Source organism: Drosophila biarmipes, chromosome 3L (genome assembly GCF_025231255.1).
Source record: "Drosophila biarmipes strain raj3 chromosome 3L, RU_DBia_V1.1, whole genome shotgun sequence".
Lineage (NCBI taxonomy): Eukaryota > Metazoa > Arthropoda > Insecta > Diptera > Drosophilidae > Drosophila > Drosophila biarmipes.
In genome coordinates, this window is record NC_066613.1 from 6,583,120 (window position 1) to 6,860,503 (window position 277,384).

Sequence of the window (277,384 nt, forward strand, 5' to 3'; positions counted from 1 at the left end):
CGGGGCAGGGCATTTCCGGGGCTGACAGTAAAAACTGTCAAGCGCAATAATGTCTGTTGATACGGAATATTTCCACACTTGCCACAGCAATTTGGTCAGCGAGGGATTCCCCGTTTCCCGGTCCCCGCCCCCTACTTCCCCCACAGCCTGCATATTTTCGCTCGCCTTGCCTACTTTTCTGCATATTTAATACGCAATTAAGCAGTTTGACTAGCAGCTAACATGGAAAATGCATTTTCGTGCTTTTCATTTGATCGCTGGCAGTGGCGAGAAAAAGGGCCTGAGTCGAATGGCCGAGGGATGTGGGGACAGCACTTCGTGTCAAGAGTTCAGGTGTACGCACGTGCACTGAGTCCTGGCATTCGCTGCTAATTGCCGGAAAGTGCCTTGAAATATTCCCTCCATTTATAGATTGATTCAGTGTCACAGGAAGTCGGAATTAGCTTGGGATTGCTTTGGATTCTGGATTATTTAAAAGTAAAAAAGTAGTTGGAGCGTAATTTAAGGCATGTCACTCTAAAAGTTCAATTTCAAAACATTTTGAGATAGATTTCATCAGTAGGAACTTGATGAAAAGTTATGTGGGAACGCAGTTATGTTGGGAATTCTTAAATGGCAGTGCTGACAAAGTTTTAATTTTTCTAGATTTTTTAGACAATTTGTGGACCTTCTGAACTTAGTTACAAGTAGCTACATTCTGGTGGGAGGTATAGTTCTTTGAACACTCTGTTCTTGTTTTAAACATTTCTGACAGACTGGCAAGTTGTACAGTAAGCCCGAAGTTATTATTTCTGCCGTCTCAAAGCAATTGGAAGGCACTGCTTAGCCCTTAACATTTAAGCATAAACAAATCCGATTTCATTGTAAAGGAACCTAACTTTGGTCTATTACATTTTCCCAGGTGTGGCTCGCAATCCTAAAAGTTTTTTAGTCTGACCTACTTGAACAATATGTACTTCTTATTTATTTTGTGCTATTTCCATGTAATAAATATCTGGAATATTTAAATAAAGTCGGGGTTATCTATCGCTTAGAATATATATTTCTGATGGCCAAACTAAATGTATTTTGTTAAAAAGGAAATAAGGTATTATAGTATGCCTTTGTAAGAGAGAAGCTAAATTATTTTGCCAAAGCGGTCATAATATACAAATTTTACAAGCTGTATTTATTTTTCCTAATGTACATTGAGCAAGGATTTTTTGTCACAAAATGTTTATCAGTACTTTTGTATGTCTGTTTTAACGTGATAAAAACTGCAAATAGTGTTTTTTTACTCTTGCAGAGGGTATAATGATTTCAGTCAGAAGTTCGCAGCACAGTGAAGAAGACGTTTCCGACCCCATCAAATATATATATTTTTTTTTTACGCTTGAAAATAAGATTTTTTAATTAGTTCTGAATTTTATATTAATTATTATCAAAATCAGACGACTTTATCATTTAGCTGCCATACGAACAATCGGAAAATTACAGGGAAAATAATATGAAAAATGTATATCTTTTAACATATAACCTCCTTAGCTTGGACAAACATTTTTTGAATTAGTTCTGAATTTCGAATTAAATTTGATTAAAATCGAACGACTATATCATATTGCTGTCATAGGAAAGATTGAAAATTTGGTGGGAAAGCAATATAAAACAAATTAATTCTTCGGTGTTTTTTGACACATTATCTTATTATCATCATATTTTATATTTTTAAGAATTACTAACGTTGACTATTTCTTATAACTGCAAATGTTCACAAAATGTTATATCAGTACTTCTGTATGTCTTTTTTAATGTGATATAAAATTATTAGTGTTGTTATTATCTTTTTGTCCAATATGTTCTTGCTCTATGATTTCAATTATTATTTGAACCATTTTTTATGTTTTTGTATTTTAAAAAAAGCCGTGGAAAAGTAGTATAGCTGCGAATCGAGTTTTGGTCGCCGGATAGATCCGATTTTTAAGAAACCACGTTTATACTATTGTATAAACTATGCAGAAAACAGGAAGTAGGTTCAGACAGTGGGTAATTGAATTAAGAAACATTTCAGTAAAAGTTCCAAATCGAAAGAATATTTATAAACTGCACACGATAGGAGGCTGCGGATGCTCTGTTGTAACATCTAAAATATTTAGGATTTCATCGTACAACTTGTATGACATCATAAGAGGTATTCTACCATTTATAAACCAAACAATTTTTTTTGTTTTATATTTTCTACACTTTATATTGCGCCATCTGATTATATAAGCTATGGAATTTACAATTTTGTTGCTATATATTGAACATAATTAGGTAATTAAATAAGAAAATTAAAATTTTAAAAATAACAAAACCCGTAATACCAAATGAAATATATATATTTGTTAATTTTTAATTTAATTTTGATATCCACTGTTCAAAATCAACATATTTTACTTCTTTATGTCTTTTACTTCGATAATGCTAATGTCATGTACTGCCAATGTGAACAGGCCTAAACGCTATTGCCTTTATAAGTCAAGATTTTTACTTCATTGGTAATTAACTCGATTGAATGAATACGTCGGGTATATTTTCCATAAATGACTGGCGAATTAGTTTTTAATTAACTAGCGTATTCAATAAAATCAGACGTGGTCGCGTCTTTTCAATGATCACATAAACAATGGAACCAGACATAAACATTAAGATTTTTATACCCGTTAATCGAATGTTAAAGGGATAAACATATTTGTTAAAAACGGGTAGAAGAAATCGTTCTGGCCCTATAAAAAATCTTGATCAGAATCACTAGCCGAGTCTATTTTGAGGAACGGGTATCAGATAGCCGAGGCACAGACCGTTCAATCTTGATTTTTTAATTAGTTATTTATACATAAGTTTTAAAAGTGGATCACTTTTAAAAATTGTTTCAGAAAGTTTCGATCGACAATCAAATGTTTGAAAATATTAGGAAAAAATGGCTCTTGTAAACTTATTTAACAAGTAAGTAAAAATAAAAATACAATTAGATTGACTTGGGTGGTGATGCTAATCAAGAAACCTGGTATATGTGCAGTTTGAATTCTTACAAAAATGTTTTTGCGTTCATTAATTTACTCTAACATATTTTTAATGGCACCGTTGTGAGGTTTCAGATTTTAAAAATTGTGTTGCTACAATTTAAAATATTTGGAAATTAAAATTGCAAGTCTATTTATCGAGATTTAAGAGCTTAAAGGTTCTTGAAAGGTTCGTATTACTTAGGGAGTTTTTAAAATGTATTTTTGTAGCGAGGTATTGCGTTTTTTTTTTAGTCGTGAGGGTAAAACTGAGTTGTCCAAGGTAAAACCAAGTCCGAAAAAGGATTAACTATTGCGTTTTCAAAGAAATTGAAGTCACCCTCGCTAGTTTACATACTTGACTAGTCGTCCCAAACATTAATCTGCACTTTTAGCCGATGTATGACAAGTGACGTTTAGGTCAACTTTGCCATTTTGTTCCCACTCCCAGTGGCCATTGGCCAGTCTGCTACCTTAACTGACCAGCACAAGGTCTCCGCACAGGCACTCGGCCAGGAATAATCACCCTCCTGCCTACCACTAAATGTTATTGTTTCTTTTTGAGTAGCCCATGCCGCTTGACCATTCCACGATTGCTGCGTTTTAGTGGCGATGGTGGTGGTATCTATAACTCTTAGGGGTTGGTCGTGTCACAGGGACTTCCTTTCTGTTGCTCAGCATGGTCAGTCAGTGAGTCAGTCAGGCTGTCCGGCCTAACAGCGATCTACTTGCCGCAGGAGGGGTGGTTCTAGTTTTATGTTGTTCTTTGTTGTCATTTTGGTGGCATAAAATGGCGTCTGCAAAACTGGAATTATTTTTAAATTCTTTTTTAGATTATTTTATATGGCTATTAAATATGCTGCGGATCAGTTACATTCAAAATATAAATATTTTCAGGAACATTTTAAATGTTTTTTGGTTGAGCTTAGAAGATGTTTTTGTAAAGAGAAATACAAATTTGAATGTCTTAAAGGGAATATGGTAAAAATTACCGCCTTCTAATAATGAAGCAGGATTTTTTATCAAGTTTTACAGATGCCATTTAAAAAATAGTATTTTATAAAATTAAATTTGCTTCTGTAACCAAATGGCATTAATTTTATTAAGTACAATGTTTTAGCACAGACAAGTTTGCATAATTTGCATCTAATAATTTTCATTTTCTATAAAAACTTCTTTAGGTTTTATAATAAAAGTATGTAAGTGCTCATAGAAAAACCATGTAATACTTATATTCGCTTAGTACATCAGCCAATTAATTGTTTTTTAATGGTTTTTAGTATTCCTTCTTTATGTACTACCTTTTAATTGATTTGAAGAAAAAAATGTATCCTTTATTATGTTGTATTGTAATTAAAGTAAGAGTGTAATGTGCATTGCTCAAAAATGTGTGGTGCTGTTTTTTATAAACCGATTGGTACACTTTTTTAGGTGAAGCCTAAGCTTAACTTTAGAGAATATATATTTTGATTCCTTATGCGATTATTCTAGAATTATTGTAAAATGTGGTATACTTTTTGGGGCATCGTTGTAAGATAAACATAAAAAGTTTTTTAGTAAATGTTTCATAAGAAAACGTTATAAATATTTTCCACGATTTAGAGTGTTAGCCAGAGGTCTACCGTTGTAATGCTTAAATTCCAAATTATATTTTTATTATATTTTTTAGTTGTTAGTAGTGTAACATGTAAAAAGTAGCGCGTAATATGCAATGATGTAGTCAAATTAGGGTTTAGTTCTTGTTGTTGGGCACTTATATTTTTTGTGGTAAATAGCTGAATATACTTATGTAAGATTTAAACCATTCAACTTGGTTAGGGTTGCTAGAAAAGGAGCAACAGCCGTCTCCCGCCCGTCCCCCGTCCCCCGTCCCCCGTCCATCCACCCAACCACCCCCTGCCTCGAGTGCTTCTCACTCCCGGCGGCCATCTTTAAAAAGCCGTCTGCAGTCTCTATACGCACACATGCTAAAAATGCCTTAAACTCGAACAAAGAAACCAATTTTAAGTAATGAGATGCATTGATTTGTTTAACAACTTCACGAAGTACTTTTAGTCCAATTGGTTCGGGTTGGCCAAATGTGTGTCCGAAAAAGCTTACCAAAAATAATCACCAATTTGCTAAGAATAAATTTTGATTCTTGGTAAACTTTTATCTCTTTTGTGATGGTTAATTTTGTATTTTTTTTGAGCAACTTTTGAACGTTTGTTTGGAACAAATAAAATGGGACGAATAAGTGCGAGTTCGATTTTCATAAATTTTCCTTTGCTATTATTTTGTCGGCGTTTTTCACTTTTTCTCTCCACGCGGCATCTGCTTTGGTTTTCGGTTCGCCTTCGCTCTCTCTTTTTACACTTTAAAGTTTCAAATGCGCAAAATCCAAAAAATATTCCGCCAGGACCACGTGCTTTTTATACATTTTCTATGTGCTACACGTTGTGTTTAATTTTGACGCGCACTTTTTAAATGTTTCGTTTCCTTCCAATTCGATATTCGTTTTTGTTCATGTCGTAAATCCTTGACTTTTAAATTTAATAAAATTAAATGCGTTTTGATAATAAAATTCGGTTAATTTGTTCAAAATTTTAAGAAACTAGACTTTTTAAACCAGAAAGAACAAGAAATTGTTTTGTAGTTCCAAAATAATGTGAAAAAAACGTTAGAAAATTTAAAAAGCTCTTAGTCATTTTTAGAAGAATTTTCTGATTAAATCAAGACGGTTTTTAAACATGTTGTCCACAAATAGTTTTAAAAACTTAAGATATTTTAATGTATGTTTGTACTTTCCGAAGTAGTGCTGCTCTAGAACTTTTGAAATTTCTTAACCTTTTGTACATGAAATAACAGAATTTTGAAGCTATTTTTTACTCCTCGCAGCGATGCTGCTTATCCGGCCACGCACTTTTCACGACTAATTCCCCGTCCGTCTGCGCCGAAAAGAATTTTTTAAAATTTCCGCAGCGGCTGCTGCGAAAAGTTTGAAGCGATCGCTCTCGCCTCTTTTTTAGAGTTCCACAAAGGGGTGAAACGTACTTTGGCTGCGAAGCGAGGCAGGGCCGGAGGACGAGGTTCATCCCCTTGGCGGGCTGTTTGGGAACCCTTAAAAAACGGGTTGCCTTCGCCTCTCCCTATTGTTTGATTGCGACTGCGATTGTGTGTGCCGGTGTGTGCGAGCCTGCAAATTGTGCAAACAGTCTCGCACTATCATCATCCCGATGGTCATGATCTCCGTTTGCGTCATCATGACGTTGTCCTGGCCCAATAATCCCAGACAGAACTCCGATTTCCGATCCTCTCTTTGTGTCGACCGTTTTTTAGAGTCCTTCGTTTGGCGCGCTTTTGGTTGCCCAGATTTCTGGCTGCCTCCCTGCTCTTACCGCTTCCTTTCAAAGGACATTTGGTCGATCTACGGTCTGCCTTCTCTTTTTGTTCAGTCTCCGCCTGTCTGTCCTATTATCTTTTCAAAACTTCCAAATCATTTGCATTTTGTTATTTAAAACAGCTTGAAAGAAACTGTTGTGCAGCCCAAGGCACTTGGAATAAATTTAAAAAAACCCAGTGATGAAAGATTTAGGAAGTGGCAGATATGAATACCATTTTCATGACTTGCAGAAAAATAAATAAACTTACAAAAACATTTACAAAATATATCGAATTCGACAAACATTTTTGAGGAACACTAAGAAATCTCATCAAGAAGTGAGTTTCTTGTAAAAATTTATCTGCTACTACTGAAGTCTGCAACTAAAAGTTTAGTCGATAAACAAAATATTTTAGTTCTACGAATTTGTTACCTTTTAGAGAGAGCCTTCTTAAGATGTTCTTCTCTGAAAGTTAAATTCCCACCTAGAATTCTGATTAAAAAGTAAACAAAAATTGAATATTAATAAATAACTTTGTTGAACAATTTATATTTAAAATGTATAACCAAAAAATGTGTTTTTAAAGCTTGATCACAAATTTATTCTTAAGCAACATAAAATTAACGTATCGCCTATGAAAGGGATCGCCATTAAAGTATACTCAAAGAAACATCATATTTTTTAGTTGTTGTTAAGGCTATTACTAACTTCAAAACAAGTATCAGTACAACTACGACGGACAAATCGTCTCACTGTCATTATTTTCAACCGCTTTAATTCAGCTAAGTTCCATTCTAAATTCATTTTGACAGCTCAGGAACTAACCCTTTTTTGATACTTTAAGGCATTCGGGGATCAGTCGGACTGAAAATAATCCTCGCTGTTGATGCTGCAACTGATGCAACTCATCCCATTGTGGTCTGCCTCGCGAGGTGAATGAACTGCAAGGAGTTTGGGAAAATGTCAGGGGCCAGGTAAGAAACAGATCTTCCTCCCCTCGGCAAGGCGCCTTGTTACGAGGAAAAAACGAGGATTTTTTACAGGATTTGGTCCCTCTTTGTCAACCTTAAAAAAGGTAAAAAGGATCGCTGGCGACCCTGGCGAATGTGCGCAAGATGCGCACCTAATTTGAGACCGAGGAGAGACAAATGAATTGGGAGCAGAGCAACCCCTAATTTGCATGGCATCCTCAAGATCCTGGGAGAACATATATCATCTGCTCCACGCAGACTGTCACTCAATCAAGCAATTCCTCCATCTCCCCGGGCAGAGTGCACCAAGTTCAGATTTCGTTTTCCCGATCATTGCACAATCACGCTCCTCATCTAGCCTCTTTGCACAGTGAACCCGAACCCAAATAGTCGTCGGCCTTCTATGGATTTTTTGCTTTTTTAATTGCAAACGAGGGGAGGGTAGCGAAACTGTAAAAATGGTTAGGGTTTTTTGGGCAAAAGTAGAAAATATTTGCACGCATATCCCAGCAATTACTTACGGTTTGTGAACACTTCCCCGGGCTCTTTATTCCTTTCCCTAACAGAGGGGGATGAGTAGAATGAGGCCAGATAGAGCTGAAACCCTTTGGGCGCCGCCCTCTCCCAGCCGCTCTGCAACGCCAGAAAGCTAATTTCGGAGTGAGCCCGCAGCAAAGTTTTCCTTATTGATCGCCAACACCTACACTTCGATCGGAGTCGGAGCTCGAGTGGTCTCCCATCAAGTGGCGATCAACTTACAGCGCTTCACAAAGCGCAAAACCCCGAGCAGCTGCGCAGAAATCGTTCTACCCGCTGCTAAAAAATCTGGCTGCGGACAAAGCAAAAACAAAGGCGAGACGGCCTAAAAAGGGGGAAATTCAATGCCGTGAAAAGGGTAGACGGGAGAGGGTTTTGCTTTTCGATCCGGCCTCTGGAGTTCGTTATCCTGGCCCGAAATCGTCGACACAGCCGAGGGCACAAAAAACACAATGCAGCATCGTCGCAATCATCGTCTGACAGCTCGGCGCGCAACTGCAGCGTCGGGAGGATGGTGTGCCATACTGTGTGCTAGCTATAGGGTTGCGATTTGGGGTTACGGGAAGTGCGTCTAAAACCCCTGAAACTGCAATGGGTGTTAACGGTCGCCGCGGCTGCGCTGATCCGGTGCCAGCCTGCTCATCATGATCGCGCTCGTAATGACGGCGATGACTTGGCAGGAGTTGGATCTCGTTCAAATCAAAATAATGAAATTTGCTTCCGCTTTGTTCTCCCTTCCGTGAAATTTAATGCGGCCAGTTAATGAAATTTTCACAATTTGTACCCCCGCTTCCGATGCTAGCTGTTGCGGGGGAGTTGCCGTTGATTACCTATTCAAGGATGCCCTTCGTGTAGTCAAACAGTTAATAAATGTGAAGCCTGATCTTGAAGAAGAATTAATGCTCTATATTAATAAGCAGTTTGCTACCTCAAATATAGATTTATTAAATGAAATTCGAGTGTATCTTGTAACTGCCCAAAGATTTGAAGAAAAAGCCTTAGAAGTTGGCCAGTATTTTGTCAGTACCCAATACCTAGTAATTATTGTAAAGAATGATTCTTGGTAGGCAAATAATTAAATCTTGACATGATATTCCCGATAAAATATAATGTTGTGTAAAAATATATTTATATGTATAAATCATATATTGTTAGTCTGAGATACAATTAATAAATTAGCATTTTGATATTTTCGAAAAAAGCTAAAGAAATAAACTTCTTCCCTCGCCAGACGAATTTATTTATCTTAATTTAATTAAGATGTTAAATGTAAATAAGTTTTAAATTCCTGGAGACCATCCCAACCAACAAAAATCCGATTATAATTTTCCTGATCAGCATTTTCGCCCAGCTAACCCATGTAAATAACGCCATCTATCTGCAATTAGGGGTACCTAACCTACCTCTTTACTTCGTAACCCATGACACGAACCGAGCCCCACGCTCATGTCAAATGGCACGTAAATTACTTTTAGGTACATTTTACATGCGTAAAAAGTCTTGACATATTCGTCCCTGTTTAGAACAAGTTGCTACTTATCCGACATGGTACATCCGTGCTGCCAGACTGCTGAATCTACATCATAGGCGCTTATCCGAGATTGGACAATTATAGATGACATCCGTATAACACTTATAACTATCGAGTTTATTTGAAAGATTCACCTCTAAATTGAAAAGTTTCTACCAAAGTTACCTGTAATTCCTTTATCCTTATATTATTAAAGCGCGGCCTGAAAGTAGACACAGGATCGTAGATCCTCACATGCTTCGTTCGCCAGCAATGTGGATTTAAGCCCGTCCTGCGAGATTTCTATTGATAATGTAATACTCATTGTTCATCCTCTCCCTCTGAGGTGAGGTCGTTGTCTCCAAGCTGCCCTACGTATTCATTTCATTTTGGCAAAAGAGTTATAAAGTTAAGGAAACCGGAGTTCTGCGAATATCATTTCACGAAAAGTGTTTACCCTTAGATCTTATTATACCTTATTCAGAATTTGGACCCAAGTCCAAAACATGAGATTAAGAGTTTCTCCGGATGATTCTCCGCGAATTTTCATCATCTGGCCGCACAAGTGCAAACAAATCGTAAATCAAAACAATCTTAACGCCATTCCCGCACTAGCAACTAGCGCCGTAGGTGACGTCACATTTCGTTTTCCATGAATGGACTTTCATCAGCACTGGGAAGTGGTGAAAACTACTTCACTGCACGCCACACCGGCGGCTTAAGGTCACTGGCAGAGTTGTAAGAGGTAAGGTCATGACTGGTTGCAGGCAACCCCAACAACACGAATGCCCACATTCCCACCAGGTGTACAGTGAAACTTCGAGCTAACAGATTTTTCTATCATAGGTATCTGAACAAGATTGAGACTTAAAAATACTTCCTAAAGTTTTTACATTAAAAAATCAATTATGATCAAATCTTAATCTTCACCAAACGCTTGTGCAAAATTCAAATTCATATGTCCAACTCTCCAAACATTCTATGGCTGTACTTATAAGTAATTATGTTTTCAAACCCTAATAAAATGTACAATGTTTTTCCCATTATAAAGATCATCGGTTTGGATCGTACAATGGTTATAGGAAAATAACTATAAGCACTTACAATTTCCTTTAAGTTTAACATACGTATAGAATTACTTTAATGCTCCTAAAACATGGGGAATTCGAAGTAAATTCAAAATCCTCGTCCCACATAAAACCTCTTAAAAGTATCTAAAAGTAGTAGTAGTAGAATATCTTTCAAATTAATGCTCGTATATAATATTTCAGCACCACCAATCCTCAGTAGTGGACCAAATTCGTCCAACTGATGTTCGACTGCTAAAACGAGGCTCCACTGTGTGCACTCCATTCTCTCTCGACTAGCAACCGCTGGTATTCGCCCGCTCGTCGCCGCCGCGCTCCGCAGTATCTCTCTCGCGGCCCACAGACAACTTATCAGATATTTTCTTTTGTCCAGGGCTTAGCAGAGAGCGAGCGGAGAACGCGAAAGAAAATCGCTTGGCTTTGGTAGCTAGCATTCGCAAATTATTCGTCGAACGCTAAGCAACATATGCATAAAAAGTTGTCTAGCCGACCGATAGGTATACGTTTTTCGTCGCGTTGGTGGAAATTATGAAATAATCGCTTCGCGGGTGTGCCAAAAAAAAAAACAGCGTGACCAATTCTTCAGATACACCCAGTCCATATAGTATAGATCAGCCATGGCGACCGAGACCACGAAAATGGTGAGTTCGATTTCTGTTCATGCTAATTACCCGTGATTAGGGAGTGATTAGTGCTTCCTGCTGGAACTCTGGGAACGTGGCGAGGTTTCCACCACCGGTTAATTGTTTTTCGATGACCTTGAACCTGCCTAATGCCCGGCAAGCCCTAGGACTTTTGCGGCTTTCCGCAGAGATCCGAGAGAAACCCGGTTTGACTTCGAGTTACGCCGCTTGAGTTAGGTAACAGGTGTTATGTAAACAAAATGCCAGTCAAGAGGTACACCTACTTCGGATTCTAGATTCTGAAATAATGGCGAGATCGGTTTTAATGTGTGTTCCTTATAAAGTGAGTCACTTCTGGCTCGCTGTAAATTAAAAATATTTCCACTCCAAAGATATTTCTTGCTTATATGCACTTCCAATCACTCTGCTCTCTTGCTCAGCAGCCGGTTGAGTGCTTAATCTATCAAGTGTCGTCATGCTGTTTACACACCCTCTTAACAACCCATGACCAGTTTTCAGTATTGTGCTGGCCTGGTATCTCTATCTACCTATCTGTTATCTAACCGAAGAAGCGCATTTTGTGCAAAATCTTCGGAAGTGACTCCGATTACCCACCTCCCTTTTCTCTCGTGCCTGGGCCACCAGTGTGTGCGAAATTATTCAGATTCAGCAAAACAATTACCCCGGGTTTCTCAAGGCAGTTAATGGAAAGGCTTAAAAAGCTTTACTTTTACTGCGAGCCCGCCCAAAAACCTTTTTATTGAAGAGCAAACTTAAACACGTGCGATAACGCTAAGTCTGGGATTTCCAGAAGCGCGAGGACTGTAAACAGACTTTATGGGGCCTGGAAATTCAGTCAAATATTTAGACAGAAGCAGGTTGAAGTGTTGAGAGCGGGGATTTTCAAAGATACATTTGGTGCAACAATATCCTAGGTCTGCTAAGATTTCGCCGGAATGGGTAGCTAACATAATAATCGCGAACATGATTGCGCTTTCATTTGTTCTATCTCGCCCGCTGTACCCCTATCTGATATCGTATGCAAACAGAGTTTTATTGACCCAGCGTAAATCAAATTAATGAACCCCTTTTCGGTAATGAATGAACATGGAATAGATATACCGATAAATTGATTATATGGGAGAACAATTGTGTACCAGATGACAGCCCATGTCTTCTGCCAGAGGGTCCAAAGATCCGTTGATATATATTCAGGGTTCAAAATCCAAAACAAGTCAAATGTCTGCATTGGAACTCAGTACATTACGGATATTTTTAGAAACCTCAAGCACTTGCGCCCAGTGGCATTTGTTTACCAACTTTTTGGCTAAAAATCTCCATGCTACCTTGAGGAAAATACTTTTTGTGGGCCCGCCCCCACACGTGACATGGAATGACGCAAGAGGAAAAACAATTGCAGACGCAGATGTGAAAAGTTTATTTCGATACATCCGAAAATAATATATGAATTTGGGCGAACTTTGCGTTGGAATAAATTGGCGTTACCTAATGTGACAAATAAAATGAATTCGATTTCATCTCGGTTCTGAATCGATATTGTTTTTGATATCGTCTTTATTTATTTGACTGTGCTACAAAGTGATTAAATGTGGGTCAACGCAACCTGAGCCTTGATTTTCGGTTTGTTTTGTTTGGGCAGCTGAAAACGAGTTGCAAAAATCTTGAAGCAAAATTTATTGGCCGAAGTTAAACTGGTTTCGCTTCGAACAGGGGGTTTCCTAAGTGAGAGCCCGTCTACAGATCTGTTTAAACTTCAACTTCAACTTGCACGTTTCATGCTTAAATGGTCGAGCAAGTGACCCAATATGGAGAAGTGCTCCCAGCCCTAAAAGTACACAAACTGGATTGGAAACAGCTTTAATTCCTGACTATATTACGACGTTCTTGGTTAGCAAGCAAATGGTAGGGAACTTTAATGGCAGCAGGTAATCAACTAAGCCCTTTGTAAGTTGATTGCAAAGCAAATAAAATTAATGAACAGCTGTTCTTGTATTATGTGGTCGAGAGGACTTTTGTATAACCTAAGTTTTACAACTAACTAAAGTAAAACTATTTGCAGTAAATTTTTAATAATTTCAAAAGAATTTGCCAGGTCAAGCTTAAGTAGATTGGTTACTTTTAAAGAAGAATAAATACGTTTTTTAATCAACTCGATTATGATTAACTATTTCGTTGCATGTCAATATCGCCTTCCGTCTGGGTTCAATTCAATTACACTTCGTGTTGTTCAGTGCAATAAAATGATCTCACTCGAGGCATTCGCTATGGGAAACTACCCACAGATACATATATTGTTTATGGTTCATAGAAATACATGCAAATGGGACATTTTCTTGATCCGTTGTCATCTTTGGCGCTTTTCTTTGATACAATTATCTGCCTCCTGGCGAAATTCAGTAAGTGTAAGCTTACAGGTTCCTTAAAGTTGGATCTATACTGCTGATTCTCTGAATGCTCAATGCATGTACGTATGAACAATGTACACACGTTTCCCAAGTGAGTCGTCCTTGTTCTCAATCGGGTTGTTTTAATCAAATATTTATGGTCATTTTCTAGTCGACTTTGAAATGTGTTCGCATATTGATTTTCACGAAGAGTGGTTTGATTTGCTTTGAGCGTAGGGAGAAAAAAGACATCCAACGTATCATTGCAAGGCTCTTTTGGTTAATCGGGGCTAACAGATATTTTATATTAATACCATATTTTCACATTTAGGATACAAGATAGGTTTATAAATCTTATAGAGCCTCTCTTTTTTATCTGCAACTTTTCTAAAGATCTCAAACTGGTACACCAGATGTTTCTATACAGACATTTCGGGAATGTTCTTCATTCCAGTACATCACACTATGAATGAATGTCTTGGCAACACCTATTCGAATTCAAGTTGGGCTCCTAAAAATAGGAACGATTTCACCACCTACAGTGCTCAGGAATCCCCAAGTATCTTACTTAACAAGTGTGCCCCCTATCTTAACCGGTCACTGGTTTTTATCAGTTTCTAGGAAAACCCCAAAGTGGAGCATGCCAAATGCAGATGATAGAACATTTACACGCGGCATGAACAGGGGGCAGCCTGAAGTCCGTTTAAGCAGTCGATGACAGTTGGCGACCACTTGTCACACTCATATCTCTCGTACTTGATGTAAGCGAAGAGCGGTTTTAGCGGCAAACGAGTTTCCCCTGCGTACTGCGTTGCCTTGTGGAGGCTTTCCAGTGGATTCTGGACCTGTTGCCGACTTTCACCCAGTGCGTGGATGTCCTCCCTATCGAGAAAGTTGCACCTCAATTAGCCAGATTACGTGGGGCGCAAATCATCGGTGCTTTAACTTTGTATAGAAGTTTTCGAGGCAATAAAACTTGGGCCTTGCTAAGTTGAAACAAAATAGGTACAGCCTCTCCTTGCAGTTTATTTTCAAAAACATTTTTAAATTAAATTTAAATAATTATTTTATTTGCCATGTTAAACCATAAACGGAAAAGTTGGAATTCCTTATGGGGGAATTTTCCTTTTCCTGTGGTTCTGAAGGATAAAAGTAAGCACATATTCAAGTGTTTTCATCAGCACTATTTGGTTAATTCTAATTTAGTTTAGGGCTATCTTTAATCGCTGGTACTTCCTGGCCTGCAACAGGTGTGCACCGTTATGTATGTTCAGGTGTCGCCGGGCTAATTAGCGCGCTGCAGCGGTTGTTCAGCCTGGTCTCGATTTTACAGCAGTTCCCGTTCGAACGGTCTAATGCTCGTTGCTTCCATTTCTGTTTTCGCTTTTCCTCTGGTAACTGCTCGCGTCTGTTTTTCTTGGCTTGCACATGGCAACGTGTTTCTCCTCCTCCTCCCCTCCCACCGCTGTTGTCCCTCCACTCTCTTCGCTCTGCTTGTGTGTCTGCTATCACGTCTTGAATGCCTTCGACATATCCCCCTCCTTCATTCCTGTTGCTTCTCGCCTATTGCAGTTTTGTTTTGGGATCCTCTTCGCGTGGCTGCATTCCTCGGTTAGGAGTGGACTCGTGACTAACGCCTGGCGGGGATCGGTTCGGGGACATTAGATATGACAGTTGGGAAGAATTAGATATAAGGAAATCCGCCATTTTCTATATTTGAAGAACAAAACAAGTTTAAAACAACTGATACAGTGTGTAGCCTAAAACTCATACTTCGATTGCTTGTTTCTTGAAGAAGAAATAAAACTGGCATCGGACTATCGTAAACCCGTAAATTAGTTAACCATTTAATATAAACACACCTTCGAGTATCCCCCAAGAAACGTAGATGCTTGAACAGTTATTCACTTAATATTTTTACATTTTACACATTTATCTATTGTTCTTACTAGATAATGACACAAATTATTAACTAGTTCTCCAATTCCAACAATTTAAATTACTCTTAGTTCTTCAATTCTTGTTAGAAAAGGCGAATTAAACTTGCCTGCGCAACAATCTCTAGAATTTGACCTTAATCCTAACTTTCTAGCTTTTAAAACTTCTCTAATCGCAGCGTTCATACGGACGGACGGACATGCCTGGAACGACTAGGTTTGTGTACGAGTAAATAAAACAAGAGTATTTAATGAGTAATAAGAATTGGGTGTTATGAAGTCAATGTCTCCCCGATTCGACCTATAAATCTGCTCTTAAAAGTTCATTAGAAAGTTCGAGTCGGAAAGGTCTCGAGCCGGTCTCAACGCTGCGAAGCCAGCGAATTCCGCGAGAATGTACTGCGTCTTTTTCTCTGAGTGCATTAAAGCCTTTCTTATGCCGACCGGTAGAGTCACGCTGTCATCACTAGCCGCCCAAAAACGCTCGAGTGCCTTCCTCTCCGCTCGCGCTCTCGCGCGCTCCCACACACACTGCTGCGGGGACCCTACACCTACGACGCGGCTCACCAACACGTCGACGGCGGGCGGTCGAGGCGGCAGAGCCATCGCCAAGTAAATTCATTCGCGCATTTCACCGATTCCGAACCGGACGAACCGAACCGGGCGTGTTGGCTCTCCTGCTGCTCTCGAGTCCGAGTCCCGACAAGGACTGCCCAGTTACACCCAGTCACAGGCACTCGCCAGTTTCGAAAAGTAAATAGAGTATTTTTAAGAACTCGAAACCGCACCGTAGTTCCTGAGGAACCCCGAACCGGACTCTTCCGAACACCCGCCATGTGCGTCCTCCTCTCTAAGCGATAAAAATACCGCGTCTTGTGTTTATTTTAGAATTTGGTTAGGAAGTGAACTCGAACTCGTGACGTTTGCATTTTCCCGACCAAGCGAAGAGAAAACCCCGAGAAACCGTTGACCGAGTGCCAGTGTGAAGGTCTAGGCACAAAGAACCGAGGGCAAGAATCTCTGGCGAGTGGGGCTACCTTCAGTACCAACAGCGCCAGCACTCCTCGAAGGCGGTCTCTCCAGAAACGCATTTCTTCCCAGTACTTACTTCGCCGCGTTCTTTGTCCCAGCGGACTTCTGCCCGCCTTCAGTCGTTCCCCTCGGAATCCTCCCCTACCAAAGGCACCTGAAAGGAAGCAGAGTGTACAGTTCTTCCATACCTACCCTAGGAAGGGTGTTTTAGGTTTAAATCATTTATTAATCTTGAAAAGAACCATAAGAAAGTGATTTTACTTGAGGGAATCTGAAAAAAGCTTCTTGGAACCCTAAACTTTTTCCACTTTTATTACAATATTTATTATTGGAACCATTCAATGACAGATGTTTTCGCTATGAAAGTTCCGCCCCGTGTTTCCCCTCTAACTGGCAATACATAGGGCCGATCTTGGTGCACGGGTGCGTTTCCTGTTCTATTTTCGTTGATCTGACTGGTCTTTTTCCACTAGAAGTTTTCCAAAATATTGTTTACAAAGAACCGTGTGTTTATTTGCCTTAAGCGTGCAAATTTTTACTTTGCGTGGTTGAACTGGACGTACTTCTCTTCTCACTTTCGAGAGAGCAATGTTCCATCTTCTCTTGTCAAAATAATTGCTTTCAAGAGCCCTTGCGGACTGAAAGGAATGCATTGTGGCTCAATTTAACAAGAATTATTTTATAACAGACTCGTTTGCGGCTCTTACAAGCTTGCCCATTAAATACGTAAGCATTGGCACTCGAAGTGTATTTACTACTGTATAACTCAAATTCAGAACACCACCAGACAGTCCCATCGTTCAAAAACACTCTCCGAATACGAGTTTTTAATTGCAGTTCATTAACAATCGTTAATTTCGGGTTTTTTCCTTTCGCCTGTACTCATACATAGTATGTCTCTGTAGTGATCATGCTGTTGTATAATGTATCTCGGCTTGCGATCAGATCACTCCTTATCAACGAAGCTACGCGCATCCCACTAATCGATGAAATTTTGGTCATTTGGTCTGGCTAGCACTCAAATTTAAACCTCAGGTGACACTATGTAACAGAATGTCTGTATCAGCGTTGCGTAATATGATTTATTTAATTTTTTAAAAGCTCTGCTTTTGCTTAACAACTCGCTAGCCATTGAACTCAATGGAGAATGAAAATGTAAGCCTTGGCAGCTGTTCTCTGTGAATTTCTGCGAAATGGGCTTTTATTCAGTTGTACTCGCAATCATAGCAGCTGTCATTACATAATAATTAATTTTGATCTCTCTCTATTTATAATTGAAAACTACACAAATCACGGCTGTCTTATCTTCCTGTGCGATTCCAAGGCCTAGAGCACTTGATAAGGAAGTGACCAAATTGGGTGTAAAGCAAGTAATAGAAGTATATTAAATAAATCAGAAAGTCGGAAACCAGTTAGGCACGTTTTAAGAATTCAGTCATAAGGTGAGCAAGACCAAAGCACTGCACCTATTTCAATTTCCACTTATTACAGCATTTCCCCAAATAGACGTTATAAATAGGCGTAATATTTGTTGAAACTTGGAGTGTAAAATACTGAATTAGACTCATTCAAGCAGAACACGTTCTTGGGAACTTCAAGCCCCTTTATATTTAACTCCTTTAACTCCGTTTTGTGTTCTAGCTACCAATATTTAATGTTATTATCTAATCATTACCCAAATGACACACCAACGTCAACCGAGGCGAATTCACACCACACTGCGATGCTTCTACCTATTTATTAATTCACACCTAATCAAATCCCAACTAATATAGCAATGTATCGTGGAAGGGGACGTGGGATAAGAATGTTATCTCAATATAAAACGATATCTGAAAAGAGGTGTTATTTGTGGTCATTGAACGAAAGCAAAAAATATCATTTGCGATTAGCCTGCTTTTGTTATTTACAAGGAGTTTAATTATTTTATTAGCAGAAATGTACATTTTTTACCTATTATTTGCCAAACTTATTATCTACTAAAAGTCGTTTAGAATTCTGTTAGTTATTTACATTTCACAGCTGTTTCTTGGGAGGACAGATGTGTAGTACATTCGTGCCTTTGGGAGAGTTCCATCTCTTAAATAACTGAATGAATAATACCCCCTTAACTAATACTCGGCATGTCTCTGCCCCAAGAACTAATAGACAGTTAAAAATGCTAATACGCTTTTGTTTTGGTTTCACTTTTGTTGACAGTGCCAATGTCAAGTTCAAAGTCCTACGGCCGTGCCGCTGACATACTAATTGTTAGAACAATTATTTTAATAACAGCTCGGTCGACTTGTCAGTCCATATTTGGCCTACCTGCTGTGAATCCAAGATAGTTAATGAATGGAAAACCATGTTCCGATGACCAGGGCTGCGACAATTGATATGCTGAACATTTGCTGGGGAAGTAAGCCACTCGAAGGTGAAAGAGTTGAATGAGTTTCCAGAGATTCATTCGCTGAATTTCAATTATTTATGCTGCGGCGCATCAAACTCGGAAACAGCGCCAGTGAGTCAAGACCCGTCCGCCGGCCCCTTCCTATTGATAATTACAAACTGATGTGACAGTTTCCGCTTGCGTAGAAGCCGACCACAAATTGATTCTGAAAATGCGATAAAAATAACTGAAATGTGCATACAATTAAGGAGGCATTTGTGAGCATATTCCGCTGACCACTTCGGGGCTCCTAGCGATAACCCCGCCGTTGGAGCTCATCCGAAATTCGAGAACACGATTACTTGTTGCCATGTGGCGCTGCGTGTGTGAATGAACCAGAAGGAGAAGTGGACTAGAGACTGCCATTTCCATATCAAATGTATGCGAGTGTCGTAAGGTGATTTGTCTGTTCACTTGAATAATTTTAATGAGTAGTCAGGGCCTGTCTTCAGCAGAGGCATGAGTGCAGTCCTGCAGCAACCTACGTTTAACCAGCCGCTGCAAGTGGTAACTGGCTTTGGTAACCCACATCTGGCAGAGACTCCAGCCAAAAGGTTTAAATTTAGCTTTGTATTTGTACTTTGGATCAACTTAATCGGCCTGCTCAGCTGCGCTCCTCCGATTAGAGTCTAAAGTACCCTTCCACTACTATACTACACTTGAACTAGAAACTGAATTGCCTTATCAATGGTTTGGCGTGGTTTTACTTTTTCTATTATTAATTCCAGAATTGCGTAATAAAGCCAAACAAACTAGTGCGCATTCAGAAGTATATTTTCCAATGAAATCAGTAAATAGACCAGAAGTCCCCAGTTCACAGCAATATAGTTCGATTCTCATACCCCATATCTACCCCACTAGAAGTGCAATTCGCTTTATTTTCCCCGTAGCTTTGTTTATATCTTTATGGCGCCCGAGCAGTCAACTGGATTTCTTTTTTACTGGACTGGTTTTTTCTTATCTACAGGCAAATGTATGGCCAAACTGTAAAAGTGAGAAATTAATGCGAATGTTTTGCCTAACGAAGGAGCAGCAGACGGAAGCCGTTTGAATATTTGCTGCCACTGCATGAATAATTCGCCAAGTGGCCTGCAAATTAGTCACATTTTAGATAAACAAAATATGTTTTCTGTTGTTGTGCTGGTTTCCTGATTTTGCTTTCGTTTGTTTACAAAAGCATTTTTCTTTTTATTTCGTCGGTTAAACCCCTAATCACTAGAGTAATTACCAATAAATATAATTGCTAGACTGGGAAGGCGTTCAAGTGATTCGAGAACAATTCCTTCATTCTTTTTGCGGCTGATCGATCATATAAACCTCTTATTTGCTTTGAACTGGAAGTCACCTGTTACTCATCCGATTATGGTAATTTCGTAACATAAATTCGCCACTTAACTTCCGCATTAAAGCGTTTTTGAAGTGCACTCAAGCAAAACTGTGCTTGGGAATTTGATATATAAGGCTCCTATATGCCCGCTTATTGATACGCTAATTCACGCAAATACGTGAGCGTTTGAGGGTTAATAAACAGTGCTTCTCCCAGCTGGGTACACTTGTCCCTCGGAATGTGCCCCTCTCCGTGACCCATTATTTCAATTAACTTGTAAACACTTTACTCCACTTACCGAAAGCGCCAAGGGGCAACGACAACCACATCTACTGTATCTGTTCTCTAGCATAGTGCAGTTTTCTATCTTTGAATCGGCCGAGTGTGCCCCGAGCGCCGAACAAAAGGCATTTCGAAAATGGTTTGTAAACGGGCCATTAATTTATTTACCGCGAAACAACAACGACAATCGCCGGCAAGACTTCTGTGGTCCGATGATGGTGGTCCCAGGCCAACGCCACTCGATTTTAGTTTTGATTGTCTTGTCAGGCGGTTCAATTATCTTAAGAGAATTCCCTCCCCGCCGAGCGAGAGTGGGCGAGAACTTTTGGGGATCCGTGTGGGAAGTCGCTACTATTATTAGTATATTCCCCGTATCATTGCTGTAAGCCGTCAGAAGTTGAGCTCGAACAGTGCCATTACTTATAATTGCGGCTTATTGGGCTTCGATTAGATCGACAGATGATACCTATTCCGGATTCAATCAGGCATGAACTATTTTTAGAACCCGTCCTCTGCTGAGGCGGTGTGTTTTACACGAGCGCTGATAGATTCGTGGTTCCCCAAGATCTCTGTTTAATCTATTTAGCACTTACAATGTATTGTTCCTGCCTAACCACTCTCCCAGTGAGTTTATCTCTATTAAGACCTACATAATAGTTATCAAACTCTTCTTTGCTCAGCGTATCTGTACATCATTGTCACTCCAGTCAGTCTCTTCGGAGCTGAAAAATTCCACTCCGAAAGATGGGCATGCCTATATTGAGATTGCCGTATAAAGATGTAATAATTTATAGTACCTATATACCTAAGAAGGCGCGTGTATATGTACTCAATTTTATTGATATTCAGGGCACCCGCTGACGTAGATGGGCAATTCTCAATCAGATTGTTTGCCCACTGTGGGCTCACAGATAGGCATATGTATTCTATAGGAATGTTCTACAATATTGGTTCCACTTTATCAGTTTCTATCGCTATGCTGGCGATCTTTCGTCTCAGTCTCGCTATCAGGGGCAGAGCAACAAGTTCTGTAGGTGACAGAATATATATGGTCCTATGGGGGGCGTGGCACCCTCGGAGAGGTTTCTCTATTCAGAGTTCTGAGAGCCCACAATGCTCGTGATAGAATTTAAATAGGAATTCTGTTAATTGCCGTGTGGAAATATATTTCAATTAATGACTGGTTTTTGACTGGCATGTCTTACTGAAAATATACTTGCTAGCGACGTCTCAAGTCTACAAAGTTCGAATGATACGGATCCCACTAAGATAGCCCCAAAGAACTACAGTGACTAGTTCGATCGGAACAATAGAGAATAAAACAGTACGAGTACTAATAGACTATGATGACGGGCCATGTAGATGCCAGGGGCGGTTGCCGATTCAGATACCTCTCGATCTCGTGCCGCGCAGTGTGAAATTGAGTGCCTCCGTTCGTCGCCTATAAACAAAAGCAGGTCTCAAATTACGTCTGACGAAGCACACGAACAGTCCATCAACAACACAAGCACTGTAGACAATATATAAACAAAATAACAACAAACGAAACAACAACTTCGGCGAAAAAATAAATAACAAGCGGAGATAAGCCCAGTAAAATGTCTCACAAAAGGCGGCAACTTGTTAAATAAGCTAATTAATTTAACTTATTTCACATATCTGAGCTGTTAATTCTTAAATTAAATATCAAAAAAGTTGCGAACTGGGAAAAAAACAGATAAGATCTATTTTCGTAGTTATTGTGATAGGTTGCAATAAAATGTAGGATTAAATTGGGCATTTTACGTACGAAATTATGACCAGAGCTGTTAGAAAACGAAATAAATAAGGTGAATTATAAAATACCCATTCTTTATCACCACCATAAATCAATATTTGTTGACAGTTACACTTGAAAGTTTAACAGGGTTCTATGTCCTAAGCTGTGTGCTTAAAGAAGGGCTCAACTGGTCATTATGCGATACATCTTCGGCACGTGAGGCACCATATCTCGCAGGCCATTAAATATAGTTCTTGACGACATTTCACTTTGTGTTGTCAGTCAGTGGCCTCTTTAGAGGTGCGTGCGACACGCCACAGATCCATCCAACCGATCCGTCTCCTGGGTGGCTACCTAGCTGTCCCTGGTGGCTTGCCCTGGGAAAGTTAACGAATTTTATGCTCATATCGTTGACATTGACATTGCTGCTGCGGGCCTCTGCCACACCGATCTATAATTAGTGGGTGCCTGCGTTAGATGTACCTACGAAACCATGGGGACCGACCCAACATTGTGTGGGCCTCGTCAAAAGGGGCGACAAAGTAGGCAATGGGTGTGTGCGGCTCTGTTATTATATTTGTCTGGGCTTAATGGCTTGATTGATTGTTAGTTTTAGCCGATAAGGCCTCACAAGAACCAATGGTTAGGACGCGCCTCCTAGCCCAGAACGTGAGGGCTACTCCACTCACATGTGTTTTACTTTTGTTTGGACAACTTTGCACGGATTACCCAACGACAGGAGAACTGCGGGCCGGGCGATGACGCTCGTGACACAAAATACAGGCCAACTGTCGTCATGAATATGCGCCTACAAAACATCCACCAAGTATATAAAATATTCCACACCATCGGCCGTTCCATTCTATTTTGCTTCCATTATGCTGTAGGCTCTTTTCCTTTTCGCAAAAAGAAATTATATCACGCGCCTGATTTCCATATGCCTCTTTATTTACTTATTTTGTTTTGGGTGCGATGGTGTGCTCGTTTCAAATAATTTTCAATTGGATACGTTTGGGCTGGCACATATATTGATGGATGGCATTTTAATGAAGCGTGAAACGATGACAGTCGGCGGTTGGGTTCGGTTCGGGGTTCACTTTACTTTGGGAACTACATGGCAACAAGTGGTTCGCTTCTTGCAAGGGGCTCGTTCTTCATTACTTAGAACTTTAATTGATTTATTTTTTCTGCTCTACTTGCCTGCAGATCTACACACCACCGCCGCTAGACGTCAAAATGGAAATGTAAGTATCAAGAAACGTGATAGTGGTTGATAGCAGGCATGATGATGAAATGGCTTTTATTTATTATACAAATAAAATTTGGAAAGAAGTGAGACACTTAAACGAAAATAAACAATGTTGTACGCATTTTTGTTTGATCCTTTTGTATTATCTTGGCATTGAATACATGAATGTGTCGCTAATTTATTCAGTTATATCGTATATTTGTCAATGTAATTGGAAATTTGACATGAAAGAAATTAACTAATTACCTAATAGTCACAATTAATACCAAAAAAGCCATATTGTTTTTTAGAACATTTACATTTAATAATTCTTTCTAATTAATTTTTAATTTCATTGTATCCACAGTGAAATTGGAGAACCACCCCAACCACCTGTGAAGTTTTCCAACTTCATCTCCAATCACTGGAAAGGTTTGGTGGTATTTCTGGTGCCCCTGCTATGCCTGCCCATTATGCTTCTGAACGAGGGCCCCGTAAGTTTGATTCTCGCAAAGATCTTAATTTCAAATAACAATATAATCTTGGTTTTCAGGCTTTTCGTTGCATGTACCTGCTCTTGGTAATGGCAGTGTTTTGGGTGACAGAAGCCTTGCCACTGTATGTGACCTCCATGATTCCCATTGTGGCGTTCCCTGTAATGGGTATAATGGTGAGTTCTTATAATAGATAAGTTTTCCTTTATTGTTAACCACTTTCCTTATTTAAACTACCTTCTAGAGCTCCGATCAGACTTGCCGTTTGTACTTCAAAGATACTCTGGTAATGTTCATGGGTGGAATCATGGTCGCCCTGGCTGTAGAATACTGTAACCTGCACAAACGTCTCGCCTTGAGGGTAATCCAGATCGTGGGCTGCAGTCCCCGAAGGTATTTGATATATACTCGTCAAATATGGTCCATTTAAATCTTACTTACTTGCTTTTCATCACCTTTTAAGATTACACTTTGGCCTTATTATGGTTACAATGTTTTTGAGTATGTGGATCTCGAATGCCGCCTGCACAGCCATGATGTGTCCGATTATCCAGGCTGTGTTGGAGGAGCTTCAGGCTCAGGGCGTCTGCAAGATCAACCACGAACCTCAATACCAAATCGTCGGAGGCAACAAGAAGAACAACGAGGACGAGTAAGTTTTTTTGGTTGGGATTTTCTCCCATCTATCTGTACAAATACCTAAATTAATACCCATTTTTTAGGCCGCCATATCCCACCAAGATCACTCTCTGCTACTATCTGGGAATTGCCTACGCCTCCTCGTTGGGCGGCTGCGGAACCATCATCGGAACTGCCACCAACCTGACCTTCAAGGGCATCTACGATGCGCGTTTCAAGAACTCCACCGAGCAAATGGACTTCCCAACATTCATGTTCTACTCTGTGCCCTCTATGCTGGTCTACACCGTGCTGACCTTCGTGTTCCTGCAGTGGCACTTCATGGGCCTGTGGCGTCCCAAGAGCGAGGAGGCTCAGCAAGTGCAGCGGGGCAAGGAGGGCGCTGACGTGGCCAAGAAGGTGATTGACCAGCGCTACAAGGATCTGGGTCCCATGTCCATTCACGAGATCCAAGTGATGATCCTGTTCATCTTCATGGTTATAATGTACTTCACCCGCAAGCCGAATATCTTTTTGGGCTGGGCCGATTTTTTGAATACCAAGTAAGTACACACCTATGTTTTATTTTATTTTATTTTATTTTATACAATTAGTTTTACAATACACTTTTTCTCTGAAGGGACGTTTATTTTATTGCCTAAAAAAGTAGACAAAACTTATTTATTTCTCGCTTACAAATCATTAAATACCGTCCACTTAAAGAGCCCATTGACACTTGAATTTATGTTAAGAAGAATTTGCTATTCCTTGGTTATTTTTTTTATTTGTTCGCATACACTTGGTTATTTTGTTATACAAGTATGAAAAATATTTAATTGCGCCTTCTACTTTTCCAGGGATGTCCGCAACTCAATGCCTACTATTTTTGTCGTGATCATGTGCTTCATCCTGCCGGCCAATTATGCTTTCCTTCGATACTGCACAAAACGCGGCCCAGTGCCCACTGGTCCCACTCCCTCGCTGATCACCTGGAAGTTCATCCAGACCAAGGTTCCATGGGGTCTGGTGTTCCTGTTGGGCGGTGGTTTTGCATTGGCCGAAGGCAGCAAGGAGAGCGGCATGGCCAAGCTGATTGGTACTGCTTTGATTGGTCTGAAGGTGCTGCCCCACGCTGTGCTCCTGCTGGTGGTCATCCTGGTGGCTGTGTTCCTCACCGCATTCAGCTCCAACGTGGCCATTGCCAACATCATTATTCCTGTCCTGGCTGAGATGGTGAGTTCCAAGCACATGAATGCAGCAGTCGGTTTTATTAACACTCTATTAATATCCCTTTCAGTCCCTGGCCATTGAGATTCACCCACTTTACCTGATCCTGCCCGCGGGCTTGGCCTGCAGTATGGCTTTCCACTTGCCGGTGAGCACTCCGCCCAACGCTTTGGTTGCCGGCTATGCCAACATTAGGACCAAGGACATGGCCATTGCTGGAATCGGCCCGACCGTCATTACTATCGTCACCCTGTTTGTTTTCTGCCAAACCTGGGGCCTGCTCGTCTATCCCAACCTCAACACGTTCCCCGAATGGGCGCAGATCTATGCCGCACAGGCGATTGGAAACAAGACGCACTAGATAATAAGTCATTAGTGTAAAGTAACACACAGACCGCCACAGCGATGAAACTTTAGAGAATTTTACAAAAAAAGTGCCTTTGCTGACTGCGAAAAATGTGAAAAAATGTGTAACTGTACTTGCATTTCTGAATTGCGAAAAGTTTTGATACAAAAACATTAACTATTGTGTAGCAAAACGTGTTGAAAAGGTTTATCACAATACCATTGATCTGGGCTTAAGCTCCTGATTCACGAACTCAGCTAAATATTTAAATACAAATTAATGTTACTTAATGTTGCATTTAGCATACAAAGATTTCAAAATTGTGGATAAATTATGTTCTTTGGAAGCGCTCGCTTGCCAATACTTTTATAACTAGACTGAGAGAACTTACATATTCATACACGTTTTGCAATTTGTAAAAATTTAATATGAACAACTTACTCAATACTTGATTGCGAACCGAAATGAGCACACAAATAGCCTTAGTCTACGCTTAAATAATACTGTGTAAATTTTCAAATGATTTATGTTTTATATAGTTTATAAAAAATAAAAAAATAAAAAGCTCAAACGACAATAAGCAAACAGTTTATTTTATTTCAGATCTTATTGCATGCGGATTCAAAAGGCGAGCCGATTAATTTGAGCAAGTGCGATAGAACTTATTTATCGATAAGTTGTCGCGATAAGTTATTGCTCATACAGTTTTACACTCACTGCGAGTTTGAGGGTCACTGGAGACTTGTTGAATGCTCGAATTTGTACAGTCAAGGAAATAAATTTTCCGGATTGCAAAAAAAACCATCACCTAAATTAGTTGCCCCGAAAAAAAAAAACGAAAAACTAAACATCACATAAACGTTAGCAATGGAATGTTTTTAGAGCCAAATGTTTCATTGCTATTTGCAATTTGACCAGGGATAAGATTACTATTTAGTCAAGCGTGGGCCCAGCAGAACCGTTTGGACGCCAATTTCAGGAGATAAAACAATGATATTTAAGTTATCTACCTATGTATATTTGGATTAGTAAAGTTATTGTACGTTAATCCTAGTAATCCATCGACCAAAGCTGCGAGCTGCCCTTGGGAGTGAGCGAGCGACGAAAAGACGGCTAACCGCCTTTCCCCGAATCTGTGCCAGGGCTCAGATGAGCTAAGGAAGTATCCGAAAAATACCAAATTTAACGAACAATTTGGATGCGTGCCTTATCCCGCGGCCCAAAGAATAAGAAATTTGTCTGTTTGCTTTGTTTATTCGGAAGGGAATGGAAACCGAAATTTAACATGGAACAACGCTTTAGGAGATCGACTCGGCTAGTGATCCTGATCAAGAGTATGTATACATATACTTTATTGGGTTGGAAACGCTTCCTGTCACCTGTTACATACTTTCCGACGAATCTAGTATACCCTTTTACTCTACTAGTAACGTGTATAGACTTGGGAGTCAGACATGGCATGCAGGTTCCTGGCCTTCCTGCGCATCGCAAGTTTGTTTTTCCTTAATAAAAGCTGAAGTTCTACGAGTATGTCGACATTTTCTGGGACATATTTTTACACAAAATAATGTTAATAAGGTGTAGTGTCTAAATACAATATTTTCCTTCAATTGGATCACATTAAATGTGGGGAAAAGTGTTATGTATTTATTTCAAGGCAAAAATACAATTTTGTTTCTTTTCGTAAAGGCCTTCTCATATTTTTATCCCCTTGCAGAGGGTATAATGATTTCAGTGAGAAGTTTGCAACGCAGTGAAGGAGACGTTTCCGACCCCATAAAGTAAGTATATATATTCTTGATCAGCGTCACAAGACGAGTCGATCTAGCCACGTCCGTATCTTTCGTGTTTTTTAACATATACCTTTCTAAGTTTGGATATAACATTTTTAAATTAGTTGTGAATTTCGAATTTAATTTTATCAAAATCGGACGACTATATCTTATATCTTCAATAGGAACCATCGGAAAATTAGTGGTAAATAATATTGAAAAATTATATTATCGGTGTTTTTTAACTTATGACCTCCTACGCTTGGAAATAACATATTTTATTTGGTTTTGAATTTCAAATTAAATTTTATCAAAATCGGACGACTATATCATATAGCTGCCATAGGAAAATAAATAAAAATTATATCTTTAGTGTTTTTTAACATATAACCTTATAAGCTTGAAAATAACATTTTTTTAATTAGTTCTGAATTTCGAATTAAATTTGATTAAAATCGGACGACTATATAATATGGCTGTCATAGGAACGATCGGATAATTGGTGGGAAATAATGTGAAACAAATTATAGCTTTGGGGCTTTTTGACATATTATCTTATAATATTGGGAATATAAATTTTTATATTTTTAATAATTTCGATAAAATTTCGAATTCAATTTAATAAAATTATTGATTATTTTTTATAACTGCAAGGGTATACAAACTTCGGCTTCCGATCTGTCATTCGTAAAAATCTGACGATCACAGTGGATTTCATTTCTTCGAGTATACATACATATGTAGAGTCGCCTTCACACACTGTCCTGGTTCGCTTCGTCACTACGTGCACTGCCGTCCAAAAATTAGTCAAGTCGGACCACTCATTCATTTATAATATTCATTAAAAAGAAAATATAATTTAGATTTTACACCACAGGCAGCAGATGGCCGCACCCCTTTAGCCGAGTTCTAGGTATATAATAGTCGAGACCATTGAATATAGCGATCTTGATTTACCCGTTTATCGTACCCATTTGTCGTAAAATAAAAGGAAGTACTAGATTGTTCGGGAAATATGTAACATGTAAGTGGAAGCGTTTGCGACCCTAATCAGGATCATTAGACGAGCCCATATGTGACATTGCGTACTTCTCCTTGTACGACCGTTTTCAAACCAACAATTTATTTCTCATCGCGGTCTGAAATCCGAATATCATATCCGAATATGAGCTCGAAACTAGGAGAAATGAAAAAGATTAGGAAAGTGGACTGTATAAAGTTTCAGTTTGCAAGCAAGTAAGGCCACAAAAAGTGAAAAATGCTTTTATCAAAATATAAAGAATTTATTATATATCCATTGCATATAATTGTGTTTCGTGTACAACTAAGACAATTTTGAATATCAAAACAAGACAAGACACATTATGTGGTTAAATCAATTTTAGCCCGCCACCAGAGATCCGAAACGCGTTCGTTTTGTTAGTCAATTTCGGAGTGGGTGGTGTTAAGTTCCAGTAGATTAATCGTAATTAAGGTCAATATCCAAGTCGGATTGGAGGGAATGTCCCTGCTTAGAACTTCGAGGACTTGGCCAGGTTGAGTTCCTCGGTCAACATGCGGCCGAAGTCAGCATGCACCAAAGTGAAGTTCTTGACGGCCCGCTCCTGCAGAAACTGGCTGGCGTTGCTCAAGTGGCCGGCGATGTTCTGCACCAGCCGCTTCTTGGCGCATTTGTCCAGCGTGTGCACCCAGAAGTCGGTGACCTGGCCGAAGTTATCCTCCGTGTCGCCGCTGCTGTAGCGGTAGACATCTCCAGTGACTGGGCAGCACGAGGACAAAGCCCTGGCTCTGGGGCACTCCTGGGGACCGTTGAAGGAGTTGGGGAAATAGTTGGGGGCACCATCCTGGTTGTCCGTCACATTCATGGGTCCGTCCCGCTGGAAGTTCTCCACCTTCACCTTGTAGGGGCAGTTCACCGGGATCTGCAAGTAGTTCGGTCCCAGACGGTGGCGATGAGTGTCCGAGTAGGAAAACAGACGACCCTGGAGCATCTTATCGGGAGAGGGCTCGATGCCGGGCACCATGTGAGCCGGGCTGAAGGCAATCTGTTCCACCTGCAAGTCAGAAGAGGTTCCCAAAAATTAGTACAGTGGTACAACTTAATAAAAGATTTCAAAGAAGGGCTTGAATTAAAAGAAATGCCTAAATAGAAAATCAAAGCACTTATAGGATGACTCAAAACCTCAGTTTTTAAAGAGTCCAGTGCAGATTACACTATAAACGAACCTCAGCAAAGTAGTTCTTGGGATTGCGGTCCAGCACCATCTTGCCCACGGGAATCAGAGGATACTCCTTCTGAGACCAGACCTTGGTCACGTCGAAGGGGTTGTACTTGAACTTCTTGGCCTGCTCGAAGGTCATGACCTGAATGTACATCGTCCAGCTGGGGAACTTGCAGGTCTTGATCCTGTTGTACAGGTCGCGAATGCTGTAATCCGGATCGGTGCTGGCCAACTGCTCGGCGGTCTTCACGTCCAGGTTCTTGATGCCCTGGTCTGTCTTCAGATGGAACTTGGCGTAGATGGGCTCACCCTTGGCGTTGATCAGCTTGAAGGTGTGGGAGCCATAGCCGTTCATGTGGCAATAGCCGTCGGGGGTGCCGCGATCGCTGAACAGGAAGCACACCTGGTGAGCCGACTCCGGGCGCAGGGTGAGGAAGTCCCAGAACATGTCCGGATCCTTAAGATGCGTTGTGGGGTTGCGCTTCTGCGTGTGGATGAAGCTGGGGAACAGGATCGGGTCGCGAATGAAGAAGATCGGTGTGTTGTTGCCAACCAGATCCCAGACGCCATCCTCGGTGTAGAACTTGATGGCGAATCCTCGAGGATCGCGGGCCGTATCTGCTGATCCGCTCTCACCACCCACGGTCGAGAACCGCACAGCCAGGGGAGTGCGCTTCTTCACCTTGTCGAAGAGCTTGGCGGCACAGTACTGGGAGATGTCGTGGGTCACCTCGAAGTAGCCGAAAGCACCAGCTCCCTTGGCGTGCACCACACGCTCCGGAATGCGCTCCCTGTCGAAGTGGGACATCTCATCCAGGAAGTTCACGTCCTGCAGCAGGACGGGACCACGGGGACCCACCGTCTGGGTGGCGTCCTTGATTCCGATGGGTGCCCCATGACCAGTGGTAATGGCTCCCGGTGAAACCTGCAAAGGTAAAGGGAAATTGGGTCAATTCAAGCCATTTTCAGTATTTGTAATTGCAACTTGCAACACATTTTTGTATTAAATATTGTTACATATTAGTAACCATGGCTGCAAAGTACAATCTTCTTATATAATATTATTTTTCGAAATGTCGCTTAATCTTATATGTGCTTAAGCGATAATTCTTTTTTGGGCGGCGGACTTTCATTTGTTATTATAATCTTTGGCCTCCCGCAGAAAAAATAAACATAAAGATTGCGGAGGTTTATCTCTTCATGGGGGGTCACTATGAGAGTCGTTTTTGCAGTTTTTGCAATTGCCACACCAAAGATTAGAAATGTATTAGGTATTTTCCATCAGGCTAATAAAACTGTCATGTTTGAGCTGAAATTTAAATTAGCCCACTAACTCCCGGCCATTCATCATTCGATACAACCTGGTTGCCGTGGTGTCTCCGTCCTCATCCTGGCTTTCAATTAATTTCCCTGGAGTAATCGGACACCGCTCCTCAATCGCCTTGTCGTTTATTTCGCATGCAAGCCATCGAGTCATTATAAAATTAACTCAGCCAACAATTTGCAAAACTGTCACCGGTTAATGCGCACTGTTTAGCTAATGTATTTGAAACCTGCCAACGCCATGCGAAATTCTAATTTGAAAGCATTTCTAGAACAGTGCATACAGAATTTCGTATATGTAGAGGTTGTTTATCAAAGTGAAGCCCCTGGTGATGTGTCAGACATATAAATTAGGCTGCTGTTTATATTTCACCACCAAGTCGTTTTGATATAACTCAGGTGCGATTACGGATTGTGGTGGTAGCTCCAAAGTTTACAATTGCTTTAGGAATTAGTTGGCCCTACTTTATCAAATCCTGGTTCTTAGAAGTCGAATGAATTACAGGGGGCAGCGTTATATAGGACGGTTAATCACCATCTCTATCGATTGAAGTAATACTTTTGGGTATGAAAAAGTAATAATGTTCCTATGCTATACTTTTGAAGTATATATTAAGTCACCTGATTGTGAGCTTCCCTTGTTTTTTAATTTTTTGTGACTTTTATATACATTCCCAAAGCTCGCTGCTCTTTTTTGTCTCGATTCCATCAGAACGGTTTGCACTTTGAGACAACAATATGGGGCCACTTCAGGGGCAGATACGAAAAGTGAAGCAAACCGGGAATGGCGAACCAGCAAGTCAATCTGGTTCCTATCAAGCCTGCCTGCCTTTGTGGTTGTATATCTCAAAGCGAAGAGCAAACTGATAAGAGAACCCCGCCCGATCTAGAAAATAAATGCAAAACACACAGTCCACCGGAAAGTTTTTAATTGCAACTTGTCGCAGATGCCGATGACACAAAGAAGGCAGACAACACCTTAATGAGGTGGTATTATGAGATCAGTGCATCTGATAGGGGGCGGTAGGGATGACATTGTCTTCCAGATATCTTTTGCCAAGAGAAGAACGTTTGAAGGGGTAGAAAACGGAAAAAGGCTGTATTTTTCAAATGCGGGATTTTTGGATTTTAATCACGCAAAAGCTTGAATATGTAGTATCTCCTATGGAATGCAAATTCAATGTGTAATTATAAGCAAAAAGATGTTGCTTTCTACACAAGAAAATATGCTGTAAGCTTAAGAAAGTCTTTACAATAATTATAAAATATAATTATAATAATTCCTCTATCCCGACCAATGTTAGACCTTCCGCAACGCCTCAAGTTGCAATGCTCCTTGAAATATTTTCCCTGCATTTCGAGTTTCTTGGATACCAATTAAGTTGATTGCAAGATTCTGAAAGAACAAAGAACCTAGTTGCCTCGATTATTCACAGAAACAAAGGCAAACATTTAATTGCCTGACAGAATGCAGTTTTCACAGTTTCGTCATAGAAGGTCAAAATCGACTAAAACAACACGAACCACCCAACTGTGGAGCTCTCTTTTCTGGGTCATTTCGAAACATATTCTCACATACAAGTCGCTACTGACCGGGCGGTTCAGCTCAGTTGCGTAACCAAATCGGAGAAAGAAAATTTGCGTTGACTAATGGCTGCAAACGCATTTTCCTAGTCGGTCCAGCCTTTTCCAACCGAAGCCAAAACAGGTTTGAGCCGGGTTCGTTGTCACTTGGTCGAAGCCCATTGCAACCAGTTTATGCAACATTGAGCCGGTCGCCGCAAAGTCCGTTGACTCCCAACAATTTTCAAACCTCAAATCGGCGCAATCAACTATTCGCGGCCCTCGAGAAGTTCATATAGCATATATATTAGGCAAATATTGGTAATTGTTTGTTTTATTAGATATAAAAGTAATTGGTTTCGTGACTCAATGCACAATATGCACTAATTTCAGGGAGGCAGATATATGTACTAATATATGAATAGTAAATTGTACCCTGAATTACGTATCTTTACTGAAATCTATTTTGCTTTTATTGACCAGTGTCAAGCACTTAGTATAAAAACATACAATACATTGTATTACTCCTGGAAATCTAAATCTATCACAAATGTATCATCAAATGTATCTTTGTTACCATCCGAGATATGCATATGAGTTATTTTTGAAAAGTAAATTGTACCATGAATCATCTATGTACATATGTAGTAATTTTGTTATACTTGAGTTACAGTGGTTACTGAAACGTAAAGCACTAATAAACGAAATCGTAAAACTAACAATTATTTACCTTTGAATAAAAAGTTACCCTAAATTTTTCCTTGGAAATCAGAAACTATCTGTTATTTAGAATGATGTGTATTTTTGTTACCACCCTAAGCTCGCACGCACCATTCTTTTACATCTGATAAATCTAATCATTTTGGGCCAATTACTTAGCTGTTTTTATGCTTATCAATTGACAAGCAACTATGAAGAATATTTTATTTCATTTATCGATTTATGGGGGCATTTGGAAATTTGCTGAGTAATAAGTGCCGTAATTAAAAGTCATTTGTATAAGTGAAGGGCGTAAAAAAGGGAATGTTTGCTATTGATTTTTTTACGATTGCCCTACATTCCTGATTCCATATAAATGTAATATATTTGGAAAGTTTTTAGAAGATATCTAGAAACACTTCAATGTACAAAATTTGTGCTGAACATGTTTGTTAATAATGTTGATAATTGATTTTTATATATGTTAAAATGTTTGGCACCAGAATGTAAAATGATTTACAAAAATAAATGTAGAAAAAGTATAGAAAAAATATTTTAATATATATGTATATAAGCTTCTAAACAATGTAAAGGAACATGTTTAAAAATGTACAAACATTTTTGAACAATTTTGGGAATAACAAAATACCAATGCTCAGAGTGTGAAAAATACAAAAACAAGCACACAATATTTGTTTAAAGCTTTGTGAAGGCACGATTTTCATATTGAAATCGTCCATTTAATCTCCGAGTTGAACCAAAAGCGAAAGCGAATAATTAACACGAAAGTGCAAACGAATTTCGAATGAGCAAAATCGAATGCACATGCATTTGCCAAATGAAAATAGAAGTGCCCACTGAAAACGAAGGCGGAAAATGAAAATATACCGAGAGGCAAAGGTTAGCCAAGGTTGGAACAGGGAAGCTAGATTAAACTTTGGATATTGTCAGGGGGAAACCTGGGAAACTAAGAACTACACCCACTTTGGATTAGGTGCAGAAAACCAAATCCAATTGGAAACATGCCACACTGATAAGGTTTATCGGACCAACTGATAAGATTCGAGTAGGCAAATAGAGGAGAGAGTGAGCGGCAAAGGCGACCGCTCTTGAACTTTGAACTGTGGCGAAACAGCTTTCAAATTACGGGCCTTTGTTGCATTTCGCACTCTTAATTGTTTCTGAAAGTACAGGCTCAGCAGCCGTTGCTCAATTTGCCTTGTTTTTGTTTTTTGTTTATTTTACTTTGAACAACGTTTCTCCCTTCTCTTTGCGTCTTTTTCCTGCCGGCACGCACACACGCGCGCCCGCTGCCGCACACCAACACTCACCGTCTGCGAGTTCTTGTAGTCGATTAGCTGATTGGAAGCCGCATCGCGCTCAGCCATTGTGCTCGGGGTTTTTGATTTCTTTGCTCAATAGGATAACCAGAATTTTGAAGTGCTCGAACTGAACAAACGTCGATTTGGGTTGCTGTGCCTGCGCCGAGAATTCTGTCAACTAAAGCAACTGCAGCGCAGTTCCATTTGTTTTTATAGCCCTCACTTGTTGTTGGTACGCCAGGGAGTGGAGGTGTGGCGTTAGTCGATTTAGCCTGTTGGTATATTTCAACAGCTGAAAATGGTATTTTCCTATCATACAGGGTGGTCTGGCCTGGTACACAGGGGCACTCCTATTCGGGATGAGAAGCATCGAATAAAATTCGAATAAAATCAAGTATAGAATTGTACCCACGTTATATGTTCATTATTTATACATATTTATTATGGTCTTGACAAAATGGACAAAAAACAATTATTCTATATATTGACTGTTAACGTAGATTCAATCGTACATACATTCGTTTCACAAAAACCTACATATAAACTAAGAAGTGGCCTATCCGCCCGTCGTGCCCTGCAAGTAGATGTCCATGGCCTCCTTGTTGAGGTGGACAGTCGGTCGTCTTCGCGGGATTGGCTGGATGTGCGGCAGCCTCGTGCCATTCACGGCGTTCAGGCTAAGATTCGAATTGGGCGCATAGTCGTCATCGTCCTGACTGCTCTGCTCAGAACGAGGCCTCCGGGGAGGTGGCGCCATGTCATCGTTTCTTTCCGATCGTTGTCTCTTCTTGGCTGCCGCAGCACTCGTAGTGGGCAGGTCATCGGATGTCTGACTGAGGTTCTGCCGGACTCCAACAGTCCCAATGGCACTTGTGTGGGCAGAGGTCTCCATGACAGAACTGAGGTTGAAGGGCAGCAAGGTCCTCCCCAGCGGCGCCGGCGTAATACCGCTCTGCTCTGATGAGGAATCAGCCTGCTGACTGCTAATATCCGAAACAGTATCCGCCATCTTCTGGAGCTTGTGTCTTTTGGCGTTGCTGACCTTCTTCATATAAAGTTTGAAGAGCTCGCTGTAGCAGTTCTTGCAAATAAGGGACTCGCTGTTGAAGTCATTGTTCAGGAGTCTGGCGAAGTTACGCAGCGTCTCATTGCTGATGGTCCGGAACGGTGTCCTCAGCCGATGGCTGCCGAGGGCGCAGAACCGCGTCTCTGTCTGTGGTTTCTCGGCGTCGGGCGCCATCTGCATTTGATTACGCCTGTACAATACTTTCTCGCTCCTAAGCCACCCACTTACCTTGCTAATTTTGCCTCCAAACGACGTTATAACATAAAACAAAAAAGAAAACAAGGAATCTTCCCGCCATTGCAGTTAGCATTGTAATTAGTAGTACCGCGCCTTGATTGGGAAAATATACCAAGCACAAAAGTACGCTAAACGGGAAATATACTAACCTTTTTTGCTTGACTTTAATTTGGATAACTTTCAGTGATCGTATGAAAATTAAAATATAGTTTCTAAAGTCATAAATTGAAGAAAGCATTTTGTGGTTTATAATAGTAAATCACAAAATATTAAATCATTTACTTGAAGAATGTTTAAAGTGATAGTTGGAAAATATCCCATGATATTTTCATTTTAATAAACTAACTCTAACACATCAATATCTATCGCCTAACTAGGATTTTCCATTATATGTAGTAGAACGTACATGAAAGTGCATTTTTATTAGAGGCTGTCATAAATATTTTTAATAATTTAAATTAATTTTAATAATAATTTAAAAATGACCAAAACAGACCCTCGCAAGCTAGTATAAAAAATACCAAAAATATTATATACCAACAAGTATACAGAATACCAACTGCAGAAACAGCTGCTCGCCTTACAGCACTGTGAGTGCTGTTAAGCGCAAAATGTTAGACCAATAAACCCAGGTTATTTTTTGTCATTCATTGTTCATACGTTCGTCTCGTCTGATTTTCTTTTTATAAAATACAATTAAACTTTCAAACATATACACATGTTTATAAATATAATGTAGTGCAACACATATATGTATAATATAGCTAAATACCAAGTGCAATCCCCCGAAAGATAACTTCAAATGGCAATCTAATTTACGTAAAGAAAAGAGACAAAAAAGAAACGGCGCGTGTGAAATTTTTTCAAGCAAAGGAGAGAAGTTGGAGCAACAAAAAAGAAGAGAGAAAAATACAACAACAACACACAAAGTAGGCCAACAACAACAGCAAGAAAAAAGCAAGCAAGCGGCAGCAACAACAACAACAACGGCGAGCGAAAGAAGCAAAAACCTTGTAATTGTGTCAATAAATGTTATAAATTATATTTCCTTTGGGAAAGGCCAGTGTCTGTGTGTGCTTGTGGCCGTGTGTGTGTGCGAGACAAGTGAAATTTTCTTTGTTTCCCTTCGGGGGAGGAAAAAGAGTCAAGAAATGAAGTTGCCTTGAAACAACAAAAAACGCTGCCCCAAAAAATTATATACGTACATACGGCTGTGTGAGTGTCTGACTCGTTGTCTGCCTGTGTTCGTACGGCTTTGTGTGTGTGTGTGAGTGTGTGTGTGTGGCAATGAACGTTGAGCAACAACAATAATTTATTTATTTGGAATTTTTGCTGCGCTGTTTCTGTTTGCTTGCTTTTATCTTCATAAATACCTAGCGGAAAAGTAAATGAGCTATGAAATAAAAGTCTCAAGTGGTTGTTTAGCAATGAAAATGTTTAGCCGAAAAACGAAAAGCAACAAAAACAGCGGCTTTAAGGCTGCTGGACAGGTTTCCCACGGCTAAAAAAAGATGTAGAGTACAACAAAAAAAGGAGCAACACGGCAGCGACGGCAAGAAGAAGCAGCAGCAATGCGTGAAACGCGAAAGCAAAGTGAAATTCAAGACAACAACAACAAACACAAAAGCGTAGCGGCTAACAGAAACCGTTATTCAACAATTTCTTGAATAAAACAACAACACGAGCAGCAGCAACAAAAAGCATACAAGTGAAAGAAGGCACAAAATACTGGTTTACACAAAATAAAAAAGATAAAGCAGAAGAAAGAAAGCAAAGAGAGAAAAAGTTGCTGCACGAGAAATTTTGTACGTGTATCGCCTCCCCATTTCTATCTCTGCATGTGTGTGTGTGAAGTAAAGTGAAAAGCAATGCTGCAAGGAATTACAACAGTCAGTTTACACTAAATATATAACTGTAAACGGGACTAAGGGCCACAACAGAAAGGAGAAACTAAGACGAATTGCCGAAGCATCTCAAGGTGAGTAAAACCGAACGGATGCGTTTTCCTAAAGTGCGTGCTTTAATTAAGCTGTTGCCGTGTCCTATTTGGCATAACCAAAAAATAAAAGCGATAAATTGAGCAGCAGAGCAGGATAGCATGATGTTTCACTTTTTTGGAGCATGCGAAATGTCTACAGGTGGCTTCTTTACAGTTACTTTCTTGATAACAGCTGCTCGTCTTCTCATCTTTCTTTTTTCCATTCTTCTTGCACAAAGCTCTGCTTTAAAGCCTCTCACGCTCGTCAAAGAATTTCGGCGTTTTCGGCTAATCGCCATCTAATTAACGGTAAAAGCCACCGCTCAATGAAAACGATTATTTGAGGTTGTTGGATCACTTTTTCGTTTTCATTCATTGAAAAGCACAATAAACTCAGGAAGTCCTTTTGTTAGTATTTAAAAACACAACATTATTAATTGAAACTTCTAATCGTTCACATAGTCACTTGAGGATACGTTAAACCATCGTTGAAGTAAATGTAAAATACGTATTCAATAACAGTTGAACAAATAAATACTAAAGTTGTACACTTTAACCACAAAAAGATACGTCCATGTTGTGCAACATATCCTATACTTTGATAAAAAAATATGCTTTGGAAAATACTTCCCAAAAATACAAAACATGGAAAAGCATTTTTGAACAATAATGGTATATTTCGTATGTTTTCATAAAAATGCTTATTGGCAACATGTTGTTCTTGTTTCTCCATTTTAACTCCATCGATTGCTTTTTAACTATTTATATGACTAACTGGCTGTCATGGATACACGACATACGTTTCACCATGGGATGTTTTATGACCTTAACATTCTACGGAATTTCATTTTAAGCAACTCAGATGCATCGTGCATTTCCAATGGCTATGTTTGCCCGGATTTGCTGCCCGCTCCAAGTCACGTTTCTCTGTTCGAGTTTGTTATCAGCTTGTAAACAGATACTAGAGCAAATATATATGTTTTATTTATTTCTCTCTTGGCAATAGTACAGCGGATTCATTAATTAACCGAGGCAAACAGAACATACAGAGAACAGAGAACTAGGTAGACATAGACATGGATTTATTCAAAGCTATGTTGCCTCAAATAAGAAATTTATCCGTTAACGAGATGTGAATTTATATATATTAGTATTATACAATAATTATACAAAATTAAAAAAACGAAATGAAAAGAGGTATATTTATTAACTGATTGTCGAAGAATACCTATTTAAAACGTAAACAGTCCTGTAATTAGAAAGTTCAATGTATGGTTTTATATCTCACAAGTTCCCACCTCTATTTTCGTTGGGTGCATTTATCTATGTAACGATGTTGTGCTATTGCGTTTCCTCATTTTTGGCTAATCTGTAGAACGAAGTAGGGCGAAACCGTTTACCGAAGCTGATAACGCACCAAAAACAATAAAAACCCTTACAATGTTTGACCGACCATCATTCGATTCGTTGATAAACGGCTTCCAATGGAAATTGAAAACCGAGAATGGAGCGGTTTGAACTGTTTGCGCTGTACAGCTGTGCGCGATTCGTCGAGGTTGATAATTAGTTGTATTCAATCTGACCCGCCCCCATTCCGCCCCTCTGCCCCCTATACTTTACCTATCTACGCCTATTGTACGCTTAAACGGTTTCTGTTTTATGTGCTGTTCTTTTTTCCCCGTCGTTGCTTTGCTAAGAGCAAAAAGCGTTTAACCGGTTTGTTTCGAAACAAGCAGAGAAAACCGAAAACAGAACAAGACGAGATTGTGGTGTGTGTGTAAGTTGGCTCTGATGAATAACGTTAACTTTGAAGAAATATCTGTTGGTTTTTGTATCTCGTGTGGAAGTGGCTACATCGGATGGGAATGGTTTGAGCGGATGGCACTCACGGGAATAATGTTGACACCTTCGTTACTGAGCAAACAACATTCTCTTGCAGTGATCTCTAATTAAACGAGTCAAACAATATTTGGCTTTAGCTTTTAACTTAATATACTCCTTTAAATACTTTAAGTGTTCTTTTGGGGTACACATAAGAAGAACAAAAAGTCAACTGTCTTGGTACTTTCAACCTTATCTCTCTGATAGCCTATCAAGTAATTTCATTATTGATGAAATTAAAAACTTAAAAAGGTATCAATGTTCCGTCAAATCGACTTTCCGGCATTAAGCCACAATTATTTCCCAATAAATTTGGAACACAAATGTGTACTTGCTATAAATAGAACCAAATGGATGAATTTATCGGGTGTAAGAACGCCAGCAAGTTTAAAACGTGTTTTGAATGTAAATCAGCATCAGTCACGCAGCCTTTGTCAATAAAATTTCATCGAGACTCTGAATGTTTTATGGCTAGCTTCATCGGCTTACTGAAATTTACTGAGATAAGAACTTTTTCACCTTTAAACTCCCATCATTTTGAACTCCGGTCTGAAAACTTTGTGGGGGCCGTGGAAGTGCTCATAAATTCAAGTTGAAACCCCTTCTATTTGCTGCTTCATTTCACCTATCACATGGCTGCACCTCCGCCTCCGAAATGGTTTTCCACACAGTTTCCCTTCGCTTTTTTGTGTACTTTTTTTTAAAGCAACTATAAATTTACTTTGTCTGCCCTTTTTGCCAGCTTTTGTTTACTCGGTTTATTTTTAGTGAGCGCATAGATACACACACGTATCTAACACTTTACCAACTCATTTGCTGACTAGACAAAATTGGAAAATAAATACGAAATCACTTAAACTTCCCCCATTTCGCTGTCATATTCAGATTTCTGATACAAAACTTTAAGTTTTCAATGTGTGCAAAATCATTTCACAAACCATGTTGTGACTCAACGGGAAAATATTTTTATTTAGTTTTGGGGTTTCAACTTGGGCCACTTTCCGTTAGAGTTTCGAATTGCCTGTCAAACGTGCTGTTCTCATTTTGCTGGGATTACATTGTGTTCTTTGCAATATGACACCTGTTGGAGTGTGAAATGAATTTTGAAGTTGCGAAACTCCGTTTACAAAGTTGAATGAATGGGATATGAAAACAAACAACAAATTAAGGGAAATGCACCTTTTTTAAAACTGATTTTTTATGAAGGCTTTATTTAGGCAATATATTTCCATTTATTAATTCCTCAACAAACATGGATAATCTGAAATACTACATGAATAAAAATGTAAATGAATTCACTATCAACGCTCGCATTTCGTGTTGCTTAAAGCTTTCAGAGGAAATCTTTACAAAAAATTCCTCATAAATCATGTTTAGGAAACAGTATTAAGTTCTAATTAGAATTTAGTGTTAACTTCGCCTATGTACTTACTTGAAATTGAGCCAAAACAGTTTTCCATTTAATTTAGAAATTGTCCCATGGTTTCCCAAGACAAATCCATGATGCCACTCAACAAAAGACATCTCATTGCCCCGGTCGTATTTTATATTTTTTCGCCGTTTGTGGCTATTCCCATGCAATTTCATAATTTTCTGATTAGTTTGTCAAGTAGAAAGCAGAACGGAACTGAAGTAACACTAATGACAATAATCAGAACATGCGAGTGAGCGGTGCAATGCAAATGGAATTTGTGTCACTCGTTTAACGTGATCTAATTTCATGCAGTGCTGTTTGTTACCTTATAAATTGGATCGAATGCGAATGGGAAAATTGGACCGGTACTAGGTGTGAAATTTGGGTTAATTTATTACGTTTCATTTGAATAATTGTGCCCAATTTTATGGTGAATTATAGGTACACTTTATGTCTCGCGGTCATTAAAGTCACAGGGCTTTTCAGATATGCAATGTTTAGTGAAAATAATCAACCAAAACTAATGTAATCAATGAATGTTTTAATTGATAAATGCATTTTAAATAATAAATAAAAAAGTTTTTATTTTAATAATCACTATGCAGAATGTTTTGTTATGTCAATTCAAATGCAAATTATATAGCTATGTATTTAAAAATTGATGACTCAAAATGTTTAAGTTGTGTTTGTATGGGACTTGTTAGTCATAAACTTTTTACGTATTCATTCTTAGATATACATCTGAAAGAAAGCGGAGAATGACTTTTATACATACCTATGTATGTCTGACATACTTAAGCATCATTTTGAGTCACTGAGTATAAGTATGTGCTGAAGTAGCATTACTCCTTTGGATAAATTCAGTTTTATAATTTTTCAAAATCTTAATACTCACTTAAATAATAAAATATAGTGCGATGAGGCTCTTATGAACTCAGTAAAAACTGTTCTTTGATTTTAATATTTGCTTCAAATAGCACTTTTATTTTACAGTTTTGGTGTAAGGTTTACTATTTTTCGCTTTCGCTTAACTCTACCTGTTGGTTGACTCCACCACTCCTGTATCTTAATTTCAGTTATCTTTTCGCTTTTCCTCTGCCTCTGTTGGTATTTCACAAACTCATAATTTTCAGCAATTAAATCATTGTATGACAAATTGACTTCAAAAAGCAATGAAAAAGTGCCAGCAACAATGAAACAATTACAGCGACGATGAAAAAGCCATGCATACGTATGTACGTACTACAACAAAATAAAACGAAACTTGCGGCAATGAAAACGCAACAACAACTGCAAAAAAATGCTAATAAATCGAAATGAAATGAACAAAAACAACAAGGGAAGCACGACAACTGCTGGCTGTTGTTGTTGCCCTTCCTCTTCTTCTCTCTGTTGTTGTTGTTCAGTGGGAGGGAGAGAGCGCGAAAAACGTGTGCACATTAGAAAGAGAGGGGAAGGGGGTTGGGGGGGAGTGGCAGAGAGGGGGCGGCAGTCGTTGACATTGTTGTTATCTTAAATTGTCCCGCTTACTCGTTGTTTGGTTGTTGTTATGGTTGTTCTTGGTGTTGTTTCCTTAGCTTCTGTTTATTTGATTTTGTCATCATCTTAATGCCAACAGCGAGGGTGCGAGGGAGATAGTGCCACGTCAGCGGGTCGCTCCGTCCTTGTCTCGCCCCGCGTTTTATGTGTATTACAACATTTTTTGCGGCGGCGACATAAGTTCTATAGATACAAATACAAGAGCACTTCGAGATACAGATACAAAAAAGAGTACACAAACAGACACAGATACAACAGCGATTCACTCACTAATGTATGTGTGCGTTGTTGGCCCCCAAAGGCGTACAAAAACAACGTCCACAACAACAATAGCGCGGAGAAAAGATCTCAATGATCATGGGTTCTCTGCCATCATTATCATAATCATTTGGGCGATCATCTGCTCGATTTTTGGCACTCGTTTTCATTCTCTTTCAGCTCACACAAAAGTATCTCAACGCCCCAACTTTTCATCTTTATATGCAAACACATTTGAACAAAACTTCTATTCGGTATTCACGGTGAGCCCCTGTGTTGAAAAACCTTCGAATGCCACAGTGAATACAATCCCATTTTGTTTAATCGAGTGTATTCTGTGATATTAATGAATGAGCAAATATGCAGGTTCTGTTTATTAAGTATATTTAATAGGCAGGCATTGAAGATGAATACCGTTGATTAATATATAGTTCATTATTAATTATTTTGTGTTTTTATTTTACGTATTTATTAAATTCATTTCAATTCAATTGAATTTTAAAGAACCATTTTCTGGCTAAAACAGGTTTTATAAAAATAATATGTTAGTAAAAGTAAATAATATATTAGTAAAGTTAATAATATATCTGGGCTTTTACAGTACAGTATTTATTTAGTCTAGAGAAATTTCAACTGAATAAGCTGGAAACGTTTCTTAAAGGCAATAAATTCTAATTTCATCTGCTAGGAGTGTGAGTTCCCATTAATTCTTTTGAAATCAAGGTAAATGTGTGCATCTGAGAACTGTTTGTGAAGTCTGGCTTTAGAAAATTACATTTTAATTTGCTCCACAAATTTCCATATTTTAATTTCTGTAGCTTCAAAATAAGAGACAGAAAATAGATATGCGCCAGGTAATTAAATTACAGTTCAAGAATAAATGCAATTTTAAGTAGGTTATAATAAAAGTATAATGTTAAACGGCCTTGTTTTGATTATACTTATTTTTTATGTGCCGATTAGATCATGCTAAATATTAGTTTTGCTTGTACTAGTAGTTTCTACATAATACATACAAGTTAAATCTAACTTCAAGAAATGCATGTTTATTTAAATATTCAGACTACTATAAAAATTTCAAATTGCATTTACACAGTTTAAGTATGTAGCTTTGATGTTGTATAAGTATATTTAACAATCTTTATAACCCCAGAAATATTACGGAAGACATGGGTTCATGTATTGTGCTGTGTGTATGTACAATGCATAAAAGTAGATTAAACTCCGCGAAAACGTTATCGCGATTTGAAAAAGAAGCCAGAAATACTTACTACACAACTCGAGTACCTAAATGCCAAATGTCCGTACAAGATTAATAAAAAACTAGGAGTTTATCCAAAGTCTTAAGCTAATTTCCACTACAACTTGTACAGATTTGTATGTTTTCCACCCGAAATGTACGGCACAGTACAAAGTCTCAATGGCGGGCACAGCCGAATAAATTAAATACATACAGATGCATAATAAAGCAAAAAAAAGAACGAATTCGGGGAGAACGTTAGCCCGTGGCCACAGTTTGTAGATTGTAGAGGTCAAGGCTATAATGCTTTCTGTACGTTCGGGGCGTTCGTGAGGGTCTGATACGAACGAGCGGCGGAAAAAGTGCAAATAAATTGTGACGCATTTTTATTTTGTTATTGCAAATGATATAAATACACCGGACGGCAGTGCACACAGTTGAACAACGCACAGATACAGATACATGTGTGCCCCACTCAAATGAAATGAAAAACGCTAAATTCGAACGAGAAATGCGAGAAAGAGAAGCCGACGTAAGAGCACAACGAACTTTTGCGAAATGTGAAATTATAAAACAAAGCGCGCGGCGTAGGCAACAGCAGCAACAATAAAAAACAGAGGCATTAAACCATCTACATACATACAGCTGCAGCAAAACCAATACCAAAACCGAATTCCAACGGCAACAGGCTCAACAAATGCCAAATTAAATGCTAAAAAAGAGCTAAAACAAAACCAGCCGCAATGTTTGCTATTGTGTCGACTTGTTTTTGTTTTCGGCACTGTCTCCTTCGAACACTCCAAACTTGAGTTTGTTTGTTTTAAGCCAAGGCCAAGCCGAGGGAATTTTTCACCGCCTCCTCTGTTTTTTGTATCTTTTTATTTCCAAACACAGCCCGGCTGTAAAAATTTAAATTTTGAATTGCAAATATGTACTCAAAACAAAGGCAAAAGGAAAATAAACAGCAGAGGGAGAGAAGATAAGGAAAACGCGAATGAAGTGAAATGTTTGCCTAAACACGAAGGGGAAAGCTCGGAGTTGATTAGGATAGATTGTGGCTTTTTAATGAGCTACCAAGTTCATTCACTCGGGGAAATCGAAAGGAACTTTTAATCAAATATGCTAACCTTCAAAAACCAATTGCGAAAACTAGCGGAACTAATTTAAATATATTATTTATGTGCCTAAGCTGGTAATCACTTTTTTTATAGTAACAATAAATCGATTTTGTTCTAAACTTGTTTCTAATATTTCCAGTGCATTAAAACAAAACAAACAAATAAAAGACAAAAAACACGACTTTAAAGTTAATAATGTAGAGATTTCGTTTGTTTATATTTTATAACTCGTAAAAATAGTCATCCTTATTTTAATAAATAGAGTTTTAGAAGAAAAAGGTCACTTTAAACTTGAAATGAGTTTATTTGTATATTACATTTGGCAAAAAGCGTTGACTTTTTCTTATCCTTTAAAAAGGTGTTCTTTTTATTTATTTTCTTGAACGGACAGTTTTCAATTCCTTACTTTCTGTTTGCATTGACCTCCTTGTTTTGCTTGGCCTCGATGCGTTCGGTTATTTGGGCCTTGAGTTCGTTGGGATGGTTGGGGGTTGTTTAAATTGACAATGGGTTCTTCTCGATGATGATGTAAACAATGTTTAATGTTTCAAACATCAGGCATACAGCAGATTCTGAACAGTACACGGCTTGACATTAAATGAATTAAAAACGTATTTGAGTGGTTTTAAGAATTAGCACGTCCCTAAGTTAATTTATTTAAAATATCAATTTATTAAGAATCAATTCTTATTATTTATTTAATAATTTAAGACAATTTAATTATTTAAGACACCAAACATAAACCATTTTACAACCAAAAAATCGCCTGACGTTAATAAACGAATTAATGTCAATCCATTTAATGGTATTTAAAAATGTATTTAACCTGCAGTTGATATCGTTTTTCATACCTGCCCATGCGCTAACAAACCAATTAAAACTGGTAATTATCAAAAAGAGAATCAATCCATTTTGCACCATTTTAGAATCGTTTAAAACAGGCCATTCGATTATTTATGGCTGTAGCTTATGCTGCCCTAAACAAATTAACAGCTCCGGCCAACTTGAATGGATACAGATGTACACACAAGTTTTAGGTATTCACTACATATAGAAAATGACAATTAACAATGTCGAACACGCCCACAGCACAACAACAGAAACCAATTTCGTTAAATAACTTTTGACGGGCTCCGTCAGCTTTGTGTGCGCAAATCGAAAAAGATTTCTTTTTTTGTCTCTGCTAACTATTTGTTGTCTTCTATTTTTATTTTAGTATTTGTTTTTGTTTATAATAGACGTGTGATTGTGGCGGCCTCTCCCGTAGCTCGGGATTTCGCTTATTCACGCTAATGTTTTTATCTCAGCCATGATTTCGAATAAATGGTTGTTCTAGCCACTATCTCTCTATTTGTTTATGTACTTGTTAATCAGGCAACACGTGAGTGGGGTGTTAGTTTTGGGGTCGGTCGGCCGTTAGTAATCCCCCAGAATTGATAACACGTTCGAGGTGCTCAAAGTGAATTGAGTGCTTCGGGTTGATGAGGAATTTCCACTGTTGCCTGGGCACAGTTCACGAAAATTGAAAAACGCGAATGAACTCGGAGGGGTAGATCCACGGGCGGCCTTATCGCTCAAGCATATGGTTGAAATTCGAAATTTCGCCCTGAACACGAGCCGACGAACTGCAAGAGAACCTGAGACGTCTTATCTGTCACTTTTTTATGGCCTGCAGCAATTTTAATTTTAATTATGGGCAGACAACTTAAAATCACAATTGATTGGGTTGAGCCTAAGATGGCAAAATATAACTGGAAGGTGTGCCTCATTAAATTGGCTTAAATTTGGAATATTTACAAATATGTGTAGAATATAGAATCATTTCTATAAAGTACATTTAAGTATTCGAATACTTCTGAGTTAATCCAAATCCAAATTTGTGTCCAATTTCTCTTAGTTTCGCCATAAATGAATCATTTTGGGGCATTTTGTGCTGTGCTCGGTTCATTGGAAAGTCGGTTTATTTTCGTGCACGTTCTTTAGAAAGTCGTTGAACTGTTTGCATTTCCCTCTCGCCCACTCTCCCTTCCCCTATTATCTCTCCTTCTCCCACGAGTTATTTTGTAAAAGGCAAACAGCATTTTTAAGTTTATTTGTTCTTAGCCATTTCATCATCATGCTGTGGAATCTGTACATATTAGAACGAGTATCTTGTCGACTTCAACTTTTATAGCCACTATAAATACTGTGAAAAATGACAAACAAAACCCCTAGAAGATTAAACTTTGACTTTGGCATATTTCCTGAATGATATACGTACTTGTTTGAATGCTCTTTTATTGTTCTCGAAATGGGCTAAGCTAAGTGCTTGAATCAATTCAGCAAACAGTCAACTGGTGACTTTGAGATCGAAAGCTTAAAAAGGATATTAAAGTAAAGAATATGACAAATAAATAAAAAAATTGAAATAAAGTTCTTATAGTTTTCAATGCTGTTGTATTCTGTTTATTATATACTGCACCTAATTTTTTTTTAATCGTTTTAGATCGTTTTTATTCTATTAATTCATCATTTCTAAAAACTTGTTAGATTTATAATCAGATCGAAATTATGGTTTAAAAGGTTTTGTTTTTGGCATGCAATATCTGTTTCTCTATTTTGTATTTTTGTGACCGAAATAATTTAAAATTAACCAAATGAACACAATTTGTGGTTTTTTATGCATTTCATTTGAACTACATACTTTAAATTATCAAATACCTATTATGAAATGTTTAACACTGTTATTATAAGCGACATAATTATATATACCTCTAGATTAAGTGTACACTTATTTTGCAATTATTAATTAGTTGTTTCAACTTTATTCCAGATCGCCACCATGGAACCCAACCGACATCACGAATATCAGACACATCATCAGCCGCATCCGCCGATGCAGCACCACCCAACGCACCCACATCACCAGCCTGCGCATCACCAACCAGCGCACCACCCACAGCAACCGATCCACCAACATCACCCACCGCCTCCTCAGCAGCAGCAGCAACCACCACCACCGCAGCAGATCCACCAACAGCCGCACCCACATCACTACCAGCAGCTCCACCACCATCCCACGAGCTCCACAGCAGTGGGCAGTTCCTCCTCCGCCAGCTATGGTAATCACCATCCGCAGCATCACACCACGACCTTGGCCGAGGATCAGCGATCCCGGCCTGGGATGTACTTGAGCAGAAGTAGTCAGCCTGGCTTGCCCCCACCTCCGCATCCGCATCCTCCGGCACAAGGATCAGGTGCCTCTGGTCCCGGTGGCAGCGATCCGCATATGCAGTACTACACCTCGAACCAAAACTTGGCGCTGAAGAAGATGCCCGATCCACATCCCAGTTGGAGCTACAAAAGCCAAGCTGTTCCGGCTCCAGCTTCGGCGACCGGTTTGCGGCAGCATGGGAATCCCGGTCTGTATTCAACAGGTAGCACTGCCTACTGGCCGCCACCGGATGAGCAGATGCATCACCAGCAGCCGTCCAGGTATGCGTATGGAAAGCCAGGAGGCCCCTTGGCGGGATCGAGACCCATTCCGGGACCCCTGCCAAACAGTCAGCGATACTACAGCGAGGACATCAAGTACTCCTCAGTACCTGCCGCCTCCAAGGTGGTGACCTACGCACCACCAGCCAGCTCCTCGCAGCCACAGCCACCGCCTCCCAGCTCCAGCTCGTCCGCCAACTCATCAACCGTCCGCCACTACGAACTCGAACATGTGGTTAATCCTATTAATCCTAGCAACGAGCACCAGCAACCGAGCCCCAACTACGGAAGGAAGTGTCCGCCGCACTACGAAACTCCGCCGGAGCAGAGGAGTGCTGGGGCCACGCCAAATTCGACGGGTACGCCCACATCCACATCGCACCACCAGAGCCTGTACATCCCGATGCCGACGTTTAGTACGGAAAAGTTCCAAACCACCGTGCATAATGCAATCGAGAAGTACGTGAGGGAAACTCCTGGACCCAGTTTGGAATATCCCAGGGGAGGGTCAGCGGCTGGTGTGGGAGCTGGCAGTGGAGCAGCCTATGGCCGCACTGGTTACTACAACCAGCAGCCGGTGAAGAACTCCAAACCGGCTCCGCCTGCTCCCCAAACCGCCACCTCTAGTTATGTGAAGATGGACCCAGAGCACGCTCTTACCGGCAGTTTGCCCCAACCCACGAGATCCTCGCTCTATCACAATCCGTACAACGTGGAGAGCAGGGAAAGGGATTCCTCGCCGGCTATAGCCACTGTGCCAGCACCCCATGGATATCCAACCAAGTATGGAAAGCTGATACAGCAGCAACATGCCGGCGGAGTGGGAGCGGCTAGCTCTACTCCCTATACAAATTATTACCTTCAGGGAACTCCATCGCCAGCGGCGGGAGCAGTGGCCTCTCCCACGCCAGCACCAGCACCGCCGCCTGCCGGAGCACCGGGAACGATTGTGGGTCCTGGTACGGCACTGGGTCCCGGCATCCCTCCGCACATAAGCCAACCTGCTCCAGCGCCCGCCAACAGTCAGCAACCCGCCTCATCCTCTAGCAATGCCTCTAGTACCCTGCAGGTTTATCCTCACGGACCGGATATTTGCTACCAACCAGGAAGTCAATCCCAGGTGCAGAGCCAAAGCCAGAGTCAATCCAATCCCGCCAAGAAACCGCCAACTGTAACTAAACCCAACTACCGTGCTTTGATCAACGATATGTTGAAAAGAAACACGGCAAGCGAACAGGAACTCAATCTGCAGATCATCAAGAAAACTCTTAATATGGATCCGCCAGCGAGGAACCATCCCGCACCAAGTAGAGTGATCCAACAGGGTGCTGCACACACTCCTCCAGTGGTTACGTCTGCTCCACATCCGCCACCGCCGGCTATCCATTCACCATTGGATCTATCAATGCGAACGGTCAAGCAGACTGCGGATTCCACGGAGTACAAGTACCAGAGACCCAGCACGGATAACAAGCTGCCACAAGCAGGCTTGAGTGGTGGTTTGGGACTGCCCCGGTTCGACATCACACCCAACTTTTCGGCGGCAACCAGAAGCGGAGCGCCCACGAGTCCGGCGCCTACAGCTGTGATACGACAGGCACCGGCTCTACCGGCAGCAGCCCCTCTTCCACCCACGGTTTCAGTTCCTCCGGTAGCGGCAGCACCGGCCCTGGTGATCAAAACCCTTCAGCAGATGCGTCCTAGTGTGGTGGAAACCAATCCATTTGCCAAGCGTCAGCAGCAGCTGCCGCCGGAAACGAGTATTGTCCAGGTGAACAAGCCCCCGGTGGAGCTGATGCCCACCCCTTCGCCGAGTCCCCACAACAGCAGCAACCCCAACTACCTGGGTAGGAAGAGACATCTGCAGGAGTATAACCAAGCCGCGGCCAAACAGGCAAGGCTGGATGCGGAGTCATCAGGATCTCTAGTCGCGGCAGCGCCGGTAATTGCTGCTCCCACATCTGTGGTTGTTGTAGCTCCAGTTCCAGTGATTGCTGTCAATGAGCAGGCGTTGGCCGCCAAGCGGGAAAGGGAAATGCAACCCGTGGGCGTGCCAGAATCATCCACTTCCGCCAATCCAATGCCCAAGGTGGAACCTAGGATTCGCACCAAGGCCGAGCTCAAGGGTTTTACATTCACGCCACCTGTGCTGGTCACCTCCACCACCAATGCTTCCAGTACAATCTCACCACCCAGGACGCCACCTAATCAGGTCACAAATCACATCCAAATTAAGTTGGAGCCCGCGCCACCTAAGGCGGCCGATTTGGGTCTAGAGGACGAACTCAGTTTGGGTAACCTGATGGACTGGGGCAGTACGTGCAATAATCTCGTCGAGCAATTGCTCACCAAGGTAGTGGTGCCCCCTGCGCTACCAGTCAGCACCGGTATCAAGCTGGAACTCAGTGAAGATGACCTGCCAGTGGCGCGCATTCTCAAGAGGCAACCTCTGCCACCAGTGGCCCCTGCTGGAGGAGATGCCGAATCGGCCACCACGCAGTTAACCACAACTACTAACGGAATCTCTTCGTCTTTGGGCAATGGCAGTGGCCAAAAGAAGCTCAGCAAAGTGGAGAGGGAGAAGAAGCGTCTGCAGCAGGAGAAAAGGATTGCCGCTCGCTTGGCTCCCAAGCAGGGGCAAAGTAGTTCTTCGGAGAGCGACACCACGGAGCTTCACAAGCGTAACTCCGCACGGCAGAAGAAACCTCTGTTGCGGAAGGGGAGAGCACGACAAAGATCTCCGGAAGGAGCCAGCATCCAGCAGAGCAGCGACGAAGAGCAGGAGAAAGTCAAGCAGAGGCTTAGCCGCAGTCAAACCTCCAGCGAGGAAAGTAAAAGGAAAGCCACATCCACAAAAAAGGAGGTAAAAAAGGAGGTGAAGACCCCCAATAACAAGGCCAGCAATAATACCTCTATAAGCAAAAGCGCCAAGAAACAACTCGAAGCTTCCACCCAAAAAAAATCCAAAAGTGAGGAGAATCCTAAGCAGGAAAGTCAGGAGAGCAGCTCCTCGGAAAGCCCCGAGGAAGATGAGGATGAAGACGAGGACGATCAGGAGGAGGAGGAGGAGGAGGATGAAGAGCCTGAGGAGGACGACGAAGGGGAACAGAACAAGAAGAAGGAGAAGCGAGTGGGCAGGCGACCAGGGACCACCCTCAAAAAACGCATTGCCCACAAGCTGAACACCATGACCCGCTCCAAACACCGCAAGGAACTCGAGCTCCAGTTGGCCAACAGCAAGGTTCTTCGCAATGACAAGATCATAAGGAACTCCACCACCAAAATCAAGAGGAAATATGTTCGCAAGGTGGTGGACAGCAAAAAGGAGATGATGGTCACGCGTTTGAGAAACAAGCGTGGTCTCAACTCGGATTTGGGACCACTGAATGGGAGGAACGCCAAGCTGAAGGGCACCAAGGTGGGCAGCAGTCCCGGAAAGCCAGCGAAGACATCGCCTCAGCAGCAAATGTACCTCGAAGAGTATCGCTACAAGTTGGCTTTAAAAATTCCGCACCGCCTGATCTCGATTAATAAACTCAACAAAGTGGCTGCCTCGCTGCCGGACTTGGAACGCCGTGATCTCGGCCAGGAGCTGTCCTGTTTTAAGAGGAATAGACCCAAGACCAAGGCAGCCAGTAAGCAGGATTCCACACCGAAATCCATAATTGATGTGCTCCATTTGAGAGTGACAAATGGCAGTACGGCTGGTACTCAAAGAAAGATCTCAGTCTCGGCTCCCGCCTCCACCAACCTTCAGATCCACAGTGAAACCTCGCAGACTTCGGCCTCCACTTCGCTGTACGAGCAACCCCAGCAGGAAGCCACGGACAACCAGTCGCTGGATGATCTCAGCAAGCGGCACTTTAGCATCTTCGATACCAAAGTGCTGCAGAGCAAAACCCGCACGGAAAGCAAGCTGCAGAAGCACCGGGAAATCATCCGTGAGATTTTCGTCGGTCCCGAACGACCGGCCTCGGCTCCGCCAGAATGCGCCCAGGAGGCGGATGCAGGCGATGCTATTAGCTACCAGAAATACGAGGAGTTTCTGCAGCAAATGAACACCATTGCCAGTGCCAATGACAACAAGTTGGCCAGGAGATCTCTGATGGAGGACAAGTCTGCATTGGCTCCCCAGTGTCCGCACAAGCGGAAGTATCGCTGCAGAAAGGGCAGCTCGGGTTTCGATTACATACGCAAGAAGAAGCGACCAACTGTGACCCAGAATCCCAGTCAGAATCACAGCCAAAACCACACCCAGAGCCAATCTTCCAGCCAGTTGACCCAACACCTTTTGGAACACAATCAGAGTGCGGCGGATGAGCGATTGGATGACACGGATAGCACCATTGCAGGCAGTTCCCACCTGCCTCCGAAGGTCAAGACCGCGAATGATGTCTGTCGGGAGATCCAGAAGTGGGTGCTCAACAAGGGAGTGGGTCAGAGCACCATGCACAAGGCTGCCCGCCAGGGTTTGATCGATGTGGTGGTCTACTGCCTGGATCATCTGAACATGAATCCGGATCAGAAGGACAATGCCGGCTACACTCCCCTGCACGAGGCGTGCACCCAGGGATGGCTGGAGATCGCCAGGATCCTGCTGCAGTTTGGAGCCAATCACTCGGAGGCGGCTCAGTCTGGAATTAGGCCGCTGCACGGAGCCATCGAGAACGACCACGAGGAGGTGGTGCGACTGCTGCTCTCCTATGGCGCCGATCCGTTGCTGGCAACGTACTCAGGTTGGTTCGGTTGGGTAACATCTTGGAGTGTTTCTCACCCACTTTTCTTGTAGGTCAAACCCCGCTAATGTTAGCTTCAAGCAAGTTGATGCGTGGCATTCTGCGCGCTCATCTCAGCGATGCACAAAGTGCCGCCGCTGACATAAAGCCGATGCGGTTCCATGGGCCTTGGGAGATATTTGGTGAGTGGAAAAAAAGAAACTTACGACAAGGGAAAACAACATAGCTAAAAAGAAGTAGGTTTTTCCATTCAGTAATGTAGATGTTATGTTCCAATCCAATGTTTTCGTTTTTTTAAGGTTTAAGTTTAATTTGGTTTATGTAGTATAATTATAAAATATTAAATATAATACATCAACTTAGAAGATAATATATTGAATAACAAAAATATCTGGATATTGTACTCTACCTTTACTATGGTACCTTTGTACCGAGTCGATTAAGCCGTTTGATCGTTGAGATCTTGAAAACTATAAATGCAGATTCTAGAGATCCTTGCGCAGCAGTTGGTTACTTAAGCATTTACACCCAGTCGAAGTTTTATTTTCAAACCATTTCTGTGCCTCTCCAAGAAAGTAACTTATTCCGGGTTGGTTATAGGTGGTGTTAACGCTCCCTGCTTGGTTACATTAAGTTAAAAAGAAATACTAAAACCCTCAGAAAATATATAATTAATCCAAGCTACTGCACCATCACCTAATCAACACATCAAGCCACTTACTTATCCATAAATTATTCTCTTGCAGATGCTAAGGAGTATGGTTATGATATATTCGATAATGTACCGAATACAGCTTGTGATATGAGCAGAGCTCTACGTAGAGAAAGGAAGGAGGCCAAGCAGCAGAGGATTAGCCACAGCACCAGGAACTCGAGTGCCAACGGCAACGACCTGTTACCCGCCAAAAAGGAGGAGCAGGAGCCGGAGGATCTGGACCAGGAGCGGGTGAAAACGATCAAGCAGAACGGGGAGACGAGTGCAACAAAGACTGGATCAGCGACTGCGACAGCGACAACAACGATGGTTAAACTGGAACCAGGAACCGACGAGGATAGCAATAACAATAAGAACAACGACGAGCTAAATGCTAATGTTGAAAATAATTTAGTAACAAGCGTTGTGAATGTCAAGAATGAAGTGAAGAAGGAAGTGGATGCCGAGACAGAAGGGGAAACCGACGCGGGTAGGATTAGTAGGAGTAGGCTAGGCGACGATCAGACGGACATCGAGACAATGGATAGTGAATTGAATGGTGATATTTTTGAATTTGAAGAGGCCGATGTGCCCTTGCCACCACTGTACTTGCTCAAAGACGAGGGCAGTGATAAATGGGTACTACTCAACGACTTGTGCAATTTACTTAAAGTTAAATCCAAGGATACGTTGCTCAACAAGGTGAGTTTAAGTGAATAGTGGTACTCAAATACCCAAATTATATAGTTATATTTCTCAAATTTTAATGCATTCTTGTTCTCTCTCCACAGCTCTGTCCGAGCAATAGCAATGCGTTGGCCAGCAGTCAGAAGCACCTGCTCCGGGAGTTCAAGATCGACGATTTCCTGGAGAAGGCCACCTGCCTGCAGCTGCTGTGCGCCGGCGAAAAGTTGAACATGTTCAGCTCCTCGAAGGTTGTGCTCATCAAATACAACGACAGTGTGCGGAACTTGTTGGGCGTGAAGACCATTTTAATGAAATTTTAACCGAGATATACTTAGCGGTAGGGCGAGGCATGATCCAGAATAACAGACAACTTAGAAAATGATGAACAGATGAACCTAGTACTAACTGAACCTAGAGTGTTAAGTGCAAACAAATATGGAAACACTATTAGTACGAATATAATTATAGATTTATATACTATACATATGTATATTTTAGCTAGTAGCTAGTTTTTACTCACACGTCTTTGTCTTTGGAAGATAAAGTCTTTTTTAAAGGAAATTAAATTAGAGCTAATGCAAAGTGATACAAAGGTGCTATACACACTCAAAACGAAGAATACGGAAATGAATGGAAATTTTAGAGAGAGAATATTGAGAAAATCTGGAACCTTTAGAGATTGGCTGCAACTATGCAATTCAAAAGTAGAACAAACGAAGGCAAGGAAGTGAACAGTAGGGAAACGAAAGGAAAATGTATGCCAGCCAAGCAGCTAATAAATCGATATATACTACATATATATCTAGGGATAAAGTGTAATCTATGGTTTTTAAAAAAGCAAAACAAATTAGCTAAAGTATAAAGTAACTAATAATTATTGTAACAATATGAAAACAGCAACAAAGGCGTATTTATGTATTATGTATTTTTAAATGAAATTATTAACATAATATATGAAATATATGTATACACAATATGATCCAACTATAATGTAAATCAATTTTCAGATAGGTTTGTAATTTTCTATGTAATGTACGTGTGTAAGTTTTGTGAAACTATAAAAGAAAACGACAAAAAACAAATGAAATTTAACAAAAAACTGATAACAAGAAACAAAATAAATGCAATGTGAAATTTTGGCAACTTGTAAGTGTTTTTATTCCGATCTGTATCCCAGAACAGGTAATCATCAACCAGCGCGTTATCTCCACTCCCACAAGCTTGTAATGGATTCTAGCTTTAAGTGTTCGCAACGCCAAAAAAGGAACCAAAATCCAAGTAACAGCTTTTATTACTTTTGATGCATATTTTTTTTTCAAAACCCACATTTTAGGCTGTCGGATTTTAAACCGAAAATGGGTTTGAAATTAGACTAAAATATAATAAAAGCTAAGTATTTGATCTAAAAAAGTACATTTTACCGGGCACTTCCGGGAAGTCGGCGGCAAGTATTTTTTTTTTCGAAAAACTATCCCTACCTTCTACACAAAATTCCATTGTAATTACTATCTAGATGACTCGTGAAAATTAAGGCATAAATCACTATTTATGAGTACAAAAAATAGTCATCTGTAAAGATTATTTAGGTTAAAAAAAAATTTAAAACGCGGTTGCGGTCATTGAAATATGAAAATGTACGTGATTTAAATTTAATGATGCTGATTTAACCTAGTAATCTTCATTTTTGTAGGAACATTCTGATAATTTACGAGACCTTAAACTCTTTTTGCCACCTTTAAATTCGATTAAAGATTGAATTTTATTTGCTTTTGGGAAAAATTATACAATCTTACGTGTAAAGGCACCATTTAGCGCATTTTGACCTAAAGTATTATTTGGCATAAAGAACTAGCGAATTGAACTTAATCAGTTTCGTGAAAAATGTGTTATATTTTTGACTTTAAGGTTTAAAAAGGTTCAAGAATATCATCTTAATTATAATCTAGGTATGAGCTTCTATGGGTTTCTGAAAGTAAATAATTTGGCAATCTTTGGTAGTTTGAAAATAATTTATTCAATCTCAGAAAAAACTTTAAAATGCATACGTTTATAAATAACCTTTCTCCTCAATGACGTTATAGATATTTTGTTACTCTTTTTTTTTTAATTTTATAGAGTATTTTTATGATCAGAAGTCTAATAATTTTTGTTCCCAAAGTATGATAATCAGTGTAAGTTGGAGGTGCGATCTGCGCATTTCACCCTATTGAGAGGGGTTTTCCTTGATAATTATAGCAAATTGGCCTATCATTTGGATAAGTTCCGCTTCGTTGCAGTACGCGCCAAAGGTTCGAATTGACGTGTTATCGATAGCTTTCCGATTCCAGCCGCCAGATGTCGCCCGCGAAAGCTGGGCCCTCGGTCGCGTACATGTGAGTGCTTTAGCTGAAAGCTTTCCGCTTTTCATATGATTGCCGTCCTTGTTCTTCAAACGTTTTTTAAAGGCCAAGAATGCTGCCTCTCTGTCCTTGGCCCCGCTCTCCGGAGATCCAACACTATCCCGACGGAGCCCGCGTGCGTGTGTGAGTGCGCGAGGGCTTTCGGTCTTCTTCTACCTACGCCAACAACTTTTTACTGTGTGTTCCCGTTCGATGTGGCCTACAGACCTAATTTTCGCGTTGTGCGCGGAATAGTTTTTCCCGAAAAAGTGAAGCCAGCGAATAAACAATAGCCAAAAGAAAGCGACAGCCAGGAAAGTGAGAGTGAAAGTAAACAAAAGCGAAAGAAGAACTCTGGCTCTGGCTGTAGCGTTTATTGTGTGTGTATATATTTAATATTTCCGATGCGTCCATAACGGGAGTGTGTTTTCGCTTCCCCTTTCGTCTGCTCACCGTCCCTCCCCCCTCCCCAGGCCCACGATTTCGATGTGCAATTTTGTATAAAAATTAACACAAAGTGGGAAGATAGCGTTGTGTCACAGAATTGGAGCAAAGGCGAAAACAAGGCGAAATTAGCGGAGGCAAACGGAAAAACAACAACACAGAGTGCCCAGTGGAACCCCAGTACATATGTGTATATACGCGGTGTGAGTGTGTGTGTATAGTAGGAATTGCAATTTATAGTTGTTGTTCTGTTTCCGAGAGCTTTCGCTTGTTGCGCGCGTGCGACGATTGTGCAAGAAGTTCAGTGTGTGTGAAAATCGGGAAGAGGAAATAGCAGAGAATGGAGGGAGAGTAACATGGGTATAAGTACAAAAGAATTAGAGGAAAAAATAAAAATAAATAAATCGCCAATGCGTTCGGCGTCGCGTGTGTGTGCGTGCTCTGAAATATGCTGAAAAAGCTCTCGGAGAGCGAGAGAGCGATCGGGAGAAACATCAGCAGCAGCAACAACAACAACAACAGAAACAGCGACAGCGATCGGCGAAATGAATCACACGCAAGCTTTGTTTTGCGAATTATAAATTCGCGTTCTCCACACATGCGAATTCCCACACTGAGAGCGAGACAGAGAAAGAGGGAGAGCCAGACCAAGACATAATAATAGAACTTTTGCTTTCGGTTCCAACTGGTTCTTGTGTACATAAGACCAGCGAGTGGGAGGGAGACGGCGAAGAGCGAGAGGGGCAGCTTCCAGCTCTTCTTCTTCCGCGATCTTCGCTTGGAATTCATGGAAACCGGGCGCATGCGCAAAACAAAAACTCCAAAAGGAAAACAGCGACGTCAGCTGCATGAAAGGTAAATTCTCATTCTCCCCACTTCTCAACTTCCTTTCGGCTCCTCCCTTTCCCCAAAAACCCCTTTTACCTTTTGTCTAGTTGGGCGAGCTTCACTTTGTTGTACTTACCAGCTTAAAATGGAAGCGATCGCACACAGGCAAAAATACGTGGTCTTGATATGGGATCACTAACATTAAAAATAGTTTTAAAGTAATGTAGAAGTACAATATTTTCAGTTTTAAAACTGCCTTACATGGGAATAGAAGATGGCGTTTTTTTTACGCTAAGAACAAATATATATATCATGTAATTTATAGGAATATCAACAATGAAGCGATCTTTAAAAGTAAACACTTATTTTCAGTGTGTAAACTCAGGGGTTGATGAGATTGGAAAACGCACAGTGGAGAGTTCGAAGTGAGTAAAGTTAATTAAAATTTTGCCAGAAGGGTATATTAACAAAGCGTAAGCAATGGGGGAACGCTTCCAGTTTTTTGTTTCGCGAACTGGAAAATTGCTTGGATGGGGGAATACGGACACACTAATTGCTGCCAATTTTAGGGACTTTAGATTTAATTACTACCAAAATTGGAATCTCTTTAAAATAGTGGTATCCAAAACTAGTATAGATTTTTTGTTTTGCCTTTATTGTTTATTTCGTCTTATTTTATACTAAAATGGAGTTAAATATTAAATATGTAGGCACTAGTCCCCAAATTATAAAAATGTGCTAAATTTTTCAAATCATAAAAGTGTTATTATTTTGACAACGGAGAAAAAGAATAAAAAATTTGCTACTTCATTTTTATACCAATATCACGAATTGGTTGGTTTAACGGCCTAATTCCTTAAGAAAAAGTAATATATTCCGTGGACAGCAAAAAGTATAGAAAATGTTTTTAAAAACTTTGTGTGAATGATTCCCATATCCTTTTTATAATTGCTCCTTTTTTTTGTCAATTTGTTTATAGGCCTATAGTTATTGATAAACAAAACAAAATCTTCATTTCCATATTTTAAATACCGTCAAAAAAATATAAAAAGCGTACAAATATTTTAAAATTTATATTTATGATAGAGATGGATACAATAATGAAACAAATCGCCTGTTTTCACCACCATTTAAATAATTTTTGGCAAGCAGTTGGGTTTTGATAATTTATTTCATTTACAATATTTACAAATTTTTTAAACTATGTATGGAGATCAGGAAGATTTAAGTGTGTCAAACTAATACTTAATAACTATTAGAATTTTAGAAAAAAAAACACAAGTACATATGTACACTTAATTACCAGTTCATAGGCTTGATGACCAAATAACACTGAAAAAGCTCTTAAAGCTCTTCCCCTGCAAGGAGTTGACCTTGGCCTGATTTGCATAGCCGTTAGGCTTTCCCTTGGCCCACATTCTCATTGCCCTAACCTTCAGCGTGACCTTAGCTCGACCTAGTCCTTTAAAATCCTGGCCCTACTTCCTTTTGCTTTATTTTTATTGCCTTTAATAGGTTGAACTACGTTGGCCCAAAACTGATATTGAACGATTTGCCCCTTTCAGGTCTTTAAAGCAATTTTAACCTAACTACTACGTTACCTGCCATTACGAATCATCAACAAATCCCACACATCACAACGAAACGTACAAAAGAGTTATATTTAAATAGCATCAGAATGGATACCTTCAATGTACCTATGCTGGCGGAGAGCAGCAGCAACAACTATGCAACAGAAGCTACCGGCAACCATCACCACCTGCAACACCAGCAGCAACATCAGCAACAGCAGCAGCAACTTTTAATAGCACATCACCACAAGGATCAAATGTTGGCCGCTGGCAGTTCTCCGATGCTCCCCTTTTACTCCCACTTGCAGTTGCAGCAGAAGGATGCCTCTGCAGCGATGGCACCCGCAGCAGCAACGGTTGCAACTGCTGCAACATCGGCGAGTGCCGACACCTTTAGCTCACTGCAAACGATCGACGCCAGTCAATTGGATGGCGGCATCTCCCTGAGCGGCTTGTGCGACCGCTTCTTTGTGGCCAGTCCCAATCCCCACAGCAACAGCAATATGACCCTGATGGGCCCTGCGACAGCGGCAACAACTACTACTAACAACAATAACAACAGCACCAACAACAATAACAACAACAACAATGTGGAGGCTAAGTCAGTGAGGCCATCGAACGGCAACTCGGTGATCATCGAGTCCGTGACGATGCCATCGTTTGCCAATATTCTATTTCCCACCCACCGCAGCACCGCCAACGAGTGCATTGACCCCGCCCTGCTGCAGAAGAATCCCCAGAGCAGCAGCAGCGGCACCACTAGCATTATTGTGCCGCCCGTGGAGTACCATCAACTGAAGCCACTCGAAGTCCAATCCTCGACTTCCGTTTCCACCAGCAATTTCCTGTCCTCCACCACGGCTCAGTTGTTGGACTTCGAGGTGCAGGTGGGCAAGGACGACAGTCACATCAGCACCACCACCACGGCCCCAGGATCGGGGTCCGGTGCGGGACCGGGATCCACCTCAATAGCAGCCACAGCGGCAGCGCCAGCAACGACAACAGCCATCAACAACAACACTGCCAATCCCACGAGGAGCTCATTGCACAGCATCGAGGAGCTGGCCGCCAGCTCCTGCGCCCCGAAGACCACGTCGCCCAACAGCAACCACACAAGCAGTGCCAGCACCACGCCGCAGCAGCACCAGCAGCAGCAGCACCACCACCTGCACAGCGGCAACCACAGCGGCTCCAATCTCAGCAGCGACGACGAGTCCATGTCCGAGGACGAGTTCGGCCTGGAAATCGACGACAACGGAGGTAAGTCAATAATGTTCACTGAATATTCCGTAACTCTTCCATAACCCCCCAATTCCCAAGGCGAATAGTTGGCAATATTCTGATGTTGCTGAGAATGGTGAGATTAACTCCAATTTAAGGAGATTAGGAAAATCAAGAAGACATAAATAATAACAATAAAACATGTGCGTTCGGGATCAAAAACAATCAAGAAGAAAAATTAAATTTACACAATTGTCATAACGATCCAAGATAATGTGAAATATCACAAACCCTAAGCGTTACCTCAATTAATTATTTAATATCATATGAAATTTACTGGCCAAGAAAATGGAATAAGCAAACGAATCGAATCAATAATAGTGAATTAGGAGATTCCACTTTGGAATTTGAGATTTGGAATACATTTCGGTCCTAAAAGGGTAGTTTCAATAACATACAACAATAAACCAAAATATGTATTGCATGTATACAATAAAATACTATTGATCTGTAATGGATATTTTCAGTAGTTGTTACTGCTTTGTAAATAGTTGTATTATCGAGGCAGCTCTTTAGTATAAACTGCAGTCGTTTTATCACGCATTGCAGCTGACGTTCATTGCATTTTACATTTTCAATTTAAATTGAGTCAGACCTTGGTGTTTTCACCAGCTTGTCATTGCTGGCGAGCCCGCCCCTGCGGCGATCCAGTCGGCCGGCCAGACGGTCGTCTTAAATCTCAGTGTGCCAAGTGCAATGCTAAGTTAAAGTGTGCACGGAGCACTCGCACCCCTGCCAAAACCCCTTTCCGCTCCGTTGGCCTCGCACTTAGCTCCATGTCGCTCGGCCGGCGTCGGATGCAGCCATAAAAATCCATTTGAAATGTCTATAAAACTGCAACTAACCTACTTTCGGGTGTTGTTTTGGGGACGGCAATACCCAAATGCTCTTTTATCCGACTTATATGTGGTTGAAACTACAATTTTGGAGGGTTGTCAGTTTGGAACACTACCAAGGGCTGAGCAGTGTTTTATTTGGAAAGTATGTGTTTTCATTAAGATCCTAAATTTAATATAATATAATTTAATATAATAAACTTAGTACATGATGGCCAAGTCGTTAAGTTTTTAAAGGGGAAGACAATACTTAAGTGCCCGCTTGTTTTATTTAATATTTTAATAATCTTTTCGATTTGAAACATCTTTTGGGAAGTCTGTTTAGAATCCCTTGCCAAAAGGGTAAGTTATTTCCATTTTGGAAAGTGCTTATTTTCATTACAGGCTTTAGATATTTTAGTTACTTCTCGCTATTATCCAAAAATATGTATATAAATTATGTATTTTTAACGAGAACCTCTACCAAAAGCGAAATGCTATTTTTTTTGCAATTTGAAAAATATTTATTTTCAACAGATTTAAGGAGAACTAAAATGAAATGTTTATAGGGATATTTTCCACAATATATTATTTTATTTTATACTTTTTATTTATATAAATTTTAATCTGATCTTGACCTGTCAAGGAAATATTCCCCGACCCGCCGCAGAGTATGCGAAATGCAAATAAGAAAAATTCGCCGGGTACGTTGTCGGTGCGTGCATAGCAATTAAGTGGGCAAACTGAGACAGACCCCTTCCAAACGTCGATGATGCATGATCGAGCAGCGGAGACATGTGTGAGGCGGTTGTTTGCCTGGCTGGCAGTACGTTTGGATACCCAGCGCAGTGGCATGGGGCTGGCTCTTTAAATTAACTCTGTTGACACTCGCCAATGCCAGAACGACAGACGCCCCGCCACCCCTGGCAGCCCTCGGGGGAAGCCCCAAGTGCAGATTGCAGCCCATCTGCTTCGCCCCATCCCCAGAAAGAGGGGCGAAATGGAGCAAGGTCGCGCGGGCATTAGAATTTGGGTCAAGCGCAAACGAATCGTTGTTGCGCTCGCTTGCGTTTCTAATATTGGAGATTGGGCCCAAGGATGCGAGACAAAAACAAAAGCGAAATTGCATAGAAATTTCAAGGTCATTGTGTGCATCAGCCGCAGCGCCGTCGACGCCGCGGCGCAGTCGCAGCCGGCGCAGCGAGTCGCGTGCTCTCGCCCCCTCTCTTTCGCTCCGCATTGCACACTCTCTACAGTGAGAGAAAAATCGCTTTCAATGAATCTCTGACTTAAAATGTCGCTCGATTTTCTTCTGTACAAATTTTTAAAAATATTTTTAATTTTTTTTTTTGGGAGTTGGATTTTTTTTGGTAAATACTTTCATGTAATTTTTAAATACTTGTTTTGAATAAAATATAATAAGATTAGTTAAATATTAGATTCAATTTTTGATATGGTTAAGCACATAAATAAAATTACAAAGTGTAAACTATTGAAATATTCAAAGCATGCTATGATTGACACAATCCTTCAGCCTTAAATTATATTTTTTTATGCTTAGCCTGTTATTGGACGACCCTAACTACTTATTGGGAACTGACTAATAATTCGTTAAGTTATGCTATTCCTCATGTAACATTTTTATAAGTATTTGTTAAAATATGGACTATTTCTTTAACTAACTAAATCGCCTTTCCTTAGGAGTAAAGCTCAACTATCATCCGGGGTTGAGTCGATAAACGCAGGTTGCTTACTCTCGCCCGTAAAGATTCTTCTAACTTATCCAAAGAAATTTGCCCTTTTAATGTAAAAAATGCTTACTTCTTCTAAAGAAATTGTAAAAGTGCATTAGTACTTTTCCCAAGTGCATATGTTGTTGCGGCTACGTTTGCTGCTGGCGCGGTTCTGCCTCAGTTGGTTTTATTTGCCGACGCCGCCGCCGCCGCCGCCCGCAACGCCGGCTGACATTGACACAGATTGCACCACACCGCACCGGCGTCGCGCTGCCGCTGCTGCTGTTTCTGCTGCTGCCGGCGTCGCGTCGTGCGTCTATGCTCACCTCAAAGGATTTAAATGGGTCAAAGTCAGCGAGCAGCTTGTTGCACTTTGAAAAATGCGCAAAAAGACGGCGAAACAGCAGCGGCAAATTGGGGCACGACATTGACTGCTGTGGCATATAGCGCATAGATGGCATATACGAGTGTTGCATCCGCTGGTTCTAGCGTCGAATGCATTTCAAGGTCCTCGGATTGTGCGAAGGCTGCCGCCGTTCGGGGCTGTGTCCCAAGGACCGCCACCCCGCGGAGAGTCCTTGGGTGTGCAAGGCTGTTCTATATGCAAATTGTGTCTGCCACGTCTGACTTAAGCCCCGACCTTCGCTTCGTTTGGTGGCCTGACTTTGAAAAAGGATTTGGTGGCACGCTGCTTGTTTGGCATTGGGGGCAGTTTAAAGATTTAAAGGGGCGGGCGAAATATAGGTTGACGTGGTTTCAGGTTGTTTTGAACATTTCTTTAAGCTCGTAGAAGGTCGGCGGAAAAGCAAAGGGCTGAGGATGGGTTTAAGTGTAATTAAATAAAATAAATCTGATTTAAACTGGCAAATTGTGGTTCAGTTGCAGCAACATTCGTGTGATCTGATTGATTTAACTCTTTAATTTGTTTTCAATTTAAATAACTATAAATGGAAATTTATAAATTAATCGCACTCTCTAAATATATGTAACTATTAGCTGTTGTACCTCCTTAAGGAAGGTCAATTCAACACACGATCTAAGGTGTTTAGTATAAGTCGAAGACAAATGATTTATCGAATTTTAAACCGTATTGAGCATTCCCCTAATTTGTACACGGCCTAATGGCCAATTGCCTGGTCTTTCGAATAATATTAAGTGCAATTAGCAGTCAATTAAGTGAGGCAACTCAAAAATCCCCCACATTCTATCCTCCACACTGGTCATTCACACTTGCGTGGAATTCTAATTCTTTCTCACGATTCGCCATTGGCAGGCCCAACCGCAAATTGGTAATTGAACCTAGACTAAATGCACCGACGCCGAAACAATAAGGCTTAGTCAAGCGATCAGAAAACAGAAATCTTGTAAATGCAACCAAGGATGGAGCATTGAAAAATATCAAGTTTAGTTTACTAGAGCCGAGTTGCCCTTAAAACAAAGCCCAAGCGAGGCATTCAATTGTGCAGGCAATTAGAACAGGTAGTCGAAGGGGAGGTTCCAGGGGTGGGCACTTGGGTTTGTTTGCCAATTGTTTAGCTAAGTGCATAGTAATTGGCTTATTAGTCGGGTTTCCGAGGAATGTTTTCTTGGTCTGTTCAATACTGTTGGATTGGCAATTAAAGATTATATTTGAGAGTATCGTTGAACCCCCCAGGGTCCGCATTGAAAACTGGGAATCGCATGCTCACAGGGTTTTCAGTAACTAGAATACTTACTTTTTCAAGGGGTGAAATAATTTAAAAGCCAGGTAAAGCACATATTAAAATATTATTAGGAAAATATCTAATGGGGAAATGTTGGTATGGGATAACCTAAGGTTCTTATAAAACGAAATCTGGTAAATAAGAGAACACACAAAGAAACTATTAGTTCAAATTGACAAAAAGTACTAGTTAATACACGTATTTTTCTATTATACTATTATGAATAATTGCTCTTTCGTTTTAATACTCGTTAAATTTTACTTAAATGATTTCTTAGTCACAAATAACATTAATTGATATCTTTTTACATAAAATTATCTTCCATTGTTGCTGCAGCGTTTTCATTTGTTTGATGATGCAAATGGAAAATGTGTTTTTCCTTTCGTTGCCTAATGCTGTTATTGTTACTGCGTCGCTTTGGCCACTTTATTGTTGTTAACCTTAGCTCGAAAAGGCGAATGCCATTGAGAGTGGGTCGCACTCTCGCAGTGTCTGGGGCGTCTGGCTCCTATGCCATATAGCCGCGTAGTCGACTGCCACTCCCCCCGCCCCTCGCCGCCCCGCCCGTGGAAAAGTGTGCTAATGGGTCGCCAGTTGACCCTGTGCCACATTCGCCGTTGCCACTCTGCCGACGCCGGCAGCGCCGCCTGCACTAATTTTGCAATGCCAAATGGGTGGGGAATGGGTGGCATTTGTGCAGCGAGAGCTGCAGTCGCCGAGAGAGACGGAGAGCGGAGAAAACAAACAGAGAACGCGCATTGATTTTCCTTTTCGCGCTGCACGAGCTGGTTCTCATTTTCTCTGGCTGTCTCCCATCTCTTTCGCACTTGCACCCTGACCCAGTTGCATTCTATTTTCTTTGTGTTTATTTAATTGCCATTTTTCGGGGCTGTCTTCTTGTAATTTGTTTTATGTTATTGTAGTGTCACATTAATATTCTATTGTGCTCCTAATATAATATGTTGCCGATTATCGATTGTGGTGCAACATAACTATCAATAATCTCAATTCAATATAAACACAATAAGTATTGTCTTTGTTTTTGATTTCTATAATTAGAATTTATGTTCATATACGAAGGAATTCAAATATATTACAGTGGCACCCCTTTGACAAAGAACTTTTTTTTGCTTACAGTTGTTCTATAAACGTATCCCAGACATTTTTCATAAGATCTGATCATATATACTTAAATTATTTTCAAGTCTATCTATATAAATTTTATGTTTTTAACCCTCTTGTTTCAATCTCTGTTTATCTGGGTACTTCATGTAAGTTGATTGGTTTTATTGCCATCAAACAGTTTTTTATTGCCGTGTTTACTGGCTCCGCAACTCGTTGAATTCCATTCGAACCTGGCCCTCGGCTCACTCTTCTTGAAATTGCGCTGTTACATTTACCACGAGCATTACAATCGGCAGGAGTGGGCATTGCATAGCTGAGATACTTGTACAACTCGGCCCTTATCTTCGCTTATCGCGGCGTATACGTAACGTCGGCTTTTCTGTGTTACGTATACGTCATATGTCCGCTTCACTGATTGGTTATCAATAAATAATTATGCGGCGAGAACGCAAAGAGAATACTTAACCTGAATCTAAGCGACATACTGTTTTCAACCTAGATTCAATTTTAATGGCATTGTTTGTAGAACTATCTTTGCGATTAATTGGTCAAACAATTGATAATGCTTTGAACATTTATTTTACAAGTTTAGGTACTATAAGAAGAAAGAAAAATAATTCCGTTGCAAACGGCTCTTGGGCCAAAATTAATTTCTTTACAATTTTTTTAAATATTTAAAATTGAACTATAGGGAAAATAAACATTTTTATTCGGAACCGTATTTTCCAACACCTGTTTTAAAATAGAGTAACGCGAAAAGGAATTTGCAAAAACGAACAAATAAAATAGGAACATAAACAGAAACGTCTATGTATATTTAAATGCAATTCGTTTTGTATGGCGAAGAAGTAAAAGAATCTTTTATAACGAAATGCTGGAATATTGGAAGTGTAGACTTGAATAGAGTTACTTTACGTTATCTTGTGTACACTGTGTGCCTTTTTCTTCTCATCGTTTCTTTCTCATCCTCTTCCATTTCCTTTTGCCGACCACACGCAGCGCATTCAGAAATCGTCCAAGTTGAACAGTATTTTTTTTAATCTTCCAGTCACAACTACAGGCGCAAATAGTTTATTCTTGAAAAAAAATGCTAAAATTTGCTTTTGCAGGCGGCTGTCTCACCTACACACTCGCGCTCCTCCGGACACACACACACACACACACACACAGCGGCGTAGATAAAGAACCCGCATACTAGAGCTTTTGCCGGCCGACCCGAGCTTTTGCAGTTTGCACATGTGTGCGTGCATTCTGGCTGCTGTAGGAGTGTGTGTGCATAGTTGAGTGGCGCCAACTGCAAAAGCGAGCAAATAAAACGGGAACTTTTAACGATCCTCAAACTCAAGAGATAGCAGGCCAAGATGAAAAGATACAGATTTCGAATCTTGAAGAGCTACAGATACAGAAAAAAATAAAAAAGACCCACGCGCCATAAAAAACTGGCAAGCTTTTCAGAAACAGCAATGCAATGCAAACTAAAACAAATAAAAAACTCATGTGAGCTTTTCGCTACAAAGCTCACACGAACACAAGAGGAAAAATACAACATTCAGAAAATAAAAATAAAAACAGTAAAATTAAAAGAACAAATGGAAAACAAGCAAAGAGAATCTGCAACTGTGAAACGAGAACAACGTTTGCAGTTTAGGTAAATGGGACACAAAACGCACTTTTGCAGATAAGCCCGCTCGAATGAAATAAAAAAGAGGCAGCGAACAATTTGCTCTTATCACTTCCACCTTATCGCCGTTGTCACATTTCAATTGCATTTTCCCCTTATTTAACTCGAAAAACAATTTTGCCGCCCATTGCACTTTCTGTTGACACTTCCCTGCTTCCCACTTACATATACTTTTATTTGCATTTTTATTTATGTAGGTACTTTTTGCTCACTTTGCTTTTTTGAAATTGTTGCGGCAGGTCTTGACTCATTTCTGCCTGTTTTCTGGCCTTTTTTTCTGTTTTCACCCCCTGAGGTAATTCGGTGAGCACGAAGGAGACAATGAAGTTATTTATGCAGCAATTATGCTTATTTATGATTGTCTGGAGTTGTAAACTTAAATGCTTTCAAATGCTGAAATTGCTTTGGGGAAGGCTTATTACTCAAGAGTTTGTATTGGGCTGGAAATTCCCTGTGATTTTCAGGCTTAAGGAGAAGTGGTACTTAAGATCAGTTTTAGTTTTGAGCAGATAAGCAATTGAAGAATATAGGATTATTGTAGTCAGTTGTTTGTTTTGTATATTTTTAAAATTTTAAAAACTTAAATCTTATGGCTAATTCTCTTGGTTATAAAAAATGGCATAAAACTCAGATCGGAAAATTGATAAAAAGCATTTAAACAAATTATTTCAAAAATTTATTTAAAAAATAAATCACCATACACTAACCGATAAAAAAGGGTAGTGCTTATATTTTAGAAAAAAAAAGCGATTTATATCGACAGTGTAAACCGAGTCTTGTCCTAAACTCTAGACGCAAATGAAAGTTATTAAAAAAAGCCCATAAGTCAGACAACTCTACGCAAAACAACAAAAAAATGTATGTATGTGTAAAAGTTGAACATTTTTTAAAACTATTTTATAGAGCGATTGCAAACAAAAATAGTCCCACCATAACAATTTTTTTTTAATTTTCCGGCTTATTGAAATTGGAGCAAACTTTCTTACCATCACAAATGTTGTGGCTTTAGTTGATCAGTTTCGGACAAAGACTAAATTCTTAGTGGCTCCAAAAACTGATTTATATGGTAGCTGCAATTAATACCTAATTGTATACTTTTCGACACAAAACCCAAATTATTCAATCGCATTTTCATTTAAATAGTGTTTATCTGCATTCCAAATTGCCAACTCAAAATATTTAAAGTAATGAGTAAACACGTGACAACCAAAGCATAAACGTTCCATCAAGGCCGTGAGTCTCAAACACATTTAATCGCACCTCCGAAATTTCGTAATCAAACTTTAGACCTTTAAACCAATATAAAAATAAAAATTGTTACAGCAAATAATGAAATAATTTACACCTCAGCCATATGTCGCTATGATGTAACCATGTTTCTTGTGCTCATTGTTGTTGCTGCGTGTGTTGTCACTCTTCTCATATTTAAATAAACAAGAAATTGTTTTTTCGGTGGTGGAGCGGGGGGAGGGCGAGGTGCGTTTCGTTTTTATTTATTTTTATAATTTTGCTTACAATTCGTGTTCGGCTTATCTGCTGATACGAAGAAATCCGAAGAAGAACGAGGCAAGACGGAGCTTTCGGTGCGAGTGGCGGCCATAGTTGCTGTTGATATAGCTTTTGATAGCCACTTTTTGACCCACTTTGACTATTTGCATGGCCTACTGCACTTGGCCAAGTTTTTGTCTCGCTCCTGCGCACACACGGCCGAAAATGCGACCGTTTGCCAGAGCAAGATGGAGTGCTTAGATTGGAAAAAAGTGATACGAGCTTGTTTGTATAGCGATGGTCAAGTTAATAGTGGTACACGGTTTTGTAGTATAATAATAATTATACTTAACTAGTTGAAAAACTTGAACCTATTACAAAATTCAGAAGATATACCTATATTAAATTCTGCACTTATCAAGGGGCAGGGATTTTCTCAAAGATTGGAAACCGTATTATTATTCAATTATTTTTATTTGTTGTGAGCTAAAACATAGTATTAAACCTTTTCCTTTTTTATTATAAACTACTTACCCACGTTATGTAATACATTTTGTCGGAACTCCTTGAATCTTTGTGTTTAACGATTCATTAAATTTGTTCCAGTGATTTTAAATATAATAAACATGCATATACCCAAGGCTCCAATTTGGGATATATACGAATTGTCTTAGCTCTACGCAAGTAAACATATTTTCTCGACCGGCGCTTTAAATAAAAACTAAAATAACTCATACGCATTTTGCATATCGCACACCGCCTCCCCGCAGTCTGGTATTTTGTCGCAATAATTAGTTGGGAAATTAAGATCATGGCAGCCATATAACATTGTAACAATAATTGCAGCTAGGCAAACAGAAAACTGTGAAAAACACAACGTAAAACAGACATTGAAACCGTTTTTCCAACGCCTCCCCTTCCATATTTTGTATATTTGAGTCTTATTTTTCTGTATCTCGTGTTGTTGCTTTTCACGTGAACTTGCATCATTGTCGGCCTATCTGGCGCGAGTGTGCGTGTTTTTATTGTCTTGATGTACAACGTCGCACACACTAACAACTCAAAAATTGCGTAAAGTTTTTTCGCTTCTCGGGCGCTTGGTTTCGAAATCAATTTCATTTTCTATTTTGTAAAAGTAATATTTTTGTGTGTGTTTTTGGCACTCAATTTGACTATTGTGCAAAGGGATTAATTGAATGGCCACAAATTGTAATAAAAGTTGATTGCGAGACAACTTTGTGTTGGGAGTGATATCTCTCATTCATTTATTTTTAAATTCTTATCGAAAATGTTGGAAATATTTTAAGTAAAATGTATGTTTTTTATTTATTAAATTGAGAATTTTATTTAAAATAGGTAATAAAATATTTTAGTTTGGATGGATAATCAATTTATTTGACGTTTTTCAAAAGATTTAAGAAAATGTTGAAAGAAATAAAATAAATTTAGAAATGATGTATTTAGGGTAAAAAGTAAATGTTAGTTTTTCGGTAAACTGAAAGTTGTATTTAAATCCATTCATAAATTCAATTCGTTAATAAAATGTATTGTATGTAAAATTTACCTTAACCTTTTAAAATCGATTAGTAAATACTTATTTGAATCTCCAACAAGATATTTAAAAGTTAGTTATTTGAAAGGAGGTCTCACAAGATACAAAGGCAAAAGTGCAGAAGTTGATTAAAATTCTTGGATTGTTTGCCAGCCCATCCACCAGTTGCCAAATCCTTCACTGGGCAAACAAGTTAATTAGTTTTGACACCGTTTAACTTTAACCCAAGCTGTTGACACCATCACATTGTCATTCGTCATTCCGCTCCATTGTCAACTTGCACATTATTTGTCCTTCACTCGAATTAACATTGCAAGGCACAACACACGAAAATAATAAAGAAACATTTCAACGGCTGTTGGTCTTATGACTTGCTTAAGTGGAGGCATAATACGGAGAGATCTGAAGGGGAATGAAAAACCCACTAGCTGCAACTTTACATTCCGGCCCAAGACGCGAGCCATGAGTCACCGCGCTTGGGCTTTAATTTGAGGCGGTGTTGCATCAAAACACGATCTCAAAGGACACATTTCGGTGCAGCTGGCTCTCTCGCTCGGTGTTGGGTGGCGACTCCGACCCGCCCCCCGTGAAAACTAGGTCAGTGCAATTTGGGTCACCTAGATTTGATTACCAAACCAGCCAAGAGTCGTCGCAGTCATCGGTTCAAGCCGAGGGCCCTCCCCAGCCCTCTCTCGCTCGCCCCTGTCCTTCTCTCTCTATCTGAACCCCTTGATATATGGTATATTATGGAAGTGTGTACATCTAGTACATGGCTACGGCTGCGTGTGACTGATGGGTGGTGAAAGGGGCTCTCGGTGGGTGGTGCATGCTTACACATAAGTACATATGTTTCCATATCCCTGAACTCACTCCTCGCAATGGGCGAACTTACCCATCGATGGCGAATAGGGCTAAAACGGAGCGGAACTCGTAGGGAAAGTACAAGGAATTGAGTGAACGAGATGAATCGCCGGGAAAGATAACACTGTGGTTGGGCAAGCACAGAACGGCTTTTAAGGATAATGTGCCAGTCAAAAGGTTGTGAGTTGCACAATAAAAGTAAGCGGTTCCTAAATGGATTGGTAGAGAATAGAACTCAAGGCAATTCGATTACATTTGTGATTTAGTAACAGAAGGGTATAAGGTTTTTATACAATTTTAAGAATTTAAAACGCCTTTTGATGAATTCTGTAACATGTTTGGGTACAAGGATATTAGGCAAAAAGTTCGGTAAATGATTTGAGTCAAAATCATTGCATAACATCGACACTTTTTGTGTCACCGGAACCTAGTAGGGTAGTAATTCTACCAAAATTCTTATTCAGTGTTCTATGAAATGCTTAGAAAACCCCTCAAAGTGGGTCACATGATCCCCCGATTCCGCATTCACATCCAGCCCATGCCAAATCCAACCATATGGCGTTGGAAACAATGGGACTTTCCCTGACAAAGCGAAACCGAAGTAAAAACTTAACGTAAATTGATGAAATTGATTGGAAAAACGTAGTCAGCCGCCAACAACAACGAAATATAACCAAAATGTATTTCAAAATACAAAACAAACCAAAAAACCCGAAAAACGAAAGTGCGTGCGATGAATGAGCAAAATTGCGCAAACGATCGTGAGCGCTTCACACTGTTGATTGTTTCAGTATTTTTGGGTATACCCTCGAGGGAGGTACGTGGACTTAAATAAAAATTACATTTTCCAAGAAACTTGTTTCTTTTCAAAAGTTCCTTTCAAATGTTAAATAGTTTTTAGGCCAAGCTGCAGTATTTATGGTCAGAAAAAATACCTAAAGGGAAAACACTTATAAACAATACTAATAATTTATCAAACAACTGTATAAAGTAAAATAGAAATATCGATAAATCGAGTGCTTCTCAATTTTAATAGTAGTTTCTGTGTCTTAAAATTCTAGAACTTGATACTTAATATATTTAATTATGAGAAGTAACGTAGATAGCAGGGTACCTAAAGATTCGACCTGAAAGAATTCCCGTGAGGTGCCCGTGGTTGCCCTTTACGCATTGAAAAAAGCTGCCAAAAATATCGGTAGTAGCCATGGAAAGAGACGGGCAGAAGGGGAGTGGGAGGGAGAGGGAGTGAGTGGGGACTGGAAGCATAATAACAATGTGCGTGAGCTTTTTTTGGTTTCGTTTTGTGTCGTTTTCAGCGTTTTTTGTTGGGTTAGGTTCAATACCGAATAGTTTTTGTTGGATTTTGGGGAATGGTGTGGGGAGGGCGGTGCGAGGCGGTGGGTGGGAGCTTCGGTGCGTGTGGGGCGGGAACTGTTATTGCGTGTGCTTTTTATGTGAGCCGTTTTTTGTTTTTGTGTGGGAATCTCTCGTTGTGGTTTTGGGTTTTTGTTTTTGCGCTTAACAAAAGCTCTCTGTGCTCTTTTCTCACGCACACGCTCTCAAGTAAAACGCTTCTCTCCGACCATTTTCATTTTCATTATTTCTTCTTTATTTTTTGTTTCTGTGTCGATTGCGTTGTTGAATATTTCCACTTTGTTTATATAATTTTAATCAACAAAAATGAAACACCAAAGAAAATATATACGTGCGACTGTGTGTGCTTGTACGTAAAAGCTTCAACGTTTTCAGAAAAAGTAGGTTAGTGGGTCACCATATCTAACAACGAGGCAGCGCTGCTGCGACGTCAGCGCCGCCGTCGACGTTTTTTTGACAGCCGCCAGACGAGGCAAATTTTATTTTATATATATTTCCAAGCTTCTTCGTACGATTTTCCCCTTATTTCTTACTTTTCTGTTTCTGTTTCTGATCTGGCTTCCTTTTGGACTTTTGTTTTTGCTTGGCCAAAACGTGTCTCTGCTCTTTTTCCAAACACCATTAGAAATAGTTTTGGCATTTTAATCACCGCAGTTTGGCTGCTGCTGGTTGGGTTTTGGGAATTTTAAGTAAATATTTATTTGTTTACTATTTAGATTGGCGAGATGAAACGAACTTATTCGCTCGAAAATCCAGAAATGTTACAGAATGTGGTTTTCCTAATTGGCATTTTATGCAAACCGCCTTTGATTTTTGAGGTGTTGTAAAGCCCCAACTAAAACTGTATACAACACATTGTAGTTAATATTTTGGAAATTCTTTAATAATCTTTAATACTAAGATACTTTGGAAAAGTGAACTTGGCAAACTAATCTTGTCAGAAAAAAGAGGAATTATATTTTCTGTAATATTCCGAATTTTTCAATCAACTATAAAAATTAAACCTTTGTAATTTTAAAAGCCAAGTAGTGCTCATCAATTATAATGAATCGCCAATAATGTTCACTATAAAGTATGCATATTAGCATTTTTGCGATTCATAAATCTGTTTTCGGCTTGCTCAGCATTGGAATCTCAACGATTTTGGTGTGCCAAAAACCCAAAAACCGCAGAGAAACAGCAACAAAGTTTATGAAAACCGCAGCAATAAAGAAAAAGCGAGGCAGAGACACACAATCCAACACACGCCGCGCTATTCAAATGTGAATTAAAAACGCAAAATTGTTGGTTTCTTTAATTATTGTTGTTAAAGGCTCAAGGTGGCCGCAGTCCAAATTCAACAACAATAATAGAGAAAAAACACAACTCATGTCTGCCTAATTGGGCAGATTTTCCTTTGCCGCTGTCAAACAATTACCATTAAACATATACAGATATAATGTACATGCCATTTTTAAACATTATTAATAAATACAAAAGGCTTCGAAATATATGCAGACTGTGTTGGACAAAAGAAAAAATAAAGAAACCCAAATGTTTGATTCGAAGATAAAAGACGACGCCTTTACATACATCACCCTTCATGTTTAGTTACAAGTTGGTTACAAGTTTTTATTTATTGATTTTTGTGATCGAATAAGCGGTCAGACTAAAGTGGCCATAAGTTACGATGTAATGTATTCAACAATTTTCCAACCTAATCTAAATAAAGCAGTAACAGGCCCGTTTTTTAAACTGTGAATTATGACAAAAACCGTGTATAAATTGATCTTGGAACCGAATTAGTCAGAATTTTAGAAATTTTAATAGTTCCTAAGTTAAAGCTGACCTACACTTTAAATCGCAAATTACACATTTCAATAATAATCAAATAGGTATTGAAAAAAATTAAATAGTTACAAAAAATTAATAAAAATCCTATAAATGTTAAAGAACGTGGTAAATAATTATTTTGCTTCTTAAATTCTACACACTCAACTTAATTAGTGCACAAGACTACCAGGTTTCTGCCACAAAAATGCACGGCTAAAATGGTATTTTTTCAATTAGTCGACTTTCTTTAGGGTGACCCAAATTGCAAACTAGAAACGAGTCCTGTCCCACAGCGGTCCCTCGGCAGCCACACCTCTCTACGCCCACCCCCTCGTTTTTACCCCCTCGGGGGCACCCCACCCCTTTCCGTTGCAGGCAAGTGCAACTCATTTGTTTCTACGCATCGGGCGGAGGCTTGAAGGATCCGAGGCCCACCCACCCGCAAAAAACCGTCTACACACCCTCGCTTTGGGGCCGCAGCCCCGCCGCCGCAAACACCCCCTGAAAACGCGCACTGCATTTTAAGCAGAAAAAACACCCGACGCCAAGCAGCCCCGCCGAAACCCCCTTTGCCGCTTGCAATTGTTTTTGTGGCCTCGTGACCCAGTTTCGAGCTTCGTCAACTGCAACGACAGCAGGGGCAGGGGCAGGGGCAGGGCGTCGGCCGGGGGCGGGCTACGTTTTAAATGAATTGCAGTCTCTGTGCTCGGCGTGTGTTTCTTTTTTATTTTCTGTTGTTGCATATTGTATATTTTTCCTTTTTGCACAAACAAGGCGAAGAAGAACAGCCCAATCGGTACCTAAAGTCGAGCAAATCAACAGCAGACGATGCGAAAATAAGTAAAATATTTACAACGATTTTTCCGGCTTATGGCAATCGAAATTCCAGGCGGGGATTAGTCAGCCATTAGCACTTGGTCACCGGGACTCCGAGATATGAATAAAATACGCGGACTTTGATGTAATAATGAAGCGCCAAGAGGAGTCACCCCAGAAAGGGAAAGTAGATGCCGACGAGAAAGTGAAAAGGATCTGAAGAATTCACCAAAGTCTGAAATACAACAAAAACGTGGAATTTTTTGGACTAGGATTCTTTGGAAAGTAACCTATATTTAAAGTCAGATATTCATTTTAAATCATAGAAATATAAAATATTATGTTTTTTGGTACATTGCGAAACTTTGCATAATTTTGGATAATTCCATTTCAATTCTACAATAACAGAATGTTTTTATTGATACCTGTCAGTATAATTCAATTTCATATAAATAAATTACAAAACTTCTAAAAGTCTATCAGATCAATCTTATGACCTGCTCTGAATAATCTCAGCATGACGTTATTTCTAAAAACTATAAAGCTTCGAAAATCCCATAAAACATTCATAATAACCCAGTTTACCCATAAGGTCCCACCGAAATTCTTTCCATATTAACCCACCAAGTGATTGATTAAAACAAATAAATAACTGGGAAAAGCATGGCAATCGAAAACCACACTGGGCCACACCTGTTCCACCGCACTTTTCGATCTGTGATGATATTCCACATGACAGACAAGATAGACAGACGAAACGGAGCAGCAGACGGCGACGCCGGCGTCGCGGCAGCGATCTACAAAAACAGCAAAAAGAAACACCACTCGGCTGACCTCATTACAATGTGCTATAACGTATTTAATACTAGCTAATGAAACTACCGAGGAAAAATTAAAAAATACAAAAGTATATATGGGATACCGTGTAATTAAGATGCGTTAATCATCTAAATTTGCCGAAAGGGTTGAACGGGAGAAAAAAGAGAGCGATGGGGTGGGGAGCAGGGGGTCAACGGGTGGTATGCGTAATTTATTGCGCATTGAAAAAGTGCACTTTGGCTAAATGTGTAGTACGAGTTTTGTAAAGTGCACTGCTAGAAATATAGTATTAAGAATCTACTTGTTTGGTTTTGACATTGTGTCTGCTGCCTTTGAAGAGTACTAAAAGCAAATAAATAAGATACCCCCTGTTTTTTGGATATAAAAGCCAAATACACTTAAAATTTATTATGTTAATTTTAAATCAATTGAGATATTATTTAAAGATATGTCGATCTTCGTTAACTTTAAGCATGTATTAAATTTATTGCTATCAGGTCGGGTGGATTTTTCTAGAGTGTATCAACACATTTATGTATAGAAATACACAATTATACAAATCTACATTGAGCTGACCTCCTCGTCGAGCGGCCAGCGTCGACGGCGGCGCTGGCAGAGGCGGCAGCAGCGTCGGAGGCAGCGGCGAATTGCGGTCGAAACCGTCCCTGGGCGAATCTATCTGAATCTGTGTGCGAGTGTGCTTCGTATCTGTGCGAGTGCGCCTGTGTGTGTGCGGCACATGAAAAGTGTGTCAAGGTTTTTTGAATAATATTTTGTGCAGCGTTAACGCGACGTCAGCAGAGGAAACTCTGCTGTTGTTTTTGCCTTTTCCCTTATTGTTGCTGCTCTCGTTGTTGTTGCTATTGTCGCTGGCATTTTGTTGTAATCGCCGTTGTTGCCATGTTTGCTCTTTCCATTGTGCGCCCCCTCCCCACCCACCGTCAGCCCACCGACCACCCACCCCCTTTGTGTTTGCTCATTTCACACTGTCATCGTTTCTTCTTCTCGCGATTTATTTTTACTTAATTGTGCTTTGTGGGCTGTACTTCACTTGTGCTATTATTTATTGTTTACTTTTTAATGGCGACTTCTTTATATTCAATTTAATTGAGACTCACGCCTTTAATTGGGTTTATTCGTCAATCAAGCTCGTTTCTTTCTCGCTCTTTATTCGGGGAGCGTACGATAAGAAACGATTGTAATGGTGTAATCGGAATGTGGGTGGTGTGATTTATTTCGCTTCCCAAAGGGGCAGGCTTAATCCGGCGGAAAGTTGCCGGAGTTGACATAACCCACATAGGACTGTGCCAAACCCCTTCCTCCACCTCCACCAATTAGCGTCCTTTTTTTGGGGGGAAAGCCGAAGGGAGGGAAGCCGAAACACAGCCGCAAACAGATGTTTGCCTAAGTCGCTTATTTATGGCCACATACCACCTAGCAACTGGCTCAAACCCAGGTAAAGGTGTTACGTCGATTGATTTTAATAATGTTGGACACCTTTGATACCACGTTAATTAGGGAGTAAAATAATACCACACTTAGAAGCTGATCGTATAGCAGATTATTACGTAAAACTAGTTTATGTAGTTAAGCCTCGACTATTTTTGTTATGTATAATATTTCGGCGTACAGAAAATAAAAATTATAAACAGCAAGCAAAGGTAGGAGTTATTAGGGACTCAAATAAAAATGAGGAAATGGGAAATAAATAGTAGTAAATAAAATTACAAAACATATTTGAACTGAAGAATAAGTTTAATGTAGTTAAGATTCCTCGAAGTATCTAAATACCTTTAAACCAAACTATGAATTTCCTTTATGCTATTTTTTGGGGAAGTCCCGACCCTATGTTTGCGAGGGCCCACTGTACCCGGCCCACACTCACGCACATGCCCACGTATAGGCCCGATTTCCGCTCTTGGAGATCCCAACACACGCCCCACAAAATTTCCCATTGACCCATTAACATGGAAACCAGAAACAGAAAGTGAAACAGAAGCGCACAGCAACAGACCCACACACTCGCACACCCAAGTGTGTGTACCGTGAAAATAGAGTTTGGAACCTATCCTAAGGCATTTGTTGTTATTTTATGCTCCAACAACAACAACCTACACCAACATGGCAACAGTTTTCCATTTCAGCGAACCGGAGGGTTAATGAGCGAAAGAGAGGGCGTGCAAGTTTCCCCCAGGCGCACAGCTCTCTGCCTCGCTCTCTGCAGGGAGTGGGGAGGGGCGGTGGCGGGATGTAGGCCTGAAACGAAAACGAAATCGAAATTAATCTCTCTAACATAGACCTGAATTTGTACAACAAAAAAGTAGGTCAGCTGCGGCAGCGACGTCGCCAACACAAGCGCAGGCACACACACCGAAACTCATACAGCAACACGCTTTCACTTATTACATTATTCAGGCCCCAAAAGCCGAGAGCGGCGTTGGAGCCAAAGAGCGAAGGAGAGCGCCCGCTTGTGGGCGAAACTTGTTCGTGCTGCCGCAGTCGACGCCGGCGCTGCGCTGCCTCTGCCTCGGTCGATTATTTCATACTGAAAGCAAAAGTGATCTGTGAGAGAGAGCGCGAGGGAGAGCGTGTCAGAGAGAGCCTCTCCCAGCCCCACTTAACCCCCCAGCGCCCGCTTCATTGCCGGCTTGTCAATTAAGCAGTGGGGGAAAAATGTTACAAGGTTTCGTTTCAGGTTAAGACGAGTTTTTTGTTTCTCCTTTTCAGTTTTCTTGCATCTTTTTTTTAACTTTTGCATGAACAAATTTTGTGTTTTCTAAATTTAGCTCTTGTGTGTGTGCGTTGGTGTTTTGTTTTGCTTGCGATGACGACAATGCAAGACAAGAAGAAGAAGATGGCACCGGAAAGGTGGGCGGAAGGGGGAGGGAGTGGGGTTGAGGGCAGAGACGTTGCTTTTCGACTCGTTTTTCTTTTTCCCAGTGCGTCGTCGAAAAAAATAAGTGACCTGCCTCATTTGAAATTTGTTTGCGGGCGGCTGGCAGCGTTTTCCTTTTCTTATACGTCTGGCGATGCAATTCAAAAGGTTATAGGTCGCGCCTGCGTTGGGGTTAAATGAGGGAGGGGGCACAGGGGCGAAGATCGCGGGGTTTTCAACTGAAAACTAAAACATTTCAGTCCCACATTTTAAACGTTTTTATAAAGATGATAAGGATGAGTTTTAGTTTAGAATGTACTGATCATCTCTACCTTTATAAAAGGACCTTTTACTTACCATCTGCCTTTGCTGTTTTGCGGGGTTTACCTTTTAAAAACACTTTTAAGGTCCTCCGATTTTTTAAGATCTAATTCAGAGGACTTTTTTTGTTTTACAAATAAAGTTTTCTCCCAAATTCTATTACAAAAATGTATTCTACCTAAATCAATATCTTATTGGATTAATTTATACTTCGGTTTTGCAATAAAGTTGCAATGTATATCGGTTGAGTAGACTAGGAAAACTTAGCTTAAAAAAAAAACAAATTTTAAGTTTATTTAAATATTTTAATTTTTTATATCTGCCCTGTTCTTATAAAATATATCATTTTCTTTGTTTTATACTGACGATACCTAAGCACAAATGTTTCTTATTAGTTTTCATAAAATCGTGCACCCACTGGTATTTATCTTTTTCAGTCAGGCTAATCCCTACACTAGCCACATTATCCAGAAAATAATGGCTAGTACAGCACCACACGAAAGACAAGCAGTACTAAGATATGGCAAAAACATCAAATGCTCCCAGCAAATCAGAGTTACAATACCCGAGTTGCCGAAAAACTCAAAACATTTCGCAATCGTCACATAAATTAAATTTTCCGACCGCCCCCTAATCCAACCATTTGTTTCCTTCAAAATTATTCAGAATTAAGCCAACGAAAACTAACTGCGGATTGCGTAAAGACAAAACCCGTAGCAGAGCCGAACAACAAATAAACAAAACCTTCGACGGCTCACAAAATGACCAGCAAACCGAAATGCGAATCGGATTCCAAATCTGATTCAGTGACCAAAATAAAAAACAGCAAGAAAAGCGGCAGATAGATAAATGCAGTTGGAACAGCAATTGAAGACCGAATTTTGGTGACTTTTCGTATGCGGTGCACGTTCCCAGTAAATTTTATACGTTTAATGTTTTATTATGAAATTAAACGAAGGCAGCCGCCGTCAGTCGGTCAATCCCTCAGTCATTCCGTCAGTCAATCGTCAATCGTCGGTCGGCGTCCAGTCATCGCCGAGCAAAAAAGTTACAAAAAACCCGAAATAAAAAACAGAATACAGTTGAAGCCGACAGTTAAAACAGTTGAAAATTCGCTGTGCTTTTTTCTACCACACGACATTAACATTTGTGCCACCAGCGCAGGCGACAAATCGCCGGCGATAGGGGAAATTCGGGGGGCTGGCCTAATGTTTTGTTTTCTTGTGTTTCGGCAGTCAAGCGCGAGCTTGCGCACATTTTTGGCCAGTTTAATGTGCTGCAAAACATCTCACAAAAATGTCGATTTCGGTTTGGAAATGGCAGGCCAAAATTACATAAATCGTTGAGAAATTATAATATAAATCATTTCGAAAAATACCTCTTTAGCTGTAATGCGTTTATTATATTTATTATATTTTTAAAACTTTTAACCGGTTGAAAGTCCTAGCAACTGTGGCCGATTCCTTCCTTTACCTAAAGTGTAAACTTTTTAAAACTTTTTAAACTTTTTTTTTTTAAATATAATTCTATAATTATTTTCAAGACCACTATCTAAGACTTAATTTGTGTTATACATTTTATTGGAAACATGTAAAAATGTTAAAATATTTATATTATAAATATATTTATTATTTATACTTTAAAAAAAAGTTATGGAATATTGGTAATGAAATCCAAAGATCTTAGTTTAAGTTAAATATTATTTAATACAAATTTTATAAAAAGAAAATTGTGAATGAATATATTACGCAATGTCTGCTGAAATATTTTCCAATGAGATCGTGGGTGGAACTGATAATGGCATGTGGCTTGAAAATCCTCCCATCTTAGCTCCTGACACATGGGCCACCTGTGGCCACTGTACAGTGAGGCATTTTGCGCAGTCACTGTCGCAGGGTACGACTGAAACTCCGTCAGCCAGCGATTGACAAACAACTGTCGAAAAAGTCATTGCGCATGCGCACAAGTCAAAAAGGCAAACGTTGGCGCAAACGAAACAAACCGAGAACCGCCGCCAGCCAGCGGACCCAAAAGAGCTAAGATCTTTTACTGCAGACACATACCGACGGCACACGTACAGTGTACGTACATACAGACGGACATATTTGGGCAACGGTTACACGTAGCCATTTAAATGGAGTAGCGAAGTGGAAGCTGAGGCGCTGCTGGTGCTGGTGCCGCCGATGCAGAAGTAGGTCTCCGCTCCTCTCGCATCCGTATCTCCCGCTCGCTATCGGACAAACCCCAACCGAAACCCAAACCTGTTTGGCGCTGGCATGAATCAAACAAACCGAGAGTGAGAGTGAAACAGTGCCACAGCGGCGGATCGAACAATAGCACCTTTCGAAGAAGTGAAATATATTTGCATTTTTAACTTAAAATTGAACTTGTTAGACCAGGAATAGTGGCTTTGTTTTGACTAGACACTGTTCACCCAAGCTAAGAATCAATTATATGCTTATGCAGTATAATTTGTTAGAAATAGTAGTAGGTTATAGAGAAAAAACATCACTTGTAAATGTCGGATTCTGCACAATCAAACTTTTATATAAAAAAGAAGAAAATGATTGAAAAACAATTCTGTTCAGTCTCATTATTGGATATCCAATTTGGGTTATAATATCTAATAATAACATTTACAGAGCACTTACTAGTCGGCAAAGTAACAAGCTTCGGATAGATGAAAAACATAGCCTACTTTTTGGGGACTGGCCTAAAAACAAAAAAAGGGGATTGAGAGACGGTGTTGAAAAATCATCCAATTCATGTGATCCTAGCATCTTTTTACACCTCGCTGGCCTAGTACATCTCTGCTAAAATTGTTAAAAATCGATTTAAAATGGTTTAGTGCTATTTTGTCGGCCTGGGCTGTGCACAAGCGTGTGCCTTTGCTACGTGTGTGTGTGCATGTTGTCATTACCTGCTGTCCATATGATCAGAGATCCAAAGTCTTGTTGGCTACGGTCACGAACATTTTTTCTTTTTCTTATTTTTTGGGGAAGGAAATGAAAAGTTGCCTTAGTCTTTGCTTTTGTTTCTGTACTCTTTCTTGGGTAAACTTTTGAGTGCGTTTGGGTATTTCGTAAGATCACCATACACATATGGCATACAGCAATGCCCTAGCACATAGCACGCCGGTGTGGTATTTGTGGAGCAGTGGAGAAGAAGCAGCACGAGAAGACTGAGCCGAGTCTCTGTCTCAGAGCTGCGTCTTCTTTCATCTTTGGTAATTGAGCGTTGAAATGTTGTAATGCCCCAGCCCACATGAAGGTGGCAAACGTGTTTAAGTTTTTTACGCAAACAGCGGAGCAGGGAGCGACAGAGACACGTTTTCTTGGGCGCCGTTGAAAGTTCCCTCTTAACTGCATTTTGTGCACTTTTCTTCTCTTTGGGGCTTTGTTTCTGGGGTTTTCCCCGACTGTCTCGTTCCTGCTTTGATTTTTTGTATTTCTGCATTTTTTGAGATTCATATGTTGCATTTTAATGGGTGATGGGGCCCTTTTCTCGTGTCTTCGCCTTTAGTTCCGTTTCGGGTTAGTCAAGGAATCGGACTTGGACTTGCGCTTGATTCAGGCCTCGGACTCTGGGGAGTGAAAGTTTATTTTGCCGACCACGTCTTATTATATGGTAGGTATTGTATGCATATCTGTGTGTACTCCATGCTCCTTTCGGCGAAACCTTACGCAATCGCTGGGTTTCTGCTTTTTAATGGTCTCGCCATCGCAGGGCTTGCGTCCTTATTTGGGTCCGCGGAGTTGTTAAAATCTTGCCTTTCTTAATGAGTGATTTAGCAGAGGTTTTGGGCTGCGTTAATTAGCCGTAAAATATTACGTATACGCAGCGCTAATTGTTTTCTGGGAAGGTGAAGGGAGGAAGATTTGCAAGGGAGATAACGTGAAAATCAGTTTTGGAGGGTAATAAAATTAAATAACTTTTCAAATTACCTGCGAAAAATTTCGTTTTTTAGCGATACAAAAATGTGTATCTTTAAACCACTCAAAATGCATTACCTATCAACTACAAAACTAAAACAAGAAAATACATCGAAGTAAAGTATACATCTGTAAGTAATAATCAACGAGCTAAATAAAAAATAAATTGAAATAAAAATGATTTTCTTTTAAAAATTAAATAAATATATACCCGTATTTCTTGGCAGTAAATTATATCAAAACTAACCAAAGTACCAAAAAATATGCTGATTAGCTGAGGAATGACAAACAAGCTTGACAAAAGTTCCCCATCGCATTTTCCTAACTGCATTTTAATATTTTAATATAATAACACCCGAAGAAACCGCGCCGACACAATAACTTTATATTAAACCAGCAAAAGGCCCAAAGCAGTGCTTATTAATAAAACCATGAATAGGCGAAACAATAACAAAAACGTAGAAATAGGAAACGAAAACGCGCCACATGAAAACCGTGTCATGAACAAATGCAACAAAACCAGCAAAAGCAACAATGAGAAACCCACAAACTAATTGAGACCAAGAGACGGACGCAAAACGGAAAGAAAAACGAAGAAACTAAACCAGCAGCTGCAGTGGCAACAAAACCCAAAATCCAAGCCAACAAAAAGTACAAAAAACTGCCGAAGAAGAGACCCAAAAAATTCCCAGTTTATTTGAGTGAGTAAGAAATTACAAAATAGCCACTTGAAAAGTTAAGGCTTAAAGGCTTTCATAATGCCGTTCATTTGGCTATACCCACAGTGGGGGGCGAGAGAATATAAACAACTAACTTATAGCTTCCGGAAAAAAAATGCCAGTAATAATGTAGACACAAAATTAAATAAGAAATAATAATATGCGTTTTTTATTTATTTTTATTTATTATTTATTAATGCTAGTATATAATATTAAAATTAATATTCAAACAAAGAAGGGGCTCTGGTTGCGTTTTTTAATTTTAATAAACTGTTTTAAAAACATTTTTTTTATTTTTCAATCTAATTAGTATGTTCAGCTTGTAACATTTTTTATTTCTGGATGTTTTCATTTTCTGGAAAAGATGTACTGAAATATTTAATTTTTTACAGTCTTGATAATTGTTAAAATATCATAACAAAGTGATAACATTTTTTTCAAAATGTAACTATAATTTAATAGCAAGTAACTGAAAGATTTAAATATTTAATTATGGCCCTTCGCAATTTTTTTTTCCGTGACTGTGCTTCCGAAAGAATGACGTGCTGTTGTTGCACTGTACGGCGGAGTACAGTGGCTCAAAGCTACGCCAAAAAGTTTCACTTTCGCTTTCCGTTTGGTTTGCATTTTGGCTTGAATTTGAGTTTCAACAGCAAAAACAAAGCCCCCAAAAAAAGGGGGGCACTAAGTCAAGCCAAGCAGCGCTGCTGCTCTCTATTTGGCGGAGAGCGAGCGAGGGGCGGAGGGAGAGAGAGCGCAGCTTCGTTGAAAGTGAAACGAGCGCGAAACCGACGACCCACCGAGCGTATACGTAATAACCGAAATGGCCGACTGAGAGCGAGAGTGACGCCGTCGACCGAGCAGCGACGCCGACTGCGGCGCGGCAGCGACTGCGACGGCGACGCCGGCCGAGCAGCGTATTGCGGTATCCTCGCCGTTTACTTGGGTTTAGTCAATCGAGATACGTGGTTGATGTTGGTCGTGTTTTTCGCATAGCTATCCACAGAACACAATAAATATATACACACACAGCAACACACACATGCGACAGGCGTTACACCTAACGAAATATTGTTAACAACAAACGCGCGCGTGTGAGTGACCCAAATATCGATCAAAATAAACAAAAAGCCGTTGCGAAATAGATAAAAGGCAGTCGAATCGCATGCACCAAATACAAATACATCAAGCACGAGTACAAGTAAATTGAAGCCAAATCCCACTGCACCTCACCCACACCAGCAGAACAGCCCAAGGATTATGTTCTCTTGCTGCGTTGCGTGAGTGTGTGTTCAGTGCATCAGTGCATCGGTGCAGCGGTGCATGTGTGCGAGTGCAATGCAATTTGTTTAAGCAACAAATCCGAATCCCACATATAGTGCAATAAAGTCGTGACCCACTTCCAATCAAAATGCAAAAGTGAAAACATACTAAGCAAGCCAAAAGTGTTTTACATCTCGTTTCAACTAAACGCACACAATCAAGCCATACACATATATATTCGGTAATATATGTAAAGTCCTACCTCTGTCCAGGCGAACCAACCAAAAGTTTATAAACAAATCATCCTTTTGCTGTCTACTCTACATATAAATATACATAAACCTACGTAGATCTATCTCACTCACCTCGTCGAAGTACCTGCAAAAAGTAACAATTCAAGCAAAAAGCTCAACGGATAACCAGGCAAAAACACGATTCTTCTGAAGAAACAATGTTTACGAGTATATCAACTGCTAAATAAGCGTTAAAACCACCCGCGGGGCTTGTTAGACGGTTTTCTTGCAAAGAAAACACACCTCTTCTAAAGAACCAAACAATTCCAAAACATTTCTGAAATACATTTCTTCTAAAGAAAGTAAAATATAGTATAATATAACTACTGTGTTAAAGGTATTCAAAGTATGCCAAGATATTATGATACATTTTAAGCATCGCTGTTAGAACCGAGCAAATCACACCTTGTGGCAGAACCCAAACACTCTGTTCAACAATTGGCCTTAACGATGTGGCAAATAAAAAATGTGCAAAAATTGAGTGCAAAAACCAGACCACCGTACGTAAACCGCAACCTATTTTACTACCAAATCTAAGCCAACTCGGCCACGCAAGTGCTGGTGACTACCAAGCAAACCGAAAGCCGAGAGCGAAAAACAATTCAGACTTCCGTCCAGGAACACATCGTCTAAAGGGACAGCCTCCTCGCCCTGAATTCTCCCCCAAAACGTACATGAGATGTTATTAGAAATGGACCAGCAACAGGCGACCGTTCAGTTCATCTCGTCGCTGAATATATCGCCGTTCAGCATGCAGCTGGAGCAGCAGCAGCAGCCCTCCAGTCCCGCCCTGGCCGCCGGCGGCAACAACAGCGGCGCCAGCGGCAGCAACAACAACAGCGCCAGCGGCGGCAACACCAGCAGCAGCAGCAACAACAACAACAACAACAACAACAACAACGACAACGATGCACATGCTCTGACCAAGTTCGAGCACGAGTACAACGCCTACACGCTGCAGCTGGCAGGGGGCGGGGGTGGGAGTGGCAGCGGCGGCCAGCAGCACCACACCACCCACCACCAGCAGCAGCAGCACCAGCAGCAGCAGCAGCAGGAGCACTACCAGCAGCAGCAACAGAATATCGCCAACAACGCCAACCAATTCAACTCCTCGTCCTACTCGTATATATACAATTTCGATTCACAGTATATATTCCCGACAGGCTACCAGGACACCACCTCCTCCCACTCGCAGCAGAGCGGAGGGGGCGGTGGCGGCGGCGGCGGGGGCAACCTGCTCAACGGCAGCTCGGGCGGCAGCTCCGCCGGCGGTGGCTACATGCTGCTGCCCCAGGCGGCCAGCTCCAGTGGCGGCAACAACAACGGCAACCCCAATGGCGGCCACCTGTCCTCCGGCTCCGTGGGCAACGGCGGCGGCGGCGGCAACGGGGGCTCGGGCGGCGGCGGAGGCGGCCCGGGCAACCCCATGGGCGGCACGAGCGCCACGCCGGGCCACGGCGGCGAGGTGATCGACTTCAAGCACCTGTTCGAGGAGCTGTGCCCCGTGTGCGGCGACAAGGTGAGCGGCTACCACTACGGCCTGCTCACCTGCGAGTCCTGCAAGGGATTCTTCAAGCGCACCGTGCAGAACAAGAAGGTCTACACCTGCGTGGCGGAGCGCTCCTGCCACATCGACAAGACGCAGCGCAAGCGGTGTCCCTACTGCCGCTTCCAGAAGTGCCTCGAGGTCGGCATGAAGCTAGAGGGTGAGTTCGGAGTTCCATATTCCTGTTTCCTATTTTTGAAAATTTCAGTCAATGATGGTTGTAGGGATTTTCACTAAAAAGATGCTTCAGGTTAGATCTCTTTAGAAATAGCTTTTAGCCTATGTGGTTGGTCTTGGGGTTTTTAGGCAGTGGAAAACATTGACACTAAATGCAGGATTTAGATATTCTGTTTTTAGAAGTATTATAATATTCTACCTTTACAATTAATGAATATTCCTTCGTAGCTAAAAGTTTCGTGACTAAATTTGTTGTTATCAGAGCAAAAATATACCATTATTTCATTGGAAATGCTTTAAAAATAGTATTCCAAATTTGTTAAATTATTACAAATTTTAGTTTGTCTACCGTTGCCGATTTAAAGTATTTCGGAGTTTCTAAAAGTCGATATCTAAAAAATGATTTTAAATATTTTTATATATTCAATTAATAATTGGAATAATTTAATGTTTTGTAAAAACTTTAAAATGTACAATTTAAAAACAACAATTTTGTTTACCATTTTTTAGCTCGATATTGGAACTATTAAAATACACATTGAAAAGTAGGCGAAACTCCAAAACCAAGATAAGCAGTTCCTACTGTGGCTTTGCAGTTCCTTTGACCTCCTTATCAGTTGAAAACACTCCCCTGTTCATATGATTCACATGAAAGATCTTTATATCTTCCAGATCGTTTTAGACTCCGTAAGAGTCAACTTCAGCTAGAGTCACGTATTTTTCCCTGACCCTCGACAACAATTGTTGACAACTTGCGTATGAGAAATGTCCCTGAGGAAGCAGTAAAAAAGTCATTATAATGTGTGTTTGACATTGGCAATTTCTAGAAAAGTGATGTTGCTCGATTATTTTATCGCAAGTGAGGTACATTATGCTAATCGATTTTGATTGCATCTTGGCTGTAGAAAAATTGGTCTTGTGGATAGATTTGAGTACTAACCAAGAAAAGAGTCTCTATTTCAGTAAATTTATCACCTCCTTTGTTCAGAAACGCCTTTTCGGGTCCGATTGCTGGTTCCCATAGCAGGAGCTAGGATTTGTTTTTTTCTCTTCGTTTAATCTGAATAAATATGTTTTGGAAATATCACGCAAAACATAAATAATATTCCCCAGCCTCTACAACCAATAATTGCACTTTTAATATTCATCGAGAAAAGGGCCTTTCGCCTTTGTTCTCGATTCCTTTGACTGCTGTTTCCGGGTTTGGCCCACTGCTCTTCCGGTGGAAACGACATTTGCAAAGACGAACAGCCAATTCCGACTATTGGCAGCCTCAACCACGACCCCTTTTCCGCGCAGTTCGTCCGTTTGTAGGGGAGTGCACTTGGTGCACTTGTGTGTAGGGCCTCGAGTCCTGCCTGCAGTTTGGCGTTCGGCCGGGCCGCTTCTGCAGTCGAAATGGAATTAAATCGATATCCTTATTATTTATAAATGCGCAGGAACAAAGCCTACAAATGAGGCGGCCAGCACTGAACTTCTCTCGGGAATGGTTTCTGCTGGTAGTTCTGAACTTCGCTTTAACTGCTCCGGTCTCGAAGGAGTATCCACGAGCTACGGAGAATCGCTTGCTTAAGAATCGCCGGCGCTCGGAGTGAGTGACTCAGCGCAGATTATGCAAAAGTGCATTATTGATAGCCTCGCGGGGCCGTGCTCCCATTTCGGATTCGGGCACATAAACAACGGCGTTAAAAATGTATTTATAAGTACGTTTCTGCGGCCGCATCCCAGACCTATCCCAATTACTGATTTCGCCGCCTGGCTCGTTATTTTCGAATTTTTGTTATTGTTGAGAAGGTCGGTCAGTCTGCGGTTCGTTTTCGCCTCGTTGTTGTTCTTGGCTCTGTCACGTCTTAATGACGCCAGCTTTTGTCATTGTTGTCACTGCGTCAACATTCGCTTTTTATTACACAAAAACGCTGTCTCTCATTTGCCTCGCGCTCATTTACCTTTGGCATGGCTTTTTTGTGCTTTTTTTTACTTGGATTGGCTCGGAGAACGATTAGATAGATAAATTAAAAACTATCAGATACATGCAGTTTTACATGATTTTAAATGACTTACAAAATGTATCTTCTTTTAAGGATCTATTTATATGTTATTTTTTGACAATACTATCATAGTTTCAAACCGCCTATAAAACCTTTTTCGGAAATCCTTTATTTAATCACTTTATTTTGGCCCGACCTTTAGGAATAACGCATTCATTTTAATTTGCCCAAGTCCTCTCGCTCTTTCATACATTTTGCACTGAAATTTAATCTCACTCCCTCTTTTATATTTGGCTTCGCCTTATTACTTGCATAATTACTTTTCGTGCCTCGGAAATTTTTACCTCATTTTCCCACCCCTCTATTTGCATTATTTTTTGCGAAAGTCAAAGTGGGATTTAAGGGAAAACTTCAGCCCCACAGTTGAGAGGGCCCCTAACAAGCATGTGCAGTGCACATAGCATGGCACGGTGCACAGACATGTACTGCCCTATGTACTGGGGCGAGATGCCTTGTGTGGGTCCCACATATAGGGAACAGAGTGGACGCGGTGTGCCTGTGTGCGTGCGTTCATGCACCGGTCCCAAAAGAATTCCACGCCCTCACCCACAAACAAGCCTCTGCCGGCGCCGCTGCCGCGAGAGAGCTGGGAGAGGAGAGCGGAAAACTCACGACCAAAACAAAAAGCGGCAACCCGAGAAAGAGAGGCTTGACTCTCTGGCACAGTTACGTTACAGGCTTTGTATATTTGTTCCTTTTTAAAACGCATTTATATTAAGGTTCTTAAGGTTGCATCTTGAAGTAATGATAAAAGTTTGGAGACCATCATGAATAACATGTATCTGTAAATATTATAAATAAAATATGTAAAATTTAAATTGCACTCAGCAAATAGTATTGATAAATAATAACTTAGTAACTGAAAATGTCTTTTCATGCGCATCTTTAAGGTAGACCCATAGAGTGCGTACTATAGTTGTATTGAATTGCACTGCTCTCCTTTAAAAAATTGTTTTGAATTTTGTAATATTTTTTTTTTGTTTTTCCTGACTGACTGCTTTTGTGGACTGGATTCAAACTAGCGCAAGCAATTTCTGTTTTGCGTTTTTGTTTGTGACTTATCATTCGAAACGCGCTCTTGCCTTGCCACATGTGTGTGCTTGTGGGGCACCGTCAAACAAACTCTGAAAACTATTATGCAAAGTGTGAAAAGTGTGAAAATTGAGATTGCCGGGCGTTGAAATTGCCGTTGGGTGGAGTTTTCAGGCCTAAGATAAATTGTTAGAGGTTTTAAATGTAACATTCAGTGCCTACGAACTCGCCTTTTCCTGTTTGCTTATTTACAATCCTGCTATTCTGTTTAATAATTTAATTTTGAGAATATTGTTTTTCTAAATTAAATAAATTGTTATTTTTTAAAATTGTAAAAAAGTTGATATGTGAATTGTTGATAAATGTGTTTCAGTTTGAATGTCTAGCATAGCTTTGTATAAGATAAAATAACTATGTTGTCCAAATTACTAAATAGTTAATTATAACTTTTATTAAAACAATTTTTTTTTTTTTAACTTTCCTGTTGCCTATTAAATCGAATAACTTCGGAAGATATGGTTTTACTTCCGCTTTTTTTTTCTTTTTCATGGAAACACATGACCAACAAATACTGTCCATCAAATTTACAAGTACTCGAAACATTTTTTTGCTGTCTTGTGGCGCTGTCTCACACACACAGCAACAGTCACTCAAGCGGCTCTCCGCTCACCCACACAGCGAGCACTTGAGTCAGCGGGGGCAGCGCAGTCGGCGGCGACGCCAGCAGCGGCAGAGGCCGCAAAAACAACGTGTGTGCAATATGCTCACTCGTACGTATATCAATGTATCGCCATCTCAGTTCCGCCTTCGTGTACTTGGCCCATAGTGCCATCTCTTGCGCTCATGACCTAGATTCCAAAGTGGGTTTGTGTGCGTGCACGTGATATGGCAAAATGTTTGCCTCTCTCGGTGCTTTTTTCTCTGAGTGTCGGTGTGTAATCAATGCAACATGTAGTGCGCTCTGCTGCGTGTGTGAGTGTATTTTATTTTTAATACTCACTGAATTATTACGAACGTTTTCGCTTCGTTGTTGTCGTCTCTCGCCGTTTGCCTCTTTTCGTTCCGTTCCGTCTCGTTCCGTCCTTCCGTTCGCCTCTGTTGAAATCTCTTTCGTCAGCGGCGCTGCCCCTCCCCCTCCGCCACCGCCCGCCGATCCCCCAGATACCCAGATACTATATCTCCCAGTCGGGCTTTGGCTTTGGTCTGTATAATTGCGGCAATTTTTAGCCGCTTTTGGATTTTGTGACTCGGGTTTTGTTTTGTGTTTTTTATTTCAGGGGGCCATAAAAACCAGCGAGACTTTCGGCTTAGCTGGATATTATGACTCACATGGCTCGCATGCCATATGTTTTTGCTACGGAGGCAGGGACAATAGGGATCTCTCCACCTTTGTTGAGTTTAATTGAGAGTTTTGCTTCATTTGGTTGCCGAGCGGAGTTTGGGTAGCTGAATGTTGTGATGTGATTTCTTACGACTTCTTACTTATAGTTTTTGACTAATAGTCAGTTAGTAGGCGTTTATCAAATCTGGAAAAGGAATACCCTCCGTATACTTAATATTATGTATACGACTAGGTTTCTGAGGATCTGCCACTTAACTTCATTGCTTCCTTGGGTGTTTTTCAAAAGACATGCTTAATAAAATTAGCTGGAGTATTGGTTTTTTGCCAAAGCCAAAGAAATTCCTAAGCATTAATTAAAGAATCTTCAATGGCAAATTGATTTTGTTTAAAAATGAAGTATCTATTCCTTGAGTCACAGACTCTTTCCCTTCTGTGAAGTCAATTAGAATTTGTATTTTGAATTTGCTTTATTTTATTTTTAGCCGTTCACACTGCGTATACTTTATATAAGTACGAATACTCTTTTAAATCAATAAATTATTTATAAAATCACAAGCATAGTTGGAGCAGCTTAGAATTTGTTGCCCGTTAAATTAAGTGCAACTCCGCAGCAACATCCGCTAGGCATACTAAGCTGAAAACTAAATCAAAGAGTTACTGACACGCACCAGTGACCCAAAATAGTTTCAGCCAAATGGCGTATGTATGGGGCGATTAGCTTTAAAAGTAAATGCTTTAAACTGGAACGCCTACAAAAAAAGGGCAAGTGACAGGCCGTTTATTGATTTCCCAGCTGGCTAAGTGAGGAAACCTCCAAAATTCGAAGAAAAGGAAAAGGGGAAGGGCCACAGGGTGGGAACAGCTTTCAACAAACATTTTGTCGTATACAAATTGAGCCACTTAACCCCACACGAAAAGACAGCCAACAAAGAGGTGAAAATCCAAATAAAAGCCGAAATTGAAAGTGAAAAAATGTCGCTAGGAAGTTATGTAAGAGCCAGCTTGAAAAATATAGTAAATGGATCAACAAATTAGCAGGCAAATACGAGAAGGGAATGATTTTATGAACTCCATAAATTCCCCATCGATTGACGAAGTATTTCTTGTATTTATTTCACCTTGCCCAACATAAATAGACTCGGATACAAAGCCGGAAAAAGGAAAAGGCCATAAAAAGCGGCTGTAAGTCGCCCACAAATACGAACAACTTTCCAACACCCCAGAGAGTGCGAGTGAGAGTGTGTGCGAGAGAGAGTGAGTTTTTCTTTTTGGGAGAGTTGGCAGGCAACAATAATGGCCGTGTTGTCCCAGTTTTCACACACACTGTCCTTGACCTACTCCACTCGACAGCAACAACAAAGTTGTCTAATGCGGAAAGCCTCTCAGTCTTTGACTCTTTCTCGCTCTCCCTCCGTGTGTGCCTTTGATGGTGTTTGTGTGCGGGGCGGGGAGAGAAATGTCGTAATAGAAAGCGCTTTCGCGTTGCCAAGCCAAAACATAATCGAAAGAGAAAGAGAGAGAGCGGCAACTGCGGCGTTTGAGAGCGCATTCGAGATGTTGGCCTCTGGCACGCACACCAGCCCGTTCCAAATGCATATGTATGTTGATTATTTGTAAACAATACGCTTGACCTAAATTACAGTTACTTGTTCGCCGCACTAAAACTGCATATATCAAAATGCTCTCTCCGTGTGTGGGTGTGGGTGTCGGTTTGTTTTTTAACTTTTTCCCGCCCGCCTTTGGATTCGAAATGCATATTTTATGGTGGCCACCTGCCGCCCACTGCCACCCCCCGCGTTGTTTTCGTTGTAGTTGTCTTTTGGGTGTGCGAATACAACCCCCGCCAATTGCATCTTGTAATCAACATGGCGCTAGCAATCGCAATCTGTTTTTGGCTTAAGCCGCCACCCTCGCAATACTCGCATGCAGGCAGAAAAAAAACTTGGCCTTGTTGTTATAAGTTGTTATAAGTTATATTAGCAAATAATTTACACAAGATTGTGAGCCACATGAACTTTTTTTTGCCAACATTCTATGGAAATTTAATAATGATAAATAAATATTACCAGTGATATATAATTAAATATTTATAAAAATGTATTAAAAAAATATAATAGTCAGTGTTGGTTTTGAAGGAATTAGAGTATTTTTTCATTTTGAATCTCATAGTTTTCAAATCTTTTCTTTTTTAACACATTATCCCTTTGAAATGATTATTAAATGACTGCCAAAATGTGTTGCCAAGTAGGAGTGGACATTTTTTTACTCTGCACCCCTTACGCTCTTTTTCGTGCTGCGCCATAAGAAGCGCCTTTTTATTGCGTTTCATTTAGCGTGTTCTCACACACAAACGCACCTAAGCGCAGCTATGTGTGCGCGCTGTACAGTTTTTGTTTTGATGCCGCTGTACAATGCGGCGTATGCGCAATATGTGTATGTAACTATATTTTCCATGTGCGAGCTTGTATGTGCGCGTGCATGTAGCCGCGTAGTGGTATTGCGCGCTCGTTGTTTTTGTCAAGCGCCGTTATGAGTTGCCTCGGATGAGAAATATGAAACGCACATGATGCTTCCCCACGATGCTGCACTCTGCATCCAGCGAATTGTGGGTCCGTCGAATGGGAGATGTCAAATGTAATTGGGTACGTTTGGGGATTCAGTAGAACCACTTCGAGCTTTGGGGTGAACGCAGCCGATTAACTCTGGGCATTCCAATTAAAGCCTTATCTTTTGTTTCCCAACGTACATATGTACATATGTACCTGTACGAATCGAAATTAATAAAATTAAGGCGTGCTCGAGGTAGGAAACTTCTATCTCCCAGAGTAGGTCTAGGGTCTTAAACAAAGTTGGGCAACCACAATATCTTTGTAGTTAGCACATATGAACCTTCCACAGTAAAACTAAATTAACACCTATTTATTTTATTCACTTAACAAAAATAAGCACATTGTATAACAGTATTTGTTGTTGGCAAGCTGAAGTAAAAGTTATCGAGTCCAAAAAAAATAAAATACAATGTTGTTTGTAAGGGATTGCTTAGCGATAGCTGCCATTTACCATGGTAAAGGTAAACATTTTGTAAAAGTTTATAAATATATCTGTGGATAAAAATATTTTTATTCCCTCTTTTGGGAATAATATTGCTTAGAATCCTTCAAAGATTGCGGTTCCTTCCTACTATTTAAGGGCCATCTTAGTTTCATGAGGTAAGAAATATGTGAATTTGCCGATTGTGCTAGAAGCCTTTATTTATGGAAGCTAAAAGCATACGACATTTAATTGCATTAATTGTAAATGCAATTCTTTTCGCCTATCCTAATTAATTTAGGAGTTTAAAAAAAATAACCTACTTAAATATTTTCAGTTTAATACATAGTTTAATTTTATAAATATATTTTATAAAAATAAAAGTATTGAAAAAATTATATTTGAAACCGAGAAATTCTTCATAGTAAAAACAGAGTCAAACGCTCTCTGGGGCTTCCAACCATCCAAAGACAAGATACAAGTTCTTTTATCGCAAGCCAGAACTTTAATATGCAAATTTGTATCTTGTAGCTGTTCGAGCGGATCGGATGCGGGGTGGACGAAACAAATTCGGACCCATGTACAAACGCGATCGGGCGCGGAAGCTGCAGGTGATGCGGCAGCGGCAGTTGGCGCTGCAGGCGCTGCGCAACTCGATGGGCCCGGACATAAAGCCAACGCCGATCTCGCCGGGCTACCAGCAAGCATATCCAAATATGAACATTAAGCAGGAAATTCAAATACCTCAGGTGAGAGCTGCTGTCAGGATTAATTTGCAGAACGTTTAAGAAGATCCTGATTGTTTTAACATAATTATTTATATCCTTTTTATTGTCATATAATAATGAAATCTCGAATACCTACTGTAACATGTTTATGTTAAACAATTACATTTAAAAGAGGTTTAGTTTTATACCGATTCGAAAGTATTTTTCAATTTAGTAATTATATATATAATTATAATTATAGTACCTTGAAAACTTTTGTCTACTCTTACAAGCCTTTACTAACTGAAGAGTCTATGGTTAAAGAACAATTTAAAAAATTTTATTATAAAAACTAAAAATACCCAATAGATAATTTGGTATATTTTATAACTTTAGTTCAACTACGCAGTTACGAAATCAATGATATAGTAAAATATGAAAAGATTTTATAAACGTTTTTTTTAATCTTTCCAGGTATCCTCTCTCACCCAATCCCCGGATTCGTCGCCCAGCCCCATAGCCATTGCGCTGGGACAGGTGAACGCGAGCACGGGCGGCGTGATAGCCACGCCCATGAACGCCGGCAACGGCGGCAGCGGGGGCGGCGGTCTCAACGGGCCCAGTTCCGTGGGCAACGGCAATAGCAGCAACGGCAGCAGCGGCGGAAACAACAACGGCAGCACGGGCAACGGAGCGTCCGCCGGAGGAGGAGGTGGCAACAACGCGGGCGGCGGGGGAGGAGGCACCAATTCCGCCGACGGCCTGCATCGCAACGGCGGCAACGGCAACAGCAGTTGCCACGAGGCTGGAATAGGATCTCTGCAAAACACGGCCGACTCGAAACTGTGGTATTTAGCCCAAAAGCCAGAACACAACCCAAAGAATATCCAAACTTATGCCAAAGAAAACGACAAACTTTCGATATTTTACCTCTTTTGTGGAAAAGGATTCAACATGATCATACGGCAAATGTGGAAAAGGGCAGTCTTGTGGTTTCTATTTATTAAAATAGTGAAATATTTTTAAAGATGTCCAAATGAATAATACGGAAGGCTTTAAAATTCGGATACACACTTTACAATTTTTGAATATTTCTTTGAAAATAACCATTGTATACTAATTTTTAAAGATTTCTAAGTAAATGAGTCATCTGAGTTAATATGAATTCTGTCTCAAGCTGCCCTTTTACGTATTGCTTAGTAGTCACTTGATGAGCTCTCCAATTAGAAGACCTCCGAACTTTAATAACCTATACCTTTTTGTATCTTTTATCTAAACAAAAGCTTCGATTCTGGCACACATCCATCGAGCACGGCCGACGCGCTAATCGAGCCATTAAGGTGGGTTGTTCTCGATACGGATTAAGTCGTAGGATCTATTAACCCGATTATCATTCCCGCAGAGTCTCACCGATGATCCGTGAATTTGTGCAATCGATCGACGATCGGGAGTGGCAGACGCAACTGTTTGCCCTGCTGCAGAAGCAAACCTACAACCAGGTGGAGGTGGATCTCTTCGAGCTGATGTGCAAGGTGCTCGACCAGAATCTGTTCTCGCAAGTGGACTGGGCTCGGAACACCGTCTTCTTCAAGGATCTGAAGGTATGGGCCACTCTAGGGCTGTGGGGTTGCCGCAACACCCCGACATCCCCGCATCGAACCCAAATCAGAAATCAGAAATCACAGTCAGCAGCAACATGGTTCAAAGCCAGAAACCAGTTTTCAAGCTAGGGGCCAAGTCTGCGGCATGTTATGTAAACCACCGACAACTGACGGCGACGTCGACGGCGACGCCGGCAGAATCTGCATTGAATTTCGATTTCATTTGGCGGCTGACCTACTTAGCCACCAAAGCCGAACCAGTCAGTCAGCCAAGCAGCGGCGTCTCTCGCTCAGTGACGCAACTGATGTGCTCACCCATACCAGCCCACCGGGAGCGGAGAAGCCGACTCTGAGCCTGAGAAAGAGACTGAGACTGAGACAGAGACAGAGAGAATCGGAGAAGCCGAAGACCGAGCGACAGAGTGACCGAGTGCATCCCCGCGAGACAGAGAGGGCGTGTTGTAATACCAGACCATCCAAGACTAGGCCTTAGCATATCTCCATACCATATCATCATTCAAAATGTATCTATTGAACCTTACGCGTGCGGTTGCCGCTTGAAAACCATCTGAAAAAGATAGGATCACTGTATTTTACATGCAAATTCAATTTCCAAGCCAAAAAAACACTATCTTAAAGAATATTTAACTAGAACCGATTAAATATCTTAAATTAATTAGCCCCTATTAATAATTTCATGATAATCTCTTTCCCAAACAATGTTTTCATTTATACTTTTGGTATTTAAAGGTATTTATTTTTTAAATTACTAGTTATTATAAGGTAGAATTTGTGATATTCCCAACAAAATTACTTGTAACATAGTTTATTCCTAGTGGCAACCGTACCTATTGATCCTCACCCAATTTTGCATACTTCATTTATTGACCAATATATTTTATGCTGTAAATTTCTTTCAATCCAGGTCGACGACCAAATGAAGCTGCTGCAGCACTCCTGGTCAGACATGCTGGTTCTGGACCACCTGCACCATCGCATCCACAACGGCCTGCCCGACGAGACGCAGCTGAACAACGGCCAGGTCTTCAATCTGATGAGCCTGGGCCTGCTGGGTGTGCCGCAGCTGGGCGACTACTTCAACGAGCTGCAGAACAAGCTGCAGGATCTGAAATTCGATATGGGCGACTACGTCTGCATGAAATTCCTAATCCTGTTGAATCCAAGTAAGGCCGTACATTCCCGCAGTTCAGATTGGCAACCTTCTCAAACTCTCCGTGTTAACACTTATAGATGTACGGGGCATTGTCAACCGGAAGACCGTCTCCGAGGGACATGATAATGTGCAAGCCGCCTTGCTGGACTACACCCTCACCTGCTATCCGTCAGTCAATGTGAGTAGAGGATTCGGTTGTAATGTGTATATGGTATCGTTAAAGGTTTCCTATTTTCCCTGATTTGTAATACTTGGGACTCGAAGAAATCTGTGCATTTGCTTAGTAAGAAACTAAGACTCTGTTTTCGGGATTCTTGCAGGACAAGTTCAGTAGGCTGGTGAACATCTTACCGGAGATCCATGCCATGGCCGCCCGCGGCGAGGAGCACCTGTACACCAAGCACTGTGCCGGCAGTGCGCCCACCCAGACGCTGCTCATGGAGATGCTGCACGCCAAGCGCAAGGTGTAGAGGCCGGGGGAACGTGACACGGAATACTTAATCATTTATGAAGTGTAAATAACGAGGCGGGGAGTCCCCACGAGGGCCCACGGCAGCCGGGATACGGAAGGCGACGGGCGGAGGATACAGAAATCCGTATTTCGAATATGGAATGCATCATCACTACTACCACCAACACCACCAACTATCACACCTATACACACACATGCACACATTTGTTGATTCAATGTTAATTATTATTACGTTAACGGTTAGGCCTAGTTTACGTTTAACTAATTAATTAATTTGTCTTAAATTAATTCGTGTTTTATTTGTAGTCCCTGATAAAGCAATTTTTAAAACACACCTAAACGTATAAATGTAGATGTATGGATATAAATTTTAGTAAGGCAAGGAGAACCAGAACCCACTTTCTTTAGGCATTACAAACAAGGAAAACAAAAGAAGCATGAGAAATTTTATTTTTATATACCTATATGAATAGAACTTATGGATACAAATCTATATATATATTTTTATGTAAATTGGAGTGTGTTTAAGCGTCCTACCACTTTTTATTTAGAATTTGGTTCACCATAGTTTTCAAATTAGTTCTGTTTCCACTAGCAGATCGTATATTTTATTTTTTGCGCCAAGTGTCTTGCATAGTATTTGCGTCTAATCTAATGGCAACAAAAGAGGAAAATCCATACAAAGAAAATGAAAACAAAGCAAATTTAGGTGTTCATGGTATGAATGTACGTGTATATTATAATTGTAATTCAATCTAAGTGTAAGAAAACAATGCAAACAACTACCTACAACAAGATAATGAAGAGCAAGAAATTATATAAATTAATAAAGATCGAGTTAAAAACTATATGGTAAATATATACTTACATATATTTAAATTTAGCAGTTTCAACTATTTGTAAATTTCAACCAAGATGTAATTGTTTCAATGTCAGCAACCAGAGAGTGTAAAGCTTATAATTCAAATACAAAATATATTTTGTGCAAGGAAAATTATAACTCAGCTAAAGGGTAAAAACCAATTATAAAAAGTAAACACCTAAGCTATATAAACCTTTAAAACTAAAAGTAAAAGATGCTTAGTCATGAATTTGGGCAATGAGACGGGAGAGAAATCGAATGAAAGAAAACAAGAATATTGTAAAAATCAAAAATCGAAATAAACAAACCAAATAAACTATATTTAATGAAGTGGATCAACTTTCAAGTCGAATATTAAGTTACCTGGCTTATATCTTTTATTTTTTAAGCTGCTAATTTGATTACTCTATTCTCGGATTTTCCAAAACATGTCCTTCGTGTCGTGTGAACCTAATCATTGCCTCAATTCCTGCCTAGGCATTGCGCTTAAACAAAACGTACCTTATAAAATTAAACAAATATAAACTCCAGATTCAGTAAACAGAAACTAATTACACCACACATTTCAAATTTAAAGGCAGCGTGTAAAAAGAAACAAAAGTCGTTAAAAGATGTATAAAAATTGAAGGTATCAGAAATTGCATGAAAATAATGGAAAGTTCTGGCAGATGCAAGATTAGTAGGGGCAAAAAATGCAGAAACGAAGCACGACGACACATCTATATAGGTTTACAATATACATTTAGGTCTCTAGTTGGTATGTATAACTTCTGTATGTATTATAAAATGTAAAAAAGCTAACAAAAATATGGGTAATTAATGTAAAAGTTGACAAGATAGTGGATCAGTTATATTTAAAGATGATAAGTAAAGGGCAAAATGTTGACGTCTAACGTAACGCTGGCGGCATGTTGTTGAAAACACGTTAATAGAGGGGAAGAAACGAGGGATCGATATACACATACAAATATATAAATGTTTATTCAGGTATGAATGGCGTTAGGTATGTTTATTGTAAAATTGATTACGATGTGAACCTGTTATTGCAAATGAAAAGTGATTTTAACTATTAAGAAAATCTATATATATACTATAAACCCATAAAAATTAAAAAGGATCTAACAGTTATACATTAAATGATTAATATAAATGCAAGCAACACACACTTTAAGTTTGAGAAACTGTTAAAAATGCAAAAAATCATTTAACTAGAAACAAAACTACCTAAAACTACAATGCATATTTGATCAATTGATTTAATATGCTTTATTATTATGTTAACATACAATTTCATCTCAGAGATGTTTCAAACATGCAACCAACAACAACAAAAGCAAAGTGAAATAAAAAGTAATTATTAAAACGACTCGGAGGTGACCATGTTTTTAGCTGTTTGCCCAATACTTTATTCGATTATTGGTTCACAAACTGTCGTTCAAAGAGTTAATGTATTGCGTCAATATTGAAAAGCAGGGCGGGTCTTAAGACATGTTGAAGTTCTGCGTAAAATCGTACTCTATTGTTGGTATGACGGTCTGAACGAATTTCAGGAATATGATCAAGTATAAATGCACTCCCAGCTGACCACCGCCCTCCTCCACCGTCTGGATGATCTTCTTCATAATATCGGCATGCCGACATGGGTGCACCGAGGCCATGTTGGGTCCTGGCAGGTGCGGGTGCGACTCCATGGTGACCGTTTTCTTGGCGTGATCCTGCGAGACATCCTCGTACATTTGCTCCACGGTCAGTGGCTTGCGCTGCTCATCGTATCCCACAACCCAGAGGCGTGGCGTCTGATAGTACTTGTCATAGCTGATGTGCAGGTCGTAGGTGCGCGTGTGGAGCACTGAGTCACCGCTGGCCTCCGCCCCAGATGCGGCTGCCACTGGGCTGGCCTTGTCGTCCGTCTCCGGCTTGCGAGTGGTGGTCGCCACTGCCGGGTCGACGAGCTCCAGCATGCCGCTCTCCTCGAAATCGTCCATGTCGATGGCCTCATCATCGTCCTCGTCTTCGGCCTCGGCTCCAACGCCCGGGGCTGATTTGTCGCTATCTGGAGTGTGCATTTCATCCTGAAGAGAAGAAAATGGTTGATGAGATTCGCAAATCGGTAAGTTTGAATTATATATTAAATATTGGTGGTGTTGCGGGTGCGTTTTAGAAAAATCAATTCTAACAAATAACAAATCTTAAAAATTAAAATTATTTTTGAAATGTTTTAAGATCTGTTTTTTATAAATCTTTTTTTAAACTTTCCTTACTCATAATCCATAATTGAGACTACTGAAAACACCTTTAAGCTATCGGAATCTTAAACTGAATTCAGTTTAAACAGTAATTCCTTTGGGAAATCCCAGATCTTAATGTTTTTCGACCAGCCCTCACCTTTGCCTCCTCCATTGTCAGTTCGCAGATCTTGTCCTCCAGCTGGGTAGTGCCGTCGTCGTTCAGCTGATGGGTCTCGACCCACCCTCCATCGCCGGACTCCTCCTCCACCAGCGTCTCCTCGCCGACGTACTCCATCTGCTTGCAGCGACGATAGCACGGCACATTGCGCGTTATCAGGAACTGCTTATCTAAGTGGTGCCCAAATGATTTTAATGAGTAAATTGGCCACTGATTAATGGCAAATCGCAGCACTTACCCTTGGGTAGGTAGGGTTTAGTCTTGGTCTCGTCGCCGGCGGCCCACTGCCAGGTGGGGCAGTGGTGCACCAGGTGATCTCCGGCGGCCACGAACTCCTCCGGAGTGAGAACGCCCGTCTCGCGGAATTTCGATTCCTGCAAGGGATGAATACAGTATTATTAAAGCGGGTGTTTTAGGAGTAGATTTAGGCCTCCGACGACCCTGTAGACCCTAAGGGGGGTCTACAAACAATGAAATTCTGACAACATTTTGAGCTGACAGGTAAACATTAATATTCCTAAAACCTCTTTAGTTACAATTACATTTTAAAAAGCTCATTAAATTCAATAGCTCTTTTGCGAAATGGTAGGTACATTATGGGCCACCCCCCTGCAACTAGTTTGGAGACAGTCTGGCGGTCAATCCAGTTTTATAGCCCCCAGGGAGGTCGTGGAATGTGGGGGAATCAATAGTTGGGCGTAGGAAACCCTTATCATTTCTAGATTTCTTTGTCATGAAGCTGCTCTCCTATATACACCCCTATTCCGTACGTATTTCCATACATATTTGCTCGTTTTGACCGACAGTTCTTCGTCTATCTGGCACTTTTTACCTTCAAAACGGGCGTTAGATACTCGGCCACATTGAGAGCCGTTCCTTTGACGGTGTTGAGGACACTTTGCATTTTGCTGCCCCGCTGAGTATTCGCACTAATCTAAACGCTTAAACTTAGTAAACAGAATTACGCTGCTCTCTCAATTGACTTGCACTTCCCAGCTAATTGTTTTTGTCTCGCGAGTGGCGACAACAACAGTGCAGTGCGGTCACACTAGGTCAATGTGTGTGGGCTTATCGATAGGTTTCAAAGCGGTATTTTTTGGGAAACAGTATTTTTTAAATTTTGCTGAGAGAAAAATAAACTTTAATAGAAAAAGTTTTAATATGAACAGAAATGTATAAGACCCTGGATCAATATTTTCTATTATATAACTAATTATTCACTTTAACGTATCTTTTTTTTGGAATATTTAGTAGCTCAGGTCACACTGTCCAGATTCGCGCACATTGTTTTTAACGTTTTTAACGCGACGAGATGGAGGAAAAGGTCCAGCCGAAATTTGTATTACCGTCCCCTAAATTCGACAAGCCCAATGGAGCTGCCAAGGCCAACCACCTGTACCTGACCCCCAGCGGGATGACCCTGCTGCCGAGGGCCAAGCAACCGCCGCCCATGTACGGCGCACGAGGATCAACAGTGCCTGCTAAGTATCTCGCCCAAGAAAACGTGAGTTGTCTTATCATTAACCGTGTATATTACCCCCTAATCCTTAGTTTACAGCGCAGAGCAGTGCAGTCAGCGTGCCAGAGACCCCACCGATTCACCACTCGCCTCCGCGACCGGAGTTCTGCCACTCGTGTGGCATGGAGTTGGCCAATGTTCAGGACATGAAACGCCACCTGGAGCAGCACGAGTCCTGCCCCGCCGATGACTGCGACTTTTCTGCCCTTCACAATGTCCTCGAGCGTCACATTGAAGCCAATCACATCACGGGGGCTTACAAAAAGGTGAAGAAGGTGTGGACAGACGAGGAATTGGCTGCTTGGAGGACAGAAAGGAGAAAAAGGTTGGTCGACTTAGTACCCAATTTCACATAAACCCTTTATCCGCGCACATCTTAGATTTCCCACTGCGACGAACGTTGAGTTGGCCAGGTTGGCAAAGGAGCAGAGAATAAAGCGCGGAGAGCGTCTAGAAGCCTCCAAGTCCCGCTTTGGAAATCGGGAAGATCGCCAGAGGACGCGACCCAAGGGAGATCACAAGGAGCGCTTCGATCCCAAAAACAGGAGGAAAAGAGGAATCAAAGGCAAATCCTTTGAAAAGAAAAAACCCGCAGGAAGTACAAACCAAGTTACTGATAAATCAAAGGAAACTAAAAAAGTAATTAAAGCAACCGAAGAAATCCAATCTGACCAAAAAGAGGAGCGGCCCAACTTCACAGAAAATGGCAAATTCCGTGGAACAGGATCAATGGAGGATTACCAGCACGTGAAGCCAAAAGTTCATAAGAAGGATAACGCTTTGTTTGGCCTGCTTGGAATGTATGGGTCAGATAGTGAAGAGGAAAGTGAATCGGAGTGCGAGGATCAGGGTCAGCAAGTGGGGGCCATACAGGATAAGGATATACAATTAGGTGTCGTCAAGGTAGAACCTCATGAGCATACAGCAAGCAGTCCAAGCCATGACGATTCGCCACAAAAGTTAGAAATAAAAATTGCCAAAGAAGGCTTGCACACTGAGACTTCTCAAGACGATGCAAATAGGGATGAGCAAACCCGTGACGAACCTACACCAACTTTGGAAAGCTCAGCTCAAAAGCATATTGATAGAATATCTGCTTCCATTTTAGAATCAGAATCTCCTACCAGGGAAGAAGCTGCCTCCTCCGACGAAGCACCAGATGAAGAGCCTTTCCAGCGAACAACGGAAACCATAAGTGAACCAACTCCTCCCAAAGCTGAACCTAAGGAATGTAAGCTCACGACGGCACCCAAGCGAGCTGCTCCAAAGCGAGTTTATGGCCTAAACTACAAGAGGGCTCGCAAGCAAACCCAACAGAACACCATGTTATCCAAGCTTCTGGAATCGGAAATTAGACATGAACGGAATGTCCTGCTGCAGTGCGTCAGACACGTGTGTGAAATGAATTTCTTTGGCATTGGACAAACTAAAGAGAAAAAGAGCGTAGCTTCAGATAGAGATCAAGATGAAGAGAAGCTGGAGCCCATTTGTGATAAATCCGTATGCATATCACCGGATGCATTATAACTATAAGCTAATAAAATAAGTGAATAAAGCTTAGAGATTTGGACTAAACTATTTTGCCGGTCGATTTAAAAATGTTGTATATTCAATTTAAGAAATGGAAACCTTTACTCTTATCCTAAGTTAGTTGGTGGACATGGAGGAGTCGCTGCCCATGGGGTGATCGCCTCCACCGGCGTTTCCGCCGCCCGCCGGTTGTTGCTGCTGCGCAGCTTGTTGCATCTGCTGTTGCTGCTGTTGTTGTTGCTGCTGCTGTTGTTGGGCCGCAGCATGTTCCTGCTGACGCTTTAGCTGCTGCCGGGCAGCGTGTGAATGTTTGGCCTTCGTTTCCTCCAGCTCCCGAACCCTGGACCTGGCATGCTGGATGCGGTGCCAGGCCATTTGGAGCACCTTGGCGGACGCGTAGCCGGAACCCTCGTGCGGCTGACCGGTGGACACCTGGGTCAAGTAGTTAATTTGCTCGGATAGCTTCGATTCCACGCTGGACAGGCTCTTGAGGAACTGCTGCGACTGAGTTTCGGCATTTTTCTGCGACGACTTTTCCTTTCCCAACTCCTGTAAGGCTTGTCCTGTAAATCACTCATGTCAGTCCTCTTTGGTGAGATTATCGTACACACTCACCTGCACTCTGCATGCACAAGATTATCTCCTTCTCGATCTCGTCCAGAGCGTGAATCTTGTCCAGCGGATTCATCTTGGTTCGCAGTTCTGCATGTAAACAAAATAGAGATGGCAAAGTCTCGATGCCACCATGGTATTTTCGGTATTTTTGGGATTTTTCGATAGGTAACGCGTAGGATCAATCGTGGCTTAATGATGCTGGGTTGGGTAATGAAATGTAACGACGACAACGACAATATATTTTTAAAAAAAAATTTCTAAAATCAAAAAATGGAATGGTTTAGGTGCTCTACAGTCGATGGTATCGACTATTAGACACCCGTTACTCAGGCCAAAGGGAGTGCAAGAAGAATGAAGATATGCTTCCAGCATCAGCAGCACCAACTACTGGCGCCCCTAGCGGCTATGTGGCGTATTATTGAAAGCAGTTGATTAAAAATTTTGAAATATTATTTATTTACCTGAAACAAAAATGGTTATTTTAAGAAAAGCTCAGAAAATATTCAAAGACGTTACGAAATTTTGGAAGCTGTTCTGAAATAAAGGATGTTCTACCAAAAAGCGCAGGCTTTAATAAAATTGAAATAATTATTGATTCAAATAACAGTGTACACGAAATATAAACGACTTGCAAAGTCGAATTAAGATTTTCTGCATTTAATCATTTAGCCACCGACAAACGAACAGAAAATATAGAAAAAATTTTGTTCACAAGCAAAATTACATCTAAAACATTAAATATACTCATATTAAAAATGTTTACCATTGGTTTTTTTTTTTTAATTTGTTGTTTCTGGTGCATTAGCCAGTCCCGGATTGTTATTTTTTTGGTTGCACACTATTTCAAGATTAGGCAAAACATTAACTGGATGGCGGATTCCCCTATTCCTGAGGACTCCCTTATGGTGGGCGTAAGTTTTCAAAAATATATATTAAGTCTAGGAAACAAGGAGCAATTTGAAAAAATGTACTTAAAACTAATATAAAGATCCTGGATCTAATTTTCATAATATTGTGGTCCAATCTTAGAGAACAACCTCTAAAACTAAAAAAAAGTCACTTGAAATATTTTAACCATAAAGCCCTTAATTTGAGTGCCCATGAAGCATAAAACATAGCCGACATATTTTGCAAGTTCTAGACATATCTTTTATATTCCCGTGCATAAAAATTCATATATTCAAAACGTCATATTTGGAAAAAAAAAATTACAGAAAATTAAAAATTCACATGTTCAGAAAAAATTGATTTAAAAATTGCGTTCCAACAATTTAAGAATCGTACAAAATTAATTAAAATTAAAATTAATACTATCTTCTCAAATACTTTTAGCTTTCTCAATCACGAATATATTAAGAATGTAAAAAGAAACAAGGAATCGCTATAGTCGAGTGCCTCGACTATCAGATACACGTTACTCAGCTTGAGGGAGCTAAAGGCAAAAGCATTTCTGCAAAAAAAAATGTTTCCGTCATGGACATGGCTAGTCGAAAACGCTTCCTTTTACCTGTTACATACTTTCAGACGAATCTAGTAAAGGGTATACTCTACGAGTAACTGGTATAATAAATATAGCACGAATGTTTCCCTGTGTGTATCAAGTGATACTATCAACTAACGATCTAATAAACAAAATTATTCATATTTAACTCTTAATAAAAATCCCACTTCGATAAAAGTCCCGGAACCAAAAAGACTCTTACGTTTAAATATTTATTTGTTTTGGCACACTCTGGCTTTCGTTTCTAAACCTAGAATCAATTTCGTTTGCTGGCCAGTCCAACCCACTCGTACTTGAAGTACTCCTTTGGCAGGGGCAAACAGTTCTCGTGCAGCTCGATGGCGTCCTTGTCCATGTTCCACACCATAAAGTTTCGTCCACAGGCGATCTGTTTATGGAGAGCGAAGTGGACGCGGTCGACGAAGTGGGACTGGCACTGGCGGCATTCGAAAACCCTATCCTGGCTGTCCACTCTCAGGAACTTCCTTATGTTCCGGATCTCAAGCAGACCCTGAAACCCACCAACCACGTTCGTCTGAATTATAAAGGTGGGCGTGTTGTCCACATCATCTCCGCGAAGTAAGTAGGGCACAACATACAATTCTTTGGAGGTGCTGCAGACCCGAAAGCTGTAGAGGTTTACCTTCAGGGTTGAAGGAATAGGTCGCCCAGGCTCTTCTTGATTGATATAGGTTTCAACAAGCTTCATCAAGTCAGAGGGCGATCTATTACTTCCCCTGTCAAGGCCTTCAGCTGCATGCTTTACTTGGTATTGCAGAGGAAGTTTGCAAGAAGGTTTGGATTTGCCTTTGGGAGCGTGGCAAAATCTCTTGACAGTCACCTTCATCCTTCTGATAACACACGCCTCCAACGGAACCTTTTGGTGGAGCAGGACATAGTTACTTATCTTCTCCAGCAGCATGGAGAATATCATGTCGACCGCCTCGCCGATATCCAAGTGGTTTTCGATATTCAATGGGCTGCTTTCGTAGTACATGCGCTCCTTTTTCACGTCCACATAGAATCCGACTGAAGCCTCCAATTTTTCAGTGCCAAAACTCAGGAATCGAAGCAATTGGGGAACCGCATCGATCCCAGCATCCAGGAGGAAGTCGTTCGTTCTGGCTGAGATGCTTCCGTCGCATAAGATAAACTCTTCGATGGCCTGATCCTCGATCGCTCTCAGGATCAGCTTTTCCTCGGAGCCCAGCTGAATGCAGTGGCTTCTGTTGTTCTTGATGTCGTTTCGCCAGTGATGATTGTACGGCTCGCTGGCTGGAACTCTGCTTTCACAGGTGGTACAATCCGCTCTCCTTGAACCGTTGGCGAAGAACTGATGGCGAAAAACTCGCGTGTTTTCCACGATCTCGAAGATGAAGCGCGACTGTGTTCGGCGGGCCATGACTAGAAGAGAATGATGCTGGGCGTTTCGATACAGGGGGTTTTATAGGAACCTATGACTCCGAAAGCAGCTTAGGTAGAAGATGAAATAGTACTTTGTTGGTAAGAATATGAACCAGGTGCTCTTGATTGAATGTGAAGCACAGGCAGGTAGATAACTTATTGGCAGGTAAGCCGCTTTCTGGAAAATTGACATCTGTCTAAGCCTCTCTATAGGAAACCTTCAAGTACGAAAGAATACACCCAATGTTTATGACCTTAAAGGATCAACGAGAGTTCTTCGCGAATAGGAATTCTTTAATTGGGCTTATAGTGGCGTCAGAGATTGAGCAGATATTTTAAAGAAGAACTCCATGTATACATAAGTATAAGCACAGGGTAGCCCAAAGAGGACTATGTACCATATCTGTAATTTTTAGAAAGTGTTGCTTTTAGCAATATTTTAGAATGGTACCACCTTTCCAAAACCAATCTTTCGATCAAAGACCTAAGTGGGATTTAAATAAAAAGCGTTGGCCGTTAAATATTTCTATATTAACATTTATTTATGTTTCTGCAGGTTCTGTTGTCTTAATTTTATCTATCGATACACGGATGCTTCCATTGCCCTCTTGCTTACAAATTTAGCCAAATAAATATAAAAGCAACAAATTAGTTCAAGACCAGCTTTTGCACTTGAAGGCTTACAATGCTTACAACACTTATGGCACCGACGCTCAGATATCTTACAATCTTCTGGTTTGCTTGGAAACCCTTGGAAATAATTACTCTTGTTAATCCTTCACTGATGGACTTTCTTGTTGTCGGTTCAATACCAATTTCTTCACTTGCAGTTACCCATTTCTCACTCTTACAAAAATAAACAGACACCCATTCACACCTATATAGTCGAAGTCGACAGGTTTGCAATTTGGAATCCATAGCACTTGATTGGAGTATATCGGAGATAGATAATTGGGTCCTAGACTTTAGACGCTAGACGCTGAAATCAAACCAAAAGCGAAATAGCCTAGACACCCTATAGTTGTAGATATATGGTATTTAGTACATACATACAGGAGTAGTATTGCCTATAGTTAGGAGTTTGCGCTTACTATTAACTGGAATCTTTGTTCACATTTGTTATATTTTGAGCCTTTAATAAAATGTGTTCGGAAAATTTTACATTTATCTATTTTAGCCACATGAAAGCTCTAAAAAATTGATAAAAAAAAGTATCCAGACCTCCAGATTGGTTTGCTCTTCATTTGCTCTAAGTATAATTAAACATATCCTTACATTTTTTGGATTTATTGAAGTATGATATTTTCAAACTGCCACTTCAAACTGTCGCAACCGTCAGTTGGGAAAAACTTTAACTAAGTGAAATACTTAAACAACTCTTTGTGTGAAGAATCGAAAACCGCTGGTTTCGAATGTGAAAAATAGAGACATTTTACAATTAGCTATTAAGAAAACTATGGTTATCATTTCATAAACCATTACTGGGGGTTTCTTCGTCTGTGATATTGATTTAGAATCTTGAAGTACCAAGGTTTGCAATAAAAAGTATAAATTATCATTCTGACGTAGATATGGCTGTGTAGAATGTTGAGTTGACTTTTCCGAATCTCAGGGGACTGCCCTTAGATGCTATCCAGCAGCGCGTCCTGCGTTTGGGGATCTGTGGTCATCTCGTCGCTGATATCGCCCACCGAGCTGGTGACTGTGGACACGATCGAGGATATGGTGGCGTTGATCACCTCGGCACTCCCGGTGGCCACCGTGCTGTAGAGCGCCAGGGCCGTGGTGGTGATCACGGTGGCCAGAGCCGGACTGGCGGTGCTGGTGGTGGAGCTGGAACTGCCGAGGGTGAGCATCGTGGTGTTGAGCAGGAGGGGCACCAGCGTGGTGGCCCCCGTGGTTGGTGGACTCATCGTGCTGGTGCTCGTCAGCGGCAGCGAGTGCGGCAGGTGGCCATGTCCGTGCCCGTGACCGTGGAACTGCTCTATAATCGAGGCGGGCACGTAGGGGTACGAGGGGCAGGGGTTCACCAGCTGCGGCCCCAGCATGCTCTCGAAGACGTATCCAATCAGGGAGCCCACCGTCAGGCCCACGTTGTACGACAAGGTCATTATATTGCCAGTGACCTCCTTCAAAGTCCCCGGCACCTTTGCCGGGGCCAACATCATGGGCAAGCTGCCGGCTAGTCCATTGGTGATACCCAGAGCGATGGTGAAGACAAAGGGCGCCGTCTCGCCGGAGATCACGGGCCGCTGGCGAGGCGCACAGCAGAGGAGGAGCAGGGGCACCAGGACGATCCTCAGCCCGGACAGCAGGATCAGCTGGCGGCGCGACCACGGGTAGGGGCTGGCGGCCAGGATCTTTCCCACCACATCCGACGTGTTGAAGCAGAACATCAGCAGCACCGGCATCCAGGAGCGCAGGGCACAGGACTGCACCTCCACCTCGATGCCCGGATACAGGGAGAGGGTCACGCAGTAGGCGAGGGCGATGCACACCATGTGCGGGTAGATCACCTGGGCCACCCGCCACCGGGTCACGAATCCCTCGCGGATGTCTCCCAGCTTACTCGGTCGGCAACGGCGCGGGGTGATGACGTGCTCCACCTTGAATAATGAATTCTGTGCTTACATTATGTTTTACAATTTTAAACCATGTTTTAAGAATCTTAAAGCCAATATCCTGGACTTAATATAATTAATAATAAAATATGGTTAATATCTAATACCTTGAAGGCCACTGTCGTGGGCGTCGTTGGCTCCTGGGCGGGGGGTGTGGCCGGAAGCTCGGGAAGTTGGCCCAAGGCTTCGATGCTGCTCTCGCCGGCAGTCGGATTGGACAGTTCGTAGACGGGGTTGCTAAAACTCAGGGTGTTTCCGGTGCCTGGAGGTCCGACCGATGAGGTCGTGGTGTGGGTGCCGTCCATGGACAGCACCCCGTATCGAGTACTACTTGGAACGCCATCTATCTCCTGCTGTATTTGAAGAAGATAAATATTATATGAGAGGTGTTAATATCTTATAAAGTAAACTATTAGACTTTAAATTATTAAATTTTTCATGACAGTTTAGGTACATTTCATTTCAATAAGTTTTCGAAGAAGCATACTTCTTTGGAAATACATGACGTGGATACAAAATTGTCAAAATGTTACAATTAATACGAAATGTAAATGTTAAACAAACAAATGGGCTAATTTAGACTCCATACAAATTATGGGTTTCTCACAATGCTTTAATATTAGTTTGAAGCTTTGAATTATACTCCGCCAAACCCATCGAAAATTGGTTTGAAAAAAAAGGTTTTTTGATCACCTAACCTATGAGCTTCCTACTCACCTCATCCGGCCGGAGGACTATCTTCGAGCAGGCCTCCACGTGGAACCGCACAAACGGCGAGTTGATGGTGGCCACGTGCAACAGGTAGCTGAAGAGTATGTAGAGCGTGGAGGTGAGAAAGAAGATGACCGTGGACACGCGGTCGTTGTTGATCAGCAGCTTGGTAACGACTCGATTGGAAGACACCAGGAACCCGGCGATGCTCTCGCCGGCCATCACCGCCTGGGTGTACTGCTTGGGCAGCATCGAGGCGAATCCGTAGAAGCTGGACTGCTGCACGGTGCACCCGATGGCGGTCAGGGCCACGGCGGACATGTTCACCAGGTAGGCGGTGTTGGAGGCGAACATGTGCCAGGCCACCTCGCAGACGGCCACGAAGATCAGCGTGGTGAAGGATATCATGTAGCCGAACAGCACCCGCGACTGGAACGGAGCCACCGACAGCACTATGTTGTTCATCAGCACGGTGCCGAAGGCCACGAAGATGTACGTCATCGACATGTCCAGGGCCACAGGACGACCCGGAAAACGCGCCTGCCAGTAGTCCGCAGCGATAATGAAACTGTAAGTACAAAGTATTGCATTTTTACTTAGTGGAAGTAAAATACTAATATTTTGTAATCTTTTAACCGATGTGTGTTAAAAGATTACAAAATATTACAATCTATTGCTTCACATCTAACATCTAAACTACATTATATCATTATATTAAGATTGTTTATAACACGCGTGTTTATTATTATAAGGTCTTCTACTGATCTAATTAATTTTTGTTCTATTTTAAATGAACAATGATAAACAGAGTGTTGAAGGCCCCGTCTTTGCCGAACTGCTCACCTATTGTAGGGCAAAACAAAGCCTATGCCCGCTGCCAGGAGGGCCAGGTAGACGGAGTGCCGCTGATCCTTGGGGGCCCGAGTGTCGAACTCTGGACTGTCCATACTGCCGGGATGCCTCAGTCCGGGCCCAGACGCGGAATGGGTGCTCCTCGAGCGCCCAGAGCCCCGTCCATCCAGCGGCTCGTAGGTGGTTTCCTGTCCACCCACATCCATGGTCTCGAACTCTTGTTCGCGTTGCGATTTCCGGTGGCAAACCTCTTTGATTACTGCCCGTTGTTAGACGACCCGGTGGATTGTGGACCTTGGCATTATTTTCCAGATTGACCACTTAGTGGGCGTGAGGGCTCTGTTGTTTTCCCTGCCGTACTCGCATACAGGGTGCAGATTCTACGGTTTTTCTTACACAAATCGATACAAAACAGACACAAGTGGCTGCCCTCGAACTAGCCCCTGGGAGTATTTAAAGAACCACCTATCTAATGACTCGGTGGCTCCTCTTAATTGAATTTAGCCGCAGCACATTTACTGTTCACTGGACTTATTTTAACCGCTTTTCTAAAGACATCTGCTTGCCAATCCTTCGGTTGTCAAAGTGCTGGCATTTTCTCACCACGCCCGCCACTGCGCATGTGGCGTATGATTGATTTTATTCAACTAGCTAATCCAGCCTGTTGTTGTTTTGTCGGCTGAGTGAATGAAACTCTTCCTCTTTTGCTGCAGCATGACCAAACTTGAAATGGCCATAAATGCAAATAGGACATCTCTACCTCTTGTAAAGATCATCTTATTTTTTATGCTCTAATTATCCATAAACTAAGCTACCTTGAGAAACACATCAATACAGTCGACCTGAACATTTTTGAAACTCTTTTAAATTGATATATTATTCATAAGACCAAATTAATCAAGCCTAGCTGTGATTCCTGGCCATAATGATCAGACAGAGTGAGACTGGTTCCTTTGTGCCCATGCCCATTAAGAACTTAGTCGAGGAGTGTCGAAGGCTCAAGGATATAAGTTCGTTAAGCATTACGGAGACCGAAATAATGGGATCATTAGCCCCCTTAGAACCGTATTGCAAACATCTTTCGCAACTGACTGTCCAAGTGAAGGAGGACCTCGACCTCGGCGAGTACGAGGCAGTGAGCGGGTGGCCCAGTCTAAAAACATTCACCATGCTAGGACAGCACAGGCCGGGCAGTTTGGAGCCATTCTTGAAGAAAGCAGCTAGGAATGGCTTCCTGTCGCACCTGCACCTCGACATCGCCGAGCTTAATGTGGACGAGGTGGCTGCACTGACTTCGAACCACGCCTTGAAGTCACTAAAGTGCGGCTTCAGCGACCACCAGTCCATAAGACTCCTGTCCAAAATGGGCAGTCTGAACACGGTGATCATAACCACCGAGCTGAACACCGAAATTGCGGGGGAAGTGACTAAGATCTTCAAGTATGCCAAGAGAGATATGATCGTGCAGTTGGAACAGAAGGGATTTCAGTTTCGCATGGAGCGGCAGGCCCAACGATTCGTTGTCTACCTGCCCCAACACCATCCCATCGATATGACCGTGCTGGCCCCGCTTTCGGAACTCCATGAGATAAAATACCTCACCATACGAGGACCCCATCAGAGTGGCTCGCTGGCGGATCTTTTTCGAGCTTTCGGTGCCCATGAATCTTCCGAATTGCAGGAGGTTGTGATATACAGCAGCTCTTTTCTGACCGGGCAGGAAACCGCCGCCGTTGCCACGATTAAATCCTTGAAAGTGCTGGAGTGCGGTTTCACGAAGCCACTGAACGCCGAACAGCTCTCGAATCCCACCGCTCTGCGGGAACTCTGCATTGTCAACCTGCCGAAGGACTCCATGAAGGGCCTCTTTGCAGCCCTGGCCTCCAAGAAGGAACCCACTCTGCAGTACTTTATTCTTACTGATGGCATGCTGCACTGCGAGGAAACAGAGGAACTGGCGAAAATAAAGTCCCTCAAGTATGTGGTATGCAGGTTTCAGGATGTTGGGGCCCTCGAGCGGATCGGAGAGCTTCCCCAGCTGGAACATGCCTACATCACTGTGAGACAGAGCAACTACCAGCCCTGCGAGGTGTCGCAGTCTCTTCTACGGTTTCTAGTACACTGCCAAAGGGAGGGTCAGGCCAAGTTCCGAGGCTGCTGTGTGTCATACAACCAGCTCGAAGGGGTTATCATCTTGGTCTTCAGAAACAAGGAGTCCGACGCTGCATTGTGCGCTCTGCTGGGATGTCTGGGTAATATCAAACACCTCCGGATAAGCGGCCGTCCTGCCGTTGGAAATCTGAAAGCCATCCTAGAAGGCGTAGTTCTGCACAACAAATTGGAGCTTCTGCAGATATCCAAGCTCCAGGCCAACGAGATACCCTTCGTGGCCCAGATGGATTCCCTTACGAAAATAACAGTGGGATTTCTCCAACCATCGAAAGTGGAGCTGCTTGCCCGCTTGCCCCACCTGAAGTGGCTGTGCATCACTGTGCACCTGCCGGGATCGCTGGAATGCCTCTTCTACGACTTAGCGGAACGGGTGCCGACCTCCAAACTCGAAACCCTGACTGTGCTGGAGGTTTACCTGGAGCCCGAAGAGCTGGCAGAAGTGTCCAGAATCCGCTCCCTGCGGCGCTTGAGGTGTGGACTCGTGGACCCCTCCAATGAGTGGTCCCTAACGGAGCTGAGTGTCCACTCGCTGCTGGAGGAGTTGCACATTCATTCGTATCAAAGTGGTTCCCTGCTGGAGTTACTCAGGGCCCTCAAGCCCATGAGTTACTTTCATCGCCTGATCGTTCGGGGAAGCCGTTTGACCACCAAGGAAGTGAAGGCCGTCAAGGGGATACGCACGCTCAAGACCCTTCAGTGCAGCCTCGATAACGCCAGGGATATAGGAATCCTGGAACGTCTGCCACTGCTGGAGGAGCTGGTCATCGAATCCATTCGCATAATCCATCGGAACCCGCTGGCTCTGTTGGCAAACAAGGAACGACAAACTCTCCAGAAGCTGGTCATCAAGAACAGATCCTTGGGATCATACGATTTTAAGAGCTTGGCTCTGATGTCCAGTCTGAAATCCCTCGACATCATTATTCACAATGCATGTGATATCGAGTGCCTGGCCCTCCTGAATTTGACCGAATTAACCCTCAACTGCCCTCAAGAAATCACCATCACTCCTCTCCTCGCCGCTTTGAGCGACAAGGATCCGCATGTGCTGCGCTCCTTTGATCTTATTAACAAGCTTTTGCCAGCGAAGCCCACTAAACTGCTTATGAAAGTTACATCTTTGAGGAACTTGAAAATTGGGTTCGGCGATCTCGAGGGCCTTGATCTGCTTCCCCAGCAAACTGAGCTTGAAGTGCTGGAAATTAAAAATAAAACTTTCAGAGTCACGCAAATCATGGAGATCCTAAAGAACTGCCGAAGGCTTCGTGAATTCCATTTTCTAGAACGTAATGAAAAAATAAACACTGAATTCATAGGGCATTGCATGGACATTCTGAAAACTGTTCGAAATCCCCGTGATCAGGCACCTTTGCAGATGTATTTTCACAGCCTGCATTGCCTTTCATTTGAACAGGTAATTACAATTTTTGTTATATATTATTATTTATATTGTATTTTTCAAACATTTTTGTAACTTGCAGCAATATAGTGTTGATGAATCCATCTTGGTCATCAATGTTAAGACGCGTCCACCCATTGATGATTTCAACGACGAAATTTTCTATGAGCCACCAGAAGACACTTCCGATGGCGAGGAGCCCACGCGTTTTGTTCGGAACCCGGTAAAAGTGCCAGAAGAGTCCGAAAGCACAGATACGACTGATTTTGGAGGTTGATTACTTTTACACAATACGTAGACATATATTTAATAACGGATACAATAGGTGTGAAGTTCTCACATAACAATCATTTGATTCGTATATTTACTTAAAAAGTAAATTTATCAAGCCAAAAAAGCCAATTATAATTTTGTGACCAGAAATTAAAGCATATAAGGAAAATGAAGCTTATCAAAGAGCTCGATAAACAATACGTCCAAATAGCAAGCCATTTTAGCATGCTTGAGAACAACAATAGATAACTTTGTTATAAAATATTTTGTGTTTGAATAACCTCCACGGAATGAGCTGTAATTATTTTGTTATATAGTATTATTTAATAGGGGAATATAGTATGCAGTCGTTATTAGTGATTTTTCTTCGATGCATCATCATAGCTGGGTGGCAAGTTCTACAAGAAAGTAAAAATATCACAGTGAGACATATTTCAACATGCATTTGTAATATACATACAAAATAGGAGGGTGGTAAGTCACTGTTTCCTGATCCACTGGGTCCGCCTTGGTTGTAGGGTGTGTTATAAGCACTTGCTGCAGCTTCTGCTTCTTTGGGATCTGGATGAAATAGGAGCACATGAGGCACAATCCACATCAGTGATATTCATAATAATATAATTATAATACAATAGTTGAAACCATTACGATTCACCTCTTACAATTTGTGCTTATGGTATTATCGCTGGAATCAGCACAACACACATGGGTCTTTGGATTGGATAGAAATAATGATGAGTGCTGCCAAATCTTGCTACTAAGGTTCGCATTTTGTGGGGGTAAAGAAAAAGGTAAAGAGGAAACCATTAAACAAGTCACTAAACCAAAGGGGCAGACTGAACTACTATAAGACTCGGCTTTTGTTAGTATTTGCTTTGGGCATAACATCAAAACAATAAATCTTACTTGTCGGGGTGGCTATTGAGGCACAGTAGTTTGCATTTCATTACACTGTAAAATAGGGCAAAAGAATGTTTTCTTTTAGGACTGGAGAATAAATTTGTTTGGTTTAGTAGAAGGTTAAATCGATTATTGGATATTAGGTGAAACCACCAATTACAGTTTTTAAATCGTAAAAGCAAAAAGTCATAAACTTGTCTGAGTAAGTTAGTCCAAGCTTTTAGTTTTATTGAGTTATTTTATGTATATATGCTTGATTTTAAAAAAGACAAAATTTATTATTTTTTTCTGAGCGCCGAAAAGAATCAAACAATTTTGTAAACGAAGAAACCTAAAGACGTTTTCATTAGTTTGTAAACATGCTACTCTTCAACCTTCTTCATTATGCTAAAAACTTTTTAGTTGTTGCTTCTTTATGCCAAATAATATTAAAGGTTTTTTGGTTAGTTTGCGAGATTTCATGATTTTTTAAACTGGTTTGGTAAATTCGTGTTCATTACTTTAAGTTTAGCATGCATCTAATTTCTTGCATCCCTTTCTTCTTATTCTTTCGTTTCTTTATCTTCTGCAAGAATAAACCAATTTTACAAAGTGCATTATGGGAAGGGAATGTTAATTCAATGAAGGAGTAAGAACTACGTGGAGGATGAGTTTTACTCACTTCCTGGGGGCAAGCTGAAGCCCATAAAGCTGGCTCCAGATGCAGCTGCTCCTCCGGCTGCTCCCGCCTGCTGGCCCGGAGGCGGTGGTCCGGCCGGATAGCCATTTGGATATCCGTTCGGTTGCTGGAGTCCTGGGGTGTTAAATCCACCGGGAACATTGCCGTATCCGCCATAGGGTGCGGGTCCATTGTACGTCTGAGCCGGGGTGGCATACGGCGGTCCTGGAGGGCAGTTGGGAGCGCAGGAGGCGTACGGCGGGGGCTGGACATAGCCTCCGGCCCATCCCTGCGGGCCGTAGCCCGGCTGCTGTTGTTGCTGCTGCGGCGGCGGCGATGAAAAACCATACCAATTGGGTTCATTCGACGAAGCTGCCTGCGGCTGTTGTGGTGGCGGCTGTTGAGCCGGTGGTGCTAGGATGAGAAAGATAAGAGTGCCCCAGTGGGTTAAACGAAGCCTGTGCGAAGCGTGAATTTCGTGGGTAAGCCAGCTTGCCAATTCGCGATGCAGTGACAGAACAAAAGCCGAGTGTTTATTGGGGGAATGCCCGCCTAGTTCACTTACCGATCCCCGGGTACGGCGGCGGATTGTCGCTCATGAAGACCGTATTCGGCGCCGGGCCACTGAAGGCATCGTGCTGCGGCAGCCAGCCGTAGTAGCCGGGTGGCGGCTGATATGCCGGTGGCGGGGCCTCATTCCAGGCTCCAGCCGGTTGGTAGGGAGGCGGATCATCACCGGCCAGCCCGCCGCGATGGTAGTTGTTCATCGCCGTCTTGGCGGACCTAAGCAAAGCCTGGCCATATCTAAAAAGGTATCAAGTGGTTAGTATGGGGCAGCAGGGGTGACCGTTATATTGGGAAACTAAATATACCCTAGCAATCAAGCTAGGTTTTTCTAAAATATGGCTTATTCGATTTCTAATCTTTGACAAAATATCTAGAGAGTTTATAATTTACAATTTTAGGCTATATCATGTCCCAAATTCACAAAGTATATAAAAAAATATATAAAAAAAATTAATACGATTTGTGAACTAGCTTTAGCTAGAAGTAAAATCTCAGTAAGTTTTGTAAAAATAGTATTGGAGCTTGAGTGCATAAAGCAAAACAGGTCTTACTCGATGGCGCCGCCTGCCTTGAAGTGGAGCTTGAACTTGACCTCTCCCACGTAGTTTCCATTTGGCTGGGCGCGCACCTTTCCCTTGATGTAGTTGGCCCCAAAGACGGGCTGCTCGATCTCCACATCCGAAAGGGCCACGAAGGGAGCACTGAAGGACTGCATTGAGTCCGAGGACTTCTTGCTGTTGAAGATCATCCTGTGGGAGGTGAGGTAAATCCTGCCCGCCTTGGAGCCCTTGAATATGGGGTTGTCCTGACCGGAAAACTCCATGGAAACGCTGTCGCTGTGGAGCAGTATGCTGAAAGGGAAAGGGACGCATTAGTGCCTATCTTATCGCCGGTCGACTTCCCAATATATTGCCAATAAATGAGCAGCCACACGTCAGTGTTTACATTCATGACGTCAGGATGACCCCACCTTTTCGGTGGTTTTTAAGGACTTTCCCGGCTACTTACTACTCTCCAGCGTGGATGAGCACGCCGTTGTTGGCGTGGGCCGTATTAACCGACATATCAAGTGGTTTTTCCGACTATTTTCACAAAAATTTGCACGAACTTCACAGAACTACGTTTTGCTTTTGTTTTGACAGCTGATGATTCATACAGAAAAGAGTGGCAACGCCGTGGAACCCTGAACTATAGCCTGTTTACACAGAGGGGCTTCCATTCGAAACGCTCGTGCCAGCGTGAAGAGGCTATTACACGTCGCTCCCATCCCCACACTGGTGCCATCGATAGTTATCGAAGGTTGACCAGTTCGCGGAAACTCTCCTCTCTAGAAGGAATTATTTTTTTTACCTCACGACTACCTGCCGTACAATTATTGGGGGCGTTAATATGCGTAAGTGATAAGATAATGAGATAAAAAGCTCTCAAAGTGTGTAGCAAAACAAGGGGAAGCCAGGACATCCCATGGAAAAGTCGGGGTTAGCAGAACTTGTGTTCTTTTGACTTTTATCAGCGGGGGACTTACGCCATTTTGGAGCCCTGCCACCCCCCGTTTTCTGGGCCTATCGAAAATTGGGGTCCTCAGCTGATTGGCTCTTTTGTTTTGCTACCGGCTTCGTATTGGGGCTTCCCTTGTTGACCTAACTTACGATATATGTAATCGCTTGCAGTACCGCTCTTTGGGACCATGCCGAACGGCGTAAGTTTGCCAAATCACCCGAATTTCCTCAACCAACTGGCGGCTGCCATTTCCACGGCGGCCTCGTCCACATCGGTCGTGGGAAATCCCTCGTCGCCGCCCAAACAAAATCAGAATAAGATGGCCAAGCCCCAACAGCAACCGCAGGGAATTGCGCCAATGGATCTGGAGAATGAGAACGAGCACTCCGCGGATGTGAGCTCTACGACGGCCCACAAGGAGCCCAAATTGCAGGCCGCCTCCTCATCGCTTTCTCTGCCGGATTCGGCGCAACTATACCTGAATGGCTTGATGCACACGCCTCCGGGCTATCTGTATTTTCCGGCTGCCCAGGCGGGTGGGGCCCCTGCCGCGGGAAATGCACCCTCGACAGGAGGATCCACAGCAGCCGCCACGGGAGGTAGCGCCGCCAATGCCCAGATGCTAATGGATCCCACGGCCATGATGGCAGCAGCCATGCAGCAGATGCAACAAATGCACTACGCAGCGGCAGCAGCAGCGGGAATGACCACAGAAGCTGGAGCAGGACTGGAAGCAGCTCCCAGTGCGGGTAAGGAATCCAGTCACAGAAAGTCCGTGATATCTCTAGAAAAACCTTTTCTAAGATGGCGTTACACCGGCTGGCCTCAAGGAGGTGATCAAGACCAAGAACTGCATCCTGTTCCCTCCCAACCCGAATGCCCCACCACCCACCATAAGGGAGCGACCACCAGGTTGCCGGACCGTGTTTGTGGGTGGGCTTCCAGAGAACATTACCGAGGAAGTGATCCGTGAGATTTTCGAGTCGTGCGGAGAGATCACCACGCTACGCATGTCAAAGAAGAACTTCTGCCACATTCGCTACCGCCAGGAGGGGGCAATAGACAGAGCCATCTACCTATCCGGCTATAGGTTGCGTATATCGGCTCTGAATGAACCACCCAACTTTGGCCGCCTGCATGTGGACTATGCACAGGCACGGGATGATCAGTACGATTACGAGTGCCGGCAGAGGCAGCATCAGAGGGAACAGCGGCATCGGGAGCGCATGTCGATGGACAGGATGCGATCGCAGTCACCGCCACCAATACCGCACTACACGGATCACGAGGCCACAGCCGTGGCAGAGCACTTGCGCACCAACGAGACCTTCGTAAAGGCCATCCAGACGATCACTGCCTGGTTGGAGCGTGGAGATTGCACCAAGAGGAACGCCAATGTTTTCTATTCGATGATACAGAGCACCCACGCCCATGTACGAAGGCTCCATGCTGACAAACTGCAACTGGAGGAGGATCTCAAAAAGGCCAGAGACAGTTACCGCAACCAAATGGGCACCATGTCCACGCAATGTAAGTGCTCCGGCCTTCAAGGCGGAAGATCAGCTTTCTTAGCTCTAGTCTAGACGGGAATCTAGGTGCCGCTCCCACTTTGAAATCCTATTTTTCTGTTTTGGTTGCGCCCGGGTTAGCCTTTTAGCGTCTGTATATCTGAACAATCTACCAGCGTACTATACAACCACAAACACCTACACTCAAACACACCATTCCCACCCAACACACTCTTTAGCAAATCTAGTCATCGAATTATTAAATGCCAAACTCCACACAAGATACCGTCTAAAATTTGCTCGCCAATAGTCGGAGAAGCAAGACCAAAGAGTCCAAGCAGGATCAGGTAAAGACCAGCCAAAGAGTACGAAGAACAAAGCCGCCGCACGGTGCGAGGGTTATTGAAAGAGGCGACCATCGAAGCGTTCTTGAGCGTTATGTTCAAATTATCACGGAATCAAACATTCCCGTAGCTGTTTAAAAGTTAAAAGTTAATCTTTACTAGAACAGATAAAAAGTTAATTGAGTTTAAATACTTCATTATAATAGACTTACTAAACCACTGCTAACCGGAAATCATTAAGGATCTGCATTCCGTGCTAACTAAATTATTCAGTAAATCATCTTGCCGCACCATACATCTCTTTACTATGATAAAACCAAATCAAATCAGTTTGATTCCTTGATTAAAATTAAAAATGTACAATTTCAATCAGGCGTATCCTTATCATAATTCATTAAAAAACGATGTGGTCATTTGTAAGTCGACTACCGATTGCACCACGTTGATTGCCTACTTCACTGGATCGCTCCACTGTGCGGCTGATTCTCACTCATTCCACTGTGTCTCGACACCACCACAAAAGTCCTAACTCTAATTTGGCCCAAAGGTTTGTAAGCCGCAAGCAGAGAGCAAATTTAAGCAACCCAATGGAACAGTAAAGGAAAACTCTTCCTTTGTAGACCCAAAACTGTCAGACTCGGACGAATGTAAAGATAGGTAATCACGCTGTTGTATTCTCTCTAGATTGTACCTACATAATATATCAACCATAAATAACCGTAACTATTTTACATAAATAATTGCTATGCGAGGGTATCTCCTGTAGTTTAATTAAATTTTTCATTTCTCACTCATTTGATTCGCAAAGAAAAAGTCTAGTTTGACAAAGGTGAAGAGCAAAACTGAAAACCAATCAAGAACAAAAAACAAAAAATACCCTCTGTCCTCCCTTAATATTATTATATATTATTGCATTATTGTTCAGTCACTCAGATTGAAAAAGTGTTCAATGCCGCTAGTCACAAGAAGGTTTGGGACCATTTCACCAAAGCCCAAAGAAAAAACATCGATCAATGGAAGAAGTTAGCCACGGTACGTACTAAAATGTTCAAATAATCAAATACGAACAACCTCAAAGATGTTGCAAATGTGTATAAAAACCAAATGTCATTACTCCAATAATTTTGATTCACTATTGTATCTCTCGATTTCATTGTTGGTGTTCTTATTATATTTGACGAGTTGCCGTAGTTGGTTACCCATTTACTAACCCGTCTTTGTGTTATCAGTTTCAGTCAGCATGTCGCCCATATAATCATAACGTACGATTCCATTGCTGACGCTTATGGTTGCTAATTGCCCTTTATTAATTGTTAATTTCCCATCTTTTTCCTGTGCATTAACCCTTTATTTAGTGCTTGTACGTATGATTATCAAATTCCCATGTCTGTTGTGATTTCACCTAACAAATCGATAATACCGATGTATTTGCAAGCTAAAGTGTTATTATCAATTAACTTATGTAGAGTAAGAAATACGAACGGATTATCGGAACGGAAACTGTTTAAAAATAAATCCAATACATTTTTTTTAAACAATTTCCTGTTTATAATCCCTTAAGTCTCTTTCCATCAGGTCTTTTCACGTTTATAGCTTTCGCTCTCGGTGTGTAATGCTTTAGTCTATCTCTTCTTGGCTTTGAAGTATCATTTTCTTGTATTATCTAATTTTAACTAAGCATTTGCATAACATTTTCGATGAGCTTTAAAATCTTTAAACTAAACTTTAGCCGAGTGTCCACAAACTTTCTGTTTCTATTAGAAATTTAAAGTCATGGGAAATGTTGAAGGCTTGATGGGCACTCAGTGAAATCGATTGGTTGTGGTAAATAGCAAAACGAAGAACTAAAATACATTGCTGCTGAGAAACATAATTTTTGCAACAAATACAAATTAATTATTAATAGCAAAATGAAATTAATCAAAACAAATTCTAAAACTTTTTGAAAATGTGGCGAGGTAAGTAAGCGGACCAGAACAGTGTCGTAAGACAGGAAACAAATTTGATGCATTCTTTAAATACACAAATTTTAGAGCTAGGCTATAGATTTATAATCTTGTAAGCAATGGAACTGAAACCAAAGAATCCCTTTTACCTAATAGAAATGGTAATTAATTAGAGTCCTTTTCGCATGCCATGCAGGAACTTCGAACTGTCCAGATCACCGACGATGATGAAATGGAAATATCCGACGATGAGCGTGACTACGACAGACGAGGACCCAGCTCCAAGCGAATGCGCTACGACAGTGAGGGTTTAAAGGTAAGAAAGTATTTATTAACAGTTATTAACAGTTTAAATTAAGTATTATATACTATTCGAATTCTTAGGACGAGAACGACTCCCTCCGCTGTCAGCTGGAGGCCATAAGACACGAGATGACTCTGGAGCGCAGTGATTATGTCCAGCGTGAGAAACAAATAAAGGTGCTCCAAGAAACTATTCGCAACATGCAAACTCAGCTGCTGCAGACGAAGCTGCGCGAACAGAAGGACACCAAGGTCATTGAGCAGCTGGAGCGGAATCTCAAGGAAGCCGGCGTAAAGCAACTTCTCCTGAAGACCAAGATCAAGGAAACTGCGGACAAGTTGAAGGACAAAGAGGCCAACAGTACCGGTGCCTCGAATGCGTCTAACGCCTCAAATCTTGACTACAGCAGTGGAGATTCGTGCGGTCGAGAAGATACGGAGATCACACCTCACCAAAAGCAGCCAGAACCGGAAATAATTGATATCGATAAGGTGGACGATGACGTAACTATCATCATAGAGCACCAAAGCGGTGTGGTGGAGATTCACGAAATCGAGGACGATGAAAAGCTGGAACCTGCACTACATTCGGCGGGAAAAGAAGCAACGCAGTCAATTATAGAAAGTATTTCAAAGTCGAATGGTGAGGAGACTATAAATAAAATCAGCGGGGAGAAGACACCGACGTCGCCCGAAAAAGAGGTTGGTGGAAGAAAAACAAATTTAACTAATATTGTTTATAATGACAAGAACACAAATTCAATGAATTTGTATTTACATTGGTCATTAGTTTTTACCAATTTTATAAAGTTGAATGTGGTAATCTTGACCCTTTATCTTCTTTATTGCAGGACACATTCAAGTCCCTGGCCATGTCAGAGGCCAAGATTATAGCTCTTGCCTCCGCCTATCTGGTGCTTCATCCCCATGGCGTTGATATTGCCAACATAGCCAGTTATTTAAGCGGAATGCTGTGCACTAATGCTGCCCCCAATAATCATGATGATCTTGCCAATATACTCAGAAAGTACACAAACCTCTTCAAGCCGGATCAGGCCAAGTGGAGGTTCTGCGGCTTCAATGAACCCACGGATTCTCAGTCGGAGTCAAAGTGAGGTGGAGGGTGTGAAACGAAGACTCGAATAGGATGACAATTGAATGCTTTAATTATGTTACAACTATATCATAATGCATAGCGAGTAAGAGGGAAGAAAAGTGAAATGTTAACCAATGAAGAGGCGCAAGTTTTCGATGCAATCACAATATAATGAGACCAGTTCCAGTTTTAAGGGCAAGTACTCGTAGTTAACTCTATCGGAAGAAAGACACCACAAACTAACTACCGTTTCAATTATTTAAATAACTCAACCTAAAGAATATGTATACACTTAAGCTAAATGAATTCAATATATACAAATATATATACATACATCAATATTTTAAATAATAAATAAGCTGAGAGGCCGAATGTCGTGTTGCTTATGTTGAACAAGAAGCGAAAGAATGGAACCAAATAAATTTTATGCTAAACTACGTGCGATTTACTTTTATTCCTAAAAAGGGGGACACGAAACTCAAATTTTGTCATATTTATGTGAGGAAATAAAGTTTTATTCCAAATAACACTTAGTCACAAATTGGAAATATATTATTCGCTAAAATAAACATTTCTAATGTTACCTTGTGTAATAAGAGGTTTAGTTTTGTTTCAATGCATATCAAATTGATTTTCTAACAAATTGCTTTGAAAAAGAAATCACATTTTTAAAAATATTAATTTAATTGGATTCGTACTATTTTAGTAGTAATTTCGGAAAATATTCTACTTTTTTATATGTGAGGCCCACATAACATAGCCCTTGGTATATTGAGAATGCTACTTGAGATTAAAAAAACAAAGTGTTATCAATTCGATTAATGGAAAAATAAGGGATCAATCGGATTTCCATATGTATTTTTGATTTTTACTTTCATTTTTGGTTACACAACTGGATTTAAATTTAACTTAATTTATTTTATAACTTCAAGTCATTATCAGACTTCCTGAATCAGAAGCTTACATGGTATGTTTATTCAAATCGAAAGTACTGCATGAAATTTCATTAATTTTAATGTTCAATTCTTTTTTTTTACAGTAAAGGGAAGGAAGTTATAAATGTTTAGACATTAGACCGACATACTTATAACATAAAAAAAGAGTACCCTTTATAATTTTGATCTGTCATTATCCTTAATGATGAAATCTGCTCTGATGCTGCAGTAAACTTCAAAATATTACGCGAAAAGCTTACGTTGCTTGCGTAAGCCGTAATTAAGTGCGCGAAAGAAGCTGCGCGTCCTCTGCCAAGGACAATGCCCAACAGCATCCTGCATCCCTCCGTTCTTTAACCCCTCCTCCCACGCATTTTGCACCAGCGCTTCGGTGACGTGATGAAATTCCCTAGTCTGTCTTCGAATTTCCCTAATATTTGTGACGTCAATGTGGCGTTTATCGAATTTAAGCGCGTTCGGGAATTAAGCATTAACCGTGACCACAACAACAAATTTACCGAGAGATGAAAGTACAGCAACAACAACCAGAGCAGGGGGAGATGCCAGAGAGAATAAGAACATGAGCGTAAATTTCCCAAAGCAAGAACAAAGTACTAGACTACACTTGAAAAAAATTCTGCCTATTTTCCTATTTTTAAGTAATGTGTATATTATTGGGGCTTGGAAACAAAACCTACTAAAAAGTAAAAAAATAATTGTAATGTAGTGTACAAAAATAAAAATTTTAAAATGCCTTTATCTTTATAGAAAATTTTTTGATTTTTTCATTAAAGCGTGTTTAGTAGAATACGCTTTTTCGGTTTTACTAGTTTTAATAGAATTACCCAAATGTGTAACATCTTAGAACTAAGTACCATATTCTCCCCGTGTATCGGTGCGTTCCAAGTGCTTTTCTGCCGCTCTGCCACTACCACTGCCACTGCCAACGTCGACGTCGATGAGGGAGGCCCGTCTGTATCAGCTCTATCAGTCGTTTTTGCGAATCCGAGGCGCGCAGTTCTGTTCCAGAAAGCCGGAGGAGGACTCCATCCGAGTAACCACTGATTTCGTACCCATGTCCATGTAACGGTGCTGTTCAGCGTGTGTTTTTTGTGCGTGAATGTGAACTGTAATTTCGTCTGCCGCTGTATATTTTAATATAATTACGTGCACTTTCTTTGTGCAAAATACGAAACGGGAAACGGTCAAAAGAAAAGAGCACTCTCCTTTCCCGCTCTTTCGAAGGACAACTCAAGTTCACGAGTTGGGAAGCTGCGAGGCAACAACAAAGCACGTGCTTGATTTTTCGGCGGTAAGTTTGAGTTTCACCCGGCTCTTAAACACAGTTTAAGAGACACTGATTTTCCAAGAAGTGAAATAAAACATGAAAAAACGCATAACAATGTGATAAATTAGCGGGTAGGGTGAAAATCTAGAAAAAAATATTTGAAAATAATTGGAGAACTTTGTAGAATACAAGCAAATTAACATGAAAATCGAGTGGGAAAAAAAAGTAAAGTTTTTCCACCATCTAAAAATATTTGAAAATGAGTTCTCGAATATTATGTGACGCAAATCTGCAATTGACCGTTATGAGTATTTATTTTTAGAATATTAATATTGCTTCTTAATCTTGTCACGAGAAATTGAAAATCAAACAATATCACACAGATTAGCAACCGAATAGAAAACATTTGGAAAACTTGTTGAACATTTGGAAGAATTGTTTTGACGTCAAAGTTTAAACCGAAAATGTTCTAATGAGCGTCAACCATAAAAAAATTTTTTGCTTGCGCACAAAAAAGAGTATAGTGGGGAAGAGCTCAATACTTTTTGAATAGGTATCATAAGTGGAAAGACAAACAGCGCCAAAATGGCACAAATTCATAACAGAAAAAAGGGGAGGTGAGTTATTTTTAAGCCGCTTTTCAGTTCTGTTTTGTGTCAAAGGGTTAAGCTGAAAGTAGTGCGCTCAGTCAATCAGTGCATTCCACTCGTCGGGAAAAGGGGAGCACTTGAGGAGTAGATGTCAGGGGTTGGAGTCCCCTGTCTCAGCACTTCCCCCTTGAATGTTTTGACAGTCAACAATGATTAATTAGGGACCGCACCATGCGTTTCGGAACTGAACTCTGTATGAAGAACCCACTGGAGAACATGCTATTGCGATTCGATGGGGGAAAGCTTTGTGCTGAGCTAAGCGTAAATTTGATGAGACACTGGAACGTGCCAAATGTCAGCATGGGCTATAAACAAATTCGATTGATAAAATTCACGATCTACACTTGTTTATGGCATGATCCCACTCTGTTCGAGCTGAATTCCCGAACATAAGTTTCCCAACCGCAAAGTACTTCCAGGTATCTACCCAGCAATCTGGAAAAACCCCCGGCAAACCTTTCTGTTTCAGTTCCACATAAGTAATACGAATTCTGTTTTCAAATGGGAAGCGGTATTCTAAAGTTGAAAAACAGTCACGTACTTTGGGGACTGGGGGGACTTTATTTACCCGAAATAAAAGCATTATCCGTCTATTTTACTAGAACTTTTTTAGATCAGTAATAGGACCGATAGAAACAACGTCATTGCTGATAACTAGATGGGACTGATTGTGTGGGCTTACGTGCACTTTAACTTGCAGACCCTGATCCAAAAAAGGCAGTTAGTTCTCAAGTTGTGCGGTGAAATTCAAAAGAAATAAGTGTGGTACATTTTTTATCGAAGTTTATCAAAGGTTCTCGCGCATTACTTGGAAAATACCAGTATTATGGTTTCTCTTACATTCAATATTAAACTACGACATTTTCGGAACTAACTTTAATACAAAATATTATTTTGGATTGCAACTGTTTTCAAACCACTTGTATGAAATAATAAGCTTATCTCTAAATGGTATCCATATTCTTATTTGTTTGTTCGCTTAGGAACTGGAGCTTATTGAATAATAAGTGAACCATAGAAAATAGAAAGAAAATGTTAGTTTTGCGTACACTACCATCCCTTTTCGCCGCTTTTACTTTTCGAAAACAAACTCGGCAGTTCATTAAAGTCAATTCATTGCATTATTTTACGAGGTAGTTGCTTATCCGCAAAAACACATTTTAGCAGTTGCACAGCTTACACAAATCCAATTTACTCGGCCTAGTCCAAGGGTAAACTAGGTATTTACAATTTACTCCATTGGGGATTCCTTTCCGGCGAAATGGAGATGCTATCCCAAAACGACAGCCTCAATTTGCATATCGAAAATTGGCGGGGACTCGAGATTTTCCCCAGCCACAATAAACGCAGGCAGTAACGGGAAAAATTAACATCACGTGTCGCGACAGGTAATTGACAGGGGGCGGTGTGGGCGCAGTGGGCTGAGGGTGGGTTGTAATTCAATAGAAGCATTGTGACGTCAGGGCACTGGGGCGTTTCACCTGCGAAATGTAAACAAACTGCAGTGACCCACACATAGATACGATTTCGAGGTACAGATACGTTCCGGCGGCCTTGGCCATGTTGACTCATTTGTGTGATTGGCTTTTAATCAATGAAAGGTGTCGACAACTATTTGCAGAACGAAAGTGAAAGACAACATTTCTCTGTCAAGTTCAATCAGCTAATCTCGCATTTCCCCCACAAACAAATATCTATAGTTTGTTTGTCGCCTTCAAATCAACGCACTGGGTAAAAGTAGCTAAATATAATGCGTCAGAATTTTGTGTGACGTCAAGTTGGGAAGTCAAAGGCGCATAAAATGTTGGCGACACCCACACATGGGCTGGGAAAATCTGAGATATTTTCCTGCATCCAAACAAGAAAAAAAATTCTCAGCAGAGAGGAATTTATTGCTAGAAATATTTATAGACTGCTAGCTGGTATGTGTATCAATATATAAGCACCGTTTCCAATTCATAAATAATTTACATATCAAAAACCGAGCCCCCTCGTTAATAGATATATCTATTCCTGTAGAATCCCAATGTGTACCCTCAACACATTCGAAAAGAGTTCAATACCTTGCTCGTGTTTTTAATTTTACAACTCTGACACGTTTATGTACGGGAGTGGATCAACGATCTCTGTTGTTAAGTGCAGTGCCGAAATTCCGTTCACGTCTCAGAAATTAAAATCAACTTTTAATATGAATGAAACAGCTTAGAGTATTTTGAAGTTCATCCTACTTAACTGTTAATTACTCTCAGCTCACTTAGCTTAAAGAATTTCTGGTTTGCAAAGGTGTTTAACATGTAAGCAACACTTTTTCATTACGTGTGAGCATTTGAGTTATTCACCTGGAAAATTGTTTATTTTGATATTTAATATTCGCTATGCACAGTTTGAACTTTGTAAATACCAAGTTCGTCTTTCCTTTTACGGAAGTTTTGGGTTTTCCGCCATTTCGGGGAGAATACTAATCAGTTCTCGGCCAGACTCGGAACGTCAGCAAATAGTTTTCCTCCCCCTAAACTGCCCCAACAAAAACAATCAGTCAATCAGCTGCACTGACGTTGATGAATGCTTTTCAATTCACTTTTTTATGGGACTGCCCAGATACGCACTGACATATCAGATTGCCCATAGTATTTGGCTCACAATTAAACGAACGGAAGTGGATCATTAAATGCGCGATTAGACGGTGCAAAAATAAGTGCAAATGTGAAATTTTAATTTCCCGCTATAAATGTCACTTAAACTTTGCTTTCGCCTAATCTTTAGGAACCTAATCCTAATAGGGTGTGTCGTAAAAATAATAATTGCTCAAAATAGTGACAATTCAAAGTACTTTTGCCATACTTTCCTATTGATAAAAATACTTGCTTTTGCTCTCATTTACAAAAAAACAGAAACCAACCTTCATAAGCTCAACTCTCTTTTCTCCATACTTAACGCCTCCTGTAACGATACTACATTCATTTCGGATGTATTTATAAATGCACATCTGTTTTCTTGGATCTCGTAACGGGGTGGGCTCATTATCGTTGCAGCTAAACTCGTTATTGTGTCGGTTCTTTTCAAAAGAATCTTTGTTCTTCCCACTCCGCCTCTAATTAATTGAACGACAGGAAATGCGGAAATCGATGGTGGCGGCAGTTATATTTAAAGGCGGTTATTTTGGGGATCCGTTTGATTCGGACTTCGACAGTTCAACCTGGAGACAAACAATTTCAAAAACAAAACTATTATTTCCAACCTTGGACTTAAGTTCATTTTGATTAGAGATTTCCGTAGGCGGAGGCGTTAAATATTTAATAAAATTTTAAACTGTGCTCTGGAATATTTCGGCGAGCCTTCTGTGTGGTCTTGACTCCTTATCAATGTTTCCAAGTGTCACATAATTCAGAATATTATTTGTCGTTCGACTCAAAATGTATTGTGTTTATTCTCACATTTCCCTTATCAGGAAAGAAAACACACGACAAACTGCCGAAGCAGGTTCTATCCACACGCGCCAGGCAGCAGATAGTAAATCAAAGAGAACGACTATAATTTCCAAGACGCTTCCAGTAATCTTTCACTTACCATAGCTCAGATTGGAATAATTGAAATTACAGTTCCAGGAATGTAATGGCAGGCGATTAAATGAACGTTCAAATGGGGCAAATATTGGCGGGCGCAATCGAAAACACTTACCACGAATGCTATCTTGTTTATCCATCGCCACAGTTGATAGTAGCTTGTTGGATTGTGCAATTCGACATTAATGGGCTAGGCAAGAGACATATCAGAGGTATCTGCAATATCCTTCAGCGATAAGTTGAACAGCAGTAAAATAGGAGTGATAAGAGTTCTTTGATATGGGGAATCGGCTTTGGATTTTGAAATACAATACTAAATTGACACAAATTAGGCCACTTTATTCGAGTGCGTTGTAAACGACAAAGCTAAAGTGCGAAAGGGGTGATAAGGTCCGTGACTAAAGTGTGCAAATAATGCATGGAAATCTAATAAACACTTGTGAGACACATTAAATGTAATGGGGATCTCGGGGCGCCTTATCATTGTTTGAGTAGAGTACTATTCAGATGCAGCTACCGTACAGCCCCTTATCAACAGTAGCACTTGGGACGGCTGGGACCTTGGGACCGGGATTCGCCATCGGTAGAGCTTTCAACATTTTCCAACCACTAGGATCCCAGCACGAGTAGTCGGCGAACTGATGGGAGGAAATGTGCCCACCCGGCAGAAAAAATGTGTGCAATTATATGTTAATAATGTGTTTTTCTTGGCGTCGCCCAGTACGAGATGTCGTTCCACTTGGACTGATAATCCCAGTGATCCCACGGCGAATGCACTCGCCTCAGGCTCGCGCCTCTTCCTCCGTCGACAAGTGATTGACCTTCCCGCCTGTTTTGGGGCTCGTCCCCAAGAGCCAGCCCACGTCAGTACGGGCCCACCATTTCGCCTATAAATAACAATCAAATCTACAAGTGGTCACCAGATTATGTCACCCGCAGCAAGGCGATGAGAACTCTGTGAGGACTATCGCACTTCTTGCCGTGCCTCATTACGCTAATCAACCGCGAAGACTTTGAACTTGTGCCGGCCAAGAACACAGCTCGTCGACCTAGCACTTCACGGTTGACCAATGCCCATCGACTGGGCAAAGCCAACGCCTAATAGTACGACCATGGCAGTCCAATTCTTAGGCCACAGTTATTGCTTTGAGTCGGGCTCTGAAGATAGACTATCGCAGTTCGCAGTTCTCCGAATGGAGGGAGGACGAGGTATTGTTGTTTTCAATGAAGTTCAAAGATAGAGCGCGGGGAATTTGGCGTGGTAATCACAAGTATTGATAACGACGATCTTGGCGAATTAAAAGCAGTGAAAGTTGATAAGCTATAACTTTTATTTTGAACGTGCACTCGTACTTTGCAGTGCTGATATATGCGCAACGAAATTGAAAGCTTAGTCCTTAGTAAGGTCTTACTAAAACTCATATCTTGGTAGTCAAGAGATCTACAATATTAAGTTCTATTAAATTTCTTGTTTCCACTATCAACATGTTATGATCGAAGCGGAAAATTATAAGTATTACACGATGTGCTTCCTATTAGTCACAGCCAGTACTGCGGTATCCATTAAACTGTCAAATCTTATCGCGTTAAGCTATATCTTTGGTGCGACTTTCCTCGCAATGTTGTTTTCCATTATCTGAGCGCAAGCAGATCATAAAGATTTCTTTTAATCAAAGTAAAGTGCGCTCAATTGGCACTAATAAATTCCCAGGGCCCGCGGGCCTACCTAGCCGCGATGCCCAGATACTTTAAATATTTTCGCTTTTTACTGAATTTAATAAGGAAATCTCTAGTTAAGGTTGCGCTGCGTGTGGGTATTGCGGCGATTCTGTGGGGGTATGATCGGCGCCAGTTCTTCATTCGAGCCGGGCTATTTTTATGGCGACCCTTGTCATATTTATAGCTCTACGAGCCGTCAATCAAATATTTGGGGCCCGAGCATGTACACATGGACCCAGGCCCCGATTGATCGATCTATAATGCGCTCGACCTGCGATTTGTGGCTGCACATAAATACTTCGGAGCTCAACCTGAACCATATCTGCAATGGTGTGATAAGGATATCCGTTGGATCGTAAAACCATTGGGCAGTCAAAATACATCGTGGGTGACATAACTGCGATAAGGTGGTGCGATTACCCCAATGGCCGATACCCAATACCCCTGTGGGATCCCATATCGCCACGCTGCAGCTTCATGTCTGCCCGAATTTTCATGGTGATAAGGATATGCGATAAAAGCACCCCCCACATGTCAAACCACACCTTTTTTTCCTCTGTCTGCCAGATTGTCTGACTCACATGAACAATTTGATCGATGGTTATAGCCATCCAATACCTTTTTGGTCATAAATTGGGAATGTATTTGGGGGCAGATAAGAACTGTGCATCGAGGAGATTAAATGAGCCCTGACAAATATTTATGGGTTAAGGTTTTTGAAAGCTTATCAAGAAACTGTTAGAATAATTTAAGGACCTTTATTGGATGGTCAGACCTGTACACTTATTTAGGAAGTGAGATAATGGTATTACAAACGCCTTCATCAAAGAGTTTTATTAACTGGTTTATTTTATGCTGACATATAAACCAAAAATACAAACAAAAACAAGCTGCTTGGGGTATTTTATGATTCATTCCCACCAAAACAAAGCCCCCAAAATCAACAAGTGTTTCTAGAATTTCCTCTCCGATAAAGTCTAAATATTTCTACATTTTTGTTTGACTTTTATCTACAGTTTTGTGTTCCCAATAGGAATGCACAGTTTGAGAGTTATTGTCATAAGGTAAAATATAGGAGTAAAGCTTTTCAGTGAGGAAAGCTTTTGATTGGTACAAGGTTTTTGTCCGTTGGGCAATATATTCAATCCGTTTTAAAATAATATTCTACGATTAGGATAATGTATAAGAGATAACTGATCAGTCATTTATGTTTTACCCTAACATTTAATTTTAAAACAAATGTATGGGGTTATTTTGTCAAAACTAAAAATTTGTATAAATACATTGATTTTGGGACAAAAAAAAACAATTACTTATACTGGAAACGTTATTACTATTGGTACAATTCATTATTCGGTTAACCATTATGACTGCAAGATTAAATGCACCTTAAATTCTACAATTAACCCTAATCTCATTTGGAAAATAACATTTTTTATTGCAGGAACCTCACTTTTTATTCTCAATCTGTGATCGTTAACTGTGAGTAAACAAAGAACACTCGTTTAACAGTAAAATATATACATATGATATATTTAATTATTTATTCTGTATAAGCTAGACATTGACCTACTATTAAGATTTAATTTTACTGCAAGAAAAATTTTAATTACGACAAGTATAGAGACATAGATTGTTGAACCAATTTCACCAGTTTCCCGGGAAATTGCCCGTCCTTGTGCAAGAACAAGGCACCACAGTTGTGGCCCAAAATGTATCTATAGATACAATCACCTTGAGGTCGTCATCGAGGACGAATTATTGATTTTGGGCCCTGCCTTCGGGTGGTAGCCTAGAATTTATCAAATTCGGAGCTATTTACATCATGTTGGCCCTGTCACAAGTTCAAATGTAGGTCGTTGTTGAGAAAATAAAAACAATGCAATGGATTTGACTTGCGGGTGATTATGGTGGGTCAGCAGAAATATGTGGTGGCTGCACTTGAACCACACAACCGAATCGCGTGATTTTCGTGCGCCAACAGCAAGCAGAGCCACTGCAGAGAAAATAAAATATTTCCACTTTTCGCCAGGCAAATAGACGTGAAAGTATTATACACATTCGTTTAGCTTTCTTTGCATGCGAGGGGCCCGCTCTGCACTACAGATACAGCTCGTTCTGATTGGTCGAGATTTTGGGGCTTGGCTTCTGTGACGTCACACGGCGCACGCCCCTCCGCACAGCGATATATCTATCCGTCAGATACACGGCTGCGTGCCATGACGTAGCTGCTGACGCAGTAGAACTCATGTGGCCAACAACGAATCGCAGGGCCTATGTCAACTTGGCCCAGTGCTAATAAGCTTTCTGTTGCATAACGCCGGTATTTTATCATTTCGTCGACTCGCCTCGCCCTTTTGGCATTTTCTCTGTGTAATTAGTGTGTATAGTGTATGGCGAGCAGTGCGTGTTCTAGGTGTATATACAGATACTTCTGTAGATGCAGATACTTCTGTATCCATGAAAACGCTTTCGCAGCAGGCTAGCCTGCTTTTAGGCGCTCTGCGAGCCTGTTCCAAGCGTGGAGCGTGCCAAATGTTTGGTTGTGTTCCAGTCCCGCCATGAGCTGCGTTAGCGCCCCCGGGGGCCAGTGGGGGGATAATGGCGCCGGGGACAAGGTTAAGGGCGTTTGCCGAGCGTGTACACAAAACGATATCAGGGCTGCGATGGAACACGCTCGTAATGACCATCTTTTAGATACACTGTGAGTGCGGAGGAAAACTTTTTAAGTTTAAGAACGATAAAGATTATATCATTTTATTTTTTTTTATTTTCTGATCCGAGATTAGGAAAGGATTTCAAAATGTAAAAAAATATATAAATATTAAAAACATCTTTTATTTTGTATTTTTTACCTTTATTTTAAAATGCATATAACCTGTACATCAAGCTTTAAAGCTTATTAATATCAACCACGTGTTTGAATTAATTATAAAGCGTGAAAAGCATTTCTCATAAACATTTAATACCTGAGAGGTCTCAATATAAATTCCTGCTCCATAAAAGTAATTTCACGTGCTTAATAATAAACCATTTGTATGCACCAAACTTCCATACATTGCCTTCGAGAAATGGTTTCGGGCTCTCACTTATTTCGATATGAGACTGTTTTCTCATTATCTGACCCACTTGTGGCTTGAAGAGGTGTCTTGTTTATTGAAAAGTCCCAAGGCGAGGGAATGCCTTTCTACATCCACTATGAGCCCACCATAAGAGGCAATCCATTATGCTCGGTGGCGGTCGCATTTTCTGGCCGCACAACAAACGTGATCCATTGAACGTACTCGCAGCTAGGCAAACAGTATTCCCCGCCTGGCCAAACGGAATTGGAAATGATAATGGAAATTCTACAAATTGTATCTATAGGAACTTGTGAGGGTGGAGAGACGCACTCTGTTCGGCTGCCTTTACTTCTGTATAATCTTTCTGTGCATACGGAAGTACAGTAAGCAAAATGACACGTCGGAGAACCATATAGTATAGCCCTATTATAATTTCCTTCTTTGTAGTTCTGCGATCTGATAAACAAATTGGATGGTAAATCTGTTAGATATTCTCGTTTGATTGGATACGTTAAATGCGACCATTAATCGATTTTGGTATAATGTTGTCATGTTTACATAAATTAAATTCATTGGAAAATTTGCAAAATATCTTGAAGCTTAATTTAGTTTTTCAAACCAAGAACATAAATTTTGATCATCATTATTTTGTTATTGAATTTATATTTGTATTCGCCAAAATTTTTAAAGAAAAGTATGATTTTGCGTACAGTCGTAGTTTTATCAATGCTCCCTTGCTGAGGCACTTAGTACGCATTATGAAATTGTCCTTCGGAAAGCTAAAACTTTCCACTGCGAAGGGCATGCGGTAAATTCGAAGATCAATTGCAGATGCATAAATTTGCATTGCCTTTACTCAAGGCAAAGGCAGAGGGCACTCATCGAAATTTAGGAGCTGGTGTGGTGTGCAGCAGAAGTTGCATCCACTTCCACACGCCGCGTTGAATGCAATTTCGAGCAGAACGACGGCCGACGATCCGAAATAAAATCTGGGCGAACGGAGGCGCCTGCAATTCCAGTTTGGGTTTTGCAGCCAAGAGTCAATAGCCTCGTATGGGTATGGTCTTCACCCCGTCCTCGCCCATTCAGCGCCCATAGTCGCTGGAGAGCGGGACCAGTTCCCGAGGCCCACCTCCCAAGAGCCAAGTCCCAAGAGCCGGAGAGCGGGCAAGAGCGTCGAAGTGGGAGAAGCCGAGAATTCGGGGAACTGGGAGAGCGGCGAGTCCACATAGAGCCCGGCGGAGGCCTTTTCATTGTTTGGCGCGCCATTTGCTAGCCAGCATTCGTTGCGTGCGGTTAAGATACAAAGATACTCGCGAGTGCCACTGGGGAAACTGCGAGGAAGCCATCCGATACATATCCAAAATATATATCTTAAAAATACCAAACCATATCTGATTTGGCTGATTGGAAGTGCAAAGAAACGCCAAAAGAATCTTTTTGGCCAGCAACATGTTTGATTGTTGATGCGCATGCGCCCTGAAGTATTCTATGCTACGTGGGTGGCCGACGTGTTAAAGGACAAAACGCCAGTCAGAGGACATTTATCAGGCGTTGACGTACAAGTTACTCAACATTACCTTATTGCCAAGCCGAGTGCAGTGAAAAGTGAAAGAAAAGCGGGCGAAGTTCGACGGAAAATCACCGAAGAATATAGAAAACATATCCCCATCGTACCTCCGTAACCCTACCGAAGTTTACATAATCCCTTCGACATGTCCACCGCATCGTCGAGCAACTCCAGCGGCGAGGAGCCGCACAAGAAGTCCGGCTCCAACAACGAGGAGAGCTCCCACCTGCTGGAATCCGCCGAAAATGGAGCCAAGTACGGCTCCAGGCAAGCGGTCAAAATCGTCAAGGCCAGCGATAATGGACGCACCAACTCCACCCCACATGTAGGCAAAAATACGCAGGTTTTCATAGATGTAAACACTGAGAAAAACCAGCCAATTTTAAAGTAAAAAAATAATTAAGGGGTATTCAATGATAAACTTCTGGTACCTAAGAAGTACTCTAAATAGATTTAAGAAGTCCCAAATTGATGACTAATTCTTCACCTCTTCCTCCCAGTGTTTACATAAGTTAAGCTAATTTACCGGGTCCAGATGGCTAGCCAAGTTAATACATCTTTTTCGATGTTGACCTTGGCGGAAGCCGCGGCGAAAGTCCAATTAACGCAGTGTGAAAAACGAGACAGGAAATCAAATTTGATAAGCAACAAATTAGAGATACCCTGTAGGGTATATACATACACTTATTGTAAATAGTAGGAGAATACTCACAGAATTATTAAATTATGGATCTTCTTGAAAGGGAGAGCACTCAAAAACCTTCTTTTTTAAGATATTTACCCTGAAGTAGCAAACAATCTGAGCTGTTTGTAAAGTAAATGCGTAGCTAAGAGCGGAAAGATGTTGCCGCGAAAAAGATACGAGATATAAATAGTTTACCGGGCAATTATCAGGCAGAAATGTGTATTGTTCACTCCAAAAGCTATCTCTATCAAACAAACCCCAACAGCGAAACGAGAGTATAATAATTTTTTCCTACGCCAGTTCAAATACCTTTCAAACATTACTTCCGCTTTACATATTTTGAACGATAAGCAATTATAGCACGATATGTTTTTCGTTTTTAATGCTTTTTATCTTAAGTTCAGTACGTTTTCCTACTACGGAGCTTAGCCTTCATTGATGGATCGCGCAGCTTATCAACCTAATGAGTCCCGAAGCCGGTGTGGAAACTTTCTATTTTTGTTTGGTTTTTATGTCGGACAAGGTCGCAAGAGCAGAAACAAGACTACGGAACACAAGTCATTATCTATGGGAAAGTCGATCTAAAGAAAAATGTGATAAGTGGGCACTTCAAAAATAGGGGCGTATCCCCAAAAGAGAAATAATTTTTATAACAATGAGCATGATACGGATTTGTTTTCGATAAACCACTCATAAATGATAATTCCAGCTGACAAATTCAATTGAATCTCGTTCCACTGAGTGCCCAAAATGAGTCAACAATTTGTGGGTGTTTATCTAAGTAAAATCAACACACGCACGAAATCGTTTAAAATGCTCTACCTTATGCGGTTACTGAAATACGCACAACAGCAACTTTTAATGAGCCCCATTGAATTCATTTTAAAAGGCGACCCAAAAAACCAACGAAAACTTGATCAGTTCCATAACAAAGGGTGGCACCTACTTTGAATATCAATGAGTTACCCAAAATGGTTAAAAAGATTATAAAGCCATCGAGCTGTTGTCACTTTCATTGGCCAACGTCAAAGTCACCAAAATGAGCCATTATTAAAACTGCTATGCGTGCTAAGGTTTTTTATAATTAGGGATTACTTACATGAGATTGAACCATATATAATATATTAATTTTGAGCTACATTTTATACTTTTATAATAAAATAGCAGACAAGGGAAAACCCGTTCATGTTTTACTAATTCAAATTCCACCTAAAATGACCAAAGAATTTTTCCCTTATGTGGAAATATTTTTTTAACTTTAAATGGCATAAAAAGTGCTTTAGAAAATGCGATTGGAATGCATACAATTCCTCTTATGCAAATGTTATTGCTAACAGCCCGGGATTATTGTACATAAATTAACCTGGGCCACTCAATAATTATGAAGTATTGCAACTTATGCTTCTGTTACAGCGAACCAGTTTAGTGGAATGCCACGGGGCTCCCAGAAATACGCCGCTTATGGCGCGCACTGTTGCGCCTGCCGCTGACATTGAAACGAACTTGGACCTCCGCCGCGCAGCGCTCGTCCTCCGAATGGGGGTGGGGGTGGGTTCTAGACCGATTCCTAGAGCTGCCTTTAACTGGCAGTAATGCTAAATTTAGATACAGGGCGACGGGCAGCCAATGGATTGACCACATTAGCCGCAGACGGAACTCAAACGAACCGAGGCACAGAATCGAGGCAGATATCGATTTCAGTCGTTTCAGACGCGATTGGAACGCTTCGTTTGCTCTCCACTGGCAATCTGGAGGTGTGTCCCAGTCGACCCCAGTAAACGACAGTAATGTGTGGGCGTACGCCCAGCTCCACTACACATGGAATTCCCCTTCTCCAGCTGCAATCTCGGCTTGCATTTTCACGGAAGTGATTTGTTCTCTACTCCTTGCTTGCGCGTGGGCCGAGATTGGCAATGGCACTTTGAGTGGGCTCTGTCGGTGGGCGGCAACACTTGGGACATGTCGAGAAATTGGCGAAGAGAAAATGGCCATAAATTGCCCATATGCGCCATGCGAAACGGCTTTGACACCGGTATCCTGCTGTATGAAAGTGATAATTGCGAATCCCATTAAAATGTCCGTACTTTTAACTATGATCTGTTATAAAGTTGTCTACATTCTAGGCTTTAAGCCCCAGCAGAAGTGTTCAGATTTCTTACTGTACTACATGGAAAGAACTTTGCTTTTCACTAATCACAATCCGAACAGGCCCCTTTTTTCAAGCAAAAAGCACAAATCACGTATTGCACGTGCGATAAGTGAAAGAATAGAAAATTGATACTTCAATTTCGTTGTCAACTGCGAAACAATTTAAACGCAGAATTATACTGCATTGGTTGTGTAGAACCAATTAATATGTGAATCGGTTCAACAGTAATTGTTGTACATGAATTTCTAGTACTAAAAAAGCATACTTCTGCAAACTAACACTGTGGACATATTTAGAGCTTGTTGTCAAAGGTCAAGTTCTTTCAAATACTAACCAGCTATTCGAAACACACCTCTTTTATGCCCACGCAATACAGCACATATCGCATATCATAGGCCATTTTTCGGTTCTGTTTATAAACATGGAAATATCTTTGAAAAGCTTGCGATAAACACAGCTCTGATACAGCCGGCTAAATATTCTCGTACACGTTCATAGCAGGAATTTTGGCAATTTGCTGATTAGGCACGCGATAGCCCCAGCTATATAAAGCATATATTATATACCGATTCTACAGTAATTTATGGCCCATCGAACGGAAGTCAATGAGTACGCCTAACGAGGTGGTCAGATATAGTTAATTGGCGCTGCTTGAGTGATCCCGACGCCTTGAAGGGGCTAAAATAAGAAGGATTGATATGTATAAGGAGAATGGAACCGAGTGAGAGGCTACTACTCATGGGTGACTTTGGTAACTCAGCTGCAAACACAACTTAAATAATTTTAATCACTCTTGATAATAATCGGACTCTGTGTGTGCACTTACTCGTTTAATTAGGTAATTTCCATTCATCTAATCTCCACCGTATCTTCAGCATTATCAGCCTGTGCTTATAGGTACAACAAGTTTCATTGATCAAGTGCCGGCCCTAAAACGTTCAAGTGGAAACTCATGAACATAATCATAGTACTTTGCGGCTCAATCTTATTGAATCCCGCTATTTGGGACTCTCACAGTCTTAAGTCTGGGCTCTAAGCGGCATCCCAACTTCAAATATTCCCACAGGTTCCGCAGGGGCCTTAAGGTATTTTCCTGTCCGAGGCATAAAGATCCGACCCACCCGGCGTGTGAATGATATCGGTTAGCGGGTGTGCGTGAACTTGGATCCCTTTGGGGGCTACTTCTGTTTATGAGACCGGTAGGTATAATGAAATAATGAAGCACTTGAGCACAATCGGAAAGAGCAGAGCATAGCCCGAACTTTTTGGGGCTGGGAGAGTGCAATAAATATGGGTGCGCGGGTTTGAATGAAGGCCCACTATCGGTCCGCCAATAAATGTCCTAATCACTGGGCGGGGGGTTGTGCCTTATCACTAGCCAAGCCATGATAATAATTGTAGGTAGCAATAGCTGGCCCTCAGTCTAAGTCAGTTGGTCAGAGCAGAACGAACTAATTAATAGCCATCTCTAAATACATAGCTGGGTAACATTTTAAAGGATATATTTTCAAGTTTAATTTGTGGTTTACCAAAACAGTGGTGAAGACTTTTCTAAAAAGACTCAAGTGCAATATTAAGTACCCTTTATGAGCGTCCATAGCATTGGTTGGCTTAAACCTCCAAACTGAGACGTACTTTTTAGAAAATATTTTGAACAAATAATTGAAGAGTGTTTTATGAGTACATTGTGCCCTTTTTCATTCCAAAATAAGTCAAATATAAGATGAAGTTCCGCATCTAAGCAGGAATGGAAATCCATTACCTCATTAACTAAAATTCCTTGCTGAAAAAGTAACTATTTATATAATATTTTGACAAAATATTTACAAAGTGTTTTTTGAGAACAGTGTGTGAGCAAGAGCAGAGCAAGTCATATTACATATAGAATAAATAGTTTGAAACAAGAATAGTAATCGATTTCGCACAAATATTTACCAAAGTTAAATTGGCTCAAATACATTTATTATTGGAAAGTGCCTTATTAAATCTTCGTATCCTTTGCAGGATCAGGAGAACTTACTCGGCAACATGGTGCACACGTCTACGTCGAACAATTCCCGGAAGGTAACGCAGTATGTGGCCGCCTTGGCAGCTGCTGGTGGCGCCCTGGCCTGCGGTACCGTCTTGGGCTGGACCTCCCCGGCCGAAACGGAGATAGTGGAACTCGGCAAAGGATACAGTTTCACCGTCGATAAGGACCAGTTCTCGTGGGTCGGATCGGCCATGACCTTGGGTGCCGCCTGCGTGTGCATTCCCATTGGATTCCTCATCAACCTGATTGGCCGGAAGTGGACCATGTTGTTCCTGGTCCTGCCCTTTATCCTCGGCTGGGCCATGCTTATCTGGGCTGCTAATGTGGGCATGCTCTACGCCTCCCGTTTTATCCTGGGTATTGCCGGCGGCGCCTTCTGCGTGACCGCTCCCATGTACACGGGTGAGATTGCCCAAAAGGAAATTCGCGGAACGCTGGGCAGCTACTTCCAGCTGATGATAACCATTGGTATCCTCTTCGTCTACGCCGTCGGAGCCGGAGTGGACATCTTCTGGGTGAGCGTCATCTGCGGCCTGCTGCCCCTGATCTTCGGTGCCATCTTCTTCTTCATGCCGGAATCGCCTACCTATTTGGTAAGTTAACAAATTTTTAAAGAAGTTCAATTTAGTTAAGGAAACATTAAAAACTCCAATTTTTTTAAGTTTATTGAAGTTTAAAGGCATTTAAAAAGTTGTTTTTAATATTGTTTTTTATTTGTTTTATTTATACATTTTTTATTCATTTCAAATCAAAAACCATACCGCGTAGTGTATAGTTATTTTATGGGGCATTAGAGAAAATAGATTATAATCTATTGATCAGATACAATCTGTTAGTCAATCAAAAACTTATCTTGGGAATTTTATATCTTTAAGATATGAAGAGCACCATCAAGATTAGAAATTTCCACTTGATTGTAATGCAGCGAGACTTTGAACAAAATCCCCATCTTTATCATTTGCGTAAATCGAGAATGTTTCATGAGGACTATACTTATATATTATGTCGCTTTTAAAAGGCATACAATCTGTTGATCAGATATAATCCGCCAGTCAATCAAGAATTTATCTTGGGAAACCCGACTAGTATCGCCATCAAAATAATAATTTCCTGCTTACTGTAGTAAAATTTGACTTATCTGCAAATCCCCACCGACAGGTTGCCAAAGATCGGTCGGAGAACGCCATCAAGTCCATTCAATGGCTGCGTGGCAAGGAGTACGACTACGAGCCAGAACTCGCGGAGCTGCGTGAAAACGATCGGGAAACCAAGGCGAACAAGGTCAATGTGTGGGCTGCTCTGAACCGCCCCGTCACCCGCAAGGCTTTGGCCATCAGCATGGGTCTTATGTTCTTCCAGCAGGTGTGCGGCATCAACGCTGTTATTTTTTACGCATCGAGGATCTTCTTGGTGAGTCTATGGCTTCTGACTCTGAAACCAGTTTAACTAATTACCCCGCCTTCGTCCATTGCAGGAAGCCAACACTGGCATCGGAGCCCAGTGGGCATCGATCCTGATCGGCATCATGCAGGTGGTGGCCACCTTCGTGTCCACCCTGGTGGTGGACAAGCTGGGCCGTCGCATCCTGCTGCTGGCCTCCGGAATCGCCATGGCCCTGTCCACCACCGCCATCGGAGTGTACTTCTACCTGCAGAAGCAGGACCCGACCCAGGTGGTGAGTCTGGGCTGGCTCCCGGTGGCCAGTCTGTGCATCTTCATCATCATGTTCTCGATGGGCTACGGACCGGTGCCATGGCTGATGATGGGCGAGCTCTTCGCCACCGACATTAAGGGATTCGCAGGATCTCTGGCCGGAACCTCCAACTGGCTGCTAGCCTTCGTGGTGACCAAGACGTTCGTGAACCTGAACAACAGCCTGGGCATCGGCGGAACCTTCTGGCTTTTCGCCGGCCTGACGGTGCTGGGCGTGATATTTGTTTTCTTCGCTGTCCCGGAAACCAAGGGCAAGAGTCTCACTGAGATCCAGCAGGAGCTGGCTGGCAACCGGTCGACCCCTCAAGCCATTCCCGCGGAAAAGTAATCGGGGAAGCCCTAAACGCACACCGCAAACCGGAAGCCAAAAGGCGAACCGGAAATCACTGTTAACTTGCTGTTAATTTACGTTCGATTTAGGTTCGCGTTACGTGCAAGTCCTTTTGCGTTTTCGATGGATGAATTTGTTTATAGAATTTAATGTTCGCATAGATTTTCGGTTAGGCGTAGCGAGAGGTTCAGATTGTGAAGATAGAGATGTGGAAAATTGCAGCAAACTATTACTAAGAGTGAAGACTGAAGGTCAACTGCAGAAAAGCCGCGAGAATTTTTCTTTGCAGCCATAGAAAAGACAACAGCAATTTAAGAAAACACATATATACCTTTATATATATCCATAAAATGTATGTATGCCTATTTAGTGTTATTCTCTCAACCAACGAATTCGGTTTTAAAAAATTTTAAAGCATATTTGCATTTGCTCGGGGTTTTAAAGTGTTTGCAAGCATTTGTTCTATAATTCCTAATCTATTTGTACTATATGTGTGTCTATGTAAATGACCTATAAATATTAGTAGTTGTTTGTGTCTAAATTTCATTAAGTACTCAGTCGATTCACTTAGTATAGCCCGATTATGTTGTAAGCCGCGCCTTTCGCCAATATATTTATTTACGCAATGTTAGAGAGAGGAAGATGATTACATTTTATTTAATAAAACCAAAATATACACATTATATTTAATAATTTTACAACCGATATTTGAATTTAATTTTATAATCGCTGAAAGCTATAAAGAAATCCCCGTCTATCATTGTTAAACTTGCATATAGTATTTACGGAAAATTAAAACTACCGATAAAAATAAAATATATCAATATATTTAATATGTTGTAAGTGATCGTGTTTTATTTTTTGGGATCCTCCTACTTGTATACAAGCCTTCTTTTAAGTAACCATTAGGTTTTTTAACCGCTCATTAAAAAGTAGTAAACATTGTTTGCAAAGCAAGTATATTTCGTTATAAACTACAATAACTCCATATAAAATATATAATATATATTTTTTTACATCACCTATAAATAAATTATACATAAAAAATTTTCGATCATAATTTAACTGTCCTACGACGATCTCTATAACTAAGTCCCCTATGTGGTAAAATAATAATTTATAATCTCAGATGGTGCTTGTTCAAAAGACATTCAATTGCCAGAGAAAAGTCAGGGAAAAATCCTTTAGAAGAATTTATCCCTCTCGAAGTTAAGGATTCGCAGCATGCCGTGTTCTGAGCCCACGGCAACCCAAGTGTGGGCTGGAGAGTTCCAATTGCAACGAACGCAATTGGATCTGGTCAGGGCCAGGGAGTGTATGTTTTGTGGTCGACGTTGGGCGTTCAGGTATGCAGACTTTCGACTGTGGGGCTCGGGCACCAGCGGATTGATTTGCACCCCATAGTCGCGGAGAAAATCCTCTGCGCTGATAGGCTCCTTGGGCTTAGGAGTACTCTCGCCTAGGTGATGCAGCTCGGAAGTGGACACGGCCCTGGTGTTCACTGTGGACTTCAGCAGTGCAGGGCCACAGTTGAGATCTCGCACATCCAGGAACACCAGGTCGCCGTTGTCCGTTACAAACACCATGTGATTTTGCTGACAATTTGAGTGCATATCCCGTATTGTCGTCAGCGTTCCGTCGAGGGTCCTGTGCTCGAACTGTATACCCGACACACTGACTGCTATCGCACGACTAAAGTCTGCAAAAGAATTTCTAATAAGTCTTTGAAAGACATAAGTCACCACAAAATATAGCTTACGTGAACTGCTAACGACTAGTGTTTCCCAAATAGGAGACCAGGTCAAGTTAGCCATGTACAGATTGCAGATAGCCTCTTGTGTCAGAATGAAAGGTTTCGACCAGTTCGCAATGTCAAAGATTTTAAATTGTCGTATTGCTGTGCCAACTGCAAGCCAACGTGGTCCATTGTTGTCGTAATGAAGATCCATAACTAAGGGAAAAATAAAACGTATTAGAAAGATTTATTGTGGATAAACTCTACTAATAAAACTTACACTGGATATTTCGCTCGCCTATGTAAAAGAAATGGAGAGGCACAAAATAGGTCTGATTGTTTCGATTAAAGCAGTTGATATTGTCTTTCTCGCTAATGTCCCAAAACGCAATGTAGCCACTGCTATAGCCCGTAGCAATGAAGTTGTGTCCCAAAGACTGCAAAGCAAGATTGTATTTCATTTAGAAAGAAAATATAGGCAAATTTAGGAAACTCACCTGCGACCAGCAAATTTTGGTGCACTGTTCCTGGACAGGATTGTTCACATCCAAGCTGAGTATAATCAATGGATCGGGTTGAATTACCACGTCCTCCTCTGCGTTCAGATCTTTTTCTACCTCCAAAGGCAGCGCATAAATATGGACGTCACTCAAGGAATTCGCCACAGCCAAAAGTCCCAGACGATTCGATGTCTCATCATAACCACCGCTGGGCAAGAAGCAGAAGCTGTTGACGGGCCCATGGCGTACTCGAATGCCATAATGAAGCTCCGGTCGAATGGCCCACGATTTGTGCCCATGTTTGCCGGCAGAAACAGTACATTTCAGCAGCATCAGGAGGGCATCTTCATCCTTTAGTTTTGTATGCCTCGCAAAGGATTTCAACTTTGGACGCAGGGAGCATACTAAGTACTGGTTCGTAACTTTCGAGGGCAGCGGCACCCAGGCGAGCTTTTTAATAGAGTGACCCAGATAGCCCACATATTCACCTGAAAAAAAACGTTATGTTGATTAAGACTTAATTTCTGTACTATCCCATAAACATACCTTCTTTGTTGAAGCCCTCAAACGGGGCTAACTGCTTCCACTCGTCTTCATTGGTTATTTTACCATATGCATAGCCCATGGATGCCGTCTCTTTAGAGGGCAGCAAAGCACTAGCCTGTGCAGAAACTTTCGAAAAACTCGGCAGCAGTTGGGTGAACAACAGATCAGCTTCATAATTCAGTCGCACACTTGCAAAAACAATTGAATTTTTAATAGTTGTCGATAAGTTGTCGCTGGCTAACTTACAATTCGTTCCATTTATGAGTCGCCCTAGCCTCCAAGTGGTGATATCGTGAGAGTACTGTAGTGTTTCAAATATATTAATTTGGAGTACTACTCATCATTGGGAGTTTACTTACAAGGCTTCTGCTGACATTCTCCCAGATTAACTGCCCGTTTATAAGTCCTTTTCCGGTCAATGTCCCCACGTCTCTTCGAATTCTTTCGCTTGGTTGTGGAAGACATATCAGCCAGGCTGCCCTCCTCTTCGGAGCTTAGTGAGTCCTCGTTGGAATCCACTCCCTCCGAATCATATTCCTCAGACGACTCCTTGTCCTTCGTCATATCGTAGTCCGAGGCATCGCCATCGAAATCGATTTTGGCGGTACCCTCTTCCCCCGGCTTTTGCAAGCCTAGATGCTCTCCTAATTTCTTTAATTTCGTTTCAGCTCTGAAAAATAAGCGAGAGGAATAACTACTTAAAAATGCGCTTTTATCAACCACTTAATGGACTTACTTGATAGTAGACTTCCGCTTGGCACGGCCCGCATTGCTGTATACCGGTTCACTAGCTTCTCCTTCCGATGGCTCCGTCTCTTCATCAACGCCGGACTTCAATCGCTTTGGACAGGTCCGAATATGACTCGGTAGTGAGAGTTTGGTATAAGAGCGTTGGCAGTAATCGCACGTCAGGCGCTGCTTATTGCCACAACCTTCCAGGTGGAGCATCATGCCAAGGTAAGACCCCAGTTGGTGATCGCATAGCCGACATTTAAGCTTTTGGCTGCTATTCTGGAGATAGTTCTTCATCATATTCATCACCGAAGTACGCGTGATTTTCTGCAAGTGGATTACGGTTAAAGCTATTTTTATAGATTATGGTAGGTTAACGCACCCTTGGTGATTCTCCCACAAGCCAACCCACTCCATAATGCTCTCCAAGATGGCGAAGCCAATTGATCTTATCGCTGCGAGCCAAACACAAGCCACATTGCAGAGGACCCTCGCCTTTGCCATCGTCTGTTAAGATTTCTTCAGTGTCCAACTGTTCTCGCCTTTTTATGAGCAGGAGCCGTAGATTAAAGTCCACTATGCTTACGGTTTCCACACCCTCTTCAGTCTTCTGTTTCTTGGCTGACTCCGAATCCAAATTATCAGGAGCAGCGCGCTTCCTTCCTCTTTTTGACGGAACTTTTGGCTCTTCACTTATTGGTAAAATCATTTCGCTAACATTCGAGGGCATGGATTTTCGTGACTTTGGAGTTGATGCTTGCACTGGTGTGGTAGCTGCATTACGTCTTCTGCCTTCTTTAGGAGCGGACTCGAGATTTTCATTTTCTTCGGAAGTACTAACTGATGAGATGGGAATGTCTGGTGGTACTAAACTGTAACGAGATGGAGCCTTCCGTTTAACCCGCGCCACCAAAGAATCTGCTTCCACTGGGCGAGGTTCTTCTGGTGGAATAGACACTGCGGGCTGAGCTTCTTGAGCAGTTGAGTTTGGTTTCGAAGCACATCGAGATTGTCTTTTTCCCCTTAGTTTCTTAGATGTTGTCGGCTGTATAGTTTCATCTGCGGCTTGAACTGTTGTACTATTAATCTCTGTAAGTGATTCTTCTGGACTTATGTCAGGTTTTGAAGGTGGTTCAACTTGTGTAACTGGTGGAGCTCTTACTTCCGGTGTTTTTCGTCGAGAATGTCGTTTCTTATTTGTTTTTAAAACATTTGTCGCTTGGTTTGGTTCTTCGTCGTCCAGTTTCGCCTGCAAATCTGTTTTCAAAGTGATTTCCTCAGTTGCCAAATCCTCTTCGGTATGGATAACATGCGGAACTAGTTTTGGGGATTTACTTCGGGAGTAACTGCTTTTTTCCGGATTGACAACTTCTTTTGGTTCCTCGGATGCAATAACTGTGGCCATAGCCATCTCTGAATCTTGATTATTAGTACCAGTTACATTATCAAGCTCAGAAACTATGGAATTTACTGAGGATTGTTTAACTCTACTGTAAGGGGATTTCCCTTTTCTCTTTGGTCTTTGGGAACCTTTCGCTTTACTCGCATTCTCTGGACCTTCAACTGATTCATTTTCGGTAACAGCAGGTACACAAACTACAGGAACTTGAGCCTTTGGTGTATTACTCCTAGTATGCCGTGTTATATCCTCTTTCTTCTTAGGACTCGAATTATCAGAAACAAGTTCGGGATTTGCAACTGCCTCAGGTTGAATCACAGGTGCCACCTTAGATTTCGGTGTAGTGCATCGGGATTTTCGATTTCCTTCAGCTTTTATGGATGTATCTGGCTCCTCAAACGAGTTTTTATCTTTCGTCCTTACCATTGAGTTTCTATTTTCTGTTGCTTTGGTAGGAACATATTTCTGAGGAGATTTCATTTCCTCTGCTGCTTTAACTTCTTCTAAATCACCCTTAGAAGAATCTTTATTCTCCGAAATAATGACTTTGATGACTTCCATTTTGGGCGCAAAACACCGAGAATTTCTTTTTCCCCTCGATTTTTTTGGTGTCACAGGCTTTTCTGTGGATTTCTCTTCCTGCTGGTTTTCAGTAGAATCTATATTCCCCTTATTCTCTGATGTCGTTTTAGCCAAAGGATGTTTCTCAGATGCTTCGCCGTCGTCCAATCTCTCATCGGATGATTTAACATGTTCCTCTTTTTTCTGAGCACCTTTTTCAGAAAGTAGTTCCGTAGTTTTCACTTCAGTAACTTCTTTATTACCACATCGAGTCTTTCGCTTTCCTCTAGATTTTGCATGGTCTTTTATTGCTTCTCTTTTTTCTAGATCTTTCTTTAAATCTTTATTTTCCACATGTTTTAAATTTTCAGTTGGGTGTGCATCGTCAGACAAACTAATTTCATCCACAACACGTGACGGTTCTGTGTTTTCTAACGATACTGGAGTTTTTGAACGACTTCTCGTCATTCGTTTTTTCGTAGCTCTAGTATTTGTTAAACTTTCTTTGCTTGTAGAGGGTTCTTTTGGAGTCTCTATACCAGGAAGTAAACTTTGTTTTAATGACCTTCTCCTACTCCTTCGTAGTTTACTGTCTCCTAACGATAAATCCTTTTCGTTAATCAAAGTTTCTGGTTGTTTTTCGTCCATAACAGTGAGAGGTTTAGGTTCAGAGTGTTCATTGGAATTATTTAAAAGTGACACTTTAAGAGTGAAGCCAGATAAATTGGTGTCTAAATCGGTTTTGGGATAGTCCTCGATTATATCGCCAGATGAATTGGTGCTTAAATCAGTTTTAGGAGGATCTTCGATTCTGGCACAATCTAAAGTAGGTATAACTGATTCGACTGCGGTTTGTGAAGAGTTTTCTTGGGGCTCTTTGGTGGCGTTTACCGCATCATCATTAGCAACCTCAGAAGAGTTTTCATTAACTAGTTCTTCCCATGTAGTGTTTTGCTTCATTGGATATTCCTCATTGGTTTGGTTTCCATCAGTCGAAACGTTGTCCCCAAAATCCAATGGACTTGTAGGAGCACCATAGCTACTATTTGAATCATCAGACAAAGGTTCTACGACGGTATGCTTTTTAAAAGTGTACTGGGTATCAAACTGGGAATTCTTCACTGGTCCCCGTGTCTCCACAGACTGCTGCTCCTCCTCAGTCTCATCGTAATCGGGGGTTGCGTCATCGCTTATGTCCGTTTCGTTGATCTTCATTTGTTTAACTCTTTTGCTTCTTAGAGGAGTTTTGGAACGCTTTTCTTCTTTGTCATCAAAGCCCAGAAATATGGAACCATCATCGTCACTTGTACTCGAGGTGGGAATGCGACCTCCCACACTTGCACTAACTGGATGGAGAAATTCAAAATGATTATGGCTTTCTGGTATATTTTTCTGAGAAACTTTTGAGGATCTTTTGCTGAGAACAGGTCTCGTCTTAACAAGTTTTTTTCGGGGTATCGGTTTTGTTGGTTCTTCAGATTTGGTTGTTGGCGAAAGCTTTTTGACTTGGGGAATCACCTTTTCGGTGGTCAAGTGCCCAAGTAAATGTTGTATTCCTGTGACATTAGGTGAACTACATGCAGTGGAATTTAACTGGTTGGACTCCTTGCGAAATGGCAATCGGGCCTCGCCTTGGGGCAAGGGTGGATCCTGTGAAAGGACTTCTTTTAGAGATACACTTCTTTTTGATGTTGCGGGCTGTGAATCCTCCAGGGCCTCATGGCTACTGCTCTTTGTACTAGCTTTACTTTTGGGCATTTTAGGTGGATGATATAATTGGGTTAGGTCTCGTTCAGTTGATGATTTGGTTATAGTTTCTTGTTCTTCCTGAATATTCAGTTTTGGGTTTTCGACTTCCTCTTCTTCGGATTGGATATTTGGATATTCTTCATGTAGACCAGCAACTTCTTCTCTGCACTGAATGATTTCTTCTTCGCGCTGCTTCTCATCTGCTGGCACCTTTGAATTGTTTTTAGCACTAGATAAATTAAGATTTACTTTGTCTGAGCTAAGGCTATCAGAATTGACTATTACCTCGATTGCTGCGACTCCGTATCGGTCCTCCAGCAAGGTCTGATCGACAGCCATCGTCTGCTCATCGTCCGCCTCAAAATCTAGCTTGGTCTTCTTGGCTTCAAAAGGCTTTGGGATGCTCGGTCTTTTTGTGCGTTGCACTAAATTAATTTTAGCTTTTTTGGATCTTATAGGAGCCCTTTTTACGGGCCTTGTCTCCTTTGCAGGCTCTGGATCGGAAACTGACTTGACCTCCTCCACAGGCTCTTTTAACTTTTTAGATTCTTCTGTTAAGGTTGGGACTTCGTCTGGACTAGCTGTTTCCTCATTGGCTACGTTAGGATTTCTTTTTTCAGTTTCAATCCTGCCGGGTGTAATTTGCATGTTGACTTGCACATTTGTCCCCTCCAGAACTGAATCTACAACACCTTCTACATCCAGCGACATGTCAATTGTGGCCACACTGCTTTGCATCATCATCGCATTTGGACTGATGCGTAGTATGTTTGTACTATCGCTGTTCACATCTAAAGTAGCGTGCAGTATGTTCATATCATCCAATTTGACAATCTTTCCAATGGGCAAATCGTCCTCAAGCTGGGAAGACTCCTTAACGGGCGACACTTCAGTAAAGTCGTTTTCAGGCTGGGGAGACTTATTGACGGGCGAAACACCTGTAAACGTACAAATACTTCCTCCAAAAAGAGCGTTTAATCTTTGTTCCTCCGGCGAAAGATCCATGAAGCTACTTTCGTCTAGATCTTTCTCTGCAGTCAGTTGGGCTATAAAATCCACTGCGGACTGGACTTTTTGCACTGGTGGTGGGGTCACCTGAGAATTGGACTTGATATTACTCACTGGTGATGTGGCCACTGAACCATAAGATGAGCTTGTTGAAGGACTTACAGAAATTTCATCTACTTTGGAAGTTGGAGACACATTCGAAGTCAAGTCGGTATTCCTAGGTTCTGAAGATTTGCCATCTGTTTCATAAGTCAAAGGAATACAGACTGACATTTCAATAATTCGGCTTTCTGTGGTCACATCTTGCTGCAACTCTTTTGGTTCCTGCAAGACAACAGCGTTTGATTCTGAGCTTATCCCATCTACTAATTTTCCACCTTGAGGAGTTAAAGAAATATATACAGAACTATTTTGCTCAGGATATTGTATTCCTTCAGAAGAGGGCTTGAGAGGGCTTGACTTTGTGGCCGTGGCTGGCTTTTTCAGGTTCGGTGTTGAGGTTATATATACGGGCAAAACAAGGGGGTTTGAAACTGTGCCCACTCCTTCCGTTTCCAAAGTCGAGACGACGCTTTCTGCTTGTTTGACCGGGCTCGATTTATTTTCTACCATTTGGCTATCTTGATTTGGTTCGGATGAAGCAAGAGCGTCTTCAGACAAATGAAGCGTGCCCGATGTCTCAGATACAGATCCACATAACTGTTCAGGCTCAGGAGTCCCATCACCTCCTGAAACCGAAAAATCTGTGGGCTCCTCTTCTGGATGGTCCATTGCATCTGTAGTTTCATTTGATTGATCAGGTAAAAAATCTGCAGGTAATAGATCTATTGCAACCACTGTGCCAGTACAAGATGACACTTCGTTTACTTTGTTCAAAGCCGGACTATGTTCGGGAACGGTGCTTTCCTCCATAGATGTAGGATCAAAAATTGGAGTATGTTTTCTTTGAAGTATTGAGCTAATGGTAAAGGGCGTTTCAACTGGTGGAGTTAAATCCTTTGAATTAAGTGGCTTCAATGTTTGCGGTAGTTTGACCTGCTCCACCTGACTGCGAATCTCTTTGGCCATCTCGGCCAGCTTCTCCTTCGATACCTTGAACTTATTGGCGTTCATAATGACCTTGCCCCTGATCCCTTTGGATTGGGGAGTGGGTTGAACGGGAGTTTCTGTAGGTTTTAACTGTATCACAGTGGTTGTCACTGGAGTATTTGGCAGTCGCAGGCCACTCAAATCGATCTTCTCGTTGGGTGCCAATACCTTGTTCTCCAGCACAATCAGTGGTGGTGATGGGCTCTTATGGAATCTTATGGTAGCCGCAGAAGCTGCTTGATCCATAGGAACTTGTGGAGGTGGCTGATGATGGAGGTGATGTTGGGGGGGAAGTTGCGGGGAAAAATGCGGCGGTTGCTGTACCGGTATCCTTTGGGGACTTGGTGGAGCCTGCTGAATTGAAAACTGTGCAGAATGCTGTTCAGGATTAGGTTTCTGATTCGTCGACGGCTTTTTACTCGATCCACACAGGTCTCGATGTTTGGGCAGTTGATTCACCAGATTGAGCAGCACTGGTGGCTGCTTTTGGCGGACAGTCAAGTCCGCCTTTGCAATGGGTCCAGAGAAGGCGGCAGGAGATGCAGGGTTTCCTACACTGCGGGGAGCAGAGCTCTGGGCAGCAGATGGTGGCATCTTGGATGCTCCCTTGGAGGTTGTCGGTTTCTGCTGGGGCTGCGTTCCGATGGCCATGTTCTTGCTCAGAATCCTGTTCTTTAATAGCGCCTTGACTTGCTTCGAGCGGTCGCCTTCCGTCGGATTAGGGATCGGCTGGATCGGCACCGTTTTTTCAATAAATTCCGAAATCGAAATACGTTTCACTAAGGGTTCCGGCTCTGCTAAGTAAGAAATGAAATCATTCTTTCAGGAATAGTTTGGTTAAATATATATAATTTAAATGTATCCACAAATTCTGTGCAATAACAATTTGTAGTACTTAAGAGTCCTTAAATTTATGAAATGCAAAAATTATTACCTATAATAGTTAATCAAAAAGAGTATTTAAACAAAATACAAGCTATCTCTAGGGATGTCCAAAAAACAAATTGCGGCTATAAAGATAGCTAGCACTTATTTGAAAATGGAAACAAAGCACTTCTATAGTAAAATATGCATATCACCATTGGGCAAGCAGTAAATTAAACTGGATGAAGCCTTTGCATACATAAAAGAAAAACAGTAGCACACACAAACGGCAGTAGACCATGCCGGGATTTGAACCCGGGCCAAAAAGCGAACTATGTTGCCTGGCGTCGACACTTCGTCCCTAACCTCATTTGCAGCGCGCACTTACAGGTTGGACCACCGAAAGAATATAAACGTGTGTGGCGAAAGTGACACTTGTAGCTAGTTTAGAGGGTGGGAATTCAAAAAAAAAAATAATCCACCTAAGCATGGGCATTACAATTTATAAATTCATAGGTTTCTTGCTTATTTTTGTCGGTGTAACGCAACTTTTACTTTTAAACATTTTAATTCAGACTTTGTTGGTAAAATCTTGAATGACAAAAGCCTTATCGATATAAAATGTTTTTTAATTAAGATGGGCATTGGCAGAATACTTAATATCGAATAGACTTTTGCCAGATAACTTTTTACAACCAAAAACTTAATTTAAATATTAAAATCTTAACGAACGCTAAAATGAAATATTAAACCTTTTAAGTGACTTTTTTAAATATTTAAATTAAATAAATATTTAAATGTAACCACATTATTATTTTAAATACATGTTATAAAGTAACCGACCAAAAATTTACAAAAACCTGAAAATGTCAGTCTATAATACCCATGCTAAGGAGGTTTATTTTTTAGAGTGCTTTGAAAGGTACTACACAAGTCCCCAATTTGGCATGTAAATACTAAGTACGTTATTTTATACTATGTTTATAAAATTATAAGTAAAGATTACAAAAAACCCTGATATTTAAAAAAAAAAAACATATCTTTTTCTAAAAAAAATATATCAAAGACGAATATGTTTTCTTATTTTAACTGGAGCTAATTACCCCTATTTACCATAAGGGATGAACAAAACCAGACGTTTTACCTAATGAATACCCCTGTTTTCCCTACCCCTCTTGTGAATACTTGGTATGTATAATATTATTATATTTACTATTATCGTTATAAAATAAAAATATTATATTTCGGAAGATGGAAAAACGGAAACGCATTCGCCGCGAGACGAACTCGGAAGAATCAGCGCTAATCATAACTCTTCGACAATCTTTGCCGTCGCCTCTAACAACTGCGCCATCGCATCGGTTTTCACTCGAGTGTCCCAAACTCGTCCAACCAATTCAGACGGTTTTGGAAACCTTGTCAAAACCCCCGAACAGCTAACGGCTTTTCATAAATGCACAGACAAAAAAATTAATTAAAGAAAACTCTTTACCAGGCTGATGCAATTGTTGTTGTTGCGACTGCAATTTCATCTCTGCCGCGGCCGACGTCGACTTCGCATCGGCAGAGGGGGAGGGCTTACTGGATGACGGGGCTTCCACCTTCTTGGCTTCCAACTTCTGCTTTCTGAGGACCTCGGCCAACTGCCTGTCGAGTCCCGCTTCCTTAAGCTTGTTGAAATCCAGCTGAATCTTCTTAATTATCCGCTTGGGAGCAGCTGCATTTCTGGTGGCCTGTGGAGCAGGGGCACTACTGGCATTACCGGGACTTAGTTGATTGGGACTGGAGGCCACTGGCGCCGGTGGTCCCATGGTGGTCTGCTTCCTGGAATCCTCCATCTCGGCTACTATTTGGTATACCCGTAAGATTGCAACACCTATTCCATGAAAATGACGACAGAAATCCGGATTCTTTCACACTCGAACTGCTTGCACGCCTCTTGTCCAATTGGTTTTTCCGTTATCCGGCGCTAGCCCGGTTTTTATACACAATTAAATCTCGTTCTCCTGGAGTAATTCTCCACACCAGCACTACTTTTTCATTATTATCGACCCTTGTCTGGACATTTTTCACTTTTATTAAATGTTACAAGAATCAAGCATGTGCATAGAGGTGAAGAAACATCGGTACCAACATCGATATCATCGATGTTGTCAGAACATCGGTTGCATTGAAGATTTTAAAACACAGCCGTTATCGATGTTTGATAATCGTTGTTTTTAAATATCGTTTATATGAATTAATACATTGACGGTTTTCCATCTGGAATTCGAAAACAATTTAAAACATATCACTAGTAAATAAAGTTCAATAAAATATAGTGATTGTTCGAAACCGTGAAATAACTAAAATCCCTGCGAGCGGTGTCGCAGTATTTAATGGTAGCAAACATAAAATCTATTAAACTCCAAAACAATCTTAAGGCAATCATTATTTCAACAGAAACAATTTTGATATCTTATTTAAAATTCAAATCCTGCCCACGAACTATCGGTTGTCTCCAAGGAAGTCCCACCTCTACAAAAGTTGCGTTGGCAACCCTATTCTGTACAGTGTACACCACCATCGAACATTTTCCGGAAGGTTTGCTTTCCCAGCGTGAAATCGTTTTCGTTTCTCTCTGACTAAAAATAAAGTAACGCACGAATAATGGATTTCCAAAACCGCGCCGGTGGCAAGACCGGCAGCGGAGGCGTGGCCTCCTGGTCGGAGACGAACCGCGACCGCAAGGAGCGACTGCGTCAACTGGCCCTGGAAACGATCGATCTGAACAAGGATCCGTACTTCATGAAGAACCACCTGGGCTCCTACGAGTGCAAATTGTGCCTGACGCTGCACAACAACGAGGGCAGCTACCTGGCCCACACGCAGGGCAAAAAGCACCAGGAAAATCTGGCCAGGCGAGCTGCCAAAGAGGCCAAGGAGGCGCCCTCATCTCTGCTGGCGCCCGAGAAGCCCCGCGTGGAACCCAAGAAGTTCGTCAAGATCGGACGACCCGGCTACCGGGTGACCAAGCAGCGGGAACCCACCAATGGTCAGCAGTCGCTGCTCTTCCAGATCGATTACCCGGAAATCACGGAGAACATCGTTCCGCGTCACCGGTTCATGTCCGCCTACGAGCAGAAGATCGAGCCGCCAGACCGCAAGTGGCAATACCTGCTCTTCGCCTCCGAGCCTTATGAGACGATTGGATTCAAGGTGCCCTCCCGAGAAGTGGAGAAGAGCGAGGGCAAGTTCTGGACGCACTGGAACCGAGACACAAAGCAGTTCTTCCTGCAGTTCGCCTTCAAGTTCGAGCCCAAGATCATGCCACCTCCGCCGCCGAGCCTTCATCGGGCGCTAGGTGGTCCGCCCGGCGGATTTCCCATGCCGGGACCTCCACGTCCCGCCATGCATCCCATGTTCAACGGAGTTCCACCACCGCCACCTATGTAACCGACAAACCTATCTTACTGTTGTGTTTCTTGTCCAAATGGGAAGTCATTTCCGCAAGCACAGAACCCCTAAAAACACATGGACATCCCTTCAAATAATAAACAATTTTATACTTAATACAACTCGAGTGTTTTGTATTTTCGTTTCTCTCTTAAGAAATTGAAAAAATATTGCTGGCCATCTTTGTAAATGTACGACTTACAAATCGATTGCGCTTAAGGTAATTAACTTAATTCTAATTTGCTGCTTTAAATTAGGCAATCTATAATACACTTGGCTGGGCTTTCTTCTGTAAAACGATTTTAGATCTTTTCGCGCTTCTTAAAATTTCGCTTCGAGGCACATCGGGTGATTATGTCCGAAACGTGGGGCTTGTGCTCGAAGATCTTCATCAACTGATTCTGCGCCTCGTTGATGCCATCAGTAATTATCTTGCTCCGCTGAATGTTGCCCTGCCAAAGTGTGTGATAGTTAGTTGGGAACAGGAATAAGAAAAACATACAAACGCACCTTTAGCAACTCGGTGACACGCTCCATTTCGCTGTGCTTCTCCTTGTCCTTCTCCAGCTCCTGCAGCATGGTCTCCAGTCTTCCCAGGCTGACAACCTCAGATTCGTTCTACAGCAGATTAGATCAGTAAAAGTGATTTTGATATTTACATCCACATTTCTTACCAAGTCCTCCATTTGTGAGCGCAAATGGTAGATTTTCCATCCATTGATTTTGCCCTGGACGTTTGGCTGATTAGCCAGATCAATAACCGTGGCCCGGCGCTCCTCCCTTGGCTTTACATCCGTATACCGATGGAAGTGGTTGTTGGCCAGCTTATGTGTGGGTTTATATGTCTGGAAATCATTGCAAATATGAGTAATGTAATCAAAAGTCGGTGTTCCATTAAACTCACATTAAGCAACGCACAATTGCGCGGACGACGGATCACAAAGTCCACCGGATTGGCGTTCTCCTTGTTGCCCGTCACAGCGGGTGTACTGTTACGATGGTTGGCATCGCCTGGTGTGCTATTGGCAGCAGCTCCCGGTGCCGCCGCCACCAGTAGGCCTCCGTTGTTGTGTTTCTGCATGTAGGCTGCGCCAGCCGGCGGCGTTGGCTCTGCACTGGGGGGAGGCAGCGACAAGGATGCTTGACTTTGGGTGGAGTGTTGGCTGTCGTTTCTGGCAAATTGATACAATAATCGATTATTTGATTGAACAGACTAATTTAGATCAGTTAACCCACGTTGATCGGCGTGGCTTCTTCCTAGAGGAGCCGTCGTAGCTGGAGCTCGAACTATTGCCGGTGCCATTCATACGCGTTCCCGCCTGCTGTTGCAGTTGCGCCGAGCCCACCAAATGGGGGGCCTGCTGCTGAGGTTGCTGTTGCTGTGGCGTCGGAGCTTGCACGTCCACAAAGGCACTGCTCCCACCCCGGGATCCAAGGGAGGAGTGGCCAAGGTTCTGCTGCATCGATTGGTGCGAAGAGTACAACTTGAAAGTAATAAGCATTTAGTAGGCTTTTTAAGGGCACCTTTTTTGACCCACCTCATTGATAGGATTAAAGTGCGTGGAGTTATCGCGTCCACTTGCACCTCCAGTTGCTGGCGGATCGCCAATCCTGTCCTGCAACTGCTGATCTACGCCAGGTGAGGAATTCGCTGACACTGTCGTTGAGCCATCCGAAGAGGCTGGCGAATCCGCTCTAGAGTTTCTCGAGGATACGGTGCCCACCGTGGTTGGCACACTTGTCACGTTACTTGCTGCTGCATGGGCGACCCGCTCCCGTTCTTTTTTGGCCAACGCTTCCACAGTCAGTCCCGAGCTGACAGATGGAGGCACCGCCACGGACACCGGCTGAATATTAAAAGTCGTGCCCGGTGCTGGCGGCATATTTGGTCCACTAGTGTTGCTGGCCATTGAGAGTAGAGTAGGGCCCAAATTTTTCGCCGCTCGAATGGGAGAACCGTCTGCATCCCGCTTGCGCATGAAATTGGGCACCAGAGTTCCACTTCCTGCTGCCTGTTGTGGATTGCCCGCCCCTGTTGTCACCTTCACGGAGGTATGCAATGGAATAACCATGTGCTGCGGCGGTGCACTGTTTGGTCCTGCTGGGATTATCAATTGCTGATGCCCAATAGTCCTGGTGGCCGTCCCCCCAGCTCCTGATGGCAAAACAGTGAAAGTGGCCTGTGATCCGGCTCCGGTTGATACTGCTCCCGTGGGTGCATGGCTGGCGAATGGCAGCGAAGACACTGACAAACTGCTACCTCCGGCGCTGCTAACCAATTGTGCTTGAGCCTGGGTGCTCTGCGTTACCGTGGTCGTAGTCAATGAAAGCACGCCCGTGGACGCCGATGCCGGCATGGATTCGTAGTAAATCGTAGCAGCACTTCCCTTCTCATCAATCTGTGATGGATATGCATTTTAGTAAGCTCAATTTTATACATTGCAGTTAAAACTTACCTTCATCAACTGGCTCGGCGAAGCAACCACTGGATTCCAGGCGCGTTGAAAGCCAGTCACTGTAGCGCCGCTAGTGCCAGATCCATCTGCTCCAGGCGCAGCCGTGGCCGGAGTCATCATCATCTTGCCCAGGGTAATTCCGCTGGCATTTTTGATAGGCGTCAGAGTTCCCGTAAGGATATTACCTCCTGGTCCCACTCCTGCTCCTCTGCCGCTAATGGTGAGTGGCAGGACAGTGGCTCCTCCGGCCGCCGAAGTGGCCCCCGTCACCGAGCTGGGATTGACCACACTGGCCGAGACATTCGGCACTGGGACCGCCTGAATGCTAGCCACACCCTGCGGTGTCATCGTGGGCCCTGTGGTTCCTCCGGCGGCTGACAATTTGCCAATAGGATTGAGTTGCGTTATAGTCAGCGACGGTTGCACTTTGGCGGTCATGGTAACCGGTGGTCGAATGCCTGCAGAAGGTGGAAAGGAAATTCTACATAAATAAAATAACACAAAAAGTCATACGTTTACAATATAAAAGAAGATGAGTCGTATGCGTAGCTTTATTAAAAATATAGTTTTTCTATCTCATTAAAAATTCATTCGTCTCAACAAACCGGAACGCCTAATTCCACAGCTCGCCGTCGATGATCTCTAAGGCTATCTTTTTGCGGAAGTAGACCATGTTGTCCTGGGAAAAGGTGATTGGGGCATTTCGCGTAACGTATTCAGCAAACATACAGCTAAAAACGCCGCAGTCGGTGTTGTTTTTCTGATGGGGTACGTTTCGAGCTTTCTCGATGCGAAAAGTGCTGGTGTCGAAAGGCTGCTTGCGCTTATCCAGCGATTCCTCCCACAGGTATTTCTCCACGGCGCCCAGCAAGTTCTGGTTGGCTCCGCCCTTCGAATCATAGTATAGTATCGTCTTTCTACGCATATCGATTATGGCCATGGTCCAGTGTACGCTGCTGCAGTGGACAGGTATCAGTATGATGTCCTTCTTAAAAATATCGACCCTCCGGGTCCAGCGTTTTACGCCCGCGTATCCACTCTGTAGCAGACGTGGCATAAAGAAAGTGTTCATGGAGTACACACTGGGCAGCTGGCCAGATCTCTTCTCCGAGCGTTCGATCATCAGGTTCATGTAGAAGTTGATTATTACGTCGTTGAGCCATCTATCACCAATGAGGATTTTAATGTCGCTGAGGTGGACGTCCAGTTTGAACTTAGTAACAACCACTTGCTCAGGATGGCCCTCTTCTAATTCAACGAAACGATTCAGATGCTCCTTGGTCAGCTGCACGAACTCCTCATTTTCCTCCAACTCATCCTCGCTGATGATGATGGCCTCGGAATGATTTAGGAATTCTTCGTTTGGTAGGTCGAACTCCCCTGGTTCGTTTTCGTCTGATTTGTTCTCACTGATTTTCTCGCTGATGGTGATGGGTTTGGTCAGCTGAGCAAACACCTTATTTTCTTCCGACTTATCCTCGATTGTGACAATCGACTCAGGGATAAGTCCGCAGTTCTTAAACTTCCTGCGCATATCCTGTTCGAGTGCTCGGCGTTCATCCTCGGCTCTTTTAGCGTTGGAAAGGGCTTCTGCAAAATGTATTTTTAGTTTCTTGCTCTTTTGCAAAGCCCTCTTTCTGAACTGCTCGGCATAGTCATCCCGCAGAAACACGGAGCTATTGTGGCGACGGTGTCGGACACATTTGACAACAAAATCTGTTGATTTGCGTTTCGGTTGATCCAGGGTGCTCTTTATTGCAATATGCCTTGCTTTTCGGTTTTTGCCGGATGGTTTACACGTAAAAATGAGAATTCGCTCAAGAGCCAGAATAATGTCCTCCACTCTTTCCTTTGGATTAGAACCTAGGGATATTTTTCCATTCGCAAGTGTCGCTGTATAGCTGTTCTGGGACCGATTTAATTTGAATTCCCTGATTTCAGGTCTGGTACTTTGCAGCGAATGTGGTTTTGGCTTGCCGCATTCTTTACGGAGAAGATTTAGGTAACGCTCGCGCTCGATGGCCTGCGCCTCGAGGGCCATTAATCTGTTATTCGCTTGGATTTGCCACCTATCGCTGTTTGGCTGATTTCCACATTCTTGCTTTGCCATTGTGTCCATGGTTATCGGATTTTCAAGGAACGTTTTTTTTTAAATGGGCAAATATCCATTCACTGAAACTTGAGAATTCCGTCTTGTGTCTTTTTGCTTCTTGAGAAAGCTATTTAGGACTTGTTGGCGTCTAATAATGCTCCTTTACGTATAAAACAACCAAAAATGTAAAGTAGAACTAGTTGACTATTCAATAGGGCATGAAAATTGAACAAGAAAGGCTTTCTTCAATATGACATTTAGTTCTCTGCTTTCTAGACGTCAAATTAACCTAACCCGATAGCTGAATACCATTGTATAGTGTTAAAAAACCATTTTTCCATAGAAAAAGGCTCGATATTTCCCAAAGTACTGAGAGTTCAACATGTTCATGGTGCAGCGATTCAATATCTTTGAGGTTTAATTAAGCTAGGTCACTAATTTAGTGTAATTATAAAATGTAAATAAAAAACTTTTTAATTTATCTTTCTGTCGTTTTAACCCATGATTCCTCTTACTTCCTAAGGGAGCTTGAACTTCTATTTCCACTTCCAGATTACCATCACCACACTGGGAACACAACTTACCCATCTTAGCCGCCGCGGTGGTGCTCATCAAGAAGGGTTGCAGCATCACATTCCCGGCCAAACGGGCACCGGATCCAATAATCTGCTGAGCAGTCCCCGTCGCAGGCTGCTGCAGTTGGATGATTCGAGTGGTGGGCAAGTTAGTGGCCGTCAGGGCAGTTCCTCCAGCCCCGGGACCCCGCCCGGGCGCCACTGTCGCTCCCCCAGAAACACTAACGGCCGTAGGTGAAGCCGTAACGCTGGTATTGAGCTGCGGGATGCTTGGAGCCCGGATACTTATGCTCGTGGTGTTCAGCTTGGCTCCAGGGAAAATCTTTCCCAGTGGGGTGGATCGCACATGTCGAGGCGTTACCGTGGTTCCTCCGGGAGTCGTGGTTGTTACACCACCAGTGGGCGTGGCCACAGCGAAGCGAGGATTAAATTGCTGGCCCGGATTCTGACTCACATTGGGCGTAGATACGTTGGAGGAATATACTAGTGTGGCCTGGTGCTGCCTCTGAGGCAAGACAGTGGCCACATAGGCCTGGGGACCTCCTCCTCCTGGACCTCCGGCCTGTTGTGGCGTCAAGGGCTGGCCAGCCGAAACGGATAAAGCTGGAAAGGATTTCGATTAGAGTGTTGATACAAGGCGGTAACAAAGCAACTACTCACCTGTTGGCGCCTGCACTGGAGTAGTGGTCACAACACTGGCATTGGATACTCCCGCGGATGTCGTTATAATCCTCTGGCGCGGCTGATGAATGGCACGTATCAGTTGCACCTGTCCCGTGGAACTCTGCATCCAGGCAGCACTGTTGCCGGACGAGATCACCGCCGAAGGTGTTTGGGACGAGAGCGCCACTCCACTCCTGCTCACCGATGCAGTTGCTCCGCGAACAAATCCACCAGTAGAACTGAGAACCGTGGGGGCAGTGGGCGTCACAGTGGCCGAAGATGTGGCCCTCAGGGGCGTCACGAGCCGCTGACCTACTCCCACTCCAACACCACTCATCTGAGTCGCCGTCACACTGGCTCGCGGCAGGTAAGTAGCCTGTGTCACGGGCCTGGTGACCGTGATGGAGGCATTCGCTCCACTCCTGGCCGGAGCAGCTGGTATGGCCGTAATCTGGGTTCTGCCCGTGGCCGTGACATTCTCCAGCTGCTTAATCATGGGCATCACCACACGGACTTGCGTGGACTGGCCCCCGGCTCCAATGGCCCGTATGGAAGCCGCCGTGGTCGCTTGTCCTGCATTCAGAGCAATCGGCGTGCCTGCCAGGGAGGTTTGCTGAACTGGATTGGCCGCTGCCACTTTGATTGTGCCTCCGCTGAGGATCGGGGTGCCCGAAATCGATATCCCGCCGCCGCCGTCGGATTTCACGTGGGTGATCTTGGCGGCCACCGCCGGGTGCGCTGCAGAGGATGGCAAATGGGATGGCAATGAGTACTTGTTTATGACGCCGCGCAGCTGCAGGGGCGGATGTGAGTGCGATACCAGGGATGCGGATGCAGTTGTGGAGCCGGATGCGGATGCGGTTAACGATCCAGTGGCTGCCAATGATGATGATGGTGGATATATAGACGGCAGCAATGACAGCGATGGCAGTGCATGGGGGTGCAGTTGTTGTGTGCGTATCTTAATGGTTTTCAGGGGGGCTGTGCGGGTGGCAGTGTGTGGCTTGTGAGATTTCGGTTAAAAGTTCCACATGGAACACGAACAATGGACGGACAGCTCAAGTCAGGGAGTACAATTGTTTCTTACTTATACTCGTGGAAAAGTTTTTAAAATTGAAAAAATCATTTGCAGGTTATTCATTGTTACTAACCCTTGATAACCATAACAGTATTATTTTTAATTTAATTTGATTAAGTTTGAAACATATTGAAAACTTTTAAAATACGTTTTAAAAACCGTGACAATATTACTGATTTTCTACGTAATATTATAAAAAGTTACCATTAACTACGCCGTACTAAAATTTGAATTTTACAGAAAAAAAAAAAAGTAAATTATGAGTATTTACCCTTCGTTTTAGTGGATCAAGCTGTCAAGGTAATATACCAAAGCATAAAAGTGATTTGAAAAATGAATTAATATTGCATTTATGAACTTTATCTTTAAATATTATATTATATTATTTTTGTTTTCCGTCGAATTTAAAGAAACTTCAAACTAATTTGAGTTCCAGAACAAGGACAGTTTTAGGGCTGTTGGCAACCCTGCCACGAATGCACAGTAACAACAAAACAAACACATACACACAGAGAGACAGAGAACAGCTTTTGCTGCGAAGGTAGGGCACAAAGAGGAATATGAAACAAACAGTGCGCGTATGGGAGAGCAAAGATAGGTGCACAAATGTTATGTATACACACGCATACACGGGCACAATGCTAATACTTATATACACACGTAGGTATATAAATAAAAATATTCCACTTGGATATTGGCGAGCTTACCTGATGGCGCTGTAGCTGTACTTCCACCGCCCACCGGCCCGCCTGCCGCGCCGCCTTCACTCGACGCACTCATTGTCCCAGCTCCGGTCTGCGATTCCTGCAAGGCACAATAATTTGCAATCAATCCCACTTCCACGTTTTACATGCTTGTCGCCTCTCCGTCCACCCTCTCTTTCTCTTCTTATCACTGTGCCCATGTATCCACAAATTGGCTGCACACGCACGCACACGAAACCAAGCGAAGGGCAGGCGGTTTTTGCTGATTTCGAGAGGAACTTGCCTTTTATGCTAATTAGAAGCCCTTTTAAGCCCGCCCAATAGCGGTTTACAATTTCCAACGCGATTGCTCTTAACTGAACGAATTTTCCTTGTTTTTCTGCTCTTCTTTTTTTTAGTCAGCTCAGTAGTACCAGCTGTCGTTGCCATAAAAATATTTAGTATTTAGCTAGGTGAAGAAAATACCAAAAGTATTTTGGGGGTCTAACACCCTCTGCACGCAGATTGAATTATAAGCTGCTTCCTGTGAAAACCCGTGGAAATTACAATAGGTCTCTAAAAAAGATAAAAACCGGTTTAAAAGTTGCTTCGGTCTTTGGACTGCTATGCATTACTGGTTTTGTTAGAAATAATATAGTATTCTTAATATACGCACTTGTGGTTGTCGTTAAAAAAATGTAATTATACTAAAAGCAAACCTTATTGAATTGAAAAATTATTAATGTTACTACCAAACAGTAATGAACCAATGAAAAATGAATTTCCGAGAGGTTAAAAACTTGAATCAGCATTATTTTTTTAAAAGCCTATATTGTCCAAAGCACTATCATTTGTTTCATGTCATATTAAAAGGATCCTAACAAGTCGCTTTATGACTAAAAAAAAAAAAAAAAAAGTCAATATGGGCTTGAATGAAGCTTAAATAAATCGCCTAAGCTTTAGAGGATGATTTGCCTTTTGGTCAAAATAAGAAAGTCTATTGTAATAATTTCTGTGTGTGAATTTGTGTAGTAATTGATTTTTGAATAGTATTTAATAGTATTTTTTGAGTATTTAAAGTGCCCGCTCGGCTGCGGTCCTACCTTTTCTTTCCGCAGCTCCCCTGCGAGCCACGCTTACGTTTGCTTACGGTCGCTTACGTTTTCATACGTTTGCTTACGTTTAATCGAAAACAACACCGAGAAACTGAGCGATGTTTCCCATTTCCCACCTCTACTTTTAGTTCTGTTTTCGTCTCGCCTTTTTCCACTTGTCTCTCTCGCGAAGAAGTTGGAAAATTGAGTTTTGCAAAGTTTTTCGCTGGGACCAAGAAGGCAAATTTTCCAAGAACCAGAAGGAAATTGTGCGGACCGGACGTGTGTGTGTGAGAGAGTGTGTGCCATCCATCCTGCCGTCGTGTGTGCGTATGCGAGTGTGGGCCGCAAATTAAAAGCAATACCACACTGAAAACCCGACACAATCGCACACGGAAAAGAACAGTTTAATTCAATTACAAGTGAAATTAGAGTGGTGCCCGATAACTGTCAACTGGCCAGGCGGACGGGAAAGCCAACGGAGGTGTTACGTGAAAATCCCGGAGATCGTCGAGGGCCAGAAGACCACTTTTGCTGGCTGAAGGGAAAGAAATTGATTTTCCATTTTCCACAATTGCAATTGGAAGCAAGGCAAAGCAAGGAAGAGAAGAGGTGGAAGAGAGACAGCGTGTGTGCGTGAGCGAGGGGGTGTAAGAGAGAGAGAGCAGCACTTCCAGGCGTCGCATCCTCCCCCTTTCTCGCATGCGATGAATATTGTCGGGGAATATGAATATAGCTCCAAGGATATGCTGGGCCACGGCGCCTTCGCCGTCGTCTACAAAGGACGTCACCGCAAGGTAAGAAGCAGGGCGCCCCTCAGAGCGTAAAAGTCGTGTACTTACAACCCCAAACCTCGATTCCGTCATGTTATTAACCTGTTTTCCGCGCCAACTGATCCGTTGTTATTGTTTTCGTTTTAATGCGGGGCTCGGTCGCATTTGTAAATAACACAATCACAAAGTTATTAACAATGCGCCATTGTCAAAGGCGAACACGCAGAAATCGTTGAGTGCCAAAAGCCCCTCGGCGGTTGTGGAGATATAGCGAAAATCAGCTGATCATAGTGCGCTGCTAAAGATATTTAGTAGTGCTATATTATCAAAAAAAGTGCTTGAAACAAGTCTTAAACGTAGGGAACTAAAAAAAACCGCAGTTTGAAAAACATTTCAAAATTACTGTATAATATCAAAAAGTATTTTGGGGAAGAAATTAATGAAGATACTGATTTAAATGCTCGAACGAAGGCAACTAAAGAAGTTGTTTATAAAGTATGTTTTCTATTTTTAATTCCAGTTCAAGTTCTAATACAATCTAGACCTAAAACTAACATACAAATCTACAAATCACTCTGTAGAATAGTCCATTACATTAGCATCGGAACAAAACAAAACGATATTACCAGTGTTTTAGCTGAAGTCACCCACATAAAAAGCACTTTCTTTAAACGGCTTTGTGCTTCAAGATTCTTGTAATAAAATTAAATCATAAAAAAATACAAAGTATTGAGTAGTAGACTGTTTATAATTATGTATTCTTTTACAAAAGTCTTTATTGTTCTCATTTTTATTCCAGATTGTAGTAGTGTAATAACCTAATGGTATGAATCAACAAGTTCGGTGAATACGACCCACTGTACCGAACCCAATCAAATCGCTGGGCGAAATCACAGCCCTTTTGTTGTGGGTTCAGGCGTGGCTCCACTTTTTGTTTTCTTTCAAATTTGCGTTTTAGTTTTGTTTATTTTCCATGGCTGCCTGCCGAAACCCTCGGTATTCTAACAAAATTTGGGAGCCACACGCACGTGCGATTTCTTTTGGCGATACAAATGAAATACTTAAGCACCACTGCGTATGGTAGATGTACAAATGTGCGCGCTAGAAGTGTGTTGAACTACTTCAGGGTCGTCGGAGAAATAATGAAAATAATGGCGCGTTTTTGGGCAGCGAAGGGCTGAGAAATTGCGATGGGATTACCAGGTAAACAAATCAAAGTTGTAAACAGACACCAGAGATTCCCATTTTCTCAACGTTGCTGATTTTTAATTGCCCACTACTTGCAATGCACGCTTTAATTGCAAAACGTACACCTTTGGCTCTTATTTGCCAAGAATCAGCAAAATGTGCTGCGAATATTTGAAAACACAACATTTTACTTGCACGTAAATCGTGCATACATAAACGCCATAATAGGCCTCTTTAATTGTCACCAGCCTAACCAGTTAGGCAAATAAATGCTGCAGGTCAAGCGGCTTTTATCAATAAAAAATCGAAGCTGGTATAAGTAGGAAAATTTGGGGCGAAAAAACATCCTAAACTGTTGGTCGTTAGTGTGAACGACGGTTTTTGTTTCGTTTTCGTATTAAGTTAAAGGCAAAACAAATCAAAACAACAGAAGCGCGCAGAGTGAAAAGCTCGAACGAAAAGTTTCTCGAAACAGCTGCCAGTTATTGCATCAGCTGATTCCTGTATCCATTAAAACACGCACCTACACCATATGTTTGTTTCGCAGATCCAACATAATATATAAAGCCTTGGGGCCGTATGATTATGCCGATTTATGCCAATTTTATCCACCTATCGTTCAGTGTTTTTCCTTTATTATTATTTTTCTTATTTTTGTTGGTGCAGCCAGGCGGGGAAAACGCTCTTATCAACGCAGTTGTGCACTTTGTTTTTCTAAATTGCCCAAGTTCGTCTGGTCGGTAAATGAAATCGCATTATTAATTGCACATGCAGTGGGACAACAGTAGCTACAAAACAGCAGTAACAATGACAATGGAGAAGTCGGTTCACACGTAAACCAGACGTTCGTGTCGTCTCTTTCTGGTGATGTAAGGCCCTCTCTCTCTGTCAATTTGGATTTGTCGTTAGTGGCCTCGCGCTCTCCCTTTTACTGAAGATCTTTTGCTTTTCTCCTTTCGTTCGTGCCACTGATCGTTAATCAATTGATTGAAACACCAAGTAGTCTGTAAATAATTGTGTTTCTTCAACAAATAGTAGGTATGTGTCTTTCGATAAGTTGCTTTATTCCTTGTGACGTCTGAGAGACAAACACTTTTAACGAATTGTTTCAGATTTAAATCTTTACTCATGGTATCTCATGGGTTTTACTGCGTGTCTTTTGTATTTCGTTGTGATATTTATTTAGAATTCTTTTTGGAAGTGTGTACCTTGTACACTGTACATATGAATAAACTCTTTAACTTATTACCATTTGACATTTTTGAAACGAAAAAATAAATATTATTTTAATTTAAAATTAAAGCAACCAGTTCTAGTAATAATTAACAAGTAATAAAATGTAATGGTCAATGTAATTCCACTGTGTTTATGTTTATTATTCATTTTAAAAACGCTTAAGCATTAGATAGGTCTCCTAAAGTGTTTCCCTCCACTTGAGCGCACTTCGACGACAGTCGGAATGCGGGTTGAGCTCAGTTCACTTCCCGCGTCTTTCCTTCTATGGTCATTCCAAGTAACTGGTTTCGTGGTCCGGCAGTTTTCGATTTCTTTCCATGACTTAACGTCGCCGTAATCACTTGGGTTACTTAAGCAGCTCGAAGGACAAGGCGGCGCGGAGTGCCTGGCATCTGTGTCTCCAAAAGAGTATCTGTCGCTGCACGTGCTCAGAACACTGGCTAAAAATAGTCGACGAAAGATACACACCCGAAAGATACTTGAACTTGCGGGTAGGAAAGGAAATCCTCCTCCGAGGATCTGAATCCGAAACCAAAAATAAACGACAACATCTGCGGCACTAAGTAGCGTCTGGAAGTTTTCCCCTTTGCCATGAATGAATCCATCAATCTGTATCTGGCGGATACGCTGGCATGTGGATATCCAGACGACACGTGTTTCCATTTCCATATTTCACCGAACGAACGCTCCGTTTTATCGCCAATTGCATAAGCTGTCGGCGGCGGAATCATGCAAAAATTACGTTCTAAGCGTGTAATGTTTATTGTATTTTCAGAGCCCCTCTTCCCCCCTGGCATTGCGCAATGTGCATATTCATATGTTTTGTTTGTCCATAGTGGAAATGCAATGGCAATTTGCATTTGATTTTGTTGCATTTGTCTGTGGAAATGCGTCTCGAAAAAGTCTACAAAGCAAGATAGGTGCTTTTTCTAATCGTCTACATTTCAAAACCCCTCGGGGTTATAGGGATTCAAAAAGTTTTACTATACACAGAAGATTCTGGACAGGCCCCTTATAAAAATGATAAGCAAAATTATATATACGCCTAGGGGAAAACGTGTAAATTGTTTCTACGAAGTGTAACTAATGGTTTAGATCTTCCATATGATAAGAAATCAATTATGAAATTCTTTTCAACTGACATTAGTTTGTAAATGTTTTCTCCTCGTTAATGAGTTTGGTAATCCATCTCGCATTTAATCACAATTTCAGTATGCGGAAGTTCGGTGAAAAGAAACTCGCTCTGTTAAATCGAAATCGCCTTTCCAATTTGTGATGGGGGAACAACAGGCTAAACACGTGCAGAGCAAAACCAATCGGGATTAACGCTCAAATTATTCAGTATATGCCGACAGACATCTTTCGGCATATGATATTAGCCCAGGCGTTTCTCACGCAAACTAGTTTGTCTCGTTCAGCTCCAGATCGGCGGTATTCTATATAAATTAGCCGGCTGAGTGGTGATTTGATCGGGCATGAATTATGCGCTAATGAAATAAAACATTTGCGTCGCAGAAACATTTGAGAATTTCCGCGATCTGTTTGCAAAGTTTGCGGCAGTGAGCAGATACATTTTCAGCCGCCAAACCAGTTGGAGTTGTTTGTATCCATCAGATACTTTGGCCTGGCCTACGATGATGTGCTGCACTTTTTCCATCGCATTTATCGCTGGCTCTTTCCACTCTTTCTCGCATTTTCTGCGCAATTATTATCTTTTTCGCCAGCTATTTTTGGCCAAAAGAAATGTTTTCCTTTCTTGTTGTTAGTTGAGGGGGCAATGCACCTAAACCCCCCAGCAAAACATCCAATTGCCTTGCCTTATCGAGCCTCCCAGTTCGTTGAACCTTTTCGTTTTTTGGGTGAGGTTTTGAAGAAATATCAAACCTAATGCTGCACCCCGTGGCTTGAAGACTTGCAGAGATCCCCGGGTTCGGAGGTCTCGTCTCCGATTTTCCGTTTTCCCCAGACCAGCTGTGTGGGGCAACTTTCCCATTCGCTTTTGACACAGTTTCCGCCTGCACTTGGATGATTGAGGTGATTGGGTCAAGAACTGCTTGGTTTCCGCCGCCCATGTCCGCAATTGTTTTTATGGGTAATCTAATCTCTGGCGCTTTGTTATCTTAGACTAGAAGGTAAACAGAGTATAATGCAGTGACGTAAAGTGCCAAATATAATTGAAATGTACTTATATGGATTTCATTCGGGTTTATTGGGTTTTGAACAGTTACTTTAAGAAGGTAGATGTGTAATGAACGGAAGAAAGGGTGTGTTATACCTATTTTCATTATGATCCCTTCCTTCCATATGTATCTTTATACACTCACCAACCATCCTATTGCTTAAGCACCTAATCACTTAATCTTTTCTCACTGACCTGGTCCAGTTGCCTTCTGTAATCTCGCGAGAGTCACAGGTCATACCCCATTAAACACGGCAGATGCTTGGCAACAGATGAAGTTGAACTCTGCTCAAGATTGCCGCAAACAAACAAAAGTGCAGGGGCTCTGTTATCGGTCAGAAGCTGTAGGAATTGCTTGATTCATTGCAGTTTACCCAACAAGAGTAAATAAAAATGCAAATTTTATAAAAATACATCTGCGGATGCACAGCAAAAGATTAAGTGCGCTTGGAGGGAACATATCGATTATCATTTCCATTCAAACAACGCGTGAACGTCGGCTGAGGTGATCCGATATTCTAAGGGGAAACCTATGGAATGTCTAGTGTTATCTACACCCAGTAGTTGTGTGTTGGGAGGGTATACCAACTACATAACAATCATATTACATGGGCAGGCTGAAATCCAAAAGTATCATCTGCCACTGAATATTTAATAAAATTATCCGAAAGATTCTTTTTTGAAATATGGTATATATGTTTAACTTGTCAATTTGTCGATCCTTAATGAGCAGTTAATGCTAAGAGTCACACTGTGCTTGTTGCGGAGGAACATGGGCAGAGATACATGCCAAGCTACAATAACGTTACAAAACAATATGCGTAAAAATCATTAAGTGAATAGGATAAATCCCCGTCCGTACCTACCAGACTAAGCACTGTGCGAGGTGAGCTCCCTTGTAGTGGCAAACTTGTTTAAATTTACACTTTCGTCTTTTGTCTTCAGTCTTAGCCAGGGGCAGACGGCGGAAAGAGCAAACACAGACAAAGAGTCATTGTCACCTGCTAAGTTAATGGCAAATAAGGTGACCACATCCGGGGGAGTCGACAGTCAGGGGACCAGGGGGCGCAGTTAACGACGTCGGCCTTATCAGTGGGGCGATTCAACCGGTTAACCAAACCCGGCCCGTCCGTCTGCTGTTAACTGCAAGTCCCGGCCAAGTTCGTCACTCGAGCGCTCGAGTAAACAATCTTATTCACCGCAATTACGGACCTGCCCCTGCTCCTTTTGTCCGCCGCCGGTTGAATGCGTTTTTGCGTATCTAATAATAACATTTAACCGAGCGAGACCCTCCGACGTGTTGGGGCCCTCGTTTCTCAAAACGGGGATTTGCATTTTTCGCATTTCCCTGTTTTCACTGCCTGCTAATTGCAGCGAGCCAAAGACATTTGCTCAAGGAGAATGTAAACATTTGGAAGGCAAATTGTGGCAGCAGCTGTATGCAAAGATTATCGGGTTTAGATAAAAGGAGGCACGCTCCATGGGGACTCAGAGCTTCCCACAAAGGCAGAGTTCAAAAACCTAGAAACGAAAATATTTAACTAGGGTCGATGATTTACATTTGTTTATAAACTACTCCTGATTATTTTTTCCCAATTTCATTGGGAACATTATTTTTGCCTTTAATGACAAATTGAAATGAAGCCAACTACCTTTCTATGCGATTCTCATTAAGTCTAGCTTAGTTGAATGAGTATTGCTTAAGTATTTTATATTTCGTAAAGATTAAAATCTTTAAAAAAAGTTAGTTTTGTTGTTTAAAAAAAAAAATAAACCATAAGAATAATGATTATTCTAAAATAGTAACAATGTTATACCCGGTTCAAAACAAAAGAAACAAAGGCAAATGACCCATAAACGGTTTTATTATTTGGTTAATTTAAATGTTTATTTAATTCTCACATTATTTCAACATTTCTTTGTGGTCGATTTCAAAACAAATTCAAAATGGGAAATGTTAATACACACAGTATTTTGTTTTGCCAGTTTTGTGTCAATTAAATTCCCATGCGAATAAATTGAGTCATTCCGCTGACTTTCATTTGTAATGGGGTCGGCCGTTCGATGACTTTGAAGTGAGTAACCCTTGATTAATATTAATGAAATGGTTCCCTCCTCTGTTGCAGAAACACATGCCGGTGGCCATCAAGTGCATCACGAAGAAGGGACAACTAAAGACCCAGAATCTGCTCGGAAAGGAGATCAAGATCTTGAAGGAGCTCACCGAGCTGCACCATGAGAATGTGGTGGCCCTGCTGGACTGCAAGGAGTCCCAGGATTGCGTCAGCCTGGTCATGGAGGTGAGTTCGCCGATAAACCACATTAAAGTAGCCGCATAGCGAAGCGAGAATTTCATAAATATTTAATGCTTTTGTGGCTAAAACGTGTGAGTCAGTTTGGATGATATCGTATGGGAGGTGCAAAGCGAAGTGCACGTCGACCAGCTCAACGTCATTCCCCTTCCCAAGAGTCCCCGCCCCCACCCACTCTAGACCTCCTTCTCTTGACCAAAATGCTACGCCATTAATTGCGGAAGTTGCGAAATGAATTCGTAAACAAAAATAAAGTAAGAATAGAATGGAAAAAGCGATTTGCGCCGAACGGCTGCTACTCACTAATGCACTCGATTGAAATGCTTGCACTTCAGCTGACAGCTCAGGGAACATGCTAAAAGTTTTACAGTTCTTAAAAGAAGAATTATATATTCTGAACAATACAGTCTAATAATATAATGTTGAATCTAATTCTTGTTATTCTAAACGGGTTGGCTGCACAAGAATCCGTCTGATTATAATCCCAACACTAGATGGTACACCACTTTTCTTCTTACTGCTAGCTTTCCCTATATATTTTTTGTTTTGTTGCTTTTCTCTTTTCGTTAATACGCATATTGTTAATTTACAATTCAAGAGAGCATTGGATACCTATATACATTGGTTTTTAACCTCAAGTTTGTTCAACTCAATTTGGGTTACAGGTGTTTGCAGGCTTTTAGCGCTCAGTGTTTGTACACAGTCTATTATCTTGAAATTAGGTCAAATGCGCGTGGCACGGGAATTAGCTTCCTTTTGGCTAGCATTTCACTGATAAGATTGGATAGGGTTGTTTTCTTATGAATACCCTTGCCAGCGGGAATTAGGTGAGTTCTTATACAGGGCGGCGAAATAATAATTTAGTACAAAGGTATAATATTTCCTGATTCTACGGACTTTTAATTTTTTTATGTTTAATTTAAAGTACAGACTATATATACACAGAGTCTATTGAAACATTTGTAGTACAGATTCAAGTTTAATGTTGCTTTCTAATGTTGGGCCAATTTTAACAAAAAGTTCTTAACGAGTGGGTTCTTTCAAAGTAGTTTAAACCGAGGGGAAGTGTGTTTCCAAAATAGTTTCTATCGAAAGCCGAATCTCTAGTTTTTTGTTTTGTGTTTAGTGTGTCGCCGACGCCCCATTGTTGTGGCCACACGATGGCATGACATCGTAGCACACACATAGGTGGAGCAGAGTATGGCTGATGGGGGTAGAACCGCGATAGGGAGTGTTTCGATTCATCTGCTGCCCATTGTAGTTGGTACATATTCGATCGCCTGACTTTGGCCCCGTTCGCCTTGTTTGCTTTGTATTCTAATGTGTTTGCCACCAGGGAGACGGAGGAGTCCGCTCCCCGGGTTGTAATCAGCTCGTTTTCGTGTTGTTGATGAATATTTATTGGTTCTGCGGCCACGTGCTATCCCATCCCGCTTTTCCCACCGTTCTGGCTGCTTCTGGTTCGTCCGATTTGTTTATTTATCTTGCCAATATTTTACGATGTGTTTATTCGGCGCTCAATTCGGTTGTCTGAGCTTAGGTGTGCGATAGCATGGGGTGGGCCAGCAATCAAGGTTACCTGGAGCTATGTTTCAGGGAGATTTGAACAGTTTTGCATTGTAAACATGCCCCCGCTTATTTGAAAGTGCTACTTACTCACCTAGCCATTTACACACATGCGCACCTTAAGTCCATATTATAAATCATACAAACTCATGGGTTCTTCTTTCCTATGTACAATAATTACTTTTATTGTATTTTGGCAAAAGTCTACGGCTAAGGGTTACATTAATTTAAGTGTGCGATGGAAATTTCTTTTGGATCTAAAACTAGAGCAGTGCTGGAGTTTGGATGGGATCCCATTTACCTAGTTCCCCTGATGAACAGAACGCTAGGCGACTAGGCGACTCCTACCCCCACTAACAACTAGAGTCTAACAGCGGATTCGGGGAGTTCATTTCTTGGTAGCAGTTGTGCGGGCAAACAGGAGAAACCGGAGTCAAAGTAGTTAACTAATTAGCCACAAACATACACGTACACCTATTTATGATCTATAAAAATGCCGGCAAGTGGAATTTGTTCTCAAAACTGGAGGATAGGATTCACTTCTCTTCGCTGACTGTTTTGGTTTTTGCAAGGGTTTCTTAGGCTAGCTTATTCAATGGTATCTCCTCAGTGGGATGCACCTGATCCTTTGGTTCTGGTTTGCTAGTGCGGCAGCACTTGGTCTTGATGCCGCCAATATCCTTGCGGCAAATGAGGCCGATGACGATGCCAATCACAGCCAAAGCCATGATGCCTGAAATATTAGACAAATTAGTTAAGTTATTATCAAAGATTGTGACTCCTACGACCATTTGTGTCACATTTCCTTGCTAATGTGCATTATAATCAGTTCTTATCAGGGATAGTGGCTTTGCATTTGAAAAACTAGTTAAAAGTAAGCACTTAAGTTTGCATTTTCGAACTGACGTACATCTGTCCCTAAGCTTAGTGTTTTTGTGAGATACTCATTTAAAGTGGAGTTCGTAAACGACCCAAAACCAGTTTTAATTAGAGAAAGATACTTCTGCGACTCCAAACTAGCTTTGAAAGTGACCAATGGTAGTTGGAGGTACTCATAAGACTGCGATCCTAAGCAGAGAAGCACTCACAGATGAGCAGGGTGTTGATGGCCTCCGGGGAGATCTCCACCTGGTTGGTCTTGCTCTCGGCGGGCGACTCCACGGCCACTCCGCTGGTGTTGGTGGCGGCAGTTAGGATCCCGGCCTTAGCCAGCTCCGTGCTGTTCTCCATTTTTCCCCGATTGCGGTTGGCTAGAGGTAGGAAAAAAGGGGCGCCACGTTAGCAAACTGCACTGTTTCGCGGGAACTATTGTTATAGAGACGGCTCACCACTTCTTGGCGGTGCGGGCGTGGAAGTCACTGGCTTCGGAGTGCTGGTGGCCACGACGGGCAGACCCGGAAGCCCCTTGCTCGGCGGTTCCGTGGGGTAAATGAGGCTGCCGTTGAAGGGGGTTCCCAGCACGAACTCGTAGCAGCTGATGTCGAAGTGGGGGAAGCCGATCGTGTCGATGGAGGACAGCAGGCCGCACAGCTCCTCGATGTTCTGCTGCTCCAGCTCCGGCAGCTTCAGCTTAATTATTTTTGTTAGCGGCGAGAAAGCTTTCGTATTGATTTGCTGTCGGAACGAAAAAGCGAGAGCGGGACAACCGTATGTGTAGTTTGTGGGGCAAACACAGCTGTTTGGGGCTGCGCCAACTATCGGCGGAGCGATTGCCCGATAGCTCGATAGACGATAGCAACGCTGTCGCACTGTGGCGCCCGACTCTCACCTGTTTGAAATCGTTCCTGCTCAGGCGGAGCACCTGCAGGCTGCTCATGTTCTGGAACGTCTGCTCCGGCAGCTCCGTCCAGCTGCAGTTGGCGCAGTTGAACTCCACCAAGTCGGGCTGGTTCAGGAAGGAGCCGTCCAGCCGCTGAACTATGGAATTGTTGCTCAGGTCGAGGAGGTTCAGTTCCTTGGCCGCCGAGAATGTGTCGGGGTCGATTTTGGTGAGGCGGTTGTTGGCCAGACGAAGGCGCTGCAGGCGCTCCGAGCCTTGGAAGACCTAAAAATATAAACAGTCTCATTACATTTTAAGGAAAATACTGAGTTGTAAATACAATTGTTTAGAACGAAGAGTTTTTTTTTAAATAATTATTTATGTCTTTTTGAAGCACCTACCTCCTTGTCTATGTGGCTGATCAGGTTGTGATTCAGGTTGATGTCCACCGCCCTGGACAGGTTGGCAAAGTCCTCAGGCCGCAGTTCGGCGATCACATTGTGACTCAGGTCGATGATGGCCGCCGTTTTGGGCATGTCCAGGGGCACATGGGTCAAATGGGCATTGGCACACTGGACGAACTTGAAGTCCTCCAGGCAGAGGCAGTTGCGCGGGCAACTGGGCTCCAGGACATGGTTGCTGCGTCGGGGTATATCTGTGAAGTAATTCCTCTCAGCTCTTTTCTTTCCTCCGTTCAACTTCACTCACTAAATATTGGTCGAAAGGTGGTGGTGGTCGATGTGGAGGATGATAGTGGCATCAGTCTATTTTCTGCTGTCTCGGGCGCTTCCTCGCCTGTCGTTACATCACTGTAATCATCGTCGTCGCCATAGTCAAAGTCCTCGGGGGCGCTGAGCGAGCGATTGGACTCCTCACTGCCCGCTGGGGCGGCATTGGTGTGGCTAATGCTGGAAAAATAATTTAAAGTAATAGTTGCTCGTTAAAAAGCGCAGCAGTCGAACAATATCCAATTCTGATCTATTCCTTACAAAGCGTTGAATTTCAAATCCACTGGCATTACTTAAGAGGAAAAACGCAGGGCAATTACATTGCAAATTGATTCGCATTTCTGATAGAGCAATTACGCGACAAATTTGTAAAGTGGTCTTGCCAAAAGCCCGAAGTTCTCAATATTTGGCTTTAGACGGCTTGTTCTAGGCAGAACGTGCTTACATCACTCACGTCTTGGAGGCGAACACACCTCGCCAATTTGTCCTGAAAACGCTCTTGACCTATTTTGTCATAGCCACGCCATCGCCACACAGAAACGTTCGTTTTCCCCGCAATCATTATACGCTTTTGTTTATGTTTGCTCCGCGGAAGAGCATGAATGAATGTACCCACATATGCTTGTGAGCAGACCATAGGTTTTGCTCTACACAGCTAGCGACAAGATACTAGCTCTCAAACTGACAGCATTTAGCTTAGCAAGAGTAACTAATAAAAAAAGTTGCTATTTAATGATGCACTTAAGGTGCAATCAATCCAACAATGAAGTGCAATTAAAAAGCCAAATTTATTAAATATTTACATTTACTAGAAGTGTGGGAGAGTAACTTTTTAAACTCCCCTTCTTCCTTGCCTCAAGTTTGCTTCTTCTGGTCTTACATTTCTGCAGCTCACTGTAAATACTTCAGTAGAAAAACACTGAAAACCAGTTTACTTCATGGCAAAGAGATAACCTGACAGGTTTTAGTTTGCGATTTCGTACTCTCACTTTTATGTTTTGTTTTTCCCCGTGATTTTAACCCTCTTGACTGGGCTCGTCTGATTCTAAATCGTTCGTTATCCTGCTTAGGCGACTTCAGTTGTAGTGGGGATGTGTGAAACGGGGGGAATTGCTCGGTAGAGAAGTTCAAGTGGGTCTTAAAGCCTCCATTTAGGATTCCCTTCAATTGCGTGACTGTTGAATGAAGTTTCAGTGATTGGCGGAGACCCTCGTCAGACCATAAAAGCGCCTAATTTGATGGAGTAAGCGACTTGATTAAGCAAACTGCGGTTCCCAGTGTGCGGTCCCTTGAAGTGCTTATTGCTATCAGTATTGCATTTATTGGTATGTGCCTACCGGACAGTAATGATATATTTGTCGAACGTAGCCGAATCGCCTTCAAGCCCCAGCTCACCCAAGTTAACGTGCGTGGCGAGGTGTCTCTAAATTGTAACTGGGCACGACGACCTGGTCGCAGTGCTCCCCTGGCCACTTGAACGCAATGACTAAAATCGGAAGCGGCGCACTCTACTGTGACATTTGATTCGAAGTGGCTGAATCGGGCGGAGAAGGCCGAACATCAATGCAGAAATGGCTTGAGTGCACTGGAAAAACTGTTCTCTCAAAGTCTATATAAGCTAAAGGCAAATGTGAGGCGTAAATGGGTGTTACCACGAAGGAAAGACATCCGGATTGTAAATTTCTCTGCAATGGCATTGCTGTTGGTTCGATATTCCTTGAGGAACCCGAACCGCTGACCAAACAAACTCGATAGGGAAGAACGGCATAAATTATCGGGCCAAGGGGCGTTGTTATTGTTTTTATCAGATTATGCGATATGATTAGGCGAGTGTAAATTCGCGCACACAATATATAATCAGCGGCAATTAAGCGCTGTTGCCGTGGTCTATCAATAAAAGTTGCTTTTTATAACCCCGTGCGTGAGTGTTCCATTCGGCATTGATATCTCAGCAGAGGGGGTCAAAGTCCCGTGGCTCAGGTTCACCTGTCGTTATTTCGACTCGGGTGAATTAATCATTACGAATGTTGCTCAACGGAAACCTTGCCCCTTCCTTCCCCAGACGTTTTCGGCAGGGTTTTCTGCAGGTACCATTTAAATAAATGTATTGCTGTTCCGGCCCTATGAGAATTTCAAATTGTCTGCTTAATGCAATCCAATGCAATATCTGTAAATATTTATTGGGGTCGGTTTTGATTTACCTTACGCTCAGCAGAAATATCAGCAGTAGTCCAAACTTGTAGTACACGTGCATTATGGTTTATTGTTTGTTTAGTATTATGATTGTTTCACCGATGGTTGTGTTTATCTTTGGGATTTCATTTCATTTTCTGTGTATTCGCCAAAGTCGTTCGGAAACTTGCGAGCTGAAAATAGATTTTATTAATTTTTCAGGCGCCTATTTCGCCTTCTTTTCACTTTGCACTTTAATGTTGTTCTGTTTCGGTTTCGAAATTATATTAGTGAGTATTTGTTTGATTGCATTTGCCGGTTTGCCTCTGCCTTAAAAACGGATTTTCGCTCCGCTCGCACCACTTTTCCACTCGCCGTCGGTTCTCAAATGAGCAAAAAATTGGCCTGCAATCGGTGGCCTGACCGCACAGGTGTGTGTGAGCGGAGAGAGCGTCGGTGGGGAGCAAGCCGCAATGCTATCTCTCTCCCTTTATCTCTCTCTTCTGGTCATCCATGTTTAGTTTAATGTTTTGATGTGCTGAGGCAATCTTATCAGTTGCTAATATTTAAGTTGTGTTCTCTCTGCTCGCGTTTTTCACTTTACTTTGACAAAGGTAACTATTGATATTAACAAGTTTATGGGGGTTTCTACTATATTGTCTCCATTAAAATGTCATATTAATATTACTAACCAGCAGTTAAAACATTTGTTTGTCTTAGAATGGTCACTATGTTATTGCTACAAGAATATGTACATTCGCACTCTTAGGCTCCAGTGAGGGTACAACATATTTATTTTTGTAAATTTTGAATACCTAAACTAATAGTGAGTCAGCACTCACTCGAGTCAGCTAAACTCGATTAGAGTAGAAAGTTATGTATGGTTCAGGGTAGGCCACGAATATTGTTGACCGTGCACGAGTATATACTATTTGAAAGATGGGCACAGGCTGCTTTTTTATAAAATTCATTTCACACTTGTCAGATTAAGAAGCCTAGTGTCAATCATAACGAACTTTGCTTCGACTGGCGAGTCGGGCTGTCTTTTGATACAACAGATAGTGTCCTCCTCAGTTTATTTACATAATTTGCGGGAAAATGAAGCGCTGGGCTGAATCACTGCGGTCGAGTTAAGTACGTGATTCGAGTGATAAGTTTGTTTGAGCATTTGAATGAGAACCACTTGATCCGCCGATTACTGAGCTAAACTCTTGTTTTAATTCCGTCCCTGGGCTTTGTGCTGTGATTACTGGGAACAATGTAGGAGCGTGTTTTTATCGCCTAGAATGTTGACCTTTAGTCCATTGCCTTCGCTCGGAGTGACTCGCGTCGCTTTTGAGATGATATTTGGGGACAGCACTTGGGCGTTCTGTTACGATTGTAACTTTGGGTCTGTGGTTCACCGCGAAGTTAGCTAACTTTGTGTTTCTTGGACCTTGCTGGGCGGCAACATGTGATTCGGTCGAGCGTCGGGTTGAAAATGAGCTGCGGAGCCGCAGAAGCAGCGAGCTCGGGGAAGCGAGAGACCGCGGCCCGAAGAGAGTCTTCTCTTAACTGCAAGCTCTCCTTGCGAGAGCTGCTTTGACGACAGAGAAGCCCGAGTGTTTCCTAATTACGCAAGTGCATTTTCCAATAACCGCTGACTCATGCGCACTTGTTGCCGGGAAATGGAAATAATTTTAAAATTCCGTCTGGCTCTGCATGCATTTCAGATGTTAAAAGCCCCGGGAAGCGTAAAACCCATGTAGCGATTGTTTCCCACTTCTTTCGGACTTTTACTTTTATATTTATGGGTGCTTGCCATTGCCTGATGTCACTTTACATGTCAATGACTTGCTCAATGTTCTTCTCCTCCGCTCCTCCACTGGGCTTTTATTTTCGCTTTTCAAAACGCGATGGAGTGAAATCTTTTGTCATTTCAATTTGGCTGTTTAATTGCCCAATCTTGTTGTTGCCGCTGCCATCGCTGGCTTTGTTTGCCCATTAGACTGTAAGTGGTCCATGCAGTTTCTCATGGAGAACAAAAATCCATAAATGTTCGCTGCACACACTGCTCCCCGGTCTCGGCAGTGTGGTCATGTCTTTATTGGCGCCTCCAAGGTCAGAATAGCAAATCCTTTTTGGCAACTTGCTCAGGCCAAATAACGGCGTTTCGGAGAGTCTTAATTTACTTTTCAACGGGCTCTCTTAATTTACCTTCCGACGAGGGTTGCTTGAAGAGTTAATTTTCGAACTGAAAACCTTAGAGTTATATACAATTTCTTAGGAAATGAATAAAATGTATTTGAGCTTCTTCCCATGACGTAATCTGTATGGTACTTACATTTTAGGAAATAACTAAACCAATATTTCGGACCTTAAAGTGAAAGCGAAATCGAGAATTCTTTGGAAAAGGATGACCCAAAGTGAAAAGTAATCCTAGCTTATTAACTCGACTGATTAGTAGTATTTCCTGCTCTTTAATTAGATTTAATACATTCTTTTATTAATTTACAGACCTAAAACCATAAGTCACACTTTATTGGATGTTTCAGATCATTCAGATGTTATTTTAAAAATGGGTTTGCTCAAGTGGGTACTCAGAACTATATTCAGAATATTTGCACATTGAAAACCAGTTCATTATGAGTGTCTGAGTGTATTCGATTATATCCTAAGTATTCAACAAATATTTTCCCTAACTCGTTTTTTTTCATCTGCGGAATTAAACCGGAACTGATCTTTTGTTGGATAACCGACAAAGGGAGGGCAGCTGGCTGACGAACATTTCGCTAATTCTAGTTCTTGATTCAGAAAATTGCCATAAATCATATTCGCTTTGACCTTGTGGTGTTCTATGACAAAAGAAGCTCATCTGAGTGGAAGAAGCCCTACTGAATCTCGGGACTCCTGCGATTCGCACTGATTGGACTTAATTCATTTGCATGGGTCGCACATTGCTTTGGGGTCTTTGGGGTCCCAGAAGATTTATGTGCGCGCTGATCTCTTGACTCGTGCTCGGGGAAGGAGCTCTCTTAATTCGATTTTCCACTTACTATGTGCAGTCCACTCACTCTTTCTGTGCCACTTTCTCTTTACAGTACTGCAACGGAGGCGACTTGGCGGACTATCTGAGCGTTAAGGGAACGCTGAGCGAGGATACCGTAAGACTCTTTCTCGTGCAACTAGGTGAGATTGAAAGATTGCCGGATTAAAACTGATCCTTAATTTCTAAATTATAACCACACCAAGACGAAGAAAACTAATAAAACAAGAATGTTCGAATAGTTTTTGCTAAAGACTTAACTTGACTTTCTCCTTGTTCCAGCTGGTGCTATGAAGGCACTTTATACCAAAGGAATTGTGCACCGTGATCTCAAGCCACAAAACATTTTGCTATCGCACAATTACGGCAAGACATTGCCAGCTCCATCGAAAATAACCCTGAAAATAGGTGAGTCACATACCGAGAAAAAAAATTGAAGAAATTTAAGTTTTATCTCAAATCATAGACTACATACCCAGAAACCCATTAAAGTTTAAGCCATAAAAAATGTATTAATGTAAAACAAGTTTTGACTATCTAAGAAACTGTCACTTCTTGCGACATCTTTACTTTTTTGTGACTGTTGTTTGGGGCTATAAACTTTCGTTACCCTAAGTACCTCGTATTAAGTAATAAGCTTTTTAAATTCCTTTTTATTACAGCCGATTTTGGGTTTGCGCGCTTTCTTAACGAGGGCGCCATGGCAGCCACTTTGTGCGGCTCACCCATGTATATGGTAATGACAACATCACCACCCCACAAGAAGAGGGAATAATGCATATATTGTGTATCCACAGGCTCCCGAGGTTATCATGTCGCTGCAGTACGACTCGAAGGCGGATCTCTGGTCGCTGGGAACGATTGTCTACCAGTGTCTGACTGGCAAGGCGCCATTCTATGCACAAACGCCCAACGAACTGAAGTTCTACTACGAGCAGAATGCTAACCTGGCACCAAAGTAAGATCCCCTCCCAAGCCAACCACCAATGGACATTATTCAGACTGTTCATTTTTAGAATTCCAAGCGGCGTGTCGCCAGACTTGAGGGATCTGCTGCTGTGCCTGCTGCGCCGCAACGCCAAGGACCGCATCTCGTACGAGAGCTTCTTTGTGCACCGCTTCCTTCTGGGCAAGAAGGCGGCCGCGTCGCCAGGTGAGCCAAGCCAAGCAGCCAACCTGCGGCGGCGAGTCTCTAAGAGTGGTGTTCTTGCAGTTGACATGCCACCGCTGGGCGGAACCCCACCTGCCAAGGCCAAGAGCCCCCTGCAGCAGCAGCTAGAGCAGGAGCTGCAGCTGGTCAAGCTGGCCGAGCAGCAGCAGAAGGAGCGCGAGGAGCAGGAGGCCCAGGAGGAGGAGAATACGGGTGGGTGTCCTTCGAAATGCGACAAAATCGGCACTATTTTTATTAGCTTCATTCAAAAAGATGGACAATTTAAATATTTCGAAAACATTTTTAGTTATTTTGTAATTTGTTTGTATTTTTAAAGATTGAATTGAATCAATCCAAAATCAAGATTATTTCTATAGTCCCAAAATCTTTTTCTTCCTTATATATTTTATTTTATTTGCATATTATTAAGCGAGTATACATATACATAAGCTGCCTCAGTTGAACGATACCTTAAAGGAGTGATAATTAGTTGGGGAAGCATAGAAATTAGCATTCGAGCTTCGTCTTACATCTGTGTGTTAATTTAACAAAAGAAAAGTAAACTGCTTCACTAATTTGTAATTGTTTTCTAGTGTCCGTAGTGGCAAATCCGGCCATTTGTGCCACCATCACCAACGTGGGCGTGCTGTGCGACAGCGAGAACAACAGCGGATCGTGCAGCTCCCACGAGGACTCCGACGACTTTGTGCTGGTGCCCAAGAACCTTCCGGAGGACCAGCGTCAGGGTCTGGCCCAGGCCCAAGCCCAAGTCCAAGCCCAGCCCGCTTCCGGTGGCCAGCGTCCACAGCCGCAACAAAATCAATCCAGTCCGCCACGCCCCAGCAGTCTGCCCATCTCTGAGCCCAAGCCAGTGCCGGCTCCGGCCCGTCGCCAGGTGGCCAACAACCCGGCCAGCTCCCCGGCCAGGCAGGGCTCCGGACCTTTGACGGTGGCCACTCTGGGAGGCCAGCAAATACCCCGATCGCAGCCCATTAGCGTGAAGCAGCCGCGACCGGATCAGCGCAAGAGCAGTGTGAGCAGTGACATCAACTCGATCTCGCCGCCGGCGGTGCAGTTTGCCATTGGAACGCCGCCCACGCGGATGCGCTCCGCCTCGGGAGGATCGCTGTCGGAGACACCGCCGCCGCATGCTCCGAGCACCTGGCAGGTGTCGCCGGGACACTCGCAGTCGCCGTTGCGCCGGAGTGGCAACAGCTCCCCAGTTCTGCCGTCCGCAGCGCTCACGAAGCTGCCCACATTGGGCAGTCCCACGATGCTTGTGGCTCCGGGATCTCTGGGATCGATTGGCTCGGCGGGCAGTGGATCGGACAATAATAACCAGCACCATATGCTGGGACCGCGAGCTTTCACTCTGCCCGAACTGGGGGCCACCGGCGGGCTACACAGCCTGCTGGACACGGGAGCCGGCGGTGGTGGCGAACCCCATGCATTCCAGGCCCCCGAGCTTTCGGAGGAAACGCTGATGGATCGCGAGCACAACGAGACTCTGTCCAAGCTAAACTTCGTGCTGGCTCTCACCGATTGCATTCAGGAGGTGGCCGACTCGCGGTGTGCACCGCTCTCCACGCTCATGGTGGCTGGCAGTCAGTCGGCGGCAGCAGCGGCAGCGGCGGATGCTCAGCAAATACCGCCACACGCACCGGAACATTGCAAGCGGGCGGAGCGCCTAGTGCTGCTCGTCCGCGGGCTGCAGCTTCTCTCGTCCGGCATGAATCTGGCCTCCCAGCAGCTGCGCAACGGCCAGCTGAAGCCGTCGTCCAATGTGAAGAATGGTGAGTGAAAGAGCTCCTCAATCAATAATTGCAGTCGACAATGCATGTTGCTTACCCCCAGCTTTGCTCACCATGAACGCCAAGTACAGGAGCATGCTGTTCGAGTCGAAGCGCCTCAATGGCAGCGGTCTGTTGCAGAAGGCGAATGCATTTAACATTACGGCGGACAAGATTCTCTACGATTACGCTTTGGATATGGTAAGGAAATATTTACTCCTTTTCTAAAATGCTCTTATTAATTTATATTCTTATATCCCAATAGTGCCAGGCAGCTGCTTTGGATGAGCTCCTGAAGAACACCAAGAACTGCTTCGAGCGGTACAACACCGCCCACATTCTGCTGCATTCGCTGGTGCAAAAGTGCAACCATCCGCAGGACAAAATGCTGCTGAACAAATGTAAGTCCAAAGAGAACAATACTATTATACTCAATAAGTTATTAATTTGTTTCTTCATTATCCAAAAGATCGCGATGCCGTCGAGAAGCGTCTGAGCATATTGCAGCAGCATGGCTACATCTACGTGACCGATGAGAATGCTTAAATATTTGGGCAGAAAGAGCTTTATTCCAACCATGAAGCACCGGCAATCTTCACAACATCAACAACATTTCCTTAAGTTATTCACCATTTTCGTTGGGAGTGCAAACATGTGATTGAAACAAAAACTACACTATCCATTCATAGACATACCGACAAATAATTTAAACTCCACCCACACATTATTTCCGGCGTTCTCAGTCCCCAAAACTGTCCAATGTAAATAGTTTGAGCTATGCTGATAAATGTAGTTTTTGTTTTTTATATTATTTTGGCCCGCGCGGCAACCATAATTGTTAAAGCTTATATCGAGTGCAGATGCAACATGAATAAGGGCAGATAAGAGTCCATATAGTCGTAAGATAACCATAATATTATATATATATGTTTACATATATATGTACAACACGAAAGCTAACCAAGCAACCATATTACATAACGTAAAGGGCAATTTGCAAGCCAAACTGAGTTTAATTCTATGTTTAAGGGAAGAAGTGGCCGAACCCAGATCCATATATCATGTGCTAGAATTTCCCCCTAGTTGTAAATCCATTTTTCTTATTTAACAAGCTAATATTCCCCTATTATTATATTATAAACATACCATACAATATTTATGGCTGCACTACACAAACATGTTTACAATGTGCTATGTTCATAGTTTTTAGTTAGGTCTTTTCTAAAACAACTTTAAAGAGGTATTTAATTTTATGACAAGAACTTTATATTTTAAAGAAACTTTTTAAGTTTTTCTACAACCGAAGCCCACAAAACTTTCGACAAAATCTATATATATGTATATGGTATACAAAAGAAGGAAACACAAGAGTGTATAAAAAAAAAAACAAAATACCAACTTGAACTAATAAAAAGTAACAAGGAAAATCGTACACCCTAAAGCGTTAATCACTCGATAAAGAAAGGTGAACTTTGCATAGTCGAGTCACTCGACTTCTTTTGTATTATTATTAAAGTGTACAAAATAATATTCAACGTGGAATTTAGACATGATGGTATTTATCCGTGGCGCATGCAGGTGATGTTTGAAGGACTTTGGTAATTCTGCTGATTGGCCCGATTAATGTCCACCCCGCCCGCCACCCACCGTCCGCTGTAGGGGGAGCAAAAATAGGGCGGAGCAGTTGGACGATATCCTGGCAGCGTGGAAACCGACTGCATTGGGACACCAGGTGGAGGGGACAGGCCGCAGCAGCCAGAATTGTTCAATAAACTGTCGAAATTGACAATCCCTCCCGCGGAATTACGCCTGCTGCTCGCCATTTTGGCCGGCTTTTGCTTCGGTTTCGGAGGGATCTTCTCCAGCTGAGAAGGGGAGTTGCCGCCACAACGACCACACGGACTGCAGCAGTAATTGCAGCAATTACAACAGCCATTGCAGCAGTTCGCGCAGTAGTAATAGCAGCCGTTGCAGGGGTTGAAGCACCAGGACCAAGGGCACGGGTTACAGCAGGCGGTGCAGCCGGTGGTTGCGGGATAAGGTCCACAAGGAGCTGGCTGGGATTCGTTTTCTCTGCAAAAATATCGGTACATATTAGAGGACTGAACAAGTTAAGTATGTAAAAATATACTGGAATACTAATCAGAGACTAAAAAATATTAGTCATTGGCAACGTTTTAATTCCACATTTTAAACTATCCTCATATTGGATTATGGTCTTTGGTTACACCTTTATTAGTTTTAATCACAAAAAAAGGTAGAATTTTTCACAACATGTCTAACCATACAGAATGTGTTTAGAGCAATCGGATATTACGTTTACCGCATTGAGAGTTTTGATACAAAAAATCTTAGATTAACTCGTAAATAAAAAACCAAAAATCGAAAAGTCTCATGTTTAGCTTATTTAATTAGCACGTCGAGTAATACTTTTTTAACAAAGCTACGACACGAGTTTTGGTAAAGTCAAAACTAACAATTTTATTTATGTCATTGGGAGGGTCTCTGAATTGGTTACATTCAAAAACAATGATAACAAAATCCTTTATGGTATTGATGGTTGATTTTATAGATCCTATAAGTTAGTTAGATATAACTCACTCAGGCAAGTTGGCAGAGCAGCCGCAGTTCCGCATTTCCGGTTTCGCTGGAGGCGGTGGTGCCGTGGGACAAGGATTCTTGCAACCGCCCGGGCAGTTGGCTTCCTCAGATCCTTGTGATTCATCTGCTGCAGAGCTTGGGGGTTCCTCGGCGTGGTTTGGCGTTTGAGCATAGGACACACCGCCGATCATCTCTTTCGAGTCCTGCTTACTCATCTTGGCCTTCACCTTCGTCTTCGACGCCCCATTCGGTTTTTTCTTCTTTTTTACAGCCGGTTTCACCTGATCCTTGCGCTTGGCCTTCGGCATCAGGAGATGACACCACTTCTGAAGATCACACGGAGGACAGGACTCGGGGACGCTGCAATGTACCCGGAAGACATTACAGCATCGTTTAGTGTTTCGTGAAGGGAGAAAGAAGTTTGAGGAATTGGGACTGAGTGTATGGCTAATTCTAGAGCTGTATCAGCTCACGAACGCTGACAGTAAACTCACCGGCTGAGAAGCTCAGAGCAGTCCTTCCTCTGGGACTGCTCTTTGGCTGGCCTTTTGTTCGCTGGAGGTGGACAGTCAGATTCTTCGGAGATGTAGTAAGGATAATACTGATTGTGTGGATCGAACCTCGTGCAGTAGCATTTAATGGGTTGCCCATCCGATCCTTTCTTACTCGACTGACACTTCGACGAATTTTTACGTTTCTCCGGCCCTTCTTTCGATATGTTTCTTGTTGATACATTATTATCTTGGCATGGCTGTTCGTTGGATAAATTTCGCTGGTGGACAAAAGTGGCGTTTAATGGAGCGCAGTCGTTGTAAGGGTAATACTGATTAGAGGGGTCGATACCCATGCCCACACTATTTTGGGTATAAACAATGTTCGAGCCGGGCTGTCTATTCAAAGGAGCTCCCATCGATTTATTCCTTCTTCGTGAGTCGTGCGTCCTAACGTCACCACTTGGCATAGATCTGGGAACGGATCTAGGATCTACATTTCTTCCTGCGCCATTATAGGCAGCTTTTGCTCCCCTAAATTCGGATGGCTTACCGGAAGTGCAACCCCTCGACTCGCTTCGTTGTCTTTGCGACTTGGACCTACTAACATCATGAACCACAGGCGACTTAGCTTGCACATTTGATCTCGAATCGAATGTTGTCTTCCCCTGACTACGAGGATTATTCAGATTGTTAGGTCCAAAGTGAATTCCCTGCGGATCAAAAGCTTGGAGTGCTCTAAATTCGGATGGTTGACCTACGGACCTTGACCTGGTACCACCTTGTCGTACCTGTCCCGTTGATGGCTGAGACTGGGGAACTTGGGTGGAATCTAGGGTTCTCTGCCCGGCATTACAGTTATAGTTCTGACTGTTGGGTCCAAAGATCACGGCTTGGCTTTGGTGGCTGTAAGCAGCAGGAGGTCCCACCAAAATATTGTTTTGTATGGCTGGCCTTTGATCTATTGTTAAATGTGTCTCATTGAATGGATTACACGGATTGTTTGGTCCTAAATTCATGCCGATGCCCTCACAGAACTGGGTATAGGAGGGTCCTTGCCCCATGTCTGTTGGTCTCCCAGCTGACATTTGTTGATTTTCGCATTGGTAAATTTCCCCCGTGCACGGATTAAACTTTGATGAATATTTCGTGGGTAGACCTGCCGCCGGTGGACCTCTTAGATGTCCCTCTGCCACTGGTAAAACCATGGGACCAGGAACTCCAAAGTTTCCATATGGAGTGGGTGGCGGAATCCCAAATATCATGGCATTTCCTGCCGGACCGTAGGTGCCATAGCACGGTATAATAGTAGGTTGTCCCGGCCTAAAACCAAATCCAGCTCCTGGAGCTTGCTGAGATCCTGCCCCAGGAAATCCATACCCTGTACCATCATCTTGCCCGAATTCTGCAGGATTTTGCTGTTCAATTCCAGCCCTTTCTTTTTCACAATCTTGGTTTGGATTATCATTCGTTTCCCGAAAAGTATCCGCACACGGATCTTTACATCTCTCTACACATGGAGTACAACTCTTCGAACGTTTTTTTCTTTTCTGCGGCTTTGGCTGTTTCTGAAGAAAACTTGGTGGCACCATGTCCGAGAACTTTTGATACTCCCCGGGAAACACCACCCGACAATTCCGCGTATCAACAGAACAGGGCGCACAGCAACTAGGTCTGGGACAGCATCTGAAGACGAAAGAGATACTAGATACGGATAGAAACCATTCTATTGTAATTACCCGCCATGGCAGCTGATGCATCTCCTTAAACACCGACATGGATCGCACATTTTGCGCGTAAAAGTGTGGCCTAAAACTCCTCCTCCCGCTTAAAATTTCACATTCACTCATGGCCAATTACGCGGAATTCACAAAGCAACATTTATAGTCAAAATTATAAAAAATTAGCCTCTATTATTTTTGATGTCTTAGACAAAGACTATGCTGTTACGGGTTTTGCAAAATAGGAAGTGGTTGGGCAATGCTGTTAAGGAAAAGGATTTAAGGCAGAAGACAAGGAAAGGCTTCATAGAAACATTTAGTTTAGTGACCATAAATACAGGTTTAGCGAGTAGCCCAAGAACGTCAATTCCATTAACCATATCGCTCTTTTTGGTTTTAAACTTTCGAAAAGTGACATTACAAAATTGTATGTCACGCCAGAAAGCAAATTTAAACGGAAGTATTGTATAATTGAATTGAAAACTCGCTTAGTTTTATGACAGCGAAAAATGACCATCGGCGAGGTCCGGTCCACCAGACCCAGTCCCTACTGGCGTCATGCAAGTCCCCCGAGGAGGACAATGACACCCAAGTCTGACTTTACCCCGGAGCAGGCGACTAACCGAATCGGACAGCACCTGCTCCGAACCCTGGTCCAGAGCTTACCTTCTGGGACGGAACCCCAGCGATCGCGCTCATCTTGCCCACCCACATATCGGCGTCGCCGGCAAGTTAGTGGCTGCAGATCCTTGGGAACTCCGGACTCGGAGCCACCGATCAGGACTAGGGCGCCGAGTAGACTGCAGGCGGGAATGCCGGTTAAACAAGTTTCAGAAGGCGATCGACCTCTTCCAAAAGTCGTTGGGTTGGGAAGAAATGGACAGCAGTCTGTGGTGGCCGCTGTCAAGCGCCGCAACGAGTCGCCATCATTCAAGGCCAAGACCAGAGAAGAGGAGCTCGACAGGATACCGGAGATGGTGACTGGGACAGCTACAGCTAAATCTCGAGAAGAGGAGTTCGAAAAGATACCATCCAAGGTATCTAGTATGCACCAAGATGTCAAGGACGCAGAGGATGAAAACGGGGGGAATTCGAATGCAGAAAACCTAGAAAATTCGAAACCCGAAACCATGGTTGATGGTAAATCCGAAACCCAGGGGAATTCAAAGGTGAATTTGGAAAATAGCAGTCAAGATATCTCAAACTCAAAAATAGAAGAGGTTCAGACCACCAAGAAACCGCAGCAACAGCAACCAGAGTGTGTGGGCAGTTCAAAGATCATTCCCTGCTTCCGGGGGGAGTATCCCACACGCCATCGTCCTGGCTCATATCAGTGGTTCAAGTCCGCAGTTCCCAACTGCGGAAATATCGTAACCATCTGCGATGAGGAACAGCAGGTTATGGGCGAGGCGGAAATTGTCACCGCCTGCGAGGTAACTGAGGCTCACTTTCTGAGCATCGACTGTGAAGGGGATAATATGCCGGCGATTCCGAGGTGCAATAAGTGCAATAGTTGTCCACAACAAAACCGGAACGCAAATTGCTTTGGATCTTCACTAAGACGGCAGCAAAATTGCTTCCAGCAGCAACAAGCGTGCTTTCAGCAGCAACAACCGTGCTCTCAGCAGCAGCATCCCTGCTTTCAGCAGCAGCAGCCTTGCTTTCAGCAACAGCAACCCTGCTTTCAGCAGCAGCAACCCTGCTTTCAGCAGCAGCAGCCCTGCTTTCAGCAACAACAGCCAAATATTCAGCAGCAACAACCCTGCATGCAGCAGCAACAACCCTGCTTTCAACAACAACAAAGAAATTGCGTCCGAAACTCCCTCTGTCCCAATGCCCCTTCGAAGCAAAGAAGTTGTCTCAAGTGCCAGGATCAGAATGAATCCAGCAATTCGTTTGTCTTCAACCAGAAGCAGTCAGTGCAGCAAGCAATTCTCCCGCAAATGCAACCACCAATTCAGCAAAGAAATCCTTCAGAAGCGCCAGTGGTACAACAGCAACCCGTCGAGGAGAACAACTATTGCCTCACCGAAATGCTGGCCGAGGAGCTGAAGAAGCAGATGATGGAGGCCCAGGCGCAGATTGCCCAAGTGCAGCTCCAGCTGAATAGCGCCTGTGGAGCCACCAGGGTGCGGCAGATGCACGTGCTCACCCAGAATGCCAGCGAGGCTGCTGGTTGGGTACCAGAGACCCAGTTCCTAGACTCCTTCGTCGAGGAACAGAATGCAGGCGTTGCTATCCTAGATGAAATGGGGGCAGGCGGTGGTGAAGAGGATCCCCTTAGCTGTCAGGATTACTCCATGCAGTCTGCAGACCAGCAGCCATCCCTTCCCTGTCAAGCCTTGGGGTCCACCAAGATGACTGCGATATGGTCCGAGCCTTCAGCTTCCCAATCCTCACAGGATCCCATGCAGTTCGGCCTGTACCCTGTGCCAGTGTCGATGCCAAATCAGAATACATATTTTGAGCCAGGTTCCCAGCCATTTCCCTGTCAGCAGCAGCAGCCAGCGTCTTTTCTGCCCCAGCAGATGGTTCCTTGTCAGCAGATCCAGCACCAAATGGGGTCTTGTCCGCAGATTCAACAGCAAATGGTTCCTTGTCCGCAGATCCAACAGCCATGCAGAGCTCCACCCTTCCCGCCCCCGAAACCAGCTCCTTGTCAGCAGAAGCAGCAGCAGCAGCGATTATCCTGCCAGCAGCAGCAGCAGCAACCACCCATGAGATCTGCTCAACCGTCCCAACCCAACAAGTGTTCCTGTGCGCCCCAATTCTGTCCCAGTTGTTGTTGCCAGCGGTACGCCCAAATGCGATTCATGATGCCGCGGTGTTGGCCACGCTAAGTTTCGTTTGGACACTCCAACGTTTGTAGCGCAACTTAGCTTGATCAGTGAATATGAATGTCCCATCAAGTTAAGATACCTTACGAATAGAGGTCTCCAGATGTACACACGTAATTGTGCAATTCTTCCGTTTAAAATTGAAGGCGATTCGGCGAGGTGTGAAACTCGCCTCCAATAAAGTTTCGATTTTAAGGGTTGCAACTTGAGTTTTTTGTCAATTGGGAGAGACCCGAAACTTCCTATACATATAAATTCAAAGTTTTTCCAACTTTTAGGCACCAGAAAGCAAAGATTCAGTCGCCCCATTTAGTTCAAATTACAGATCTATATATTAAAGATACAGTAAGAGGAGAAACCATTCCTTTTGCCCTACTTTATTCATAGAATCTGTAATTTAAATCAAATGTACGGCGGTTCGCAGTGACATAACTATTAATGCTGTCTTCACAAAGTGCATTCGTGCTTTTGTAACATGGACAAAACCATGGAGCGATACGGGGATTCCTCGATGGAAATGAAGTATCCAAAATGCCAAGCTTTAGCGAAAGTAAGCTCTGTGCCTGGAAGAGTTTCTCCTCGAACGGGTAATAAAAAAATAGAGCAATACAAAACTGAATGCTAATTAAGTGAAGTTTCAAGGAAAAACGGCGTGTAAAGGGATGTGTTGCAATAGTAACTCTTTGACAAGCCAAGGGAGCCAAAGAAAAAAGGTAAATTTCTGATACTACAAGTCTTTTCTTAAGTTTTTTTTTAACATAGAGACTTACGATAAAGTCAGGAGAACTGACGTCTGCGGTAAACTTTAATTCATCTGCTTGCTCAACGATGAAGTTGTATCAAACTAGGATATCGCAAAACAATAAAACACCTCCAGAAGCAAACAAAAAGAATAAAAGAGGTCCTAAGCCAAAACCAGAATTAAAGCAGGGCCAAAGGGCGCTTGTAAAGGCCAAGCCGAAACGTATAAAAACAATAGGTAGAAAGTTTACTGCAAGGTCAACAGCTGGACATATTGAACAACCCCCTGATGATGATGATGGTATTTGGTGAGTTCACTTATATCGTTAAACCTCTGAGTTAAAGAAAAAACTCTATAAAATACCCTACAGGTTCGAATGCAATGTACCATTTCGTGTAAATATTCCGTTTCCTATTAGTATGAAAAATCTGTTTGGACCCCAGTTATTTTCAGGCAATACCAATTTAGAGATATTTAAGACCCTAGTCCCAACAAGAAAGTGTCAGGGAGATAGGAGAACGGAGTGCCCTTTGAACTTTTCAATGCGCCCTGCCTTACCTCCCCCAGACCTAGAAGTTAATACAACTTGCCCCAAAGCAACAAAATTCTCAAGGAAGAAGTGCAGACGAGGAAGAAAGCACTGTCCGTGTGAGATATCCACTCAAACGACTGACGAGGAATCCGATCCTGTCCTATGCTGTCTGGAGCAAATCAGAAACCAACTAGCTGACAATTCTTCTGAGAAGCAAGAGAAAAGCATTTATCGCTGCTTTGCAGAGAAGTCTACGAGTGCTAGAAGTATTCCGAAGCATACTAACAAAACTGATATGGAAAAGATAAAGGAATCCCCCTCAAAAGAGACCCCTCAAGAGCAAAATGATAAAAACGGGATGCACATGTCTCATCCCGAAAGTGTCCAGAAAATTTTACCAACGACTCTGGCGCAATCAAATCCTAAGATTGAGAAATTAGAGAGCGAAAAATGTTTATCTAAAAATCCGTCAAAAACGGACTCTGTACCCTCGACATCTTCCATAAAATCTTCAAAAAAAGTCCACGTGAAAAACAAACCGATTTCTGAATCAAATGAGAAGGATGTAGAGGAGCCCAGAGAGCCAGAGAAAGAAAAGGACTTAAATAGTTATCGCAAAACAGTCCCAAAGTCGGCCTTTTGCTTCTGTCGGCTGTCACAAGTTCTTCACAAATGCACAAGAATAATGATCCCCTGCTCAGTGTGCCAATGTCACTGTTTGAACAGATCTCATATGTCGAGAAGGCCATATCCTAGGGATCCCCAACAGCAACAACAACGAAATGCAAGCCAACTGCCTTCTACAACTACGTTTAAAAGGGAAGAAGTTGATATCAAATCAAATGCTATTAATACTATCCAAGAAATTGCATTGCCAAAAATTAATAACCAGAAGGATTTAAATCCTAAGTCAAGCCATTTTGAGGACCAAATACCACATGTCGGTACAGATGATCAAAAGAATATCATAAAGCGCGTACCGGAACCGTCTAATCAAATATCGCAAGATAATAAATGTAATAAAGACAGCAAGCCTAAAGATGGATATCCTGAATACCACGACGATGATGAATCTTTGAGCAGGGAAAAAATTAAGCCTCAACACAAGGCTCAACGTAATACCCCAAGTGATAGGGAGAATTATCCAGAAGTTTCATCCAAGCATCTAGGCCCAAAGAATTCTTTTAAAAAAAGGAACACAGATATTAGCACCAACGAGTCTAACTTATCATTTAAAATATCTCACAGGAGTCCTAAAAATATAAACTCAAAGTACAGTTCGAAATCTGAAAAATCATTAGATGGTGCTAAATCGAAGAAACAAACATCGCAAAGAAATCCAACCAGGGACAAAAAGAACAAACACACAAATAATCGAATAAGTTCTGGCGGCGAAACAATTCCCGAAGAATCGACAAATTTTGGTAAAGGCTGTAAAAACAATCAAGTATGCGAGATAGAATCAGACTATGATATCGGAAGTAATACCAGCACAAATTCAGGAAGACAGGAAATAGTAAAGGAACCCGAAGAAAAGATAGTTAATAATCCATATCGACGCAATAAAAAGGATTTTGCAGACATGAACAAGAACTCTAAATACCTTGAAAGTGAACAGGAAAATTTTAAAGAATCATTAAGTGTTGACCAGGAAATTAATGAAGTTAGGGAATGTTCGGACCAAATCTATCGGAAATCTGATGAAACGAATACCTTAGGAAACTATTCAAACAACAGAGAGTATAATTCATACTGTGAGGTGGGCGAGCGTTCCGAGGAGTGTGTGCCTAAGACCTCAGAAAGCGAGTTTAAACATCAAATAAACCATTTTCCTTATCGGTGTTATTTCAAAAATAGGGAATACTTTAGGCAGCGCTCACAATCAGCTCCTGAATGTTGGATACTTCAGTGCTCCCAAAGAAATCAGACGCCACAGTCCCCAACATTTACACCCAGAAAGGAAAATTGCCAAGAATACGCCACATATCCTGAAAACGTGCTTGTCCTTCAGGATGAATCTTGCGAAAGCGAATCAAATGAGTGTGTGCTGGTATTGGACGACAATGAAACTGCAAATTCGAAGTGTTGTGCTTGCAAAACTCCGGATTATAGTATCAATGCCGACATACTGAAGCAGCTCAGGGAGCAGGAACGGCTTTTTAATCAAATTCAGGATATTACCTTTGTTCCCACAGACCATCAGGGTCCAGTTGGCTTTGCAACTTCACCGCAAGAACAAGAAAGGTAAGTACGATAAATAAATATAAGAATATAATAAAAATCTTTATTTCTAGAGATAATACGCCGTTAGTGACGGTTCCTTATCGTAATATTTCCCGACCGAACGAATGGTAAAATAATATAACATATCTTTAAGATGCAGAGCATGTTCTTTAATGATTCTTTTTTAGGAGAGACCAAGGGGGGAACTTCGCCAAGCTTAAACGGAACCAATTTCGAGTGGCACCAATAAGTCAGGTTCCGCCTCAAAATTCAGAAAATGCCAAAAAGATGAAATTAACTAGGGAAACAAACTCAAACACTTCATTTAGCCAATTGGAAGTTAATTATCCCTCAACTTCTTCTTCTTTTAGACCAAATACACATTTACAAGACCGCAGAAGTACTAAGGGATATCGAAAAAATATGGTTAAAAAACGAAACAATTTTCCGAAATCAAGTTGTGCACAATCCCGCAAGTGTCAGCACCAGACTTTCCATACCATTTCTCAAGGCAGCGCTGTTTCTGCATCTCACCATTCACCTCTATCCCAATCTAACACATCGATAGAAAGTAGAGATAGACCAAAGACCCCAGAAAATGCATCTTACACTAGACTTAGACCCCAGATTAACTCAAATGATCCCTCAAATTCGATTAGACGCACTTTGAGTAATCGGCAACCTAAAGACAGCCAAGCTTCACATTTCGAAGATAAGAATAAGAAACCCAGGAACGATGATTATGGACAAAATGGTTTTAGATATGAAAGGAATAACGAAGATAGTTTTGGAACAACTGGAAGATCTGAATACTATGCAACCCGGTCAAATCCTCCAGGCTTAACTTGGACTGAGCCATATGGATCTGCCAGTTCGGTCATGCCCTTAGATGCACCTGCTCTAAGCAAATGCATCATTCGGTCAAATGGTACGGTGAGATCTACTGATGTGGAAACCCTGCAAACGGTTACCCTAATGGAACCACGAAAACTTCGTGACACCGAAAGTGCCAGGATCAGAAGCCAGGCCACGGGCTTGGAAAACACCGTTCTTATCGAGACAAGAACGCCCTGCAACAGGGAAAATCTGTTACAAACCTGCGGACGACCTCCTTGCATCTTCCGTACTCAGCAATATACGGGGATTCCTCCGAGTCTGCACCAAGGATTTGTAATATCAAAGCCGCCAGCGCACACGATACAACCGCAAACCTCTATGAGTGCTCCACAGTATAGAACACCTTTTAATGACAATTGCCTAATAGAGCCAAGGGATCAGTGGAGTACTGTTAGGTCGCCAGCCTCAGCCCCAGTGATGAATTCTCGATTTCAGCAGCATCAGCATCCGACGAATTTCCATCAGCCAACTAATGGTACATACCACCATTTTCTGGAGCAAGTCCATCCCCCAGCTGTAGGTTCCAATGGGTTCAACAATCCTGGCTACTATTCTCAAAATTTGAAAGAAAACATAAAAATGCTTCCGGAGGGATTCTATGAGCGAACCGTCAATAAATATAACATAACGCGAATGGATTCGAACTTTCAGCCGCCGCATTTGATGCCGGAATTTCTTCAGGAACAGCAGCAACCTTTTTTCAGACACACAGCTAGCCCACATACCAATCAATTTCATCAGCAGAGGGTAGTTGGAACCGCTCAAGACCTTTATCGTCCCTTTATTCCGCCGCAGACCCCATACAATGAAGAGCTCCAAAGTCACCCCTCGTTGTTCTGCCCGCACCAAAGTGTAAAATTGGATGACTATGATCAATCGGAGTACCAAATTTAATCCCTAAATTTAAATAATCGCATTATTTCTCTAATCGATGTATTTATTTTTTATGTTAAACGATTATTTTGCGGTAGTTTACTTAGCACTTGTATACTAGATTTGCGGAAAATATGTAACAGAAGCAATCGTTTCCGACGCCATTAAGTATATATGTATATTCTTGATCAGGATCACTAGTCGAGTCAATCTAGCCATTTTTCTCAGAAATATAAGAGCTGGAAGAGTGGGACCTGACATGCTGATACCTGAGCTTCCTGCGCAGCGCAAGATTGTTTCAACAGGGTGGCACACCCACTCGAACGCCCACGAACGGCCAAAACGGCCGTCTGCCGAAATAGCTGGTAGGTGGTGCTTTACAATATCGCTTAGCTTCTTATATATCTCCATTTCTCATTTTCTCTTAAGCTGAGTTGCGGGTATCTGATAGCGTTCTTCCTTGTTTAATAGTTTCAAACCGAGGGAAAGGAATTCCCTATTCCCTATAATTAATAGTGTAACTATTCGTAGAGGTCACTTTTTTAGTCACTTATAGGTTTTAAATTTATATAGTAAAATATATATTTATATTATATAGTAAAATATTCGTGGAACGATTTAACGTAATGCTCATTTTTTTTCTGTATTAGTTATCGATGTTGTAACTTTTTAGTGTTTTTCTTCATAGCTCTACTAATGTTGAGTTGGAATATTGAATATAACCCGTACTTGCTAATAAAGTTTTTAAAGATTTTGTGATGTAGCCTTAAGCTTTAGATCTTTTTGATTTGTCTATGCAGGCATTAAATGGACTTTGTCGTCGCAGTCGTATTTATTTTGTATAACATTTACTGGATTTCACCTGAATATTTTTCTTAACTAGCAGCTCGATTGTTTCCTTATTCTTGTCCGTTGCTTGGGCTTCCGCTTTTCTTCTGGTAAATATTGTTGACGTTGCGGGTATCGGCTTCTTTGCTTTCTGGTTGGTACCACTCATTGATGGCTTTCCGCTTTTCGCAGACAGACTCATTTATTCAAACAATTTAGTGCGTTGCTGTTTCCAAGAAATAAACCTTTCTCTTGGTATCCCAAACATTTCTGGAATCAGGAAGAAAAAAACAAACGAATTGGCGCCAAAACTAGTCTCCAATAGGTCCATAAAGCATCCTAGTGAAATCCTCGACGTTCCTGAGCTTATATATCTAAATATATCGAAATGGTTTAAAAAATACCTTTTTTTTGGAGTTCTCAACGTTCCAGGAATTGTGGCCAGGAATGTCCCAGGGAGGGGAACAACCAAAATGTTATCCATGCAGCAGACAGAACTAAAAAAAGTCCCTCCCTTGAAGTCCCTCCCAACCTAAGTGTATTCTTAAGCATCCCTCGTTCAAATCTCCCAACTCTGTGTAGTGGGTCGTACTACATCGCCTAAGTTATCTCATCTCCCAACACGAATTTCTACTCAGACGAAGTCCTAGTACATTGTATTTCAAAACTGTATCTTAAGTGGCAACATTTATAAGGCCTACGTACGGTACCGATATAATAATAAATTATATTTCGAGCATTTTTGTTTGAGCAAGTAGAAGAGTTAAGTAAATATTGTTCTAAATAGATCATTTTATAATAATAATGATTATTTTATCAGTCTAATTTTTAACTATTAGCTTGTTAAGATTTTTCCGATCGCAGTTTTCGGGATGGATAATAGAAAACTTGTTTTCCTGGTGGCTGGTCTTCGTCTATTCTTTTACAAATAATATACTCCTGATCCACGCTTATTCTCCCCGGAATAATCTATAAGTATTTTAACTTTATTTCTTTTAACACTCACTGGGTAGGAACTTGAATTATTTCATATTTATTTTCGCCAACAGAAGCGTCTTCGACAACCGATTTTTGGTCTTCAACTGCTCTATTCGGACTGCTTAGTCCTCTACCAAAAACTACTCAAACTTTTTGGATTTAAGCCTCGGTTCATTTGGTAGTCATCCGGTTTAAGGAACCAATTCCATTATTGGACTCGTCAATATCGACTCGTCGTTTATCGAATTTATGCCAATCGTTATCTGGCCGAACGTAAACAACTTTGTTGAATTTGTAACTGAAAATAAAAAAAAAAATTGATTTGTTGGTTCTGTTGTAGCTCTAGTTGTATTCTCACGTAAAATGCTTCGAACGACACCTCAATTGTTCGAATCGGACGCATCGGATAATAAGAATTTGGGGTCTTATTAAAATTTAAATGCTATTTTCTTTGTCAGTTTATAACAGTAGTCGCCTTCGCTCTTTCTCCTGGTGCGATTTGACACTACATAGACCGCCGTCCCCAGCGATGTTGAATTTCGCGCCCAAGTAGTGAGGTGAAAAGTTCTCCGTACCACAGGGTAGAAACATCGATAGGGCAAGGCCGGTGTATCGGTCCCCTCTGCCACCTCTAAAGGGGCCTATCGATGAGCGAAACAAATATTTTTTGGGCCTCAACGAGCGGTCGGTGGCCGAGGAGGCCAGTCGGTTTGTTTATATGACTAATTCCAACTTACACTTGTGAATCCACTCGCACACGCAGCTCCGGGCGAATATGAATGTGGCCAATACGAAAACAATGGGCAACATTGTTGATAAGATAAGATAGCTCCCGATCCAATGTCTTCGCTGCTCTAATGCACACAATCGCGGTGCGAACGATTCGAATTGATCAGCAAGTCGAGAACCGTCAGTAAACAATGGCAACTCACGCCGAGAAGGAGTTCTACCATTTGGTACGTAGGCCCGAGGATCCCCTCTTCTACAGCCAGGAAAATATCTACAAGTATACACACACAATGTGCATACTTTGGAATGCGGGTGTTGTCATAGTGTAAATTGCGGATACTGAGACACACCTACAGACGCCTTTCAATTTGCATGAGCACTCGCTTTAAGCCAGAAGTCGGCCTTGAACTAGATTGCTGGAAGAGCCCCGAATATCACTGCTTTCGCTGTGCTTCATCATAGACACAGCATACTACATGCTAATTCGAAGTTTCTCCTTTGCGGATGGCGGTGACCCAGAAAACCAGAAACTGCAATGAATATGAATACTATGTGAACTACATCCACTTTTGTAGGTCTTTCAAACCCAAACAAAGGCGCCTCAAACTTTGTGATTACCGAGTTAAATTTCTGCAAGATAAGATGTGGAATCGCAATGCTTTTATAATCTTTAGAATGCATACCCAAGATTAAAGTCTTTTTCGCGTACAACATATGGCTCTCATATATATCAGCAACAAAAGTTCTGTACTTCACGTAGTTCGTTGTTCGTACAGCTTCAGTGTTTGCCATCAAATCGCCCATATGGTTTAAAGACCGAATCAAAATGCCGATCAGTGAATCACCCTTGCCGGCTGAAATTCCAAATAAAAAATAGTTCAGTTATCGGCCGCCAAAACCGTCCATATCTTCTGAGTCAGTCATTTCTCATAACTCGTTGAATGAATAAAGTTCCGCACTTGTTTATTTAGATAGCTCCTACAAGTCTTTATAAATGGTGATAACATTTTCTTGAATGCGAGTTTAAGCTGATATTTCATTCTGCCATTCCAGAACGTCAGCGTATCTAAAGCTTTAAATGGCCTGGAAGCGCCACTTAAAACCAAACATGCCCGCTCCATTATTATTATGATCCACAAGGCCAAGGAGGCCAAAACCTTCTGGATGATTATATCCCGGCAGCCCTTGATGCAGAACAGATTTACCGCCTGGAAGTTTTCGCATCTCCTGCACAAGGTCTTGAGGGAGGCCCATGAAAGTTCCATACGGCACTCGCAGAGTCACAAGAAGATGATTCTGGAAGTGGGCAAAATGTGGGGGCTGCTCCAAGATGACATCGGATGCTGCATACAGGCGTACAGCAAGCTGCTGGCGACAAAGTTAAATTTCCACGACAAAAATCGAATGTTCCCCGGAACCCTGAACATTTCGTTCACCGAACTTTTCATTGCAGTCGATAGGGATTTAAATTACTGGTAAGCTAGGCCTTACATACAACTGGAAAAGGATTGAGAAAATGTATAATTGCAGCTTTCAACTATGTGTGGAAATTTTCGACTACTTGGAGGATATTATTGCGCTGCAGCTGACAATATTTTCTTCCATGGAAAAATACAGAATGTCGTCGATGACGCCGCAGGGACAATGTAGATTAGCGCCAATAGTTTGCCTTATCCAGGATTCCAATGCGCTGTACGATTTAAGCGTTCGACTAATGTTCAAACTCCACGATGGTGTACCTTACGATGTTGTTTCCGGGCACAGAGATCGTTTTCACGGTCTGTTTCTAAAGTTAAAGAGTTTTTACAACAACGTACGACCGCTTCAGTATTTTAAGGACTTAATTACAGTCCCGGAATTGCCGGATTCCAGTCCCAATTTTAAATCCCAAAACGATTTCACCAGTTACGTACCACCAGTGGTCCATGTTCCGCAGGAGCCCGATCCGGTTGTCGAGGACCTTGTGGATACCAACAACCACGAATCGGAAGCCTTTAGTCAAGCCCAACAGCAGTTGAGCATGCTGGAGGGTATAATAAGTGAAAAAGAGGCTGGCATTGAGGAACTATCATTTAAACTTGTTGCTCTGCAAAAGAACTTCGATGAACTCCAACAAACTTACAGACACGACGTTCAGGAGTTGCAACAAACCAATACTGTCCTATCAAATGATCTGGTTCTGGCGAGGGAAATGTGTGCAACCTTCCGGATGCAAAACGATGATCTTGAGATGCAGCTCAACCAGAACCCAATCCTTTTACGTAAGTTGCTTATCAATGAAATATATTACCAAACTAGAATATATTTATTTTGTAGAAAAAGCTATGGAGGAGGAGGAAAAGCACAAGTTATCCTCGGAAAAGTTCAATAAACTCAAAGCGCTTTACACGAAAATTCGGGATGAGCACATTCAGTTATTAAGAGAGGTAGGAGTAAAAACAATATGTTTAGTTACTTTTTTAAAATGAATTGTTTTGTCATTGTTTTCAGCAAAGTGATTGTAACAAATCCCTAAATAAAGAGAAGCAAGTTAATTCACAGCTTTTGTTGGAAACAAAAGAACTCACCAACGAAATTTCCAAAATCAAAGGAAGCGTGGAGGAAAAAGAAAAAGTAAACTTAGCTTTGCAAAAACAGATAGAAGAGCACAAGGAGAAATTATTTCAGCTCGAAGTGACCAAAAACGAAATGAAGGAAAAGTTCGATGATGTGGTTAAACAAAAGGAGATTCAGGAACTAGATATTAATTCTACCTCCGAAAACCTACGGCTAAATTGTTTAAAAATCGAGGAACTCAATGCCACTCTCAATGACACCAAGGAAAAACTATCCAACGCCGAATGCCAAATAAATGCCAAAAGCCTAGAAATTGAAAATATTTCAAAAGCTTTTGAAGCGGAAAAGGCAGCTCTTTTGACCAAGATTGAGCTACAAAACGCCGAAAATCAAAGCAGTTCTGAGGCCCAAAACGCTCAGCTTCAACAAACAATCAATTACTTGAAGCAGAAGGAAAAAGATTACAATGAAACAAAGCTTAGGCTGACCAACGCCGAAAACCAAATTAGCTTAAAGGTTAATGAAATAGAAAATATTTCAAAAGCCTTTAAAGCAGAAAAGACATTGCTTTTATCTCAAATCGAGAAACTGAATCTGGAGCATAAAAACAACAGCGACGCAGTAAATGCTCAATTGCAGCAAACCATAAATAATTTGGAGCAAAAGGAGATTGCGTTGCAGGTAAGTAATTAAGTTCTAGTTCAGTTCTAGTAATAGCATTTCTGTAATGGTAATGTGACTTATTCAACAGCAATCGCTGGAAACTGTAAATCAACTAAGGCAGGACTATACTTCAGCTGGTCAACGTAATGATGATTTACAAAGCAAACTCACCATTGCTGAGGAAAAACTTTCCCAAGCGACACAGCAAATTGAGTGCGTTACGAGTTCGTATCAAGCCTGTAGCACCGATTTAAGCGAACTCAGAAAATTGGTAGTCAAAACTGTGAAAGAAATCTGCAACTCAAAGCTAAGCGGTTCAGAACAACAGCCGTTGGATGCGGTTCCAAGTATAATAAGTGAAATGGAGACCCTTTTAAATAAACTTAACACCTCATCAGCTAAAAACTACACAGCTACAACGGAAGGAATGCAAGATGTTATGTACTTGGGCTACGTATTTATAAAGTTATACGATCAGTGTGATGTTATCTACAAAACAACCACAGCAATTGAGACGGGTCAGGGTAAGTTAAAAAACAACCTCACAAAAGTATGCGATTCAAAAATGTTTTTTTTATTCGTAGAGATTTTCACGAAAACATCCTTGATATGTTCAGATGTCTGCCAATTGTTTCAAAATTTGTTAAACAGTGAAACAAAAGATCAGGAAAGGCTAAAAATCACATCTGATATACAAACAAAGCTTACGGATATACGAAAGCTAATTGAGAAAATAAAGGCTAGCTTTGAACAGAAGATAGATTTGGACAAGCTTCTCGAGATAGAGCTTCGAGAGATGGATGCCGCCATTGATGATGCAGCTTCAAAAATAACAGATTTACTTGCAAAGGCTCGGGAGAAGGACAACCAAACCAATCTGGAGGTGAACGCAAAAATTGTGGACGCGTGCACAACATTGATGGAATGTGTCAAGGCTTTAATCCAAAAATCACGTCTTCTACAACACGAAATCGTTGCATCCCAAAAAGGTAGTCAAAGGAAAATATATTCGAATACGTTTACAAACTTTTACTATTTCAGGAAATGCCAGTGCCAATGAGTTCTATAGGCGGAACAGTCAGTGGTCGGATGGCTTAATATCCGCTTCGAAATCGGTGGCGAAGGCAGCCAATTATCTGGTGGAGGCTGCGAACAAAGCCATTGAAAGTGAATCTGGTAAAAACTTTGAACTTATAGTGGCTGCCCAAGAAATAGCGGCCTGCACCACCCAAATGGTTATAGCGAGCAAGGTCAAGGCGGATTGTAATAGTCAGAAGCTTTCCGACCTCACGAAGGCCTCGCGAAGTGTTACACAGGCCACAGGAACTCTCGTTGCCACCGTCAAGGATTGCAACTCCCAACTGGAACAGCAAAGTGAAATAGAACTTTCAAAACTAACGCCATCACAAATCAAGACGATGGAAATGGAGATCCATGTTAAAGTACTCGAAACCGAACAAGCTCTTCAGATGCAGCGACTAAAACTCTCGGCGTTTAGGAAAGAACATTACAAAAATGCCGATTATTAATTACCATATTTATAAACCTTACTATTTCTTATTAGTGCACGACATGACAAATAATATATGTACACTACGGTCACGTAATATTATTTGGTTGATGATTCCATTTTGATCACTTTTTGATCTTCGGTATTTATAAAACCAGATATTTTGGAAAAGCCCATTCACCTAGCACTCATAAAAATGGGTTTACAAATTCTAATATGTTTATTTTGCTTACTAATTGGAAAATGAAATAGCATTTACTGCCAAAGAAAATAAAATGTAAAACTTGTTGTCAAAAGGTTTTTGTTTATTATCACGAACCGACTTATTGCATTTTATAAAACGGCATGTTCACGTTCATCAAAGACACTTTTAGCGTAGTTTATCTGAAAGTATGTAATATATGTGATAATCATTTCAAAATTTGTAAAGTAAATAAAGTTATACGATAATATGTATCATAAGGAGGTTTTACTTACGCATCTTGATGCGGCCTCCGCAACTTCCTCAGATCGACATCGTATCCGCGGCCTGGTAACCTTCGGACGATTTGTGGATATCTCAATGTAGTGGCTGGCTGACGCCCTACTACTCGTAGACGGCGTGGTGCTCACATTCGTCACCACAGGATGGCACGATAATATCTCACTAACGTGACAATCAAACATAATAGTTGGGATACCGTCGCTCAGTGAAAATATTCGTACGTATTCGGTAGAAACCAGCAGACGCAATCTAGCCTCTTTATCGTTCCAAAGATTAGCTTCGTATGAAATGATCTTTTCCGAAAAGTTTTTCTGATTGATAAGGTAAAGATATTGCTGTCCCTTGCTTTGACGGTTGGAATACAAAGGTAGAAGACCGCCAGGAGCACCAGTCACACATCTGGGAAGCCTTTTCCTGTCCGGAGCGTTCCTGTGACTATCCCGGCTGGTCTCTCTGACCGCACTTGCAGTTTCCGAGGCCAGGTCCAACACACCAATGATTGGTTTGGTCACCGTGCCCACCAAACCCTTGCCCAGTCCGCTTAGGAAGCCAGGCACGCCATCCGCTTGGGCACCATCGTAAGTATGCCTCACTATGCTCGTTACTCCGCCCAGCAATCCGAAGCCGAGACCTTTCAGACCCGCTGCAAGGTGACCTCCGGATGTGTTGGTTTGGAGCTCCAAAATTCGTTGCCTCGTCTCATTGTCGTGGTCATCCAACACCACTTTCCCCAGGCTGTCGGACAGCGTTTCTGTTAGCTTTGCCGTCGAATTCGATATGCCATGCGTGACATTTTTCACCAGACTCTTGACGGAGCCCTCGAAAATCAGTCCAGAAACTCCTTCAGAAAGGTCGTTCGCAAAGCCCAGTGGATTGCCAAGGAAGTCGACACTGCCCAAAATGGCTGCTGCATGCCATTTGACTTGGTTTATGTAGTGCTTCTTAATTTCCTTAAGGTAAACATCCATCGTCTCGAAGTGCAGTTTATCTGAATACCTGTCTAGCTCAATGCTGGCATCTTCGAATTTGATTAAGGTAAGTCCAAGTGCCTTTTTTGTTTCGTGCAGTTCCACCGGCAGCTTGGATGAAGTGACGGCTGAGAGTCGAACCTTTATGAAAAAATTGCTTTACTCTAAGATTATGAGATAGCTGCTTCACAAAGTTACCTGCGTTGCACCAATGCTTAGATTCTCAAAGTAGAACCTCTTCATATCCTGCAGAATCGGCTTATCCTCAGAGTTTTCAAATTGGTATTGCACACTTAAGTTCTGGCGGTTGATCTTGCCGTATCCCAGAAAAGACGCCACTTTTAGTATAAGCTTTTCCTCCAGATTCACAGTTAGGGGCTTCAGGTCCAGCGTTAAGTACTTGAAAATGATTGCGTTCTTGTTGGGGCAAGGTAACATTTTAAACTTTAGGACGACTGAATTTTGCTTTTGATCCTGATCACTGGAAGTTTGAGTGTGCAGCGCTATGGGACTCGCCGCATCCAACAACTGATTGTCGATTTGTACATACGAAATGTTCAAATCTAAAGAATTCTCCAGCCCACTTTGCACTACATCACAATGGATGTGGTCAAGGCTTATAAACATAATTTCCTCGCAAGGCTTTCGAGCAATGATGGAAATACCGATTCCTTTGACGAGCTCTATATTAACCTGAAAGTAAGTCGTTTTCAAGAATAATAGATGTGTGCTTAAATATTTTTATAGCATTACTTACAAGATACTCATGGACGAATGCTACTTTTCCCTTATCCGTAATTTGCCTATTATTCAGAGAAGCATGCATCCACAGTAAATCGGGTGTAAGGAATACTGAGTTTTGTTTAATTTTAATATCACATATTTCGATGGTGGAAATGGGCCCATCCATTCTTGTCGAAAGCTCCAACTGACCCGATCCGGGCCTAAGTTTCTGTGCCACAATGTGTTGTCCGATCGGTATGTGTTTCTTACTCGACTGTGACCTATTTTCAGTTCGCCCCACAACAGCTTCATAGTCGGGTTTCAGACCGCTCTCTCCAAATCGCGACTAAAATGTGAAATTGTTACAAAGAACTTTACAGAAAATGAGTGAAGATCACTTACCTGAACGCACATATTGGCATGGCACATTAATCGGCCATTTTCGAACCTCCAAGTTTGCGTGGTAGCTCTTTGCTTGTTGGGTGTACGAACCACCAAGCCGGTGAACTCCATTGGATTCGGAGCCTTTTCCAAATCCAGAACAAGTCGCACTGCATTCGCATCGTTGGTTTGAATCGGGGGAGTGGATCCTTCGTGCTCCAATTGACCATTCGAGTTCATGAGCCACAGTTGGGAGCGATCACCCGAGTTCTTCTCCACAATCACAACCTTTTTACCGCGTACGCCCAAAACCAAATGTCTGTGTACGTTTTCCTCCTCATTTGATCGTTCAAAAGTGCCATGAAATGCAATGTAAATAAAGTTGGTGTACGTCAATGTTTTCTTTACATTGTTCTTGTTGTGGATGGGGAACTCTATCATATTTCCGCCAGGTGCCTCCATCAGCAAAGTCTGTGCTCCCAAGGGATCATCCATCACATAGGACAGGGAGGACTGTGGTCTAACTGGCGTGATCCAAACGGGCTTGGATCGCAGTTGTGAGAAGTTGATGACGACTTCCGAACAATTATCGATTCGAATCGGAGGCGGTAAGGTGCGAGCATCCGTAAATAAGAGTATGAAAGTGGCATCTTTGGAGATGATTTCCAAGCGAAGGAAAAACATTTCCCCCCACTCATTTCGCACATTGATGTACAAGCTCTGCACATCATTTATGGGAATTCCCTTCGACCAACAGCAACACTCTACCTCCGGAATTCTCACGCAAATGATCTGCTCTTGGTCCCAGTTGGGCCAATGGAAGGCGAAGTTGCAGTCTATAGGTGCTGATATAATCTTACGCGGATCGGGGCGGTCCTAGAATAACAAGAAAAACTTGTAAGTAACAGATAATTAATAAACCTATAAGTATTATAACTGACATAGTTTGCGATGTCGCACAGTTGCATGAACTCCAGTTTGTAGCCACTTCTATTGTGCAAATGGAATCTGGGTGACAGCGTTACGAAGGTCGTGCAGGCATATAGTCCTCTTCCCCTTCTAACGCTTATACCAATCGCATAGCTCCCCCTGGTATTCTCGGCTCGCAACTCCCGGTGAGCCAAATCCTTGTGCGTGCTAAAGCTTTTGCACCACTGAAAGATGGGTAATACAAGATTAAAGATACAAAATTCCTACTCCTAGTTAAACATACAATATTGTTGGAGCCATAAGCACTGCCCAACCGCAGCACCAGGGCTGGCGATCCTTCCTGGTCGGAAAATGAGAACATTAGCGGGGCCACTTGTCGCGCGGTCTCATGCTCCTCGAACTGTCCTGCCGCCGTATTGTTGGTTCCTTCTTGCTTACAAATCAGGGGCAGTCCCGTCTTGTTGATTATCCAAACAGGAGCACTGATATAGAGCTCCATGCCCTTGCCTTGGATCGATTGTATAGACACGCGCAGATGCAGCTCCCTCTTCTTGATATCAAACAACTTTAATTTCGGTTCTATAACACCCTTGTGGCTTACGGGAATCTTTAGTTGACCAGAAAGTTGAAAGTTGTCCAGGGTGATGCTCAAGTTCAGAGGCTGGCATATGTTAACGTTGTAAATATTTGTACTCTCCGATGAGTTTATTCTTCCGGTGGCGTGCTCGTGGATCTTGAACATCAGGTCGCAACAGAGCATGTTGTTTATCTTCAGAGGTGGCAATAAGGTTATCTTGTGACCCGGTAAATTGTGTTCCTTAGAGTGGTAGATTTCTCTACTTATGTTTACTAGGGTGTAAAGTTTGCTCTTGGTATTGTCATAGCCAATGAGAAGCTGTCGAGTGTCGTCCTTGCCGCACTCTTTCCACAAAATTTCCTCGTTACTAAAACCAGTGTCCTCGTAGGCCTCGCTTTCACTTGTGTTGTGTGCCACATGCAACGATGCATCGATGAACTTCAGCGGCAAGGATAATTCGTCGTTGGGTTTGATAACGCTTATCGAGGTGAGCCCATCGCTGTGCGTGCTCTTCAAGGACATCTTCAGGAACACGTTCCGATCCATCTTGTTTATCACCACCAACGAGGACTTCACTTTTATCAGCTTCTGGGCAGATCCGATCAAGGAGATATCGAAGACTATACGGCTCTTCGTTAGGAACTGCGAATCCAACTTAGTGGTTCGGAAAAACACTCCCACTTTGTCCACCGATATTGGGCCAATCAACGTCCAGCCGTGGATCTGTACAAAAATCTGATGCAAATTCAATTGGTGAGAGTGCACGTGTCTCAGTTTACTTTTTTGGGTAAAGTCAAATGTCTTGGTTTCGTTGGGCTGCACGGTATACCAGTTCTTGATCAATTCAAACTGGGGTAAATCGGAACAGGTTAAATCCCCAAGGGGGGCGTAAATCGGTTTGAAAAGAAGGGGTGTTCCGCTAAGATTCTGCAGGGCGAACGGAATGAACGGAGAGCGCTGCCTAAAGTTCTTGGCTCCATTGTCGTTGAAGTCGTTTGTCCAGTTCTTCAGAACCATGTTGAACAGCTCTATGAACGTGGAGGTAACATTTAACTTGAGCATCTGCTTGCTGGATACCCCAATCTCAAATCTCTTTTTACTGTCCAAGTGACCCTTGGTGTACTTCCACGTTAAGTTGGACTCCCACGTCTCTGCCACAGGTTCCCACCCGCTAAGACGACGATTGTAGTAGTTCACAGAAGCTTCCGTGTCAATATTACCCAAGCTGTAGTGCCTAATGTTGGTCTCCTTAGGATTGGGGTCCTGGGTTTTGAAAGTGAAGTTCAGCAAGAACTTGGAGAGGGAAACTTCCAGCAGCGGCACATCGGCATCCATGCAATCGTCAATTATAAACACAGATATGAGACTGGCGTCCACCACAGCTGTTTTCATTTCCAGGGCGGGATTTCGGTAGGAATTCTGTTTCTGCTGGGACAGCCAAAGGGCTGCGTCGTTCAGTTTCCAGTTGTTTAGTTGCATGGCGTATAGACAGTCGGATAGCTCGAAACCCATTGCTACGAGAGGAGCCACCTTTTCCAGATCCGAATCAGCCTTCGATATAACATTCTTCGATCGGGATGTTTGTGCTGGCAACAGTCGAGCCATTCTGGAAAATAGTTTAACATCCACATAGGACAGCCGAATATTTAAGTGTTTCTGAATAAGAATGTTCAAGCAATTACTCCGCAATTCTATAATTAAGGTAAACGGATCGATTATGGACAAGGCGCTTTCTTCTTCGGCGTCTAGAGTGCAGGAAAATATTTCCAAATGGTTAATGTCCAGCGAAAGCGGCACAATATTACTATTCGGCTTATAGCAAATGACAGTCGTACTCTTCAAAATTATTGCGTTGGAGTCCAACCGACTGCATTCCTCTGCAAAGATGATCTCTGAATCTGTGATATTTACAACGTATTCGGTGGAAATGCTGTTGTCGATCTGAGGCTTTTGAGGGATCTGACTTGTCACGGTATTTACAACGGGTGCCGGTGAGTCTTCTTGCAAATATGATTTTAATTGGTCCAGAAAACTGAGGAGGGCAAACACCCTCATGTTATTGAGCATTATGGTGTATTTGCTTAGATTCGCCTTCTTCCTGCAATGGATTTCGACCTGCACGGAGTTTTCGACTCGCACTTCCTTTTTCGATGGTTCCAGTATGTTTTTGAACACGTTCTCATTGCTCTTATCGGTTTCATTCCGTTCATCCACTATAAGAATATTGCTTGATATTAAATCTATGTCTTGCGAACCGTCGCTGAACAAGTCGATTTCCAGAGTGGACTTCAAGAAGTGAATGCATGCCAAGGGTTCTATCACAGCGCTATGCGAAGTATTTAATGCTAGGAGCAGCGACACGTCTTCTAGTAATATTCTTATCGAAATGAGAATCGATACAGCTTTTGAAGCTTCATTTTTCGGCACCAGATTAATTGTCGACAACCTTTCAATGGATGTACAGCTGTTATTATGGTAATTTATGTAGATGTCATCTGTTTGTTCCCCAATATTGTTGTTCAAAAAGCTTCGAATCAATTTGTATTGTTGGATATTGATCATGCCGTTCATTTTGGAGAATGTTCCTTGAACACTGATGTCTGGGCAGACACGATTGACGTCTGCCGAAAGATTTCGGTCCAATTGCAGGTGAAGGAAACACGATTCATTAAAGAATGGCTGACCCAATCTTTGGAAGTTCATATCGGCTAGTACAATTCGATCCTTTTCCTGATCAAGTTTTGCTTTTATTGAGCTCCTTTCGCCGGAGAACAAGTTTATGTTGACCAGGTCGATTCGCATTACATCAAGGATTTCGCTTTTACTCGGCTCAGAACTCATTTTGCTAATTATATTATCGTCACTGGCAAAATGGAAACTATTTTTCAAGGTAAACTTGCCAAGGTAGGCGATTATCACTTCGTTTCTGTTATAGGAAGACGGAAGTACAATAACTGGAGAATCCGCTTGAATCACGAGCTTCATTTTCGATGGACGCGTGTTCTGTTCATTTCCATGACTTTGCTTCTTTAATTTTCTGATCACAGGCTGTAAAAATAAAAGAGAAGGATTAAAATTATTAAATTATTAAATAATTTGTTGTGTTTTACCGTTTGCAACTGCAGAAGATCTTTGACAAAAACATGTAATTCGGTGGAAAAGCGTTTAGTGTGTATATAGTGCACTGCAGACATGTTAATTCGCAGGGTCGAGTCGGTGTCCAAAGTCTTCAAAGCTTCCAAATCAACAAGTTTTCTGAAAAGATATATTGTTTAAATAAAAATAGCTAATATTATTTTGCAAACTTACTTCTTATATACAAAGTTCAAAGCTTCTGTTCCACTTGTAAGAAACTTTTGCTTATAAATGTTTCCATACTTCGTAAGATCATAGACAGACACGGATCCCAAGCAGCCCTCAACAATTTTGGAAAGGGGGTGCTGAAGAATCATGAAAACAGCATTCGATACGTTTACCCTAGACAAGAGAGACTCATTCCGAATCAAAGTGAAGTTGAAACTTCTTATTGACACCTTCAGTTTACTGCAAAACTGGTCAATATCTAAAAAAAATAATATTAGCAAAATGAGTATATTTTAGAGATGGCGACTTACGTTTTTCCACAAGTTTCTTCTCTTCAGTGTACTTTTCATTTGAGTTATCAACCGAAACAAGGCCAAAAAAGTCGAAAATAGTATACCAGCGTTCGACGCAAATGGCCAAGTTCAAGCAATTAAATTGAATTGAACTGGATTGTTCGAGTTTACCTCTCTGAGCAGATCGTCCTGTATGTGATTTGTAAATAACTAGGGTTTGACTTTCTTTTTTTCTGCCCAATTCGCTTTTGTTACAAGACGTGAACTTCTTGTCACCGCTGAAAACCTTGACCTGCATATAGTTGAAGAAGCACGAAGGAACAGAGTTGGATCTATTTTTCAGGGAGTTGCAGTAGCTTGGTAAGTCGGGACACGAAGATGAGGACATTTCATTTTTCTTAACCGTTTTTTCAAGATCAACCGAAGTTACCATATTTCTAAAAGGCGATGTTAGGTCCGATTTTAAATCCTCCATTAGCACAGACTTTAACACGACTTCCATATCCTTGTCATAGCCCTTGGCAATATGCTTTACATTAAAGTCTTTGAATGTCAAATTAATCAAATCGTTGTGGTATTCATTCTGCAGATTAATTTGGAATACAGGCACTGAGAACTGAATAACCGTGCTAATAATGGGTTCATCCTCAATGCTCAAAGTTGGTTCACTATCACCGTTTTGATCGAGGTCTTCCGATTCATTCAAAACTCCATTTGAGAAATTAGTGGCATACCGAATGCACTCCAAAAGTAGCTCGTACTGCTTTCGGTTTAGGGATACTTTCAAGGCTTCAACCATACTTCCTTTCACCTGCATGTTTTAAGGAAAAAAATTAAAATTAAGTAATAAACCAAGTATATTTATTACTTACCGACAAACTGTTTAGTTGCTTTTCTGGACCACTATCTTTACCATATCCAGCATAAAGATGTAAAGTGATTGCTGTGTCGTGCAGTATGGGAACGGCGTCCTTATTCTTAGCAGGATGAACATTGAAGCTGTAATCTCGTTCATCAATATTCAGTGAGTAAACGTATGTGTTTTTGATTTCAATTGTATACGATTCGTTGAAGTCATCTGAATCGCACTTAACTGCGTTTGAGCAACTTATTTTTCCCAGGTTTGCGATTAGTACATTTGTACTCGAGTTGGAAATCGGCAGAATAATTATAGGGCTACTAATTATTATATCAAGCCTGAAAAGTACAAAAAGTTAGTGGTTGAACTGGCTAAATGGTTGGCTTACCAATTGTCCTGGTGTTTTGGCTGCAGATGAACGGGACCGATGTGCTCGATAGCCCTAATCTGTTGCACAAACTCCTTAGCCATGTCCGTAGCTTTATTACCAATGGAGGTAGCAAATTCTCTAGAGACATTAAGGGAGAGTTATAGGACATGATATGATAGATGAGATAGAGATCCCAACTTACCGAAGGCTCCTCTTGAAGTACGTAATGCAGGCGTTCACATCTCGCAAAAACCTGGGACAATGAGTATAAGAAGCCGAAGCCATACGCATTTGGAAAGTGCAAGTCGTTTTGTCACTCCAATGGCTTTGAAAACTAATTGCATCACTTTCGTCGCTTTTTTCTTCATTGTAATTATTCGAGTATATTTCATTGGAAAGCTGACTCAGAACAGTTTGCTTGTTTGTGTCGGAAGCTCTCAAAATTTGATCACGGCCCACAGAAAGTATCCGTGGATGACAAAAGGCCTCAGATGTGATGTCGATAACTTGTATTCCGCCAAGAGATCCGAAGACAGAGAGATCCGATTGAAAAGAGGCATTGATCTTAGCTTCCGTCAACGTGACAGTTCCAACTTTTCGACCAACATTAAATTTGTCTCTCTTGATGGTATACAAAAGAAGAATATTCAATCGGAAAAAATCAAAGAATATTTCGTTATGGTTTTTACGATCGACTTGGTCATCCGATTCAATGGGTACTTCAGTCGATTCTTTTGTTGGTTCGGAGCTTCCATTTTGAAATATATTTTGAGCCAAAAGAGTCCTTTTGGCAAAGTTTAGAATTTCAAGAATAGTATCCTGATTAGCTGAATAAGAATGTTGAAAAATAAATATTCCGATGTTGATAAAACCAAAAGATGTAAGTACCAATTATATCCAAACTGTTAAACGTGATGTTCGTGGTGTGAAGTTGCATTGAATTGCTTTCATTGGGGGGAACAATTTTAATGTCAACCGATATGAGCGCTGTTGAATCCTCATCCTCACATAATTCTGTTGATCTATCTCCTAAAAATAAATTCATAAATAAATAAATATTAATTTGTTTGGTCTTAGGTCAAAATTAGGTTAGTTAGGAAAGTTTTATATCAGCACAATTTAAATTGTTAATATGCAGTTAGCTCGCATTATAAATTAATTACCCTCCTCTTATTTCGTACATACCCATTTTAATATTTTGAACTGCTTTTGTAATCATGTGCGGACTAGTCGCTCTATCGAAAAAATTTGGAGATCCAGGCGAAGTCGGAGAAACAATTGCACTATGTTTAAGGCTGCCAGATAAACTATCCATTCTATAAAACGCATAAATGTTTTTGAAAATTGGTTGGACTAAATAAATTGAATATGAAAATATACAGTACACAGACAATAATGCATACAGAAAAAATATTCAACCAGTAATTTAAATAGCATCATATTAAGCTAAGCAAAGAAAAACAAAGCAATCTGAAAAGCGTTGGCTTAGGATTAAAAGGAAGTACATACCCGACATGTCGATGACTAGCTACTAGAAGTTCAAAATCAGGACCGAAAGACTGAATGGCATCTACCAAGAGCAATCCGTGAACCGACATTGAAATATTTGTCTCACTCGATTCCTTTACTAAAGCAGCTCGGGCTCCGATAATCTGGAGCTCGGCAATACTCCTTTCCGTGGACTGCATTTCTATCACCAGTTGGTCCATTACAAACTCAATTACTACTCGACTTCTATCGTCCTCTGCCAAGTTTTTAATTCTCTCACTTGCGTAAATCGTGTTGCCTCCTCTGTAAATATTTTCCATTTCCTTTGATGCTTTAATGATGGGTTTCATGATGTTACAACAATTATTTATAAGCTCTTCATTCCCATGGATTAAGATTGTTGGACAGGTGCCAAAGAGCATAAACGAAGGATACTCAGGATCGACAGTGAATATATTTCTCTGTTCTAGAGTAAGGTTTATGTTAAATTTATCAATCAGATGGAAGTTCGACGATGTCTTTAAGCAAGCTTGCCACCTTTCCTCGTACTTGCAAACCAGAACTTGCAGGTTGGTAAAATTGATCAGGTATTTATCGTAAATCTTATTGTGCAGAACGTACTCCAACTGAACATTCTTGTTCAGAAAACTTTCCATTTTCGAATTTTCAAGAAGGGTGGGAGAGTCGGAACCACTTTTCTCAGATGCAGGCGGTGTCGAGCACGGTGTTAAGTAGGTTTCATCATCATCGCTTGTATTCTCCGTCACAGCCGATTCTATCACAGGTATAACTCTCTTAACCTCCATTTTCCGCATTTCCAGTTTTCCGAAGTCCAGCAAGACCATTAGCGAATTACTAACTTTGTAATTTTCTAGGAAAATTATTCGAGGAGCGAAAATCTCGATTTCGAACATCCAAATTTTCCGGTTAACCTACAAGAAGAAAATAATCAGGGCCGTGAATTTGAACTTCGAAAAGATTAGCTCACCTCGTTGCCGCTAAACATCTGATTCCAGTTTTTCATAAAGTCTGTTTTCTTCTCGACCCTATCGGGCGGTGAGTATTTATTGGAATTGGCATCAGCCAAGAAGTCCAAAAGCCACTGAATTGCATCCTCATTATAGATAAGATCTAACCCTTTTGATTTTATATTCAGCTGAAATCGTAGGTGATTACAATTTTCGTATTGTAATTGGAACAGGGTGTCTTCCTGGAGCGCATTCTTAACTACTTGGTTCGGTGTCGCTACGTTCCCTGTTTGCGGCTTGATTAAATAGTTGTGCATTGTTTCACTACTGGTTTTGTCTATTAAATATACTTCTTGTAGTGATATGCCCACAGTGTAAGAAGTTAACTGTGGGCTTAACTGGAGGTAGGCAGAAAAGTTATTTAATTGCATTTCCATAGACTTCCTTCGCCCATCACTTAATTTGTCTTCTGTCTGAAGGATTACCAATCCTTTCAGAAGCTTGATTGAAAAGTGCCCAAAAACAGCGTCGCTTTTTAAGTCCGAAGAGTTCTGAAGGGAGTTTTCCAAGGCAACTAGAATATCGTCTTCCAAATGTTTCAACGATTCATCTTGCTCGTTATTGGGGGTACTGGGACTGTTGGCGTACCAGCCCATCCAGTTTGGAAACCAGTGGAAGAGCATATTCTTTCCTTGGTCGCTGTGTGATTCAAAGGAAAACCCTTTGGTGAACACTTTTTCAAAGCATATCCTTCTCATTACGGTTAAATCCGAGATACTTCTGTCGCTCTCAATGTAAGCCTTAAACTCTTTTTCTTCGATCGACAGATTTTCATTTGGGTTCAGAATAATCGTTTTATAGAGAAGCATGTAACGAAGGTTTTCCTTCAGAATCAACCACTTTTCTTCATTCTTTTTAAAGTCAAAACCATGACAAATGGTCGCATATTTCCACCATGAGCTTGGGCTGCTTTCCACGCTGCAATTGGGCCGCTTCAACCTGTATTGTCGAACTTTTTTGACTTGTCGGATGTCTGATAGCTTATCTAGCATTTGAAGCCGCTGGACCTGGAAAATTACAAATGAATTATAGGACTGCTTCATAAATATAAGCAAGCAATATAAAAATAATAAATGAATGGGGATAGGAATGTTGCTCATGTTTATCTAATTGAAATATTTGTAGGTTCATTTTAAGGCTTGGTTAGGTGGAACTCGATACTGGAACTTTACCACAACGATTTATTACCTAGTAAACATATTCGCCTACACAACTCACCTTGGATATGTCTATGACCACCTCTGGAACCAGGAGTTCGCAGGAGACCCTGGGCTTGTCTTTGGTACGTATCACCTGTAGGCACTTGTCTCGCTTCCACCTGGCCGTTGCGCAAATGGGTTTGATGATAAAGTTGTGGGGCCTCAACTCGCAGGTCGAGTGCATTTTTTCGAGTATCTCCTGGTTGGAGTACGACTGACATTTGATATCCTCGTGCAGCAGATCCCAGTAGACCGAGAGCTCCTTGAGCTCCACCAGCTTGTAGTTCATTTCGTTGTTGGTCATCTTGTACGACCCGTTGGTCCAATCACAGTCGCAGCTCTGGGCGGTCAGGGATCCGATCTTGATGCCCGTGCAAATTTTGCTCGTGCCTGTGTCCACGATGTCCTCGAAGCGAAAGTGGACACCGGATATCTTGAGCTCGATGTTGTCGATGATGTTGGTGGCCATGTTGGTGCCGTACTTGAGCCAATTGTTGTAGGACGAGAAGTAGTACGACTCCATTTGCTTTCCCTTCTCGGAACGCCATCCCGCCTCTGCGGCGTCCAGGACGGCCAGCTTGTACTCCAGGTCCTGCACCTTCTCCTTCTCGTAGTCCCAGCTCTCCAGGTTCTTTGGACAAATGATGCAGAACAGCCCCTCGATGGAGATGCACCAGGGTGAGGTTCTGAACTGGCGGACCGGGATCTGGAGCTTGATTTTGCGTATGCTGCCGGCGGTGACTTCGACCGGCAAATTGAACGAACGGAGGGCATCTTTGCGAATGGGTATGTTCTCGAGCTCAACCTCGCCTGCATATAACGAGATATGGTTTATCCGATGCGGAAAAAAGATAAACAATTATATCACATTACCCGACAGCAGGGCCACTGACAACTGCGCCGAGTTCAAGTTCTCCAGGTACTTTCCAAGATACGTATTCAACACCCACGTAATGAGGTCCCGCAGCATGCTTGTTTATTCGCCGAGGACGCTAATCCTATTAATTATTTGTTTTTAACTTCTTTCCTCGGCACCAAAACTATAAACATATGATTGGGGCCCGCAGCACTGCACAAATATTGCCGAATCACAAGCGGAACGTGGAACTGGAACAGGTTGGCAAAATGGAAAGGGTCTGAGAAAACAGGTGGTTGAAATATTTAATAATATGATATAAATATTGTTTTTTATTAAAATCTTATAATAGTAATCTAAATCAAATTGGTGTGTGTATTTATTAATTCAAAAGTATTTGTTTCTGTTCTCAAATCGACAATTTTTTTTATCGGCGTGTGCGATACGCTTACAATACCATCACTAACTATTGTCAAAAACAAAAATTATTTTGCGTTTCCGAGGCAGTCTGTTTATTTTTTGAAATGGCCGATCCCAACGTACCCAGGGGAGCTTTAAGTTTGCAGGTATTCCATTTGAATACATTTTTACGAGAAAAACCATTCATAAAACTCTTTCCTTTAGAATGTGCTGAAGTATACGGTGCAGCACCACGATCCGAATCCAAATGCGGAAATTCCAAAGTTGGACGAAACAGCAGATGTTGAGGTTTGTAATCTTTCGACCTTGAACTTGATATATTTTCGTGTTCACTCTATTTTAAGTACTCCCTAAGTAATAGTAACTTGTTTGAAAATCAGAAATCGGGAGTTAAGGTGAATCAGTCGAATAATCTAGAACATCTTTGGTCTATGGCCATGTGCTCCTCTCAGCTGGAATGCTTATATTACGGTATTCCTAGCTATTTTTTAAATTTCAGTTCATACCCTACCATACAATAATATTACTTTAATCTCATGACTATAAAACACCTTTATATGTCTCCAGCGCACTCAATTTTTGGCCAATGCCCTAAATGCCCTGACAGTGGATGCCGTGGCTATTATGAAAGAAGCTTTGTTCATACTGGACAGTCCTCAGGCCAGCACAGACGACCAGATCGAAAGCCTAGACGTCATACGGAGCCACATCGACGACATCGACAATGCCATATCCCTGGTGAAGCTGGGCGGAACAGCAACGCTACTTCGCTACATAGCACCTGGAGTGGACAACGAAGTTCGCTCCTCGGCCCTCAACACGGTGGCTGAGGTGGCCCAAAACAATGTGTTTTGCCAGAACGCCCTCGTAAACGATAAATTCCTTCCTGTCCTTCTAAAGAACTTGAGCGATGCCGATCAAAATATAGTTCGGTGTTCCTTGTACGCGATATCAACGCTGATTCGAAACTTTGAGCCCGGATACATTGAGTTCAAGCGAATCAATGGTATCAGCGCTTTGATAGGCTGCCTAAAAATTGCTAATGTAAACGTATTCGTAAAAGCTGCGTTCCTTATTGCATCTTTAAGCTCAGCCGACCAGTCAGTCAGAGGTATTTGGAGGTCTGTTTTATAACCCTCCACATGTCTACATTTTTCCTGTATCTTACAGATGATTTTCTAAAGGAAGACGTATTTCCGGTGCTGGTGGAAAACCTATCACCCGTTGAAGACTTTGATATCAAAATAGAAACCACTCTTTTCGCACTGTCATCACTTTCACGGGAATCAGACCTGAAACTTTCGACCGATAGGCGCGAGGAAATTCTGTCTACCCTCCAACAAATCATTTCCAAGAACAAACAGTCCGAGACTTGTGAAGTAAGATTTTAATATATCTAATGCTATATATCAAATTTCATACCTATTTTATTTACAGGACATGGTTAATCATGCAAGAAATATTGTGGACAACTTAAATGCACGTTAAGGGCTAATCAAATAAGTTTTCACGTTAAATGTAGGATAAATAAAATGAGTTTCGAAAGTATATCTAATTTACAAAACTTTTAGGAAAACACATTCCTTTGTTTTTAATTTTGTAACAATTTATTAATTTCAATTTGTCAGTTACGTCGGCAATGTGTCAAAATCGTCTCCAACTGAAACGATCGGTACGTGTTCCAAGTTAACATCAGTCGGAATGTCGCAGAGCCTGTTTCGTTTCGCAAATAAATTCCAATCCATGACCTGAACGGCGCGCAGGCTTTCGGCCTCGTTATGATGCCGCAACACCATGGATTCCTGACAGAATAATAACAATAAATAAGCGCAAAGGAAATGCACGATGTAGACAAACAAACCTTGATTTTCTCCCACTTATCGTCTACATCTTGCAACCAGCTGAGTAGCAACCGCCCATTGAATCGGCAGCGAGCACTCTTTTCCTTTTCATCCTGCTCTGGTGTGATCATGTTGTAGACCTCGTCGTCCTTCAGGTATGTACAAACGGAATAGGGAGCCGGTTGGCCAGATATGCTCCTAGCTGCCTTTGAGTGGACCCGTATTATCTCCTGCTCAACGTTCATGCAGAGTTTTTCCCGCTCCACGGTGTGCGCCTGGATCAAGTCTTGCCTGGCCCTCTCCTGGTCCTGATAAATACTCTCCATGGCCTGCGGTACAGTGCGCGGAATATCCGGAACTGAAGTTTCCGCATTGCGACTCAGTAAGTACGTTTTCTTCGTCAGAAGATAGTCGTTGTACCCCTGCGGAGGTCTTGGCTTCACCGGATACAAACTCTTCCACTTCTTCTCGATCTGACGCCGGATGCTCAAGAACATCTGAAAGCCATTGGTGAACGGATGGTCGTGCGGGTGAGATTCTTCGGAATTCACTCCGGAATCTGCAGCATTCGAGTTCTTTGAACTGTCGTCGGTGTTCTTTGGACGTATCTTTCGCTTTCGCGGATGAAGTTCCACGTTCGAGGGATTTATATCCTTGGACGAGGAGGTTGATGACGTCGAGGGACTCGGAACATTGGTGATTGTCTCCTGGTCAAACTGGTGGCCTTGCGGGATCGGACTAGAAGTCATGTTGCCGTAGGGTAGCTTCACATCCGCAGGGTCGTTTGCATGATTGGATGACGCCGGCGATGGGGAGCTGCTCTGCATTTGTGGGGAGGAGTTGTTGGAACTGCGCTCAACGCTGGTCACTCCAGTGCGATGAGAGCTGCGCAGGACCCTCAGATTCTTCTCGTCATTAAAGAGCTTTATGTTCTTGTCGTCCAGGACTGTGGAGCAAATGCTGTTGCTCTTCTGGGGACTCTCGTGCGGGCTAATAGACTGATTGGTTATGACGGTGTCGATGGAATCGCTGTTGGAGCTAACCACATAGGGCAGGGCCGCATTGCGGGAGGCCGTCACCTTGCCGGTCCTCAGCACATTGCCCTCGGTGTCGATGGAGCAGTTCTGTTGCGGGATCACAATCTTCAGAGGCGGCACCTTGAGTCCTCCGTTGTACAGGCTGTCGTTACTCTTGTAATCATCGCTGCACTCAGTTTCGTTCTCGATGTCTACATTCTTACTAATCTCTGCCTGCTCCTTGTCGGCATTAGAGGCGGTACTTTTGTTTCCTGATGGGGATCCCTTCGTCGCCGCTAGCTTGGAGCCCTTCTCGACCCTGGAGGAGAGTTTTAGGGAGGCGCCCTTCAGGTCCTTGCCATGCTCCGAGTCCTTGCGCTTCTTTTTCTTCACGTCCTCGCCGGATTCCTCGTAATCCTCCTCTATGTCTGAGTAACAACGCTTGGCCGCCGAAGTACCCTGGTGATTCGAATCGCTGGTTTTACCATCGTTGCTGCTTTCCTCCGCCGAAGACTTGTCTTTGGTGTCCAGGACCTCTTGCTTCTCGTTCAGGCAGCTCTCATCGATCTCTGTGTCTCCTTTCTTGCATTCATTCTTCTTTAAGTTGGTGCGCGATGAATCTGCAAGAGCGAGAGTCTTATACAATACATTTGACGGCTGAGTGATTTGGTTTTCGATATGTGGGGCAGTAGTATGGAATCATCATGGGATTATTTTGTATCTCTCTTTTTTATGGAAATATTATCTTTTTTACTCTTTGTTAATGTATTTCAAATTTAAATATTGAAAGGAGTGTTCCTTAGCTGGGAATCAAGTGACGAAAGGTGGAAACCAGTTTTCCGGATACTTGTACCTCACTTTATTCCTGTTTTACGTGCGTAGAGAACCAGATACATTTATGTACATATGTAGAAGGTGTAGTACCATTTTGTATGTAGATATGTAGGAAGCTAAGATTCCTCGGCATGAGTTGCTATTTGGGGGCCAGGAGAAACTATTCCAAGCAATTAATTCTAACCAATCGGTACGCCCGATGAAGCACACATGGAAAACATGCTATTCTGTTCACTTTTTGTATATTTACCTGTCGAGGAGGTGGTGGCTGTCATTTGAATTAGGCGAATCTGCTGCCTTTCAGACATCGGCGTGTTTGAATTCGATCTGGGTTGGGTGGCTCCTGTGTTAAATCCTATCCCCTTCGGTCTTGGGGGTGGCATACTCTTTTGTTCAGTTCGTAAAAATTAAAATATAGAACAAAAACAGAGACTTGTAAAAGTCTTACAAAATTAATACAAAATGAATAGTGCGACCGTATCTTGAATGCAAAAATACGCCGGCTCGCAGATCTATGAGCAACTTTGCTTTTCCAAAGGCCAGACCTCTTATTTAAACACAATTAAATTAACAGAAACTTGTAATGAAATTTTTTATTTTTTATACATATTATTCCGTTGCTGAACTAAAATGTACCTCCTCCAACAAAGCACGTTTCTTTGCCGTTTCCAAACATTATGTTGATGTCTGCTGTTTTTCTTAAGGATCATGATTATATATTTTTCAACCAATTATTAAGGGAATTGTAATTCTCGCTTTTTCATCAAACCGAAATTATTTTTCTAGCTCGTGTTCCGCTTCCACTGCGTTTCTGCTCTCGGCGTGTGACCGCTGGTCGAAGGGCCAAAAATGCAGAATCGTAGCGAAGATATCTCAACGCCCTGGCTACGGTCACACTCGGTTTTATTTTAGAAGTGTTGCAGTGTAAGTTATTTTTATAAAAAATCATTGTTAAATAGGGATTACTCAAGGAGTTGGAAAGCAATACGGCTGGTAAAAACAAAATATTTAAAGGCTCTCCAAGACAGCGCGCACTAGCAGGGCAGCGGGATTTGGAAAGCAAAATTCTATGCACGCACACATAAACATATGCGCTGGTGCGTAAGTGTGTATGTTGCAAGTAAATATAACCACGGCTGCCACTTGGGGAAGAGTTTGTGCTGGAAAATACGATCCATTTCACATAAATAATTGAGTCCGATTGGAGGAGTACCCCGTCTGCATCCCGTGTGGTGAGAATAAAGGCGATTGAAGGCCCCCGCTCTGCCGTACTGGTGACGATTGTGGAACCGAATGTCTAATGCTCCGAAACTTATGTTTATGTGTTAATGGATTAATGTACATAAAGTGACTCACTTTTTAAGACACTGGAACGAAGTGAGCTACCAGGGTGTTGTAACCCTTCTTGTTATATTAACCCACGCCCAGGAGCTTTCCGGCTTGGCAAGTGGGAAAACTTTGTTGATCTTGATAAAGAACCGAGCGGTCCCGTCATATACGACTCACAATCTCTTTTTACGCAATCTACATGATTTCCAATTCGAAAGGCGTGTGACGAAAGACTAAGATAGTGCAAGTACTATACACATAATGACCATATCTAGTTGTGTACTATTTTGGTGGTAATATTTTTAACAAGTCTGTTAGGGTATCAAAAGCTTCGGTCTTGAAAGACATTGACTTCTTAGTGTTGATGTAAGCAGTTATTTTTGCCATTCGTTTTTTGTTTATTGCATGACGCCAAGTGTAATTAACTTTCGCCCATAATTATATCTGTAGTAAACGATTCAATTAGCCATTAATACTTTGTATCAGTAGACATGTTTATGTAAATTTCACCGGCTGTGTTGATAAATAATAAAAGAAGCTCAAGTCTTACGAGGACCTATTCGATACACATCGAATACATTTCCACCCCTACATTCCACTAGTAAAACTCTGAAAACTTATTGGATTTTGTGAGAAAGATATTCCAATTGGCTAAAACTACACTTATTTTTAATTTCATGTTTTTAGATGATTTATTATTACTTTCCCAGAAGTTATCGTAAATACGAATATGTTAAAGCGGCAGTTTTCGAGTTCCAACCCCCTTTCTCAACGAACATGCGCACTACCAGTTTTCTTTTTCATCGTATTGATTAACGCAGCTTGAATCATTTTATACACGGTTAAAATGATTGTCTCCAAAGCTATAAAATCATACAGGCTGTAAAACACATTAAATACCTAGACTAACACCTTTTAGATCAGAGATCATTCATGTTATTGGGCTAATATACTCCAAGGTTCGTTAACACACTTTTTAATCGGGTTTTTGTACATGTTTTGCAGACAGAAAATCGAGAAAATCGGCAAAATGACGCAAATGTCGCAGGACGAAATAATAACCAACACGAAAACAGTCCTCCAAGGCCTCGAAGCCTTGCGAGTGGAGCATGTTTCGATTATGAACGGCATCGCAGAGGTCCAGAAGGACAACGAAAAGTCGGACATGCTGCGGAAGAACATCGAGAACATCGAACTGGGCCTGAGTGAGGCTCAGGTGATGATGGCCCTGACGTCCCATCTGCAGAACATCGAGGCCGAGAAGCAAAAGCTCAAGACACAGGTGCGTCGCCTGCACCAGGAGAACGCCTGGCTCCGCGACGAACTGGCCAACACGCAGCAGAAGTTCCAGGCATCCGAGCAGCTGGTCGCCCAACTGGAGGAGGAGAAGAAGCACCTGGAGTTCATGGCCTCCGTGAAGAAGTACGACGAGAATCAGGAGCAGGACGACACATGCGAGAAGTCCCGCACCGATCCGGTGGTGGAGCTGTTTCCGGACGAAGAAAACGAGGACCGCAACAACATGTCGCCCACTCCGCCCAGCCAGTTCGCCAACCAGACTTCCGGCTACGAGATTCCAGCACGTCTGCGAACTCTGCACAATCTGGTCATCCAGTACGCTTCACAGGGCAGGTACGTTTCATCCAAAAATGTTGATTTTGCCCCACACTCCTCTGCACATATTCCCATGAGTGCAATTAGGAAAACAAAAACTATGGTGAACAACAGGATTCAATTTATTTATTTTAAGTAATCTAAGTTTCTTTTTGAACTTTATATTTAAAGCACGTACTCAAATACATTTCATAATAATTGCGTCTGTATTTAGGTATGAAGTAGCCGTTCCCCTCTGCAAACAAGCTTTGGAAGATCTCGAAAAGACAAGTGGCCACGACCATCCCGACGTAGCCACAATGCTGAATATTCTGGCTCTCGTGTATCGTGATCAGGTGCGTCTTGCTTTGATTAAGTTAATTTATACTATCGTTAATTAAAAACACTTCATGCCATTCAGAACAAGTATAAAGAGGCCGCCAATTTGCTGAACGACGCTCTGTCGATTCGAGGAAAGACTCTGGGCGAGAATCATCCAGCCGTGGCGGCCACGTTGAACAATTTGGCCGTCCTCTACGGCAAACGGGGAAAGTACAAAGATGCCGAACCCCTTTGCAAGCGTGCCTTGGAGATCCGCGAGAAGGTCCTTGGAAAGGATCACCCCGATGTTGCTAAGCAACTCAACAATCTCGCCCTGCTTTGCCAGAATCAGGGCAAATACGACGAGGTTGAGAAGTACTACCAGCGAGCTCTCGACATCTACGAATCAAAACTTGGTCCCGATGATCCCAATGTGGCCAAGACAAAGAACAACCTTGCTGGCTGCTATTTGAAGCAGGGAAGATACACCGAGGCCGAAATCCTCTATAAGCAGGTCTTGACGCGAGCCCACGAACGTGAGTTCGGAGCGATTGACAGCAAAAACAAGCCCATTTGGCAGGTAGGTTTTTGTTTTACATTTTGGCCAAGCATATACTACAAAGTAGGCCTGCAAACCTTCACTTTTAGGTTGCCGAGGAGCGTGAGGAGCACAAATTCGATAACAGAGAGAACACTCCATACGGCGAATATGGCGGTTGGCACAAGGCCGCTAAAGTGGATTCCCCCACGGTGACAACCACTCTAAAAAATCTGGGAGCACTTTACCGGCGGCAAGGCATGTTTGAAGCTGCCGAGACCCTGGAAGACTGTGCAATGAGGAGTAAAAAAGAAGCCTACGATCTAGCTAAACAAACCAAGGTCTCACAACTGCTAACTTCAAACGAGAAGCGACGATCAAAGGCAATTAAAGAGGATATGGATTTCTCCGAGGAGGTAAAACCCTAAGCTCTAAGAGCTAACCGCAGATTTAAACCACACTTTTTATCGTTGCAGAAAAATGCGAAACCATGAAAATATTATTTGTTCATCGCCCACAACGGAATCTTTATGTTTATGATTGAAAGTTAACAACAAACACACACTTTATTTATTCATTCCTTAATATACATAAGCTCTCAAGCATACATTAGCAAATAAACAACGTTTTATACCTTGTTATTTCGTCAAAAAATATGTACCGCTTTTAATAATAAACCAAATATATTTAACTAAACGGGCTTATTGTTTTTGGTCGATCCCTTATACTCAATATCTAATAACCAATAAAAGCTTTGCGATGGAATTCAACTTATAATTTATTGATGGTAGCAAACAGAACAATATGTTTGCTTAGTCGCTATCATTGTCATTTAAAATCGAGGAGACAATTCCGGCGAACTGCTCAGCTCTATCCAGGAATTGTTCTCGAGTAAGGCTCGTATCATTCCGTAAGCTCTGCGCAGTGAGAAGGAGGTTTTCAAAGTCTTTTAATTGATTATCCAACTCGTCGGAACTGATGTCTTCTTTGTGCTCTGAAAAAATGTGGATATCAACAATGGCTTGTAGGAAAGGATGCATTTACTCACCAGAACCAAACTTGACATTGGACCAAACAACATTTTTTAAACCCTCAACAACCTCTTCGTAGTCCCTTTCCGGCTCATCTGAGTCGCTCTCAACATTACTTTTCAGTGTAATGATGTCGAAAAAGAAATTTGTTCGCTCTTTTATTTCGCCGAAGGACAATCCACTATCTTCCCCTGAAGTGGAAGACGTTAAGAGGAATCCCAATTGGATCTGCTCATTTTTTGCTAACGTCTTGGGAATGGTTTCGATAAACGAAGTCTGCAAGAATTTGATTTTAAAAAAGCTGTAATATTAGTATTTAATATAACTTACATCTTGGGCATCAAAGTAGATGATTAACGCCTCCGTTGCCTGTAAAATTTTGTCCGGAACACTTTCAAGATTTCCGGAAAAAGGTACTAAGTTGATCGAGGTGTTGTAGTACTTGGTTTTGATGAGGCATTTATAACAACTCAGAGAACACTCCGTTGAAGTGGCTTCTTTGGGTTGATCAACTTCGGAGAATATATCTGTAAGAAATAAATCACATATTGGTGAGATGTGAACAATATATATTTCTGTATTTACTCCTTGTGAAACATCTGTTGCAAAAAATGCATTATTCAATTGCAGTTTCGACTTATGATGGATTTATTTAGTTAGCAGCCCTCGGCGAAGTTGACTGAAAAGTATTACTCTCAAGTTTGTAGAATTACTTTTATAAACAAACAACGTGAGAATTCCCTGCCACCCAATGCTATGCATTTCCATGAATGTTAGTAACCAATCATGTAAACTATTCATACTTTCGACTATTTCCGTCGGAGTAGTCGCTCCGTAAGATAAAACCAAGACGACTGGATCCATTTTATAAAATTTCTTTATTTATTTCAGTCAACAAAAACAAAAAGCTAAACTTGAGTGTGACCAAATCTCAAGAGTGCAAAGTTCCGATTTGGCCAAAATAAAAAAGCTTGAATCTATACTTGCATCGTTTTTTGGTTGAAAATATTTTTAAAATTTTTGTTTTTTGGATCCCCTGTATATATATTCGAAAACTGCCCACCCCATAATAAGAACATCCGTACTATTTAAAATTGCTAAACCTTTTTTATATGGCAACAATTCTTTATTATGTTTTAATTTTACTAACTTACTATTATTGTATATTTTTGTCATATTTTTTCAACAATTGCTGATAGGTTATATCACATTTGGGGCCTTCGCCAACGTCATTCTCATAAACCTTCTTTGCCCTCTCGAATGCCTCTATAATGCAGGACCTAAAAATAAATGGAGTAATCAAGTAGATTTAAAATAAAACCAGGGAAGGTTGTACCACCTAAAGAGTTTCTGGTGCAGAACGTAGGCGCTCACATGACCAGCATCCAAATATCGCACCTCTGCCCCGGGCCATATATCCTCGAGGCTGGAACATCCTTCCCGCGGCACATAGGCATCGTCCTTTGCGCACACCGCTATAATCAGAGAGGTATCGAAGGGAACCGAGAAGTTCTTCAGATGGGTGCACTCGTCCATCATGCCTCTCATAAACTGCAGCGCCTCCCTTTCCCACCAATTCGTCTTGGTAATATCTATTTTATCGGATTTGTTTTGCGCTGAGAGGGGCAGAATGAACTTCATGAGGTTTGTCAACGCTGAGCCCGTCTCCTTAGAAGGTTCCTCAGTCTCTATAGCGACCTTTTGACTGAGGGAGTCCTTGATATCTATCGTCAGATTGTCAGAGTCAAGTTTTGTGTTCTTCAGGGACTTGGTGAGGAATATTGAACTATCTTCTTGAGCACAAATGCCCTGTGCCTCGTATTTGTCACCACAGGTATTGCTGTTTTCGAGGTCCTGGATCTTCCTCGTATCACTTATGTCTTCTTTCAATTCTTGCAGAGATTGGTTGAAGTTTTGGATGAAACTTTGGCCCGCTGAAAAGGCGTCGTCTATCACCGTGACCATTTTGGACAGCCGTTCTCTGTACTGTCCATCGGAGAAATACTGCGTTTCCAACATGTCCCAGTTGATGGATTGGCTCATTACTCCCTATAAAAAGATTTGAATTAAATCCGATTGTTTGATTCTAGTTTAACCACGTTTACAGTAGTAAAAACAGCTGAGGCGGTGGACCAGGAAAGGCATGGCACAAGTACCAACGGTTTTGGCCAGTTAGTGGCAGCGAGAGATGCCATCTTTAAAGGGGAAATAGGATTAGAGATCATGTAATGGTTCTCGTGAATATTAACTTACATGTCCCCCCATTGATAATCCAGTAACGCCTAGGGGACCGAATCCATTCCTTTCACACCAATGAAAGAGCACAAGGCACTCCAGGATGAGGCACCCACCCATCACGAAGATGTCAGACACATTATGCAGGTTGGATCGTCTATTTAATAATATAAACTATTAGTTACCAGAATTTCAAAGGAACCTCTTTTTCAATTATACCCACGTTTGGTTATTCGGTTTCCTCAGACCATAAAAGGGATTTTCAAGTATGATGGATCCGATGTTGGCGTCCTTCAGAAGGGGTTTCGCTATAAAATTTCTTCTCCTCCAAAAGAACTGCAAATATAAAAATTGTACTCAGTGAAATTAAAAAACAACTTGATTGTATAACTATAGTCATAGGACTATGGTTAAAATGGTCCCAAACAAAATTTTTTTTTATGCGGGAATCAAAAGAGTTAAAATTATAACGATTATCAGTCTTAATTTCAGGAAAAACAAATAAAGTAACTAAAAAGTTAGGAGAAAGCTAGATTGTACAAGGAGATAATACGAGTGACTCAAATGAAAAGTTTTTGTTTTGTGGGACCCACTTTTGGCTAAATGTTGCTAGGCCGATCGCCTGACATCTGGCCTCTATTGAAAGTAAACAGACATTATTCGACTTGAAGCACGGACCTATCCATGATACTCACATGATCACCAGTTCCAGCCAAGTGAATGCATACCGGCTTGTGCTTTTCATTTTTCCACTTGTTCGGGATCAACAACTGAAAATGCGCCTGCTGAGATTCTTTTGGAACCACTCCAGGCAAGTGTAACTCAAGGGGGGTTTTAAATTGGCCTTCTATTAGGGTGCTCTCTGCAGAAATTTCTTTCTTTGTGATCTCCACCGGATAGTCTCGGGGAACGAGCTTGAAACACATTTCCCTATTCGATATAATTTTTCGGAACTGAAATACCCTGAAATAATTGTCGCAAAGCAAAGACAATGAAGGTTTAGTTTACAAATTAAAGGGCGGGATCTAATGGACTAATGAAATAACTAAACTTTTTTTTACTAAACCAGATATTTTAATGAGCACTTTAAGAAAAAATAATCTCATGCTTGGTTGAACTTCAGGAATCTTTTTTCACTTTTATTATCAATTTCTTTAATGTATTGTTGCTTAAGGTAAGTAACTGAAATTTGAATGAATTAAAGCAACAACAAATCTGATGGATGTATTTGATGAGAAGCTAACTTTTTAAAAACTTGATCAAACTAAAAATAAAATATTTATTAACGACCTTTTCTGCTGTAAAGTTGTTTTCCCACTAACCTGTAAGTGAGAGTAAAAAATTGTTCTCATATCCAGTGTCCACTGGCTGAAGGGCACTGAAATGTAGATTAATAATGGCTTCGTAAAACAAAAAATTAGACATCTACATCCCTTTAAAAATTACATAAATAATGATTTAAATTATAAATTTTTGTAATATAGGTATAACCACACCTTTTTATAAACATAGTATGATTGTCTTCAAAGATACTTTTCGAAATGATACAACAGAAAATGTTAACCTGAAGTTCAATAAATTACCAAGTTGACTGGATTAACTTTAAACTATGTATGTATTTAGTGACATAAACATTTGCAACAAGTCAGATGCTGCAGAAATGCGGATGTGTTAAAAATGTTTTACATATGAAAGAATAATCCTAAGACTAGTGATAACAATCATGCACATTGTGTTCTGTCTAACCAACGTGTATAAGAGCCATAAACATTGATTGTCGGTTGCTTATTTTAGTTCTTTAAGTTATCAATGCCATGTGAGATTAGGTCTTGAGTTGTTCAGTTAGACCCTGGGGAGGACTCCGTTTAGTATTTGACTTAATAACTTGTTTAAAACATAAAACCCCGGTTGCAAAAAATCTTCAACCCCAGTTTCAGCATAGCCGTTGCTAAATCGGATCTTAGGTGTATTACACAGATGACAAACTACTTCATTTTACAATTATATACAGTCAAAGAAATAACCTAAGCCAGGTAAAAGTATAATAGTATTACGTAAAAATCCAAGGAGCCAATAGTTTGTGTGATTCCTCAGTAAAAGCAGGGCACTCACCTGCGCAGGTTCTCCGGCTTTCCCCATCCCTTTTCGAAGAACCTCGTTATCAGCATTCGCCGGTAGAGACTATCTAGTTTGCTGGGAGGCATTGCTGAATTTTGCCCTCGACCCTCGAATAAATAATAACAAACAACACGTCCGATGGAGATGGCCTACAGCACTATCGATAATGGAGTAGAAACATCCATGGTGATAAGACTTGCAATTTTAAAATGTACACAACTACTTTCGGTTTCCTATTTTTTGCAACGACTGCCAATCTGAAAACTAATTTAAAAATGTATATTTTGTGCAAATTGGTTTTGATTTTTCTGTCAGGGTAGTGACACAATTTATAACGGCCGTCAATTAAGCGTCGGCAGTGGGTAGCGAAAATGGAATGGTGGAATTAGGGACAGGGGGCTCTTTTATTTTGTAAACTTTCTGGTTAATTGTGGATCAAATCGAAAAATCTAAAACGCAAAATAGTTTTAAAAAGATTAATGGAATGCACTTGTTGCTAACTGGCCGATGCTATTTGACCGACATCAATTTATCATTGATTTGGAATGGTGGAATATGGAACAATTCAAATGCACACTACCCAGTAATTTTCGAAGTGTTTTTAAACTTATCAAAAAGCCGTTATGAAATTTAACTTTTGACTTATTAGAATAGCTGTTGTTTGATGGTATAATCCTTAACATTTTTGTTTAAAAATGAAATATAACAAGGAGAAGATTTTATGTAGAAAATATTTTGCAGTTCTACCATTTTGAAAAAGCACTTCTAATTTATCTCCATCGTTTGCAGACTGCAGCAGCAGAATTTATCCAGTACCTGCTCTTCGCAAATGCGCTAGTGACCGCCCTTATCGTCTCGTTAGCATCCGCAGGTGTGAGCCTGGATTAGTTCGCATCCCAATACGCGAGCCTCAGTAAATGTAAGACCCAATCCAAGCCATAACTAGGTACAAATTTTGTAGTTGAAAACACTACACATCCCACATCGTTACGAAAAAATGCCTTCGTTTCCACTCAAGCTCAAAAAAAGTACAATTCTTATTATTAGTTTTTATTACATTGTATCTTATAAAATATGTTACTTATTTTCCTTTGGTAGTTTTATCAATACGATACGTATACACTACATTTATATTTGTATGTATATTATGTTTCGGGCAAACATAGTTCGTTAAAAAAATTACGTTTGCCCTTGTAAATACTTTATTAAAAGATTTTATAAATATACAAATAATTTATCATGGCACACTATGCATTGATGTTCCAACACGTGCATTATGTACTCGTATATATATATACATAACTAACTTAATCCAATGTTGACTCGGCTATGTGATGTAAGTCTGAATAATTAATTATTGCGCGATGTAGGAACTCGTATTGTGCCTGGAGGATATAGTTCGTTTATTTTCAATTGCAGGAAGTATATGTAAGGACCAACTTACGTATGAGTTGATAAGTCCCGTTCGCTGAGATCGTAATTTCCTTGTTGTGGCACAGATGTCGACACACTTCTCCAATCTAAGATGCTGGACTAAAATGCACATTGCGACGAAAATTGAACTTCGATCAGTTCCCAGGCTGAAAAAAGCGTGGATTAGTCATAAATTGAACAGAATAAATGGAATATGTTTGCAATTACCTGCAATGAACTGTGAGTGGAGAGCGACAACCAGAATTTTTGTTGTTCTTGTAATGGTTGTATGCTTGATCAACAAGTTCTATGATGCCGCGGCAGACTTCAGGAACTTCTCCTTCCACGGTTGGCCAACCATTGTATTGAAACTGTGTGACTTTCAGCGTATCATCTATCTTGCAATTCGTAACGTAAAATTCGCGGCGAGTGTAGTACGGACAACTTTCGCTGTGCACGTATTTTACAAGTATATGGTCATATTGGACTTCATCATCCGCCCAGTAGCGCGGGCACTTTCTGGGACCGTCTCCGATCTGTAAATCATTTTGTGCAATAAAAATCAAGGTTTTCCAATCCAATAAAGATTGTAAGGCAGTACTCACTTCAGAAATCATTACCAGGGTGGTAACACTCTGTTCTGAGATCATCCTCCAGAAATCGCCAATAGTGTTCTCAAGCGGATCTTGGGCAATAATAAAGGTTTCGCTATTGTCATAGCCCTCTATGAAGGATGCGTTAATGTAAGTAGAGTTATCCCGCATTGGAAGTGGTGTCAGTATTACCTAGATTTAAACAGGCACATTTTTTAAACATAATCAACATTAAAGTACACTATTACTCACTCTGTTACGATCGTAGGGTATAACCTCCTGACTTCTGTTTTTCACATTGTTCTCCTCGTTCTCGCCCACACAACACGATTTACTTATCTCATCCGCTGTGGCCAGCAGTTTCTGAAGTAAACGAGAGTAAGTAAATCGCAGGAACGTAGATATCACATTGTACCAACCTCGAATTCCAGTTCCAATTTGCATTTACCCTCGTTGGGTTTCCGCTTCAGAGATTCAATAGCTGTCGTCATGGTATCAATGCAAATATCCGTGTTTCCAAAAGTTCCAGTGTCCAGCAAGGCCCGGTAAAGGAAGATGTATTGTTTCTGTGAAAAAATACAAGGTTGATGATAAATTCTGCAGTGGTATTGCATTATTTTTACTAACCAAGGATTGGACTAAAAAGTTTCGTTGGTGCCGTAAGTCACACACTGTGTTGTAAATGGACACCGAGTCTTCTTCCTCCAGCTGTTGGATCAGAGAATCTAGAGCCACCAGGGTGCCGGTTCTACCGACACCAGCACTGCAGTGCACTAAAATTGGACCCCTTTGCAAGGAGTAGACGGAATTGATTTGTCGAATGAATTTGATGATGCCATGTGGATGCTCTGGTGCCATGAAGTCCTTCCACGTTAAATAGTGGTATTGTGTGATTTGTCTACGGTCCTCCTCCTCTCCCACATTGGCCTTGTTCTTGGACACGTTAAGGGTTCGTTCAATATAATCTCCAGTCTTTCGCTCTTGTGCAAATTTCACTAAAATATCTCCGAACTGCTTTGTATCAAATACTTTTTCAGGCCAATATTTCGCACACTTGGCCTTGTTATATTCCTCCAAATTTGTAAGCATCACAATTATTTCTAGATGTTGTTCCCAAATCATTCGCCAAAAATCGTCGATGGTGCTCTCCATTGGACCCTGTGCGCAGATAAACTTCTTTCTTTCCTTGTATCCAATTACGAAGTTTGCATTTATATAGTCCGCTGTCTGTAGTCCGTTTATGACAGCCAACTTTACGCGCGTTTGATCGTAGGCTTTAATGTCGGGATACCTATTCTTGCAGGCGTTTTCCTTTAAATCACTGTTTTTAGTAGTTCGATCGCTGAACCGGTTGGGCAGCATTTCGTACTCCCGAAGAAATCCATAGTCGGTGTCCTTATGGCGGTTCTTATAGGCGTTTTCCAAATCCAGTCTATGAATGGGGCCAGCATCGAATCCTTTGTGATTCCCGGATGTAATAAAATGACTGTGGTTGTTACTGCGGCGACCAAACAAAGCCCTGCTTGAGAGTAAAAAAGGTAATCATTAATCACAAGCGTAATAAGAATATTTAACGTTAACTAGTTACCTTAAGGAATCTCTTAATGTTAAAGTGTCTTCGCCCTGCAATTCGTTTTTGGTTTTTTTGTGATGGAAAACCCACAGCACAATAAACACGAGGATAACACCAAGTAGTACGGCTCCTGCTTTAATTCCAATATTTAGGTAGAAGTCCATATTATTCAGGGATTGAATGGGTTCCGCTTCTGTAGCTGGCGTAATTACATCAAAGTACTTGCTATATGCCATTAGCACATTATTTCTATCCCGAACTATAAGGAATGACCATTTGAAATTATTAATTTATTTGTTACCAATTATAAACAACCACTTACCTATAATCTCTAGGAATCCAGTATAATTGGAGTTTATATCTATCTGACCGTCATAAACATCTCGACTAGTGTCATGGAGTGGCACATTCGGGTTGACGGAGCTCAGAATTGGATTCTCATCGCTTGTCACCGCGTTTCTCTTGTCTCTCAACTTACTTTCTAGGATTTTAAGAGCATGATCTGTCAGGTTGGCTCCCTGGATCAAGTTGTCTTTTTCGAGGGAATGTGGTAGTTCAGGATCAAAATCTGTATGAAAAACGATCATTGGTACACGATACAGAAATTAAGTTAAAGTGCCTTACTTGATAGTGATCCCAATGGAGGTGGGGGGGTGACTTCCGGCTTTCTCAGGAACGGAGTACCCTCCAAGCATTTGCGGCAAATTTCATCGTTGTCCCTAATAATATCATTGTTTTCGCTGAATCTCTGCTCGTCGCCCAAAAATATTTCGGGCCTAAAGTACTTTCTGCTGATCATTTCAGCTATATATGCACTGCTCCTTGTGGCGTTATCGCTGTGAACCTCTTGATATGTGGCGATATTTAGCTTATCCGGCTCAGGCAGTTCCTTGTTGTCATTGTTAATCCTAACTAGATTTAATCTATAACAGCAAACGGGACCGTTTCGTTCGCTGATCTTGGGTAGGTATAATTTGAGGACGTGTTTGGAGCCCAGGTTAACTTTTGTCCACAGAGTTCGGCCAATGGAGTCCGGCGTGGAGACGGGCATTAGACAACTTCCTACAGCTGGCTCGCCGTTCTTCTTGTGACGCGTTATGGCGGACACCGTCACTGTGTAGTTCGTATTCGGGCTAACACTTTCGTACAGGGTCTTGTGATGAGGCTCGTCGATTCGTCGAATCTTGGGTCCCCACGTCTCCCTATCCACAGTGCTCATGGGATTGCCCAGCAGGTGAATGAAATAAGACACAACCTTGCCGTTTGGCGTTTTGGGAACATCCCAGTTGATGGAGATTGAGTTGCCCCTCGTTACGTTGTCATGGTGGCAGTTGATCGTCAAATTGGTGGGCTTCGAAGCCACGCCGTCCATAGTTGTGCCGTTCACGTTCTCGGACCAAGGTCCACAGGTCTTGGTCAGATCGCTGCATGCCCTTACCCTAAATTCGTAGTCTGTGGCGGTCTTAAGCTTATCAAACATGTATGGCAAGTTTCGAGAATTCTGCTGGTAAATGGCCTCTTCAATCACTTTGGGCACCTCGCCCGATTCGGAGACAATCAGCTCGTAGTACTGTATATAATCAATGAGGTCCGGCGGCGGGGGATTCCAGCCTATCGTTATTGTGGACGCTGTGCTGCCGGTGGTCTCGACTTTCGGTATAAATATGGGATCAAAGCTGAGAGTGGTGATTCCCTGGGGATACTGGGTGGGCTGGCCATCGCCAATCGAGTTCTTTCCCGCAATTCTTAAAAAATATGTCGTGTTTGCTTTAAAATGATCCAAAATATACGATGAGTAGCTGCCGTTTATAAAGTCCTTATGGTAAGTAATAGTCGGTGTTCCGGCCTCCTGCAGGCTGACGAAGAATTTTTGAACCGGATCGTTGCCGTCGTTCACGGTCCAGTTTAAATATATCTTGTTGGCCCCCACAGCCTTGGCAAAATCAATGCTAACTTGTGGCACTTCCATTACGAAAAGGCTTATGTCTTTGGAGGTAACTTCCAGACCCGTTTCGTCGAAGACGGTGCACTTGTAGGTTCCATTCTCCTTCTTGTAAACCTCGGTAAACTCCAGGGTGAAGTTCAAGTGGGTATCATTCAGCTTTGAGATGGACGAAAAGGTGTCCAGGAACTCGAAGTGGCTCCCGTCTTTAAGCCATTTCAGGCTCTTACTCGTCGTCTCATTTTGCGGGAACATCTCGATCAGACAGTGGAGCACAACATCCTGTTTGATTTTTCTCTTTATCTTGTCGGCGGTGCTTTGCAAGACCTTGGAGGGAAGGTAGGGCCTAACTTGGAATTCAGTCGAATGATTTTGCCCCGTTTGGGAGGTGCAGGTGAAGTTTCCCGAGTCCCTAATATTAACATCGAGAAGCGTCAGGACATTTTTATACTTGATGAAGTCTTGGCTTTCATTGTTTTCACTAACGTCGTCGTTGGATTTCAGTGGCTCAATTCTGATCTTAAACCTAAAAGGGAAAATATAAAACCATTACATTTATAAATGTAGGAGAAGATATTAAAGTATAGGTTACTTACCTTGTATTATTTTTATTGATCGTTTGATTTCCCAATTTCCAAATTACTCCTTCGTTTTCCGACGCACACTCTAAAGTTAAGTTTTTACCTATTTCTGCCCATTCTGTAATAAATTTTTTTTTTAATTATTACATTACATTATGTACAAATATACAAATGGTGTTTTTAATTACTGCTCCCATGTACACATTATAGATCGGGGTTAATAACCCATAATAAACTGGAGACAATCACTACCCAACCAAACGTTTACATTTTCTGTTAAATATTCATTCAAATTCGAATAAAATTTGCACCCCATATGCAATTTCTTGGTTTTTTATCACTTACAAACTTTATAATGGTCCCCAAAAGGGGGTTGTGTGGTCATCGATAGGGCGGCAAAAGCCAGACATAAGAGCAAAACTCCGCCCATGACACCGCGCATAAACTGGCGATGTTCTCCAGTGTAATTCCGGAATCAACACGTACTTCCTTCCAGATATTACAAATAGATGTGTTTCAGATAAACCGTGGAGGTGTACATATGAGCGCACAGACATAGGCCCGTCTGTATGTATGTGCACCGGGAAGAGTGTACATACATACGGATGGTCGACTACTTTTGTTTAGCCCCAATTGAAATCTCACCCCACCGCCGTAATCTTTGGGCGTTACCGACGCAGTTCGAGTACCGTTCCATCTAAAATTGTTTCACCCACTTGGAGTTAGAGCAGTTTGGTTGATAAAACTAGTCTTAAACTGTCGAAAATGGTCCACTTCGCATTTTCAAAAAACAAAAAAGGAGCACTGCAATTTGTTGACACCCACCAACCGTTCTTGTATGTATGTATGCAAGCTGCATTTGTGCTATGCGGCTGGGGAACCCCTCTAAAATCAAAGAACTCCCGTGCGAAACATTACCTTGCCTCAGCGATCCCTGGACACAAATCGCACAAAGGAAAATATATGCAAGGATTATAGTCAGCAGCATCGACATGCGTCGGGGGAGTAACGCCATGGCTAGCTTATTTCTCACTCCGAACCGGGTAAATACATATGTCAAAAATTATATTCGATGTCTGTGTTCCGTGAAAAGGTCCTCTAAGTTGTACTATCGACGCGGCGAATAGGAAAACCCGAAAAATGAGTTATTAAAAAAAACATTTAGTAGACGGCAACCGCGAAGAAGTATTCATTAATCGTAATTTTTTCATTAATTTGTTGTTTCCAGTGTGACCGCCGATTTATCGGTCTGTTATACCGCCCGGCTTTAAGAAATATACTTGTTTTACCATTGTGGTATTGTGCATATACCAAATGTACCAATAATACTTATATGTTTTCTTTTATTTTCTTTACATAAATAATCTCAAAAGGGATAATTTACATTGAAACTAAATGTGAAAACAACGTATTTTACATAGCGTTAATGTCAAAATTAATTAAAACGTTCGCTTACGTTTGCTGACACTACGTTTGCTGGCACTCACATTTGCGTTACTTTACGCAAAATATCGATAAACGATATTTGTTACATTTTCACCGCAACCACCAAATCCTAGCCGGCGTTGTTTGTGCGCGTTTTTTTGCAGAAAATCATTGGAAAACAGATAAAAACATGAAATTAGTAAGGTATGCTATGTTTTAATTACTTGCTGCATAGACGAACCTGACAGAACCCGTGTGTTTGCACGCTTCATTCAGTTTTTGGTGTGACAAGTATGCACACATGCACGCACGCAGAAGCGAAGCTGCCAATTGTTGTATTTGTACACAATATTTACAGTAGCCATGAATTAATATTAAAACAACACTCGTATTATAGTGTATAGTTATTCCACCTTACATTGTGATTTGAGTAAAGAATGAGAAGATTCTTAAAGGGTATAGCGAAGGGGTACTCTAGTTTCTAGCCGCACAATAAGACACATTACTTGTTTATTATAGTAAGTCAGCTTATGGGTTTCAGTTCTGAGAAAGTTAATGCTAACTAACCTTTGACCGCTTGGCGATTTGATATAATATTAACATACTGCTCTTTATATCCTTCAGATTCCTGATGAAACTGAGTCATGAGACTGTGACCATCGAACTGAAGAACGGCACGCAGATCCACGGCACCATCACCGGCGTGGATGTGGCCATGAACACTCACCTGAAGAGCGTGCGCATGACGATCAAGAACCGGGACCCCGTCCACCTGGAGACCCTGAGCATTCGCGGCAACAACATCAGATACTTCATACTGCCGGACAGCCTGCCGCTGGAGACGCTCCTCATAGACGACACCCCGAAGTCGAAGACAAAAAAGAAGGACAGCGGCCGTGTCGGCAACCGCGGCAGGGGCAGAGGCGCCCGCGGACGAGGCGGTCCAAGGGGTCGTGGAAGGGGCCGCGCGTCGGGCCGACGTTAATTTTTGTAACTGCTACACCTAATAAACAATATTCGATAAATATAGAATACAAATATTCTTTGGATAAATCTATTTTGTACACGTTTATGTTCGAACCATTGAAATTTGCCCACAATTCAGCATACCTGAATATAAATTGATAAGGAATCATTTTTGTAGTAGCTCTTGAAAAATGTGTTAATACCAAATGTAGTTTCCCTCAGAAAATATATACAAATGAAGAATACCTTCTACGATTGGAATTGATTGAGATTTTTAAATGAACTAATGTTTGTAAGCCCGAATTTTGTGTAATTTAAGTAACATTTTGAAAACCATCAAAGGCGTGACAATGGTCGTAAAATTAATTACATTATTGGTCAAGAACTTTAGGACCTACACTAGGCTTGAAATGTTGATCTACTTACTACTTCCCTTGCTAATGATACATTTAGTTTGGCTGCGATGTGGTCCAAATCATGAAAATCCAATTCATTGCTTTGCACGGCGAGATGGAGTGCTTGGGGACAACATTAGACTCACTCTACTTTAGTAAGTAGGAACCATGAACACCTTTAAGATGTATAAACATCTAATCTAATGTTGTTACTTGTATTTTAAGTAATTCAATGGACAGAATAAACAAAGAAAGTCCTATGAAGGAACTTTTGTTGCATGCAAACGACAAATCTTTGTCAGACAAACTAAGACCTGCACTGAAAGGCATTTTAAAGCTTAGAAGAATTATTCAGATAAAGTCCGAGGGAAATATGGAAAAAAAACTTCGAAAGAGAAATTATTTGGCTGGTATTATTTGGAAGGCTGATGGTGATAACACTGTAGTTACAATTATATTTCCCAATCCGTTAAGGACTAAGCCAAGTGATCTGAAATTATGCCATCCTCCATTTACAGAGATGAAGGATTCCTACAAATACTATATGCTATTACTGCCTTTCTGAGCCAGTCCGGTTTAGGTAAACCTGCCCAGAATTTCAAGGGTAATAGAGTAGCAATCTCGTCAAACCCCTTTGTTATGGATAACAAATACAAAAGAGAAATAAATGAAAAACTCTTAGACCCAATTAAATCAATTCGCAAAAATTATTTGACATTTTATTTGGGTATATTATACATATACCCTTTTATTCGCTTAGTCATGGTAAGATAAGCATTTAATATGTTTTGTGTTGTCGAAGTGATCATTTAAGTTTTTATTTCAGCATATGGTGAGAGAAAAAACAAAACAACAAGTGGATTTAATGAACATTTCTGGTTCAAATCGTTTTCTTCACTACTTGTCCTGGTTCTTTTCCACTCTTATTCTGCTTACTATGATTAATGTTTAAACAATATTTTTATTAACGGTAAGCAAACATTGCAAATCTAAAAGTAGCATCTAAAAAAGTTACAAAAATATGGTTTTTGTAAATTAGTTGTCTAGTTCATATTCCCAATACTTAAATTCGATTGGAACCAATGTTTTAGAAGATAATGCGATGCATTGCAATCGTTTTTTTTCTCCAAGCCACGTCTTGGATACCGGTTGACGCTCTATCTCAAAAAGTTGTGAACCTTTTTTTTTGTACTATATGTACAGAATCTGAACTTTTGCTACTTTTAAAAAAAATTTGAAATGATTTAATTTTTAATAATTTTTAGATTTACCTCTCGTCAATTTACTGGTTCGATTATAATTTAAATGCAAACTTGCGGAACCTCTTCGATTTTCTATCGGAGCATGGGTTTGTGCATTAGCTAAATATTTGGCGCCAACCGCTTATCAATTTTCAAATAATAAAACCAGAGCAATTATGATATTTAATAAAACTTTTTTTATCTCCCCTTAGGCACCCCTCTGTAAAAATGGAAACGTCTTAAATTGCTCAAGCTTCACAGCTTCTTTGTTTTTCTTTGAAGTCTGGGCAGTGTCTGGCATATGTTTTTGATTTTTAGTTTATAGTTTAATTCAGAATGTCACTTTGGGTGCGCTCGTAGTTGCTTTTCTTTGTATACTTAGTTTCTTTCTTTATGTATTTTTGCCAGCAAAGTTAATAATATTGCTATACATGCTCTGCATATTATTTCACTACGCATTTCTAGTGGGCCTAAGTCTAATGCTTTACTTCGAATGGTTTGATAATACCGGCTTGCAGTGGTATCATATATCTAAAATGGAAAATATCTTTAAGTCTAGTACAAATAGTGCAGTTTTTAAACATAACTTCGTTGATATTATAATGATAATGCTAATAGTAGCACTTATATCTTTGCTACTTTGCCTAATGATTGAGATGTGTTTTCCGGGGCGGTATGGTATTTCAAAATGTAGAAGATCGAACCCTGGCAACCATTCGAATCAGCATGGAACTCCAGCAGTTGTTCAAGCCAATATGTTGCGAAAATTGCAAAGAAGAAAGGCTCATCTCAGAAATTTTACAATGAATATGTACGATGATCAAATCACCATTATCTTGGGTCTTTCCGATTCCGGAAAGTCGGCAGTAATAAATTCTATCACGGGTAGTGTTCCTCCAGAATCAGGCTGGATTAAAGTGGACAATAAAAATATCATCAGTCATCCCAATAGCTCCAGGTCTTTCTTGGGACTATCTCCTCAGCACACTGCCTTATACGATTCCTTGACGGTGAAGCAGCACGTGGGCTTTTACTCATCTCTGCTAAATTCTCCTAGAAAATACAGAAGGAATACCATGAACAACTATTTGAAAGCATTGGATCTATGGATCGTAAGAAATGTGAAAAGTCGAAATTTATCGCAAGCGGACAAAAAGAAACTGTCGGTGGCATTTGCCCTTTGTGGTAATCCTAGGATCATTGTTTTGGACGAGCCCACCGAAGGACTGGAGCCCTGTGAGCGGAGATTACTGTGGCATTTGCTGCAGTCCGAAAACGATGTCGCACTATAATAGTTGCGACGTACCAAATCGAAGAAGCCGATGCTCTGGCGGATCGAGTGGCTATATTGTGCGATGGGCAGTTGATATTCAACGGAACCTCGGTATTCTTGAAGAACACTTATGGGTCCGGCTACCAGTTGGTAAGGGAAAAAAATATTTAATTTTTTAAACTAGAAAAACAATTTTACTACAGTATTATTATACTATACCATATCATAGACAATATAATTAATTATTTTGTTTAGGTATGCTCGCAGAGTGAAATATGTCCAAAGCCACAGATATCCTCTTTGGTTTCGAAATATTTACCCGATTCCTGTGCATCCTGTGACAAGCCCTGCGAAATCGCGTACTATATTCCTCAATCGAGTTGCTGTGGAATCGTGCCCCTGCTCAAAGAGTTGGAACTATCCGAAAAGTGTGGCGATATGGAGTCCATTCAAATCGGAACCACTCCGGTGGTGGAAAAATTTGTGAATGCCACTTTGGCCGGCTGTAACTTAAATAAGTGCAGTAACTTTTGCAACCCACCAGAACCAGATGAGTGCCTGTTGAAGGGACAAAGACTGTGCGGGAACCAATGGAAGGCGATGATATTAAAAAAGTTCTACCACATCAAACACAACGCGTTGTTGTTCTTTGGACTTCCCTTGCTTTTGCTTTTGACCTTTGCGGCGTTACTAGCTTCTTTTTACAAATCACCTGACTTACCCAAGCATTATTATCGAGATAATAGAAATATGGCGCCTCAGAGCGCTCGAAAATTGGATTTGGATTCATATGGAGAATACTGCATGTATGCCTTTGTGGAAAGTGAAAGTATGCCGCAGCATCCACTAGTAGAGCCTTTAAAAAGTAAAATCAAAGGGTGTTCAGCTGATGAAGTATCACAAAGTGACTTACATAAAAATCAAGATCTGTTAAATGATAAGTATGTATTTGCCCTAAAGATGGATAAGTGTAAGTATGAAATATTTTATAGTCGGAAGTTCCTGCATTCTGAGGCTGTGGCTGCAGCTATGATGGGATATTTGGCCAATGGGTAATCAATTAAATAGCAAAACTATTTCTAATTTATAAAGAAGTATTTATTTAGTGACTGGTTGGATCGATTTTGCTCGGGCTATGACAGGCAAGCTGAACTGCCGAAGAAAACCATTGACTTCTATAATCATCCCTACCGCTCAACCCGTGATACTGAAAACTCTACCCCATATGAAGTGGAATGTTCCAAGAGGGCTGCTTTATACTTACAACTTTTTTTGCCGTACATTATAAGGGAACGCATCATTGGATTTAAACTTATGCAACAAGTTGAGGGCATAAATATGGCAACATTTTGGCTTTCTCATTTGCTTTGGGGCTGGATGTGGCTTTCTCTGTTTTCAACATTACTAGTGGTTTTAATGACCCTCATTCTGCGTAAAAGTTTCAATGATGAAATGGGTAAATATATTAACTTCTTTCCCCTTATTAATTTAATATTACTCTATTTCAGTTGCCTATATAATTGCACTCATGTTTTTTAATCTGGCACAGTTGCCCTTCTTGTATCTTTTATTGCAACTCTTTAATCGCGAAATTTATGGCTGGATAATACCAATACTGTTAATGCTACTCTTGGGTAGGTACATAATATTGACTGATTGATGGTTATTTATATATTTTTAGCCATCCCGTTCGAGCTTGTGGCTCCGGATATACCATTTGGAGTTCTCTATTTACTACCCACTTATTCCGCCATTGCACTGCTCCATAGAATTTGCATTCAGGAGGAAGTGCGTAAAGTTTGTGAAGGAATCAACTCGAATTTTTATGATGAATGTAGTGAGTTATGAAATCAAGATAATCTAATTAAATCCAATTTCTGAAATGCATTCACCCTTGAAAGGGTTGAAAGCATTTTCTTGTACACTTTCACCCTTCACAAATAGGGGTATAAAAATAAAGGGAAATTATTTCGGGCCAAGTTTTTTGCCTGTATCTTAACATCGTTTGCATTTCTGAATAAATAAACAAGTATTACATGAACATTTGTATTTACGCAATGTAATTTTTAGTAATAACAAAATTCGCTATTTTTTCCCTTTCAGAGGAACATTCACAATATACAACCATTTGGGCTGGATTACTATATGTTTTGATACTTACTTTTTTGGCCATACTTTACTTTATATTGCTGATGCTGTATGAAAAAGAGTTTCCTTGCAAAAAGAAACGGAGGTATTTGAACACAGTAATTTGTACTTCAGTTAACAAAACTTTTTTATACAGAACTGCTGGTGAGGAATGCACAGGAAACTGTGGCTTAAACAGGATGACAAGAAACGAAATGCGAAACCACACCCTACTCCTGGAAAATGTTAGGTCAAGCCACTCTAGAAGATCGATCAAGGGCGTATCCTTTGGTCTAAGGCCGTGAGTTTCGTCAGAATATAAGATATCAAAAATGAATTTAAGTATACATTTTTCAGTATGAATGTTCTCGGGTTGGTTGGCGAAAGATCTGGAAAGACGAATATTAATAAAATGATAATATCAGAGCGCGATTTATCAAGTGGTCGTATCTCAGTAAAAGGAATCGATGTTCAAGCCAAAAAGGAGAACAGATATCACGCATTCAAATACATGGGCTACTGTCCCCAAAAAGATTGCTTTGAGCCAAAGCTTACGGGTAGAGAAAACTTAAAAGTATTTTGCCTGGTTCGAGGCATAAGGTCGGGAAAGGTTCGCGATGTATCCGAAGAACTGGCAGTAAATCTCAACTTCAAGAAACATCTAGATAAGAGATCGGAAATGTACACTGTAAGTGATAGGCGAAAACTGAGTACAGCCATAGCTGTGATTGGCACACCTCCCCTAATAATTCTGGACGAACCCACCGCTGGAGTTCAGAAAGCGCATCGATCAGATGTTTTGGAAGTGCTGAAGGGCGTGAATGACTGCGGCGTGGAAAACTCATGGCGATAGGACCAGTGGAGAGCTATAGAAACCAATCAACTCGTGGCTTGATTTTAATGGTCAAGGCTAGACCTCATGCGTTGGTTCACGAATTGGGGTATTGGCATTTATATTTTTAAAAATGACTACATAAATTCCCTTTTATAGGAATGAACGATCGGAAATAAGCATCCAAGCTGTAACAAACGCAATTGCCCGATTTCTGATTGCCAATTTTGGAAATGTATACTTACTGTGAGTAAATGTTGTTGGGTATTCACGCACATTTTTTAAATTCCTACTTTCAGAGAAGAAATACAAGGCGACATGTTGTTTTACATTCACAATACCACCGTGCCCCTTGCCAGGGCCTTTAAAATAGTCGAGAGAAACAGGCATGATCTTTATATATCTGATTTCTATTTGAAACACGAAGACATGGAGCTTTCTTTCGTAACTCAAAACTTTAGAATCCTCCGGTGAGCCTAAGATGTAAAGTGTTTAAGTTTGTAAAATGAAAATCAGAGGCTCAAATTAGTCCGCTGTAAGTTTTATCGTAAAAAATTAATGGACATTCCGCCAGACTCGGGAGTCACATTTTACTATGGGGCAGATAAATAATGGTGCTTCGGCATGAAACAAAGCCGAATCGCATCTTAGTGTCTGTATTCCGCCATGTGAAAGTTTGTATCGCCTCCTTGTCTTTTTACTGCGTAAGCCGAGATCCTTAGACTAAATGAGGCAGGCCAAACAGGTTCAGCGCAAATTCATTGATGAGCAAAACATGTTTCTCCAGAAGGAACCATCAATATCAATCGAAAATGCATGCCGCGGCCTGATCAAAATAAATTATAAACAAAAAGGGCCGCGGACCGCATAAGGTTTGCCATAAAATGAATCGCAAAATTAACAAGATAAGCATCTCCCCAAGATAGGGGAAATAAAATCCACTGGGTACAACCAAATTAATTTTGACATAATGTCAGACAAACAAATGTTTGCACTTAAGGAGACAGTGCCTTTCTTAAGTATCCTTCTCCTGCAGTGCGATGTGAAGTGGAGTGCGTATAATATTTGTCTAGACGTAAATACAAATATTCTAGCCAAGTTCCAATATGCGAGCTGTAAAAATACGAAACTGTGGTACCAACCTTTATTTACTTGGAGTAATAAATATTCCGGAGTCCCATTGAAAGATACATTCTAATTATAAATACCATATCTCTATGGTAAATATACGAACTTATTAAAATGAGTAAAAATAATGTTGCAATAAATTATAGTTTTTTAAGGATGCAAAATGCAATACCATACGTTCTATATTAAATAAAGAAGATATTCTTAGATCGTATCAAACATCAGCTACTAGGAATGTACCTTATTATGGTATAACATAAACATTCACATCCAGATTAAAAAAGGCTATTTATTTAGAATACTAATGTTTCTTAGTAGCACCTCATAGGTGCCATACTATAGGGATTATAGAGCTTCAATCTCGTAGGTTCCATCTTACACTGAAGAAAAACCCATCATTTTTAACGAGCTAAAAAAGTAACTACAAGGAACACATCTTGTTGGGACAGTGCTAGAAACAGTATCATAAAAGATGAGGCAGTTCAAATCCAGCTTAGAGAACGGTTCCCACTGTACGATGCTCCCTTGTTTGAAAAGTGCTTCCCCGTGCTGACGGTGTTATTCTAGGTTGGTGTCATAACTCAATCGCAGGATAATTCGCAGCAGGGCATGCCCAAAGCGCATAGAATCGCAGGCGAGCGCACCCACCGATGCGATATAGGTCTGGGCAAACCGAACCGAGAACTGAGGAGAATCGAAACCGGCTTTATTAAGGTAAACAAGGACCCACGCTCGCTGTTTATGTTTGTCTTTGCATCACTGTCAGTGCACTGAGTACTGACTTTGACACGTTTTCCGACTTAATTTTAGTTTATTGCTTTTTATGTGAGCGTTGTGGGATTGCCTTGCCGGCTCGTTGGACTGTGTGCACTGCGTATCTGGGAGGACGACGCCGCCAAGCGACCGAGTGACACGTGTTGCGGATGAGGACCATCCGCCGAAATGCACAGTCCAAGCGCAGTGTAACTCCCGTAGTCCTCGGTTGACTTTTCCGGGTGGCCAATCCACCTCGGCCCAGATCCTTGAACGTAAAATTGAGTCAGCCTCCGTCCGGCTTTCGGGCTGGAGGGGTGCCACCCCCCGGGAACCCACCGGTTTGTTTACCATTCTCACGCATGTGACTTCCAAATGACGGATTGAAGTAGGCAAATATTTGAGCAAGAGCCTGGGTTCCCGGTGCCCTTATTAGATAACGATGATTACGGCCCAGCCAGTCAGCCAGTCAGCCAGTGTGCGCACGCGTCCGATATTGCCCGATGCTCGGCGATAATGTTAATTATTTCTGTAATATATTCATGGATTTGTTTTTAACTCGAACAGAGACATTTCGTCGCAGCACGTGGCGCGCTCCAACATTGCGATAAGGTGGTAAGCAAATAAAAACGATACTAAGTTGATAACTTCACAAAAGCGGCTTTCATGTGAACCAACCCCTTACCCTGGGGATGGCTTAATAAGGAAGCTTTAATTACATCACAAAGAGGAAATGTGTTTAATTGATTTCCATACTTTTAAAGGTATTGAATAGTATTTTAAGGGTATAAATAACTGAATTATTTTCGGGATTGTATTAAATCATTAAACTATTTTTGACTTGCTCTGATTTTTTATTTACTCCCTTTGTAATTATTATCCACTGGCAAATAAGATAATATTTACGTAGGCTTATTCATTTTTATTTATTAAATAATTGCCGAGCTACAAACTCCCGCTTAAACGGACAGTAAATATCATCAAAAAGAGGACCTTAATTACTTTTTGTTCATTATATTTTTCCCCGTTTTTAGAATTGCACAAGTAGTCATATATTTTACACATCGAATGTACCAGCGTAATGTGCACATGCAAATACGAGGGCAGAAACAGAGCGGACGAGGACTCTTTAGAGCTCGTGGCAACAGACAGGTTTCATTAAATTAATTAGCGTCCGTTCCATTCCTTCCGCAAATACTGCCAGCTGCACGGATCTCACTCGGCCATCCGGCCCTCCGAGCTTGGAACACGGAGCGCTGCGACACGGGAGCCACTTGATTTCACGGCGCCCTCAGACGGAAAATTATGTTTTCAGTTAAAACTCAAGACTTATGTAAACACTCGTCCAAGCTCGGGTCGTACGCTATTTCAACTTAATGAATATTTGTGCCCGTGACTGCTGGCAAATAAACAGCCACTGCTAGTGTTTGCCTTTGATCCTACACATGTGTAGGGATACGTGAAAAATTGTGGGCTTTACTCACCTTTCAATTCGTTAGAACTTATGCTCTATACTTTTTATAAGGAACCTACCCAGAAATGACCTACCCGGTAACTCGTATAGCAAAGGGGTACATTGCATCCTTAAGGATCACCAACCGGGTCGATTTAGCCTGGCCGTGCAAATAAACGCAAAGTCCTCTCTATACAGATTCTAGAGATTCCTGTGCTATGCACTCTAACGCCTGTAAAACCCCATAACGCTTATTTAGCGCCCTTTTTTTTTGGGTAGATTAAAATTGATGTTATTGATTTATGTTATTGATTTATTTAAAAGGCTATAAACTGTTTACGTTCCAAGTTCAATTAAATTTTAAAATGTGTTTATCACAACATCGGTAATTATACCTTGAGGCATGGCAAAAAACCTTATGCACAAGACTTTTTCACTTTTAATAAATTATTCAACCTCTGATTCTGCGCCTTTCAGATACCAAGAGTATCTTTTTAACGACACGAACGGAGGATGTTTAATGGGTGTTTACAAAGGGCAACCCATGAAGGGAAGCGTCTATTGTGTGGAACAGCCATTGGGCAGATACTTATCTGGCAATATATTAAGACAGAGTTCGTCCTCAGCCATCCATTTGGCACGCATCCGGTTGGTGACACTTACCCTTCGTTACCGTAATTAATTTCACTTTCAAGCCCCCGGTCCGCTTGTAAATATCTCGCCCAGACGAATTGCGACACGTGTATCAGGAGCAGGAGCCGGAGCCGGATTTAAGCAGGCAGCGAACCGATCCCACATCGGTGTGGAGTACGTATGTCCCAATGTGCCACCCTCGCCCTGCAAAATCTCCCGGGCGGTTCCATACTGCGAGTTAATTCGTTCGATGTGGTTATGAATTAGGCACAACTCATCATTTGCAGCATCGACGGATGCTTCCACGGGGGTGCTCGCTGGTCGGAGGTTGGCCCGGGGAAATGCCGAGCAGACACACGATGATTGTGTTAACACCCCGTGCCACCCATCCACCCACCTCCACAGCCCTGGACGGTGGCCCCGGGCCGCAACGGTAACAATATGGCATCGGCACGTGTTTTAGGGCTCTCCAGCAGGGCTATTCATAGCCGGCACCTCGAACCCTTTTAACGCATCCGAGTTCGAGCCAGGGGATGGGAACAATAATATTTGATTTTACGTTCTCGTATTCCTCTCGAAGCAGCCCAGCCAGAATATTAAGTAGTGCGCGTTCTTCGTACTTTGCAATAAATAATAATAAAATTGTTTTCAGTTCGCATAGGAGTAAGTTAATCTGAATTCGAAGTGTAAAAAAGAGATGCTTCAAAAGTTCCGTTGAGGGTTCCATAAGGTTTGCCCTAAAATGTAGCAAACACTAAAACTCACCCCTAACCCAAATAATAATAGTTTTCAGATATTGATTTGTATCGTAGAAGAAAAATCCGAGGGCAATTAGATTAATTAAATAAAGTTACGCAATTCAATCAAAAGCTCTTAAATATTAAAGAGGTAACTTCCCACGGAGTACATTCGATTGGGAAGTAAAATAAAGACTTCTGGATTGGTATAAATATAAGCAATGCTTGATTTAAAAGTACCATAAGTACTATAATCGCAGGACTGTTATGATATCAGTGTCTCGCTGAGATCCCGATCCTGGTCGGTTCCCCTCGGATTTCGGCTCTGCGTGAAAAATGTTTTAATAAGGCAAACAAAAGACCGAACATAAACATAATAATTATTTATTGTTTCTGCAATTGTAATAGGCTGTGCTGTTCGGATTGGGCCGAAATCCGCAGTGGTTCAGTGTCGTGCAGAGCAGGGAAACCGATGTCGGGGTCCGAGTTCCGATGGCACAGCGGGCGCTAGTTGACTCTGGGTTCTGTGCTCTGGCTTGTGGCATAATCCGCCATCTGGGTTCTCAGCTCGGCGCATCCTCAACTCCAGCCCAAAGCTCATCGCAGATCTGGTCCGCGGACATAACACAATGCTCTTTGCTCTCGGCCTGCTTATTTGTGAACTTGTTTACTTGCGGCGATCGGGCGGGCTAATCTACAGCGAATGCTGCCAGTTTGTCGTTGTCTTATTTCCCTGTCATTGCAGCTATCGACTTGGTTTTCCTCGGTTGGGATTGTTTCGCAAGAACAAGTCCAAAGAACCAAACATCCAAACAATGGCCCTGACAAGAGGGTTGCACCGCGCATCTTGCTTTTCGCTTTTAGCTTCTCGCCTGGGGCATTAGTTCGCATCTTCGGCCAGCGGACTCCGACCCCCTGGGCAGTGCAGCCTCGGCCACATCCTCCTCTTCTTGACTGCTCAGATACATGCTTCCTGCAGATACGAGCGCTTTTTGACGAAGTACTAAATTGCTGCGACTTACTCTCTACATACACTAGCAGAAGAGCAAATGTCTTTACAGCCACCGTATTATTTTTAAAGTTTTGTTTTGAATTTTAGTCAAAGACCATTTTTGTTTATATTATTTTTCTATGTTTAAGTAGTCATTGGACATAGAAATATATCAACAAATATTGAATTATTTATTTTAATTAATTTATTTTAGGGTTCTTAAAACTATATACTTATATTTACATTAAAAAATTTAAAACGTAGAAGAAAGTATTTGACATATTTTACGTTTATCTACTAAAAATATATATATTAATATAAATTAATTTAATATTAAAATCATTAAACCTATTGAAGTATTCAATTATGTATGGTAGAATTTATTATGTCTGGGGATCAATGAATATATCTGATTTTTGATAGGTTTATCAATCTTATTATTATAATAATTATATATTTAATTAATATATCAGATTTTTGTTGGGTTAATCACTAAAATCGTTTAAAAAAATAAATTATATATTTAATTAATAAATTATGAGAAATTTTGCAACATTATTTTGAAGTTTGTCATATGGTTTATTTTTTAATTTTATAATTCAAAGAGGTCCCAACCCGAGAAACAATTGTATTTGCCTTACCTAGGCAACTCCTGTTTTCTTTCAGTGCACACTGCCTGCTGATTGCGATGAGCAGCGCGTTCACATTCACGCACTCGCTAACAAAGTGCGAAATACTTCCTTTTCTGCCCACAAAAGCGAAGAGGGGCTGGGGAACAAATAAATAAATCGCAATATGGGTATCAGCAGTCGGCAGAACTCCATTCTCCGCGTGACAGTTTACACTCGCTTAAAGGCGACGCAGCGGTGTGAATGGAAAGTGATTTCTAAAGACCACTTATGGTGAATGGTGCATGCGTGGAAGCATGAAATGCAATAACGCTTGTGAGAGTCAATATTTTGGGTGCACGACCACCAGGATAGACATCCTCCTCGGACAACTGCCACACATGTTTCCTGAATGACCCGAAGAATTATTGCCAACTCATTTTCGAAGTCTCTTTTTTATCATTACTGTTTGCGGCAAACAAACAGCCTTCGGAATAATGTGAAAGATGTAACAAATACTTTTGTCCCATTTACTTTCCCTGGGTGTCCGGGCGCAATCACTTCAAGTGTCACGTTTGGATTGTAAGTAGGTAGTTCCGGGACAATAAGTATTAGAAAATGCTCTTTCCAAAACTGGGAAAGTGTCAATTGTATTGGGACTTTGCAGAAGGCTTTGGAAATTCTCAGCAGAACAATGAATACGTGGCTTTCCTTGCTAGTTTTGGGTGTGAGCATAATAGATGGTATAGTTTTTATAAAATACAAAGTATAAGAAATGGAATGAGATTTTCATACTTCAATCCAAATTGAAATTTAAATAAAATGTATCAACAAGGAAGCTTCCACAAGGCATACATATTAAACGAGCTGTTCCATCTTATAAAATATGATTTGCTTTAATGAACTAAATATAAAAATGCGTGGGAGCGTGAGTAAGTAATAACACGTTTTTGGCAAACAATTGGAATGCTATTTCAAAATGGTCCAATGTGACTTGGCCTGCCAGTACGCACCATACGCAAATCTCGTAGCCTGAGCCACCGGCACTTCGTCGCGGCCTTCAAGCCAGCGCCTAAACCAACAAACAAATAAGAAATATGCAAATTCTGGTGTATCCACAATGGACTAACCGTTTAAGTAATTGGATCTCCATTTGGCTCTGTTTACATTTTCGGCACCGTCGCCGAGGCCACTTGGCCGGGAAGGGACACAAAGGAGTCGGATCGAAATCCCGCTCTCCGCTCACTTCGGCATGTCCTGCGACACCGCAATTGAACATTTGGCTGCCACATTAAGTGTCCGCACAGTTTCCATTTCCATCTCCATTTCCACCCCGGAAAACCGGCGGCGGGCTGGAAAAGTGCAGGCGAAGGCTGTGGAGGCGGAAGCTGCGGATGTGTGGGCGTTGCCCTGCAATCCAATTTTCGGATTTGATTTCATTTATATGTACCGAAGGATTAGAGTGGGCGGGGGGGACTTCGGAAAGGCCAACTAGACAATTTCATTTGTCGTCGTGCGCTTTAAAGGGGATTTTCTTCTCGCCGGAATTGATGATGCTTTCTCATTACATTTACATTATATCACGCATTTGCTGGCCGCTGCCCCACCCTCCCCGGCACTCTGAGGGTACACAAATGTTCGCTTTGCTCCGCCAGGCCTCCGCCGAAAATGCGAACATGTGGTTCTGACAAATACACGTCTTCCCGCACTCAGACCGGGCTTAATTTACAAGTGTTTCTACTTTGCTGCGCACTTTTCACTCTCGCTAGTTGAGCCGAACCGAAGGGACACCGTATAGTCGGGAAGTTTGGATAGACCTCGGGGACCTGGGAGTGACGCGTGTCACCTGCGGAATGTCCCGATGTTACCAAGTCCGTCAAACGTTAATTGCAGCATAAAGGTTTGTCAGATTTAATTGTTTGATACGAAGATCTGGCCAGGAACAACTTCTGCAGCTGCCACAAATCTGGGATCGAAAGATTGGCGTAGGTACAAGGGAGGTACTTTATTTATACAGTAGTTAGAAGATAATTCCTCAAGCGTTCCCTTTATAATTCGAGATTAATGACACCTCAGTGGATTATTTTAAGAATGGTTACCCGAAGTATACCATATTTTACTGATTTCCCAAGTAGATCTTAAGTAAATTAAATATTTTGAAAGCAAAAGCAATGCTTGCAACGTGTGTAAACGGCAAATGGATCTGTCATAAAGTTACCAAAATATGTTTCCATGTTCTGAGTACACCGATGAAATTGGATCCCTTACAAAACCATTGTCCATTTTATGGCGGAGTATAAGTAACAATAAGAAAACACTTCGAGAAGAAAGGGAACACTCGCTTATTGTGGCATAGGTTTCCTTGAGAGCTCAGGATTTACACATGAGGCGATACATACGGCCGTATGCGAAAGGATATGTAAGGGACATGTGTATGTGGGCCTGAGTGGTTGTTGGGATTTTACACAACAATGCTCCCTTTACTTCTCATTGAATTCCGTGAAGCATGGAAAATTTTAAACAGGATTGACTTTTTATTCGGGCGTGTGTGTGCGGATTTTTGATGTGCTTATTAGTGCACGGTGGTGATATCCTTCGGCTTGCCGAAGATTAGGTCAATCACACCTTTTTCAGGCGTCATGCAGACGGTCAAAGAGGCTTTGCAGTGACATATTGGGCAGCATAAATAACCGGAACTTGAGCCCGCTTTTCGGCCGCCACAAGGCACATTTGATAATGTACGAAAGTCCGCCGGGCTCTTAGTGTAATGTTGTAATCAAAAAATGCTCAGAGAGGCTTCGACAGTTTAATTCGGCCGTTTGAAACGCCTAAATGTGTACTACACAATATAAATAAAGTGAATCGCCACTCCCGGCCTTATCTGGCAATTGTTGGTGGGACCAATGGATTTCCGTCGACGGTTGAAAGTATTAAAAATGCAAATCATGGCGGCTGAAACAGCGACCTTAGAACCGCCAACTGAGCCCGTCCACTTTATCCCTGCCTTCCCGGGTCCGGAGAAAGGGGGAGGACATGTACATAGGCGGATGCTCATTTCCCAATTAAATATCCCGGCTTTCGCGATTTCTTCGCCGACTGTCTATCCCATTCGGTGCTCGTTGGCGGCGGCCATTTGGAGTTTCTCGAGTTAATGCGATAAATTTGCATATTTTGATTGTGTTGCGGTCAACAATGGGTTGCTCTGTGAATTAATGGGATTTTACAAGCTTATGCAAAATCCGACAAATATTTTACAATTTTAATTAAATTATGCCGGCTCCTTCGCGGCCCTTAATCCAGCCGCCAGTGGGTCTGGCAAGTGTCAACAGTGCCTAGTGCTTCGGCCGCCCACGCAGAATGCGAGCCCTGACCACGCCCCGCATCATTGGAAAAACCACATCAAGGCCGGCGAAAATTCAATTTCCATATGGAAATTGCAACCGAATCGCGGGACCCGCCCGCCACCGGGCGATTTAATGAGCCTTCAGCCGTCCGGCGAAATTGAGAGTATTATGAACCCAAGCACCCCGCGGCCATGTGTGCATGTGCATCCAGTGATGCCAAGCTGGCAAAATTGCAGATGGATGCATCCGCTCCTTGGCATCACTGCAGGCAACTTTTAGTGTCGGACTATTTCCACTGCTTAAACTTATTACTTATTATTTTAATTATTAAAGGGACGGTAGTGGAAAGAATTAAGGTTATAAAGATTATCTTAATATTTAGCTTCACTATACCCCCACGTTTTACTAATACGAACATATTTTTAAAACCTTGGCATCACTGCAACAGTTAGTGCCGGACTATTTCCATTGCTTAAACTTTAATTATTAGGGGAGGGTTCGACTACCCGATACGATAGATTTTGAAAGTAAGAGCTATAACTTTGGAATTAAGGTTATAAAGATTATCTTAATATTTAGTTAGCACTATATCCCCACGTTTTACGAATACTAACTTATTTTTAAAGTCTTTAATGTTGTGTTTATTTTTGCTAGATTTGAATTTGTAGATGGAGTTATTTAAATGAGCTTTAAGCAAAGGTTTGTGGTTGCTGGCCATTTGCAGGTTTTATTTTTAAGTCGCTGGCATCACTGATGCAGGCTCCACCCACTGCCCCGCCCGCACCACATTTTGTGCGCACCTGTCGGTGGTGCAGGACCTGGCAACGGGCTGGGAGTATTTGCGGCAACGTCAACACATGTTTTGTATTATCCCCGGGCGGTGGACTCCGCCAGTCGCAAAGTGGCCCACACCCCTCGCTTTTTTGAATGCCCCGAGGCAGAGGCAACCGAGGATGTAACATCATTGGGGTTTGCGGGCATAACAATGCGACTGTGAATGTGTTACAGGGCGCCGAATTTGGTTACCGTCTGGTGGAGATTCGGCTGGATGCCGCATATGAGACTTCCGGCCAACTACAGAAGTTAGTTGGCCGGCAAAAGGGATTATCTGACGTCACGTGTGCCCGGCCTAATCGAACCGCACAAATGTACTAATTAGCTAGGAAAACGTATTTTCCAGCATAAACATACAATTTGCAAAAACAGCAAGCGGCTGAAGGGCATGGCTTGCATAACAAGCTACACATTTCGGTTCGAGCAGCACGTGCCGACAGAATTTGGACACGTTTTCGGCGCAAGGGCCCAAATTATTGTGGAATAATGTTCGGCCCTAATACTTGTCCTCGCTTTTAGTATTTTTATTACTTAACATAGGCTCAATTTGCCCTGAATGCAAATCATGTTTTTCATCTTGTTTGCCTTTAATGTCCTATCTATCTAACATTGTAGTCAGATTATGAATATTCTAGAAGTCATGGCTTCAATTTAGGATTTTTAGTCGGTATTTTTTGTGTCTTTATTAAGTTCCTTACAATTAAAAAAGCATTAATATTTATAAGATAAGATAATAAAAAACACTGTATTACACTGTATTTTATTTTCTGTTAACAACTGTAAACGTTACATAAATAGTTCTTTGCATTTTCTATGTGTTAATGTACATTTAAACAAGAAAGGCGAATATATGATGGATGGATGTGACAAAAACTGAAATCCACCCCATTAAAATGTCAGATGCGCAGAACACCCAAAAAAATGTGTTGTCATCTATTTGCGGGGTGGAAAGGAATAATACGATTTCAAAACGTTGAACTTTTATGATTGGTACTTTGAATATTTCCTTATAATAACGTATGTTAATGATGATATTTAAAGAGTAAAACTATTAATAAAAGTAATTTTTCTAATTCCGTACTCATTTCCACGAAAGGGCTAATTGCCATTAAAAACAAAGCGACCTACCCCGCAATAATAGATTTTAAAGGGTATCCCTTAGTCGAGCTAGCACTGTTTCGTCCGTTTTTGTCGCCGTACACGTAAACATATTGTGTGTTAGAATGAAGCCGTTCGCACGTCAGCTTATGCGAGTTGCCAATTCATGCGTGTGCATTGAGAGGCATGCCTGGGTAATCAGTCAAATTATAATTTTGATTATCCCCGGCAACGTCGAAAGGTCACGAAGTGCCTGTCCAACCGAGCATAATCAGTCCTGTCCCGACAACTACAGGACCCAGCGAACAATGGGCTTGTAAACCACATGACAAGAAGTGGGAACCCTGACTTTGAGTGTCTCGACTATAAAGTTCCTTGTACGTTCGCTTCTCCCCATTATATGCTCAATAAAAAGTACCATTGGGTTTTATTTAAGGCCAATCAAAAAACACCTAAGCATAAAAGCCTGGACACAAGCAAGCCCTCCCCTCATTGTGTAGCCAAACTGTTGGGAATGCAATAAAGAAGAGTATTTCACACCAACATATTTTTTTGCGTAATAAAGACGAATTTCGTCGCCAGGTTCTCCCTGGAATTACATTACTTATAACCCGACGTCTTGACAATTAATTAAGTCCCGGGATTAACGAACGCATGTCATAAATAATGATGAATCCAGGCATTCGTTAATATAAATGTAATGAAGCTGTTCCTCCAAGGGTTACTTACTCCTCTCCGGCCGGGGAAAAGCGGAGGTTTCGGAGGAAGAAAAATGCTGACAGTAAATATTTTGTCTCCAAATGCGTTTCCCTGCCCGGGAAAGCAAACAAAATAAGACAAACAGTCTCGCACTGGACTCCTTCATTGGATTCGCATCGTGGCGAGGCGAGGCGAGTCGAGTTTCATCCCTCGAACGGTCCTAATGATACCACTTCGAATAACATCATGGCCAGATTAGGGGTTTCCGTTCCCAAAGCGAGTAGACAATGCTCGAAATTAAATGACAGCGAAAAGGTCATCCCATTCAATCGAATCTGGCCGGGCAGCTCGGCATTGGCATGGGCAGTGGCACTGGTATTTATTTATTATGATAGTGCGAACGGAGCAACTGATGGCCAGGCTGATGGAGATGTGGCACTGAAGCGGGAAATGGGTTCAATACGATGCCAATCTTGGAGTCGGACAATATGCCAAAGTGATAAATGGCCCGGGCATTGTGTGGGTCCCCGTATCCAGTCGGCAAGGACACCGCACCACCAGCGTCGTATCCTGCTGACTGCCTTCTGCCTTCGCCTTCTGCCGGCCCATTGTCGCAGAGGATATTGTGGCGATTCGGACAGGAAAACCAGAATTTAGTGCTGGACCACAGTGCTGGCCGCCAATAAGGACAGGATGTGCTCCTCAGCCGGCCACGGGTGGTCCATCACGGCCAGTTCCTGCTCCCGGCGACAAATGACAAATGTATTTATTTTCCTCTGCTCGGGTTATAAGAACATGAATTAAAAACTCCACAGCTTGTTTGTCGCCCGGCTGCCTGGACACATTTCATTATGTTTGTTTTGGGCATTTATGAACTGGGTTTATTTACTAGAACAATTGGCAGGCCACAGAGTGGTCCGTGAAATTGTATTAGCCACTAATAAGGGACTGGACTTTGGTGGTCCAGCTGATGTAAAGGTGAAGCTTGGTAAGCCACTATAATATCATTTAATGTTGTTTTATTTTTAATAATTGTCTAATAAAACATGATGATTTCATTAACACATAAAATGTGCAGGTTTGGAATATAATGGAATAATATATGCTGAACCCTATATATATATATTAAAAATAATATACAAAATATAAATACCCATTGTTGTTTAAGAGAACGTTGTTATTCAGTTGACAGAGGATTTAAAATATTAAAACATAAAAAACAAGTGGGCTTATGATTCATTTAATGCCTTTAAAATATCGATAACAAGTATCGACTTTTTCGTACTTTATTCATATTTTGGAAACATTTAACATTCTTAAAATATAATGTATACGAGAACGAAAAGGGTCTACATACCAAATCAGGTATGTAAGGTAAACCCACGTCACAGACCGTGAAATTCAATTAGCCACTAATAAGGGTCTCCACATTAGTGGTCAAGCTGATGACCAACCATAGGAGATGAATACATATTTCTCTACCACCTCCCACAGAACTTCAGAGCGGGTAACGACTTTATTAACCCCCCATTAGTGTCCATGAAAAGTGAAAATTCGAGGTGATTGAAGGGCTCGGAGCAATATGGCCTAACCCTTTCTTGGGGTGGTTATTACTCAGACATATTAACATTGTACTTCGAAATGTATTCGGCGCCTGTTGCCAGAGATGGGCGCTATAAATTTAGAGCAGCCGGCGACATTTTAAAACGGATTTCAAAGTTTTATTGCACAAAACGCGACGAGTGCTTGTGACGTGGGTGGCCCGTTTAACCCTTAAAATATATTTCCCTGACACATTATTAAAACATAAAGAGCGTCAATAATCATTACAGTTTTAAGCCATTTATTTCTGGGCCTCCAGTTGCGGCCTTTTCGCTTGTCGACGTTGTTCGCTGCTGCTTCAGTCGCCGTTTTCCGTTTTGTCGACGACATTGTCGTGTTTGGCTGTTTGGATGTTTGGCTCTTTGAATGTTTGGGTGTTTAGCTGTTTGGCTGTTTGGCTGTTCGGAGCGCTTTCGAGGGGCGTGTTCCGTAGATTTCCCTGACGCAAGCAGCGGACGGCGGTTGTCTGAACATTTTACACAATGTAGCAGATTGTTTCGCTTCGACATTTCCCCGAAAACGTGGCTACAACGATTCAAACAATCCTTTACACATCTGCACAAGTGTATGCGTTTAATACAAATTACACTAAAACAAACACCAAAACTGAATAGCTACAAATCGTAGGAAAATGCTTATTATGCAAGATACATTTTTAAGTAAAGGGCCTTGGAAATCGTTTAAGGTTTGAATATCAATATCCTCACAAACTAGAATTAATTGTATTTAATATGTAGTTTTACTCGTTTAATGACTATGTATTTAGTTTAGAAAAATATGTTTAATTTGTTAAATTCAGGGGCCGTTTATGTAATTGAACATGGAATACAAAAAAAACACAATAAATGTACCTATATATACACAATTATTTTGATATATTTAAAAATATCCCCGAATATACCTGATATTAAAATTAAACAGGGTCCAGGAAGTTGTAGTTTAACCTTTACTTGGTAATTTTCCCCCTAGAAACACATTTTTTCTCCGTGTACGGCAATGTGTGCTGCCAGCTCGCTTTCAAATCATAGAGCCTGAATAACTGTGGGGTTAAGAGGCTGCCGCCACCCAGCCACTGTTTGGCAATCAATGTAGAACAGTGTTAAAACTTTACAGCACGCCGGAGAAGGGGGAATAAAATTGATTGTGACAGCAGCACGTGCTACAAATGGGCCTGGCCCAGCATAATCAAAGTAATCATAAGTGCCTGGCACTTTCTCGGGAACTGAGAGGCCTTTCATACAGTAGTATGGTGGGGCGATGGGGTTGTGTGAACCCATTCACACAACGCGCATTATTGATCATCATCCCGTGTAGCACTTTCGAATTCCGGCCATGTCCCACCGCGTTTACCGCACTTTAACACCTAGCCTCATCACAAATTCAATTCCTGGGGCGTAACTCCTGCAGGAAGCAATAATATTACGGCCGAGAGACGTATTTTATCATATTTTATTCCACCTGATAGCATTATTGTGCGCCCGAATCGAGGTATTCCGAAACAGTATGGAAGGCATAAACCATTTGAGAGGGGAGAGTCCGAGGCGCGTTTGCAAAAATGCTTGGGAAAAATGTGTTCCGAGAAAATGTACCGGAATTCGGTGTAAAGCAGCAGAACCAGCCAAATCCGCTGGTCAGCACTCCTGGAGCTGGGACTGCTCGGGTTTCGGCGACAGCGAACGGGACCGGGGCCAGACTGGAAACCAGAGACGTCCTAGCCCGTCCAGGTGAGCGGCAAGCGGCCCGGGCGAGCGGCAAGGGGCGCGGCAGGGCGGTAAGCGACGACAACAGCGGTGTTGACATTACGCTACCAATGTGAGTGCTCAGCGAAAACGTTTGCCTCATGTTATTTTTTATGGACAGCCGTGATTTGTGTTTCTTACGCCGGTCAAAGCTTTTCTGACCATGCTGAGGTTGTTTTTTGAATAACGGGGGTACTTTCATCCTCGTGTATTGGGTCAATGTATTTGGTAAAAATAATCATGTTCGCACTTTATATCAGAGGCTTTTCTTATACCAACGATATGGACCCACTTTTCGGACCCTTAAAACCATTTTTAAATTTAAAAAGATATGTACTAGATATGTATTATTCTAATAAATTTTTACTATAAGTTCTATAGAAGATTAAATAAAATTATTTATACTTTTCCCGTGATACCCATGATGTTGCTAAACATAAAAAACGTTTGCAAAAAATACAGAGCGGATGCTCTTAGAATTAAATAGAACCATTTTTCTTTATTAAGGAGACAAGCCAAGATTTTCAAGGCAAGATAAATACTTAATGGTCTGTATGCTTTTTCCCGACAAGCATTAACAAGGCACTCTGTCAGATGCTCATATTTATACCAATTCATTTGGAGGAACCCGTTTATAATTTAAAACAATGGAATTCATATACATTTGTACAAGTTGTACTTTGGTGGAAGACAATAAATATTCTCATACGTTCGACTCTGGATGTTTCTACTCGTGTTTTATTGTTCATATTTTGTTTTTTGTTTGTTTGTTCGGTCTCTGTCCCGCCAGCGACATCGTTATTATGAGCTCGAGGAGGCTTAAGAGGACCGGACCCGACCGAAAGTAACATAAATTAATAAATCTTAAGTGAATGGGAGGAACAGTATCGGGAAATGTGGAGCGCGGACCGTCAAAAATTACTCCGGACAGGCAGTGATGGGCAGTCGGTGGACGAAAGTCGGGATGTTTGGACAGGCGGACAGGACGCGGTAATCTAGTTCTTTGACAAGGGACATGGGCACAGGTCCAAACATCACAGCGCGATCCGCAGACGGTCCTGGCCCTATCTCTGGACCAGGGATTCAACGCTCGAAAGCGATCAATTAGTGCGCCTGACTTGACATCATTTCAAATGTAAAGCACGTACCGCCTGTGTGTTCCGACATCCCAGCATCGCAACATCCCGACGTTCATATTTCTGGGACTCCTCGGTCGTCGGGGAATATGAATTCATCATAATTCGCAATCGTAAAAACAACTGGTTTTTCTGGCGATCAACATTTTTGGCCTTCATAAATATAAAGTCATCAAATATATGACAGTTTTATGTTCATTTCGATGCGGTAAATGTTTTGGCGACAAAAGACATGATTCTGAAATTATTAATGGTTATGCACTCGCTCAACTACCGATGGGCCAAGACGGAACCCTCCGCCCAGCTCCGCTCCGATTAACGAGATATTTATAAAGCCAAATAAGCGATTGAGTGCCCACAATAATAATTAAAAAGCTTGAGTTTCAGGCAATTGTGATGGTAGTGCTGGGTCTTTGGGGCCCTGGTACTCCCGCCCAGAAATGATGGGCGGATTGAGTTACAAAATATTTGATTATCTCTTTGTGGAAGCGTTTCAGGCTGCAGCACAGTGCCGGGCTTGTTTAAACATTTTAATTATACGCCTAATTTATGTGGAATAAATTAGCGGTCTGCGGGCTCTCCTGTTCACAACTTCCAACTGCGCCCGACTCGACACAGGTCTTTAGCACAGGGACGCTCAGTTTTACGGCCCAGTCATCGTCGTCTAATGGGCGCCCCTTGTGTTCCAGTGCGCTCAATAATTTTCCCCAATTCCAGCTGTCAGTCGAGGTGTCAAATCGCAGCTACTCATGCTGTGCGCTGCTCGCAGACTCGCTCGTCCCGCCCCTCGGGTAATTTAAATTAAGCATCTGACGCACACCTCTACGGATCCCCGATCCCCGATCCCCGGCTCCCGCGGATCCCTGGGAAGCCAGAGAGGCCCAAAGCGATCCGACGACGACAATGCGATGATATGGGTATGCATCCACTTAGCGAGGCCGTAGGATCCCTGATACTGATTAAGATCATCCACATCAACAGAACCATCGTGTTCATGTGGCGCGATCACGCTGACAACAGCTCAAATCCCCACGAGGAACTTGTAGCCGCATGTACCACTTATTTGAGCGTAAAACAATTTGCTATCCCAACTATCGCGTCCATGTGCCCGCGAGTGTTCCGCCGAACATGGCCTATTCAAACGTGCTGGCCACAAAAGGTGTCTTTCAATTTGGTTTAAGTATAAGCGAGTCAGTCGTCGTTTGTAATTCAAAGCGCAATTATAGCCGGGGGACTTGAGCTAACTTTAAGAGGTGTATTAATACTAGACCTGTTGGTGGAAGCTCTTTACCGGATCTCATTTAGTTTAATTGATAAATAGAAACTGAAAAACAATGAAATGTATTCTAAAATGGATAGATAGATTTTAATTTACTTTCAACCAAGTTTTGAATTAAGCTATTAAGCTTTTAAAATATTCGACTATAGGGACTAGAGAGATGGAGATAGGCAAGCGGACATCACTCACCGCTTAGCGCCACCTAGCGTCGATTCCTTTATTCACTTATAACTTTGTAAAGGATGGTGCTTTTAATATATTTTAAATTATAGGATCGGTTATAAAAGTTTTTGAAATTCTAATTTATAAAAGCTGTCCCATGGCAAGCAGGATCCAAGGTGTGAAACCAACGAGAAAACGGTGGGCTTCATGGGGTCACGATGGGCCGTCACCGCCTTGGATTCAAATTTAATTGGAATGAACTGATCTCGATGGTGGTGCCCGATAATTTACAACTTTTCAATTTGAACATTCGGCCGAGCATTATACACAACAATGATTGGTGGCCGCTTAATTTTTCGCATTGGCCGGAGGAGCAGCTCCAGGCAGCGGAGACAAGCTGACGCAATCACGACATGCAATAAGGAACATCCGAATTGTGGTATCTGCGACAGCGATCTCGGCTGCCATTGAAATGTGGCAGTCGTTGAATGAACCAGGACTCCTGCTAGCCCCACTGGCAGCTCGAGTTCGAGTACGAGCACCACCATCAGCACCACCATCGCAATCACCGTCCCGTCACAGCCCGAGCCACCAGGCACTCCACCCACATGCGAGTAAACAAGAGCTCATGTTGTTCAGGCGAACAGGCGATCAGGCGATCGACTCCTTGCCGCTCGGCTCCCCCGAAATGGTCACTGAATCCCGGTTACACTTCTCCCGCGGAGGCGGTACTGTGGGTGCTGTTTGCCAATTTCCCGACAAAATGTGGAGCTGCAGTGAGAAGAAAATCCTAGTGAAGGTGTATAACACTTTAATGTGTCATCATCAACTTGATAATTTAATAATGTGAAATGGATATTGCATATTGTAAATATTTAAAGTTATTTAAAAAATGTAATTTTGAGATATTTATTGGAAAAAATGTTATTGTCGAAAGCTTAAAATATAAAATTAAATGAAACAATTTTTGGAAAGAACTTTAGCAATGGTTTCCCGAACTTGAATAGAATAACGCTTCCATGTGCATTTCTTGTTTTTTGGGTAACCCCTTGCTCAAGTGATTTTTCTTTCCCCAATATCGCTGTGTCTGTGGATATAGAACGCACTCAGCTGCTGATGTGTGAACGTATCTGAGGTAAATAAGAGCGGGTTGCATGTGTCAGGAAGCGCTTTGATCTCTTAATTTTCTGCAAAAATACAGCTTAAATCAAAGGGAGGCCGCGAAGTGTTGGGATACGGCCACGTGTCATAATATTTGTGACAGCATTACCGAAATAATTGTTGAAAGAGTGCAATATAATTACCATCCCGCAAAGGTGACACACTCGTTCCCCCATGTAGAACAAATGGGATTTCCTGATAAAACTACTTTGTAGTTATGCGCCTTCGAGGAATAAATCATCTCACCACCGCCAGCTAATTGTTTTTCCGACCTAAAATTAGTTATTCGTACAGCGTGGCTGGCTAATTTATTTATCACTCTTTTCGGCACAGAAACAAGAACCGAAGTGCGGTCCAAAACATACACATCCAGCTTTGATGGAGATGTTGCCAAATTTAATTTCGAAAAACAATGAACTGGCTCTGGTTGAGAGACCTGGACATGTTTTTGAGTCGCAGTTCCACATGGTTGAGTACGGAAATGTGGGTTTTGCTTCTTCGCGAAAGCTGCACATCACCTATCGACTGGAAGAGGCCCGAACAGCCGTCTGCTGCACTCTGTTTAGTCCCATCATTGTTTTGGGCTCCAGTGGGATCGTTGTCTGCATAATAACATGTTATTATCATTTTATTTGTTTGCCAGCTCGGCTCTTTCTGGGATCAGCCGGGAATCTCCGGGAGAAATGCCATGGCAGTACGCAGAGGAAAAGGCAATGTGCTAAATGCTCGAAACACATGTTCTTATGTTAAGTGTGTCTGCTAAGATTAGCATAATTGTGGATTTCGGTCGGGATTGGAACACGTCACGGTTCCAGGTGAGACTCACAAGTCACCTATAATTTGGTCAGAAGTTCTGCAAATAATATTTATAAAATGCATTGTTCGATCGGAACACTAATTACTTTTAGTACTAATTATTGTTTCATTTTACCCAATAATTTCCAAATTCCTCACCCAATAGTCGTAATTTCCATGACCGGTGTAAGCTTAAACAAATTTAGGCAAACAATAGAAAACACGCCTAAGCTGGCAGAGCATAAAGGCCGTGACTCTTCGAATGTCGACAGTTGCCCAATAAAACGTGGGTATATATGGTCTACCCATGGGACCTGGTCTTTGAGAACACTGTAAACCGATTAGAGACGCGGGGCCCAAATGGAGTCACTGCCAATAGCATTGGAATTTCCCTGAGCTGGCTGAGAATAAACAATTTGTTGGGAAGAAAGTTGTGTTTTGTGATGGAAATTACGCTCGCAGCTCCACAATAATTAAATCATTCCGCCTCTAAAACTATAAGAAGATACACGATTGATTTAAGCTGACACCCGAAATCCGTTCCAATTCCCAACGACGATTGAGTCTTAACGGCGCTGACAATGTGGATGTGATGCCTTTGAGCGAGGCTTTGTCCGGTGCCACAATGCAACAAAGAGCCGTACCCGTGAATTAATAATCTACTCCATAAAAACCGATGTCAGCTTAAAATTCGGGGCCGCTTTGTGTGCTACTGGTTTTTTCCTATTCAACAGCCCAGATTACGCTACTCGTATTGAGTCGGATCTATGAAAGCGGCCTTCCGGGAGCCAAAAGCCCTTTCGACTGCGGCCCAGGAATGCAGTGTTCATAAACGGCTTGATTCGTATTTGTTTAACAACTAAATTAATATGTTTGAATGCCTTTGGAACAGGTCGTTCGTTACGCGATTGAGTGGGGGGTGTGGGCCCACTTTCGAGCATTAGAGTTCGAAAGGTAAGAAGTGGGGTAGAAGTGCGTCTTGACTAGATACTTAGGTGACTGACATATTACCGAGAAGTAGGAAGGACACTATATTAGGACAGCCACCCTCAAAGCTATGAAACATATTGCAAAAAGTCGAAGTCATCTGAAGCCCATTTTATGTCTTGCTCATATTAAGGGAACCACGTCTCTTGGCTCCAATCTCCCACTTAACCACAGATGAGTCCCGGCGAATCGGGCTTCGATAGCCGATAATGGAGAGCCATAAATAACCCGTAGGGTTTATTAACCTCTGGCCCCAGTCACTCCAGTCCAATACCGCCTTTGTTAGCTCCATTCATAAGTTTTCTGCTCACTTTGCTCTTGTTCTGTTTATGTCGGCGAATGCGTTTCCGGTCAGCGACACAGGAAAACACGTTTATAGCTAAATATTGTTTCTGTTTTTGTCTTGGCCTTATCGTACACCATCGCTGGCCCTTAAATCACCGCATGGGCCTGTCTATGATTAACCAATAAAAACAAGACTGTATGGTGCACATGCGAAAGGAAATGAAACGAAGCGTCGGTTCTCGTTTGTGTTCCAATTTATTAACACCTCTTTGTTCTTGTTTCATATACTCTGCGACCAAGTGTTATAGCTGTTGTTTGCACTTTTTTAGTTATATTTTTGTTGGGCCATCAGGTATTTTCTTTCACTTGTGGTTTTTTGGTGATTGGCTTGCAAATACAAAGCTCATCAAAAGTATTTTCAGTGGCAACTTCAAATTTTTGTTTAGCTTGGTTTATTTTCTCTTCGGATTTGTTTGAATGGAAAAAGAAGCCGAAAAGCACTGGTAAGCTGTCCCATTAAATTCAGTCTAGACGTGTTCAAAAGAAAGAAGATTGTGATTTTTTCGCTTTAAAAATCTCTAGGATTGGCAAGCATTATTTAACCACAAGTGTTTTGCAGATATGAAGTGATATTTGTCAAGATGACCCGCTCAAATAAGGAAGTTAGTTATCGTTTATTTATACCAATAATTGTGGCTTCTGTTTAATGTGTCTCATTATCATTCTTTTATTATAAGTATATACAGTTTTACTAATTTACACTACGCTTAAGCGCTACAATTACGCGAGCTTACATACTTACAACTTGTGCATAAAGTACAGCAATATATGGATCTCTAGTTAGGAAATAATTACACGCGTACGAAATATGGTACATACGAAGTAAAATAAATTATGTTTAAAAACGACAGGAACAAATTGGTAACTTAAGACGAAAAAACAATAACAGCTAAATCAATGATTGCTCGTGTACATTTGGCTTGGGTTTGGGCTCGGTCGGCTGGGATGGGGAGGTTGGGGACCAGCAGACTTGGGTTGATATGTTTCGGGTCCGCCACAGGGCCTTCAAGCTCCGCTGTCCTCGAACTCAGATCGGGGGAGGGGAAAAACGATATAATGAATCTACGGAAGGGATACGAGTAGAAGTGGACCTAGCTGCCAGGAAGTGTGCTCCTATAATTTAGTGGGTGTTCGGATCTGCCGTCGCGGTTATATGTTAGTGGTCGGGTATGCATGTGTTCATTGATGTCGCCCTGCTATATCTTCCAATTTACATCCTATAAGCTCTGATTGCATAAGTTGTATGTAATTAAATTAACGTATCTTCAAGTGGTTTTGGATTATCTTCTCCACAAAATTGCACAACGTCTGGGGCAGCGGTTCGGTTTTCCTCTCTTGTCGAATTATATTGGTTACTCTTTTTGGGGGCCCTTGCCAAAGGAACCGCTGCGTCTCAGCTGGTTCTCCTCTTTTCATTTTGCTTGCTATTTGGTATAAGCGGCGTTAATCAAAGTACCGAATAATCACATTGTAAATTATTGTCCGAAAGTGTAATTATACCTTTCAAGCCCGGGCCTCGAAGTCGAAATCGGATTTGGTATCTGTATCTGCGTCTGCATCTGCATCTGCATCTGATTCGAAACTGGAAGTGACTACGGCCGCAGCAGGGTGAGCTTCTGCTGCTCCCGGAAGGCGATCAGCGAGCGGAAGGCGGAAATGGGCGAGGCCACGGGGGCGGCCGGATCCGGAGAAGCCGCCGATGGATGTCATGGCTTTGCACTCAGCGAGGTCACGTTCACGCCGGGCGAGATCTTCCCGGAGTGCGAACTGGATGACGAGGCGGTGGAGTTGCTGGATATTGGTCCCATCATGTGCTGGGCCGCGGACTGGCCGCTGCTCGTGGGTATGTGGACCACGTCGCAGCCCATCGAGGAGGACGAGCTGGAGGCGGAGGGCGAGGCCACGGGCGGCGGTGCCACCTGCTGTGCTCCGCCTGAGCCTCCCGAAGTGGTCAGGCTGAGCGGAGCGAAATGGGGTCCATTGGCGGCTCCCGACACCGCCGCCTTCCACAGCAGCGGGTTCATGCCCAGTGGCCCGTTGTGGGCCGCCAGGCTGGCTCCAAAGCTGCGCTGGTGCTCGAGGAACTCCTGCGTGGGAGCGCTAAGATGCGCCGCAGCTGGTCCGTAGAATCCTCGGTACAAGTCCGGGCGCACGTAGGGCGAGTAGTTGGGAATCCGGGCCGCCAGGGGCGATAGAATCTTTCCCGGCGAGGGCTGCTGACCTGGATGGCCGTAGAAGCCGGGGTGCGCAGGCGGAAGCTCGGGCAGACTGTCCTTGGCCCCGGAACTCGAGTCCTTGCTGTCCTTGGAGGCCATGTCGGCCAGGGACCAGATCCTCGGCTTCGCCGTGCCCCCCACCGCGGTCTGCAGCGAGTTCTGCTGCGCCTGCTGGTGCTGCTGCAGCAGCTGCTGCTGGTGGTGGTGGTAGGCGGCGATGTCCGGTGGCGATCCCGCCGGCGGCCGGAAGTGGTGGTGCAGGGCGGCGGGGTGGAAGAGGGGGTGGGCGCCCGGCGGCATACTGCCGGGGCGGTCGTAGAGGTCCGGGGATCCGTTGGGCGATCCTGGCCGCGACTCGGACCACTCGCTGTTGTTGCTTTCTCCGGGGCGGTCGGCCATCATGTCGGCCAGGCGGCCGGAGCGGTCCTTGTCGTCCGTGGAGCCCACGCCGGAGTCCTTGGCGTCTGCAAGGGCAAGAGGGAAGGGGAAACAATTAGAGATAACTCAAGATGTACAAGGCTAAAATAAAAAGGATATTAGTTGCCTACTTTAAAGGGAGTATAACTAGCCTATTGTAAAAACCTTAATGTGTATTAACTTTACTTTATTTACTCCTCGAATTTTGTTATCATTTTAACTTTAGTAAAGTATAATTAACAAACAAAAAAGTGAAGTACAGCGGCAGAGCGTCGGAAGGGAGCATTACTAAAATGACCACTGAAATGCTTTTGTAAGAAGGATATAATAATAGATATAACGATTTGATAACTAACTTCTAAATTTCAAAAGGTCAACAACTTTTTTCAAGATGCTCTACTATAAATTTTGACGAGAAAATAGAAAGTGCTATGGGTCTTTCTGGAGAGAATACCTTTTAGTGGTTTATATATTAGGACTTCTCTTACCTAGCAGATCATTCTCCTCCGTGTTCTTGTCGTCGTCATCGTCGATGTTGGCATCGTCGTCGTCGACGCGGTTCCTGGGCTCCCAGGTCATCTTGTTCTCCTTTTTCAGTCTTCTTCTCGCGTTGGCGAACCACGTGGACACCTGCGTCAGCGTCATCTTGGTGATAATGGCCAGCATTATTTTCTCGCCCTTGGTGGGGTACGGGTTCTTCTTGTGCTCGTTCAGCCAGGCCTTCAGGGTGGAGGTGGTCTCGCGGGTGGCGTTCTTCCTCCTGGCCCCGTTCAGATCCATGCCGTAGCTGCAAGAAATCGAAAGAAATGCGAAATTAGACGGGGCTGCAAGTCTGGTGCGGACATCACTTGCGCGATAAGGGATTGCGAATGGGACTGCGAATGGGACTGCGAATGGGAACGGGAATCCAACGACCCAGGCCCAACGGTTCCCCGAATTGCCAGCAGGTGATTAAGGCCGGAGTGGAATGCAGACCCAGCTGTTGCCAGGTCGTTTGGAGTTCTTTAAATATGCGCCGGCCGAACAATTGTTGCAATTTGTTAAACTGGCCAGGACGGTGGGCGGGCGGCTTTGTTCTGCGTTAAATTTGTTCATCATAAACGCATTTGCATGGGCCGGACATTTATGTCCGTGCAGTTTGTGGTCTGACACATTGCTCCCCACCCCACTGTGCCGTCGGTGGTCGATGGTCGAATGTTGCCGCATGCCTCTCGGACGACAACTGTCCTTTATCGCTTTTTGTGGGCAGTTAACATGAACGTTTTTAGTATATTGGTGTATATACATCGCGGGACCGAGTGTAGCTACATTTATGCCTGCATGCTTCACTACACTGAGGGATAAATCGACTTGGGATTGATAGTCCAAACTATCTTTAAAGCAAATAAAGTTGCCATAAGTTTACCCCACGGAACTACTTTACTGAACTTTTTTGTTCTATCCTTATGATTCTCAATCTTTTTTTTTTAATTGGATGTATATGTCTTTAAACTTAAAGGTACACTTGTACGCTTTAGGAAGAGGCTTATTTAATGACGGATTTGTATGAAAGCAGAAAACATCCCTGATTAATAAGTATGCATAGAGCAGCTTTTTTTCTGGTCTTATAATTCCCAACCTGTTTTTCAGAAAAAAGAGGTGGTTTTTACGGCTTGAAGATTGGTGTAAGTGTTATTCTGATTAGTTCACTGGATGGTTTTTAACTCCTGATAGGCAGTAAACATCCTGGACTCACATTTTTTTAAGTGCATGGAATGCAAAACACCGACGGGGGAGAGACTTTGCCGTCGCATCGCATCGCATACATGTGTAGCTGTCTCATTTGTAGTTCTCAGACAGCTGCCCGATCCGATCGGATCCGAACGCAGAGAGCAGCGGATGACAACGATGTCAACTGGATGCTATATGGGAACGACGCTGCGTCCGCTGCATTAATTAATTTAAGTTTGAATGCAAAGTGTCGCCGAGTGCGAAACACCTGCGCAGACAGCACTCTGCCTTTGATCACCTGACAGCTGAATACATTTTTTTAATTTTCCTATCAGCGCTGTAAATGATTGGTGACGACAACAACGCCCCCAAGTGCTGCTGCGGAGCACAAAGCCACGAACCATTATAGGTGGGGCCTGGCGTATTCCTCCTGAATTTCGAATCGAATTCGCCAACTACCAGCACGTCACGGCGAAATAACTCAAAACTGATTTATGGCGAATATGGATGGGGCAGGGGTGTGCGGTCGATAGACAACGACGCATCGATATCGACATCAACAGTAGCTGCATGAGTCAACTATCAAATTTTGTTATGAGTGTCAATTACAGGGGAAACAATGGGCCCAGCGTTGTACCTGTCCGATCGTGGGGTGACGTGACGGGATGTTGTCGATTGTTCAGCCGGCAGTTGTGTTTGGAAATTTATGTCACTTTGGTTTGGTCACTGCAGTGCTTGTGGTTTTCTGATTTCGGAGGTGCGCTCCCTGCGATCGGCGGAAGCAGCCCGCCGACGTGCAAACGATCAATTACAAGCGAATAAACTGCCGGTGGGCAATGGAAATTCGAAATTCGAATGCCACTGCGCCTGCGTGCCAATATGCCAGACTTTTACTATTCGAACGCACTTTTCCGAGCCGGCATTTAAATGCACCTGCACGCACCTGCAGCACCTCAATCCCAGTCCCAAGCCCAGTCGCAATCCCAATCCCGCTCACGTTCGATCGACGCCTTTCAGCGGACCACCATCGGGGCTTATCGGTTGGAAAGGGGAATGGGAACGGGATCGGGAGTGCACTACGGGATCGGGGGAAGTATCTGTCGAACTCGCACTTTCTGCCAGCCTATGACTAATCCTCACCTGTTGAACGGATAGCCGGCGAAGGCCGCGTCGTATGGGTGGTACATCGAGGGATACGGCCAGGGCGATGCTCCGGCCACCAGGTTCTCCTTCAGATCGATGCCAGCCTGCGGAAAAACGAAACGGAGATAACGATTAGATGCTTTGTTATTTTTAATTTCAGACTAATTTCTAGACGAATTTCTGATTTTAGCTTGAACCCGAGAGCAATGGGCCAGACCTTGAACCAACTTATTAAGAATCATGTTTAACAAATCATTAAGACGTCTTGGAGTTTGTTTTTGGGTCGATGGATGGCTTGTTCTGTGTCGTCTTATCAGAGCACAGTGGGTGGGTGCGCTGGGAAACTCGAAACACGGTGGGATTTTGTAGAATAATTTGTATGCATT

The 277,384-nt window shown here is 41.9% G+C and overlaps 33 protein-coding genes across 69 annotated transcripts in view; 15 read left to right on the forward strand and 18 right to left on the reverse strand.

The window, feature by feature from the left end:
• Positions 1-10,914: 10,914 nt before the first annotated feature.
• Positions 10,915-26,779, forward strand: LOC108035934 (protein I'm not dead yet). The gene is made up of 9 exons (XM_017111724.3): positions 10,915-11,129; positions 23,488-23,525; positions 23,877-24,003; positions 24,063-24,179; positions 24,248-24,396; positions 24,467-24,655; positions 24,726-25,184; positions 25,479-25,854; positions 25,919-26,779. Exons 1-9 carry the CDS (start codon positions 11,106-11,108, stop codon positions 26,207-26,209), a joined length of 1,770 nt encoding a protein of 589 aa, XP_016967213.1. The 5' UTR covers positions 10,915-11,105; the 3' UTR covers positions 26,210-26,779.
• Positions 26,780-29,225: 2,446 nt separating this feature from the next.
• Positions 29,226-35,314, reverse strand: LOC108035947 (catalase). Its single transcript, XM_017111749.3, has 3 exons — positions 35,105-35,314; positions 30,193-31,113; positions 29,226-30,020 (listed from the first exon to the last, which is right to left on the reverse strand). Exons 1-3 carry the CDS (start codon positions 35,159-35,161, stop codon positions 29,478-29,480), a joined length of 1,521 nt encoding a protein of 506 aa, XP_016967238.1. The 5' UTR covers positions 35,162-35,314; the 3' UTR covers positions 29,226-29,477.
• Positions 35,315-35,515: 201 nt separating this feature from the next.
• Positions 35,516-36,526, reverse strand: LOC108035876 (uncharacterized). Its single transcript, XM_017111626.3, has 2 exons — positions 36,390-36,526; positions 35,516-36,335 (listed from the first exon to the last, which is right to left on the reverse strand). Exon 2 carries the CDS (start codon positions 36,333-36,335, stop codon positions 35,652-35,654), a length of 684 nt encoding a protein of 227 aa, XP_016967115.1. The 5' UTR covers positions 36,390-36,526; the 3' UTR covers positions 35,516-35,651.
• Positions 36,527-38,071: 1,545 nt separating this feature from the next.
• LOC108035922 (protein piccolo) lies at positions 38,072-56,560 on the forward strand. The gene is made up of 5 exons (XM_017111699.3): positions 38,072-38,376; positions 48,639-54,036; positions 54,090-54,218; positions 54,783-55,432; positions 55,522-56,560. Exons 2-5 carry the CDS (start codon positions 48,648-48,650, stop codon positions 55,735-55,737), a joined length of 6,384 nt encoding a protein of 2,127 aa, XP_016967188.3. The 5' UTR covers positions 38,072-38,376; positions 48,639-48,647; the 3' UTR covers positions 55,738-56,560.
• Positions 56,561-57,961: 1,401 nt separating this feature from the next.
• On the forward strand, positions 57,962-102,458 carry LOC108035907 (nuclear hormone receptor FTZ-F1). Its single transcript, XM_017111673.3, has 10 exons — positions 57,962-59,094; positions 60,633-61,898; positions 88,265-88,807; positions 96,808-97,025; positions 97,458-97,831; positions 98,267-98,323; positions 98,386-98,584; positions 99,510-99,768; positions 99,836-99,936; positions 100,079-102,458. Exons 2-10 carry the CDS (start codon positions 60,746-60,748, stop codon positions 100,226-100,228), a joined length of 3,054 nt encoding a protein of 1,017 aa, XP_016967162.3. The 5' UTR covers positions 57,962-59,094; positions 60,633-60,745; the 3' UTR covers positions 100,229-102,458.
• A 1-nt stretch (position 102,459) lies between these two features.
• On the reverse strand, positions 102,460-104,535 carry LOC108035908 (ubiquitin-like-conjugating enzyme ATG3). Its single transcript, XM_017111675.3, has 4 exons — positions 104,331-104,535; positions 103,737-103,872; positions 103,478-103,668; positions 102,460-103,164 (listed from the first exon to the last, which is right to left on the reverse strand). The coding sequence occupies exons 1-4, from the start codon at positions 104,400-104,402 to the stop codon at positions 102,574-102,576; spliced, it is 990 nt and encodes a 329-aa protein (XP_016967164.1). The 5' UTR covers positions 104,403-104,535; the 3' UTR covers positions 102,460-102,573.
• A 229-nt stretch (positions 104,536-104,764) lies between these two features.
• Positions 104,765-106,595, forward strand: LOC108035966 (nuclear FMR1 interacting protein 1). Its single transcript, XM_017111783.3, has 3 exons — positions 104,765-105,002; positions 105,050-105,342; positions 105,398-106,595. Exons 1-3 carry the CDS (start codon positions 104,811-104,813, stop codon positions 106,542-106,544), a joined length of 1,632 nt encoding a protein of 543 aa, XP_016967272.3. The 5' UTR covers positions 104,765-104,810; the 3' UTR covers positions 106,545-106,595.
• Positions 106,596-106,604: 9 nt separating this feature from the next.
• Positions 106,605-107,265, reverse strand: LOC108035967 (mediator of RNA polymerase II transcription subunit 11). Its single transcript, XM_017111784.3, has 2 exons — positions 107,163-107,265; positions 106,605-107,110 (listed from the first exon to the last, which is right to left on the reverse strand). The coding sequence occupies exons 1-2, from the start codon at positions 107,233-107,235 to the stop codon at positions 106,665-106,667; spliced, it is 519 nt and encodes a 172-aa protein (XP_016967273.1). The 5' UTR covers positions 107,236-107,265; the 3' UTR covers positions 106,605-106,664.
• Positions 107,266-108,864: 1,599 nt separating this feature from the next.
• LOC108035885 (protein terminus) lies at positions 108,865-110,065 on the reverse strand. Its single transcript, XM_017111640.3, has one exon. It carries the CDS (start codon positions 110,063-110,065, stop codon positions 108,920-108,922), a length of 1,146 nt encoding a protein of 381 aa, XP_016967129.3. The 3' UTR covers positions 108,865-108,919.
• Positions 110,066-110,583: 518 nt separating this feature from the next.
• LOC108035961 (equilibrative nucleoside transporter 4) lies at positions 110,584-114,928 on the reverse strand. 2 transcript variants are annotated; one of them, XM_044095144.2, is made up of 4 exons: positions 114,243-114,928; positions 113,406-113,967; positions 112,796-113,038; positions 110,584-112,673 (listed from the first exon to the last, which is right to left on the reverse strand). In XM_044095144.2, exons 1-4 carry the CDS (start codon positions 114,455-114,457, stop codon positions 111,690-111,692), a joined length of 2,004 nt encoding a protein of 667 aa, XP_043951079.1. In that variant the 5' UTR covers positions 114,458-114,928; the 3' UTR covers positions 110,584-111,689. The 2 variants fall into 2 exon arrangements, with proteins under 2 accessions (XP_043951079.1, XP_016967263.1); XM_017111774.3 differs by having other exon boundaries at positions 112,796-113,041; positions 114,243-114,926.
• Positions 114,929-115,067: 139 nt separating this feature from the next.
• LOC108035945 (uncharacterized) lies at positions 115,068-118,493 on the forward strand. Its single transcript, XM_017111741.3, has 2 exons — positions 115,068-117,837; positions 117,905-118,493. The coding sequence occupies exons 1-2, from the start codon at positions 115,177-115,179 to the stop codon at positions 118,097-118,099; spliced, it is 2,856 nt and encodes a 951-aa protein (XP_016967230.3). The 5' UTR covers positions 115,068-115,176; the 3' UTR covers positions 118,100-118,493.
• Positions 118,100-121,395, reverse strand: LOC108035946 (WW domain-binding protein 2). Of its 6 annotated transcripts, XR_006368479.2 has the most exons (7): positions 121,229-121,395; positions 120,772-121,071; positions 120,219-120,457; positions 119,657-120,067; positions 119,002-119,046; positions 118,556-118,656; positions 118,397-118,493 (listed from the first exon to the last, which is right to left on the reverse strand). XR_006368479.2 is itself a non-coding variant. In XM_017111743.3 (6 exons), the coding sequence occupies exons 1-6, from the start codon at positions 121,282-121,284 to the stop codon at positions 118,449-118,451; spliced, it is 1,152 nt and encodes a 383-aa protein (XP_016967232.3). In that variant the 5' UTR covers positions 121,285-121,395; the 3' UTR covers positions 118,100-118,448. The 6 variants fall into 6 exon arrangements, 3 of the variants coding, with proteins under 3 accessions (XP_016967232.3, XP_050742779.1, XP_016967233.3); XM_017111743.3 differs by lacking the exon at positions 119,002-119,046 and having other exon boundaries at positions 118,100-118,493; XR_007763839.1 differs by lacking the exons at positions 119,002-119,046; positions 119,657-120,067 and adding an exon at positions 118,758-118,852 and having other exon boundaries at positions 121,229-121,394.
• Positions 121,396-121,515: 120 nt separating this feature from the next.
• On the forward strand, positions 121,516-127,354 carry LOC108035937 (ecto-NOX disulfide-thiol exchanger 1). Of its 2 annotated transcripts, XM_017111730.3 has the most exons (7): positions 121,518-121,613; positions 121,891-122,469; positions 122,525-123,250; positions 124,498-124,604; positions 125,715-125,834; positions 125,903-126,523; positions 126,673-127,354. In XM_017111730.3, the coding sequence occupies exons 1-7, from the start codon at positions 121,610-121,612 to the stop codon at positions 126,934-126,936; spliced, it is 2,421 nt and encodes an 806-aa protein (XP_016967219.1). In that variant the 5' UTR covers positions 121,518-121,609; the 3' UTR covers positions 126,937-127,354. The 2 variants fall into 2 exon arrangements, with proteins under 2 accessions (XP_016967220.1, XP_016967219.1); XM_017111731.3 differs by lacking the exons at positions 124,498-124,604; positions 125,903-126,523; positions 126,673-127,354 and having other exon boundaries at positions 121,516-121,613.
• A 1,477-nt stretch (positions 127,355-128,831) lies between these two features.
• LOC108035910 (facilitated trehalose transporter Tret1) lies at positions 128,832-147,457 on the forward strand. Of its 3 annotated transcripts, XM_017111679.3 has the most exons (5): positions 128,832-129,164; positions 136,517-136,554; positions 144,543-145,163; positions 145,729-145,980; positions 146,045-147,457. In XM_017111679.3, the coding sequence occupies exons 3-5, from the start codon at positions 144,567-144,569 to the stop codon at positions 146,609-146,611; spliced, it is 1,416 nt and encodes a 471-aa protein (XP_016967168.1). In that variant the 5' UTR covers positions 128,832-129,164; positions 136,517-136,554; positions 144,543-144,566; the 3' UTR covers positions 146,612-147,457. The 3 variants fall into 3 exon arrangements, with proteins under 3 accessions (XP_016967168.1, XP_016967170.1, XP_016967166.1); XM_017111681.3 differs by lacking the exon at positions 136,517-136,554; XM_017111677.3 differs by lacking the exons at positions 128,832-129,164; positions 136,517-136,554 and adding an exon at positions 139,423-140,029.
• Positions 147,458-147,556: 99 nt separating this feature from the next.
• Positions 147,557-158,919, reverse strand: LOC108035909 (titin). Of its 6 annotated transcripts, none has more exons than XM_017111676.3 (11): positions 158,290-158,919; positions 154,122-156,727; positions 150,510-154,046; positions 150,132-150,454; positions 149,755-150,065; positions 149,642-149,696; positions 149,396-149,583; positions 148,847-149,337; positions 148,630-148,786; positions 148,374-148,565; positions 147,557-148,313 (listed from the first exon to the last, which is right to left on the reverse strand). In XM_017111676.3, the coding sequence occupies exons 1-11, from the start codon at positions 158,633-158,635 to the stop codon at positions 147,799-147,801; spliced, it is 8,721 nt and encodes a 2,906-aa protein (XP_016967165.3). In that variant the 5' UTR covers positions 158,636-158,919; the 3' UTR covers positions 147,557-147,798. The 6 variants fall into 6 exon arrangements, with proteins under 6 accessions (XP_016967165.3, XP_050742777.1, XP_050742776.1 ...); XM_050886820.1 differs by having other exon boundaries at positions 150,510-154,931; positions 155,007-156,730; XM_050886819.1 differs by having other exon boundaries at positions 154,122-156,730.
• Positions 158,920-159,331: 412 nt separating this feature from the next.
• LOC108035904 (splicing factor 3A subunit 2) lies at positions 159,332-160,354 on the forward strand. The gene has a single exon (XM_017111669.3). The coding sequence runs from the start codon at positions 159,447-159,449 to the stop codon at positions 160,230-160,232; it is 786 nt and encodes a 261-aa protein (XP_016967158.1). The 5' UTR covers positions 159,332-159,446; the 3' UTR covers positions 160,233-160,354.
• LOC108035898 (pneumococcal serine-rich repeat protein) lies at positions 160,338-168,216 on the reverse strand. Of its 3 annotated transcripts, none has more exons than XM_017111658.3 (11): positions 168,084-168,216; positions 167,804-167,900; positions 166,016-166,756; positions 165,365-165,958; positions 162,689-163,146; positions 161,771-162,631; positions 161,469-161,716; positions 161,137-161,404; positions 160,907-161,077; positions 160,743-160,850; positions 160,338-160,684 (listed from the first exon to the last, which is right to left on the reverse strand). In XM_017111658.3, the coding sequence occupies exons 2-11, from the start codon at positions 167,874-167,876 to the stop codon at positions 160,535-160,537; spliced, it is 3,672 nt and encodes a 1,223-aa protein (XP_016967147.1). In that variant the 5' UTR covers positions 167,877-167,900; positions 168,084-168,216; the 3' UTR covers positions 160,338-160,534. The 3 variants fall into 3 exon arrangements, with proteins under 3 accessions (XP_016967147.1, XP_016967146.1, XP_016967145.1); XM_017111657.3 differs by having other exon boundaries at positions 166,016-166,894; XM_017111656.3 differs by having other exon boundaries at positions 166,016-166,999.
• LOC108035902 (sentrin-specific protease 5) lies at positions 163,199-165,023 on the reverse strand. The gene has a single exon (XM_017111663.3). It carries the CDS (start codon positions 164,805-164,807, stop codon positions 163,302-163,304), a length of 1,506 nt encoding a protein of 501 aa, XP_016967152.3. The 5' UTR covers positions 164,808-165,023; the 3' UTR covers positions 163,199-163,301.
• A 794-nt stretch (positions 168,217-169,010) lies between the features above and the next one.
• On the forward strand, positions 169,011-190,183 carry LOC108035900 (serine/threonine-protein kinase unc-51). Of its 2 annotated transcripts, XM_017111660.3 has the most exons (12): positions 169,011-169,670; positions 176,376-176,549; positions 185,867-185,954; positions 186,094-186,219; positions 186,474-186,547; positions 186,609-186,769; positions 186,828-186,964; positions 187,025-187,174; positions 187,555-188,754; positions 188,816-188,952; positions 189,017-189,152; positions 189,221-190,183. In XM_017111660.3, exons 1-12 carry the CDS (start codon positions 169,581-169,583, stop codon positions 189,295-189,297), a joined length of 2,550 nt encoding a protein of 849 aa, XP_016967149.1. In that variant the 5' UTR covers positions 169,011-169,580; the 3' UTR covers positions 189,298-190,183. The 2 variants fall into 2 exon arrangements, with proteins under 2 accessions (XP_016967149.1, XP_016967148.1); XM_017111659.3 differs by having other exon boundaries at positions 186,828-187,174.
• LOC108035903 (slit homolog 3 protein) lies at positions 178,282-184,266 on the reverse strand. Of its 5 annotated transcripts, none has more exons than XM_017111664.3 (8): positions 184,081-184,266; positions 182,816-182,980; positions 180,595-180,794; positions 180,288-180,541; positions 179,896-180,171; positions 179,456-179,741; positions 179,216-179,377; positions 178,282-178,860 (listed from the first exon to the last, which is right to left on the reverse strand). In XM_017111664.3, exons 2-8 carry the CDS (start codon positions 182,866-182,868, stop codon positions 178,706-178,708), a joined length of 1,386 nt encoding a protein of 461 aa, XP_016967153.1. In that variant the 5' UTR covers positions 182,869-182,980; positions 184,081-184,266; the 3' UTR covers positions 178,282-178,705. The 5 variants fall into 5 exon arrangements, with proteins under 5 accessions (XP_016967153.1, XP_016967155.1, XP_016967156.1 ...); XM_017111666.3 differs by having other exon boundaries at positions 184,206-184,254; XM_017111667.3 differs by having other exon boundaries at positions 184,222-184,240.
• Positions 190,184-190,217: 34 nt separating the features above from the next.
• LOC108035901 (uncharacterized) lies at positions 190,218-193,782 on the reverse strand. The gene is made up of 4 exons (XM_017111662.3): positions 193,583-193,782; positions 191,847-193,529; positions 191,353-191,712; positions 190,218-190,824 (listed from the first exon to the last, which is right to left on the reverse strand). The coding sequence occupies exons 1-4, from the start codon at positions 193,630-193,632 to the stop codon at positions 190,311-190,313; spliced, it is 2,607 nt and encodes an 868-aa protein (XP_016967151.3). The 5' UTR covers positions 193,633-193,782; the 3' UTR covers positions 190,218-190,310.
• A 194-nt stretch (positions 193,783-193,976) lies between these two features.
• Positions 193,977-196,605, forward strand: LOC108035960 (putative uncharacterized protein DDB_G0271606). Its single transcript, XM_050886239.1, has one exon. The coding sequence runs from the start codon at positions 194,074-194,076 to the stop codon at positions 196,402-196,404; it is 2,331 nt and encodes a 776-aa protein (XP_050742196.1). The 5' UTR covers positions 193,977-194,073; the 3' UTR covers positions 196,405-196,605.
• Positions 196,606-196,631: 26 nt separating this feature from the next.
• LOC108035959 (uncharacterized) lies at positions 196,632-201,723 on the forward strand. Of its 7 annotated transcripts, none has more exons than XM_044095171.2 (7): positions 196,634-196,746; positions 196,826-196,988; positions 197,044-197,114; positions 197,164-197,450; positions 197,514-199,919; positions 199,970-200,026; positions 200,087-201,723. In XM_044095171.2, exons 2-7 carry the CDS (start codon positions 196,877-196,879, stop codon positions 201,687-201,689), a joined length of 4,536 nt encoding a protein of 1,511 aa, XP_043951106.2. In that variant the 5' UTR covers positions 196,634-196,746; positions 196,826-196,876; the 3' UTR covers positions 201,690-201,723. The 7 variants fall into 7 exon arrangements, with proteins under 7 accessions (XP_043951107.2, XP_043951105.2, XP_043951106.2 ...); XM_044095168.2 differs by having other exon boundaries at positions 196,857-196,988; XM_044095169.2 differs by having other exon boundaries at positions 196,857-196,988; positions 197,179-197,450.
• Positions 201,724-204,135: 2,412 nt separating this feature from the next.
• On the forward strand, positions 204,136-209,388 carry LOC108035893 (huntingtin-interacting protein 1). The gene is made up of 8 exons (XM_017111647.3): positions 204,136-204,430; positions 205,257-205,678; positions 205,734-206,464; positions 206,520-206,629; positions 206,694-207,440; positions 207,511-207,946; positions 208,007-208,411; positions 208,464-209,388. The coding sequence occupies exons 1-8, from the start codon at positions 204,395-204,397 to the stop codon at positions 208,949-208,951; spliced, it is 3,375 nt and encodes a 1,124-aa protein (XP_016967136.3). The 5' UTR covers positions 204,136-204,394; the 3' UTR covers positions 208,952-209,388.
• Positions 209,211-222,592, reverse strand: LOC108035892 (intermembrane lipid transfer protein Vps13D). Its single transcript, XM_017111646.3, has 19 exons — positions 222,409-222,592; positions 221,555-222,345; positions 220,297-221,343; positions 219,330-220,240; positions 219,006-219,136; positions 218,709-218,849; positions 218,023-218,647; positions 217,839-217,958; positions 217,464-217,788; positions 216,610-217,402; positions 216,305-216,557; positions 216,106-216,250; positions 212,702-216,043; positions 212,430-212,642; positions 211,510-212,364; positions 211,142-211,453; positions 210,583-211,077; positions 209,410-210,525; positions 209,211-209,316 (listed from the first exon to the last, which is right to left on the reverse strand). Exons 1-19 carry the CDS (start codon positions 222,503-222,505, stop codon positions 209,266-209,268), a joined length of 11,763 nt encoding a protein of 3,920 aa, XP_016967135.3. The 5' UTR covers positions 222,506-222,592; the 3' UTR covers positions 209,211-209,265.
• A 203-nt stretch (positions 222,593-222,795) lies between these two features.
• On the forward strand, positions 222,796-224,389 carry LOC108035896 (uncharacterized). The gene is made up of 5 exons (XM_017111654.3): positions 222,796-222,957; positions 223,016-223,099; positions 223,379-223,922; positions 223,982-224,190; positions 224,249-224,389. The coding sequence occupies exons 1-5, from the start codon at positions 222,916-222,918 to the stop codon at positions 224,297-224,299; spliced, it is 930 nt and encodes a 309-aa protein (XP_016967143.1). The 5' UTR covers positions 222,796-222,915; the 3' UTR covers positions 224,300-224,389.
• On the reverse strand, positions 224,184-227,320 carry LOC108035894 (ankyrin repeat domain-containing protein 12). The gene is made up of 4 exons (XM_017111649.3): positions 227,139-227,320; positions 226,753-226,888; positions 224,673-226,288; positions 224,184-224,613 (listed from the first exon to the last, which is right to left on the reverse strand). The coding sequence occupies exons 2-4, from the start codon at positions 226,883-226,885 to the stop codon at positions 224,440-224,442; spliced, it is 1,923 nt and encodes a 640-aa protein (XP_016967138.1). The 5' UTR covers positions 226,886-226,888; positions 227,139-227,320; the 3' UTR covers positions 224,184-224,439.
• Positions 227,321-227,371: 51 nt separating this feature from the next.
• LOC108035895 (kinesin light chain) lies at positions 227,372-230,979 on the forward strand. Of its 3 annotated transcripts, none has more exons than XM_017111653.2 (6): positions 227,372-227,426; positions 228,837-229,463; positions 229,660-229,780; positions 229,846-230,325; positions 230,394-230,699; positions 230,760-230,979. In XM_017111653.2, exons 2-6 carry the CDS (start codon positions 228,862-228,864, stop codon positions 230,775-230,777), a joined length of 1,527 nt encoding a protein of 508 aa, XP_016967142.1. In that variant the 5' UTR covers positions 227,372-227,426; positions 228,837-228,861; the 3' UTR covers positions 230,778-230,979. The 3 variants fall into 3 exon arrangements, with proteins under 3 accessions (XP_016967142.1, XP_016967141.1, XP_016967140.1); XM_017111652.3 differs by having other exon boundaries at positions 227,422-227,495; XM_017111651.3 differs by lacking the exon at positions 227,372-227,426 and adding an exon at positions 228,647-228,713.
• A 64-nt stretch (positions 230,980-231,043) lies between these two features.
• Positions 231,044-232,245, reverse strand: LOC108035897 (uncharacterized). The gene is made up of 4 exons (XM_017111655.3): positions 232,118-232,245; positions 231,645-231,841; positions 231,332-231,590; positions 231,044-231,277 (listed from the first exon to the last, which is right to left on the reverse strand). Exons 1-4 carry the CDS (start codon positions 232,176-232,178, stop codon positions 231,096-231,098), a joined length of 699 nt encoding a protein of 232 aa, XP_016967144.1. The 5' UTR covers positions 232,179-232,245; the 3' UTR covers positions 231,044-231,095.
• Positions 232,246-232,401: 156 nt separating this feature from the next.
• Positions 232,402-235,960, reverse strand: LOC108035963 (protein ABHD18). 4 transcript variants are annotated; one of them, XM_017111777.3, is made up of 8 exons: positions 235,662-235,960; positions 234,872-234,927; positions 234,245-234,512; positions 233,773-233,885; positions 233,568-233,706; positions 233,420-233,509; positions 232,654-233,363; positions 232,402-232,594 (listed from the first exon to the last, which is right to left on the reverse strand). In XM_017111777.3, exons 3-8 carry the CDS (start codon positions 234,473-234,475, stop codon positions 232,471-232,473), a joined length of 1,407 nt encoding a protein of 468 aa, XP_016967266.1. In that variant the 5' UTR covers positions 234,476-234,512; positions 234,872-234,927; positions 235,662-235,960; the 3' UTR covers positions 232,402-232,470. The 4 variants fall into 4 exon arrangements, with proteins under 4 accessions (XP_016967266.1, XP_016967265.1, XP_016967269.1 ...); XM_017111776.3 differs by lacking the exon at positions 234,872-234,927 and having other exon boundaries at positions 235,662-235,959; XM_017111780.3 differs by lacking the exons at positions 234,872-234,927; positions 235,662-235,960 and adding an exon at positions 234,143-234,185 and having other exon boundaries at positions 234,245-234,329.
• Positions 235,961-236,673: 713 nt separating this feature from the next.
• On the reverse strand, positions 236,674-243,002 carry LOC108035938 (tyrosine-protein phosphatase 69D). Of its 2 annotated transcripts, none has more exons than XM_017111733.3 (12): positions 242,688-243,002; positions 241,785-241,887; positions 239,871-241,714; positions 239,569-239,814; positions 239,262-239,505; positions 238,301-239,192; positions 238,093-238,239; positions 237,926-238,036; positions 237,686-237,865; positions 237,309-237,616; positions 237,112-237,247; positions 236,674-237,052 (listed from the first exon to the last, which is right to left on the reverse strand). In XM_017111733.3, exons 1-12 carry the CDS (start codon positions 242,782-242,784, stop codon positions 236,975-236,977), a joined length of 4,386 nt encoding a protein of 1,461 aa, XP_016967222.1. In that variant the 5' UTR covers positions 242,785-243,002; the 3' UTR covers positions 236,674-236,974. The 2 variants fall into 2 exon arrangements, with proteins under 2 accessions (XP_016967222.1, XP_016967221.1); XM_017111732.3 differs by having other exon boundaries at positions 238,301-239,195.
• A 233-nt stretch (positions 243,003-243,235) lies between these two features.
• LOC108035877 (probable small nuclear ribonucleoprotein Sm D1) lies at positions 243,236-244,421 on the forward strand. The gene is made up of 2 exons (XM_017111627.3): positions 243,236-243,398; positions 243,819-244,421. Exons 1-2 carry the CDS (start codon positions 243,385-243,387, stop codon positions 244,177-244,179), a joined length of 375 nt encoding a protein of 124 aa, XP_016967116.1. The 5' UTR covers positions 243,236-243,384; the 3' UTR covers positions 244,180-244,421.
• Positions 244,422-268,934: 24,513 nt separating this feature from the next.
• The window catches only part of LOC108035936 (homeobox protein caupolican), a 19,625-nt gene continuing 11,175 nt past the window's right edge, over positions 268,935-277,384 (reverse strand). Inside the window, exons 3-6 of one of the 4 annotated variants that reach the window (XR_007763730.1) lie at positions 276,996-277,102; positions 274,634-274,932; positions 272,255-274,192; positions 268,935-269,014 (exon numbers count right to left, since the gene is read on the reverse strand). Coding sequence is in view for 1 of the 4 variants with exons in the window: in XM_017111728.3 (XP_016967217.1) it covers positions 273,219-274,192; positions 274,634-274,932; positions 276,996-277,102 (1,380 nt within the window). In the remaining 3 variants the exon portion in view is untranslated. Of the gene's footprint in view, positions 269,015-272,125; positions 274,193-274,633; positions 274,933-276,995; positions 277,103-277,384 lie in introns of those variants that run through there. The other 3 variants (XR_007763731.1, XR_001768813.3, XM_017111728.3) reach the window with 3 other exon arrangements.

Coding starts and splice junctions, on each gene's coding strand:
- LOC108035945 (XM_017111741.3), top strand. CDS start 115,177: ATGATCAGACAGAGTGAGACTGGTTCCTTTGTGCCCATGCCCATTAAG. Junction 117,838..117,904: donor ATTGCCTTTCATTTGAACAG/GTAATTACAATT, acceptor TGTAACTTGCAG/CAATATAGTGTTGATGAATC.
- LOC108035897 (XM_017111655.3), bottom strand. CDS start 232,178: ATGGATCCAGTCGTCTTGGTTTTATCTTACGGAGCGACTACTCCGACG. Junction 231,591..231,644: donor TCTACTTTGATGCCCAAGAT/GTAAGTTATATT, acceptor AAATTCTTGCAG/ACTTCGTTTATCGAAACCAT. Junction 231,278..231,331: donor CAATGTCAAGTTTGGTTCTG/GTGAGTAAATGC, acceptor ACATTTTTTCAG/AGCACAAAGAAGACATCAGT.
- LOC108035963 (XM_017111776.3), bottom strand. CDS start 235,753: ATGCCTCCCAGCAAACTAGATAGTCTCTACCGGCGAATGCTGATAACG. Junction 233,707..233,772: donor AGGAAACCGAATAACCAAAC/GTGGGTATAATT, acceptor ATTATTAAATAG/ACGATCCAACCTGCATAATG. Junction 233,510..233,567: donor GATTATCAATGGGGGGACAT/GTAAGTTAATAT, acceptor TCCCCTTTAAAG/ATGGCATCTCTCGCTGCCAC.
- LOC108035885 (XM_017111640.3), bottom strand. CDS start 110,065: ATGGCCCGCCGAACACAGTCGCGCTTCATCTTCGAGATCGTGGAAAAC.
- LOC108035901 (XM_017111662.3), bottom strand. CDS start 193,632: ATGTGCGATCCATGTCGGTGTTTAAGGAGATGCATCAGCTGCCATGGC. Junction 193,530..193,582: donor TGCATCAGCTGCCATGGCGG/GTAATTACAATA, acceptor TTTCGTCTTCAG/ATGCTGTCCCAGACCTAGTT. Junction 190,825..191,352: donor TGCTCTGCCAACTTGCCTGA/GTGAGTTATATC, acceptor ATATTTTTGCAG/AGAAAACGAATCCCAGCCAG.
- LOC108035908 (XM_017111675.3), bottom strand. CDS start 104,402: ATGCAAAGTGTCCTCAACACCGTCAAAGGAACGGCTCTCAATGTGGCC. Junction 103,873..104,330: donor ATCTAACGCCCGTTTTGAAG/GTAAAAAGTGCC, acceptor CATCCCTTGCAG/GAATCGAAATTCCGCGAGAC. Junction 103,669..103,736: donor TAAACCCTACCTACCCAAGG/GTAAGTGCTGCG, acceptor GGCACCACTTAG/ATAAGCAGTTCCTGATAACG.
- LOC108035903 (XM_017111664.3), bottom strand. CDS start 182,868: ATGCACGTGTACTACAAGTTTGGACTACTGCTGATATTTCTGCTGAGC. Junction 180,542..180,594: donor CACCTTTCGACCAATATTTA/GTGAGTGAAGTT, acceptor ATTACTTCACAG/ATATACCCCGACGCAGCAAC. Junction 180,172..180,287: donor TCAGCCACATAGACAAGGAG/GTAGGTGCTTCA, acceptor TTATATTTTTAG/GTCTTCCAAGGCTCGGAGCG.
- LOC108035922 (XM_017111699.3), top strand. CDS start 48,648: ATGGAACCCAACCGACATCACGAATATCAGACACATCATCAGCCGCAT. Junction 54,037..54,089: donor GTTGCTGGCAACGTACTCAG/GTTGGTTCGGTT, acceptor CTTTTCTTGTAG/GTCAAACCCCGCTAATGTTA. Junction 54,219..54,782: donor TGGGCCTTGGGAGATATTTG/GTGAGTGGAAAA, acceptor ATTCTCTTGCAG/ATGCTAAGGAGTATGGTTAT.
- LOC108035961 (XM_017111774.3), bottom strand. CDS start 114,457: ATGGATGTGGGTGGACAGGAAACCACCTACGAGCCGCTGGATGGACGG. Junction 113,968..114,242: donor TTTGTTTTGCCCTACAATAG/GTGAGCAGTTCG, acceptor TTGTACTTACAG/TTTCATTATCGCTGCGGACT. Junction 113,042..113,405: donor TAGTCCTCCGGCCGGATGAG/GTGAGTAGGAAG, acceptor CTTCAAATACAG/CAGGAGATAGATGGCGTTCC.
- LOC108035900 (XM_017111659.3), top strand. CDS start 169,581: ATGAATATTGTCGGGGAATATGAATATAGCTCCAAGGATATGCTGGGC. Junction 186,220..186,473: donor GAAAATAACCCTGAAAATAG/GTGAGTCACATA, acceptor TTTTTATTACAG/CCGATTTTGGGTTTGCGCGC. Junction 186,770..186,827: donor AATGCTAACCTGGCACCAAA/GTAAGATCCCCT, acceptor GTTCATTTTTAG/AATTCCAAGCGGCGTGTCGC.
- LOC108035934 (XM_017111724.3), top strand. CDS start 11,106: ATGGCGACCGAGACCACGAAAATG. Junction 24,180..24,247: donor TCCCTGTAATGGGTATAATG/GTGAGTTCTTAT, acceptor ACTACCTTCTAG/AGCTCCGATCAGACTTGCCG. Junction 25,185..25,478: donor GCCGATTTTTTGAATACCAA/GTAAGTACACAC, acceptor CTACTTTTCCAG/GGATGTCCGCAACTCAATGC.
- LOC108035904 (XM_017111669.3), top strand. CDS start 159,447: ATGGATTTCCAAAACCGCGCCGGTGGCAAGACCGGCAGCGGAGGCGTG.
- LOC108035894 (XM_017111649.3), bottom strand. CDS start 226,885: ATGCCACCCCCAAGACCGAAGGGGATAGGATTTAACACAGGAGCCACC. Junction 226,289..226,752: donor AGCCACCACCTCCTCGACAG/GTAAATATACAA, acceptor TCGCTCTTGCAG/ATTCATCGCGCACCAACTTA. Junction 224,614..224,672: donor ATAAGTGGGAGAAAATCAAG/GTTTGTTTGTCT, acceptor TTATTCTGTCAG/GAATCCATGGTGTTGCGGCA.
- LOC108035898 (XM_017111656.3), bottom strand. CDS start 167,876: ATGAGTGCGTCGAGTGAAGGCGGCGCGGCAGGCGGGCCGGTGGGCGGT. Junction 165,959..166,015: donor TCCAGTGCAGGCGCCAACAG/GTGAGTAGTTGC, acceptor AATCCTTTCCAG/CTTTATCCGTTTCGGCTGGC. Junction 160,685..160,742: donor GTGTCACCGAGTTGCTAAAG/GTGCGTTTGTAT, acceptor ACACTTTGGCAG/GGCAACATTCAGCGGAGCAA.
- LOC108035967 (XM_017111784.3), bottom strand. CDS start 107,235: ATGAATCCGCTGGACAAGATTCACGCTCTGGACGAGATCGAGAAGGAG. Junction 107,111..107,162: donor CTTGTGCATGCAGAGTGCAG/GTGAGTGTGTAC, acceptor AGTGATTTACAG/GACAAGCCTTACAGGAGTTG.
- LOC108035896 (XM_017111654.3), top strand. CDS start 222,916: ATGGCCGATCCCAACGTACCCAGGGGAGCTTTAAGTTTGCAG. Junction 222,958..223,015: donor GGGGAGCTTTAAGTTTGCAG/GTATTCCATTTG, acceptor TCTTTCCTTTAG/AATGTGCTGAAGTATACGGT. Junction 224,191..224,248: donor AACAGTCCGAGACTTGTGAA/GTAAGATTTTAA, acceptor TTTTATTTACAG/GACATGGTTAATCATGCAAG.
- LOC108035959 (XM_044095168.2), top strand. Junction 196,989..197,043: donor AAGAGTTTCTCCTCGAACGG/GTAATAAAAAAA, acceptor TGAAGTTTCAAG/GAAAAACGGCGTGTAAAGGG. Junction 199,920..199,969: donor TCACCGCAAGAACAAGAAAG/GTAAGTACGATA, acceptor CTTTATTTCTAG/AGATAATACGCCGTTAGTGA.
- LOC108035960 (XM_050886239.1), top strand. CDS start 194,074: ATGACCATCGGCGAGGTCCGGTCCACCAGACCCAGTCCCTACTGGCGT.
- LOC108035876 (XM_017111626.3), bottom strand. CDS start 36,335: ATGGCGCCCGACGCCGAGAAACCACAGACAGAGACGCGGTTCTGCGCC.
- LOC108035902 (XM_017111663.3), bottom strand. CDS start 164,807: ATGGACACAATGGCAAAGCAAGAATGTGGAAATCAGCCAAACAGCGAT.
- LOC108035937 (XM_017111730.3), top strand. Junction 125,835..125,902: donor ACGACAGTGAGGGTTTAAAG/GTAAGAAAGTAT, acceptor TCGAATTCTTAG/GACGAGAACGACTCCCTCCG. Junction 126,524..126,672: donor CGACGTCGCCCGAAAAAGAG/GTTGGTGGAAGA, acceptor TCTTTATTGCAG/GACACATTCAAGTCCCTGGC.
- LOC108035895 (XM_017111651.3), top strand. CDS start 228,679: ATGATTGTCTCCAAAGCTATAAAATCATACAGGCT. Junction 229,464..229,659: donor CAGTACGCTTCACAGGGCAG/GTACGTTTCATC, acceptor GTCTGTATTTAG/GTATGAAGTAGCCGTTCCCC. Junction 229,781..229,845: donor CTCTCGTGTATCGTGATCAG/GTGCGTCTTGCT, acceptor CATGCCATTCAG/AACAAGTATAAAGAGGCCGC.
- LOC108035938 (XM_017111732.3), bottom strand. CDS start 242,784: ATGGCGTTACTCCCCCGACGCATGTCGATGCTGCTGACTATAATCCTT. Junction 239,815..239,870: donor TCCATTGGGATCACTATCAA/GTAAGGCACTTT, acceptor TTTTTCATACAG/ATTTTGATCCTGAACTACCA. Junction 239,196..239,261: donor ACATTAAGAGATTCCTTAAG/GTAACTAGTTAA, acceptor TTTACTCTCAAG/CAGGGCTTTGTTTGGTCGCC.
- LOC108035893 (XM_017111647.3), top strand. CDS start 204,395: ATGGCAACTCACGCCGAGAAGGAGTTCTACCATTTG. Junction 205,679..205,733: donor GATAGGGATTTAAATTACTG/GTAAGCTAGGCC, acceptor GTATAATTGCAG/CTTTCAACTATGTGTGGAAA. Junction 206,630..206,693: donor ACATTCAGTTATTAAGAGAG/GTAGGAGTAAAA, acceptor CATTGTTTTCAG/CAAAGTGATTGTAACAAATC.
- LOC108035892 (XM_017111646.3), bottom strand. CDS start 222,505: ATGCTGCGGGACCTCATTACGTGGGTGTTGAATACGTATCTTGGAAAG. Junction 217,959..218,022: donor TACTTCAAGAGGAGCCTTCG/GTAAGTTGGGAT, acceptor TAATGTCTCTAG/AGAATTTGCTACCTCCATTG. Junction 211,454..211,509: donor ATGCCAATATGTGCGTTCAG/GTAAGTGATCTT, acceptor TTCACATTTTAG/TCGCGATTTGGAGAGAGCGG.
- LOC108035910 (XM_017111677.3), top strand. CDS start 139,850: ATGTCCACCGCATCGTCGAGCAACTCCAGCGGCGAGGAGCCGCACAAG. Junction 145,164..145,728: donor CGGAATCGCCTACCTATTTG/GTAAGTTAACAA, acceptor CCCCACCGACAG/GTTGCCAAAGATCGGTCGGA. Junction 145,981..146,044: donor ACGCATCGAGGATCTTCTTG/GTGAGTCTATGG, acceptor CGTCCATTGCAG/GAAGCCAACACTGGCATCGG.
- LOC108035946 (XM_017111743.3), bottom strand. CDS start 121,284: ATGTCGGTTAATACGGCCCACGCCAACAACGGCGTGCTCATCCACGCT. Junction 120,068..120,218: donor GCCGCCGTACCCGGGGATCG/GTAAGTGAACTA, acceptor TTCTCATCCTAG/CACCACCGGCTCAACAGCCG. Junction 118,494..118,555: donor ACTTACCACCCTCCTATTTT/GTATGTATATTA, acceptor ACTTTCTTGTAG/AACTTGCCACCCAGCTATGA.
- LOC108035966 (XM_017111783.3), top strand. CDS start 104,811: ATGGAGGAAAAGGTCCAGCCGAAATTTGTATTACCGTCCCCTAAATTC. Junction 105,003..105,049: donor AGTATCTCGCCCAAGAAAAC/GTGAGTTGTCTT, acceptor CCTAATCCTTAG/TTTACAGCGCAGAGCAGTGC. Junction 105,343..105,397: donor AGGACAGAAAGGAGAAAAAG/GTTGGTCGACTT, acceptor CGCACATCTTAG/ATTTCCCACTGCGACGAACG.
- LOC108035947 (XM_017111749.3), bottom strand. CDS start 35,161: ATGGCTGAGCGCGATGCGGCTTCCAATCAGCTAATCGACTACAAGAAC. Junction 31,114..35,104: donor ACTACAAGAACTCGCAGACG/GTGAGTGTTGGT, acceptor TTACCTTTGCAG/GTTTCACCGGGAGCCATTAC. Junction 30,021..30,192: donor CCAAGAACTACTTTGCTGAG/GTTCGTTTATAG, acceptor TCTGACTTGCAG/GTGGAACAGATTGCCTTCAG.
- LOC108035907 (XM_017111673.3), top strand. CDS start 60,746: ATGGATACCTTCAATGTACCTATGCTGGCGGAGAGCAGCAGCAACAAC. Junction 98,324..98,385: donor GCGCTAATCGAGCCATTAAG/GTGGGTTGTTCT, acceptor TCATTCCCGCAG/AGTCTCACCGATGATCCGTG. Junction 99,769..99,835: donor CCTAATCCTGTTGAATCCAA/GTAAGGCCGTAC, acceptor TAACACTTATAG/ATGTACGGGGCATTGTCAAC.
- LOC108035909 (XM_050886817.1), bottom strand. CDS start 158,635: ATGGAGGATTCCAGGAAGCAGACCACCATGGGACCACCGGCGCCAGTG. Junction 156,731..158,289: donor ACAACAATTGCATCAGCCTG/GTAAAGAGTTTT, acceptor TTTCTTACTTAG/CAGAGCCGGAACCCTTAGTG. Junction 149,584..149,641: donor ACTCATAAATGGAACGAATT/GTAAGTTAGCCA, acceptor TGTTTTTGCAAG/TGTGCGACTGAATTATGAAG.